Genomic DNA, 288,358 nt, shown 5'->3' with positions numbered 1-288,358 from the left:
TTTCAATAAATTTAGTTTCTTGTAGTCTATACAACTATTGCTCTGAGCAGGATATAGTGGTGTGTACCTACAATCTCAGCTACGTGGGAGGTTGAGACAGAAGGATTGTAAGTTAAGGCTAGCCTAGGCAACATAGTAAGACTCCATTTCTCATGCAGAAAAGGCTTTACTATGGGTTATAAAATGCAACAAAGCTGGTCTTTCACCAGGGCCTGTGTGGAAAAAGCTGTTTCAGTGCTTGTTTGGACAACTGATGGTATGCAAAGTGAATCTTTCAGCTCTAGAAAACTGGATGTGGGATTCTGGAGAGCACAAATATCATACTAATTCACATTGGTCATTTTTAGCTAAAGACTCACACACCTCAATCCTGAGAGCCCCTAGGTCACAGAAGACACTTCACCTTATTCCGGTGTTTGGTTTTCCATATGCTGTGGTTAACTTTCCATTGATATATATATAAATATCATGGAAAACAGAAACTATTATATTTGTTTCTTTTTGGGGCTTTCAAATTTCTAATACTTAATGTGCCTAGAGTACATTATAGTATTTAATAACTGGAAGAATGAGTTGAATCCTATGTTCAACACTCTTCATAAATCCCTCCTGTTAAGGCAATCTACATTAATACCTTATTTTTTAAAATAATTTTTTGGTTTATTTTTATTTATTGATTTGAAAGTGACAGAGAAAGAAAGAGGGGGGGAGAGAGAATGGGCACACCAGGGCCTCCAGCCACTGCAAATGAACTCCAGACACACGCACCCCCTTGTACATCTGGCTAATGTGGGTCCTGGGGAATCGAGCCTCGAACCAGGGTCCTTAGGCTTCATTGGCAAGCACTTAACCACTAAGCCATCTCTCCAGGCCAAATACCTTATTTTTTAACCCCTCTTTTACCCAATAATTTACATTTATTACCTTACAAACATTTATATTCTGGTACAAAAATTTTCATGTGTGGTACCTGATAAACTCTGAGGATACCAATATGGTTTCCATTTCTCCTGAATCATTTGTCAAATAATTTCACTATTTCCCCAGACTTTGAAGAACAAAAATGCTTACCCAGCTTTAGCAACACTTATAGTCTGTTGCTCCATTGCTTCATGAATACTGGTTCTATCATGCTCTTTGAGGCTATTAAATTCATCAATACAGCAAAGGCCTGCATCTGCAAGTACTAAGGCCCCAGCCTCCAAATTCCATTCTCCTGAGTCCTTTACAGCAGTCACTGTCAGACCTGAGGAAACAAGGAAGCTATATCAACTTTTATTTTCAAAAGTATACTTCACACCTATGAAGGAGAAATATTCCTACATCTTAAGAGAACAGCATAAGTAAGAATTCTTCTTTGCACTCTACAACATTAGGACATTATCCAAGTGTTAGAAACTTGTGGAAATACCAAATAGTGCAAACATAAAAGGTTCTATGCCATAGGCTCTGACAGAGAAAGGTGTAAGGAGAGAGAACAGTACTTCCATGATGGAAATTACAATATGGGGAGGGAAAGGGTCTTCAAATGCCTATTGATTCTGACTCATCTTTTATACCAGTCTATAAAGCAATTGGGTCCATAGTGTCAATAGTGGCTTCAGAGTAAACTTGATTCAAATCCTAGATATGTCACTCTGGCTATTTGACTGCAGGCAGTTTTATGTGTGTGTGTTTATTTAAGAAAGGGGATAACAATACAATCTTGGATATTGAAATAAAAAATGAGGAAAGTTCTTTAAAAGATACATAATGAGGAGATTTCCCTGTTCTCCAATTGTGTGGCAGTTTGAGAAAAACTGGTTTCAGTTCTTTCATGAAGGTTTGATAGAATTCAGCTGAGAAGCCATATTTGTTCCTGGACTCTTCTTTTGGGGAGGTTTTTGATTACCTTTTCAATCTTGATGAGTGTGATAGGTTAGTTTAGGAGATTAATCTGCTCTGAGAATTTTTTTTCTTTTGGTAGGTAGTATGTGTCCAGGAATCCATCCATTTCGTCCATAATATCCAATTTTGTAGAGTAGAGGTTTTTGAAATAAGTCTTGAAGATTCTCCCAATTTCACTTATGTCTGTTGTGATTTCTCCTTCTTCATTTCTAATTTTGTTAATCTGAGGCATCTCTGTTTTTCACTTGACCTAATTGGCTAGGGGTTTATCAATATTATTCTTTTTTTTTGTTTTGTTTTTAAAGAACCAGGTCTTTGTCTCATCAATTTTCTTGATTGTTTTCTTAGTTTCAAATGCATTAATTTCTGTTCAAATTGTAATTATTTCTTTCCATCTGGAGCTTTTTGGGTTGGATTCTTCTTGCTTTTCTAGTGCTTTTAGGGGGATGGTTAGGTTACTGATTTGGGATCTCTTTTGTTATGAAGACATTTAGTGCTATGAATTTTTCCCTGAGGACTGCCTTCAACCTTATATCAAAACCAGGCAGAGGCCTGGAGAGATGGCTTAGTGGTTAAGCGTGTGCCTGTGAAGCCTAAGGGCCTCGGTTCAAGGCTCAGTTCCCCAGAACCCATGTTAGCCAGATGCACAAGGGGGTGCACGCGTCTGGAGTTCGTTTGCAGTGGCTGGCGGCCCTGGTGCGCCCATTCTCTCCCTCCCTCTCTCTCTGCCTCTTTCTCTGTCTGTTGTACTCAAATAAATAAAGTAACAAAAAAAATTTAAAAAGAAAAACAGGCAGAGAAGCCACAAGAAAAGAAAACTACAGGCCTACTTCCTTGATGAACTTAGATGCAAAGACCTGAGCAAAATCCTTGCAAACCAAATACAACAACACATCAAAAGCATTATCTGCTGGGCGTGGTGGCACACAACTTTAATCCCAGCACTTGGGAGGCAGAGGTAGGAAGATTGCTGTGAGTTTGAGGCCATCCTGAGACTAGATAGTTAATTCCAGATCAGCCTGAACTAGAGTGAGACCCTACCTCAAAAAAACAGAAAAAAAAAAAAAAAAAAAGCAGTATCTACCTTTCTTCATCCCAGGAATGCAGGGGTGGTTCAACATAAGGAAATCTGTCAATGTAATACACCATATAAATAAGCTTAAACACAAAAATCACATGATCATTTCAGTAGATGCAGAAAAGGCGTTTGACAAAATAGAACATCACTTCATGATCAAAACATTGGAGAGAATAGGCATGGATGATTTATTTATTTATTTATTTTGGTTTTTCAAGGTAGGGTCTCATTCTAGCCCAGGCTGACCTGGAATTCACTATGGAGTCTCAGGGTGGCCTTGAACTCACAGCGATCCTCCTACCTCTGCCTCCAAAGTGCTGGGATTAAGGGCGTGCGCCACCACGCCCGGCAGCATGGATGATTTATATCTCAACATAAAAAAGGCTATAAAGCTCCTAAAGCCCAATAATACTTAATGGAGAGAGACTGAAGGAATTCCCATTGAGATCAGGAACAATAAAGGGGTATCTACTCTCACCTCTGCAATTCAACATAGTACTGGAAGTCCTAAGTCAAGCAGTAAGACAGGAAAAAGAAATAAAAGGGATACAAATTGGAAAGGAAGAAATTAAGTTACCCCTATTCGCAGATGACCTGATGCTATACATAAAAGGCCTGAGAACCTCCGTCTCAAAACTCTTTAAGGTGACTAACTCCTTCATCAAAATAGCAAGATATAAAATCAATGCACAAAATCAGTTGCCTTTCTATATACAAAAGACAAAGATACAGAGAAAGAAATAAGTGACATTATCCCATTCTCAATAGCAACAACAACAACAAAAAAGAAAATACCTTGGAATAACATTAACCAAGGATATGAAAGACCTATACAATGAAAACATAAAAGCACTCAAAAAAGAAACTGAGCAGGACCAAGGATATGAAAGACCTATACAATGAAAACATAAAAGCACTCAAAAGAAACTGAGGAGGACTTGAGAAAATGGAAAGACCTCCCATGCTCATGGATAGGCAGAATTAACATTGTGAAAATGGCAACCTTGCCAAAGGAAATATACAGATGTAATGCAATGCCAATAAAAAATCCTAATATTTTTCTTCACAGAGATAGAAAAACTGATCTCAAAATTCATATGGAATGGTGGAAGGCCTTGTATATCCAAGCATATCCTCAGCAAAGGAAACACCTCTAAAGGCATCACTATATGTGATCTAAAGTTATATTACAAAGCCATAATAATACAAACAACACAGTACTGGCATAAAAACAGGAATACAGACCAATGGAACAGAATCGAGGACCCAAACTATGGGTCAAGTAAGTACAGTTACTTGATATTTGACAAAGGCACTAGCAATGTAGGCTGGAAAAAAGACAGCATTTTCAATAAATGGTGCTGGGCAAATTGGATAACCATATGCAGGAAGATGTAACTCCATCCACACATTTTGCTATGAACAAAAATCAAGTCCAAGTGGTTCAAAGACCTCAATATAAGACTGGAAACTTGGCTACCACTGGAAGAAAAAATAGGAGCAACTTCCATGATATAGGAATGGGAAAAGACATCCTGAGTAAAACCCCAGTAGCTCAGAAACTTAAACAATCACTCAATCATTGGTATCTCATGAAGCTGAAAAGTTTCTTCTCAAACATTTAATAAGCAGGGCCAATAGAGTACCTACAGAATGGGAGAAAAATTTTGCTGGCTATGTAACTGACAGGATCTACATAGAACTCAAAAACCTAAACAATAAAAAGTCAAACAACCCACTCACAAAATGGGGCAAAGAACTGAACAGGCAGTTCTCAGAGGAAGAAATGCAAATGGCAAACATACACATAAGAAAATGTCCATCATGCCTAATCATCAGGGAACTGCAAGTTAAAACAAGCATGAGATTCCACCTTACACAGTAAGTAAGGATAGCAAACATTAAAAAAAATCAAATGAAAAAAAAATGCTTGCGAGGATGTGGAGAAATAGGAACACTCATTCACCGTTGGTGCTAATGTAAGATGGTACAACCACTGTGGAAAGCAATATGGAGACTCCTAGAAAGGTTGACTATACAGTTACCAACAGACCCAGTTATTCCCTTACCGGGCATTTAACCTAAAAGCTCCATACCTCAGTTTAGAGATTTGCTCAACCATGTTTATAGCTGTTCAATTCATAATAGCTAAGTGCTAGAATCAATCCAAATGTCCATCATTAGACAAATGGATAGCCGAGAAGTGGTACATCTACACGATAGAATTCTACACAACAGTAAGGAAAAATGACACGATGGAATTTGAAGAAAAATAGTTGAACCTGGAACAGATCATTCTCAGTAAACTCACCCAATCATAGAAAGATAATCATCACATGGTCTCACTCATCTGTGGCTCCTAACCTGAATCTGCCCAAGATGCTGACATACCTAATAAGCATCTCAAAGACCAGCCAATAGGGTAGGTGGGGCAGGAGAGGAGTGTAAGGGTGGGAGTAGGGGACACAAAACTGGACCCAGATAGCAACGGTACCATAATATCCTAAAAGACAGACTAAATGGTTGAACCTTCATCAGGTCCTTAGAGAGAACACCTTTAGAAATGAAAGAACACACAAATAGAATAGTGGTAGAGAACAGAAAGCTCAGAGGTAGACTCACATAAACATGGGAAAATGGATGCAACTGGAGATGATACTGATCTTAAGAAAAACAAGGCTTTCCAACAGTAGTGCTGGAACAACTGAACACGTGTGTAACACAAGAACTCTAGATATGGGATTTAGGCTTTCTACAAAGGTGACTTCTCCCTGGTCTGGGTTCCCTGCGGAGACAGTGTGCAGGCTGGCCCAGCAGTGTGGAGTGAGTAGGCCAGACCTCTCCTTCCTGGCTCTTCCCAGTTCCCTGGTCCAAGTTCCCAGAGCGGGCCTGTGTGCTAGAGGGCACTGCATGGAGTAAATTCCTTTTATATTTCCCTCTGAGTCTCCTGGTCCCTGTAGGTCCCATTGTGCCTTGCTTGAGGAGGCCTGGTCCCTGTGTAAGCTGTGGAATCAAGCCTTTTGCTCTGGTATCCTGACTGGCCACTGGGAACCAACATCCCTGTTCACCTGAGTTAGAGGGTGCATGGGTCAAAGCACAAAAACTTGCTTCCTTCTCAATAAAATAAAGAGTCTTCATAAAATGGGTAGACTACAATGCAAAAAAAAAAAAACAATGAAAGTCAGAAAACAGAGTGATCTCCACCAAGGATGCCTAGTCCTACAATGGAAGCTTTCAATGAAATCATAGAGAAATTAATAGAAATGCATTCCCAAAATGAAAACCCAACAACCAATGAGACCCTGATCAAAAAAAATCACTAAACTAAAAGGAAACCATCAAAGAACCAACAACTGTATCAATGAAATCGAATACAATTGTCTCCTAGAGCATTCAGCTTTTGACATTAGGCTTAACATGAGTGAAAAAAAATATTAGAATCCTACAAAGAGATGAATAAATTGAAGATAAGTCAAGAAATAGATCTCGAGAACTTCCTGCCAAGATGGTGACTGCCTAACTGCGCCACACAACCCCAGGAAAGAAAGCAAGACATTAAGGGTTCACTGGGTCTTTTAGGGGAGAGCAATCTCCCAGTGGGAGGGCACAGAGGGGAAAAAACAGGAAATTGCTGTGGGCGAGTAGCCCAACCCTTCCCCCAAGCAGCCCACATACCCACAGTCCCAGCTTCAGGAAACTCCTACACTTACTGTAGGAAAAAGGTCCCAGGCCAACATAGTTCCACTTACTTTATTCCACAGGAGCAATCACCCTGCTACCCCTGCCCATGACTGACCTTGGCCAGGCTACACCTGCTGGCCCATTGGAGCTCAGGCTCCCTTGATCAATTTGCCTGCCAAATGGTGCCACTGCTCAGATTCCCGCTTGTGGAAGTTTAGCCTGCTCCACCCACTTGCCCACTTACTGCTCTAGCCAATGCACATTCACGCATGAGCTCAGGCCCATTCCAACTCCACACGTGAGCTCAGACTGTGTCTGTCACTTATGCTAGCTAAAGTGCCATCCCCTCTCTATCTCCCACACCAGCACAGCCATTGCCCTCTTGTGGGGGAGCACAGACTGTTCCGGGTCTCAGTGTTCCACTGCGCCAGTTTGGGCTGCTTCAGTGCTTGATGCTCAGTGTCCCTCCAAGCACAAGTGCAGACAGCTTTGGCACATTACAGCATGAGAGCTCAGGCAACACTGGTGCCTTGGCCAGGCAGGAGCACAGGCAGCTTTGGCAAGTGAGAGTCAAAGCCCAGGCTGCTTGGCAACTGCCTCAGGCTGCTTCAGATTACCATTGTGCTTGAGCCCAGGCTGATCCACCCACCTAAATGTCCATACACTGTGATGGGCAGACTCAGTGCAAAAGAAATAACATGAAAAATCAAATGCAAGAAAATCCAGTTAGATCACCCAGTCCTACAATGAACATCTCTAATCAAAACATAGAAGAGGAGACTTCTGGTTAAGATGGCGGCTTTGGAACCACACCAAAGTAGTCTAGGTGAGAAAAAGCCAAAGAATACCCAGCAAAATACACACTTTTACTAAAAAGTGAGGTGTATAAGAAATTAAAATGGCAGCAGAGAAGTACGAGAGATCCAGGGCATCCAAAGCCCACACAGGCAGGCCTAAGTGGCCCCAGCAGTGGAGACTTTGGCTCTGGCAGAGGCTGCTCCGGCGGTAGCAGTGGAAGCAGCAGCTCTGGCTCAGACATTGGCAGCGCCGGCACTGACAACAGCAGCAACAGCAGCTCTGGCAGAGGCGGATCCAGCAGCGGCAGCAGCAGCTCAAGCTCCAGCTGAAGCAGTAGCAGTGGTGGCTAAAGCAGTGGTGGATCCAGCAGCGGCAGGTTCAGCATCAGCAGCGGAAGCTGGGCTGCAGCAGCAGGGGCTCCAGCACTGTCAGTGCCAGGTCTGTGGGGCCACAGCTGCCAGGACCAGCTGGCATAACAGGAAAAGACAGTGCCCAGCTCCAGAAAACAGAACAGCAGTCCAGCGATCCATCCAGCCTACTTGAACCAACAGGACATCAAAGAGGGACACTTAACTGAAGCCAAAATCATCCAAAAAGGTAACTGTGATTGCACCAGGGAAGGGTCTCACTTGGTCACAAGCTAACTTGGAACCCTCAACAGACCTCTTTGTTGATAGAGGATCTGGTTGTTATAATAACTACTCTTGCATAAATATTCAGTGCTGTCTTTCATTGAATGTGTACATTGTTCAGTTATATTTTAGAATCTATCTGTATTGTGTTCCACTCAACCTACTTGAATACTCCCATAGCAGGCAAACCCAACCCCTAGGAACACCTTTGTATGTACTATAAGAGTCTTAAGAGCCACACCTAACAACTTAAGCTCCTACCCTGAAGGTATATAATATCACATCAATTGATACAGCTAAGAATACCCAGCTAGCTAGAAAATCCAAGCATTAACTAAATCCAAGATGCAAAAACATATACATTATAACACAACACTAAAAAGCAAGACAATATAAATCCACCAAAAAGTATTAATGCATCAGAAATGACCTCCAGTGAGAACGAGTTAGAGGAAATGCCTGAAAAAGATTTCAAAAGAATGATTGTAAATATGTACAAAGAAGTCAGAGAACAAATCAAAGGAGTCAAAGAGGAAATCAAAGGAATCAAAGAAGATACAGGACACCAATTTAATGAAATAAAGAAGTCAATAATAGACATAAATAAGGAAATAGAATTAATAAAGAAAAACCAGTCGCAATTAGTAGCAATGAAGAACACAGTTAATGAAGTAAAAAACTCTGTAGAAAATCTCACTAGTAGAATGGATGTAGGAGAGGACAGAATATCTAAGCTAGAAGACCAGGTGGCAGATCTAATACAGTCCAACAAAGAGAAACACAAACTAATAGAAAAGTATGAATGGGAACTTCAAGATATTCGGGACACTATGAAAAGATCAAATGTAAGAATTCAGGGCATAGTAGAAGGAGAAAAATTGCACTCCAAAGGCATAGTAGGCATCTTCAAAAAAAATCATAGAAGAAATTGGGAAAGTGGTGCCAATGCAGATGCAGGCAGCCTTTAGAAACCCAGCCAGACAAAACCTGGAAAGAACCTCTCCTCGCCATATTATAATCAAACTACCAAACACATAATCCAAAGAAAAAATATTGGAGGCAGTTAGAGAGAAAAATCAAGTTACCTACAAAGGCAAGCCCATCAAGATTACAGCAGACTGCTCAACACAAACATTAAAAGCCATAAGGGCTTAGAGTGATGTATTCCAAGTTCTGAAAGATAACAACTGTCAACCAAGGTTACTTTACCCTGCAAAGCTATCCATTCAAATAGATGAAAAAATAAGATCATTCCACGACAAAAGCAGGATAAAGGAGTAATTCATGACAAAACCAGTTCTACAGAAAATACATGAAAGGATCCTCCATGATGAAGAGAATGTAAAGCACATATAAGGAACGTGGAAAAAAAAAAAACAAACAATACTCAAATACTAGTTAATACATGAGAGCAAAGGTAAAATGGAAATTAAAACAATGGCAAGCATAAACACACACCTTTCAATAATAACTCTTAATATCAACGGCCTCAATGCCCCAACCAAAAGACATAGGTTTGCAAACTGGGTTACAAAGCAGGAACCTACAATTTGTTGTCTACAAGATACTCACCGTTCTACAAAGGATGCATATTATCCTAGGGTGAAAGGTTGGAAAATGGGGTTTCAAGCAAATGGGCCTATAAAACAAGCAGAGGTTGCTATCCTAATATCTGATAAGGCATATTTCAGTCCAACATTATTCAAGAAAGAAAAGAATGGTCACTTTATATTGATTAAGGATACACTCCAACAGGAGGACATTACAATTCTAAATATATATGGACCTGACATGGGTGCTCCCAAATTCATCAAACAAACACTATTAGAACTAATTGACAGATCATTCCGGGAAAAAATAAACAGAGAGGCATCTGGACTAAATGAGATCATAGAAGGAATGGACCTAACAGATATATACAGGGCATTTCATCCAAATGTTACAGAATATACATTTTTTTTTTTCAGCAGCACATGGAACACTCTCTCAAATAGACCATATATTAGGACACAAAGCAAATCTTAACAAATTCAGGAAAATTGAAATAATTCCTTGCATTGCATTCTATCTGACCACAATGGAATCAACCTACAAATCAACAGCAAGAAAAGCTAAAGATGATACACAAAATGATGGAAACTAAACAATACATTACTAAATGATGAATGGGTCAATGAGGAAATCAAAAAAATTCATAGAGTCAAATGCTAATGAGAACACAACATATCAAAATCTCTGGGACACAATGAAGGCAGTTCTAAGAGGTAAATTTATAGCCTTAAGTGCGTATATTAAGAAATTAGAAAGGTTGCAAGTAAACGACCTAATGCTTCACCTTAAATCCTTGGAAAAAGCAGAACAAGGCAAACCAAAAATCAGCAGATGGGAAGAAATAATAAAGATTAGGGCAGAAATTAATGAAATAGAAACAAACAAAAAATCCAAAGAATCAATAAAACAAAGAGTTTGTTCTTTGAAAGGATAAACAAGATTGATAAACGCTTAGCAAATCTGACCAAAAGAAAGAGAGAAGAAACACAAATTAATAAAATTAGAGATGAAAAAGGTAACATCACAACAGACACCAGAGAAATTAAAAAAATCATAGGGACATACTATAAAAACATATACTCCACTAGATATGAAAATCTGAAAGAAATGGATGATTTCCTTGATTTATATGACCCACCTAAATTAAAACAAGATGAGATTAATAGCTTAAATAGACCAATAACAAGCATGGAGATCTGAACAGTTATCAATAATCTCCCAACTAAAAAAAGCCCAGGCCCAGATGGATTCACTGATGAATTTTACCAGACCTTCAGCGGAGAACTAAGGCCATTGCTTCTTAAGCTTTTACATAAAATACCAAAGGAAGGAAGCCTACCAAACTCCTTTTATGAAGCAAGCATCACCCTGATACCAAAACCAGGCAGATAGAACAAAAAAAGAAAATTACAGACCGATCTTCCTCATAAACATAGATGCAAAAATTCTCAATAAAATATTGGTAAATAGAATAGAAGAATATATGAGAAAGATCATTCACCCAGACCAAGTAGGCTTTACAACAGAGATGCAGAGATAGTTCAAAATACACAAATCAATAAATGTAATACATCATATAAGTGGACTGAAGGACAAAAATCATATGATCATGTTATTAGATGCAGAAAAAGCATTTGACAATGTCCAACATCCCTTCATGATAAAAGTCCTAAAGAGACTAGGATTACAAGGATCATATCTCAGTATAATAAAGGCTATTTATGACAAGCCTACAGCCAACATATTATTAAGTGGGGAAAAACTGGAAGCTTTCCCACTAAAATCTAGAACAAGACCAGGGTGTCCACTGTCCCCACTTTCATTTAATATAGTACTGGAAGTTTTAGCCATAGCAATAAGGCAAGAGAAGCACATAAAAGGGGTACAAATTGAAAAAAAAAGAGATCAAGTTATCATTATTTGCAGATGACATGATTCCATATATAAAGGACTCTAAAGACTCTACCAGCAAACTGTAAGAGGAGATAAACACCTACAGCCACGTAGCAGGATACAAAATAAATACACAGAAATCAGTAGCATTCCTATATGCTAACAACAAACATACAGAGGATGAAATCACAGAATCACTCCCATTCACAAAGGCATCAAAGAAAATAAAGTACCTTGAAATAATCTAACCAAGGAATTAAAGGATCTCTACAATGAAAACTATAAAACACTCAAGTGAGAAATTGCAGAGGACATTAGGAAATGTAGTTACAGCCACCTGATATTCGATAAAAATGCCAAAAATATTCATTGGAGAAAAGACAGCCTCTTTGGCAAATGGTGCTGGGAAAACTGGATATTTATCTGGAGAAAAATGAAAATAGATTCTTTTCTCTCTCTATGAACAAGAATTAAGTCCAAATGGATTAAGGACCTTAACATCAGACCTGAAACTCTGAAACTGCTAAAGGAAAAAGTAGGGGAAACCCTTCAACATATTGGTCTTAGCAAAGACTTTCTGAATATAACCCCAATTGCTCAGGCAATAAAGCCACAGATTGACTGTTGGGACCTCATGAAATTAGAAAAATTTTGTACAGCATAGGACACTGTGAATAAAGCAAAGATGCAATCTACAGAATGGGAAAATATCTTTGTCAGCTATACATCTGATAGAGGATTAATATCTAAGATATACAAAGAACTCAAAGACTTAAATAATAAGAAATCAAACAAGCCAATTAAAAATGGGCTATGGAACTAAATAGAGAGTTCTCAAAAGAGGAAAAACCAATGGTGTATAAGCATCTAAAGAAATGTTCTGCATACCTAATGACCCCAAACATAATAAGCCAATGTCAAGACCCTTGGTTTCCCACCAGCAATAGATGGTAAGACCCTATTGCTGAAGACTCTCTATACTTGTGCTGTAGGGGACTGAGAAATCTTTCTGGATCTGAGCTGATAACCTCCTCCATGTAGAACAGGTGACAGGAAGCTGGAAGAAGCCATTATGCATGAAGTTCAATGGGAGAAAGAGAAATCACCAGTGAAGATACTCAACAGTGGACATTGTGCAAGCCTTATATTTGGCCAGCCAGGCCAAATGAGCCAACGGGTGCAACAGTGGCATGTCTGTTATGGTTGAAACCAACTGCCCTCTAATTGTACTAAAGACACACTCCATGGGAAGGAAATACATCCCTGATACTGAAAACTTAAAAACAGGGGTAATCATAAGCCCTAGGGATGTAATGTCTGCTGTAGTCTGGTCAAATGTATATACTATGCTTATCAAACTGCCCAGTCAGCACTTCTGTTAATGTTCACACCCTTGTATTAATGCTACTCTCACTTTGGGTTGAGAATCTTCTCTTTTCAGATGGCAGTTCATAAAACAAAACCATAACCAGTAACAGACAGCTCATCGAAACAGAAACTCAACAGGGAAGTAAGAGAGCTCAACAAAACCATAGATCACTTAGACCTAATGGACATCTACAGAACTTTCCATCGCAAATCCACAGACTACATATTCTTCTCAGTAGCCCATGGAACATTCTCTAAAGTAGATTGTATCCTGGGTCACAAAGCCTGCCTCCATATGTTTAGGAAGACTGACATAATTCCCTGCATGATATGAGATCACAATGCTATATTTCTAGAAATTACAACAAAAGAGCCACCAAGAATCCCAATGGCACCTGGAAACTGAACAGCACACTTTTTTTTTTTTCATTTTTTAAAAATTTTTATTAGCATTTTCCATGGTTATAAAAAAAATCCCATGTTAATTCCCTCCCTCCCCCCACTTTCCCCTTTGAAATTCCATTCTCCATCATATTACCTCCCCATCACAATCACTGAACTTACATATATACAATATCAACCTATTAAGTACCCTCCTCCCTTCCTTTCTCTTCCCTTTATGTCTCCTTTCTAACTTGCTGGCCTCTGCTACTAAGAGATACTTTAATTTAATGTGCATGTGGCATATATTTTATCTACCTGTCCATCTGTGTATGTGCCTAACTACCTCTCTAAATTCGTGAGGCACAGCTTGCATGGTAGCATTCACTTGCACTCAGGAGGCTGAGGCAGGAGAATTGAGAATTCAGGACCAGCCTGGAAGCTACATAGCAAGATCTTACCTCAAAAAATAAAAATAAGGGCTTGACAGATGGCTTAGTGGATAAGACGTTTGCCTGCAAAGCCAAAGGATCCCAGTTCGATTCTCCAGGTCCCACGTAAGCCAGATGCACATGGTGGCACATGCATCTGGAGTTTGTTTGCAGTGGCTAGAGGTCCTGGTGCACCCATTCTCTCTCTCTCCCCCTCCCTCTCTCCCTCTCTGTCTCTAATAAATAAATAAAAATAAAATCTTTTTTTTCTTTTTTTAATTTTTATTAGCATTTTCCATGATTATATAAAAAAATAAATAAAATCTTTAAAAAATTCGGAGGGTTGTTGTTTCTAGGTAGGTTCTCACTCTAGCCCACACTGATCTGGGATTCTAGTCTCAGGTTGGCCTCAAACTCACATCGATTCTCCTACTTCAGCCTCCCAAATGCTGGGATTAAAGGTATGTGCCATCGGGCCCAGCTTCAATTTTTAAAATTAATTAATTAATATTTTTTGTTTTTTCAAGGTAGGGTCTCACTGTAGCTCAGGCTGACCTAGAATTCACTATAGTTTCAGGGTGGCTTCAAATTTACAGTGATCCTCCTACCTCTGCCTCCTGTGAACAGCACACTTTTAAACAATAAATGGATAATGGATAAAATAAAAAATGAAATTGCACAATTTCTAGAATTGAATGAAAATGAGAACATATTTACCAAGTACACAATGAAGGCGGTCCTCAGGGGAAAATTCGTAGCACTCAGTGCCTTCATAACAAAGACAGAGAGATCCCAAATCAATAACCTAACCATCCACCTAAAGGCACAGGAAAAGCAAGAAAAATCCAACCCAAAGAGCTCCAGAAGGAAAGAAATAATTAAAATCAGAGCAGACATTAAAGAATTGGAAAATAAGAAAACAATTAAGACAATTGAGAAAACAAAGAACTGGTCTTTGAAAAAATAAACACGATTGACAAACCCCTGGCCAATTTGATCAAGCAAAAAGAAACAGATATTTTAAATTAACAAAATTCAAAATGAAGAAGGAGAGATCACAAAAGACATAAGTGACATTGGGAGAATCATCAGGACTTATTTCAAAAACCTCTACTCCACAAAACTAGATAATGTGGAGGAGATGGATAAATTCCTGGATACATACCATTTATCAAAGCTAAACTCAGAGCAGATTAATCTCCTAAATGAACCTATCGCACTCTTTGACATTGAAAAAGTAATAAAAGACCTCCCCAAAAAGAAGAGTCCAGGACCAGATGGCTTCTCAGCTGAATTCTATCAAACCTTCATGAAAGAACTCAAACCAATCTTCCTCAAACTGTGCCACACAAATAGAGAACAGGGAAAGCAACCCAACTCCTTTTATGAAGCTAGATTACCCACAGAATGGGAGAAAATATTTGCTGGTTATCCAACTAACAGAGGCCTAATCTCTAGAATCTACAAAAAAACTCAAAAATCTAAACAGTAAAAAGTCAAACAACCCACTCACAAAATGGAGTAAAGAGCTCACCAGGCAGTTCACAGAGGAAGAAGTACAAATGGCAAACACACACATAAGAAAATGCTCATCATCTCTAATCATCAGGGAAATGCAACTTAAAACAACTATGAGATTCCACCTTACCCCAGTAAGGATAGCAAACATTAAAAAATTAAATGAAAACAGATGCTCTCGAGTATATGGAGATATAGGAACCCTCTTTCCATGTTGGTGGGAATGTAAGATGTACAATAACTATGAAAAGCAATATGGAGACCCCTAAAAAGGTTGACTATCGAGTTACCAACAGACCCAGTTAAGCTAGAAAAGAGATATAAAGGGAAGAGAAAGGAAGGGGGGGGTACTTAATAGGATGGTATTGCATAGATGTAAGTAGAAGAATAGATTAATGGGGATGAAAAGGTCCAAAATGAGTCCTGAGGAAGAGACTTAGTAAAGGAAAGGTGGAGGGACAGCTTATCAAAATGTAAGAGGATATAAATAAATCATATATAATCCTACTTTTTTGGACAATGGAACACTCAGGAGCCATAGATTGTGGATAGAAAATTTTCAGTGCCAGGGATGGGATATCTTCCAGTGAGTTGTTGGCCAGGGAGGTCCCTGATGTCCACTAAATATTATAGGCCATTGCCGAGGCCCTTGGTTTCCCACCAGGAATAGATGGTAAGACCCTATTGCTGAAGACTCCATCTACTTGGGCTTGGGCCATGGAGAAATCTTGCTGAATCTGAGCTGATAACCTCCTCCATGTAGACCAGCTGACAGGAAGCTGGAAGAAGCCATTATGCATGAAGTTCAATGGGAGAAAGAGAAATCACCAGTGAAGATACTCAACAGTGGACATTGTGCAAGCCTTATATTTGGCCAGCCAGGCCAAATGAGCCAATGGGTGCAATAGTGGCACATCTGTTATGGGGGAAACCAACTGCCCTCTAATTGGACTGGAGGCCTGCTCCATGGGAAGGGAATACATCCCTGATACTTAAAACTTAAAAACAGGGGTAGTCATGAGCCCTAGGGGTGTAACATCTGCTGTTGTCTGCCTAAATGTATATACTATGTTTATCAAACTGCCCAGTTAGCATTTCTGTTAATGTTCACACCCTTATGTTAATGTTACTCCCACTTTTAGTAGAGAATCTTCTCTTTTCAGATGACAGTGACCTTGGGACGACTCAGAAGGTATCATGGTGATGGAATGAAATGACCGCAGTACTCAGTACTACAATATCTCTATCACACCTTCAAAGGCTCAAGGTCTAATGTAGAAGAGGTGGCAGAAAGAATGTAAGAGCCAAAGGAAGGGCAGGACTCCATACACCAAGCTCCCTCCAGACATAAAATGGCCTGGATATCCATGGCCTCACAGTGCCTGACACTACCTGCATAAGAGGAAGAAAAGATCATGACATCAAAAGTAAAAGAGAGACTGATTGAGATGGGGAGGGGGTATAATGGAGAATTGAGTTTCAAAGGGGAAAGTGGGGGGAGGGAGGGTATTACCATGGGCTATCTTTTTTACAATCATGGAAGTTGTTAATAAAAATAAAATAAAATAAAATCAATAAAATGTATTTTTTAAAAAAGAAAATGTTCCTTATCCCTAACCATCAGGGAAATGCAACTTCAAACAATGATGAGGTTCCACCTTACCCCAGTAAAGTTAGCAAACATCAAAAAATCAAATGAATATAAATGCTGGCGAGGATGTGAAGAAGAAGGAACACTTAGCCACTGTTAGTGGGATTGTACGATGGTACTGTGGATAGCACCACATAATCTCACTCATCTACAGCACCTAACTTGAATCTACCCAAGATGCATCTACCCAGAAAGCATCTCATGGAATAGACAATAGGATGGGTGGGGAGGGAGGGGAGAGCAAGGGAGTGGTGGGAAACACAAATCTAGACCCAAACAGTAATGGTATACAATTCTACATCCTAAAAGGCAGACCAAATGGCTGAACCTTCACCAGGCCCTTAGAGGGATCACCTGACCCACAAGACACTGGAGAGGGTATGATGAAGATTGACCTTAATCTTCTACAGCTTCTCTCTCTCTCCCTCCCCCCTACCTCCCCCCTCTCTCTCTTCTTTCTAACTCTTTTATGTTAGTTATCATTTTCTTCCTTTTCTTAGTGGGCACTGACCTATAACTCCCAGTACCAGCATGTGGCTATCATCCACTATGAGCTTTTTAATAGAGAGACCTACAACGTTTCCAAAAAGAAATACAGATTTCTGGCAGAGTACTTGATGACCCACCAGAGGTTAGTGGTAAGACCCTACTGCTGAAGACAACTTATGTGGTTGACACGTAAAATGGAACGGCATGGCTGGAAGAGAGTTAGTCCCCAGACAGTCAGCATGTCTAGTGCCAGAAGGTGCTACATGGGTGACTGGGGGCAATGATCAATATCTGTCCAAGAAACTCATGTTCTAACCTACTTAGCAGCCAATAACCTGTCGTGATGCTCAGACAAGTGCAATGGCACACAGCCATGGTGGGAAACCAACTACTCTTGATTCGGCTAACTGATCCCCTCAGTGGTACGGGACCCATAGCTGGACCAGGGAAACAAGTCAGAACCATATCCAATCATAAGCCCACTCTCCATTATCAAGCTACCACCAATCATGGGCTACAGGAGGGCCTACACTTATTAAATTGTCTATAAAAAAGTAAGGGTTATCTCATTTGCTTGGTGCCAGCTTACTTTCTGTTGGAGAATCTGCTTCTCTTTTTCAGATAGGTGTAGATCCTAAGGACAGAGCCACCCCATCATACCTCAAAAGGGCCTGGCTGAAACTAAGAACAATTGGCGAAACAAGCAAGGGTGCTGTTTTCTTGGTGAACCGGGTACCAGCACAAAGGTGAAAGGAGATCAACACAAAGAAAAATCAACTCCTACCAAATCAGAGATCCAGAGTCCCAGAGGCTCCCAACACCTCATCACTGAAGCAGACAAAAAATTAACCCAACATAGCTCAGGGAAATTTTGTGGAAGAGGGGGTGGAAAGAATGTCAGAGCCACATATTGGGTCATGATATGCAGATATTTCTCCTACCCAAAACTGTGGGCTAACTCCAGAATGCATGACCTATATACCTCAAGAAGGAGGGTCCAAGGGGAGGGGATAGGTAATGGATGAGCCTAATAATGGTACTAAATTGACTGTATTCACTGAGTACAATACTAATTCATAAAAATAATTGTAAAAAAAAATGGAAGAGCTCAACAACTGGTTGATTAAGCTTAAAGAAGATATGATCAATGAAAGAATGAACTCTAGGAAGCATCAGGAAAATCAAAACTAGAACTGAAATCATATGTCAAAAGAGGGATGAATATGATGCAAAATAACACAACAAAAACAAAAATGAAACAGAAATTATAAAAACCTCTCTAGAATCCCTCACCATCAGAGTTACTCATGTGAAAGACAAAACTTCTCACCTGGAAGACAAGAGAGAAGAAATTGATGGGGAGGTCAAAAACATTGCTAAGTTCGAAAAATCAAGTGAACAGAATACGAGGGAACTGTGGGACACACTAAAAGGACCAAACATCCAGATTATGGGTGTACCAGAAGGAAAGGAAATCCAGGCCGAAGGTACAAAGAACATATTTAACAAAATTATTGAAGAAAATTCACTGAATATCTCAGAAGAGAGGCCCATACAAATACAAAAAACCCAAAGAACACCAAACAGGCAGGGCCAAAGAAGAAACTCTCCAAGACACATCATAGTTAAAACTCTTAACAATGAAAACAAAGAGAGAGTGTTAAAAGCAGCAAGAGAAACAAGTCACAAGACACAAAGACAATTCCATCACAGTTATATCAGATTTCTCAGTTGAAATTCTGAAAGCCAGAAGGGCCTGGAGTGGAACACTTCAAGTTTGAAAAACTATGGTTTCCAACCCAAACTATTCTATCCAGCATAAGTGTCCCTCAAAATAGATGGTGAAAGAAAAACTTTGCATGAAAAAAGTCAACTCTATGATTATATGAACACAAAACCAAGCTACAGAGAATATTTCAGGGAATACTCTACACAGAACAGTCAAACAACCAATCTTAAGAACCAACAAGAAGAAGATCATCATAACCTAAATAGAGCAGCCTGAAATTAGTACAAAACACAAGAAAGCACCAAACCCCATAAAACACCTCATCATGGCAGGGATTAATTCAAACTCATAGTAATAACCTTATATATTAATGGCCTTAACTCACCCATCAAAAAAACATAGATTAAGGGCTGGAGAGATGGCTTAGCAGTTAAACGCTTGCCTGTGAAGCCTAAGGACCCCGGTTCAAGGCTCGATTCCCCAGAACCCATGCTAGCCAGATGCACAAGGGGGCACATGCATCTGGAGTTCCATTTGCAGTGGCTGGAAGCCCTGGCGTGCCCATTCCCTCCCTCTCTCTATCTACCTCTCTCTGTCTGTTGCTCTCAAATAAATAAATAAAAATGAAGAAAAAAACCACATAGATTATAATGATGGATCAAAAAACTGTACCCTTCTATCTGCTATCTTCAAGAAACACATTTCACCATGAAAGAAATATACCTCCTCAGGGTAAAAGGTTGGAAAATGATATTAGAAGCAAGTGGAAATAAAAAAGGAGCAGGTGTTGCTATAATAATATCTAATAAAATAGACCTGAAACCAAACGTAATCAAAACAAAGAAGGCCATTTCTTACTCATCAAGGGAATGATTCAACATGAGCACACACAATCATATATATATATGCACCAAACACAGGTTTATACAACAAAACACAGTTTATAAAACAAAATCTACTTGACAATAAAACAGAAATAAACATCAATACTCCACTATCATCAATAGACAGATTATTCAAACAGAAAAATAATAGAGCTCAACAACATCATAGATCAACTAGACCTAACAGACATCTACAGAGCTTTCTACCTCAACTCTACAGAATACACATTTTTCTCAGCAGCCCATGGAACTGTCTCCAAAATTGACCATACATTAGGCCATAAAGAGTGCCTTAATTAAGTCAGGAAAATTGAAGTAACTTCTGCATCATGTCATATCACAATGCTTTAAAGCTAGAAATTAACAAGAGACACATCAAGAACTCCACCAGCTCCTGGAGACTAACCATCAAACTTTAAACAATAAATGGGTTGTGGAAGAAATCAAAAAGGTATTGTAAAATTCCTAGAATTGAATGATAATTAAAACACATCCTACCAGAACTTATGTGACACAATGAAGGCAGTCATAAGGGGAAAATTCATAGGCCTTCATCACAAATGTCTTCATCACAAAGATAGATCCCAAATTAATAACCTCACTGTCCACATAAAGGCACTGGAAAAACAAGAAGAATACAACCCAAAGAGCTTGAGATGGGAAGAAATAATCAAGATTAGAGCAGAAATTAATGAATTAGAAACTAAGAAAACAATTTTTAAAAATGATGAAACAATGAGTTGGTTCTTTGAAAAAATAACAAGATTGACAAACACCTGGCAAATTGATCAAGCAAAAAAGAAAAGTCTCCAAATAACGAAATCAGAAATGAAAAAGGAGAAATCACTATAGACATCAATGAAATTGTAAGAATAATCAGGGCATACTTCCAAAACCTCTACTCCACAAAATTAAATAATCTGAAAGAAATGGATGAATTCCTAGACACATACCACCTACCAAAACTAAACTCAGAGCAGATTAACCTCCTAAACAAACCTATCACATCCATGGAGATTGAAAAGGTAATCAAAAACCTCCACAAAACAAAAGTCCAGGATCTGGGCTGGAGAGATGGCTAAGTGGTTTAGTGCTTGCCTGTAAAGCCTTATGTGATAGTTAAGGTGTTGTCAACTTGATCTGTTTAGTAATCCACAGGCTGCTTCTAGGAAGGATCAACTAAAGGAGGAGGTCTTTCTCCCAGGGTGAGCCCTTCCCCCAGAGTGGGCGGCCCCGCTCAGAGAGGGACTTGATATAAGGAAGCTCTGGGTAGAAGAGTTCCCTCTTTTCCTTCCTTCCTTCCTTCCACTTGGCTGCTGGAGCTGCTCCCTACCTTCTAGCGTGGATTGAAGACCAGTACAACTAAAGACCAACATCAACTGAAGACCCACATGGATCGAAACCCAGTGGCTCCTCAGGAAGCCTCCAGGCTTTCCGGCTCCTCAGGAAGCCTCCAGGCTTTCCGGCACCATCTGCAGTGCCAGGTCGGGATTGCTGAGGCATCTGGCCACGTGGACTGAGCAGCTACCAGGTTCGGTGATTCTCAGGCCTGCAACTGCTATTGGACTACTGTAAGCTAATCCAATAAATTCCCTTTATAAAATAATTCATTCTAGTAATTCTGTTCCTCTAGAGAACCCTGACTAATACACCTAAGGACCCTGGTTTGAGGCTTGATTTCCCAGGACCCACATTAGCCAGATGCACAAGGGGGCACACGTTTCTGGAGTTCATTTGCAGTGGCTGGAGGCCCTGGTGTGCCCATTCTCTCTCTCTCTCTGCCTCTTTCTCTCTCTGTCTGTCAGTCTCAAATAAATTAAAAAAAAAAACACCAAAAAAATTTTTTTAAAGTCCAGTATCAGATGGCTTCTCAGCTGAATTCTATCAAACCTTCATTGAAGAACTAAAACCAAGTTTTCTGATACTGTATTGCATAATCAGAGACCATCTAATCCTCCCCAACTGCTTTTATGAAGCTAGCATCACCCTTACATCAAAACCAGACAGAGACGAAAAAGGAAAGAAAACTATAGGCCTATATCCCTAATGAACTTAGATGGAAAGATCCTGAACAAAATCCTTGCAAACCAAATTCAACAACACATCAAAAGCATTATCCACCTTGCTCAAATAGGCTTCATCCCAGTGATGCAAGGAAGGTTTAACATATAGAAATCGATTTACATAATACACCATGTAAATAAACTGAACCATAAGAACCACATGATTATCTCAATTGATGCAAAGAAGGCCTTTGACAAAATACAACAACACTTCATGATCAAAACACTGGAAAGAATAGGCATGGAGGCTTTATATCTGAACACAATAAAGGCTATATATGAAGCACCTAAAGCCCAAATAATACTTAATGGGGAAAAACTCAAAGAGTTCTCACTGAGATCAGGAACAAGACAGGGGTGCCCACACTGCTCTTCAACATAGTACTAGAAGTACTAGTCCAAGCAATAAGTCAGGAGAAATAAATAAAAGAGATTCAAATTCAAAAGGAAGAAGTCAAGTTAGCCCTATTTGCAGATGATATGATTCTATATATGTGACCTAAAAGTCTCCATCTAAAAACTTCTAAAGGTGATAAAGTCCTTCAGCAAAGTGGCAGGATACAAAATAAATGCACAAAACCAGTAGCTTTTCTATATGCAAAGGTCAAATATACAGAGAAAGAAATCATAGAGGCTGTCCTATTTTCAATAGCAACAAAAAAATTAAGTACACTGGAATAACACTAACTAAGGATGTGAAAGACCTATATAATGAAAATATAAAAACACTCAAGAAAGAAATAGGAGGACTTGAGAAGCTGGAAAGTCCTCTCATGCTCCTGGATAGATAGAATTAATATTGTGAAAATAGTAGTTCTACCAAAAGCAATACCAATAAAAACACTAGCATCATTCTTTATACAGATTAAAAAAATCATCTCAAAATTCTTTTGGAATTTACAGAAGGCCTCACATATCCAAACACATTCTCACCCAAATAATCATCATCATCATCATCATCATCATCATCATCATCATCATCATCCACCTCTGGTGCTATCACCATACCTAATCTAAAGCTCTATTCAAAGCTGTAGTAACAAAAACAGCATGGTACTGGAATAAAAACAGAAACACAGAACACTGGAACAGCATTAAGACCCAGACTTTAGGTCAAGTAACTACAGCTGCTTGATCTTTGAGAAAAATGCCAATCATGTAGACTGGAGAAAAGGCAGCATCTTCAACAAATGGTGTTGAACAAATTGCATGACCATATGTAGAAAAATGAAATTAGACCCACTCATTTCACCATACTCAAAACTCAAGTCTAAATGGATTAAAGACCTCAATATAAGACCTGAAACTATTCAACTACTGAAAGAAAAAATAGGAGGCACTCTCCACAATATAGGACTGGGAAGACTTCCTGAACAAAACCCCAGTATCCCAGGAAATTAAACAAGCACTCAACCAATGGGATCTGAAGAAGCTAAAAAGCTTTTGCACAGACAACCGTACCATAAGTAGAGCCAATAAATGAGAAATGCAAATAAAAAACAATGAAATTCCACCTAACCCCAGTAAGGATAGCAAACATTTAAAAATAAAAAGAAAGAAAACAAATGTTGGGGAAGATGTGGAGAAATAGGAACACTCATTACCTGTTGGTAGGAATGTAAGCTTGTACAACCACTATGGAAGTCAATATGGAGACTCCTGAAAAGGATGAATATAGTCTTACCAACAGATTCTGTTATTCCCTGAATGGGCATTTACTCTAGAAGCTCCACATCTCAGTTCAGAGACATTTGCTCAACCATGTTTATTGCTGCTCAATTTATAATAGCTAACAACTGGAATCAACCCAGGTGCCCATCAATGGATGAATGCATAACTAAGATGTGGTATATCTACACAATGGAATTCTACTCAGCAGTAACCAATAAAATTTGTAGAAAAATGATCGAACTTGGAACAGATCTTTTTAAGTGAACTCATACAATCATAGAAAACAAATCGTCACATCTGCAGTTCCTAACCTAGATAAACCTGAGTTGCTAACATACCAGAATGGCATCTTGAGACTTGGACAATAAGGAGGGTAGGGTTTGGGGGAAGGGAATGGGTGTGTGTTTTGGGGGAAACACAAAACCGAACCCAAATTGAACTGGTGCCATAGAATCCTGTATCGTGGAAGTCAGACTAAAAGGTAGAACCCTTAAGAGGACTTTAGGGGGAGCAACTGAATTGAATGACCCTGGAGAGGGTGAGATGAAAACTAACCTTAAATTTCCCCACTTGATAATCTCCAGAGGTCAATGGTAAGAATCTACTGCCAAAGACACCATATGCTGTTGGCATGGACCATGGAGAGACCTGGTTGGAATCTGGAGGAGAGCCAGTCCCCAGACAATTAGCCAATCTAGAATAGGAAGCCACTACATAAGCTACCAGGGGAAAGTGGCCAATATTTTCTAAGTAGCTAACAGTCTAAGTGACTCAGAAGCAAACAACTTGACGTGATGCCAACACAAGTGCAATAGTGGCACACAGCCATGATGGGTAACCAACTGCTCTTGGATTGGCTAGCAGATCTGCTCAGTGGAAAGGAAACCATATCTGGAACTGGGAAACAAGTCAGAATCATATCAATATAATGATTCTGCTTTCCAATGTCAAGCTCCCACTAACCTTGGGCTATAAGAGGGTCTACACCCTTTATATTCTCTCTAAATTAATAATGGTTATACCATTATTAAAAATGGTAATGACTCCATTCTCTGTTGGAATATCTACTTGTGTTTTTCAGATGGGAGGTGGATCTGGGGAGATAATCAACCCAGTGGACTCTACCCCAGCCCCACCTGAAACCACAGAGGGATTGGAGAAATGAGCAAGAGTACTGCTTTCTTAGTTAAGCTGATATTAGCACAAGGGTGATGGAAATAGACACTAAGTACACTCAATACCTAAAAAAGCTATGATCCAGAGGCTCCTAAGTGCCCATTATTGAAAAGACATAACATGCTCCTAGCAAGGCTCAGGAAATTTTGTGGAAGAGGGGGTACAAAGAATGTTAGAGCCACAAGTTGGTACATTTTGCACAGAGACATTACTTCTCCCTCCCATAATGCATGATCCACCATCCCCATGGGGTTGACCTGCATCCCCAATGAGGAAGGCCTCTTCAGAAAAGGGGCAGGGAGGATGGAAAGTATGGTACCAACATGTGCTGTTTAAATACTGATTATGTCCATATCTAATTAAAAAAAAGTATAAAGAAAAAAAATCACGTGGACTAACATGGTTGAAGGGAACCAGCTACAAGAGTTGGGAGAGTGGGGAAGGGAACTCATGAGAACAGGATGTATGTATAAACCTAAAACCTTAAAAATATGTATATTGGTATTTAAAGAAAGCCAGGAAAAAAACATAGCTGGTGGCATTTTGGGAATTAAAGCCTCCTAGAGGCAGTGTATTGTTGGTGGCAGGCTTATGAGTATTTATAGCCCACTTCCTCTTGCCAGTGTTTGGCACACTCTCCTGTTACTGTTGTCTAGCTAAAGTTGGCCAGGATGTGATGTCACCAGCTACTCATGTCATCATTTACCCCTGCAATTATGGAGCTTCCTCTTGAGTCTATAATACAAAATAAACCCTTTCCTCCCACAAGCTACTCTTGGTCACATGTTTTGACACAATGTGAACCTGACTGTAATAAAGCATACCTGTGTAAGGTTCCACTGACAAGCTAGGCCTCTGCTTCAACAGTAAAATTGGTCCTGATAAGTGGAATCAATACTGCTAGAAACCTGACTGTGTGGATTTTGGCCTTTTGAAATGGATTTTTGTGAAAAATGTGGAAGGATTTGAAACCTTAGCCTAAGAGATGCCTTTCAGCGCTGTAAGTATAGCTTGATGTACTTTTTTGGTCAGTGTGGAAAGACCTGAATGCAGTAACAACTATGGATAGTGATGTTTGAATTATGAGGGTGAGAAAGAGCTTTTCCTTGACTGGGCTAGAAGCAGTTTGTGTGAGCGGCTTACTGCTATGCCTGTGTCCTGAGAATCTGTGCAGAGTTTCACTGCATAGAAATGGACTGGTGTGAGTAGAAAGATATGGCACAGAATTGAAATTTCTGGGCCAAAACTTCTGTCCATTCAGCTGAAATTCTATGAGAGATTACAACTTTTAGTTTCAGCAGGTGACCTGCACTGGGGCAACAGGAAGAATACAGACTCTTTTGAAGGGGTCAGAATGCTGAAAGAGTGTCCTGTTCTTCAAAGTTTTCTTTATTCCCCCCAGGATTAACAAACCAGTAGCCCACCTGGTAATATGGACTATAAAAAATGCGGGAAAGAGAAGGTCACTAAATTTGCAACAGTTTTCTGTTTTGGAAATGGCCATGGGCACTGTTGAAGCAGGCTTGTTGAATTACCTGTGTAGAGCCCAATGGAGCCATGAGGATAAACCATGGGTTGCAGTGGAGACCCAATGGAGATGCTAGGACTATGGGATGGCTGCCAAGGAGAGAGGCCAGCACTGGATGAAGTTCTCTAGGACTGAGTAGCTTAGCTAGATGCTCTGGATTGGAACTCCAGAGACTTGTCAATGGTTAGAATTATCGGTCTTGGTGACTTGTCACTGACTAGAGTTGTTGGACTTAAAGCTACAGAGTTTGATGTTTGCCCAGTATTAGCTAAATATTTCTTTGCTATGCCTAATTCCATCTTTTGTGATGTGAATGCTTATTCTGTGCCACTATAAGGGTTTTTTTTAATTATTTATTTATTTATTTGAGAGCGACAGACACAGAGAGAAAGACAGATAGAGGGGGAGAGAGAGAATGGGCGTGCCAGGGCTTCCAGCCTCTGCAAACGAACTCCAGATGTGTGTGCCCCCTTGTGCATCTGGCTAACGTGGGACCTGGGGAAGCGAGCCTCGAACCGGGGTTAAGGGTTGTTTTTTTGTTTGTTTGTTTTGTTTTTGGTATTATAGCTCAGTTAAAAGACCTTGGACTATGGAGATGTTTGAAGATTATTGGGATTGATAAAAACTATGGGACTTTTTTTAAGGTTGGCTGAATGTTACATCATGCATCATTATCAGTTTATGGGGGCTAGGAGTGGAATGTAGTGGTTTGATTCAGGTATGCCCCATAAACTTATGTGTTCTGAATGCTAGGTTCCCAGCTGGTGGCAATTTTGGAATTGGAGTCTCCTGGTGGCAGTGTTTTGTTGGGGTGGGCTTATGGGTGTTATAGCCAGCTTTCCCTTGCCACTGTTTGGCACACTCTCCTGTTGCTGTTGTCCACCTGATGTTGGGTCAGAAGGTGATGTCTGCCCTCTGCTCATGCCATCATTTTCCCTGCAATCATGGAGCTTCCCCTCAAGTCTGTAAGCCAAAATAAACCCTTTTCTCTCACATGCTGCTCTTGGTTGGATGTTTTCTACTAGCAGAGCAAACTGGACTGCCACAAAGCCTATCTATGGAAGGAACCACTGACAAGTTAGGCCTCAATAATATTAGCCCCTCTGTTCCATGAAATGCTGACATGGAATGAGAAGACTTACATAGAATGGGAGAAAGTATTTTGCAAAGACCATTTCACAAAATATCTTTACTAAAAAATATACAAATAACTCTTAAAACTCAACAATTAGAAAATGAGAAACTCAATTACAAACTGGACAAAAGATCTGGATATAAGGCTGGGGTTTGTGTTTGGTTGGCAGAGTGCTTGCCTAGCATGCATGAAGCCATGAGTTTGACCCCCAACAGCACATCAACTGGATGTGGTGAAGCACACCAAGACTTGAAGGTAGAGCCCTGAGGATCAGAAGTCCAAGGACATTTTAGACATTTGAATATACTAAGTTCCAGGGCAGCCTGGGCTGATTGAGACTGGAATTCACACCTTCTTGACAAAGGTGCACCGTGAGCCCACAGAAAGATTCTCAACACAGCAAATAGTCAACTAGCTGAAGTTATAATAACAGTGAAGCACAGTCATTAATCTACTAAAACAGCAGAAATTCCAGGCACTGGCAGTCCCAGGTGACAACCCCATGATGTGAAGAAGCAGAAACTTTCACTACTGCCAGGAATGTAAACCTAGTGCAGCCACTTGAGAAGACTGTTTCTTAAACAAACTCCTGAGGGTCCATGCCACTCTTGGTGTTTTCCCAGTGGGTATGAAAACCTATACTTTTGCACAAATCTGCTCACATATGTTCACAGGGCTGCATTTAGAATTGGTAAAACTTGGAAGCAATGAACTTGTCCTTTAGAAGATGAATATATAAACTGTAATATATCAGACAATGGAATATCACTCATTACTAAAAGGAACTGAGTTACCAAGGAGGAAGCACCTATGTATTGTTAAGTAAAGGAAGCTAATCTGAAGACACCTTACTGGATGACTCTAACCACATTACATTCTTAAAAAGACAAAACACTGGAGACAATGAAAAGATCAGTGGTTTCTGGGGGTTAAAGGAAGGTGGGCTGGACAGGCAGAACACAGAGGATTGGGGTGGGCAGCAGTGAAGCGATTCTGTGTAATATCTAATGGTGGATACCTGTCATTACACATTCATTAAAACCTACAGAATGGGGCTGGAGAGATGGCTTAGCGGTTAAGCGCTCGCCTGTGAAGCCTATGGACCCCGGTTCGAGGCTCGGTTCCCCAGGTCCCATGTTAGCCAGATGCACAAGGGGGCACATGCGTCTGGAGTTTGTTTGCAGTGGCTAGAAGCCCTGGCGTGCCCATTCTCTCTCTCTCCCTCTATCTGTCTTTCTCTCTGTGTCTGTCGCTCTCAAATAAATAAATAAAAAATGAACAAAAAAAATATTAAAAAAAAAACCTACAGAATGAACAAGAATGAACTGTAATAAACTATGACTGAGTGATATTGATGTGTCCATATAAGCTCAAAGGTTTCTAATAAATGTATCTCTCCAGAACATGGATGCAAGTTGGCAAGACTACATTGTATGGGTCAGTGGATGGGATAACAGGAAGTATATGGGAACTCTGTACTTTGGGTCCAATTTTGTTATATGCCTAATAATACAATAAAAAGATAATTTCATATACAAAGGAAAATTATTGACATTGAGTTAGGCCAAGACACCATGCATATAGCATTATGCAAAGTAAAATGTTAAGTTGATCTTGATCAAAATTAAGAGTATTTGTTTTTTAAAAAACAATGTTAAGGAAATGTGAAAGACAAACACTGGCTTTGGAGAAAATGTCTGCCAGTCATAGAACTAATTAAAGGACTTGCATTCATAGGATAGCTCAGAGAACTTAGTAAAAAGAAAAATAAACAAATAAGAAAAGGAATCAATCTTTTAACACAGAAAATCTATGAATGAAACCAAATGAAAAGTCCATCAAACAGAGGAATATATTGTAGAATATTCATACTATGGAATAATATATAACAAAAGTACAGGTAGGGGCTTGAGAGAGGGCTTAGAGGTTAAGGCGTTTGCCTGCAAAGCCAAAAGAATCGTTTGACACTCAGGACCCATATAAGCCAGATACACAAGAGGGTGCATGCATCTGGAGTTTGTTTGCATTGGCTGGAGGCCCTCGTATGCCCATTCTCCCTCTTTCTCTCTTTCAAATAAATAAATAAATAAAATATTTTAAAAGTACAGGTAAATACAATATAGATGAAATATTAAGATATATACTGCACAAAACTACTTATGGTATAATTTTATTAATGTACAGGAGAAAAACAATATAGGCAATAATAAATTAATGCCAAAAGACATACCTAGAAGAAACTATAATATATCAGAAGAAATAGTCTCCTACAAGAAATACTATGAGAGTCTTTCAGGTTGAAATGAAAGAACATTACAATAGTTACTGAGTATTCATGAAGAAATAAAAGCACCAATTAAAACTATTGTCATGTGGTTTTAAACAGCAGTGTGGCCCCTGAAGGTTTATAGCTGGCCAGCCAGACCAAATAGTACAATAGTGGCATGTCTGTTATGGAAGAAATCAACTACTTTCTGATTGGCCTTGAGGTTCATTCCATGGGAGTGAATTCCTGCCTGGTCCTTTAAGCCTAATCAAAAGCCATAGCCTAGGAGGTCATAAACCCTAGGACAGAAACTACCACTGCTGTCTAGCTAAATGCATATTTTATAAGCCCACCAAAGTGCCTTCTAGATACTTATGCTTATGCCTATATATTGATTCTACTTTCTTTTGGTTAGAGAAGCTTCTCTTTCAAATGGCAGTGACCATTGGGGTGACTCGAACATCTGAGAAGAAATGACAGTGGTGTGTTTAGCACTAAGTGGGACATATTTATCACATCCTCCAAGGTTCAGGGAGCATTGCAGAAGAGGTGGCAGAAAGAATGTAAGAGGAAAAAGGAGAGGAGTGCTCAAAATACTATCTTCTAGGCCCAAAGTGGTCATGGCATTCATGACCTCACAGTGGCTGATGATATCTACACAAAACTTGCATAACAGGGGAGAAAAAATGATGACATCAAGATAGAAGAGAGACTAATTAGAAAAAAGGGATTCAGAAGACATGGTATTTAGGAAGGAGAAAAGGGTTGGTGGTGGGAGGGGGTTATGATCTTGATTTATTTATGGAAGTTGACAATAAGAAGGTAGAATATATTGTTCTGGTTTGAAATGTCCCCCATAGATTCATGTTTTGAACATTTGGTCCCTTGTTGGTCTTGGTATTTTGGTAGGCTGTCAAGCCTTTAGGAGCTAAAACCTAGCTGAAGGCATCAGGTCATTAGAGACGGGTCTTTAAGTTGTATAGCTTGGCCTCATGTTCTGGTCTCATTCTCTGCTTCTTGGTTTGGCATGATGTGAACAGCCTTTAGTATGTTTTTACTGCCAAAGAACGAGTTGCAGCACTCATCCTTCTCCTGCCATGATGAACTGAAACCCCCTGATATCATGAACCAAAATAAATCTCCTGTAAGTTGTTTCTGTCAGTTATTTTGATCACAACAATGCAAAATGTGTGTGCGTGGCTATGTGTGTGTATGTGCAGGCGCAAATGCACATATGTGCATGTGGAGGTTAGAGGACAACCTCAAGTGTCATTCCTCAAGAATGCCATCCACTTTTTTTAAGAAAGGGTCTCTCACTGTCCTGGAACTTGTTAATTAGGCTAGACTGTCTGGCCAATGAGTCTCAGGGACCCACCCATTTCCACCTCCCCAGTGGAGTGGAGATGGGATTATAAGACATGTCATTACACCTAACTTAAACAAAAAATATGTATTCTAAGGATTGAACTCAGGTCCTTATGCTTGTAAAGGAAGCATCTTATTAAAGTAGCCACTTCCCCACCCTTATCAATAGAGTTTAAATATAACAACAATTTTAATTTGTTCATATATTGTCTCTGGATACTTTTACAGCAGTGGCATAATAGCTGAAATATATACTGTAAAACTATAACAATCTAAAAATGTTATTTATTTATTTTTTTAGTCAATGTATCTTGTGATGTAGCCCTGGCTGAACTAGAGCTTACTCCATAGACTTGGTTGATCTTGAACTTGCAGAAATCCATTGCCCCTGCTTCCTGAGTACTGGGATTATAGGCATGTACCACCACATACAGCTTACAATTTAAAATTCTTATACCTGGCCTGTTACAGACTAAGGATTTCAACTTCAGATATAAAGTATTGTTGTCTGCCTTCGAACATAAAAATAATAACATTAAGGAATAGCACAGTATAGAATATGTTTAGTTTGAAGATAGAATAATTTTTCATCTATTTACAGATCTATCCTATGGAACAGGAATTATAACTAGAGCAGCTTCAAAAGAAGTAATTAATCCAGATTCACATGTGCCCATCCCTTATCTTATTTACTATATTTACTTTAAATAATTTTCAATGTCATAACATACTACATTATTTTTGCCATTTTCTGTTTTATGATATGCCAGTGGTTTCTAACTGAATGTCAGTGTTTCTGCATCTTTGTTGTTGATGTCACAACAATGCATCTTTTCTACTCTGATGACATAATTACACAACTCTGAATGTCCCCAAATCTGTCAACTTAGAAAGCTTAAATGAGAGACTCATGTTATATGAATTATATCTCAAGTTGTACTTAAGGAAACATATCATGTAATCAGACCAAATAGCACTTGGATGCTGTATGGTGGCCTTGAAGTCCCGGCAGACATAGACTCTAGCAAGCAAATATCTACCAATTTATTACCCACTTGCTCCTTTGTGAAACCTGTCTCCTTATATCTGCCCTAGTTTCTGTCTCTACATGGTCATGTGTTTAAGGCTTCCAATCTCACAAAGGCTACTTGCCTAATTTCTGTCTCAAGTATGCATCAATCTAATGTCCTCTGTATCTATCATAACCAGCTAGAAAAAGCTGCTGGGCTTGGCAGTAGCTTTGTGCAAGCAAAGGTCTAGTGTATGTACTTTTTAGTCCTCTGCTCATCACAACTAAAGGCTTAATAAAAACAAATAAGTAAATTTAAAACATGAAGGAAGACAAGTCACGAGGAAGGCTGAGTTCAAGAGTTTAGAAGGAACTTGATTTAAGATGGAAACATGGTTTTAAACAATTAGACATAGGGGCTGAAGATATGGCTTGGTACTTAAAGGCACTTGTTTGCAAAACCTGACAGCCTGAGTTCAATTCTCCAGTACCCACATAAAGCCAGATACACCAAGTATCACATGTGCCTGGAGTTTTGTTTGCCGTGGCAAGAGGCCCTGGCATGCCCATTCCTTCTCTCTCCCTCTCCCTCTTTGCCTCCCTCTCACGCTCCCTCTGTTGCAAATAAATAAAGAAATAAAATTAGACATAAAGACAGAATAATTATTAGGTATTTCCACTCATATATTGGCTAAAAGCAATCTAATGACATTAATACCAAAAATTGGCAACAATAGACATAATTATGTTGCCTCAGAAAGCTGAATGGAATAATTTGTAGCTACCTGAAAGGTACTTTAACAGTATAGCCTATAAGAGTTGTATCACCAACAACGTTTAACTTACTGGTAGGTAGCAATGAATCTAGAACAATAAAAGTTTTATTCACTGGTGAAGCAGACATTGGAGAGGGGGTATACTTTATATGAATAATGGAAACTTTATAAAATAAGTAAGAATGCATTCTAGGATGTGTGGCTCCATCCTCCCAACTTTCAGACACTGGCCATTGGCAGTACCTCCATGAGGAGGCTCTCCCAGCTTTGCTTCAATTTCCAGCATGCACCTAGACCAGCTACATTCTGAGCTTTATTTTCATAAAAATTTTTTGATATATTTGCAAGCAGAGAGAGACATATATGTATAGATATAGATATGTAGATATCTCTATCTACCTACCTACCTACCTATCCATCCATCCAACCATCCATCTATCATCTATCATCTATATATCCATTGAGACGGACACAGGGGATGGGTGTGCTAGGGCCTCTAGCCACTGCAAAGGAACCTGAGATGCCTGTGCCACTCTGTGCATCTGGCTTTACATGGATACTGGGAAATCAAACTCCAGTCATTAGGTTTTACAGGCAAGCACCTTAACCACAGCCATCTCTCCAGCTCCTGAGCTTTATCTTGATGAGTTCATCAATCAAGTTAATGTAAGACTTACAGCCTTTAGGTTCTTTCAGTAGATTATACCTTTTTATGCCTTACACTTAAGAGATTATATTAAATTGTACCTGACATGGTAGACAGAGGGGTATTATGACAGCAACTAACCCAGTGTCCTCATTTGTTATAATAGATGACAATGACTCACCTTCTTATCACCTACCATAAGATACTGGAAAGCTCAAAGCATATAAAATATTCAAAAACCTTTTAGAAATAGTAAAGAAAAATTATTTTGCTTATTTTAAAATCACTGCTTAAAACTGAACCTGAAACTTTCCGTCTTGTATATTCCATAGCATAGCACAGAAATTTCCCATTAATAAATGCCCTCTGTAAATATGTAACAAATTAAAATCATTATTGCAGAACTTACTTCATTTAGAAATATCTGAGAAAACCAGCAAATATATATATATATATATATTCTACATTTACATAACAACTTATTTAAAACTCACTGCATTTTGACATTCTTTTTCTGTCAGCAAAAGAGAACTTTAAATAAAGATTATATTAAAACAATAAGCCTAGGCAGGGGACTACCTTGGTAGGAAGGATTTACCTATGTGAGAACACGTATTAATCCCGAACACTGCGAAACAGCTACATAAACAAGCAAAAATAAATAAATAAATAAATAAATAAATAAATAAAACAAAATAAAACAGAATGGTAACAAAAAAGTCTTACAAGAGGATTTTTTTTTTAAATGGGTGCAAAAACACTTCAAAGATAACACAGTGATAACAGAAGAAAAAGAAGAGCAGCAGACCAAAGCAAGGCTACTCGTCCATTTGACTTCTGCAGTAGATAGGGGCTGAGACTCCATTTAATTTCTAGATGCAATACATTTAATTCCATTGTATTTTAACTTAGATTTCATCATGTTTTGTGCCCTCAACTTAACTAGACATTTCAGATTCTTAGAAATGCTTTGTAATAGACTCTTGCATCCAAGGAACCATATTCCATCCATCTTGTCTCTTCAGAAATCAACAACAGTCCCTTGTTCTGAACCATGGCTGAGCACACACTCTACCATCTGAGCACAGCTGATAAACCACTTTATTTCATCACACAGAAAGTACTAGATGGATATTAAAATTAAAAACATTGTGATGTTCAAATAATCTTAATCCTGTGTGGGAAAAAATATCTTGCAGAGGCCTTGTTTGTTAATATAGTATTAACAAAATACTATAGACTAGTAGCTTAAACAACAGAAACTTATTTCTCACAGTCCTGAAGGCTAGAAGTTCAAGATCAAGATATTGGCAAATTTGGTTTACTTCTTTGGTAGACCTGCAAATGGATGCCTTCTTATGTCCTTACATGGCTTTTACGCATCTCTCTTTCTCTGGTATTTCTTTAGAAGTATACATTTTTCTCTCATAAGATACCAGTGAGAGCGTATTACTTAGGGCTAACTTAACCACCTCTTTAATTGTTCTATCTCCAAATATAGCACATTCTGAAGGGCTAGATATCAGAGTTTAACATGGGAGTTTGGGGGAGACATAATTCAGCCTATACCAGTAACAACAAACTAGATTTGTATATTTCTGCCCAGAGTACTAGTTTAGGCTTTTTTCCTTTTAAAAGCCAATCTTTTAATTATCCTTTCTCCAGAAAACTGTGGCCAGATCTAGGGCCTTCAAAGCTTCATGTGGGACCCTTTCAATACTGAATAAATGAAAACATCCACATACAGTGACCTATCTGTTGCAATATGGTTTTCTGCCAGAAACCTAAAAGTTGTTCAGCAACAAGTCCTAGAGAAATCAGAGAGATACTCTGATGTTTTTTCCCCTGAAGCCTATCAAGAAATTTAGAAATAAGGCTAAGACAAATGTATGTATGTATGTAATTATTTTATGGTGTTTTCTTAAAGGTATTATCCATACTGTAGAAATCACCACAGAAAGTGGTCCCTTCATTTTTTTTAAAAGTATTTTATTCTGGGGCTAGAGAAATGGCTTAGTGGTTAAGCACTTGACTGTGAAGCCTAAGGACCCCTGCTTGAGGCTCCATTCTCCAGTACCCATGTAAGCCAGATGTACAAGATGGCACATGCATTTGGAGTTTGTTTGCAGTGACTAGAGGCACTGATGTGCCCATTCACTTCTGTCTCTGCCTCTTTCTCTCTCTGTCATTCTCAAAACAAAAATAAACAAAAAAATTAAAAAATATATATTTTATTCTGGTTGCAAAGATGGCTTAGCTGTTAAGGCATTTGCTTACAAGGCCAAAGGACCTAGGTTTGATTCCCCAGGACACACTTAAGCTAGATGCACAAGGTGGCACATGTGTTTGGAGTTTGTTTGCAGTGAGTGGAGGCCCTGGCATGCCCATTCTCTCCCTCCCTCTTCCTCCCCTCGCCCTTTCCCTCCCTCCTTCTCTCTCTCTCTCAAATAAATTAATTAATTAAAAAAATGTTTTTTCAAACTGTCTTCACTTCTGGTTGGGCCCCATATGTCTCTTCAGCTGGCTTACTGTTTATCTTTAAAATAATTGTAGGTGGAAATTAGTTGTAGTTGTATAAGAATAAAAATGTCTAAGTCAGTCTGAGGTACTGTATCCTTAAGACTAGCTGAACCCAGTAAGACCTGGGTAGTCTAGTCTACCTAAAGTGGGGTATGGCCAGCCCAGGCAGTGCCATCTGCTTACCTTATACCTTTCTGCTCTAGGCTCTTAACAGTTAGTCATAGCAGACCCATCTATAGCAGCCATCAGCTTAACATTAGAAGAGTTTTAGCTCAGACATTCAGGGTACACACAAATATTCAAAAGATAGGGAAGGTTGGGTGTGGCAGGGCATGGCTATAATCTCAGCACTGGCAGGGTGAGGCAGGAGGATCATGTGTTCCAAGCCAGCCGGGGTTATATAGTGAGAACCTGTCTCAAAAATGAAAGAAGGAGCCACAGATGTAGAATTAGTCTTTATCACTCTTAATTTCCTTAGCTTACTGTTCCCATCTTATCCCACTGTGCTCTAAAAATGTAATGACTTCTGGAAAGGACAACTGTAGTTTATCTATGGTCAAAAGGACATGCGTATTACATGCACATTAACACAAATGTCGTAAATTGGCTTAGGTGTGAAAAAGTAGTATAAAAAGTTGGCTGGGCGTGGTGGCCCATGCCTTTAATCCCATTACTTGGGAGGCAGTGGTAGGAGGAGCTCCATGAGTTGGAGGCCACCCTGAAACTACACAGTGAATTCCAGGTCAGCATGGGCTAAAGTGAGACCCTACCTTGGAAAAAAAAAGTTGGAAAAATTCCCATTATATTAAAGTGCTTAAATACTGATAACATTCTTAAGTATCTTTTCATCACCTAAAAAGCTGCAAGCAGGAGTTCTTTGTATAGTCAGTGGTGGTGGTGGGGGGCATGGTGGTCTGCAGCGAGTAGGACTGACCCATTTCTGGGCTCTTCCCACCTCCAGGGTGGAGACCCTTGAAAGGTCAGTGAATACACAGGTATGGGCAGTCTGGAGTGAGTAGGCCAGACCCCTGTATCTGGGCTCCTCCCACATCCACAGTCTGGGTTGCCTGCACTGGTCTGTGTCCTGGAGGGCACAGCAGGAAGTAGGCCAGATCCCTGTTCCCTTGACCTTCCTAGACCCCTGGTCCTGGTAGGTCCCACTGTGCCTTGCTCAGGGAGGCCTGGCCCCTGTGTGAGTGGGGAATCAGGCCTTTTGCTCTAGTATGTTGACTGCCTACTTAGGTACCAACATCCCTGTTCATGTGAGTCAGAGGGTAAATGGGACAAAGGACAAAAACTTGCTCCCTCCTCAATAAAATAAAGAGTCTTCCTAAAATGGAACAACACATAAAAGCCAATGAAAGTCAGAAAACTGAGAGATCTCCAAGGATGCCTAGTCCTACTATGGAAGCCTCCAATGAAATTATAGAAGAATCAACAGAAATTCATTTCCAAAAGGAAAACACAATACCCAATGAGACCTGACCAAAAAAAAAAAAAAAAAAATTGCTGAACTCAGTGTGGTGGTGCACGCCTTTAATCACAGCACTCCGGAGGCAGAGGTAGGAGGATCACTGTGAGTTCAAGGCCACCCTGAGACTACATAGTGAATTCCAGGTCAGTGTGGGCTAGAGCAAGATCCTATTTTGACAAAAACAAAACAAATCAAAACAAAAATCAGGGCTGGAGAGATGGCTTAGCGGTTAAGCGCTTGCCTGTGAAGCCTAAGGACCCGGGTTCGAGGCTTGGTTCCCCAGGTCCCACGTTAGCCAGATGCACAAGGGGGCGCACGCGTCTGGAGTTCGTTTGCAGAGGCTGGAAGCCCTGGTGTGCCCATTCTCTCTCTCTCTCTCTACCTGTCTTTCTCTCTGTGTCTGTCGCTCTCAAATAAATAAATAAAAATTAAAAAAAAATCACTGAATTTGAAGCAAACTATCAAAGAACCAACAACTAACAATTATATCAATGAAATTGAACAGAACCGTCTCCTAGAGCATTCAGTCTTTTACAGTAGGCTTGATTGAAAGAAAATGTGAGAACACTCCAGAGATATGGATAAACTGAAGGTGAGTCAAGAAATGGAAGACCTCCTCCTGTTGGAGTGTGCCTTTAATCAATATAAAGTGACCTTCCTTTTTTTCCCTAACTAATGTTGTACTGAAGTCTACCTTGTCAGATATTAGGATAGCAGCCCCTGCTTGTTTTCTAGGCCCACTGGCATGAAACACCATTTTCCAACCTTTCTCCCTAAGATAGTATCCATCCTTTGTAGAAAGGTGAGTTTCCTGGAGGCAACAAATTGAAGGATCCTGTTGTTTAACCCAGTCTCAAACCTATGTCTTTTGGTTGGGGCACTGAGGCCATTAATATTAAGATATGTTATTGAAATGTGTGTATTTATTTTTCCCATTTTTTGTAGTTCTTCTGGTTTTACCTTTGCTCTCTTGTATTAACTAGTATTAGATTATGGTTTTTTTGTCGTTGTTTTAGGTTCCTTATATGTGTGCCTTTCTTTCTCTTCAGCATGGAGGATTCTTTCAAGTATTTTCTGTAGAGCTAGTTTTGTCTTCAAATATTCCTTTAGCCTACTTTTGTCATGGCATGTCCTTATTTCTTCGTCTATTTGAATGGATAGCTTTGCAGGATAAAGTAACCTTGGTTGACAGTTGTTATCTTTCAGAATTTGGAATACATTATTCCAAGCCCTTCAGGCTTTTAAAGTTTGTGTTGAGTAATCTGCTGTGATCCTGATAGGCTTGCCTTTGTATGTAACTTGGTTTTTCTTCCTAACTGCTTCCAATATATTTTCTTTGGTTTGCATTTTTGATAGTTTAATTATGATATGGGAGAGGTTCTTTACAGGTTTTGTCCGGTTGGGGTTCAAAAGGATTCCTGTAGCTGCACTGGCACCTCTTTCCCAATTTGGGGGAAGTTTTCTTTTATGATTTTGTTGAAAACACCTACTATGCCTTTCAAGTGAAAATCTTATTCCACTGTACCATGAATTTTTATTTTTGATGTTTTAACAGTGTCCCGAATATCTTGAAATTCCCATTCATACTTTCCTCTTAGCTTGTCTTTCTCTTTGTTGGACTGTATTAGATCTGCCACCTGGCCTTCTAGCTTAGATATTCTGTCCTCTCCTTTATCCACTCTACTCGTGAGATTTTCTATAGTTTTTATTTCATTGACTGTTCTTCATTGCTACTAATTCTGACTGCTTTTTTAAAATTATTTCTATTTTATTTATTTATGTCTTGGATTGATCTCTTTATTTCATTAAATTGGTTTCCTGTGTCTTCTTTAATTTCCTCTTTGATTCCTTTGACTTACTCTTTGACTTCTTTGAGCATATTTATAAATCATTCTTTTGAAATCTTTCTCAGGCATTTCCTCTAACTCATTCTCACTGGAGATCATTTCCAATGCTTTAATACTTTTTGGTGGATTTATATTGTCTTGATTTTTGGTGTTTCTTGTGTTATAATGCACATATTTTTGCACCTTGGATTAATTTAATGCTCGAATTTTCTAGTTAGCTACAGTATTATTAGATGTATCAATCAATCTGATGTTATATATTTTTAGGGGAGGAGCTTAAGGTGCTAGGTATGGCTCTTAAGACTTTCAGAGTGGGCTGGAGAGATGGCTTAGCAGTTAAGCGCTTGCCTGTGAAGCCTAAGGACCCCAGTACGCACTCGGTTCCCCAGGTCCCATGTTAGCCAGATGCACAAGGGGGTGCCCGTGTCTGGAGTTCATTTCCAGTGGCAGGAGGCTCTGGCATGCCCATTCACTATCTCTCCCTCTATCTGTCTTTCTCTCTGTGTCTGTCGCTCTCAAATAAATAAATAAATAATGGACAAAAAATATTTAAAAAAAAAGAGTCTCAGAGTATCTACAAAAATGACCGTTAATGTCAGGTTTGCCTGTTATGAGAGTATTCAAGTAGGCTAATTGGAACAAAATACAGGCAGATTCTAAAATTTAGCTAAACAATGTACACATTCAATGAAAAAGAGCACAGAGTATTTATGCAAGAGTAGGTATTATGACAACCAGATCCTCTAACAAAATCACAATCCCTTAGGGTGTGTGTTGCCCTACTCCCTTAATCTTGTCAACTAAGAGGTTAAGATTTCTGGTCTGTTGAAGGTTCCAAGTCAGCTTGTGACCAAGAGAGACCCCTCCCTGGTGTAATCCCAAACATATATCCTAAACATATATGCATATATCCTAAACATATATGCACCTAATATGGGGCACTCAGCTTCATCAAACAAATGTTATTAGAACTAAGGTCACAGATAACACCAAACACATTTGTAGTGGGTGACTTCAACACCCCACTCTCATCAATTGACAGGTCATTCTGGCAAAAAAAAATAAACAGAGAGGCATTTGGATAAAATGAGTTCATAGAACAAATGGACCTAAGAGATATATACAGGACATTTCATCCAAATGCTACTGAATATACATTCTTTTCAGCGGCACATGAAACACTCTCTAAAATAGACCATATATTAGAACACAAAGCAAATCTTAACAAATACAGGAAAATTAAAATAATTCCTTGCATTCTATATGACCACAGCAGAATCAAACTACAAATCTATAGCAAGAAAAGCTATAGAGCATACACAAAATCCTGGAAACTAAACAATACATTACTAAATGATGAATGGGTCAAAGCAGAAATCAAGAATGAAATAAAAAAATTCATAGTCAAATGATAATGAGAACACAACATAGCAAAACCTTTGGGACACAATGAAGGCAGCCCTAAGGGGAAAATTTACAGCTTTAAGTGCGTATATTAAGAAATTAGAACGGTCTCATGTAAATGACCTACTGTTTCATCTTAATGTCTTGGAAAAAGAAGAACAAGGCAAACCAAAAATCAATACACAGGAAGAAATAATAAAGATTACGCAGAAATTAATGAAATACAAACAACAACAACAAAAAATCAATCCAAAGAATTAATGAAACAAAGAGTTGGTTCTTTGAAAAGATAAATAAGATTGATAAACCTTTAGGAAATCTGACCAAAAGAAAGAGAGAAGAGACACAAATTAATAAAATTAAAATTAGAGATGAAAAAGGCAGCATCACAACAGATACCGGAGGGGGGGGGGGAAATCATAGGGACATACTATAAGAACATATATTCCACTAAGTTTTAGAATCTGAAAGAAATGTATTACTTCCTTGATATATATAACCTACCTAAACTAAATCAAGATGAGATTAATCACATAAATAGACCTATAACAAGTATGGAGATCCAAGCAGTTATCAAAAATCTCCCAACTAAAAAAAGTTCAGGTCCAGATAGATTTGCTGGTGAATTTTACCAGACCTTCATGGAAGAACTAACATTACTGCTCCTTATTCTTTCCCATAAAATAGAAAAAGAAGGAATCCTACCAAACTCCTTCTATGAGGCCAGCATCACCCTGATACCAAAACCAGGCAAAGATAGAACAAGAAAAGAAAATTACAGACCAATCTCCCTCATGAACGTAGATGGAAATATTCTCAACAAAATATTGGCAAACAGAATACAAGAATATATCAGAAAGACCCCCCGAGCAAGGAGGCTTTATCCCAGAGATGCAGGGATGGTTCAACATATGCAAACAATAAATGTAATACCTTATATAAATGGACTGAAGGATATAAATCACATGAACATCTCTTTAGATGCAGAGAAAGCATTTGACAAAATCCAACATCCCTTCATGATAAAAGTCCTACAGAGACTGGGAATAGAAGGAACATATCTCAACATAATAAAGGCTATTTATGACATGCCTACAGCCAACATATTGCTAAGTGGGGAAAAACTGGAAGCTTTTTCACTGAAATCAGGAGCAAGACAAGGGTGTTCACTGTCCCCACTTTTATTAAATACAGTACTAGAAATCTTAGCCATAGCAACAAGGCAAGAGACACATATAAAAGGGATCCAAATGGGAAAGGAAGAGAAAAAGTTGTCATTATTTGCAGATGACATGCTTTTATACATAAAGGATCCTAAAGACTCTACCAGCAAACTGTTAGAGCTGATAAACACCTACAGCATGTAGCAGGATACAAAATAAATACACAGAAATCAGTAGCATTCCTATATGCTAACAACAAATACACAAAGAATGAAATCAGAGAATCACTCACATTCACAAATGCATCAAAAAAAAAAAAAAAAGTACCTTGGAATAAACCTACCCAAGAAGGTGAAGGATCTCTACAATAAAATCTTTAAAACACTCAGCGAGAAACTGCAGCAGACACTAGGAAATGGAAAGACATCCCTTGTTCTTCGATCGGAAGAATCAATATTGTGAAAATGGCAATCTTACCAAAAGCAATCTACATAGCTAATGCAATCCCCATCAAAATTCGAATGGCATCCTTCATGGAAATAGAAAAATAAATCCAAAAATTCATTTGGAAGCACAAAACATCTCGAATATCTAAAACAACACCGAGCAACAAAAATAAGGCTGGTGGTATCATCATACCTGAATTTAACCTATACTACACAGCCATAGTAACAAAAACAGCATGGTACTGGCACAAAAGCAGACATGTAGATCAATGGAACAGAACAGAAGACCCAGGTTTTAAGTCCGGGTGGCTACAGCCAGCTGATATTCGACAATATGGAAGGGACACCTTCCAGTGGGTTTTTGGCCAGGGAGGTCCCTGATACCCACAAAATATTACAAGCCATTGCCAAGGCCCTTGGTTTCCCACCAGGAATAGATGGTATGACCCTATTGCTGAAGACTACTTTGGCTGCAAGGTCACTGAGTAATCCTGCTGGAACTGGGCTGATAACCTCCTCCACGTAGACCACTTGAGAGAAAGCTAGAAGTGCTACTCCGTAAGCTCTGCATGCAGTTCAATGGAAAAGAGAGAAATTGCCAGTGAAGATACTCAACAGTAGACACTGCAAGCTTTGTATTTGGCCAGCTATGCCAAATGAGCCAATAGATGCAATAGTGGCATGTCTGTCATGGTACAAACTAACTGCCCTCCAATTGGAATGCAGTCCCTCTCCATAGGAGGGAATACATCCTTGATACTAAAAACCTGTAACAGTGGTAGTCATGAGCCCTAGGTGTGTAACATCTGCTACTGTCTGGCTAAATGTATATACTATGCTCATCAAACTGCCCAGTAAGCACTTCTCTTAATGTTCATACCCATATATTAATGCTACTCTCACTTTTGGTAGAGAACCTTCTCTTTTCATATGGCAGTGACCTTGGGATGACTCAGAAGGCATTATGGTGCTGGGAAGAAGTGACAGAGGAGTATTCAGCACTGCAATATCTCTATCACACCTTCCAAGACTCATGGTCCATTGTGGAAGAGGTGGTGGAAAGAATGTAAGCACCAAAGGAAGGGTAGGATTCCTTACAATGTGCTCCTCCAGACACAAAATGGCCTGGCTACCCATGACCTCACAGTGCCTGACACTACCTACACAAGACCATCATAATAGGAGGAAAAAATCAAGACATCAAGTTAAAAGAGAGACTAATTGAGAGTGGGAGGGTATATGATGGAGAATGGAGTTTCAAGGGGAAGTGGGGTGGGGAGGGCATTGCCATGGGATATTGTTTACAATCATGGAACTTGTTAATAAAAAAAAATCCTTAATCTCTCTCTCTGTCTCTCTCTCTCACACACACACACACAAAATGGAAGACCTCAACAACTGGTTGATTTAGCTTAATGAACACTTGCTCAAATGCAAGAATGAACTACTGGAAGCATCAAGAAAATCAGAATTCAAATTAAAATCATACCTCACAAAAGATAGACATGATATAAAATAACATAACTGAAAACAAAAATCAAACAGAAATCATAAACCCCCCTCTAGAACCACTTACCAACAGAGTTACTCATGTAGAAGAAATAAACCTCTGACCTGGAAGATAAGACAGAAGAAATTGATCAGGAGGCCAAAAACTTTGCTAACTTCAAAAATCAAGTGTACAGAATTTGAGGGAACTGTAGGACACCCTAACCCAACCTAATATCTGGATCATGGGTATACCAGAAGGAAAGGAAATCCAGACTAGAAGCACAGAGTACATACTCAATAAATTATTGAAGAAAATTTCTGACACTTGCAACAGAGAGGCCCATCCATATATAAGAAGCCCATAGAACACCAAACAGGCAGGGCCAAAGAAGAAACTCTCCAGGACACATCCTAGTTAAAGTTCTTAACAATGAAAGAAAGAGTGTTAAAAGCAGTAAAAGAGAAGCAATTCACAACATGCAAAGGCAATCCCACTAGAACAACACCAGATTTCTCAATGGAAACCCTGAGATCCAGAAGGGCCTGGCAGGGAACACTCCAAAGTCTGAAAAACTATGGCTTCCAACCCAAGCTACTTTACCCAGCAAAAGTATCCCTCATAATAGATGGTGAAATAAAAACTTTCCATAAAGAAAAGTCAACTCTATGATTATATGAACACGAAGCCCAACCTACAGAGAATACTTAAGGGAACACTCTACACAGAACAGCGAAACAACCAACCTCAAGAGCCAACAAGAAGATCACAATAAGAAGTATAATAAACCAGGCTCAAAACAGTACATAACACACACACACACACAAATGACAGGGATTTATTCAAACTTCACATAATAACCTTAATATTTAATAACCTTAAACATTAATGGCCTTAACTCACCCATCAAAAAACATGGGTTATGAGGATGGATCAAAAAACTGGACCCTTCTATCTGCTATTTTCAAGAAACCCACCTCACCACTAAAGATAGACACCACTTCAGGATGAAAGGTTGGAAATGATATTCCAAGGAAACAGAAATTTAAAAAACAAACAAACAGGCAGTTGCCGAGTCGTTTGAGCTCCTGTCTTCTTGCCAGCACCACTGGGATGGCCTTCCAGAACCATGACTCAGCCACTGCCAGCGTCACCATCACCTGTAAAGGAGCCGAGTCCAGTGGGGGCACCGCCTGGGGCCCTGTGGGCAAGATGCTACAGCAGGAGCTGATGACCCTCATGATGTCTGGTGACAAAGGAACTTCTGCCTTCCCTGAGTCAGACAATCTTTTCAAATGGATAGGGACCATCCATGGAGCAGATGGCACAGTCTATGAAGATCTGAGGTATAAACTCTCCCTGGAGTTCCCCAGTAGTTACCCTTACAAAGCACCCACAGTGAAGTTCCTCACGCCCTGCTACCACCCCAATGTGGATCCCCAGGGTAACATCTGCTTGGACATCCTCAAGGATAAGTGGTCAGCCCTGTATGACGTCAGGACCATCTTGCTGTCCATCCAGAGCCTGCTAGGAGAACCCAACATCGACAGCCCTTTGAACACACAAGCTGCCGAGCTCTGGGAAACCCCACAGCTTTTAAGAAGTACCTGCAAGAAACCTATTCAAAGCAGGTTTCCAGCAAAGAGTCCTGACCCCAGCTGTCCAGTCTCTCTTTGTGTCATCTTTGTATTTTTAGGTGGTCTGTCCTTTTCCTTGATTTCTATATGGACTCTGTATCTTCATCTGTGGTGTTATTTTTGTTGTTTTTTTTTTTAAATTAAGTCTACTTGAGGTCGTGCAATGTATATTAAATAAATGTTTTGATTGTTTTGTAAAAAAAAAAACAAGCAGGTATTGCTTATATTAATGTCTGACAAAATAGACTTCAAACAAAAAGTAATCAAAAAGGACACAGGCCACTTCTTAGTCATCAAGGGAATGATTCAACATTAGCATATCACAATCATAAATATAAATGTGCCAAACATAGTACACAACAGTTTATAAAACAAAATCTACTTGACAATAAAACAGAAACAAATACCAACACTATCATAGTCAGAGACTTAAATACTCCACTATCATTAAAAGACAGATCCTCCAAGCAGAAAATCAACAGAGCTCACAACATCATAGATCAACTAGATTTATTGGATATCTACAGAACTTTCCACCCCAACTCTATAGAATGCACATTCTTCTCAGCATCCCACAGACCTTTAAGTGAAAATAAATGGTGGTGAGCTGTGGAGAAATAGGGACACTCATTCCCTGTTGTGGGAATGTAAACTGGTACAACCACTATGGAAATCAATATGGAGACTCCTAAAAAGGGTGAATATAGGATTAACAACAGACCCTGTTATTCACTTATTGGGCATTTACCAAAAAAGCTCCATATCTCAGTTCAGAAATATTTGCTCAGCCATGTTTATAGCTGCTCAATTCATAATAGCTAAGAGCTGGAATCAACCCAGGTGCCCATCATTGGATGAATGGATAACCAAGATGTGGTATATCTACACAATGGAATTCCACTCAGCAGTAAGAAAAAATGGCACACTGAAACTTGTAGAAAAATGGTCAAACTTGGAACAGGTCATTTTAAGTGAACTCACACAATCACAGAAAGACAACCATCACATGATCTCACTCAACTGCAGTTCCTAACCTGGATCAGCCCAAGTTGCTGGCACAACTGAATAGCATCTTGAGGCTTGGACAACAGGGAGGGTAGGGCCTGGAGGAAGGAGAAAGGTGAGCGGGGGCGGGGGAACATAAAACTGAACCCAAATTGAACTGGTACCATAGATCCTGGAAGTCAGACTAAAAGTCAGACTAAAAGGTGGAACCCTCAAGAGGACCTTAGAGGGAACACCTGAATCCAAAGGCCCTGGAGAGAGACAAAACCTAACCTCAAATTTCTCCTGTTTCTCTTTCTTCTCTATTTCTTTTTTCTTTAACCTTGGCACTGGCCTGTAATTCCCTGTACCAGGATGTGGTCTACATCCATACTGAGCTGTTAATCAGAGAGACCTACTAGATCTCCCAAAACAAACAAGACAGACTTCTGTCAGAGCACTTGATTACCCACCTGAGGTTAATGGTAAGAACCTATTGCTGAAGATACCAAATGCTATTGGCATGGACCATGGAGAGACCTGGTCGGAATCCAGAGGAGAGCCAGTCCCCAGACAATTAGCCCATATAGTGCTGGAAGGTGCTACATGAGCTACTGAGGGAAAGTGGCCAACATCTGTCCAAGTAAATTAAAGTCTAAGTCACTCAGAAGAAAACAACTTTACATGATGCTTACACAAGTGCAACAGTGGCACACAGCCATGGTGGGTAACCAGCTGCTCTTGGATTTGCTAACAGATACTCTTAGTGGAAAGGAAGCCATATCTGGAATTGGGAAACAAGTCAGAATCATATCCCGATAATGATTCTGCTTTCCACTGTCAAGCTCCCACTAACCTTGGGCTGTATAAGAGGGTCTACACTCTTTTAATTCTCTCTAAATTAATGATGGTTATTCCATTTAACTGCACTGACTTCACTCTCTGTTGGAGAACCTGCTTCTCTTTTTCAGATAGGAACTGGACCTGAGGAGATAAACAACCCAGTGCACTCTACCCTGGCCCCACCTGAAACCTCATAGGAACTGGGGAAATGAGCAAGAGTGCTGCTTTCTTAGTTAAGCTGATATCAGCACAGGGGCGATGGAGAAAGATACCAAGGACTCTCAACACCTACCAAACCAGAGATCCAGAGGCTCCTAGTGCCCATCACTTAAGTAGACTTAAAATGCTCCCACCATGGCTCAGGGAATTTTGCAGAAGAGGGGGCAGAAAGATTGTTAGAGCCACAAGTTGGGACATTTTGCACAGAGACACTGTCTTCCCCACAATGCATGACCCATAATCCCCATGGGGTTGACCTGCATCCCAAGAAGGAAGGCCTCTTCAGAAAAGGGGCAGAGAGGAGGGAAAGGATGGTACCAACATGTGATGTTGACATACAAAATATGTCCATATCTAGTAATAAAAATAAACTTAAAAATAGGTTTATAAAGCTGCAGGAAGATATAGGTAATTTCAGTGCACTTGATATAGCTGACCTCAAATTCATGTGGATATATGTCAAGGGAGATTGCTTTGTAAATAAAGTGGGAGTTATAAATACAAAAAAAAAAAAAAGAGAGAGAGAGAGAGAAAAGAAAGAAAGAAAATAGAAAAACATCAAGGAGAACTTAATGTCCACCAAGAGATGGGTCACCTCCACTTCATCTGCCTGGGCCCAGAAATCATAACAGGGGAAGAGATGATATTAATACTGCTCTCATGGCTAGCCTGAAAACCAATTCCAGGGGAACAGCCCCAGACACTGTGGTCACTCAAACCTTACAAAAACAGAGATCCAGTTGAGTGTGGTGGCACATGCCTTTAATCTCAGTACTCAGAGGCAGAAATGGGAAGATCACTGTGAGTTGGATGCCAGCCTGAGACTACATAGTGAATTCCAGGGCAGCCTGGGCTAGTTAGAATGGTATCCTACCTCAAAAAGAAATTTTTTTTAATGGGCGAGGGTGCTGGAGAGATAGCTTAGTCATTAAGACACTTGTCTGTGAAGCCTAAATACCTACGTTTGATTCTCCAGTACCCATGTAAGTCAGATACAGAAGATGGGAACTGGAATGTCCATTATCTCTCTCTTTTTTCTTTCTCTGTCTCTCAAATATATAAATATTTTTAAAACACCAGAAATCCAGAGTCTGTAGAGAAAACGACACTAAACCACATCTGTATGCTGCCCACTAAGGCTCAAAGAGCATGGCAGAAGAGGAGACACAAAGATTTTGAGAGTATCAGGGTGGGTGGGAATAGTCTGAGACACCATGTTTCTCCCATCTCTGCAGATACTGACTAAGGTCTTTTGGTCCCCAGACCAAAAGTAACCCCACCAAAGACCCTCAGCAGAATGGGGTGGGGAAGAGGGGGGCTATATGCAACATTTTTATTAAAAATTAACAAATTTAAAAATGTATTTTATTTATTTATTTATGAACAAGAAAAAAGAAGAGAGTATGGGCACACCAGGGTCACCTGACACTGCAAACGAACTCCAGATGCATGTGCCACTTGGTACATCTGGCTTTATGTTGGTACTGGCTATCACACTTTGAAAGCAGGTGTCACTAACTGTTGAGCCATCTCTTCTGCCTCCTTTAATATTTTTATTTATTTATTACAGTCAGCACACGCAAGAAAGAATGGCCATGCCAAGGCTTCTAGCCACTACAAACAAACTCCAGACGCATACGCCACTATGAGCATCTGGCTTTTGTGGGACCTGGAGAATCGAACCTGGGTCCTTAGGCTTTGCAGGCCTGTGCCTTAACTGCTAAGCCATCTCTCCAGCCCACCTTTAATATTTTTGAGGAGCAGTAATAAAATAGAGGCAAGATGAGAAGCCTAAAGGTAACTCTTGCAGCTTCCAGAGAAAGGGAGCTTTTTCCTCTTAAATATTCTTCTTATTATTATTTTTTAATTTTTTTATTACTTATTTGAGAGTGACAGACAGAAAGAGGGAGAGGGAGAGAGAGAATGGGCACGCCAGGGCTTCCAGCCACTGCAAACGACCTCCAGATGCATTCGCCCCCTTGTGCATCTGGCTAACATGGGTCCTGGGGAATCGAGCCTCGAACTGGGGTCCTTAGGCTTCACAGGCAAGCACCTCTCCAGCCCCTCTTAAATATTATTGAATGTGACAAATAAAAGTAAAAATTGAGGGCTACAGAGATAGCTTAGCAGTTAAGGCACTTGCCTGCAAAGCCTAAGGACTCGGGTTTGATTCCCTAGTACCCATGTAAGCCAGATGCACAAGGTGGCACATGCTTGTGGTGTTCCTTTGAAATGGCTTGAGGCCCTAGACCATCCATTATCTCTACCTGCCTCTTTCTTTCTCATAAATCAATAAATATTTAAATAAATAAAAATTGAATAAACCAAACTAGTGGTATCCAGATAGCTCTTTTGAGACTCTGGATGTACAGCCACCAAAAATGAGCTTCATGAGAAGTCATCTCATCCTAAAATACACATGGTCACCAGCAAAATGCACTTAGAAAATGCATTTAATGCCATTCTTATAAAAACAAGTGAATGAGGATCTCAAAAGTGCCTGTAGCAATCAAATACATACACCAATCTCATGGAATCAGGTTTTCATCCTCAAGAGATCATTTTATCTTACATACGCAGCACTTCTTATATTACATAAGTTTTTACTTTATCTTTGCTCATGTTAAGACCAGCATTAAGAATGCATTGTGTGTCAGTCAGACTTCTATCACGTGATACTGTATGACTCTCTTCGTGTAATGCTAATTCACTCTGAATTTAATTTAGTAATGAGTAGTTTCACAACACAAAATGAGTTTTGTGAATAACATAATGAAACAAGTCAACACAAACATGTTAAGTTTCCTCTTCCCCACAATGGTGCTGCCAAGCAGCATCAGCAGTGCATTTTCTCAATTCATTGAAAATGGATACAGGATTCACAGAATTTGTAGTGCTACAGAGCTTTTTAAAAAAAGTGTATAATCATAGGTTATTTGTTTTTATAACTTTTTTTTCTTTTTATTTGAAAGAGAGAACTGCTGTAAATGAACTCAAGATGCATGCACCATATTGTGCATCTGGCATACATTGGTCCTGGGGACTCAAACCTGGGTCCTTTGGCTTCCCAAGCAAACACCTTAAGCACTATGCCATCTCTCCAAGCAACCTCCATTTTGTAAACAAAGGGCTTTGTTGTAAGGTTTCTAAAGATCATGTCATGGTAGTTCTCTCCTTTTTCTTTAGTAAATTTGTCTGTTTGATGTACGAATACTTCCATTTTCCCTTTATCTTCCTGCATGGCTCCTCTCCAACAGTAGAAATCTAGCTTTAACCAATTACATTTCTTGTATTTCCTTACTCTAAGACTTTCCAGATCTTACATTAGAAGAAAACCCAGGTGCAGTCTAAAAACCGCATATTTAGATATTCCAAGCAAAGTATGTGTATCTTGTCTTCATTTTGTGTCTATTTAACTAAGGGCACTGTAGTACCAAAATTTACATAAAGTGGCCAAGAATTACACTTCCAAAATGGCTTGCTCCTTTCGAGCTGATCTGGGTCTGTAAAATTTATTTCCACTGCAACCAATCCTTCTCTCTGCTCCAAACAGTACTTTGCATAGACAGCTGAGCTTAAACGAATGCAAAATACCTAATTTGATGTGCTAAATTCTGCAGAGCCGTGGAGTTGAAGCAAAGTATGTTAAAGATGCAGGGGGGGGTGGGGGGGCACGGCCCCACACGAAACCATGCGGCTCTGGCTCTGGCTCCCGCCGCCACGGCGCTCACTTTGTCCTCGGCCTTTGCGCCGAGCGCACCAGCAGGTGGAGCCGCCGAGAGCTCGCGAGCGCCTTCCGGGAGCCGGAGCCCCTCTTGTCGCCAGCGAGGCCCGCGCCGCAGGAGGAGGGTCAGAGCGCGGGCAGCCAATCGCGGCCCACGCTGCCACTTACCGAGCAGAATGGGCTGTAGTTTAGAGACCTCGGAAAGCTGAAAGCGCCGTGGAGTGAGTGCCCCGAGTAAATAAAAAGGAAAAGAAAAGTTTGTCACGCCGCCGCGGCTCGGCTCGGCGCGGCGCGGGCCGGCGGGCGGGGTCGGCTGCGGCGCGGGACGGGACGGCGCGGCGCCCAGCCCCGCGCCCATTGTTTGTTTTCTTCAAAATATGGCAAAGGTTCAGGTGAACAATGTAGTGGTGCTGGACAACCCGTCTCCCTTCTACAACCCCTTCCAGTTCGAGATCACCTTCGAGTGCATCGAGGACTTGTCTGAAGGTGAGTGCCCAGCCCGGCCGCCCCCCGGCCCAAGTTGCTGGGAAGTTGCTCGGCCGGGGAGCCATGTTGTCAGCTTTGTGTGCGGGCGGCGGCGGGAGGACGGCGGGCGGCCGAGCGGAGCCATCTTCCCGCGCCTCGCTGACGCTGGGCCGCCAACCCGGGCGTTCGTCGCCCGGCCGCCCGCAGGCCGGCGCGGGGCTGGCGGGGAGGAGAGCGCGGCTGGCCTCGACCAACCAGCGGGGAAGGCGGGCGGCGCTGGCTCGGCCCCTCGGCGCCGCGGTCCCGGGGGCCGCCGGGAGGGATGCTCGGCGCTCGGGAGGCTGGCGCGCAGGCTCGGGCGCCGCGTGCACTCCCGGCTCCCCGCTCAGCTAGGAGGTACATTGACCCCACGGCAGAAATAAGATCCTCACAAGTTCCAGGACTAAATCCCTGGCTTGCAGCGTGAAGCCTTGGAGAAGACTTGCTTCAAGAACCTCCTGAAATCCAATTACAACAGTCTCCACCCAGGCACCAAACAACCCCAACCAAACAAACAAAAAAACAACGTGGGTCGGGAAGTAAAATGTAAAGTCCTGATAGCAGCGCAGCAGCTTTCACTGTTTGCTACGTAGGTTTTAAGGCCCTCAAAAAAAAAAAAAAATTAAAAGCATTAGGCAAATAATGGCACATAAAGTATCTTTTTCATTAAAAAATCTCTTTTGACCACTTAACGTATATATAGGATGTCAGCTTTCATTATAAAAGCAATATACTCAAAGTTGTAAATACGTAACTGTGGCCTTTCCCCCACTTCTTCATCTAACCACAGACAACACTTTGACATGTGGCCTTGCGATATTTAATACAGATATCAGTGTGTGTGTGTGTGTGTGTGTGTGTGTGTGTATGTATGTATGTATGTGTATATATATATATATATATATATATATATATATATATATATATATATATAAAATGTTGGACATGTGAAAGGATGACTTGTTAAAATCTGGTACTCTCCACATACACTGTGTAAAAATTAAGGGGTTTTTTGTTCGTTTGCTTTTTGTTTTTCGAGGTAGGGTCTTGCTCTAGCCCAGGCTGACCTGGAATTCACTATGTAGTCTCAGGGTGGCCTCGAACTCCTGACGATCCTCCTACCTCTGCCCTCTGAGTGCTGGGATTAAAGGCGTGCACCACCATGCTCAGTTTAAAGGGTACTCTTTTGATTGACCCTCTCCCAATTACTACTAACAGTGTTGCCAAGCCCAACAATCATATTTCTTTTTGCTGCCAATTGTACATGCAAATAGACCAAAAAAAAAAAAAAAAAAGGCCATTCCACCTGTATAGCAGTGTTTCTAGGCTTGAGAAGTTTTTTGAATTACAGGTATTTCTATGGCCATGGCTTCCATTTTGAAAGAAGATTCCGGATGCTGTTTCAGGACCAGTAAGTTGAACAGCATGAACCCAGCCATTCATGGAAGCCAAATTATATCCATAACTGGGATCCCTTCAGAACTTAAACCATACACTGATGATAAGAATATTCCTACTTCCATTACATACTGTACATCCACGGCACTATTTTAAGCTGAGTCATTGCAAAGCTGCAAAGGAATCTCTCAGAGGTGCCATGCCTGTATACTCCACCTAGAGGCTGTGTGGATTAAGGCAGTGGAGGCTACCATTTTGCCTATGCTCCTTATAGGCTCTTTTGAATTGTAAATATTTTTTACTAAGCTCTTGAAGGCGAAGGACAAAGTATTTGGAAGAGAATTTTCAGTTTATAAGTTACTTTGTGTCTAACCCCAAACCACAATTCTGCAGCCATTTTGTATACTTATCAATAATTTCCAATCATTTTCCTTTAAAAATGTACTGGGGTGATAGAGGTAGAATCACACCCTGAGACTACAGAGTGAATTCCAGGTCAGCCTGGGCTACAGCGAAATCCTACCTTGAAAAACCAAACAACAAAGTCCTGTTGCCTTTGCTTTTGTTTTTGTTTTCAAGGTAGGGTCTCTAGCCCAGGCTGACCTGGAACTCACTCACTATGTAGTCTCAGGGTTCCTCGAACTCAACAGAGATCCTTCAACCTCTGCCTCTAGAGTGCTGGGGTTAAAGGCACACGCCACCATCCCTGGGCTGTTTTTCTTTAGAGCCAGCCTTAAGTAGTAATTTGCTCTTGGTTGTTGCTATAATACGGTTTGTCCTGTGAAGTAATTTAAAAAATGAGATTTAAGTAGAGGCTTTACTGTACTTGACCTGATCAACCTTAAACAAGTGTGACTAAGCCTCTGGCCACTTCTAAGGTTTAATATTTGCAATGCAGCAGACTTGAGAGTGGGGAACCCCAGGTTTCTTCTAATTTTTCATCCTTTGAGCACCGGTATTGCCACTAGTACAACTAATTCCACATTCCTAGGGTGACTTCCCTCACTCCCACAAGTACTTCCAGGCTGAGATTACCCTGATCAAATGAAACCATTAGGTAACTTAAAATAAATGAATAAATTCATCAACTGATCACCTGGAGACTCCTAGCTTGTCCTTTCCTCTCTGCAACGCCAGAAGCTAGGAAATGAAAACCAGGCTTAAACTAAAAACAGCTGACTTTAGTTTCTCAAAAGTACTCACCACTTAAATTGAATAGCTATTTACAAGCATACTGTAGCATCACAATCAATGCAGATATGTTCCTTCAGTCACAGTTTGGGCTAAAATGTCTAGCTTGCCATCACCTCTGCCCTTCCCTATCCTTCCTGAGGTGATCTCTTATTCCATGACTTGAAATCCAGGAAGGGGGTAAGATTTACCTTCCCAGAAACATTTCTTAGAACCAAAACTTTGGAGTTGAACTGATTCTCAGAACTGTGAATTTGGGTATATTATTTAAAATATCCAAGTCTCAACCGGTTTACATACTATGCACATATATAGTATATACATGTTTGCAAATTATATCCATATGGAAAGCATTTAAGGTTTAAGAGACTAAAGTGACAGCCTACACCTTATATAACAGCTATGGTCCTATGGCAGACCACAATACCAACTTAATTTATACCCAGTAGGAGCCAAGAGTATTATGTACAGTTGTACATACAAAGTTGTTTTATGAGAACCTGGATGTAACAAGTCTCAGCCTAATCTGTCCTTGATTAATATAGTAACTATCATACCTCTTTCTTCTGAAAACAGTTTCTTCCCTTGGGTCACCTCCCTCGCTAGCCACTATTTTCCTGACCTACTTTATTGATTCTTCATTTTCTGGATCTCTCAACTTTGGAGAACCCTAAGGATCAGTCACTCCCTAGGAATCCTGTTGGTTTACTTGTCTTTATACATCATTGCGAAGTTTCAAATTTTTGTCTGATCTATTTATTCAGTGTATCCTCCTAAGTGCCTAGTAGACATCTCAAGCAAGTATAAAACAAACACCCCATTATTTTTCTTTGCTTCACCAAAAATGGGCTCCTGTTACTTTTGTCTCCAAAATTTATTCAGGATCTAAATCCTGTACACCCATGGCCACACATGAACCAAGCCACTGTAATTTCTTTCCCCAGTTGTTGGAACTCCTTCCTGTTCCCTTTCTGTCAGTCTACAGCAGTTAAAATGATCCTTTACAATGGATCCCCGTCACTCCTTTGCTCAACACCCCTAGGGGTTGAGGGTTGCCTGGCATTCTCAATGCTCTGGGGTTTGATCCCCACAGAGCAGAGAGCAAAAGTGGCTTCCCAGTGCATTCAGTATCAGAGCCAGAGTCCTATGGTGGCCTCCCAAACCCTTGCATCCTCAATCTTATGGTTGCTTCTTCCTCAACACACCAAGCAGGTTCCTTCTTCTGTGACTTTGTATTTGTTATTCATTTGTAAATATCCAAACAGGTGACTCATGAGATGTCAGATGCAGGACCCTGAATCCAGAATTGTGCTAAAACCACAAAAGCATGTACACAATTACACAAAAATGTCACTAAATTCTTGAGTGCATTGGAAATTCATGCCCTTGCAGGTGCTTAGTGTAATTACTAATGAATCACACAGGCCACACATTGCTAAACTCCCTTCAGAAGAGAAAGTCTCCAAGGTTGTCCAGTTGTCTCTTCCCTTGTTAAAGAGTAGAGTCCATCAAAGAGTGGTGGTTTACCCCTCACACAGCAGCTAGGGCATAGGTGAAACCACAGAGGAACTGGCAAGCTGAACAAGAGTGCTACTTCTAAGGGGAGCCTGACAACCAGCACCAGGGTGATGGACACAGACAGAAAGAATACTCAAAATACACAAAAGCAGAAACCCAGAAGCAGTTGAGAATTCAACACTAATATAGACTTAAAGCACACTCACCACGGCCCAGGGAATTTTATAGAAGAGGGGTAGAAAGGAATGTAAGAGCCACAGGTTGGGAGGCATATCCAGAGGGATTGCCCCACTCCCTGTGATTGATGGCTGCTCTCACAACTCATAACCCACAACTCCATGGTGAATACCAGCAACTCACTAAGGAGGGCCCTCAGTGGAGTGGGGGCAGGAAGGAGGGATAGTACCAACAAATGATGTGTCCATAAGAAACAGGTAAAAATGAGTGGTGGTTTTACTCCTTGGTTTCTCCAGAGCATGCTGTAGTAAAAGTTTCTCAATAAAATATGCTAGGGTGAATTATGTACACAGCCTTAGGCTGCACCAGTGTTTCTTGTTCTTGTACCCAGTGGAGACACTGTGTGTCCTCTGTAGAAAGACATGTGAGGATCTTGGTCTCCCTAGGAGGGGTAGCATGCAGACAAAGCCCTACCATGTCCTTGAACCACAGCGATACATAGTTGAGTAATATACATTAAGGGTAACTAAAGGTTAGTAACAAACATCTTCAAGCAAAGTCAACACATTTGCTGCAGTTGATGAGCCCTCTGAACCACAAAGGAGGTTTGCTAACTGTATTTTCCACTTTGGACACCATGCTGATTTGTACTGTTTTCCCAGAGTTAAGGGTGTTACAAGATGGCACACAAAGGGGGCTGGGACATTGCATAACCACATCAGCATGAGAAGTGGGAAACGCTGGATTAATGCTCCAGTGTTCTTTGCTAAAAGTGACTTGCTAAGCCAGTGTGCTTCGAGTCCTGAAGACAGTCTTCACAAGTTTCTGATCATGTGCTTTTGAGGAGAAATGTTCAAGGACCAATGTTTCACAAAGAGAATTTTGAGAAATTCTGACATGAAATATGAATTTGGGTAAGAATTTCATAGGGACCAGTTCATCGTCTTTCTGTATGTTCTGCTGTGAGACTCTATTTAGCCACCAATAAGCAGTAACATGGTCATCATAAAGGACTTTCATCTTCAAATGTACTTAATGATGTGAAATAATGTTTTTGATTTTTTAACCCTAGACTTGGAATGGAAAATTATCTATGTGGGCTCTGCAGAAAGTGAAGAATATGACCAAGTTTTAGATTCTGTTTTAGTGGGCCCTGTTCCTGCCGGGAGACACATGTTTGTGTTTCAGGTAAGGCTTGTCTTGGTAATCGTGCGTGCCAAATATATTTCCAAACAGCCCTTCTTTCTCTTGTGTGAAATAGTTCTGCTCCAACTACTTTGATATATCTTCTTCTGCCATGCTTCAGGCAGTGTCTGTCATAAAGGAAACTGTACTTGGTTCTCTGCAGAGAAATATGCAGCTTGTAAACCTTGAAGCATATCCTGGCATATGTGGTTGGTTTGGGTTCTTCCTGTGGAACAGGCTTTCAGGTGGCTACCCAGAAGCCCAAACACAGATTTGACTGGCATACCAGTTAACATGCTTCCTCAGCATACAATTTCAGCCACTAGGAATGAAGATGATTTAACTTGTGCCCAGGTTCAATTCCCTAGCACCCACGTGACAGAGCCAGACACAAAAAGTAGTGCATGAATCTGGTGCTCATTTGCAAGGACAAGATACTCTGATGTGTGCACACACATGCAAATAATACATAAAAATCTTGTAGTGATAAATGACTTGGTTAGCATCAGTGTATGTGTGGGTTGAAAGGAACAGAGAAAGCAAGTGCAATTGAAATCATGTGTTAGTGCATATAGTTTTCAAAATTTGCCAATTATCAGCAGAAAGAAATGGTAGTTTTTGTTTTGTGTTTTATGCAAACTATAGAATAGTCTCCTGGTCTGCCAGGTTTTGCCTCAGAATAGTGGTCTAAGACTAGCAAGATGTCCAGATACCTGCCCCATATTGGGGATTGGGTCATGATTTATAAACATTGCTTTTTTTTTCAAGGTAAGGTCTCACTCTGGCCCAGGCTGACTGGAATTCACCATGTAGTCTCAGGGTGGCTTTGAACTCACGGCCACCTTCTACCAGTGCCTCCCAAGTGCCAGGATTAAAGGCGTGCAGCACCACACCTGGCTCTTCAATTGCATTTTCATCATAAATGATCCGAGAGGCTTGTATATTTCTCAACTCAAATGTGTTCATTTGAGTGAATATCTTGACAAATTTTAAAATTCAGACATTCCTAGAACCAATTTGCTGCATGGTAGGAAGTCATACGGGAGAAGAGTTCCCATAGCATTTTAGAAATGTCTGCATTTCCCATCTCTGTCCTCTTCCAAGTATATGAAAATCCTTTTGAATACCCTTAAAGTAAATTCTTCTCTATCCTGCCAGAAGGAGGCGAATAGGATTTCTAAGACAAGCAACATATTTGCAGGAGAGTCTCTGTTTCCATTCTGGTGTTTCTCCAAAGCATTCATAAACCCTTCAGGACAGGAAATGAATAATGAGTGCATTTCAAAACAATAAATTTTTATAGGTACACTTAGATTACTGGGTAGATGATTTTGTCTTTTAGTGTTACCTACATAAATGGACATATAATAAACTGAAGTGTTTACATACACAAAGTATGTGCCCTGGCAACAGTAGACTCATTTTCTGGTATTCCATTCGTTTACTACACAAAAAATCTGCTTCATCAGCTGTCACTGCTGATGTCTACTTACTCTGTGGCTCCTCCCACCTGGCCAGTCTCCTGCCTGCCCTGCTCCCTGCTCCCTGGGCTGTGGGCATGGCTCTTGCCAGGAAGTCTCCTTTAGCCCTTCTGCTTCACTTCCATCCTCCCTGGTCAGTATGATTCAAAACAAGGTTTCTGCTATCATTGGCCTAAACAAAATTTCTGCCTTCATTCAACTTCCAGTAATGTATGTGGCTCAAGTGACTTCACAACATTATTTTGTTTCAAAATCTGCTGTGTAGTTTACATTCTATTGTCAGTTTTAGGTACTATTTACATGTTATGTTTAGCGGTGCCCTGGATCTCACCATGGTTAGCTAACATTGTCACTGAAACATCCATTGTCCGTGGTATATAGTTTATCATTACAATATCTGAGAAGTGGTTGAAGAGTACATATAAGAACATAAGTGTCCTGGGTAGAAGAGGGAAATTGATGTTATATTTATTGCCATTAGCCTTTTTTTATTGAGGCAAGCCCAACAAACTGGCCATTTTTTTTTTTAATGCAAGAGGGAGGGAGGGAGAGAACTGGTGCGCCAAAGCCTTCAGCCACTTTAATTGAACTCCAGATGTGTGCTGCCTGGTGTGCATATGTGACTTGGTGCACTTTCATAACCTTGTGTGTCTGACTTATGTGGGATCTGGAGAGTCAAACATGGGTCCTTAGGTTTCATAGGCAAAAGCTTTAACTGCTGTATATCTCTCCAGCCCTGCCATTAAGCTTTGTGGAGATAATTAAGTGCTTAGTAACTCAGGAATTAACTGACAATGATTGGTTTGTTTATAATGGGTTTTAAAATGAGTCTTGCATAATATCATTGGTCACCATATACTGGAACCACAATTATTTCCTTCTATAATTGTTCTTATGCCTACAAGTACTGAGGGCTTAAGGACTAATGTGGAAAACTATGGCCCTATTCTCTAGCTATAAGGCAGCTCAAAAGAGCATTTGCTGCCGGGCATGGTGGTGCATACCTTTAATCCCAGCATTCGGGAGGCAGAGGTAGGAGGATGGCCATGAGTCTGAGGCCACTCTGAGACTACATAGAGAATTCCAGGTCAGCCTGGGCCAGAGTGAGACCCTACCTCAAAAAAAAAAAAAAAAAAAGAGCATTTGCTGAGGTGGCACTCAGGAAGTTGAAGCAGGATTACCATTAGTTCAAGACCAGCCTGAGCTACAGTGTACTGGGCCATCCAGAGCTAAATAGCAAGACTCTTGTTTCAAAAAACTCACATAGATAAATAGACAGACAGACAGACAGACAGAACGAACATACACACATACGTACTGAATTAGTAAGAATATCTGCCTTCCTGATGTGATTTCCAAGAACATCTCATTGCTGTGCCTTTAACACTGCACTGAAACCCAGTCTTGCCTGTCATTAAGTTGTTTTGTGTTTCTTTTTAAATAATTCTAGGCTGATGCACCTAACCCAGGACTCATTCCAGATGCAGATGCAGTAGGTGTAACAGTTGTGCTAATTACTTGCACCTATCGAGGTCAAGAATTTATTAGAGTTGGCTATTATGTAAATAATGAATATACTGAAACAGAATTAAGGGAAAATCCACCAGTAAAACCAGACTTTTCTAAGGTAATGTTCTTACCATTCCTTTTTAATTACTTGTATTGTTTTTAGGTGGTTGCTGTTTCATAATACTCTATGAAAATAGTTTTAAGAAAAATTAAACTTGGAAGTCTGGGCAATCTAATCATTGTTGCAATTCCATGGATTACCTCAACTCCTCCTTCTACAGGAATATAGGCTTTGAGTAGGAGTCAGGCCTTTGTTTATGACACACTGGATACCAATCACATGCACATTTATTTCATTTCAACCTTTAGAACATGTAAGTTCCTATCTGTTATAGTATATATACTATATATAGTATAGTGTTCATCAATAATACTTTTCTCTAGGACTCTTCCCAAAATTGTGGGGAAGTTTTGTGGAGTTAGCTCAGTCTATTCTTAAACTTGTGGTGATCCTCCTATATCAGCCTTCCCAAGTACTGGGATTGTAGATGACAGCCACCATACCTGGCCCATGCCTGTTTTTTATATGAACGCTTAGATACCTACCTGTAGGTTTTGTTCTTTCTACTATTCTTAGAGAATAAACTAAAGGTCATAAATGTGTGTGGTGTAAGCATGTGCTTGTGTCTGTTCTCTATTAGGTTGCTTTGTATATGGCTTGTGTGTCCTTTAAAAATCCACTATCACCTGTAAGACCTTGTACGGCATGAAAGGAATCTAGAGTACTGTTGCTACCAAGCAACACTGGGGTGCTGCCAAGAAAAGGCTATATTTGAGGAAAAGTGTTCATTCTCATTTTCCTTGAAAACTTATTTTTAACTTTTTCTTTTTTGGTTCTGAGGGTCAGACCCAGGGACTTGAACATGCTGTGGAAGTGCTTTGCTACTAAGCTACATCACAGTACAAATTAAAATAGTCATAGGAGAGATTTTGGTTAAAACAACATCTGAAACATTTATCTATGAAAATACTTTGCCTCCCTTATGCTTTAGGAAACAGAAGTATAAAGATTAGATATTTTGTTGGGTAGTGAAAACTATTGGGATTTCCTCAGTTTATCCTAATTTTGTTTCCCCAAGCTAAAATAATTTCTTTGCTATGCCTTAGCCTTTGTTAGTTAGTATTGTGCTTGAAGTGCTTTACTTCTTTAGTAGGATTAACATAAAGGACCATTTTTGTTAAGATTTTACTTTTTCAACCTAAATTTCCTAGTGTTTACCATTTATACTGTTTCCTTTCTCTAGCTTCAAAGGAACATTTTGGCATCTAACCCCAGAGTCACAAGGTTCCACATTAACTGGGAAGATAACACAGAAAAGCTGGAAGATGCAGAGAGCAGTAATCCAAATCTACAGTCCCTTCTTTCCACAGATGCAATACCCTCAGCATCAAAGGGATGGTCCACGTCAGAAAACTCACTAAATGTCATGTTAGAATCCCACATGGACTGCATGTGACTACCTGCCATCCCATTAGTATAAATTAAGCTATTAAAAACAGAACTATTTCCCCGAAGTATACAGTCAAGACACAATGTGAAGAATTTGTTAAAAACATCCTGTAGAAAGTTTATAAGAAACAAGTATTTGAGCAAATTGTGGAATATAAATACAACTATTTTTAAGTAATTTTTCTCTAACGTGTTATTTGTTCTGACACTAATCTGATTAAAACATACATTATTTTCTTCCCCTTTATATGTAATTAAAGCACTTCTAAAAGGAAAAATGAATAATCAGATCAGGTTGTGAAGGTGTCTCAGCCTCTTAAACAATAATCTTTAGAACACTACTTTACAGACATTGGAAGCAAGGCTTACTTCAACTAAAATGCTTTTTCTTTATTTTTTGAAAGGGGCAAATTTCCATTCTTTGATTAAAATGTTATGTGCTACAAATAATTTTAGGATTCGTTTTTTAGGATTAATTTTTTTTTCCAGGCCACCTTAAAAACATCTCATGGCTTTTATTACAGTGCATGTCATATTGAAGTGTGGTTTCTAATAGAACAAATGTGCCTAACTATTTATAAGCCCCTCTGGCTGTGGGGTAGAGCACATTAGCTCCAAGTCATTATTCTCCAGTGATATCAGCACTTCAAGAGCAGATGCAAATTCCCTAAGTTTAGAAATAGATTATAATGACTCAGATCTACTAATTAGGTTTGTAAAATATCATGAACATAAAAATTCTAGGCTGGGTGTGGTGGCACATGCGTTTAATCCCAGCATTTGGGAGGCAGAGGTAGGAGGATCATCATGAGTTCAAGGCCATCCTGAGACTACCATAGTAAATTCCAGGTCAGGCTACCCTGGTACAAGGTAGACCCTACCTTGAAAAACAAACAAACAAACAAAAAAAATTACTTTGACAGATCACTTATTGTTGGCATTATTATGTAAAAATAGCAATTTAGAAAGGTATGTTAGGCTTTATCATGATAGGTGAGTTACTAATTTGGAAGGATATCTTATTTTCACACCCATAACACTCCTTCATATCCTCTGACCCATGAAGATTAGATTATTGACATGTTCTAAATAATTTTTTGAGATACATTTGTTGAAAGGAATTCACTCAATAAATGGATAAAAAGGGTAAGTAAATGTATCAATAGGTTATTTTTCTTTAATGACAACCAGGTATGCTCCATAGATTAAGGATAGATTTTTTATTTTACTCTAGCTACTAAGATAGGTTTATGACATAAGTTCTGTAGTGCCTTCCAGTCTAAACATTATACTACACTTATAGCATTTATTTTGAGAAAAGGAAAGGGCATTGGTCTAAATACAGGCTCTCAAGTTGTATATATTTCCTATCATTCTAAAAAGGGAATTTGTCAAGCAAAATATCAAAGTGAATTTTAATACTTCAGATCATTACAGTATTACTCATTAAATGCTTCATAGATTTTAAAAAATAAAATGCTTCTGTTAAAACTATGTTCAAAAATAAATCTCATTAGTCTAAATGCAATTAAGAGTTAACAGCCAGGCATGGTGGTGCACACCTTTAATCCTAACACTTGAGAGGCAGAAGTAGGAGGATTGCCATGAGTTTGAGGCCACCCTGAGACTACATAGTGAATTACAGGTCAGCCTGGGCTACAGTGAGACCATCTCAGAAACTAAAAACAAAACAACAACAAAAAAGAGTTAACATAAAAATGAAAGTAAAAGTAATACTATTTGATAACAGGGCTGTTTAGAATTCAAATGTTAAGAACTAAGCAACTATATGTTGGGTTTCAACCTAGTCAGCTTCATTTACAGGCTCTATATCTGAATTCTAACTAAACAGGAAAGTAGGTTAGAAGGAATGTGGGTATCATTAGAGTTGAGATAATATTCCAGAAATCTGTGGAAACATACATGCATTTGCTCATTTATAATCTTATGCAAGCTTAGGTTCTTAACATGTTATTTTAAGCTCTGAGGTTTCTAGTATTGCTAAGTCAGTGAAGTAGTTTTAGATCACACCCAATCATATAAAATAAGATGAAGTATAACCCAAGCCTATATTTACATTAAAGTTTTTCACAGACAGGCACCCTCTGTGGCACCTGACTGCATTGCACTAGGACTTTCTAGTGGGTAGCAACAGTATGAAGAACTCTGGCTATTTTTGTGTGGGCAACAAGTAAAAGTAACTTTCCTACAACAGTAAAGTTTGTATTCCTTTTACAAACAATTTGATTCTCTTCTCTCACATTTGGATTGTCATCTTAGCATTCACACAGTGGGAAAGTGCTGCTGACACTAGTTCATTAACACCAACTCCACAGCCATACACTAAAACTTCCCAGTCAGTATGAAATGACTACATAGTGAGAACCTGTTTTGCTGACACTCCACATCATTACTTAGGAAGTATTCCATGTACTTACTTGGGCTACACTATTGCTTGCATCATATCATATAGAACTCGAGCACAAATGCTTTTATATGTACTTGCTGAAGAAACCTTAACACTGTATGAATGAAGCCACAAATACTTATATTCAAGTATGCTCTGAAGTCCTAACAGACAAATCTCTGCCTCAGAAGTTTCAGTAGAAGTAAGCTATTGCCCAGGAAAATGCCTTAAGCTCTAGTCCATCTCTCTACTTTTATAAAGTGAAATTTCTCCCTATTTATTTTGATGTCCTATTTCTAGGTCTTTACAATATAACAAATGATATGTATATATTCCTACATAAATAGGTATGAATGTAATCATTTGGGAATGAAGAAATTCATAGCATTTGTTCAAAACTAAGATCCAAATATCAATGACCATGGGAGCTTGACAATGTTTGCTTAGAACTGTGACAGTAACACACATATCCTCCAGCTTTTGGCAGTGACAGAATTGGCTTGAAAGTTATCCTACAAAAGATACTTTTTCATTAAATAAATAATAAGAAAAAACATTGTGTGAACTTCTGTATTAACATTCAATTACTTGAAATTGTTACATACAATACCTGCACTTGTGGATCCAATTCCCGTGGTCAACACAGATCTTGGTGTAATCTTGGCTGCATATTTAAGGAATTGAGATTTCCCTGTACCAGGATCCCCAACCAATAAAAGATGAGATTCACCTAAAAAAAGGTAAATATGTAAAGTTTTCAATTTCTTAATTAGACCCACGAATAAGTATAATGAATCAGAAAGAAAAAGGTCCACATGAAATGTGAACATAATTTCTACACTGTATTCAATGTTCTAGTTTATGGTTTGGCCCATCAAGAAAGGATACACTCCAAAATCTTTGGGAAAGTTGTCAGGAATGCACAATTTTTTAAAATATTATTATTATTAACAACATATTTCATATGGGTACATCATGTTTTGGTACCCTCTTTTCCCTCATCCTTGCCCCCATTCCACTGGGGACCTCCTCAGTGGGGTTGCAGGTATTCCCTATGGGGTTGTGGGAGCAGCAGCCAGTTACTATTTTGAGGGGAGGGAATGCCTCTGAGTATGATGTCTCAACGTGTGGCTCTTACATTTTTTCACTCCATGAATGTACAATTTTGGACTACTGAATTTGACAATGACATTTTAAATTCTATTAATAGAATGTGTGCTATTTCCAAGTGCTTAAGCCCATGCTTAACATTTCTACAATTCTTGACTTAAAAACTTTCTGATTTTATTGATTTTATCTATTTTTAAATCCCAAACTATGGGGTTAGATATTTAATTCCATAAGCCTCTGAATTTGGTCCTCAGCAATGGAAGAAAAAAAAAATCACGAAAAATAAGTAAGGGAACTAAATCCCAAACTAGTATAAGTAAAGTTATCCATGCAAGTCATATAGCATTTTACTTTTTATTTAAGTACTTCTAAATACCAAGTACTTTATAAATGCCTTATATATATCAGATCCTTAAGACTATTGCAACAAAGTGAAAATTTCATTTTTCTAACTCAAAATGATTAAGTAGTTACTTTCAAGTATAATATATATATGTACATATAACTATAGTAGATATTATCTCACTAACCAAATTTTTTAGTTATAAACATTTTCTAAATAATTACTACTAAGAAACCGCTAGTTAAGCTTAATATTTAGCAAAGAAGTGTGTTGCAAATACATAATGGATGATCAAATCAAATTATACAGAAACCTTATATTTAGGAGTCTGTTTTGTCATGTTGTATGATAGTTTTAGAGTCCCTGCTAAAAGCCTTGGCCTACAATAATGCTCTTTCAGTCTCTTCATTACTCTGGCTGTTTTGCCCACTGAAGACTCATTCAGGCCAGTGAAACAAGTTTTACTGCAAAGGAACTTCCAGTCATCCACACAGACTCATGAGCTCCATAAGCATGACCTGTTGCACAGCACACAGCAATGGCATATCACTATGTACTGGCTGGCAGAAGGGGAATTGGCAGGCTGAGGAACACACTGACAGTCACAGATGGGAGACCAACATGGAGGCATTACCATCCACTACTTCCAATCCTTTTGTCTGAAGAGAGACAAGGGATTCAGTGAAAAACCCACAGTAATAAAAATATAAAGATGTTATTTTGTGATTTCCTTTAATAGGCTAGAACAAAACCAACCATTAAAAAACTTAAACTTTTAGACTTTCTGGATTAAAGAAGATTTGATATAGATGTCAAGCTAAGTATGAGATATTTACCTTTAAAAGATGACATGTAGAAAATAAAACTGCACATGACTTTTAAATGAATATTGTAAGTTTGCCTTCAAAGCAATGGATTTCATTATGGCATGTTCACACATATGTACCCTTATACATTGTTATAATTCCCCCCCCCAAGCATTTTTTTTTTTCAAATTCAGGAAAGAAAGAAAAGCTGACTTATCTCCCGCATATGTGTTGTTCTCAAAAGTAGTTCCTAGGTACTGACCTCTGACCCTTGTTCCTGTAGCATCAGTCCTTTGGATTCCACCAGCCAGTACCATGGCCACAGCAAGTTTTACTAAATACATCCCAAACACTTGAGGACACAAGCTAGCCAGTATTTCATTCCTTCCTGAGAATAGCAGAAAGATCAGGAGTCACCAACCATTGTCTAGAAACCCCTAACTGAAGTCTCCCCACCCTAAGCAACCATTTTCCTATAAACACTGAATTCTAAAATGACCAAGAAGGCCAAGTACAAACCACTGGGGAGCATGACTGGGGAATTTCGGTTCTACTTTTCCATTTTGTTTCCTGAGATGATGTTGTCCATAGCCAAGGCTGGCCTCAAATTTGCAATCCTACCTAGATTCCTGCATGTGGAGGTTACAAGTATACCACCATGTGTGGCTTACTTTGCTTATGTTTAAAAAAGTTCTTATTAATGCCATGAACAGAGTGCCTGCTTTTTGTTTCTGGGTGCTACTACTCAAATTTCCATAAATTTCTCACATTAAAAGAGATTATAAAGAAGGGAATTTCCTTTTCTCTGTCAGGTAGGCCTTACCCCTTCAAATGTTGTAACAATATTTTTATGTGCTAATTTCTGTAAAATTACTCCACTGCCTAATGAAAAGGAACTTTTGAAGGAATCAGTTGCAGATTTAGTAGCTTCTGCAAAAATAGAAGGAAAAGGTACAAATCAATCTGCCCTGAAATTTCTGCATCTGTTTTGGTTGGCTGGGAAATAAGTCACCAGAGTGGCAAGAGGATTTAGATTGTTGGAAACTGGGTATGGAGAGATGGCTTAGCAGTTAAGGTACTTGGCTGCTAAGCCCAAGAATGCAAGTTCCAATCTCCAGTTACCATGTAGCCAGATGCAGTGACACAAGCGTGTAATGTTGCACTGCACCATAAGGGGGTGCACATACCTGAAAGGCCCTGGCATATCCATTCTCTCTCCCTCCCTCTCTCTGACTCTCTCAAAAATAAAATAATAAAAAAAAAATTAAAGATTGTTGCAAACTGTAACTCCAGTAATTCACACTGGAAACTTCAATTCTTCTAACTGTAAAATGAATCCAAGTACAAAATCTGGGATATGTCTGTCCCATCCATAAATAGTCACTTGTCTAGTCAGTCTTGAAGAGTCTAAAAGGGCTTCCCTGAGCTTTTCCATGGTTGATGGCCCCACACACAAACTTTTTTTTTCTTGGGATAGGGTCTAATATTTCCCAGCCTGGACACTGAACTACATGTATTAGAGGATGATGTTGAACTTCAGATCCTCCTGACTCCATCTCCCACGTGCTGGGTGTGTTCCCTTTTTTTAGGCAATGGAGTAATTTTACTTATAGGTGTGTGCTGTGCAGTGCTGGAGGTCAAAACCCAAGGCCTTGTACATGCTAGGCAAGCACATAACTAACTGGATTTTATACCCAGACCCAAAGCTACTTTTTAAAAAATTTTTTTTTTAAATTTTTATTTATTTATTTGAGAGCGACAGACACAGAGAGAAAGACAGATAGAGGGAGAAAGAGAGAATGGGCGCGCCAGGGCTTCCAGCCTCTGCAAATGAACACCAGACGCGTGCGCCCCCTTGTGCATCTGGCTAACGTGGGACCTGGGGAACCGAGCCTCGAACCGAGGTCCTTAGGCTTCATAGGCAAGCGCTTAACCGCCAAGCCATCTCTCCAGCCCCAAAACTACTTTTTTTAGTGACTCAATATTGAGTTTTGGGTGTTTTACTATTATTATTATTATTATTTTGAGGACTGAACCCAAGGCATCATGCATGGTAACAAAGCATGCACTCTACCACTGAGCTACACCTCTGTGAACCAAAACAGACTCAGTGGCAACTAAGCTACGGTGATGTGATCTTGGAGGGCAGAAGTAGTAAAGAAAATCTTGTGAAAAGGGAACAAGAAAGATTTAGTAAATCCAGAATTAGATTACTTTCCAGTGTTCTTCTGGCAGAGACAGAAAGCCTAGAGCAAAATGGTCAGTAGTGTAAGCAGAGAAGTCCTGAGGTTTCTGACCACAGTCTCAGGTGTACACACATATAGAACCAATGGGCCCAAGAAGACTTTAAGAGTAGGTCAGGTGAGCAGGAAGTCACCAAAGCAGTGAGTAATGTGCCAACAGGAAGCCATATCCCAACAGGAAGAACACAGGCTCTGTTATGCTCTGAGAGCCTCCATTTCATTAGTGTGAAATGGCAACGAGAATGTGATGACACAGAACTGCTGAGGATCACAGAGTTAAAGAGTGTATAGCACACAGAATGGAGTAACCTGAACCTATGCATGGTAGGATCATTACTGTCAACTTTATTTCCTAAAATTCTTGTGCTTACTTCTGACCTCCAAATTACCTAGGCTTGGGGCAAGGAGGCAATATAACTTTACTCCATCACTTGAGAGGCTGCACTAGGATTGTCCCAAATTCCAGGGCATCTAGGGCTGCAGAGTGAAACTCTTAAAATCAAAACAAACCAAACAAAAAAAACAGCAACAAAAAACAAATCAAAAGGAAATTTTTAGAAAGGAGAAAAATGAGTCAATGAGTCAGGTATGGTGATACATGCCTTTCATCCCAGCACTCAAGAGGCAGAGGTAGAAGGATTGCCAATGGGTTCGAGGCCACTCTGAGACTACATAGTGAATTCCTGGTCAGCCTGGGCTAGAGACCCTACCTTGAAAAGTCTAAAAAAAAAAAAAAAAAAGCGGGGGTGGGGTGGGGGACAAGACATAGCTCCTTAATGTAGTCAACACAAAGATGCTCTATAATGTGTAGTACCACACACAAGATGACTGAGGGACTGGCCACCATCCTAGATAAGCTAATTAGAAAACATGACTCCTTGGGTCTTGGCAGAAACTGCATTTAGTCTCTTCTAAATTTCTGATTCTAGACCATGTTAGTACGTTGTCATATCCCCCAGTTATCATAATGTTGAAAGCTTCTTTAAAAAGAGTTCACCCATCATGAGTTTAGATGGCTCAAGAGACCCCAGCTTCTATGTTTGGGGTTCTGTCCAGCATTTAAGCACCAAGGTAAATGCAGATCAAAATAAGACTCCTTGACTTGTGTTAGCCAGTACCCACAGGATTAGGAAGCTAGTCAACCCCTAAGAGAAGCAGTGAACAATCTCCTTTAGACTGGCAAAGGAAAGATACCCTTTTTGTCTGCTCACTGTCTTTATCTCCTACCCTCCTGTGGAGGTATGAATCAAATATCCCTCATAAACTCATGGGTTCTGCAAGCTTGTTCCCTAGCTGATGGTAATTTGAGAGATGGAGCCTTGTGGGAGGAGGTGTGTTACTGGGATAGACTTAGGGACATTATAGCTCTCCACTGCTAGAGTTGGCTTATTCCCTGTTGCTATTTTCCACCTGCTGTGGCAAAAGTGAGGCCTAGCCTCTGTTCATGACATGGTTTTGCCTGCCGTCAAGGAGCTTCCCTTTAACACTTTGTTCACATTAGTCATTTTTGGTCAGATGTTTTGTTCCAGCAACAAGAAGGTAACTACAACAAGAAATACATACCATAGGAGTGGGGTTGTTGCTCTTAGAAGCCTGATTATTGGCCTCATGCAACTGATTTGTGGGAGGGATGTGGATTTGAATCCTTGGCCTAAGAGACGCCCTGCAGTACTGTAAGCAGAGTTTGATGGACATTCTGATCAGAGTTTAAGAACCTAAATGCAGACATAACTGTGAACTACAAACTTGGCTTATGAGGGGAATTAAGAGCTTTGTTTCAACTAGGCTAAAAGCAGTTTGTGTGATAGGCTGGCTGTGTTTATTTCCCACAGTCTGAGAACTTGAGCAGGGTTGAATTTAGAAGAAATTGACTGGAGTCAGTAGATGGATATGGCATAGAAAGGAATGAAAGTTGGGCATGAGACATCAGTCTAATATCACCTGCTTTTGATTGGGTGCTTTATTCTAGCAATAAGAAGGTAGCTATAACACCTCTCCACCAAAAACCTACACTCTGGCCGGGTGTGATGGTGTTCACTTTTAATCTCAGCATTCAGGAGGCAGAAGTAGGAACTGCTGTGAATTCAAGGCCAACGTGAGACTACATAATAAATTCAAAGTCAGCCTGGGCTAGAGTGAGACCTTACCTCAAAAAACAAACAAAAACTCCATACACTCTGAAAAGTTCAAATGCTATGCCCTAGTATTTAGTACATAGAAAAGAAGTTCATACTAAAAAATGTTGCTTTGATTTCTCAGTGTCCTCCTAATTTACCAGGTTATCAGATTGACTTCTTGCTTCTGTGCACTGAGTTGCACAGCTATAGCCTCCTAATTATGAGATGGAATCTTCAATCACCAGAACTTCCAAAGATTTGTAGGGGTACCATATAAATTGACCTTCCTTCACTATTAAAAGCTATAGTTAGCTGGGCATGTTGGCACAAACCTTTAATCCCAACATTTGGGAGGCAGAGGCAGGAGGATTACCATGAGTTCAAGCCCACCCTAAGACTACCGAGTGAATTTCAGGTCAACCTGGGCTAGAGTGAGACCCTACCTACCTCAAAAAACAAAAACAATAAAAGCTATAGTTGAGCTGTGACACTGGAATAAATAAGCAATGAACAGGGCTCCAAGGAAGCATTACATAGTTTTATAAGGACAAAAAATTATTATAAAATGTATATGACTCTTAAAGTGCTTGTTTAATAAAGCCAAAGTGTAGAGAACTTTTATTTTTCCAGGATCAGGAAATTATCAGATCAGAAAACTACTACATAAGTGTTATACACATGAGTTAAACATATCCTACAAAATAACAACAAATTGACCATATTTATTATCAAGTAATATCTGCCTAGTTTAGGATAGGACTTACAAATAAAATACTTTATACTAGATTAGAGGTGAAGTTTATTTAAAATGTTCTTATTGCTGGCTTCAGTATACTTTTCTCAGAAGATGCTCCCAAGGAAGGACAAAAGCAAGATTTAACTCATGCTTAATGCATTTGGAAATTTTCAATAAAATCATGTTCTATAAACTACATTTTATACTACGCAACTGTGTCTCAGGCTCAGTCAGAACTCCTTTGGTGATGGCAAACATTCTGTGCATCTCTCTTGTCATTCCTCTCAAAGCCCCTGTTTCATAATCTCCAGCTGCACAGCAGTAACTTGTTTTTATTATCATGACGACTTTTGCCTTTTTCTTTTTGTGGTGCTGTGAACTGAACCTAGGGCCTTCCACATTCTAAGAAAGCAAGCACTCTACCACTAGCCTTAATTTTATTTTTTAAAGAAGAAATGTATTTCTTATTGGTAAAGAAGGTAAAAATTAAGTCCATTTTTGGTATATAACAGTTAGAACTAAAAAAATTCCACTGGCAGAAATGTTGTGGGGAAGAAAAATTGTAGCTAGAGATACTGACTAATGCTATCCTTTTAATTAAGCCAATATCCTTTTAATTAAAGCCTCTGAAAATCACAGATCTTATTTACTAAATTTACATCTACGTATGTATCTATCTATTTTTGAAGAAGGGTCTCATTCTAGCCAAATCTGACATGGAATTCACTCTGTAATCCAAGGCTAACCTTGATATCATGGTGATTCTCCTACTTCCTAAGTTCTGGGACTGCATTTAATGCCATTAATAATTATGAGGGGCTGGAGAGATAGCTTAGTGCTTAAGGTGTTTGTTTGTGAAGCCTAAGGACCCCAGTTTGATTCTCCAGGACCCACGTAAACCAGATGAACAGGGGGCGCATGCATCTGGAGTTCGTTTGCAGTGGCTGGAGGCTCTCGTGTGCCCATTCTCTCTCTCTCTCTCTCTCTCTGCAATAAATAAACAAAATATATAAAAAATAATTATGAGGGTTTGCCCATAATCACAAACCTGCAAAAGGATTGCTCTTATAGTGTTCCCAAAAGTCTTCAAATTCCTTTTGGACTTCCTCATCCATAACCATCCCAGAGGATTGCTCATTATTCACTTGGACATAGTTGGCTTTCAGAACTATCTCTACTTCACAGCGCACATCTTTCTGAAAGGGCTTCCACCGCTGCATCACAATCCCATATATAGTGAGGTCATCACCTAGGAAAACAGTGAGTCCAGCAGTAGTATCATGCATGGTGGATGCAGAATCATGGGACACAAGACCAGAAATTAGAAACAAATCACTCCCATGTCAATTGTTAGAGTGTGGACTCATTCTGAGTAATCAGCATTTCTGGGACAAAAGAACTCTCCAGCTTCTCAATTTTTTCTCCCAGGAACACTTCCACACAGCTGAAAGAGAGTCAGCATTGTTTCTTTGTAATCTGTTACATGATAATCACACCAAATTATTACAGGTCACTGGGAATCATTTTCTAGATGACTTCTCATTATTATGATGGGAAACATGTCTCAGTAACTAACCATTTTAGATCTTATTTACAGATAAATATGGGATTCACAGGTAGAAGGTGAATCTATAATTGATTTGGAATCAGGAAAAGAATCTTATGCTAATTGATTTGGAATCAGGAAAATCTTATGCTGCCTGGCCGTACTTTAGATTCTTAACACATTGCATAGTTGTTAACATTTTACAACCTCTTACTTTTTTCAATGAACCAATGAAGGAATGAACTGTTCTACTTCAAACCATGAAAGCACAAAATCACAAGCAGCTTTCTCCTTCCTACCTAGGGAAAACCTATTCCTGGTAGGCAGAACATCAGGTTTTGTACACTTTCCTAACACAGAGCAGTGCACACACATTAACATCTGCACCCATATCGCAGCAGTGCAAACCACCAGTGAGCAGTGCAAATAAATGCCTGCCACTCAGCATTTTAGAAACACACAAAGGGGGACCAAAAGCAAATCAATAAATCTAACCTAATTTCAATCAAGATATTGAGCATGTTTCAAATACAATCCTGGTATTTTTACTTTGTGCAACACTGTCTGGGAGCAAAAAAATCTGTATCCTCAAGACCATGACAATTATATGTCATTTGTGATGCAAAATGTCTTTCACTTTCTAAATCTCAATGTGTAATGTGTAATCTGCAGACATTTGATTTCCTGAAGAAAAGTATTCTGTACGTGCTAAATGCACAGAATCGGTGGTACCAACTCAGACTAGAAGGCACACTTCTAGCTAAATGCAACTTTAAACTAAATGGTGACAAACACATTAAATACACGTTTTACTCACTTCTAAGATCTTTCCTGAGTGAATGCGAAGATGGCATTCAGAGTCAATCTAGAAGAATGACCATTTACTATAGTCTCTGCCCCCAAGTTTTTAAAGATGACTGGAATTAGTTTATCTGAACACTTACTATCATGTTTATTTTGATGGATTATATTTAGGTTCTACATTAGTTAACTAAGCAGCTGAACTGTAGGTATAGTATCCATTAATAATATCTGACTTCAATTAGCAGTGACTATATGGAACACAGAGCAATGATGAGTGGCCAAGAATACTACCTCCTTAGTCTTGCTTAGTCCTAGCTCTACTGTGACGTTGGGCAAATTATCTTTCTTGAGCTTGTTTCTTAAACTTCTTGGTTTATAAGGTGGGAGTAATTAATGTCATAGGACTACAGTGAGAATTAAGGCAAATGATGTCTATAAGTTAATTACGATATTAAGAAAATAGTAAGCCCTCAATAAAGTACTAACCATTATACAAACCTACCTTACCTTTGTTGAACAACTAATACACTTTGAAATACTTGTTTTCATTATTTATTGAATGGCATAGTTATATGATTGTTATGTCTGTGGGAGTCATACAAAATTTCAAGGTAGTGTGATATTCATCTTAAAATTTTGTATTTTCCTAGAGTAAATAATTAAACAATTCTGGGCTGGAGAGATGGCTTAGCGGTTAAGCGCTGGCCTGTGAAGCCTAAGGACCCCGGTTCGAGGCTCAGTTCCCCAGGTCCCACGTTAGCCAGATGCACAAGGGGGCGCACGCGTCTGGAGTTCGTTTGCAGAGGCTGGAAGCCCTGGCGCGCCCATTCTCTCTCTCTCCCTCTATCGGTCTTTCTCTCTGTGTCTGTTGATCTCAAATAAATAAATAAATAAAAATTAAGAAAAAACATTTAAAAAATAATTAAACAATTCATTTTTGGAGACTAGCATTTTTTAGCTTCTTGTACACAGTGACCCTGTGACCTTCTTCTGCACTGAAAGTTGACAACTCAGCTCCACTTTACTGCTCTGCATTTCACACCAGGGTTACAACCTAGGATGTAAATCCCTGAAGGGCAAGCATCATACCATTTTTATTGTTGGGTTGCCAGAAGTTTGTAGCTATGGCTAAATGGGGAAAAAAAAATGTTTATAACAGACTGCTCTCACCTATCCTTTATTATGAATTATATTTTAAAGAAAAAAGTCTTTAGTGCAGAAAATTCAGTTTCAATGAACTGCATAAAAACATCTTATTCTCTACTAAAGGACATTTGATTCAGAGTCAGCATGACTTATGGTATCATCAGCACAGTACAGACAGGAACAATCATTTCCTTATGGGGACCAAAAAGACTTTCAGGGCATCTGAATTATTCTAGTTGACCATCCATCAAAGCAACTAGGGTTTCAGGTGCCACTGCTACATTGTTACACACAGAAGACAGCCCTGGATCAGTCAGTGCACCTGCATGCGCATTCCAGTCCTGCCACTTGCCTTCTCTAAGACCAGTAGAGTTCTTCTTCATCTGTAAAATGAGCAACAGGAGGTCCCTGAGCACCAACCCAGGTCCTTGCTCCCCTCCCCTCACCTCACCTCTATGCCAGACTCAACACAAGGGGAACAGTTAAGCTTCTCATTCCCTTGCTAGTGATGTTGGGGAAAATAATAATAGAGAGCAAATACTTTGGGCCTCCCACATAAGCTAACAAAAGTTTATTCTTGCTGGGTACATACACGGGTATATGCTAGGGAAGCTAAAACCAAGTGTTTGAGACCAGAATGAGCAACACAGAAATCCCACCTCAAAAAAAAAAAAAAAAAAAAAAAGTTAAAAAGTTATTTGTTACCAGATTTGCAACTGTCTACTAAGTCATCTTCCAGGACAACCTTCATGGATCGTGGAATACTTCCAACAGATAGCCTTTGAACCTGTCAAGGAAAAGTTAGCAGAGATAAAATATGCTTAAAACATGTTGAGTACCCAGAAATATAGCAATATCTTAAGTATTATTTCCATTTCTCTGATATTACGTAAAATTTAATTATGGTGGGGACTTAATTGTTCTTGAAAACTTGTATGTAAAAATTCATTGAAACAAGTAAAGAATGCATATGGAAAATATACCCAAACATAACTTATCTTGTGTAATGCCAAAGTAAATATTTGCTCCAACCAGTTAACTTATAAAATATCAAACCTATTTTCTAGAAAAGAGAAGAATTTCATTCTTGATCTTTAATCATAAGACCTGGACAAATCACCCAGTCCTTTACTCAGTCCTTACTATAAGAACCATGTTTTCATTCCATGTGAACATGAGCTTAGCAAGATGACTATTTCTAAGGTTCCCTTACACCTAGGTGTTAGTTATGTGACTAAGTTCTGATTAATAAGATATAAGCAGGCAAGTTAGGAGGCTGACAAAGAGACTGCTTAAGTCAAGACTTGTAGTGGTACTGCCAGGTGGTGGAACAGGGTCACCCTGAGCATCCAGATCCAAGCCCCATGCTGAGCAGGTTCCTGGGCCTGAGTTACCAGCAGCTGGCCAAGAACTAGATGCCTATGGCCAGCATGTAGGTGCCATAGGGCTGGTGTGAGCCACTGACTGGTGACCTATCCTGAATTGGGTGCCCTACACAAACAGCAAGTACAAGTAGATTGATTGGCTGGGCCCGTAAGAGCCTCTCTGGTGCCTCACCTTGGACCCTGCCACTCATATCAGGAGCATCCTACCCAGTGGAGGGATGCCCAGGGAGTGGTTCTGCTGCTGGACACTGTAGCATTAAACTTCCTTCTGATGCCAAGAAGAAAACAAAAACAAAACAAAACAAACAAAAAAGCACTTGCTTAGATGATAGACATGTTTTCTGACTAGAATCCAGATGTGACAGATCTGTTACCACCATCCTGGATCACAGACTACCATAAGAATAGAAGCCATGCATTTAGAATGGTGGAACTGAGGCTGGAGAGAAGGCTCAGCAGTTAAGGTACTTGCGTGCAAAGCAAAAGGACTCAGATTTGATCCCCCAAGACCCATGTAAGCCAGATAGACAAGGTGACCACATGTGTCTGGAGTTCATTTGCCACAGCTAAAGGCCCTGGTGCATCCATTCTCTCCTTTTCTATCTGCCTCACTCTTTCTCTCTCAAATAAATAAATAAATAAATTTTTTAAAGTTTGGTTTCATTTGCAACAAGAAAAAGAATGGTGGAATTGGACTAGTGTGATAGCTCAGTCTGTAAGGTGCACTTGCCTTGCAAGTATGAGGAGCTGAGCTCAGTCCCCAGTACCATGCAGATGCCATGCACAATGATGGTGGTGTGTGCCTGTCATCCCAGTGCTGAAGAGATGGGAGCAGGCGACCCCAGGAGCTCACTGGACAGCCAGTCTAACCTAGTTGGTAACTTCTTGGCCAATGAGAGATCCTGTCTCAAAAAGATAGTGGCTGGGCATGGTTGCGCACACTTTTAATTCCAGAACTTGGAAGGCAGAGGTAGGAGGATCACTGTGAGTTCAAGGCCACCCTGAGTTACAGGTAAGATCCAAGTCATCCTGGGCTAGAGTGAGACTCTGCCTTTGAAAAAAAAAAATTATATATGAGGATTACACCTGAGGTTGTCTTCTGGCCACCTCACAAATGTGTACATGTACTCACACACACATGTGCACCCCCACACATGAATACATATATGCACACAGACTATATACAAACTTAAAAAATAGAAATGGTAACTTAAAATTAAAATTCTAGCATTTGGGAGGCTGAAGCCAGAGGAGTTCCATGAGTTTGAGGCCAGCCTGGGCTACATGGTGAGTTCCAGGCCAATGTAAGCTACAGAGCAAGACCTTGTCTAAAGAACATACAACAACAATATCCAGAAAGCAGGAAATAAAAGACTGAAGTATAAGTCCTTCAAACAGAGAAGCCTGCATGCTAGCCTTGAACTGCCTATCTCCTACTTCTTTTCCAAGAGAAAATAAGACTTATGGTTAAAGTGATTTTATCCATTTGCCTGCCTTTGGCAACGTTCAACAACCCGCTAAATCAACTTTACTCCCATTCTTACGTACAGTTATTTTAGAGTGCTTATTATTCAAACATTGATTTTAACATACTTATTAAGTTATTACAAAATCCTGTCAGTACTATATCTAAAATGATGATTATCTCATGGTTCTAAAAACTACATTCTAATCAATGTGTGAACATTTCTAGCTTGGTTTTCCACACAGAAATGGCATAAGCCTATTTGTTTCATTCTATTTCTCTCATCCTAGTTACTTGACTACAGCAAAAACTACTTCTTCATTTGATTTTTTACCTGTTCCTGAATTTTAATTTCCTGGTAATCTCGACACCTGGCTGGTGATGAAGACAAATCTGTGAGGCAGGTGAATTTTGAGGAACCACAGCTCTCCAAGCTTGGACACAAAGATGGCTGGCAGAAGGTGTAATACTGCTCAAAGTCAGCCTTGACCACAAATGAATGCTTGCACTTGGTACACATGTAATCCCGCTCAAACTCCAGGACCTTCACCACACTTGTTCGAATCACTGTCCCAGTGACAGACAGAAAATGTCCCACATCCTTGGTTCTAGGGATGTGTTCCCTTACCAGTTCAGGACAGACAGGCAACCCTGACCAAAATAAATAAATAAGATAGTTAATTAATTAAAATCAAAACTTACACCTTGATATTTGACTCCATAGAACATATTGTTCTAATTTTTCCTGGGAAAGAAATAATTTTGGAGAAATAATTTTTGAGTTTTTCTTAAGAAAAAAAGATCCAAGCGGGGTGTGGTGGCACATGCCTTTAATCCCAGCACTCAGGAGGTACAGGTAGGAGGATCACTGTCAGTTTGAGGCCACCCTGAGACAACTTAGTGAATTCCAGGTCAGCCTGAGCTAAAGTGAGACCCTACCTTGAAAAAAAAGAAAAGATTGATCAGATCAACCAAATTAAAAAAATACAAAAACATTTCAAACAATAAGTATCAGTGGACACTTTTAAGTGTATGTATCTAGAAGCTGTAAACATGATTTTAAAAAAAGAGTTTACATGAGAGAGCAGTTTCAATAAGATCTAAACAGGACATAACTGTAACCACACTTAAGAAAGTAAATGGTGTCGTTTGCCACACATAAAATCAAAGGATGAGTCTTTCCATAAGTCACACGGCAGTGCTGAAGAGATAGTACCACAGTAACCAGCAGTGTCACAACACTACCTTATTATTAGTTTCAGTTAGATTTGGCATTGACTAGTACACACATCTGAGTTGTTCTCTTGACTTACCTGAACATTTACCCCCAGTATCACTTTATCATATAAAAACTGTGGCTTGCAACATCAGAAAAACAGACAACTGAAAAGATGCAAAATGCCAAAGAAGATATAGAGAAACACCATTTCCCTCAAGGCTGGCTATGATGGTCAAAGGCTACTCCCAGCAGGTTTATAATAGTAGCATTTTCTCTGCTGGTTCATGCCCCAAGTCTTGTCTTTAGAATTTAGTGCCTAACACCCTGGTGAGAATACTGATCTTTTAGTTTACCAAACTCATTAGCAATCCCACAGCAGGAATCATAGTAGCATCAGCACCTATGGTCAGCACATAACACCTAGCAGAAGAAAAGCAAATTAGCTCTCTGTGGTGGTACCTGCTTGTCCTCCCAGTACCCAAGAATCTGAGGAGGCTAAAAGTTTGAGGACAGCCTTGACTACATAGTGGGAACTTGTCTCAGGAAAAAAGAAAGGTTAGTTATGAATATGTGAGATGCTGTATGACAGGTAACAAGTATACAGGTAGATCTAAATTCCCTTTGCTGGCTGGCTGAGACTCTCCATAATTCACTGCCTACTATGCAGACAAAGTAGACACTGCCATTCTTTGCCTTTCTGATTCTCTTTTCTATGCTTCTGAGGCCAACATGCCAACTTTAGCTGCAGTTGTTATTCAGACTAACTCTACTGCATTTTGCCTGTGAAGGAATCATACCTTTTATTTTGTGTTTCTTGGCTGTATTCTATGTATTAACAGTTTAATGTTCAGAAAAGAATTATTTCTCTTATTCCATATTCCTACAATCAAAGCACCCAGGTTTCTTTCTTTTCATATTATGATGTTTAAATTTTTCAGATTAAAAAAACAAAGGCAACATAATATTAAGAAAAACTGAAAATATAAAACCAAAATCTTAGTACAACAAAAAAGTCTGAGGTCAACTTAAGAGCAAAAAAGACAGTAAAATTAGTTAACTGCTTGTTATCCAAGCTTGAGGACCTTAGTTATATCCCTGGAGCCCTTAAAAGAGAAAAAAAAAAGAAGTTCTGTTGGCAATGGTGGCACATGCCTTCATGCCTTTAATCTCAGCACTTGGAACGCAAGAGGTAGAATCACTGTGAGTTTGAGACCACCTTAAGACAACATGGTGAATTCCAGGTCACCTGTGCTACAGCAAGATCCTACCTCAAAAATAAAAAAAAATCCTGGTATGGTGGTACAAACTTGTAACCCCAGCACTGGGAAAATACAGACAAACAGGTCCTTGGGGCCACCTGGCCAGCCAGTCTACCCTGTTCACTGAGTTTCTGGTCCTTGAGAGGCCATTTTGGGATATGTGCACCAGCATACACAAACACGTAATATATTTTAATAAACTGCTGGTTTTGATCGAGGAAAAGGTTATTTTAACCTTAAAATATATATGCTGTTCAAATATTCCAGGGAATAACGGTGTGGGGGGGAGTCAGTCCCCATTAATGCTTAATAAAAGAATGAAGCAATTTTTGGAACAAGAGATGGGTCCATATCCATTATGTTAGGTCTGTGGCACTTCTATGTCCTGATCTTTCACAAATGTTCATTCTATTTGTGATATCTCCATCCTTCTTCCTTCTCTTTCAGAAACTTCCAGTGACCCTAGTACAATTCATTTCCTGTTCTGTGGACTAATAAACCTTACACATAGGTTGAATAGGGTATGTATCATATAACATAGGAGCTACTTTTAAGTTCCTTGACAGCTGTGTTTAAACACATTCATGTATCTGTAAGCATATGTATATATATGTGTATATACATATGTGTGTATATGTATGTATATATAGATAGATAGATAGATAGATACCACTGTTAATATTTATCTGTAATAGTGTCTCTCCTATATCTTTGAGCTCCTTTAGTGCTATACCATACTGTTTATGGTTTCTCAAGAGTTTAATAAATTCCTGTATATGTTATATTTATAGAATGAATGTTACTAAGGTAGTAACATGATTTGCAATTTCCTTTTTCAAAGAATTTATGGGCTAAATTAATTTGAGAGGGATATCACTTACATAAATGGAATTTTATCACTTAAATTGAGCATGAAAACCAATCTAAACACAAGAGCTGCCTAGAACCACTTCCAAAGCATCACTTAATACTTTATCAATGCCTTTCTGAACAATCCTTTTGTAAATTGTGCATGTTAGTAAGACTTCTATCACAGGACTATATTCCCCAGCCCACAAACTCATTTATTTTTGCACTCATACATGATGATTAATAATCTTCATAATTTTAGCCTAGAAAATGTAAATAAAGATACCACATTTCACTTAAATCAAATGTCTGGTCTTTTCCTCATAATTTTAACTTGCCTCTAGGAAGTTCTATCCTAGCGATGCATAATCTTTTCGGAAGGACATGTACTATAAAGTCATTGTTATTTATTGACTGAACTTTGAGGCAGGGTATAGGTATACCAGGTTGGCCTCCAACCTTCAATCCTTCAATGTATAAGAAATATCAACTACAGCAGAGAAGTAGGAGAGATCCAGAGCATCTAGAGCCCACAGAAACAGGCAGAAGCGGCTCCAGGAACAGCAGCACCAAGTCCACATGGCTGTGATCTCCAGGCTCTGTCTGAGCTACAGGAAAAGCCAGGTGAGGGGATTTTCCATTCACGCCAGCCTCCTTGCAAAGTCAGGAAACTAGAAGGGGAGGACAGCAGGGGCCAGCAGAGGAACTAGTGAGGAAGAGGATCATGGGTACCAGAAGAACAACTTCAGCCACCATCCACAGTCTTCCCTTCCCCCACTGCCAGTGCAAGTGCCAGCAAGCACCAGAGGCCTAGAGAAGGGAACTCAGCTACACAGCACCCAGCACAGACTATTAGAGCAGTGACCCACCAACCCAGCCAGGCTACTTGAGTCTACAATACAGCAAAGAGGTACCCAAGTGGGCAAGCAGCATAGCTGAAACCAAAGCTACACCAAAAGGCAACTGGGATTACACCAGGTCAGTATCTGCCAAAATAGCCTAGTATATAGGCTTGCTTGCATCAGAAGTGCAAATTGCACCTTCTATGCCACTGTAAATTATGTGTTAAATCTGATGGATCAGGTTTGCCATTCTTTTTTTTTTTTTTTTTTTTTTTTGTTTTTTTTTTGAGGTAATGTTTCACTCTAGCTCAGGCTGACCTAGAATTAACTATGTAGTCTCAGGGTGGCCTCAAACTTACTGCAATCCTCCTACCTCTGCCTCCCACGTGCTGGGATTAAAGGCACGTGCCACCATGCCTGGCTAGGTTTGCCGTTCTTAAATAAGCTATATTTTAGGGTTGCCAATTGTTGCTTCATGATTTATAGTGCCTTTCAGGATCTCACTCAGTCAGAAGCTGACCTTAGAACCCTCTATAAACTAGAAATCTCAGCCTCCCAATTGACAGGATTAAGTGTGTGGGGCAATACATATCCTTAGGGACTTCGAATTTGTTAAGGATATATTTGTTTTAATACCTACTCTTGCATAAATACTCTGTGCTCGTTTTCATTGGATATGTATATTGTTCAGTTAAATTTCAGAATTAGCCTGTATTTTGTTCCACCCAGTCAACTAGAATACTCTCATAGCAGGCAAACCCAATAACTAGGGTCACTTTTGTAGTTACTCTTGACAGTCTTTTAGAGCTACACTTGGCATCTTATGCTCCTACCTTGGAGCTATAAAACATCAGATTGATTGATACATCTAAGAATACTGCAGATAATTAGAAAACACAAGAATCAAATTAACCCAAAATGTGAAAAACTCTACATTATAATACAAGAAACACACACACACACACAAAATCAAGACAATATAATCCTACTAAAAAATTTAAATCCATCAGAAATGACCTCCAGTGAAACCGGTTTAGAGGAAATACCTGAAAAAGATTTCAAAAGAATGATCATAACTATGCTCAAAGGAATGAAAGAGGAAATCAAAGGAATCAAAGACCAGGAAACAAATTTAATGAAGTAAGGAGGTCAGTACAAGCCATGAATAAGGAACTAGAAATAATAAAGAAAAAAAAAGTCAGAAATATAGCAATGAAAAACACAGTCAGCCAAATAAAAAAAACTCTGCAGAAAGATTCACAACAGAATGGAGGAGGAGAGAACAGAATACCTAAGCTAGAAGACAAGGTGGCAGATCTAATACAGCCTAAGAAAGACTAATAGAAAGGCATGAATGGGAATTTAATGATATTTAGGACACCATGAAGGGATTAAAGATAATTAAGGGTACAGTAGAAGAAGAATTTCACTCCAAAGACCTAGTAGGTATTTTTAACAAAATCAAAGAAGTAAACTTCCCCCAAATTGGGGAAGAGATGGCAATGCAGATCAAGTAAGCCTTTGGAACACCAAACAGACAAAATCTGGAAAGAACCTCTCCTCACCATATTATAATTAAACAAACACACAGACCAAAGAAAATATATTGAAACCAGTTAGAGAGAAAAGCAAGTCATTTATAAAGACAGGTCCATCAGGATTACAGAAGATTAATCAACACAAACTTTAGAAGGCGGAAGGGCCTGGAATGATGTATTCTAAGTTCAGCAAGATGACAACTGTTAACCAAGAATTCTTTACCCAGCAAAACTATCTATCCAAATTGACAGAGAAATAAGGACATTCCACAACAAAAATAGGCTAAAGGAATATATGACAACTAAGCCAGCTCTACAGAAAATGCTTGAAGGGATGTTCCATGCGGAAAAGAAAGGAAAGCACACATATAAGCAAACAGGAAAAAATAAATCATACTTGAAAAAAACAATACAAGAGAGTAAAGGGAAAAAAGGACAGACTACAAAACCAGAAGAATGATTAGTACAAATACATACCTTTCAATAATAACTCTTAATATCCATGGCCTCAGTGCCATAACTAAAAGAAACAAGCTTACAGACTGGAGTAAAAGGCAGGATCCTTCTGTTTGTTGCCTCCAAGAAACTCATCTCTCCATAAAAGACAGTCACCATCTTAGGGTGAAAGGATGGAGAACAGTATTCCAAGCAAATGGCCTGAGGAAACCAGCAGGTGTTGCTATTCTAATATCTGACAGGATAGATGTCAAATCAACATTAATGAGGAAAGATTAAGGTCACTTTATATTGATTAAAGGAAAAACTCAACAGGAAGACATTACAATCCTAAACATATATGCACCAAATATGGGTGCTTGAAATTTCATCAAATAAACACTCTTACACTTAAGGTCACAGATCACACCAAGCACAACTATAGTGAGAGTCTTCAACACCCCACTCTAATCTACTGACAGAACATTCAGCAAAAAATAAATAGTGAGACATCTGGACTACATGGACCTAACAGATATCTATAGAACATTACAACCAAATACTACAGAATACACATTTTTCTCAGCAACACAAGGAACATTCTCTAAAATAAACCATATAGTAGGATCCAAAGCAAATCTTAACAAATACAGGATATATGAAATAATTCCTTGCACTCTGTCTAATCACAATGGGATTGAAGAACAAATCAGCAACAAGAAAACTACAGAGTGCATACAAAATCATGGAGCCTAAACCATACATTAATGAACGATGATTGGGTTATTGAAGAATTCAAACAGAAAATCAAAAAATTCATAGACTCAAATGCTAATGAAAGTACAACATAGCAAAACTTTGGGGACACAATAAAGGCAGTCCTAAGAGCAAAATTTATAGCTTTAAGTGCCTATATTAAGAAAATTAGAAAGATCACAAGTAAACAACTTAATGCTTCACTTTAAGGCCTTGGAAAAAGAAGAACAAAGCAAAACAAAATCAATAAATGGGAAGAAATAATAAAGATTAGGGCAGAAATTAATGAAATAGAAACAAACAAAAATAAAACAATACATGAAACAAGGAGTTGGATCTTTGAAAGGGTAAGATTGATAAACCCTTAGCAAATCTGACCAGAAGAAAGAGAGAAGAAACAAAACTTAATAAAATCAGAGATGAAGAAAGCACCATTGGAACAGATAGCAAACAAATTTAGAAAATCATAAGGATATACTTTAAGAACATATAATCTACTAAGTTAGAAAATCTAAAAGAAATGGATGTTTTCCTATATTTATATGACATACAAAAAGTAAATCAAGATGAGATAACTAATTTAAATAGACCTGTAACAAGTACAAAGATCCAGGCAGTTATAAAAAAAAAAAAAAAAAAAAAGTCCCAACTAAAAATTCCAGGCCCAGATAGATTCACTGGTGAATTTTACTAGAATTTCACTGAAGAACTAACACCAATGCTTCTCAAACTTTTCCATAAAAATGAAAAGGAAGGAATTCTACTGAACTCCTTCTATGAAGCCAGCATCACCCTAACACAAAAACCAAAGAAAGAACAAAAAAAACTACAGACCAAGCTCCCTAATGAACTCAGATGCAAAAATTCTGAACAAAATATTGGGAAACTAAATAAAAGTAAATATCAGAATGACTATTTATCCCAACCAAGTAGGCTTTATCCCAGAGATGCAGGGATGGTACCATATATACAAATCGAGAAATGTAATATACAATTTAAATGGACTGAAGGACAAAAATCACATGATCATCTCAATAGACACAGAAAAGATATCTGAAAAATCCAACATCCCTTCATGGTAAATGTCCTACAGAAACTGGGAATAGAAGGAACATATCTCAACATAATAAAAGCTTTTTATGACAAACCTACAGTCAAAATAATACTAATAGGGGGAAAATCTGAAGCTTTTCCACCAAATTCAGGAACAAGAAAAGGGTGTCCACTATCCACATTTTTATTTAATATTGTAATGGAAGAATTGGCCATAGTAATAAGGCAAGAGATACTCATGAAAGGGATACAAATTGGAAAGGAAGAGATCAAATTATCCTTATTTGCAGATGATATGATTCTATACATAAAGGATCCTAAAGACACTACCAGCAAACTGTTAGAGCTGATAAACTCTAAAAGCAACATAGCAGGATACAAAATAAATGCACAGAAATCAGTAGCTTTCCTGTATACTAACAACATGTGGAGGATGAAATCAGGGAATCTCTCCCATTCACAATTGCCTAAAAAAATAAATAAAAAATAAAGTACCTTGGGATAAGCCAAGGAAGTGAAGGATCTCTAAAATGAAAACTTTAAAACACTCAAGCAAGAAATTGCAGAAGACATTAGAAAATGGAAAGATAATCCATGTTCTTGGATTGTTATAACCAATATTGTGAAAATGTCAATCTTACCAAAAATAATCTAAACATTTAACACAATCCGCATTGAAATTCCAATGCCATTCTTCACAGAAATAGAAAAAAAAAACAACTAAAATTCATTTGGAAGTGTGCACGCACATACCCACATCCACCCACACACAAAACCTCCAATAACCAAAACAAAAACAAGGCTGGTGGTATCACAATGTTATTTTAAGCTATATTAGAAAGCCATAGTTACAAAAACAGCGTGGTACTGGCACAAAGACAGACATGCAGATCAATGGAACAGAATAGAGGACCCAGATGTTAATCCAGGCAGCTTACAGCCATCTGAGTTTTGACAACAGAAACCAAACAACCAAATTTTTAAAAATGGGCTATGGAACTAAACAGAGAGTTCTCAAAAGAAGAAGTACAGATACTACATAAACATCTAAAAAAGTATTCTACTTTAGATGATGGCTATGGATTTAGCCATCAGGGAAATGCAAATTAAAACTACTTTGAGATTTCATCTCACTCCTGTCAGAATGGCTTTCATCAAGAAAATGACAATAAATATTGGTGAGGGTGTGAAAAAGGGGAACACTTCTACACTGTTGGTGAGAATGTAGTCTGGTACAGCCATTGTGGAAATCAGTGTGAAGGTTATTGAGACAGCTAAAAATAGATTTACCATATGATCCAGCTATAGCACTCCTGGGCATATACTGTAATGACTGTCCTCACTACCTTAGAGAAACTTTCACAACCATGTTTATTGCTGCTCTATTTACAGTAGCTAGGAAATGGAAGAAGCATAGATAGATGTCCCTCAGCAGATGAATGGATAATAAAGATGTGGTACATTTATACAATGGAGTTCTATTCATCATTAAAGAAAAATGAAATTATGAAAATTTCAGGGAAATAGATGGATCTGGAAAGGATTATACTAAGTGAGGCAATCCAGGCCCAAAAAGCAAACGTCCTATGTGCTCTCTCATATGTGGATCCTACGTACAAATTTTTAGACTTGTGTGTGAGCTGGAACCAAAAATCAGTAGCAGAGGCTAGTAAGCTACAAAAAGGTTATAAGGGAGGAGAGGGAAGGACTTAAGGATATAGTATGGTATGTATGTAAGTAGATAACAGATTACAGGGAGTGGAATGTCCTAAGCAAGGTCAAGGGAAGAGATTGAATAAAAGAAGGGTGGGGGAGGGTCAATCAAAATTCAAGATATTCTGTATAAGACATATGAAAGCCTACTTCTTTGGATAATGGCACATCCAGAAGCCATAGATAGTTACTAGAAAATTTGCAGTGCCAGTGATGGGATACCTTCCAGTGAATTGATGGCCAGGGAGGTACCTGTTTCCTTCAAAACATTATAGGCTATTATCAGGGACCATGGCTTCCCACAAGAAACAAATGGTAAGACCCTACTGCTGAGGATTTCACATACTTGGGCTGTTAGATCACTGAGAATCAAGCTGGGGTAAGCTGAAAACTTTCTGAAAAGCTGCACTGCATGAAGCCCTATGGGTGAGAGAATTCATAAGCGCTGAAAACAGTGGACACTGGAAGCCTCAAGTTTGGCCAGACAGGCTAAATGACTGAATGGGTGCAACAGTGGCATGTCTGTTCTGGGAGAAACTAACTGCTGTCTAATTGGACTGGAGGCCCACTCTATAGGAGGGAATACATGCCTGGTATTGAAAACCTAATCAAAAGAGTATGGCAGAGAGGTCATGAGCCTTAGGGATGTTATGCCTGCTATTTTCTGGCTAATTGCATATATTATGCTCACCAAATTGCCCTCTAAGCACTATACTTAATATGTTCATATTTGTATATTAATGCTACTCTCACTTTTGGCTAGAGAAGCTTCTCTTTTCAGATGGCAATGGCCACTGGGATGACCCAAAAGGCAATGTACTATTGAGAAGAAGTGACAGAGTGTTCAGCATTGAAATATCTCTATCACACCCTCCAAGGCTCAGGGTCCACTGCAAAAGAGGTGGCAGAAAGAATGTAAGAGCCAAAAGAAGGGTACAACTACTTACAATGCAACTGTACAGCCAGAACTTGTTCTTGATATCTATGACCTTGCAGGGCCTAGCAATACCTTCACCAGACATTCATAATAGGAGGAAAACATGTTGACATCAAAAGAAAATAGAGATTATCAAAGAGAGGGAGGGGATAGGATAGAGAGTGGAATTGTCAACGGGAGATTGGGGGAGGGGAGGGAATTATCATGGTTCACTGTCTTTAAGTATAGAAGTTGTCAATAAAAAATTATACATAAAAATCAATGCTTTAATGATGAAAATCTTTTGTCAATATTCTGACATTTCACAGCACATCCCTTGTTGACATTCTACAAATGACAACACACAATGCTGTCTCAATACTCCCTTCTTATGATGATATTTTATAAGTCTTTTTGATTTCTGACATATTTGTTATTTGGGAAGAATTTTTTTACAAGAAACCTAATGTCCCTCCAGTTAAAATACTAGGTGTTCTTGATTTATCTGTTTTTCTCCCCTTTGAATGTAAGCTTTTAGAACTGAAGTATCATTTGCTGAAATAGCAAATTTTTTTCAAAGCATCTGAAATGTTATTTGGGGAAAGATTGAAAATTGCAGTAGACAGAGTTACCATTGCCTTCTTCCAGTTCATACAGTGAAGTGCTTTGGGATTGGCAATCACTGTAGGATTTATTGATGAACCACTAGTAGATACTTCCTGTTAGGTCAGGACAAAATGGAGTCACTGAGGACAGCAGGAGGGCAACAGAGACATAAGAAAGTGAGTCATCCACATTTCTCAAGGAACAGCCCAGCCATGTTCCTTTCCTTGCCTAACAATGCCCCAGGTCTAGGTTTCCTGCCTCCATATCTCCCACCTGGTCACTTCTGCTCTTCAGAGTCAGTCCAGACAGCTCGTGTTTTCCCGGAATAAAGTCTTCCATCTTTGCCTCAGAGTGGTCTCTATGGTCTTGGTCACTCCTGAACCTTACACTTCCATAGCCTCTTTTCCTGAAGTCTCCAACACGTTTTACATCTTTAAGTAACAGCAGGGTCACCTTGCACTCAGGCAACAGGATATATTAACTATGTTAGCTGCATTTCACAGATAATCAGGACTCAAAAGTTTAAAAGTTCTAATTCGCTAGAATGATTTCTCATTTTTTCACACAAAAATATTTTAATAAACCATGTCCTGATGCATATTCCATCTTTAGCCATGTTACAATGTCATCCAGCCCAGGACCCTCTTTGAGGTTGCTGAGAGTATAGGAGTGTGCTACTATCTTGAACTAAATATTTATCTTAAGATATAAAAAAGGTATAGTGGTCTTCTTAATCACAGATAATCATAAATCTTCAACTGGAGTCTCCTTTTTTTTTTGTTTTGTTTTGTTTTTCTGTGGTAGGGTCTCACTCTAACTCAGTCTGACCTGATATTCACCATGTAGTCTCAGAGTGGCCTTGAACTTATGGTGATCCTCCTACCTCTGCCTTCCAAGTGCTGGGATTAAAGGCATGTGCCACCACACCCAGCTTGAAGTCAGCTTTGGATTTCACCAAATCCTTCATTCTTATAAACAGAACAAGGCTGTGTCAACCTTCTTGAATTTATACAGTAATGTTGATTAAATGTTATTTTATGGCAGGGGCAATGGCTCAATGGATACTTGCCACACAAGCATGAGGACCTAAGTTTAGACCTCCAGGATCCACATAAAACCAGACACAGTAGTGTACATATATAATGCCAGTGGCCCTATGGCAACATGCGAAGTGGCAATAGAAGAATCCCTGGAAGCTGTGAGACAGCTAGCCTGGTGAATCTAGCAGCAATATACCAGGGTAAAAAGTATGGACTGACATCCAAAATTGTCCTTTGACCTCCACACATGTGCCTTGCATGGTATGTGCACACCTGCACTCACACACACACACAAACACAAAAGTTAATTTAAAACTTGAGGGACTGGCAGAGATGACAGTAGTAAATTACACATGACAACATTGAGGCTCTGAGAACAAATAACTTGCCATGTTTCTCAGCCTAGAGATGAAGCTTTAGCCAGGCATCCTCTAAAGTCAGCTTTCCTTTCACCATCCAATAGAATGCATTTCAGAAAACAATTTCCCCTGGAGATACAGGTCGGTTGGTAGAGCACTAGCCTGGCACTCCTTTTCCTAAAATTCTTTTTCTGAAAAAGAGTCTTGCTGTGTAGCATTGGCTAACCTGATACTCACCATGTAGCCCAGGTTGTGTAAAGAGAGCAAAATGTTATGTTTCTCTACATTTCTTTATATCAAGCTTAGATAAAAATAGAAGTCACTTCCTTGTAGGAGCTCTTAACAGAATGTAATGAAACACGTGTTTAAGTAGATGGGGATGAAAGATAAACAGGATGCTCTGCTGGTCTGAATAGCATTACCTCAGGCCTGGATTGTTGAGAAAAATCCTTAAGGGCAAATAAGCAGGACATTCAGAGACTTTAGGTCACCAGCCTATCTCACACCCCCAGGCACTTCCTGTAACTGACCAACAGACCTGTTCAGAAGTTTTTTTTTTTTTTTAATTTTTTTGTTCATTTTTATTTATTTATTTGAGAGCAACAGACAGAAAAAGAAAGGGGCAGATAGAGAGAGACAGAGAATGGGCGTGCCAGGGCCTCCAGCCACTGAAAATGAACTCCAGACATGTGCGCCCCCTTATGCATCTGGCTAACATGGGTCCTGGGGAATCCCGCCTCGAAACGGGGTCCTTAGGCTTCACAGGCAAGCGCTTAACCGCTAAGCCATCTCTCCAGCCCTTGTTTTTTCTTTTTCTTCTCTATAATCTTATAAGAATAGAATGTCCCTGCTGTAATGTACCAAATTCCCCTTTATGTTTAAAGTTACTTTTATGGCTGTAACATGTGAGTTGTAATTTATGGTTTAATTCCCATCTTGTTTTTGCAATAAACATTTTGTAGTTTTTTTTTCCCAATAAAAGATGACACTGTGGAGCAGGTTAAGGCTGTTCTCAGTGATCCTGCCTTCTGATGTGCATTCTTGACACAAGTTGGTTCACACCAAGCCCTTTCTAAGTCAGTGGTCTTACTTTTGTGACACTAGTCCCCACTCCAGTTGGCCTCAAACTCAAAGCAATTCTCCACCCTAAGTCTTCTGAGTGCTGGAATTATAGGCATATGCCACGACCTCTAGCATCTAAAATGTTTACCAGTGACTCTTCAACTCAACTCACTCTGTATACCATGGGACATAACCATGACTAGCAACAACTTATAGAAGAAATGGGTTTGAATGTTTCATTATGGTGTGGAAAGCACAACAGAAGCAGACGTCTGAGCTTGACATCTCTACACCAGGAGGGAAGAAGTAGTGAGAGTCAAGAAGGGCTGGGCTAGAAACACCCAAATGTCTGCACTCAGTGGACACCTTCCTCTAGCAATGTTCCACCTCCAAAGGCTCCACCAGCTAGGGTTAATTGAGACTTAATCATAAATGCATTAAGGCTATGCGGGACATTGTACATTCAAAAACCATGCTCTGAAGCCAGTGTGGTGGTGTACACCTTCAATCCCAGCACTTGGGAAGCAGAGGTAGGAGGATCACTGTGAGTTCAAGGCTACCCTGAGACTTAATGAATTGCAGGTCAGCCTTGGCAAGAGTGAGACCCTACCTCAAAAACAAAACAAAACAAAACAAAAAAAAATCCCTACACTCTGTTAAAAATGATTCTTTTTTTTAAAATTTCATGTATGGTCTACACTCGTGTGTGTACAGATAGAAATCTTTGCTTTCCCACAGGACCGGGGTTACAGGCATGTGGGGCCATGTCCAATGTCCATCTTTTTACATGGGTACTGGGGATCAAACTCAGGCTTTCTCAGACCTTCAAGACTGTATAACAAGTACTTTTACCTGCTGAGCCAGTCACTATCCCCTCCCCCCAAACTACATTTACCACAGAAACTGAGCAAGAAACAAGGAATGGCAGCAGGAATACAAAGACAGACCTTTGCCACAACCAGTTGCTGCACTGTAGAAATATGACTTTTTTTTTTTTAAAGAGAGAGCAAGAGAGAGAATTGGCACATCATGGCCTCATCCACTGCAATTGAACTCCAGATGTGCCACCTAGTGGGTATGTGTGATCTTGTGCTTGCCTCCTCTTTATATGTCTGGAGTCTCATAAACATTGGTCCTAAGGCTTTGCAGGCAAGAGCCTTAGCAGCTAAGCCATCTCTCCAGCCCAGTCTATCACCTTTTAATTCTTGGATTATAAGTACTTAACTGTTAACGATCACAAAAGCTTGTACAGATGACCATTTGATACACACAGAAAAATATACAAACACAGGTATACTGTTGTCCTTATACCTTCTCCCTCACCTCTGGTGGCATGGCAAGTTTCTCATGCTCAGAAACAAACATCATCTCATCCAAAATATGCCACTATCAGCTACGGCTTTTAGGTATAAAAATCATATATTTCCTAATGCTCTGAATCTCACATGTATTATATTTTCTTCAAATCTCCCTAGAAAAATTACATGTTGGAAACATCATTGATTTACCTGAAATCCTGGCATGAAGATTCTGTTTCATAGAAAAGTCCTGAGGCTGTGAAAGAGACTGCAGAATTGTCAAAGCTGACCTTCGGAGTGCACTGTCAAAAACAGTCAGGACTTCATTGGGAAATACAGTGAAATATTCTCCAATTTCCATGTTTGTTTCAAAAAGAGTCATGGCATTAATCACAATGGGGTAATGAGCATCTTCATCTCTTTCCTTCAAGATCAAAAGAATGTCATTCCTATGGTGTTCTGAAACATACGACTCGAACACCTGCCCCACCAGCGTGACTTGATCACAATTCATCTTGAAACTAAGTTACCAAAGAAGAAGAAAGGATGGTTTTAAATATTTGACACTTAAGATTTACACACAACTTAACAAAGATTGGCTATGAATCATCCTATAGCATAATCACAAAATAGCTAACCCGATTCATAAGGAGTTATGAACTATCTGATAGTCATGTAAAACAGACTTTACAAGTTATATAAGGGAGGCTGGAGAAATGGCTAAGCAGACAAGATGCTTGCCTACAAATGAGACATGAGTTATCTGTTATGATTATATACAACATGGACTTTACAAATTAGACATGACTTATCCTTTGTCAATGGTGGCACATGCCCTTAGTACATGGATCACTTTGAGTTGAAGGCCATCCTGGAGCTGTAGAGTAAGTTCCAAATCAGCCTGGGCTAGAGTGAGACCCTAACTCAGGGAAAAAAAAAAAAAAAAATGGACTTTACAAATTATATATGAGTAATCTGTTACTGTTACAGTCATGTAAAACATACAGTTTACAAATTAGTCAAAATCCAAGGAATGAGATGGTACTGTCATCAACTTCTAAAATGGTACAAAGTTTTCACATATCTTTTTCAAAACCTTTCTCCATATTAATATATTAATATAGATTAACCCTATATTAATATAATTTATATAACAGATATGAAAGTTGCAACCCTCTCTTCTCATTTGGGTATCTTGAGATGGATTCTTGTTCCCCATGCTGGCCTTAAACTTATATCAACTCTCCTGCCCCAGTCTCCCAAGTACAGCGTTTGGATGGTGGATATCCACCATCATGCCTGGCTTCCAGACTTCTTTGACGATATTCCACACCCATACATTTGCTCCCAAGTATAAAATCCTCGTAAATGCTAGCCTTTTGGCTAAAGGCACTCCCAAGTGGGTGTACACAAACATGCTCCTAATAGCTTTCTTTGTATAAAGCCTAACATTTTTCACTTTGCATTTATGCATACTTAGCTGTATAAAAGAAATACATTCTTTTTATTTTATTTTATTTATTTATTTTTAGTTTTTCGAGGTAGCCCAGGCTAACCTGGAATTCACTATGTTGTCTCAGGGTGGCCTTGAACTCACAGTGGTGCTCCTACTTCTGCTTCCCAAGTGCTGGGAATAAAAGCGTGCACCACCACATGTGGCTTGAAATACATACTATTAATCAGATTGAGTGCCAGTTCTACCTTGAATAATTAATGACTTGCTTTAGGCATGTATATCTAGAGGTGACTATTTCCTATTTTTCCTTCTTAACATAGGAAAACCACAGGACTCAGCAAAAAGAAAAAAAGCTTTCAGTGGTATAAAGCAGCTGAGCAACTGAGAGAAGCATAAGTTCCTCAACAATAAGATCAATAATAGATACAATATATACTATGTTTCATGTATCTCAATCCCTTGACAAGCCTTTTTAAAAAAAGTATAATTGCATTATAGTTTTTTGATTCTTTTTTGGTTTTTTTGTTTATTTATTTGAGAGAGACAGAGAGGGACCGAAAGAGGCAGATAGGGAGAGGGAGAGAGAATCGGCATGCCAGGGCCTCCAGCCACTGCAAACGAACTCCAGACGCATGTGCCCCCTTGTGCATCTGGCTAATGTGGGTCCTGGGGAGTCGAGCCTAGAACCAGGGTCCTTAGGCTTCACAGGCAAGCGCTTAACCGCTAAGCCATCTCTCCAGCCCTAATTGCATTTTATTTTTGCCTATACAGTCAGATCTAGAGTTGGTGAGAGCACCCATGTGCTAGATCTAGAGTGTAACTACACTGGGTGGTTACAAATCAGCTGCCCAGTTAAGAGTTTCACTTGATTTGCAATGAGAGCAAGTTTCTTAGCAGAGGTGTCCTTTTACACTAGGCTCTACAACTATGAAGATTAAAGTTTATCATTTTTGCTGGGTGGGGGGATGCACACCTTTAATCCCAGCACTTAGGAGGCACAGGTAGAATGATCATTGTGAGTTCAAGGCCAGCATGGAACTGAAAGAGGGTAGGAGAAAGCTAGATTTTATTCTTTTTTTTTTTTTTTTTTTGGTTTTTCGAGGTAAGGTCTCACTCTAGGCCAGGTTAACCTGGAATTCACTATGGAGTCTCAGGGTGGCCTCGAACTCATGGCGATCCTCCTACCTCTGCCTCCCAAGTGCTGGGATTGAAGGCGTGCGTCACCATGCCCGGCCAAAAGCTAGATTTGTTTTAAAAGTCAGTTTCAGTTAAAGACTGAGGCCCAAAGGGAACCAGGAGATGCCAACCCACATGCCACCACACTCTAGCACAAGAATGGAACTCTTGGCAGGAATGGAACTTGAGCCTGATTGAGATTGATCTACAGTGCCTCCTGCTGCCCAGTGTGGCGTGCAATCTACATAAAGTGGCCCAGGTGGGCTGGCCCTGGGGTTTGCTCTCCAAATCTACAAACCAATCATGCCCTCACCTTGAATACCTGAATCCAATGCTATGAAGATCAGTCTTCCAGTCCCTCCCTCCCTTCTCTCTCCTCTCTCAGCACAACCCTCAGTGTGTGTGTGTGGGGCGGGCTCTCTCTGAATTTCCTCTCATCTCTGCTGAGATACACACAAGTCTGGCCTCTACCCCCACCTGACTGAGTGGGGGTGGGAGAGTATAGCATTATTTCTTGATCTGAACTTTTTTGTTTGCCTCTGTTTTATAGTTTGAATAATTTCCCACTTTGATTACTTGTATGATTTTCCTCTGGTCTCTGAATCTAACACGTGCATACTTCCCTTACACCCCAGATCTACCACCTGGGTGCTCTCACCAACTCTAGGCTTGCTACCTGTGTCACTTCTTTAAACTTGAGGTAACCATGAGTGTAACCCTCTTCTTTACTCATTTCTCTGAATTTCTTGGTCTCTGCTTTGATATTTTCTCTCTGTTATTCTTCCTTATCATTTGCTATCATTTGCTCTTTTAAGTTTCTTCCATGGTAAAAACACATGGCAGATGTCACATGGGTTCCTCCTAAGTCTCCCTACACAAACTCTTAGATTCTACTTTCGCAGTTTCAGCAGCTTTAATCTCTCTCTTATTTTTTTTTATACTCTAATCTCTCAAGGCCTTCTCGCTGAGCATGGTGGCATATGCCTTTAATCCCAGCACTTGGGAGGCTGTGGTAGGTGGATCGCTGTGAGTTCAAGGCCTCCCTGGACTACATAGTGAATTTCAGGTTGGCCCAGGCTTCCCTACTTCGAGAAACCAAAAAAAAAAAGGCCTGTTTCTTTTAAATGAGCTTTATGAACGCCCCTCTACATCCAATCCAGTGTCCCTTAAATAAACTCCACAATTTGTGATTTCCCCTAAATAAATTTAGTAACTCATAACTTATCCAACGTGAGTACATCTTTATTAATTCTTTATTAAAGGTAAGACAGAACTCAACATTTGGGGTTCATAAATTCTGGAGGACCCCTCCTGAATCCCAAAATCCTGTATCAGGACTACAGAGTGACTTTGAGGTCAAGCCTGGGCTAGAGTGAGACTCTACCTGACAAAACCCAAAATCAAGCAAAACAAATAAAGGTGATTGTTATGAAGCCCCAATACTCTAATGGATGAGGCATTACTTCCTAAGACTACTACTAAGTTCACAGGTTAGCAACGTTTGCTATTAGCAGTTTTGGGCTTGTTCTGAACACCTATTAAGTAGGACAGCATGAAAGGTATAAAGATAGATCAGTACGACCAAGAATCCTGGCAGTTCTAGCAGACCACTGTGAAATTGAGAGGTGAATAAATTAAGTCCCAAAGAAGGAGTGAAAGTAAATCATGACCAAAACAGTAGGTACCTTAGTTGTGGTTGGATAGTATACTATAATTCAGCCTAGTGTCAAGAAAAAAAAGCATTTTGGACATGGTCTCTGCTTGCAAATGCAGCAACAGACAAAACACTGTACTCACAGTGCTGTACAAATGGATAGTAATGCAGAGGCTCATTTAGTAATTTGACAAAGAGCTCCCCATAGACTAGAACTCAAAAGTTCACACTATGGTCACATTAAATTTCGCCCTTTTTAGAAAACAGCATTATTTCAACACCCGCGCAGAATCATACAGCTGTTGGCTAACCCTAAGACAAGTGCATCCAGACAGTCTTAACACACTCAATTTCCCTGTGCTGGTTGACAGTTTTCCTCAACAATTGTCCTCTCAAAGCTGCAACAAGAGCAGCCGGGCGCGCGGCGGCCCGTGGGCGGGTCCGGGCCCGCAGCCCCGCCCCCATGGGCGGGGTGCGCCTTTCGCGCTCTTCCCGGGCCGCCGAGCGGCCATCGTGGAGCCCCCCTGCGTTCCGGACTAGTTCCCCAACTTTCTTTCTAGCCCAGCGGGCGCGGACGCTCTGGCCCGGGGACCCCGCCGGGTGGCCGGCTAGGGGCTAGGGCTCGGCAGGGCCGGCGGGTCGCGCAGCTAGTTTTTGAACTACAAGGACGCGGATGAGGCTTGGGCCTGGGTCCCGGCGGAGAAGGGGCACCGAGGACCGAGGGCGGCTGTCACTTACGGCCGGCACGCTCTGCCGGGACGCGCGGCTCCCCGGGGCGGCGTGGCGGTCTCTGCGGGCTCCGCAGGCCGCGGCTCCGGCTGCGCGCGGCCTCGCTTCCCCGCGGCGGCGCGGGCGGGCCGGGCCTCTTCCGGGCGCGCACGCCCCTCCCGGGGGCGGGGCCGGCGGAGCGCTCGTCCCAGCCGCCCCAAAGATGCCTCTGTTCTCTGATAAAGGTTTTAGAAAGTTGGGTTTTCCGTGATCCAATTCCAGCAAGATTTTCTGTGTGGCCTATCTTTTCAAGCCTGTTCAGAGTTTTTCTTTTCCCACGGAAAATCAGTTGTTAAAACTGTCGAGGGTCTTTGATTAGACTTCCTGTTCTATTCAATGCTGTAATTGTCATCACCAATATACTGCACTCTTGACTTTGTAGATTGAGAATGAGCCTCCCAATCAGAGGTGGACCTCCAATTTTCTTCTACCTTTTCGAAGGTACCCTTATAATTTCATATGATATTAAAATCAGTTTGTTGCTTACTATTTTATTCATTTTGATACAGGATCTATTGTAGCCCAAGGCTATCTGGAACTCACTGGGTACCAAGGATGACCTTGAACTTCTGATCCTCCTGCCTCTACCTCCCAGTGCTGAGATTACAGACTTGAGTCACCAACCCAGTTTGTGCAGTATGGTGTGGGGGTTTGAACCCAGGGACTCATGCATGCCAGGCCAGCAGTCTACCAACTGAGTTGTCATTTCCTATTTCTAAAAGAGATTTCCATTGACCAAACATTGATCCCTATGAGAATAATTTACATGGTAGCCTCAGTGAATCATAATGATCATTGATTACAGTGTCTTTGTTTATATTTTTCTCAATGTTTAGTTTTTTTCAGGTTATTCTTGTCGGATTTAGCCGCAAGGCTAAGGATCTGGGGGGAAAAGCCTACAGTTTTTTGATGCTTTGGGAAATTACCTTTTAAAATTTTGGTTTCCTATTGTTACTTAATTTTTTTTTATATTATTTATTTATTTATTTGAGAGCGATAGACACAGAGACAAAGACAGATAGCGGGAGAGAGACAGAATGGGCGCGCCAGGGCTTTCAAGCCTCTGCAAACGAACTGCAGACGCGTGTGCCCCTTTGTGCATCTGGCTAACGTGGGACCTGGGGAACCGAGCCTCGAACCGGGGTCCTTAGGCTTCACAGGCAAGCGCTTAACCGCTAAGCCATCTCTACAGCCCTGTTACTTAATTTTTAAACATTGGTCTTGTATCTGCATTCTGCAAAAATTATTTCAACCATAGGACCTTCGTGTAGTTTTCACTTGATTTTCTACATAGCAGCATTAGGCATTGTTGTCTGTAAGTAAAAAGTTTAGCTCCCATCCCATTCTGGGCACTTTCCCTTTTTTTTTTTTATTTTTTACTAAAAGTGACAAAGACATCCTTTTTTGTTGTTGGATATTTCCGATTTTACATAGCATTCAATATTTCATTTTAAAATATGGATGTTAGTTGAGGGATTTTTTGTTATTTTTGTTTTGTTGCACTGTGTTGTGCTGTGCTCTGTGTTGAATCCAGGGCCTTTCAAGTGCTAGGTTAGTACCCTACCACTGAGTACATCCCAGCTTACAAGTGCTTGTATTGAACTGTATCCCCAGCCCCAGATGAAGGTTTTGTGCATGTGCTTTTTTAAGATTGAAGTAATTCTCTTCTGTCCCTGGTTTGTGGATTTTGTCAAGGCTGAATGTTGGTTTCATCAGTGTTTGTGTACATGGTTAATGATCATTCAACTTCTCTTTTAATTTCATGGTTTGTATTTTGTTCCCCCATGACCTTAATTCTTTTTTGTTTGTTTTTTTTGTTATTGTTATTGTTGTTTTTTTCAGTTAGGGTTTCATTCTAGCCCAGGCTGACCTAGAATTCACTATGTAGTCTCAGGGTGGCCTCCAAATCACAGTGATCCTCTGACCTCTCCCTCCTAAGTGCTGGGATTAAAGGTGTGCACCACCACACTTGGCCCTATTATTTTATTTTATTTTAAAATTATTTTTATTTATTTGAGAGAGAGAGGCAGATAGACAGAATGGGTGCACCCGGGCCTCCAGTCACTGCAAACCAACTTCAGACACATGTGCCACCTTGTGTATCTGGCTCACTTGGATTCTGGGGGATTGAACGTGGGTCTTTAGGTTTTGCAGGCAAGCACCTTAACCACTAAGCCATCTCTCCAGCCCTTATTTCTAGGTAAGGATGTTAGGAAAGTAATCCTGTGAAAAGTATGAAAGTTAGGGTGGTCACTAATTCAAGATGATGGTGTCTTTAAAAGAGGAGAACACTGAGCATAGATGCACATAGGGATAACACTATGTAAAGTGACTCAAAGAGAGGATAGGCATCTGTAAGTCACCAGGTTTCAAAAGCAAGAAGCCTAGAACAGATCTTTCCTTAGCACTTTCTTCAGACCACAACCTTGACCATAATTGGAGTTTGTGCTTCAGGACTCCCTGTTTGTGAGCTGATACTGTTCATTTGTTCTAAGCTCCATACTTGTGATACTTCTGATGAAAGGCCCAAGAAACTGTGGGTTGTTCCAATTAATTTTTGGACGTTAAAGCAACTTTGTTTTTGAAACTAATTTCCACATAATTGTGAGGTACTTTGCCTTTTCTGTATTGTCTGATTTTCTAACATTCTGGTTAGGCTTTAGGCATGGTATATTTGGGGTTTTGGTCTAATTTTTTTGTTTGCTAGCATTTTTTTTATTATTGTGTGAAATGTGCCAACTTTTATCATCAAGCTCTCTTTGCACAATAAATCATTTCCATTTTTTATTTTTCTAGAAAAATTTGTGTAAAATTGGTATTCCTTCTTAAATATTCGCTAGAATTCACCAAAACACACACACACACACACACACACACACACACCATGTATTTTCTTCATAGGAGGATTTTAACTGCATGTTCAAATTTCTCAAGAGAGTATTATTCTCACTGTTCTGAGTTTAATTTGTCTTTCAAGAAGTCAGTATCTTTGTATCTTATCTGTGAACACTGAGTTTATAATGTTCTCTTACTGTCTATGCCACCACTAGTAACACCTTCTCTTTCATTCCTAGTTTACTTTTTTTGTGGTGATCTTCATCTGTTCCACCTCCCCTTTAGAATACCCTAGATGGTATAGCCAAAACAACACAAGCAAGCTGATTTTGGTGGGCCCTGCCCTACTGGATTGTGAATCATCACCTGTGTCTTTGTAGTGAGGAGGAGGCCTATGGTATCTCTTCTTAGAAGGGCAGTTGTCAGTTATTTCATGCCCCCCCCCTTATGACTTCATTTACCACCAAAATTTCTTTTAAGCCTCTCTGTACACATAGTCCCATTGGGGACTAGGGCTTCTGCATCTGAATTGGGGCATGGACCACAGTCCAGTCTAAAGCAGTGCTGAGTTCTGTTTCTATCTGGGATAGTTTTGAATGTAATGTCCCCATAGCTTCAAGTGCTTGGGATTAAGTTGTTTACTTACCCCCCATCTACTACCAGTGTTTGGGAGGTGGAGCTCTGATGGAGGAAGTGTATCACCATGGGGAGAAGTCTAGCCCTATGTGTTCAGAGCTTGCTCTTGCTGTTATCTCTCTGCTTTGGATGTATGACAAAAGAGGCCAGCTTCTTCTGTAAGCCTGTAGTAAATTTTTCCTTCCCATAAGCTGCTTCTGGTAAATTGTTTATCCCAGTAACAAGAAGGTATCTAGAATACCATCCTTGAAGGGTTAATTAATCACTTTCCTTGAAACTAGGTAACTGAAGGCTTAATAACTGTCCTTGAAACTAGAAGGTCTTGGGACCATCTGAGACATTTAGTTCCAAACAAGTTTGACAATTCCCCTGACTACTTCCCTTAACTCAGAAGGCCTTGAGGGAACAGAAACCGTCTGGGACATCCTGACATAGACAAACTCGCTAAAACAGCTTATTCTGACTCTTAAATTCCTTATCAGTAGTTATTGTTCCTTATCAACTTCCCTTAGACCTGCATCTGGTCCAGTCTGTTTTCTTCAGGGTCCTCCTTATAAGCTTGAACCGTAGCCTAGCTCAGTGCTTCATCCTCCAACCTGCCAGAAGGTTACAGTCCCTTACTTTCCTTCAATAACAGTCTCAGTTTAAAATAAGTCCAGTGTTTCTCCTGCACGTCCTTCTTCACTTACATAAAAATCCTTCCAAAGGCTTTCCACCAATGCCCTTACCCTGTCACTGTGCATTTCAGATACAACATTGCTGTGGAGTGATAGAAACTGGATTTAGACAGTTTGCAGCAGTAACTGCTTTTTCTGTCCCTCTTGCCAGCCTCCTGAAGGGCATAGAGCTTCCCCTAGATTCTCTCGTGTTTCTATGTGAGAATCTGATGAAGTTCCTTGAGGAAAAGCCTGAAGTGAGAACTTTTTTTTTTTTTTTTTTTTTTGTCTGTCTGAGATACCTGGAACCTCATGCTTGTCCACCTATGTTTAGTAGTTCATCCAGAATGTCAAGCTTACACTTCCTACAATCTTAAATACATTTGCAGCTGTCACTTCAGGTAAGCCACAGCTTAGGTTCTATTTCTTTCTGCAAGCCTCTGACTCCAGATTCTAGTCATGGAGTCCAAGAAGTCATTAGTTTGCAGCTTACCTGGCTTTTGACCTTGAACAAGAAGATTAAGCTAGCAAGGCTTTGTTGAAGCTCATTAAGAATGTTATTTCCTAGATATCTGACCCATGTCAGTGGCATAGCTGGTGAAGATTTTCTCCTATTCTGTGGGTAGTCTGTTGCCTCTGTTTATGGTGTGTTTGTGCAAAAGCTTTTTAGGTGCATGAGATCCCACTGGTTGAGTGACTGTATAATTTCCTGGGTCTTGGGGTCTTATTCAGGAAGTCTTTCCCCACTCCTACATAGTGGAGAGTTCCCTGTTTTGTTTTGTTTTCAGCCAGTATTTTGAGTTTTTCACGTCTTACATTGAGGTCTTTAATCCATTTGGAGTTCATTTTTGTGTATGGTGAGAGGAGTGGGTCTAGTTTATTTTTTCTACATAAGCAGGTTGTCCAATTTTTCCAGGACCATTTGTTGAAGATACTTTTTTCTCCAGTGTATGTTGTTGGCACCTTTGTCAAAGATCAAGTAGCTGTAGTTACTTGAACTAAGGGCTGGGTCTTCAATTCTGTTCCATTGGTCTGTATTTCTGCCAATACTATGTTGTTTTTGTTACTATGGCTTTGTAGTAAAGCTTTAGATCAGGTATGGAAAGAACTCAAAAAAACTAAGCAATAATAAAAAAAAATCACACAAAATCTACTAAAAAAAATGGGGCAGAGAACTGAATAATGAATTCTTAGTGGAAGAAATACAAATGGCTAATGCCCATCTAAGAAAATGTTTAACATCTTTAATCACCAGGGAAATGCAAATTAAAACAACTATGAGATTTAATATTATTCCAGAAAAATATTGAAATCATTAAAGAAAATCAAACAATACCTGGGAGTGGTGGTGCACACCTTTAATCCCAGCACTTGGGAGGCAGAGGAAGGAGGAACACTGTGAGTTCAAGGCCACCCTGAGACTACATAGTGAATTCCAGGTCAGCCTGGGCTAGAGTGAGACCTTACCTCGGGGGGGGGGGGGGGAACCCAGAAAATCAAACGATAGGGTCTAGAGAGATAGCTTAGCAGTTAAGGCACTTGCTTCAACTAAGGACCCAGGTTCAACTCCCCAGAGCCCACATAAGCCAGAGGCCCAAGGTGATGCATGTGTCTGTAGTTTGATTGAGGTGGCTAGCTAGAGGCCCTGGCATGCCAATTCTCTCTCTCTCCCTCTCTCATAAAAATAAAATAAATCAAGCAATAATAAATGGCAAGAATGAGGGAAAAGAGGAATCCTCATTCACTTGCTGGTGGCAGTGTGAACTTGTATAATCACTATGGAAATCAATATAAAGACTCCTGGAAAAGATGAAAATGGAGCTACCAACTGACCCAGCCATTCCTCTACTAGGCATCTACCCTAAAGACTTCACTCTTCACTGCAAAGATAGTAGTCAACCATTTATAGCTGCTCAATTCACACTAGCTATGAACTGGAATCAACCCAGATGCCCATCATTTGACTAATGGATAATGAAGATTTAGTACTTAACACACAATGTAATCCTGATATAATAAAATTTGTAGTAAATTGGATGGACTTGGAACAGATCATACTAAGTGAACTCACATAAGCACAGAAAGGCAAACACTGCATGTACTCCCTCACCTGTGGTTCCTAACCTGGAATAGCTTGAGTTGTAGGCATAGCTGACTAAAGTAGGGATGGAAGAGTTTAAGGGGAAGGGAATGGGAGGGAGTGGGAGATATACACAAAGACAAATTTCAAATGAATTAGTACCACAGAAACCTTCCTCCTGGATAGCAGAGTAAAGGATATAACCCTCAACTGAAGCATGGAGGGATTTTCTGGTAAGAAGGGCTCTGGAGACGGTGGGATGAAACCTAACCCTAAAACAAGAGTCTAGCTTCCATGGAAAGCCTGACAACATGGGCCAGGGTAATGGAGACAAACATGAGGATACTCAAAACACACCAAAGCAGAATTCAGAAGCTGCTGAAAGCTTAGCACTAATGTAGACTTAAAGCACACTCACCAAGGCTCAGAGAATTTTGAGGAAGAGGGGGTAGAAAGAATGTAAGATCCACAGGGTAGAAGGGAATATCCAGAGGCATTGCATTCCCACACACAATGACTGATAGCTGTTCTCATAACTCATCACCCACAACTGCATGGTGAATACCAGCAATTCCATTAAGTTGGGCCCTCAGTGGAATGGGGACAGGGACACATATGATGTGTCCATACAAAGTTTCTACTTTAAAAAAAGTTAGTATGACCCCCCCACACACAAAAAAGGATGGGATTTCCTCTTGGTAAAGCATAACTATTTTCATAGAGTTTTGTTTTCATTTTTCATTAGTTCTTTATAATCTACTCTGCTACATGATCTTTGTTCAGAAGAATAGGATCTAAGTTATATCTATGGCTGTGGGTGAAGATATGACATTCTGAACTTCCAGGAAGACCATATGGTCAATGTCATGCAGGAAGCTTTCTGGCAAAGGTCAAAGACATACAATTTTCCCCATTTTGACAGTTCATGTAAATGGGCCTGTCAATCACCTGGACAGAAAAATGCTCCTCAGGAAGGCTGTCGATTTTCAAGACTTTAGAAAAATGGTTTGTAGCCTATCTAAACATGCTCACTAGTAGAATGGCTCCTCTGGCCACTGTCCACTCTTGTCACCACAGTGTGGTCTACACAGTGGTGTTTTGTCTACTCTTGCTCTGTGAAAGCATTTTCATATGCCGTGGTTGTTTGGTTATAACCTACTCTCATCTCTGAGGGGTGCCTCATTTTATTCTTCAACTAACAGATTGTCTGCCACATTCTGCTTTGTGTGTCTTGTCTGAACTCCTATCATGGGAATCACAAGGACCAAGGAACTGAGGAAAGGTGGAGGTAAGATCCTGGTCACAATCTCAGTTGACCATGGGTAACTGAAACCATGGGAGAATGAAATTTATATATTATAAATGGAAGCAGATGTATGCAGGTATTTTTGAGTACTACCAATTTCCCTTGAAAAAGTTTCCCTCCTTGTCTTCTACTAAACAGATGGCAGCACAATCTACTTGTCATATGTTTGCACAATGTTTTAGTTTATCTAAAATACTGGCAAGTCCACACAACAAGATCAATCAAATTTGGAGAGACTATTCATTAATGTAAGTGAAAATCTCAATACAAATGTCTTACCTTCAACATAGCATGCAAAATAAATGCCACTAGCAGGTATATATTTGGCTAGGTTAATAAATATATGTATGGAAATTATATTCTTTTTTTAAAATTTTTTGTTTATTTTCATTTATTTATTTGAGAGCAACAGAGAGAGAAAGAGGCAGATAGAGAGAGAGAGAATGGGCATGCCAGGGCCTCCAGCCACTGCAAACGAACTCCAGACACATGCGCCCCCTTGTGCATCTGGCTAACATGGGAACTGGGGAATTGAGCCTCGAACCGGGGTCTTCAGGCTTCACAGGCAGGTGCTTAACCGCTAAGCCATCTCTCTAGCCCAGAAATTATTTTCTAACCAAAGTGTCCTTAAGTTCTCAGTTGAAAGTAACAGAAACTTATTTAAACTAGTGTAAACCAAATCATTGTAAGGGTGCTCTGAAGAATCCAGAGAAAGATAGCCAAGCCCCAAGAAAGGAATCAAACACCAAATGCAAACTATTAGGCAACCCTGCATTTTGTTTTTCCTTCAGACTGAATAGCTTTCTTTCTCTTATAAGGGCCTCTCATTCTTATCTTAAAGGAGATAATTCAGTCCAGAGACATAAACAGCTTAAACATAAGTTTATTTAGTAAAGTTTGAAAAAGATTGGAGTGAGCTTCTCTAAGTAGGGAACAGCTCAGTAGATTGCACTGTGGATGAATACGTGACTGGTGGAATAAAGTGCACCTCCTTCTCTCCCAAATCATGATGGATCAGACCACTCTTTTAGGATATTTCTTCCCATTATACTCTAGAAAACTCCACAAAGACAGGGTGTCAAAATCATAATACAACTGATGTATGACATCAAGTCTTTTGAGGATGCAGAAGACTTTCATTGGAGCACATGTGTGGGAAAATATCCTGGTGTCTATTGAAGTTCCGGAAAAGCAACTGCATCTTCTTCAAACATCAAATCAGTCTAGTTCACTGATTAGAATGTCTTGGATTGTGAAAAGATTGAATGTTACAGGTTCAGAGCCAAGTTATCTTGGGCTATATTTAGTCCACTTAGTAGCCATTTATTACCCACCTCTGTGTTTGTCTTAATATTCTTATGACTATCAGGTGATCAGATGAAACATTTTTGGAATGTACCAACAGACCACCAGCTTTCACCAACCCAAAGGCTAAGAATATCATAGGATCTAAAGCCTATAACAGACTTCCTCACTTTGCTATACCCCTGCCTGTTGTTTCCAATGGATTTTAAGGGTTTGGTGAATGACTTTTTGTCTGCTAACTAGAAAACCCTTGTGAAATTGTTGACATATTGGAAAATGTTTGGGGTAACCAAAAGCTGTGTTCCCAGGCCATAATAACTCATATTTGGTTCCAGAATAAACTATCTCTTATCCCCTTTGAGGTGAGAGCTATGTGTTTTGCATTGAGAAACCTGGCTGCAGCTTCAAGGATGTTTAGGCACAAAGGGGTATGTGACCATCAGGAGACACACAGCTGCAGTATTCCTTGATTACCTCACATCTAACTCCTTTCCTGCCCAGCATCATGCTCACAAGTTGCCTTCACTGCTTTTCAGTTGGACTTGGTAGACTCATTTACATGCTATATGCATGCAGAAACTCTTTAGGTGGACTTTGTGTACTTGCTTGTAAGCTATGTGCATGATAAAACTCTCTCTGTTTATTATTATTGTTCATATCCAACTCCAAATTCTTGGTGAAGGAATAGAGTTTCCCAGTTAAAACTCTGTTGATCCTTGATTTAACTACATATAGCCACATCAGCCAGGTCTTATGGTAAGAACAGAATGCAAGGGCCCAGACTTGAGGGTCTAGGAATATTTAAGAGAGTTTTTCTTTTTTAATGTAGTAAATAGTTTTTTTTTAATTTTTTTAAAAATTTATTATTATGATATCATTTATTTATTTATTTACTTATTTATTTATTTATTTAAGAGCGACAGACACAGAGAGAAAGACAGATAGAGGGAGAGAGACAGAATGGGGGCGCCAGGGCTTCCAGCCTCTTGAAAAGAACTCCAGACACGTGCGCCCACTCGTGCATCTGGCTAACGTGGGACCTGAGGAACCGAGCCTCGAACTGGGGTCCTTAGGCTTCACAGGCAAGTGTTTGACCGCTAAGCCATCTCTCCAGCACCTCTTTAAAAATTTTTTTTTTTTTGTTCAGTGTTTTTATTTTATTTATTTTTTTAAATTTTTATTAACATTTTCCATGATTATAAAATATATCCCATGGTAATTCCCTCCCTCCCCACCCCCAAACTTTCCCATTTGAAATTCCATTCTCCATCATATTACCTCCCCATTACAATCATTGTAATTACATATATACAATATCAACCTATTAAGTATCCTCCTCCCTTCCTTTCTCCACCCTTTATGTCTCCTTTTCAACTTACTGGCCTCTGCTACTAAGTATTTTCATTCTCACGCAGAAGCCCAGTCATCTGTAGCTAGGATCCACATATGAGAGAGAGCATGTGGCGCTTGGCTTTCTGGGCCTGGGTTACCTCACTTAGTATAATACATTCCAGGCCCATCCATTTTTCTGCAAATTTCATAACTTCATTTTTCTTTACCGCTGAGTAGAACTCCATTGTATAAATGTGCCACATCTTCATTATCCACTCATCTGTTGATGGACATCTAGGCTGGTTCCATTTCCCAGCTATTATAAATTGAGCAGCAATAAACATGGTTGAGCATGTACTTCTAAGGAAATGAGATGAGTCCTTTGGATATATGCCTAGGAGTGCTATAGCTGGGTCATATGGTAGATCAATCTCTAGCTGTTTTAGGAACCTCCACACTGTTTTCCACAATGGCTGGACCAGATTGCATTCCCACCAGCAGTGCAGAAGGGTTCCTTTTTTTCCACATCCCCGCCAACATTTATGATCATTTGTTTTCAAGATGGTGGCCAATCTGACAGGAGTGAGATGGAATCTCAATGTAGTTTTAATCTGCATTTCCCTGATGACTAGTGATGTAGAACATTTTTTTAGATGCTTATATGCCACTCGTATTTCTTCCTTTCAGAACTCTCTATTTAGCTCCATAGCCCATTTTTTGATTGGCTTGTTTGATTCCTTATTATTTAACTTTTTGAGTTCTTTGTATATCCTAGATATTAATCCTTTATCAGATATATAGCTGGGGAAGATTTTTTCCCATTCTGTAGGTTGCCTCTTTGCTTTCTTCACTGTGTCCTTTGCGGTGCAAAATCTTTGTAATTTCATGAGGTCCCAGTGGTTAATCTGTGGTTTTATTGCCTGAGCAATTGGGGTTGTATTCAGAAAGTCTTTGCCAAGACCAATATGTTGAAGGGTTTCCCCTACTTTTTCCTCTAGCAGTTTCAAAGTTTCCGGTCTGACGTTAAGGTCTTTAATCCATTTGGAGTTAATTCTTGTGCATGGTGAGAGAGAAGAATCTATTTTCATCCTTCTGCAGATATATATCCAGTTTTCAAAACACCATTTGCTGAAGAGGCTGTCTCATCTCCAATGAGTATTTTTGGCATTTTTATCGAATATCAGGTGGTTATAGCTACTTGGGCTTACATCTGGGTCCTCTATTCTGTTCCACTGATCTACATGTCTGTTTTTGTGCCAGTACCATGTTGTTTTTGTTACTATGGCTCTATAGTATAGGTTAAAATCAGGTATGGTGATACCACCAGCCTCTTTTTTGTTGCTCAGTATTATTTTAGACATTCGAGGATTTTTGTGATTCCAAATGAATTTTTGGATTGTTTTTTCTATTTCCATGAAGAAAGCCTTTGGAATTTTGATAGGGATTGCATTAAATGTGTAGATTGCTTTAGGTAAGATTGCCATTTTCACGATATTGATTCTTCCAATCCAGGAACAAGGGATGTTTCTCCACTTTCTAGTGTCTTCTGCAATTTCTCACTTGAGTGTTTTAAAGTTCTCATTGTATAGATTCTTTACTTCCTTGGTTAGGTTTATTCCAAGGTATTTTATATTTTTGATGCAATTGTGAATGGGAGTGATTCTCTGATTTCATCATCTGTGTGTTTGTTGTTAGCATATATGAAGGCTACTGATTTCTGTGTATTTATTTTGTATCCTGCTACATTGCTGTAGGTTTTGATCAGCTCTAACAGCTTGCTAGTAGAGTCTTTAGGGTCCTTTATGTATAGAATCATGTCATCTGCAAATAATGAAAACTTGATTTCTTCCTTTCCAATTTGTATCCCTTTTATGTGTGTCTCTTGCCTTATTGCTATGGCTAAGACTTCCAAAACTATATTAAATAAAAGTGGGGACAGTGGACACCCTTGCTTGTTCCTGATTTTAGTGGAAAAGCTTCCAGTTTTTCCCCATTTAGGAATATGTTGGCTGTAGGCTTCTCATAAATAGCCTTTATTATATTGAGATATGTTTCTTCTATTCCCAGTCTCTGTAGGACTTTTATCATGAAGGGATGTTGGATTTTGTCAAATGCTTTCTCTGCGTCTAATGAGATGATCATGTGATTTTTGTCCTTCAACCCGTTTATGTAATGTATTACATTTATAGATCTGCATCTCTGGGATAAAGCCTACTTGGTCAGGGTGAATAATCTTTTTGATATACTCTTGTATTCTGTTTGCCAATATTTTGTTGAGAATTTTTGCATCTATGTTCATGAGGGAGATTGGTCTGTAATTTTCTTTTTTTGTTCTATCTTTGCCTGGTTTTGGTATCAGGGTGATGCTGGCCTCATAGAAGGAGTTTGGTAGAATTCCTTCTTTTTCTGTTTCCTGGAAAAGCTTAAGAAGCAATGGTGTTAGCTCTTCCTTTAAAGTCTGGTAAAATTCAGCAGTGAATCCATCCGGGCCTGGGCTTTTTTTAGTTGGGAGATTATTGATAACTGTTTGGATCTCCATGTTTATTATAGGTCTATTTAAGTGATTAATCTCATTTTGATTTAATTTAGGTAGTCATATAGATCAAGGAAATCATCCATTTCTTTCAGATTTTCATGCTTTGTGGAGTATATGCTTTTATAGTATGTCCCTATGATTTTTTGAATTTCTCTGGAATCTGTTGTGATGTTACCTTGTTCATCTCTGATTTTATTAATTTGTGTCTCTTTTCTCTTTCTTTTGGTCAGATTTACTAAGGGTTTATCAATCTTGTTTATCCTTTCAAAGAACCAACTCTTTGTTTCATTAATTCTTTGGATTGTTCTTTTTGTTTCTATTTCATTAATTTCTGCCCTAATCTTTATTATTTCTTCCCGTCTACTGATTTTTGGTTTGCCTTGTTCTTCTTTTTCCAAGGCTTTAAGGCGAAGCATTAGGTTGTTTACTTGCAACCTTTCTAATTTCTTAATATAGGCACTCAAGGCTATAAATTTACCTCTTAGAACTGCCTTCATTGTGTCCCAGAGATTTTGGAATGTTGTGTTCTCATTATTATTTGACTCTATAAATTTTTTGATTTCCTTTTTGATTTCTTCATTGACCCACTCATCATTTAGTAGTGTATTGTTTAGTTTCCATGATTTTGTGTATGCTCTATATCCTTTCTTGCTACTGATTTGTAGTTTAATTCCATTGTGGTCAGATAGAATGCAAGGAATTATTTCAATTTTCCTGAATTTGTTAAGATTTGCTTGGTGTCTTTATATATGGTCTATTTTAGAGAATGTTCCATGTGCTGCTGAAAAGAATGTATATTCTGCAGCCTTTGGATGAAATGTCCTGTATATGTCTGTTAGGTCCATTCCTTCTATGACCTCATTTAGTCCAGATGCCTCTCTGTTTATTCTTTCCCTGGATGACCTGTCAATTGATGAAAGTGGGGTGTTAAAGTCACCCACCACCACTGTGTTTGGTGTTATATGTGACCTTAGTTCTAATAGTGTTTGTTTGACGAATTTGGGAGCCCCCATGTTAGGTGCATATATGTTTAGGATTGTAATGTCCTCCTGTTGTAGTGTGCCCTTAATCAATATAAAGTGACCTTCCTTATCTTTCTTGACTAACTTGGACTAAAGTCTACCCTGTCTGATATTAGGATAGCAACCCCTGCTTGTTTTCTAGGCCCATTTGCTTGAAACACTCTCTTCCAACCTTTCACCCTAAGATAATGTCTATCCTTTGTAGAAAGGTGAGTTTCTTGGAGACAACAAATTGTAGGATCCTGCTTTTTAACCCAGTCTGCAAATCTATGTCTTTTCGTTGGGGCATTGAGATCGTTGAAATTAAGAGATATTATTGAAAGGTGTGTATTTATGTTTGCCATTTTTGTGTGTGTGTGTGTTTCTGGTTCTACCTGTGCTCTCTTCTGTTAACTGGTATTTGAGTATAGCTTGTTTTTTCTAGGTTCCTTATATGTGTGCTTTTCCTTTTGTTCAGCATGGAGGATTCTATCAAGTATTTTCTGTAGAGCTGGTTTTGTCTTCAAATACTCCTTTAACCTGCTTTTGTCATGGAATGTCTTTATTTCTCCATCTATTTGAATGGATAACTTTGCAGGATAAAGTAACCTTGGTTGACAGAACTAGGAATATATCACTACAAGCCCTTCTTGCTTTAAATGTTTGTGTTGAATAATCTGCTGTAAATCTGATGGGCTTGCTTTTGTAGGTAACTTGATTTTTCTCTCTAACTGCTTTCAATATTTTTTCTTTGGTGTGTGTGTTTGGAAGTTTGATTATAATATGGCAAGGAGAGGTTCTTTCTGGGTTTTGTCTGGCTGGGGTTCTAAAGGCTTCCTGTATCTGTATTGGCACCTCTTTCCCAATTGGGGGAAATTTTCCTCTATGATTTTGTTGAAGATGCCTACTATGCCTCTGGAGTGGAGTTCTTCTCCTTCTACTATGCCCTGAATTCTTATATTGGATCTTTTCATAGTGTCCCGAATATCTTGAAATTCCCACTCATACTTTTCTATAAGTTTGTCTTTCTCTTTGTTGGACTGCATTAGTTCTGCCACCTGGTCTTCTAGCTTAGATATTCTGTCCTCTCCCTCATCCATTCTACTGGTGAGATTTTCTACAGTTTTTTATTTCATTAACTGTGTTCTTCATTGCTAGTAATTCTGACTGGTTTTTCTTTATTATTTCTATTTCCCTATTTATGTCTTGTATTGCCTTCTTTATTTCATTAAATTGGTGTCCTGCCTCTTCTTTGATTCCTTTGATTTCCTCTTTGATTGTTTTCATGTGTTCTTTGACCTCTTTGAACATATTTATAATTATTCTTTTGAACTCTTTCTCAGGCATTTCCTCTAACTCTTTCTCACTGGAGGACATTTCTGATGCATTAATACTTTTAGGTGGATTTATATCGTCTTGCTTTTTAGTGTTTCTTGTGTTATAATGTATATATTTTTGCATCTTGGATTAAGTTAATGCTTGGATTTTCTAGCTAGCTGGGTATTCTTCACTGTATCAATTGGTTTGATGTTATATATTTTCAGGGTAGGAGCTTAAGGTGTTAGATGTGTCTCTTAAGACTCTCAGAGTATCTACAAATATGTTCTTAGGGGTTGAGTTTCCCTGCTATAGGAGTATTCAAGCAGGCTGAGTGGAATAAAATACAGGTAGATTCTAAAATTTAACTAAACACCGTACACATTCAATCAAAAACAGTCCCGAGTATGTATGCAAGAGTAGTTATTATAATGCCCAGATCCTCTATCAACAACGAGGTTTAGATTTCTGGGCTGTTGAGGGATCCAAGTCATCTTGTGACCAAGTGAGACCCTTCCCTGGTGCAATCTCAGTTACCTTGGGTGATTTTGGTCTCAGTCAAGTTGCTGCCTGGGTCGTCGGGCTGCTGTTCTGATTTCTGGAGCTGGGCACTTGCTTTTCCTACGGGGCAAATTGAGCCACTGCTGCTGCCTCTGCTGCTGCTGTAGCTGCCACTGCTGGAGCCACCACTGCTGCTGAAGCTGCTGCTGCTGTGTCCACTGCCGCTGCTCCCCCTGAAGCTGCTGCTGCTGAGTCTGCCGCTGCTGCCACTCCTGGGTCTGCTGCTGCTGGGGCCGCTGTTACCGGTGCTGGAGCCGCTGATGTTGCTGCCGAATTCTGCTCCTGCTTGGGTCCCGTTGTCAGCCCAAGTTGGCGTGGCCGGGTCCCGGGCCGCTGCTCTGTTCGCTGGAGCCGGGCTCAGGCGGTGGGGGAGGGGATGGAGCCGCAGCTGCTCTGGTTCTCTCGCTGTTCCATGTGTTCTTCTACCTTGCGGTCTGCTCCTCCGTTGCTCGCTGCCGCTCTCCCCTCACGTTTCCCGAGTAGCGGAGAGCGCCGGTGTGAGGGGAAAATCCTGCACCTGGCTTTTCCTGCGGCTCGAGCCGAGTCTGGCGGCTTTCTGCTGCGCCGCGGCTGCGGTGGTTGGCCGAGCTGCTGGAGCCGCTTTTCCCGCCTGTGCAGGCTCTGGATGCTCTGGAACTCTTCTCCTTCTCTGCTGCCGCTTCAATTTCCTATACACCTCACGTTTTAGTAAAAGTGTGTATTTTGCTGAGTTTTTTTGGTCTTTTTCCCCCCCAGGCTGCTTTGGCATGGTACCTATGCCGCCATCTTAACCGGAAGTCCTCTAAAAATTTTTATTAGCATTTTCCATGATGAGTTTTTTTGAAGAAAACAAAAGAATTACTGATTTATTAGGTGAACATACATCCCTAATAACTCTTAGAGATCCTCAAATGGCTACAATTAAAATAGCATAAACAGAATTATTGGAGATCTTTTGTTTCAAAAGAGGTGGACCATAACTAGGGAACAAGGTGATCCTCTGGCCTTTACACACACATACACTCCCACCCACCCACACAAATTATAAACATCCAAACTGATGCACACATGTGCACAACTGAGGCTCTGCTTTGGCAATGGTGGGTGCCAGTCACCTTCCATCTTGAGAGATATACCAGCCAAGATTATAACAGTAGCCAGTATTCCACTTCTGGATATCTATCTAAAGCAGAACTGAAATCAAGACTTGGAAGAGGTATTTGTATGCAATCTTGTGGTTCCTCACTGCCCCAGGGCCACTGCATATTGGTTTCCTGAAGGCATCCAGGCAACTGCAGAGCAGGGTCTTGAGTGGTCATGAGTGCAATGGTAAGAAACACTGGGGAGACTGTCAGAGAACAGCTTGTTTACTTGTTAGGTGAATGAGTTTATAAGCATTCATGTAGTGGTGGGAAAAGGTACAGTGTACGGGTCACAGGGAGAATGGCTGTATGAAGGGTGCTGGCTGATACCTCATTAACATACAGGGTTAGGGTGGGGGTAGGGCTCACATGTCCACTGGAAAATCAAAACCTAAGTCTTATCAGGACATCCAGGTGCCCCAGGTGTGAGGAGGGAGCAGCCTTACTCCTTCCAGTCTGGTCTCAAGGTGATATTATTGGGGTATAGGCCTGCTGCAACCTCCTGTGGCCTGGGGCCCTTAGCCATGCCTTACAGCTCAGGCCTGCCTGCGTAAACCTCCAGTGGCCTGGGGCCCTCACCTGTGCCTAATAACTCCCCCTTTGTTTTTATAATGGGCCATTATCATCATATTGAGATCTTTATAGTCTATCACAGGTCGAGATAGAGCTAGATGGTACACAAGGACCTGATTAGTAGAACATTATCAATATTAGTTATTTGTTGTCTGAGAAATTTTATAAGGCAGGGGCCCACAAGTAACAGTGTTCCTATAGCCAGAAGGGGGCCAAGGAAGGGAAGGAACCAAGTGACTAAGGAGTTTGAGAACCAGTTGGTGGGGTTGTCAGGTTTATAGCAGTCAAGTAACTCTGTAAGGAGTTTTTGAGAGCATTAACTTTTTTTTTGCCAACAACATTGGGCTCACTGACCAAAAAACAACATTCTTATTCCAAGATCCCACATGTCCCTTGTGATAGTTAAGGTGTTGTCAACTTGATCTGTTTAGTAATCCACAGAAATCCCTTTTGGGTGGGTCTCAGAGGTTGCTTCCAGGAAGGATCAACTAAAGGAGGAAGTCCTTCCCCAGAGTGAGCCCTTCCCCCAGAGTGGGCGGCCCCGCTCAGAGGGGAACTTGATATAAGGAAGCTCTGGGTAAAAAGAGCTCTTCTTTCCTCCCTCCCTCCCTCCCTCCCTCCCTCCCTCCCTCCCTCCCTCCCTCCCTTCCTGCCTGCCTGCCTGCCTTCCTGCCTTCCTGCCTTCCTGCCTTCCTGCCTCCCTGCCTCCCTCCCTCCCTTCCTCTTGGCTGCCAGAGCTGCTCGCTACCTTCCAGTGTGGATTGAAGACCAGCACAGACTGAAGACCAGCATCAACTGAAGACCCACATGGATTGAAACCCAGCGGCTCCTCAGGAAGCATCCAGGCTTTCTGGCACCATCTGCAGTGCCGGGTTGGGACTGCTGAGGCATCTGGCCACGTGGACTGAGCAGTTACCAGGTTCTGTGATTCTCAGGCCTGCAACTGCTATTGGACTACCATAAACTAATCCAATAAATTCCCTTTTTAAAATAATTCATTCTTGCAGTTTTGTTCCTCTAGAGAACCCTGACTAATACATCCCCCCATGTTCAGCAGTGATGAGGTCTAAGGCTCTGCAATTTTGGAGTACCACACCAGTGAGAGTTTAATTGTCTCTGAAGAGACTTAAGGCTGTTGGTAGTACATATCATTGGCCTGGTCAAGCTTGTCTCAGAAGTCTCCCATGAGGTGGTTGGTCTGGACAAGAGCAGTTCTTGCAGCACCAGAGGCACCCAGGTACAGCATCAGGCCGAGGACTACCAGTAGAGGGATGAAAATCACTCTTGGTTGATACTAGTGGAGCTGGTAGGCTGCCTCTTCCTTGTAGAGATAAGTGGGAGAGGAAACATTTATGCATGGGTTATTAGCCCTTCGCACCATAGGAGAGCAGGTGTCTTGACATAAGTGGTCCTGGTTATGGAAATATTGAGGAGGCATTCAGCTCTGGTTGGCTTGGAGCTGGACAGGCAAAGGGATATGCCTTGACCGGCACCAAAGAGGGGAATATCAGTAAGGTGTGGTTGAGAATAGTGCGTTGTAGATGTGGGATATTCGAGGGTGCCATTAATAGGGACCGTGGCTAGCAGGGACAGTTAGAAGCATTAGGGTAGTTACTAAAGGGGAGAAGGTAGGCCACATATTGGACGTATAGTGTCCAGTTAATGGTGCCTTGTATTTTATCCATGACTTGTTTTGCTTGCAAAAGAATGTGGTGGTGAGTAAAAACTGAGCGAGGGGCAAGAACAAGCTATCTAGAGATCTGCAGGTTGGCAGAGGGAGCTAGTGAGAGGCCATGAGCGTAAAGTTTTCCTGTTACCCCCATCTGCCAGCATTCATCTCAGGGGTCTAGTATGGCAAATCATTTTTGGAAGAGAGGTGGATGTATCTGAACCTTTAGTGGTCTGGTGTTGAGGACATTCCCCTCTCCAATGGCCTTTCTTTGCACAATCGAAACATTTTCCTTTAGTACTCAAGGTGGCAACAAGGGCCTGTGCTAAGTGGGCAGCCTTATGTAAGGCAGTCCCAATATCCTGAGTAGCCACTATCCATTTATCATAATGTTCATCCTTGAGGCCTTGGCAGACCAGTCTACACTCTAAGGTCTTGCCTTCCGAAATGATAATTTTGAGGAAGAGGTTCCTGGCTGTTGGGTCAGGAATTTTTTTTCTCTAGGTTGATTTTTGTTAATATAAAGTCAGAGAGGGTTTCCTCTGGCTTTTGACTTCTCTCTCAGGAGGGGTCCTATTTGTGGAAAAACAGTTCTTTGTAACTGGGTAAGAGATAGGAAAAACTTTCCTACCCATTTTCCTTCAGCAGTCCAGTCACCCTAACTCTACCTCCTTTCATTTTTCCCTCTCATGAGAAGACACCCTTAAGTACTGTTAGAGGACAAGGGGGCAATGAAGTTGTGAGAGTTAAGAGTCTCTCCTAGAGAGGGGAACTACTCTAAAGGACCCTGGAAGCATATTGATGAAATATAGGAAGATAGTCTTGGAAGACAGACAATGTTGGGAAGAAAGAATAAAAATAAGGAGTTAATGAGACCACAGCAAACTGGTTGCCTTCAGGGCTATTCTTCTTGTGGACTTCTAGGCCATGGGGAGTATTTGCGGGAACTACGGGGACCAGTGTAGAAGTGACCCAGCATCTCCAGCGGCCTCATGATCTGGGAGCACAGACCAAAATATTGGTCCTTTTTGCTCCAAAGATTCCAATAGGCTTTGGCTTCTACATAGGTTATTAATACACTTAGAAAGAAAGTTACACCAGCCTGGATATATGTACATATAGAGCACATTTGATTACAAATTTGATGCAAATTTAACCAATTAATTTCACCTAGAAATTGTCAGAAAAGGACAAGAAAGACAGTATAAAGTCTTAGCACCTGTGTCTGAAAACATCTTTGATTAGTCCAGATATCTGTGTGGGTACTAATTACCCAGAGCCTGAAATTATTTCTCTCAGATGAGGACCATTGTTTGAGCATGAGGCTGTACCCTAAAGTAGGGGATATGTATACACTTTTGGTAAGCCTGATGCTTGTTTTATGTAAGGAGTTTGTAACCTGATCAAATATCTTGACTCAGTTTACCTATTTGACCTCTTTATCCAGTAAGAAATTTCATCTAACAGATGTGACATTAGGTGTTTAAAGGAGAGGAACTATAAAGAGAACCAGGGTCTTATGCTGCTTCTCATTCCCTTTCCCTTGTCAGAGATAACTGGCCATTTTGTCTTTGGACAGGGTCTGGGGGACACATGGCTTAAACTTGCATGGGTTCTGAGATAAAGGGAGCACCATGCCTTTTTCCAGAGTCCAGCTTGCCATGAGTTTAAAAAGCATATAACAGTAAAAAGGAGCAAAAGGAAATAACAGATAAGAGAGCTAAGCATCCTGACATTCCTTGTCTTTCTCTGAAGTTAATTTGCTTTTACCTAGGAAATTTATTTTACTCATTTGTAATACACAAGGTAATAGGGTCTTGTCTATGTCTAATCTGGTTATATCTCCAAAGAATGTGAATTACACCTGTGCTTATGATTTTGTGACCTATCTAGCATAGAAAATCACCTGGGTCTAATGTAAGCTGAATTTAGATTAAGTCTACGTTCCTATATAAAACTTTTATGGCATCCTTTACAGTCTGTAAACAGTTGAAAAATCTTTAGGCATGGTGTTTAAGTTTAGCCTGAAAATTAGGGTTCTGTTCCTTATAAAAGGAAATTAATTTTAGGCAAAATTTGTTGTTTTAAATATCTCCTTTATCTTTCCTACATACTCACACCTTCATCTACATCCTTTAACATTCTGATCTAAGTACCACTCAAAAAGCATTTTTAATGAGCATTCCATGTCCAACATTGAAAAATTCCTTCCTAGTTCCTTCAATCAACTCATCTCACCCCAAAACTAACCATCTTTCTTATAAGACTATTAAGGAAACAACACCAAATTGATTAATCCTACTACTCACTGACAAGCAAGTAGTCTAGATTAAAACAATTTTATGTCATCAAAAATCTAACAACCAGATTTGCTTTATAATGCCAGTATATATACCTACAGATTTTATATAACCAACTGACTTATCTCCTATAAATAAACTCCATGAAATACAGTTTTTAAGTTGTAAGACTATGAATACAGGCAAAACATGACAACCATTTTGGGGATAATCTTTATCAATACCTCTAACACACTTGGAAATGCTTTTATTAGGAATAACTAAGGCAAATTTTTGTTTCTGTCTTGAGGCAGGCAGACCTAGAACTCAGGTGAGTTGCCACCGTCTTTTAAGTAACAGGACATTACAATCTTTTTAAAATACCTGGCAAATTATGAGTCACCACCTCAGAGAATTTTGTCATTTTCAATAATCCTCTATATAAGTTGAAGTTGATCTAGAACATAAACTCAGTAATTATATTTATGATATCATGTATATGGCATTGTTTACATAAAATTTCAGCTCACCATAGGTTTTAGTTAAATCTGACTTTCTTTTCTTTGAGGTAGGGTCTCAATCTAGCCCAGGCTGACCTGGAATTCACTCTGTATCCTCAGGGTGGCTTTGGCCAAAAGACATCAGTTGTCCATTCACTCTCTCTCAGCCGCTTTGCAGACGACGAGCCACACCCGCTGGGGCTTGAATTTCACTCGCTCTGCCACTTCATGGAGCTGGCACAGCAGGTGGGCGGACAGCCTGTGGGCTCTTCACAGTGGCAGCAGTGGCAGCCCTGGAGGCAGCGCCCCTGGCACTGCCATCTTGGACAAAAAGACTAGGCAACAGCTGGGCGGGGTGGGAGCTCTTATAGTTGTTGTGTAATTGTCAGTGAGGTGTAGATGAAGAAGGGTCCTGGTCAGGGGACTTTATGATGTTGGGATTCTTTTGACTTGTGTAACATGAGCTTGAAGGGGGCAGCCCAGATTGGGAGGTGGTATGGTGGTAAGGGAGGGTAAACAGGGGTGGGCGTGGGAATACCTGGGGTCATTTTTTTCTGACTTGTTCTATAGTCTTTTTAAGGGAACTGAGGTCTGCTGCTGGCTAGTCCTTAGGGCCCTCCTCATTGGAGTCATCATCAGATTTTGGCATGGTTGTGGCCTTAGAAAGACCAATGCATTGTCTAATAGCTGCTATACTTGGAGGGAAAGAGAGAGGGGAAATGGAGAACAAAGAGTCAATCTGTAACTGACTGGGAACAATCAAGATAACTCAATACATTTGGGCCAGCCCTGCCTGGCTCCCGGGCTCTCATTGGGGTCAGGTCTGGTAGGCACGAAGGCAGTGGCCAAGACACTGGGCTGCCTGCCAGCCTGGGTAGCTCATGGTCTTTGGGAGTGGAAAGGGTGCCTCCCAAGACCATCCTCCTCACAGGGCAAGTACACCCAGGAGCTGGCTTCATGAAGGGGAAAGGGGGGGGGGGGCAGGGCTGCCGGGGAGGAAAGTGAAGACACTGTGCCTGAGTGGGCTGAGGTGCCACTGTCTTGGCACACATGTCTGCCACTGGACCCTAGGTGCCTTAGAGCACTTTCATGGCCAGCTTGCAGCCCTGCCATTGGCCTAGTGGAGAAGCTTGAAAGAAGATGAAAAGGGAGTGAGGGAGTATTTTCTTCCTGAACTTCTCATATTCTAGCCAGATAAGCCATGTGGATCCATATGTCAGGGTCACAGGGATCTCCAGAAATCATCCAGGGGGCAATCTGGAGGACTTCCTCCTAAAAGGAGATGGCTTAATGACTTTTTTCTTGGGAAGCATTCGTAAACCTCAAATTTGTGATCCTTTTTGTGGGAGGTGATATTATCCATGACAGAAAATGAATGGAGACACCAAGACCCTCATGATAGCATGAACCAAAAGTAAAGGAGGAAATGGAGAAACATGCCAGTCCTCAGTCATGGAGGCAGGGCCACAGGGGGCCGATGTCTCTCAGGGAGAGCACTCACCTATCCCAGTGCGTCTCAGAGGGTCCCTGTTCAGGCGCCAGCTGTGGTTCCTGGCCACCTGGGGCTGCTGCGCATTGGTTCCCCAGAGGCATCCAGGCAACTGTGGAGCAGGGTCTTGAGTGGCTGTGAGTATGATGGGAAGAAACACCCAGGAGACTGTGTCAGAGGACAACTCATTTATTTGTTAGAGGAATAGGCTTATAAGCGTTCATGTAGTGGTAGGATAAGGTACAGGGTCACAGGGGGATTTGGCTATGTGAAAGCTGCTGGCTGATACCTCATTAACATACAGGGTTAGGGTGGAGGTATGTGTTACACGGCCATAGGAAATCCAAAGCCTAAGTCGTATCAGGATGTTCAGGTGCCCCAGGTGGTAAGAGGGACTGGCCTCACTCCTGCCGGTCTGTAGGTGAGATTATGGAGGTCTAGACCTGCTGCAACCTCCTATGGCCTGTGGCCCTTAGCCATGCCTGACAGCTCAGGCCTGCTTAAACCTCCAGTGGCCTGGAGTGGCCCTCAACTGTGCCTGACACAATCTTCACTATTCTTAGAAGTCAATGCATTCTTACGGGCCACAGACTAAATTACTCCACCAAGACAGATGTTGGCTTAAAGAAATAAGATGTGAGAATAGTTCATTAGGTCTATGCTTACTAATCAGTAATACATTCTCTACTTTGAAGACTGACAATCTGGCTTGTAAGCAAAGTACACTAGGACTGACTATTTCCAAAATAACTTTTGACCATAATGTATAATGCTACAGATGTTATCTATACTAAACATTCTAGATCTCATCTCTCAAAACTGAACAGCAGCTTCCTTTTTCAGATGGTGGTGACCACTGGGGCAACTGAAAAGTCACCACAGTGCTGAGAAGTGACAGTGGAGTGTTTAGCACTAAGATATCTCTTATCACCCTCCAAAGCTCAGGAACCACTGTAGAAGAGGTGGTTGAAAGAATGTAAGAGCCAAAGGAAGGGGAGGAGTGCTTTGCAAATACTGTTTTCCAGACTCAAAATGGCCTTGATATTCATGACCTCATAATGGCTGACACTACCCACACAAGAACTGCATAATGGGAGGGAAAAAATGATGACATCAAAATTGAAGAGACTAGTTGGAAAAGAGAAGGGCTTCAGTGAATGGGGACTTGGAAGGAGAAAGAGGGAGGACAGTGAAAGATGTCAATAAAGTTAAAAATAAATAAAACTAAAAAGTATAGGTCAGCAAATATTTTCTATTCTTGTAAGTCCACCATTTATACAAGTGCTTTCATTACAGGTTAATTTTTATTTTTATTCTTATTTATTTGAGAGAGGGGGCAAAGGAAGAGGTCCTCCAGTTACTATATACAAACTCCAGACTTCCAAACTTCCACAAGCTGTGTCTAATTGGGTATTTATTCTTAGCAAGGAGAAGGTGACTAATAGAACAATTAAGTACATATAATGAAAGATGGTATTAGAATATATTTCCCTATATTGATTTTGAATATTAAGGTCAAGTATCTTTATATGTTATCAATACAGTAAAACAAGTTTTACACTTTGTATTAAAAAGGATTTTAAGGGGCTGGTGTGTAGCTTGGCAACAAAGTGCTTGCCTAGCATGTGCAAGGCCTTAGGTTCTCTCCCCAGTACCACAAAGACAAAAAAAAAAAAAAAAAAAAAAGAATATAAGCAAAAATGAATTTTATGAAAGTATTTTAAAATTAAAGTACACTTAACACAAAACAATGCAAAACATTGTTCTACTAAAATTTATTATGCAGTAATTACAAAGATTAAAGACTTCCATCTCAAGTAAAAATAACTTACAATTACACACATAATAGAGTACCTTATAGAGTGATTCCAACAAATACCACAGGAAATGCAATGTATTTGCACACTGGAGAGACAAATGCTTTCTCATTCACAGTGCTTGACATAGGAAAGCAGGTTTACATAATGATTGCATTGAGTCATGCTCTTAGTAATGGTCCATACAGAGCTGTGCCAAAACAATTCTTTCAGAATGTGAAGTACCGAGCAAGCCACTCCTGGCGCTGAGGGTCTGGGGAGGCCACTGGGGAAGCTTCACTCTGAGGAGGACTGAATTCATAAAAAGAGAGACATGTAACACAGGGTTAAGCAGTTTTGCAAAACACATACAACATCAGTGTAGATACTAATACTGGCTTGCAACATTAGAAGTTGTGCTATTAAGATTGCTAACTAAACTAGGCATGGTGGTGTACACCTTTAATCCCAGTACACAGTAATCAGAGGGAGGAGGATTGCTGTGAGTTCAAGGCCAGATGGAGACTACACAGTGAATTCCAAGTCAGCCTAAGCTAGAGGGAGAACCTACCTCAAAAAAATCAAAACAAAATCACTGGTTACTTGTTCTGCAGTAGAATTACTCTTCTACTCCATAAGGGCGGAGTGCATGCAACTCAAATAAAGGTAGTTAAGAGGAGCCACATCACAATGACTTAAAGCAAAAAGCAAGCAATTGAAAAAGCAATGTCCTCTTTGAACAAGAACAACAAAAAAGCATCTAGAGGAATTATGTGAAATAACAGAATATTCCTCTTTGCAGTACCTTTTCCATTTTAATTAAAATTTCAGAATCAGACACAGATATTTGACTCTCATGTATGTCTTTAGCTATAACTGTTAAATAACTAAATCAATCTCAAGTATTTTTACTATTTGCACACATTTGCTTTCATGTTCCCATAAGCAGATACTACTAGGAGGGCATTAAAATTTCAATTTTTCCTTTATTTTCCAAGTTACATTAACTTATCTTAATTCTAACTAATGATTATTTGGGCTACTTAAAAAAAAAAAATAAAAGAATCCCTACCGTCTCTGGGGGACATTACAAGGCACGCAACAATGTGTAATGGAAAATCCAGTAGCCATGTTCCTTAGGCTCATGCACATGCATCTTACTGATACCTGAACATTCTCATGCATAAGGGAAAATAAGCAACATCAGGTATTTAGCAGGAGACATATTTCGAGAATTGTTTAGTTATTCTCATTTTAATAATTAGTAAGAAAATAGTAGAAATCAATTAAAAACAAATTCTCTACTTCTAAGACATACAAGTGGCACTGTTCAGAGTTAGTAAAAATAAGTAAAATAAAAATAAAGCAACAAAAAGTCAGTTGCAGTAAAGTGAGCACAAAACATAGCTCTCTGACTTTAATGATTTAATGGTTAAACAGCATCATTCAAAATGTATTTGTTAATCAAACCTGAGATAAATTAAAATGGCAATAATTTTAAACCTTACAGATTTTTAAATAAATTTTATTTTTAACTTAACTAGACATATAAGTCCCTTAAAGTTCTTAATTGTTTTTGTTTGTGTTTTCATTTTGGCATGCTGTGCTAGAGTGAGACCCTACCTGGAAAAAAATTTTTTTGGAAACTATTTCACAGTAATTTTCTAAGTTGCTTTTAGAGTAATGGATTTCTCAATGTAAAAAGGCAAATTTCTGAAATTAAAAAAGAAAAGAGAAAAAAGTAAAAACACTGGTGAGACAGGGCTCACCTCAAAAATGTCTTGGGCTCTTTAGGTGGCACTGGATGAGGAAGTGGCTTGCTGCTGTTGAACTCTATATCGTGGACTGGAGAGTTAGGAATGGGATCCAGGCGGGTAGGATGTCCATTGCCCACTCCACCGGATTCCAGAGCACTTAGATTGGGAACACTCACAAACCTGTTTGTTGGTGACTTATCATTCTTCTTCTTTGGCTGCATTAAAAATAATACATGTGAGAACAGTCCTTCTATAAGGACAAGTAAGAAAATAGGAATCACAAGACATATAAATTGGGCATAAAAATTTGGAAGCTTTGTATTTAATTATGTTGTTAAGGTTAACCAGTGTTGCCCAAGGTGTGGTGTGGGGATCCTTAAAAGTGTTTATCCCCATGGAATCCTCAAAGACAGGCATGCTTCCCAGACAGACGGAAGGAAAAAGGAGCATTTAAGAGTGGCTTGCTGGGCATCATGGCACACGCCTTTAATCCCATCACTCGGGAGGCAGAGGTAGGAGGATCATTGTGAGTCCAAGGCCACCCTGAGACTCCATAGTGAATTCTAGGTCAGCCTGGGCTAAAGGGAGACCCTACCTCAAAAAACCAAAAAAGGAAAAAAAATGAGTGGCTTACTTCTAATTGTGGAATAGGGGGAGAGAGGAGGTGGGGAGGATACCAAAGGGGAAAGAAAACTGGGAGGAAAGGGGGAAGTATGGTGAAAGAGTAATTCTTTCATATACCTCATACTAAAATTAAGAGGAATAAAGTTAAAAAAAATTTTAAAGAGAAGTCCATGAACTTTAGCCATCTGTCAAAGGAAAGCTATCCTTGCCTGAAAAAAAGGGGGGGGGGGAGACAAGAAAATGCTTGGCAATGAAACAAATCTCACATTTTTACTATAGACTTAAATAAATACTTTGATTTAAATTCACTGTGACATCTCTCTGAAGGAATAACATTAAATTGATATAATTTTTATTTTCCAATTAACTGGCAATACCAATTGCCTCATAATTTTAAAACATAAAGGTTATAAAAGCTAAAATACTCAGTCTTTAATGTTCAATCAGTATTTTAAAGGGACAGAAAATGCAGAAGAATACAAATGCAGACTGGAAATCTATCAGCTTGCAGATCATTAACTGTAGCCTCTAAATGTCTTATTCCCACCAGAATCTATGAGCATCTTTTGTTATGCAAAGTAAAAATTAATGTGTTATAAAACACTTAGAATATTCCCATATTTTGCCAGCTAGATGTATGCTAAATTTCCATTTTTTTCTTACTAAATTACTCTAGTGTTTTAAAAATGCAATGAATAAACAAGATGGAAATTTCCTTCACGTGCAATTATATCCTGTTGGACATCATTTTCTGTGTCTCAGCTTGTGCTTCAGTCTGTTCTTGGGAATTGTTTGTGAAAACTCTAGTCACTATTAGGAGTCAAAAACAGCTAAGACATTCCCACAAAGCTGTACATTTTGTATTTTCTTATTGTAGTCACCAGAGGGCACACATAAACCTATTTAAGTTTCTGTTTTAAAACTCCAAAAGGAGAATTGGTAAAGGTTTAATGCAGCGGTTTTATAGATACAAAATTTAGTTCCAACAAAATAGATAGAAAAAAAATTCTAATATATTTTGTTTATATAAGATCATGAGTAATTTTCCTTTATAATTAAAAGCTTGCTACTCTAAATTACTGATTTAAAAACTAAAATTAAAGCCAAGCATTCTGGCAGATATGTGTAATCCCAGTACTTTGGAGGTAGAGGCAGGAGGATCCAGAATTCAAGTCTAGCCTTGGCTATGTGGCAAGTTGAAGGACTAGGTTACAGGAGACCCTGTCTCTTAAAAAAAAAAAAAAAACAAACAAACCTGAGCTGGAGAGATGGCTCAGCAGTTAAAGGACTGCTTGCAAAGTCCAACAGCCTGGACTCCATTCTCCAGCACCTACATAAAGCCAGATGCACAAAGTGGCGCATGTATCTGGAATTTGTTTGCAGAGGCAAGAGGATATGGAGCATACATATATTCCCTCCCTCCCTCTCTCTCTCTGCTTGCAAATAAACAAAAAATCAAAAACCCTAAAATGAAATTTATGTATTCATTCACTAGTTAGTTATTGAGATGCTTTTATTACAGAATTAAAGGCACAGTGATTCCTGCACTTCTGTCATTCTACTTTACAAAACTTTCACATTCAAAGTGTGGAGCACTCAAGAAAGGAAGGATGGATTTGGTATTCTTAGTAGAGGAATTTTATGCTTTGAGAATGAAATTTCTTGGTAAAGGCCTGCTAGAAATTAGCAATGATGAGAAACAATAAAATATGAATAAAAAACACTTTTAACACCAGCACTTTATTACTGTTTCTTCTAAGAGGTTCATAATCTGCATGAAGTTAATATATACATTTATTTATTTTATTCAGTACTTTCTTTACTTACAGCACTTTATTACTGTTTCTTCTAAGAGGTTCATAATCTGCGTGAAGTTAATATATACATTTATTTATTTCATTCAGTACTCACTTTACTTACAGAATAATACTGGTGACTTAAAGTATGATAAATTTTTACAATTTAATGTAAGCTGAATTTCTACTTGGCAAAAGCACTATGATTGGATTTAGCCCTGTCAATTTCAAGGCTCTTGTACTTGTTGAAAGAGAATAATAAAGTATCAGAATAAGCCACACTTAATATCAATGTTCAAAGACAGTCATAAGACTTACAAAATTAAGGCTCCTTCTAATTATTGCTAGGCAACAAAATACATATTCATTTTAAGTTCCCTTAGGATGGCAGGGAGAAGTGTTGGGTATCCAGGGTTGTGGTCTTTGTCTTTCTACACTATTATGAGGCTAATCGATAAAGCAATGACAATAAATTAATGCAAGAAGGGGTACAAGCTTAGTTTCCTTTAGAAATATGACAATCAAAAAGAACAAAGATTTCTAATATTAATAGCATATTTGAAGGAATATAAACTATTAATGAAAATGAATAAATAATTCTAATCTTAGTGGGTTATTATTATTTAAGGAAACATTGTGGGGCATTTTATCTTTATGCTACTCCAAATAATTCTACAAGCTTCTCATCTAGTTCTTAAATATCTCCCTATTTCAAATGTCTAAAAAACATACCTTAGCCAATGGATTAATAACACCAACAGTAGGACTTGTGTTAAATATTTTGTTGAAGTTAGTTTCTCGATTGACTAATTCCAGCTGATAAAATTTATTATCCTCCTATGCAAAAGAATTATAAACATCTTTTCAGCATTTTCTATTGAATATTTACAAACTTAATTATATAAGTGCCAATTCATTCACAATTTAATATAAAATATGAAGTATTATATACTTTGTTCAAAATTCTCTAGGCCTGATTGCCAGTGTCTTAAAAGTTTGCTAATGGGTTGAATGTTCAACACCTTTTAAACCATATGCCCAAGAATTCAATCCAACCCTTTAGTACTTATTCTTTTAAGACTCGATCTACTATTGATCCCATCTCTTTAGTTGTGACTGTAAAGTTTGAGCAGGTCTAGTGTCTATTCTAAGGGCTGTGTGAGTGAAATGAAAATGACACTATGATGTATCATAATTCTTGAGTGCCTGAAAATGGATTTGATGTTTCTTTGAGATTTCAATGTATTAAGGCAATGGTAACAGGAAAAATGAAGGGCTGTTACAAATATAACATTTGCTTTTGGCTTCACAAACAACCAGATTGAAGGAAGGCCACAGCAGATAGAGCATCATGAATGAGTACAGGCATGTGGTCCATTACAACTGGATTCTAGGGTCATATAGTAGGACCAGACTCCTCCCCTTCTTTAGTTACTACTGACTCTAACTGGAGTTACTAATCTTCGCTCATATGCCTCAAAATCCAGGGAACGAGAGTATTATAGAAAGTGTGTGACAACCCTTGGCTACATTCCTGGCCTGACCCTGTTGTGAGGATGAAGTATACTTGTATCTTTAACATCTCAAGTAAGAACTGGAAAATCGATAGCCATTTATGGGCCACAGATGAAAAACACTTGCTATGTTGCTAATTTTAGGAATAGAATACACAACAACTTCCCAGGCATCCTTTGCTAGTAAACAGAGCTACCTATAAGGAATGCACGCATGTGCATGATACTTGGAAATATCACCCGTTTGAGGGACTGAAAATGTACAGTACATCATGTCTTCACAGTTGGCTCCAGGACTCCCTCTATGGAAGCTGCTTGCTTTCAAAAGGAGCTTCTACTTCCAGAATACAGGTGGACTTTTCAAAATTCTAAACTGTGACTTTTAAAAATAGGACGTCAGAAATGTATAGTGGTCTTGTGTTTTATATGTTAATACTGAAAAGTTTCATTGCAAAGATTAATGAACATTTAGAATGATTACAAAAGTCTGCCATCCCGGGTACCCTTGTAAAGTCACACACACAATGTGGCACATGTATGTGGAGCTCCTTTGCAGTGGCAGCAGGCCCTGGAATACTCATACTTTCTTTCTATCACAAATAAGCAATAGCATTTTTAAAAACTCTGAAACATTTCATGAGGTTTTAAACATTTATGTGTTTTTTATATTAAGGATTAATGGCAATAATGAAAGTAGTATATTTTTTCTTAAAGCTATATTGTCTTTTCAAATGGACTTCTCAGCACCCTTCAACACCTCAGTATTTCAGACTTCCTAAAGAGAGAGAACACAATTTCCCTCAGGCTAGACAACAGAACCTTTTTCTTTATTGGCTGGTTGTATGGTTTTATTTTTTTGAGACAGTGTCTTGCTATATAGCCCTGGCCTTGAATTTGAAATGTAGCCAAGGCTTGCCTTGAACTCATGATCCTACTGCCTCAGCCTCATGGGTACTGGAAAATCACTATCTTTCTGGATCAGTGTTTGGTGAACATGGTTTAAGAAATGTATTATTTTAAATTAGCATGATTAATTGGAGCCAGGCATGGTGGCACATATCTGTAATCTCAGTACTCTAGAGAACTGCCAGTACTACAAGATCAGCCAGGATGAACACCCATCTCAAAACTAAACAAAAACTGACTAGTCTGGAGGTGTACAATGCAGGCCAATGTACAGATGAGTTCACAGCTGCTTCCTAGTCAGTTCTAACTCTGTATATACAATGTGCATACAGATGCACATAACTAGAATGTTGACTGTTTAAGTGACAGTGATGCATTATTAAACATTCAAGGTATGTCAAAAAGAACCATTTCTTTTAAAAAACACTAAAGTAGAAGGCACAATTCCCCTATTCTAATGCCACATTTAAAACTTTAAATGAGTGTATATTTCTTATTCATAAATATTTTAATAGACTTTTGATCACAATGCACAGAGATTATACTATATATTTCATTTATCATTATCATTATTATTATTTGTTTTTTTGATGTAGGGTCTCACTGTAGCCCAGGCTGACCTGGAATTCACTCAGTAGTCTCAAGGTGGCCTCAAATGCATGATGATCCTCCAACCTCTGCCTCCCAAGTGCTAGCACTAAAGGCATGTACCACCACAGCCAGTTCATTTAGCATTATTTAAAAAATAATTCTCTAGGTTCTCTCAATAGTCTATTAATTATAACCAGCGTTATACTAAAAACAAAATATCTTACAATTAGTTTCTTTATGACCTGGTCTCTTTCTGTAAGCATGGCTTTTAGTTCTGTAATCATTTGTATATCTTCTGGTTTTGATTCTCTCATTAGGTATTTTTCTTCCATTTCTTCTAGTCTAAAAACAAGAAAACCTTTATCTCAATATGATTCAGACAGTCTTTTGCAATAATTTCCTTCATTTTCCAATCAGTCCCATTAAATATATACACATTTAACACAAGACTTTTAAGAATAGTAACATGACTGTCTCAAGAGCTATAGATCAGGTAGTAAGTGCTTTGCAGGTTATTTTTGGAAGAATAATCAAGTTTAAGCAAAGAGTATGTGAATACAGTAAGTGAGCTCTGCAAAAGGATCAATAACTAAATGATACTGACCTAACAAACCCAGGCTGAAGCTAAAAGGTAGGTTTATTGAGTGTTTACCATCAATGCAATATTACTAATGTGATAAAGCTTGGTAACATATATGCAAAGGACAAGAAAAGATACAGGGGAAAGGGAACAAAAGATCAAGTAAATGATCTCATTTTGTCTTCATTTATGAGAAATGAAGTTTTGAAAGTCTGTAATGTCTGTCTGTATATATAAACTAACGAAGACTTTATCAGGCATGAGATGTCTTTTTCACAGGCTACTCTTTCCTGAAGACAAAGATGGCCAGAGGACCGAATGCCACTGAAGACTAAAGTGAAGCAACTGTGTACATCCATGGATCCTGCAGAATCCAGCAGCAAGGACAGGGCAGACCAAAAAGTGCTAGCTTAATATAAAAACAAGTAGTTTCAGTTTTAGAAATTATAGATAATTAGAACAACTGGGCAGAACTTAAGCTTAGTAAAGTTGACTCATTACAAATACTGAGTGACTTAGAGAAGACTTTGTCATCTAGAAATGAGTGCAGTCACTCTGTACAGGCACATCCTAGACAAACCAAAGCTCTCTATGTTGGTGTATGAAATCCTGCCCAGCTCAGCCCAAGGATAAGTCTACATATGCCACATCTGGCTCCAGACCCAGCCTGACTACAGCTCTCAAGTGGCATGTGGGAAGATCTGAGGAACAGAAGTGAGGGCTATAGGCTGAAGAAATGGCTTAGCGGTTAAGGCGTTTGCCTGCAAGGCCAAAGAACTGTGGTTTGATTCTCCAAGACCCACATAAGACAGATATACAAGGTGGCACATGCGTCTGAAATCCATTTGTAAAGGCTGAAGGCCCCGGCATGCCCATTCTCTCTCTCCCCCTGTGTCTTTCTCTCTCTCAAATAAACAAATGATAAAATATTTTAAAAAAGAGAAGTGAGAAAAAAAAAAAGAGAAGTGAGAGCTAATAAAAAGACTGTGGCAGCTCAGGTGCAATCAGCCAGGTCAGTGCTAAGTTACTCATACAATGTATTTCATTACCATTTTTTTTTTTTTTTTGCTCTTTTGTATAAAATAGATGAACTGAAAACTAATAGGGTTCTCTCACACAGTAGTCATATATTTCATTATAGTATGGAAGGACTCATTCTTATAAATTTGTGGGTAAAGATTTTTAAATATTTTTAAGTACTTATTTGAAAAGACACACACATGAGAGAGAGAGAATGGGCACACCAGAGCCTCTTGAGACTGCAAATAAACTCCAGACACATGTGCCACTTTGTGTATCTGGCTTTATGTGGGTGCTAGGGAATTGAACCCAGGCTGTCAGATTTTGCAAGCAAACACCTTAACTACTGAGCCATCTCTCCAGCCCTGGGCAAAAGATTTAAGAAGACTGATAAATACTATCTACTTAAGAAAAAACAAGGCATTTGGGTTTTCTGCTGGAGCGGCCACAGATGTCATTGGAACACATTTCTGTCATGATCAGAAGCAAAGTACAAATATGGGTGCTGCCTGCTGTTGCAGAAAAACAGGCTGCTACAAAAGCTAGCTAAAAGCCTAGCCTAGAGTGAAAGACTTATTCAAGAGCATTATCTCATGTTGGTGTATAAAATGGGAACTTAAGGCAAAATGAGTCCAAAACAATCATTTATGATCTTGGAACCTTGTTTGATGTAAAAGTCATCCCTGAAACTGTGCTCCCATGTGTGTGTGTGTTTATTCAGCTCAGACATTCTTCCTCTACAGGATTGTTACCATTTACTCTCCACAAAGTATATTTATTTATCACCATTGTTTTTGTTTTCTGAGGTACGGTACGGACTCACTCTAGCTCAGGCTGACCTGGAATTCACTATGTAATCTCAGGGTGGCCTTGAACTCATGATAATCCTTCTACCTCTGCCTCCCAAGTGCTGGGATTAAGGCGTGTGTCATCATGCCTGGCTATCACCAAAATTTCTAATGAGAAAGATATCTGGATAAGAAAGAGAAAAAGGACTTCCGGTTAAGATGGCGGCGTAGGTACCACGCCAAAGCAGCCTAGGGGGGAAAAAAGACCAAAAACACTCAGCAAAACACACACTTTTACTAAAAAGTGAGGTGTATAGGAAATTGAAGCGGCAGCAGAGAAGTAGAAGAGTTCCAGAGCATCCAGAGCCTGCACAGGCGGGAAAAGGAGCTCCGGCAGCTCGGCCAACCGCCGCGGCCGCGGCGCACCAGAAAGCCGCCAGACTCGGCTCGAGCCGCAGGAAAAGCCAGGTGCGGGAGCTTTCCCTCACACCGCGCTCTCCCCAACTCGGGAAACGTGAGGGGAGAGCGGCAGCGAGCAAGGGAAGAGCAGACCGCGAGGTAGAAGAACGCTTGGAGCAGCGAGAGAACCAGAGAAGCTGCGGCTCCCTCCCCTCCTCCACTGCCTGAGCCCAGCTCCAGCGAACAAAGCAGCGGCCCTGGGACCCGGCCACGCCAACAGTGGGACCCAAGCAGGAGCAGATTTCGGCAGCAACATCAGCGGCTCCAGCACCGGTAACAGCGGCCCCAGCAGCAGCAGACCCAGGAGTGGCAGCAGCGGCATACTTGGCAGCAGCAGCTTCAGGGGGAGCAGCAGAACTGGACACAGCAGCAGCAGCTTCAGCAACAGTGGTGGCTCCAGCAGTGGCAGCTACAGCAGCAGCAGCGGTGGGTCTAAGCAACACCATCAGCAGCAGTGGCTACAGTCCCAGCAGGAGCAGCTTGAGCAGCAGCAGTTCCAGCAGCAGGGATGCTGATCTGCAGGGCCACACTTGGCAGGCTCGGTTTGCCCCACAGGAAAAGCAAGTGCCCAGCTCCAGAAATCAGAACAGCAGCCCGATGGCCCAGGCACCAATTTGACTGAGACCAAAATCATCCAAGGTAACTGGGATTGCACCAGGGAAGGGTCTCACTTGGTCGCAAGCTGACTTGGATCCCTCAACAGACCAGAAATCTTAACCTCTTTGTTGATAGAGGATCTGGTCGTTATAATAACTACTCTTGCATACATACTTGGGGCTGTTTTGATTGAATGTGTACAATGTTTAGTTAAATTTTACAATCTACCTGTATTTTATTCCACTCAGCCTGCTTGAATACTCCTATAGCAGGGAAACTCAACCCCTAAGAACATCTTTGTAGATACTCTGAGAGTCTTAAGAGCCACACATAACACCTTAAGGTCCTACTCTGAAAATATATTACATCAAATCAATTGATACAGCTAAGAATACCCAGCTAGCTAGAAAATCCAAGCATTAACTTAATCCAAGATACAAAAATATATACATTATAACACAAGAAACACTAAAAAGCAAAATGATATAAACCCACCTAAAAGTTTTAATGCATCAGAAATGTCCTCCAGTGAGAGTTAGATTAAATGCCTGAGAAAGAGTTCAAAAGAATGATTGTAAATATGTTCAAAGTCAGAGAACAAATCAAAGGAGTCAAAGAGGAACTTAAAGAGGAAATCAAAGGAATCAAAGAACATGCAGGACACCAATTTCATGAAATAAAGAAGGCAATACAAGAAATAAATAAGGAAATAGAAATAATAAAGAAAAAACAGTCAGAATTACTAGCAATGAAGAACACAGTTAATGAAATAAAAAACTCTGTAGAAAATATCACCAGTAGGATGGATGAGGGAGAGGACAGAATATCTAAGCTAGAAGACCAGGTGGCAGACCTAATGCAGTCCAACAAAGAGAAAGACAAACTTATAGAAAAGTATGAGTGGGAATTTCAAGATATTCGGGACACTATGAAATGATCCAATATAAGAATTCAGGGCATAGTAGAAGGAGAAGAACTCCACTCCAGAGGCATAGTAGGCGTCTTCAACAAAATCATAGAAGAAAATTTCCTCCAAATTGCAAAAGAGGTGCTAATGCAGATACAGGAAGCCTTTAGAACCTCAGCCAGACAAAACCCAGAAAGAACCTCTCCTCGCCATATTATAATCAAACTTCCAAACACACACACCAAAGAAAAAATATTGAAAGCAGTTAGAGAGAAAAATCAAGTTACCTACAAAAGCAAGCCTATCAGGATTACAGTAGATTATTCAACACAAACTTTTAAAGCAGAAGGGCTTGGAGTGATATATTCCAAGTTCTGAAAGATAACAACTGTCAACCAAGGCTACTTTGTCCTGCAAAGTTATCAACTCAAATAGATGGAGAAATAAAGACATTCCATGACCAAAGCACGTTAAAGGAGTATTTGAAGACAAAACCAGCTCTACAGAAAATACTTGATAGAATCCTCCATGCTGAACAAAAGGAAAAGCACACAGATAAGGAACCTAGAAAAAACAAGCAATACTCAAATACTAGTTAACAGAAGAGAGCGCAGGTAGAACCAGAAACACACACACACACACACAAATGGCAAACATAAATACACACCTTTCAATAATATCTCTTAATATCAACAGCCTCAATGTCCCAAGGAAAAGACATAGATTTGCAGACTGGGTTAAAAAGCAGGATCCTACAATTTGTTGTCTCCAAGAAACTCACCTTTCTACAAAGGATAGACATTATCTTAGGGTGTAAGATTGGAAGATGGTGTTTCAAGCAAATGGGCCTAGAAAACAAGCAGGGGTTGCTATCCTAATATCAGACAGGGTAGACTTTAGTCCAAGTTAGTCAAGAAAGATAAGGAAGGTCACTTTATATTGATTAAGGTCACACTACAACAGGAGCACATTACAATCCTAAACATATATGCACCTAACATGGGGGCTCCCAAATTCGTCAAACAAACACTATTAGAACTAAGGTCACAGATAACACCAAACACAGTGGTGGTGGGTGACTTTAACACCCCACTCTCATCAATTGACAGGTCATCCAGGGAAAGAATAAACAGAGAGGCATCTGGACTAAATGAGGTCATAGAAGGAATGGACTTAACAGACATATACAGGACATTTCATCCAAAGGCTGCAGAATATACATTCTTTTCAGCAGCACATGGAACATTCTCTAAAATGGACCATATATTAGGACACAAAGCAAATCTTAACAAATTCAGGAAAACTGAAATAATTCCTTGCATTCTATCTGACCACAATGGAATTAAACTACAAATCAGTAGCAAGAAAGGATATAGAGCATACACAAAATCATGGAAACTAAACAATACACTACTAAATGATGAATGGGTCAATGAAGAAATCAAAAAGGAAATCAAAAAATTTATAGAGTCAAATCATAATGAGAACTCAACATACCAAAATCTCTGGGACACAATGAAGGCAGTTCTAAGAGGTAAATTTATAGCCTTGAGTGCCTATATTAAGAAATTAGAAAGGTCGCAAGTAAACGACCTAATGCTTCGCCTTAAAGCCTTGGAAAAAGAAGAACAAGGCAAACCAAAAATCAGTAGACGGGAAGAAATAATAAAGATTAGGGCAGAAATTAATGAAATAGAAACAAAAAGAACAATCCAAAGAATTAATGAAACAAAGAGTTGGTTCTTTGAAAGGATAAACAAGATTGATAAACCCTTAGCAAATCTGACCAAAAGAAAGAGAGAAGAGACACAAATTAATAAAATCAGAGATGAACAAGGTAACATCACAACAGATTCCAGATAAATTCAAAAAATCATAGAGACATACTATAAAAGCATATACTCCACAAAGTATGAAAATCTGAAAGAAATGGATGATTTCCTTGATCTATATGACCTACCTAAATTAAAATAAAATGAGATTAATCACTTAAATAGACCTATAACAAACATGGAGATCCAAACAGTTATCAATAATCTCCCAACTAAAAAAAGCCCAGGCCCGGACGGATTCACTGCTGAATTTTACCAGACTTTTAAGGAAGAGCTAACACCATTGCTTCTTAAGTTTTTCCAGGAAATAGAAAAAGAAGGAATTCTACCAAACTCCTTCTATGAGGCCAGCATCACCCTGATACCAAAACCAGGCAAAGACAGAACAAAAAAAGAAAATTACAGACCAATCTCCCTCATGAACATAGATGCAAAAATTCTCAACAAAATATTGGCAAACAGAATACAAGAATATATCAAAAAGATCATTCACCCTGACCAAGTAGGCTTTATTCCAGAGATGCAGGGATGGTTCAACATACGCAAATCTATAAATGTAATACATTACATAAACGGGTTGAAGGACAAAAATCACATGATCATCTTATTAGATGCAGAGAAAGCATTTGACAAAATCCAACATCCCTTCATGATAAAAGTCCTACAGAGACTGGGAATAGAAGGAACATATCTCAATATAATAAAGGCTATTTATGACAAGCCTACAGCCAACATATTACTAAATGGGGAAAAACTGGAAGCTTTTCCACTAAAATCAGGAACAAGACAAGGGTGTCCACTGTCCCCACTTTTATTTAATATAGTTTTGGAAGTCTTAGCCATAGCAATAAGGCAAGAGACACACATAAAAGGGATACAAATTGGAAAGGAAGAAATCAAGTTTTCATTATTTGCAGATGACATGATTCTATACATAAAGGACCCTAAAGACTCTACTAGCAAGCTGTTAGAGCTGATCAAAACCTACAGCAATGTAGCAGGATACAAAATAGATACACAGAAATCAGTAGCCTTCATATATGCTAACAACAAACACACAGAGGATGAAATCAGAGAATCACTCCCATTCACAATTGCATCAAAAAAAATAAAATACCTTGGAATAAACCCAACCAAGGAAGTAAAGAATCTATACAATGAGAACTTTAAAACACTCAAGTGAGAAATTGCAGAAGACACTAGAAAGTGGAGAAACATCCCTTGTTCCTGGATTGGAAGAATCAATATCGTGAAAATGGCAATCTTACCTAAAGCAATCTACACATTTAATGCAATCCCTATCAAAATTCCAAAGGCTTTCTTCATGGAAATAGAAAAAACAATCCAAAAATTCATTTGGAATCACAAAAAACCTCGAATGTCTAAAATAATACTGAGCAACAAAAAAGAGGCTGGTGGTATCACCATACCTGATTTTAACCTATACTACAGAGCTATAGTAACAAAAACAGCATGGTACTGGCACAAAAACAGACATGTAGATCAGTGGAACAGAATAGGCTTACATCTGGGTCCTCTATTCTGTTATTCGATAAAAATGCCAAAAATACTCATTGGAGATGAGACAGCCTCTTCAGCAAATGGTGTTTTGAAAACTGGATATATATCTGCAGAAGGATGAAAATAGATTCTTCTCTCTCGCCATGCACAAGAATTAAGTCCAAATGGATTAAAGACCTTAACATCAGACCGGAAACTCTGAAACTGTTTCAGGAAAAAGTAGGGGAAACCCTTCAACATATTGGTCTTGACAAAGACTTTCTGAATACAACCCCAATTGCTCAGGCAATAAAACCACAGATTAACCACTGGGACCTCATGAAATTACAAAGATTTTGCACCGCAAAGGACACAGTGAAAAAAGCAAAGAGGCAACCTACAGAATGGGAAAAAATCTTCACCAGCTATATATCTGATAAAGGATTAATATCTAGGATATACAAAGAACTCATAAAGTTAAATAATAAGGAATCAAACAAGCCAATCAAAAAATGGGCTATGGAGCTAAATAGAGAGTTCTCAAAGGAAGAAATACGAATGGCATATAAGCATCTAAAAAAATGTTCTACGTCACTAGTCATCAGGGAAATGCAGATTAAAACTACATTGAGATTCCATCTCACTCCTGTCAGATTGGCCACCATCATGAAAACAAATGATCATAAATGTTGGCGGGGATGTGGAAAAAAAGGAAACCTTCTGCACTGCTGGTGGGAATGCAATCTGGTCCAGCCATTGTGGAAAATAGTGTGGAGGTTCCTAAAACAGCTTGAGAATGATCTACCATATGACCCAGCTATAGCACTCCTAGGCATATATCCAAAAGACTCATCACATTTCCTTAGAAGTACGTGCTCAACCATGTTTATTGCTGCTCAATTTATAATAGCTGGGAAATGGAACCAGCCTAGATGTCCATCAACAGATGAGTGGATAATGAAGATGTGGCACATTTATACAATGGAGTTCTACTCAGCGGTAAAGAAAAATGAAGTTATGAAATTTGCAGAAAAATGGATGGACCTGGAAAGTATTATACTAAGTGAGGTAACCCAGATCCAGAAAGCCAAGTGCCACATGTTCTCTCTCATATGTGGATCCTAGCTACAGATGACTGGGCTTCTGCGTGAGAATGAAAATACTTAGTAGCAGAGGCCAGTAAGTTAAAAAGGAGACATAAAGGGTAGAGAAAGGAAGAGGGGAGGATACTTAATAGGTTGATATTGTATGTATGTAATTACAATGATTGTAATGGGGAGGTAATATGATGGAGAATGGAATTTCAAATGGGAAAGTGTGGGGGTGGGGAGGGAGGGAATTACCATGGGATATATTTTATAATCATGGAAAATGTTAATAAAAATTAAAAAAAAAATTAAGCCAGAAAAAAAATGAGTATATATGAACACTCATCTTGTGTATAATATATGTATATTTAATAGCCTGTATGGAGCTGATAAAATATTCTTTCTATATAATGTTATGTCATAAGGTATAGCGGTTAGAATGTGTGAATTTAACTTCTAGCTATACTTCTCATTAACTGTGAGATCTTAAGCAAGTTGATTAGTATAATCAATATTTTATACTTATTTCATATTTTCAGCCAGAAATTTAATGATCTAGCTGTGTTTTATAAAATATTTACCTAATCTCCTAATATAATTTATTAAAGTTTATTCCTTTCTAAAAAAAGAAAAAGAAAGAGAGAAAGGTTTTGATAAAAAATCAATAAATCCAAGTACTATGAAATAGATTTAACTTGTGAATATACTTCTGGATCTATTAGTCTTTTGAAATGATCATAGGAAGAAAGCTTGGCACTACTACCAATATCCATTTCAAGCCAACATTCGTCAACATTCTCCCTTTCTTCAGTTGCCACACAGCTCTAACCCAGCATTGCTAGAGAAGTAGGAGATGATTCTGAGTCTGTTTTTTACTCTGCTTGTTTTAATGCAGACATGAGACAGAGAAAGGAAAAGAGAGAGATGGATTCACTATGTAGCTCAGGCTGGCTCTGAACTTGTTGAGTTCCTCTTGCCTTTGCTCGTAAGTGCTAGGATTACAGATGGGCACTAACATGCTCATGTAGTTCTCTGTATCCTAAGGGCCTTCATAACATGTTCTTCACCATATTTCCTGTCACTTGAGCAGACCCTGAACATCAATGTTCTAGCTAGAATCCAATTTGATCTTTACAATTTACATTTACACAGTTACTTAAGAGTAAGGGATATGGTTTTTCTTTAATTGGGACAAGTATGAGGATTAGAGCTCAACAACCAGCACCCATCTAGAACCCCAGTGCTGAGGATGGGGGCAGACACAGGAGAATCACTGGACCTCACTGCTTGCTATCATATCCTAAAAGAGTTAGAAGTTCAGTTATAGACTCTGTCTCAAGGAAACAGGGTGAGCAGCAGAGAACATCTGATATTTTCCTCTGGCTTCCATGTGTGTTCATGGGACATGTGCATCTTCTCTCTTTCTCTCACACACACCAAAATCAAATAAATACAATAAGGCAAGAATTACTAAAGCTGGGGAAACACAAGTACATGCATACTTTTAACCTAAAGACTGCTAAGAAAGGAGCAGCAGCACAAGTTAAATCAGTAATTAGTCATTGTTAGATTCTCACCAGGTGTGCATGAGCCCCCTCCATTTTTTAGTTCTCAGAATGCATAGGTTCATGAAAAACACAATTCTGAAAGATGAAATGTTGATAACAATCTATAAACTACAAAAGGTCTCTCCAAGTTATCATTTGCCTCATGCTGTTTTTATGAAGAATGACTGATAATGTTAGTCTCTTGAGATTTTAGAGCCAAACAACAGCATTAGACATAAGTATATTCTAGAACTTCAATTTTATGAAGATGAAGGCTAGAGAGATGTCTCAACACTTAAGGTGTGCTAAGGTGCTTGCCTGCAAAGTCAAAGACCTGGTGTGGTGGTTTGATTCGAGTGTTCCCCAAAAACTTAGGTGTTCTGAATGCTAGGTTCCCAGCTGATGGAGATTTGGGAATTAATACCTCCTGGAGGGAGTATATTGTTGGGGGCAGGCTTGTGGGTGTTATAGCCACCTCACCCTTGCTAGTGTTTGGCACACTCTCTTGATCCTGTTGTCTACCTTATGTGGGCCAGGGGTGATGTCCACCCTCTGCTCATGCCATCATTTTCCCTACCATCGTGGAGCTTCCCTTCAAGCCTGTAAACCAAAATAAACCTCTTTTTCCCACAAGCTGCTCTGGGTTGGGTGATTTCTAGCAGCAACATGAACCTGACTACAACATATGGGTTTGATTCCCCAGTACCCACGTAAACTCCTCTGAGCCCTGCTCTACCTGTCAATAGAATCTTCACAATTCTCTTTCAAAAAAAAATATGAAGATGAAAGAATTCTGTTATACATGAAGGAAACACAGGACTGTAGCATCTAATGCTGGATGTTTCCCATAAATCCTGAGCATACTTGATTTATGCTAACAGTATTACTACTTACCTACCTTCTACAAAGCTTATGAAAAATAACTGGAATGGTAAATTAAATTAAAAACAAAATATCCAGACATGGTGGCACACACCTTTATCCCAGCATTTGGGAGGCAGAAGTAGAAGGATCACCAAGAGTTCAAGGTCACTCTAAGACTACATAGTGAATTTCAGGTTAGCCTGGGCTACATTAAGACCCTACCTCAATGCCCCCCCCCCTCAAAAATAACAACAGTACTACTTTTTTCAATGAGACAGAGAAAGAGAGAGAGAATTAGCACACCAGGGCCTTAGCCACTGCACTCAAACTCCAAACATGTGCACTACCTTGTGCACATGTATCACCTTGTGTGTATGGCTTACATGGGTTCTGGAGGTTGAACCTGGGTCCTTAGGTTTCACAGGCAAGCACATTAACCACAAGCCATCTCTCCACCCCCCAAACAGTATTTCTGAAGTATTATAATGGACTCAAAGTTGATAAAGAATGGATAATTTTGACATGGTGGTGTGCATCTTTTAGTTAGGGACTAGTAACCTACTTAATGTTCACAAACACCATCTACATTCTGTCAGAAAGAAATGACTCTTTGTTACAGTACATCTAGAGTAAATTAAACCTAGGTGTGGGACAAATGCCAGTAATTCCAGGTCTTGGGAAGTGTAGGCAGGAGGCTCACAAATTTGAGGCCAGCCTCAGCTACATAGTAAGTTCAAGGCCATCCAGAGCTACATGAAAACCTCTCAAAAAATTCTGAACAATTTTTTTTACCCAATAAACAATGTACGCCCTGACCCCAATGTCTAATGAGTGTTTTATTTTGCTTAAATTTTCTTTACCTATTGAATACATCATTTAGATAAAATCAAATATCCCTTATCTCATTTGCTTTTTTCCCCCTCCACTTTGGCAGTACTAGGGAGTGATCCTAGGGCCTTCTGCATGCTAGATAAGCACTCTACCACCCAGCTATTTCCCTGCTCTCATATGCTTTTATAACAAACAAAAAAAATCACAAATTTTTTTTTTTAGACTCAAGGTTCTTACTAGGATGTACAGTCTAAAAAATAAAGCTTTCAAAAAACCTGAAAAATGATTGCTTTAATACCAAGCACCAGAAAACAGAATGAATTTCTAATGATCATTTCAGAAGAGACAGAGACTCATCACCATTTCTATAGTTTTTTTTTTAACTTACTGCCCTCTCTTCCCTAGAGTCCAGCTGTATTTGCAAGAGCAGCAGCTCTCAGCCACTTCTGCTCCAGGCTTTGGCCTGCAGGTGGAACCATGTTCCTTCAGGCCCTCCCTTATCCCATAGAAATCTACTGGGTGAACCCAAAGTGAGACAGTAGATTAAGAGCTTTAATAGAGTACCCCACTCCTTTGGAACAGACATGTTCTCCTGGATCCATAAGAAGGAAAAAAAAACATGCTCCCATTTATTCTAAATCTTAACTGTTCAGCAGATCTAAGCAGGTTTCTTATCAAAACAAGTTCAGAGACATCCAATACTGCTTCCTAGTATGGGCCACTAGTTCAAAGGAAGCTATTTGCATTGAAGTTAATTAATGTGCAGTTAAAAAGTCCATTCCTCAAGCCAGGTGTGGTGGTGCATGCCTTTAATCCCAGCACTCAGGAGGCAGAGGTAGGAGGATCGCCATGAGTTTGAAGCCACCCTGAGACTCCATAGTAAATTCCAGGTCAGCCTGAGCTACAGTGAGACCCTACCTCGAAAAACAAAACAAAACAAAACAAAACAAAAACAAAAAACAAAAACAAACAAAAAGTCCATTCCTCAGTTGCAGTGACTACAGTTCAAGTGATTCACAAATGCCACATCTAAGAGCATTTCATCACTGCAGAAAAACTGTATGAGTTAAAATAAAATTATATGTATGTGTGTTGGTTTTAATGTAAAATGTTCCCCACAGCCTCATGTGTTTGTGACTAAACCCCAATACCCAATACTCAATACCCAACAGGTAGAGCCTTTGGGAGATGTATTCTTGCAGGAGGAGGTATGTCACTAGGGGTGAGCCTTGAGATTTTATAATCCAGCCTCCCTTGCCAGTGCTGGTTAGTTTATTCTTGCTGCTGATGATATGTAATGATGTGAGCTAAGTTCCTACCCTGCCATGAAAAAAAAGAAATCCCTTGATCCAGAAATAAACTCTTTCCTACCATAAACTATTTCTGTTCAGGTGTTTTGTCCCAACAAGAAGGTAACTGCTAAAAGTGTTTGGTTTTAATTAAACAAGTAAACACCTACAGCTAAATATGTTTCTGATAAAAAGAGAAACATGGGAGATGGCTTAGTAGTTAAGGTGTTTGCCTTCAAAGCCTAAGGACCCATGTTTGACTTTCCAGATCCCATGTAAGCCAGATGAACAAAGGTGAAGCAAGCAGAAGGTCACATATGCCCACTAGGTGGCACAAGCGTCTGGAGTTCAATTGCTATGGCTGAGGCCCTGGTGTGCCAATTCTCTCTCTCTCTCTCTCTCTCTCTCTCTGTCTCTCACAAAATAAAAATTTTTTAAAAATTTTAAAAAGAGAGAAACATGGATAGTTAATGCAGAACCAAAATGAAGTTAAAACTGAATGCCAGGTCTAGAAAAGAAGATGAAATATTTTACTTAATGATAATGCTAATTCTTCAATTATTAAATGATGCTAACATAGAATAATAAAGTTAATGTTTGCTATGTGCAAAACCATACAGAAAATAATAAAGTAAAAGCAAACACACCTTTTTGTGGGGACAGGCAGGACACAGACAAACACAGGTGTCCTTTGTGAGCATGTTGTGAGGAGCACCCAGGACTGCAGTGTCTGGTTAGTGAACACTGAGGCCAGAAGTGAGAGAGGAGGCGCATGGGTTGATTCCTCATTTCTGTACAGCATATGAGCTTCTAGACTTCCACAACAGATGCCTGCCTAGCCTAACACCATGGCTCTAAATATTTTAAGTATCTAAATCATTATTCTTAAACATTTTAAGAATACCTTCACAAAGTGATTGGCGATTATTAGGGAGCCTCATTAAATTTACTCATGATGCATTCAGAAAGTACCCACTAATGTGAAGAGTCGAAATATATTTATCAGGAACAGTGTGTCATCTCAGAACACTTGAGGAAATACAGACTGTTGGGGGCATGTTTTCTGTTTCAACCTAATCTTCTGTGTATATGCATCTATGCATGTAGAAATGTTGACTGAGACTGAATTGCACACATGGATGAAGGACAAGTTTTATTTAAAACTTTTTTTTTTTTAATTTGAGAGAGAGAGAGGCAGAGAGGGAGAGAGAGAATGGATATGCCAAGGCCTCTAGCCATTGCAAATGAAGTGCAGATGCATGCGTCATTTTGTGAATCTGGCTTACAAAGTCCTGGGGAATCGAGCCTGGGCCCTTAGGCTTTGAATTTTATGTAAGAGGAAAATAAACATAAATTAATAACACAGGGTGTAGATCATGGCCTGGGAAGATGAGAGTGTAACATTTAATAATGGGATCAGATATCAACTGTTACTTTATTGACATATATGAATAACTGATTAGAAAAAAAGAGGGTAACAGTGAATAATAGCAGCAGCTCATAGTTGATTTTTTTTTTTTTTTTTTTTTTGAGGTAGGGTCTTGCTCTAGCTCAGGCTGACTGACCTGGAATTCACTATGTAGTCACAGGCTGGCCTTGAACTCACAGTGAGCCTCCTACCTCTGCCTCTCAAGTGCTGAGATCAAAGGCATGCAGCACTACACCCAGAAAGAGTCAATTAATTCTAAAATAATCTATGATGGACCAGGGCTTAGGCCACTGAAAAAAACTGAATAGAAGGCAAGTTAGCTCTAGTAGTTCATGAATAGACAGGAAAGAGAAAGGAGTTTTGAATTTTCTTAATGAACATTAAGCAATGATTTAAAATTTTGGCTTTAGCAATACTGGAATTACTAAATGTAAATATGGGTAGTACTTTATTTGTATTAATATTCCATTATATATTTGAAAAACAATAAAATAATTATTGCTTATAGGAATTCCAACAGTACCTAGGTAGAGCAGAAAACAAGTCTCTGCTCTATCCTGCCCCCAATCTCCTAAATCACTCCCTAAAGAAAGCTACTATCATTATGTTTCTTTTTCAAAATCTCTGGGATCTTCAATACAATATGTATTGCTAGTGTGCAGGGTTACACTATTTCTGTTGTTCTCAATGAACACATCTTTTCCTTAACATTATATAGTGAACATATTTTGAGTGACACTCTGAAGATGAGTATTATCTTAGCAAGCAGCAGATGACTCATAATCATTCCAGGGCTTCATCCTAATGAAAGAACATGTCTCACTGCAATGACCATCTGCAATACAGTACTTCACTTTTCCATTCTAAGTATTGCTTTTATTAGATTTAAAACAAAAGTTAGTCTAAACTTAGATACAGTGCTCCTCAATTTATTATCCACATGGAAATGAATTTTCTTTAACATAATATGACTTACGACACTTGTAAAGCTGCATTTATTTCCTTGAGTAGCTCATTAGTCTTATTAAAATCTGCCCGCATGACATTTTTCTCTCTGAGGTGGTCTGCTGTTATGACATCCAGCTCTTTCTCAAGTCTCTTGTTTAAATCTTGTTCATGCAACCTGTTTAATTCATTTTTAGTTGAGAAAATGTTATTCTGAAGTCAAACTTTCAATACTTCTATGTTATACCAGATTTGAAGTGCTTCTTATTTTGGAATAATACATGGACAATCAGTGCAAGCAGCCTAACTTCAGCTAGTCTGCTATGATCCTCTGACTTGCAATAAAGTTGTCTCCTTTTATCCTTTGTTAGTGTTTCTAAAATATTTTAATTATGTAAAACTTCCAAGGTTAATGAGTACATATATACCATCAAATGCAAACAAACATTTCCTCTATATTCTAGATTATAATATAACCCTCCACTAAAGTAAAAATGTGGTCTTCAATATCTTATGAGAAGGCTGTCTAGTCACAAAAATAGGCACATGTTGCTATGCATTTTTGCACCATCCTTTCAGATAACAATGCATACTCCTTTTGTTGTGATTACTGCCATACCTCATCTGTTGGTTAGATTCACTTCGGACTCTGAGAATTTCATTTCCCTTAAGCTCCAGTTCTTTTGTTAGGGCACTTATGTTCTCATTAAGGTGCTGCACCTCTTTATCCAAATCGGAGATGTGGTGTTCTCTGTGCCTTAATTCCTCTTGCAAATCTGTTATTCTACACATGTGCTCCTTACTCTGTTAAAAAAAAAAAAAAAAGATACTTATAAAATTTTGCAATATATTTCTTTCTGTGTTTATATAAGGGAAAGAAAAGGACATACCTGAATGTCAAGTATAATCATTCTGACATTGCTTCAAAAACAAACAGCTCAAAATAAGAAAACCTCAAGGTTCTTTCTCATCTAAATACCTAAAAAGAAGTATTTATGTGAATATAGTTTGAATAATGTTAGGGCTACAAAGAACCCTAAAGGTCATGATTTGTATCTCTCTCATTTTATAATAAGGAAACCAAGACCCAGGAACCAATTTGTCCAAAGATAATGTATAATAAATGTGAGAGCTGACATTTGAGCATAGATCTCAAACAGCTGCAATTGTCTGGAAGTAACAGTGTGAACACCACTATCCTTTAACCTTAAAAGTGGCTGCATCTATGGAAACTTTGCAACATATATTTTCCATGGTTTAAAAAAACAGACCTTTCTGCTTAGTGCTGTTCTGTTACTTAATACATAAGCTCCCATTCATTTTCCAGAAACCATTATTTTCTTTAGGTTCTGCAGATCTAATCATTGTCAATTTTACTGTAGGCCTCCTTAAAGAGAACTTCCCTCCACAGTCAACAGTGACTCATTTAAACTCTAGGTATGATCATTTACCAAAGCTGAGGACTGAAAAGTAAAAGTTGTAAGTCTAGTAACTAATAACTAATAGTTTTATATTTTATTGAGAGAGAAAGAAAGAGGGAGGGAGGGAGGAGGAGAGGGAGAGAGAGAGGGAATGGGCATGCCAGAGCCTCCAGCCAGTGTAAACAAACTCCAAATGCATGCACCCCCTTGTGCATCTTGCTTATGTAGGTACTGGGGAATTGAACCGGGTTTGGCTTTGTAGGCAAACACCTTAACCACTACACCATCTTCTCCAACTCAATAAGTAATAGTTTTAATCAAAAATTCCATAAAACACTGTCATTCCATACAACAGTACCCTTAAGATCTCAAACTAGCTAATTAAAGGAAAGTACACTGGGCCATACAACAAAATATAAAAATTATATGAATAGCACCTGGATAGAATATTAATTGAGTTAGAATTACTTATTTCTCTTAAAAAATAACTCTTCACTATAAGATAGATAATATTTTGGGAAAATAATAGTTTGCACAAAACTATCTTCAGAAAATTACGACATTCAGTTTCCTCATATTTAGAAACCAGCCCAACACAAAATGCTCACACCCACCTGCCTTCTACTGATATCTATGCTTCTCTCCAACTCCATTTTAGCAGCTGCCAGTTCTTGGTGGTGGTTGTGCCTTAACAACTCAATGGCAGCTGCATGCTGGTGGTTTAGTTCTGAGCGTAGGGAAGCTGGAATGCAAAGAAAATAGCTTATCAAAAGTGTCAACAGCACTCTAGGAAAAAGTATACAAGTCACAGATTATTTTTAAGATTAGGTTAGTAGCATATGTATATTAAATTGTTAACACTACTAGAAACTGTCATGAATTGAAATATAGACTATCATATATGATCATGAACTTGAAATACATGTAGTTTAAGTGATAGAAGCATTTCTATATATGATTTCAGTTTGAAGAAAAGTGCTAATGGGGATGAAATGCTTTCACTTTTACTATTAAGATAATGTGATTTTAGAGTTGTACTATAATAAATGTTTAGGAGGCAACTTCCCCCCTAAGTAAGGATTCCTCAACAATAACCTCAGCATATGGGAAGTACAGCTGGCAAATGCTTTTATTGCTTTAAGGCTATCACCTTCTTTCTCTTTCTTGAGAGAGGATCTTGTGTAGCCCAGGCTGGCTCAAACTCACTATCTACCTGAGGCTGGTCTTGAATTCCTGATCCTCCTGTCTCCACTTCTCAAGGGCTGAGATCATAGGCATGTACCACCATTCTTTCCCCTGGAATTAATTGTTTCATAAAATCCACAAACACTGAATGTCAGCACTATACTAAAGGAGAATAAAATCTTAGTCTGTGTGATTGCTCAAGCTAGAGGTGAAGCCATGATGCTATGGTACTATGTAGACATCAGAAACGAATGTTAGATATACGAAAGCACTGTAATGTCTCAGGAGAAAGAGAATGAGGATGTTATCACAAAGGCACTATAATGCCAAGTTGGTCTAAAAACTAAGGCTGGAGAGATGGCTCAAGAGTTAAGGTGCCTGCAAATAAACAGGATTCAATTTCCCAGTACCCAGGTAAATAAATCTACAAGCACAAAGTGGAACACACATCCAGAATTCATTTCCAATGGTACTAGGCTTTGGTGTGCCCATTCTCAGTATCTCTGTCTCTATATCGCTCCCTTTCCCTTCGCTCCCTCCCTCTCTCACTCTCTTTCTCTCTGTGCTTGAAAATATATAAATAAAACTTTTTTGTTGTTGTTTTGAGGTTGGATCTCACTCCAGTCCAGGCTGACCTGGAATTCACTATGTAGTCTCAGGGTGGCCTTGAACTTACAGTGATCCTCCTACCTCTGCCTCTCGAGTGTTGGGATTAAAGGTGTGTGTCACCCCACCCAGCGTAATAAAACTATGTTTTAAAAGAAGATTACAAAACTGAGTTGGGACAGTTCCAGTGGAGAAAAAGAAAAACATTCACGAAGGAGCGATAGATAATATGTGAAAGAAAGAACTTGACTTGTCTAACAACCTGTTAGAGGTCTGGTGGCAGAAGACCACAGTGTACACACATACTGACCTGAGAAGAAGAATGAAGCCCAGTCTGAGACAGTTTAGTAAAATATGTTTTTGCTTTAATTTAGGCCCATGGTTCTCAAACTGGGATATGAGTGGCAGTGATCTTAAAGGAATTTGGAGATTGTACATGGCCATCTCCTTAAACACAATTATTCTTGAAGATCTTGAAGAATAGATATACAAATAAATAAAATGTAAATTATAAATGTAGGCTAAAACATGAGATTGAAGAAATACTGCCCCTGTAGTTAGTCAATCTAGGCTCCTTGTGAGTCTCTATGGAGGACATAAGCTCAGTTTTCCCTGGTACTAAGGGGCTTCTTTAGTGCCCTTACACCAGGCACTAACACGGAAAATCATGGAAAGATTTAGAGTAGGAAGTCTCATGTGAGGTTTAAACATTACAGAGTTTTGTTTGGCTGCAGACTGGCTGAGGGATAGATGGAAGGAAGGGAGATCTCCAGGAAAGTTACAACAATCCAGGCCTTGAAGAAAGCAGGGCAAAAGAACCTGTGGAAATAGGTCTAGTAACTGGCATTAAAGGGTACAGATCAGAGCAGTAGGAGTGCCGTGAAGACATATACTAGCATGGGAACAAGGAACTCAAAGAGGTAACGGTCAAAGGAGCAAAGGTTATACACAGTGAAAATTAGATGACAGCTTGGATCAGGAAGCCCCCAAAGTCAATTGTGCCTCTGGGCATGTGATTTTCATGGGAGTGATGGGAGTACAAAAGACCTCAAAGATCCTAATAAACAGCTAGTATCTAGAACATGTAAAGAATCTCAAAACTTAACAGTAAAAATGAAGAATCTAGTTAGAAAGATAAAATATGCGTATTATACACAAGAACATGAAAAAATGTTCAGTATTATTAACTATTATAGAAATACAAATTTAAGCCACAAGGAGATATCTCTCCATTCCTATCAGAATAGCTAAAATATAGTGACCCCATTAAATATTAGTGAAGATATGAGGTAAATGGATCATTAAGACTATGCCAATGGTTTTAAAAAGCCATTCTGAAAAAGTGTGACAGTACCTAAAACAACCTAAATACATACCTACTATTTAATCCAGCAACACTGCACAGTTTTCATTCTAGAGAAATGAAAACTTATATTCACACAAAACATATACATGAATATTTGTACACACAGACATAACATATATGGTGGTTTGAATCAGATGTCCCCCATATACCATGTGATTTGAATGTTTGCTCCTCAGCTGGTGGTTTTGACGTTAATTAGTCTTGTTGTGGGGGTGACCTTGATGTTATTAGTCCCCAGCTTGCCAGTGCTAGTTTGGCTCACTCTCCTGCTATCTTCCACCTGCTGTAACAAGGAGTGATATCCAGCTTCTGCTGTAGGACAATCTTTATCCTGCCATCATGAAGCTTCCCCACAAGAATGGAAGCTAAAATATTTTCCTGTCATCAGCTACTTCTGGTTAAGTGTTTTGTCCCAGCAAATGATAACTACAGCACAGCTAAATGGAAAGCTCAGATGACCTCTAGTGGATGACAGACAACAAATGGTGGCATGCTGATAACACTGACCACTTAACAAGAAAGGAAACAAGGGCTGGAGAGATGGCTTAGTGGTTAAGACACTTGCGTGCGAAGCCTAAGTAACAGGTTCTAGTTCCCAGTACCTACATAGGTCAGATGCACAAGCTGGCATATGCACCTACAGTCTGTAGTGGCTGGAAGCCCTGTGTGCCCATTCTCTCTCTCTTTATCTACCTCTTTCGCTTACATTAATAATAATAAATTTTAAAACAAAGAAAATCTACTGATATGTACACCAACCTGAGTAACTTCCGAGAAAGACACCAAGTGGAAAAAAAAAGCCAATTTCTAAAAATGTGATTCCATTAATAAAATCATTAACATTCTGAAAAATGACAAAACTGTAGAAATGAAGAGATCTGAGGGTTTCCAGGAAAGGCAGGAAAGCAGGTATGGCTACAAGATGGACATGAGACATTTCCATGGCAATGAAAATACTCTGTACCCTAACAGTATAGATACCCATATACTGGTGGTGGCAATTTACTTTACCTTTTTTTTTTTTTTTTTTTTTTTTTTTAATTTTGAGGTAGGGTCTTGCTTTAGCCAAGACTGACCTGGAATTCACTATGTAGTCTCAGATTGGCCTTGAACTCAAATCAATCTTTCTACTGTGGCCTTCCAAGTTCTGGGATTAAAGGTGTGCAACACCATACCCAGAAGAGAGAGTAAGAGTGGGAATGGGTGCACCAAGGCCTCTAGCCACAGCAAACGAACTCTAGAAGAATGTGCCAGTTTGTGGGTATTGAGGAATCAAACTCGGGTCTTGGCTGGGTCATCTTTCCAGCCCCAGATATGCTTTTACATTGTGTATTCCCCTTTAGCCACATTCTGCAAAGCCCACCACTGCTTTTTAGAATCAGTTCTGCACAAAGATGACAGATAGTCCACCTGTTCATTTTTACTGAGATTGTGCAGTACTATACTTAGCATATAATCAACTATTTTATAAATCATTCATACATTTTCACACTTAAGATTATTTTGATTTTCATGTTAGCTAGCATAGTAGCTTTGCAATAAGAAAGAGGGCTAGAAGAGATGGCTTAGCAGTTAAGGCACTTACCTATAAAGCCAAAGGACACAGGTTCAATTCCCCAGGAACCATGTAAGCCAGATACACAATGTGGTAGATGCATCTGGAATTCGTATGTAATAGCTGGAGGCCCTGGCATGCCCATTCTCTCTCTCTGCCTTTCTCTCTCTTTCTCAAATAAATAAAAATTTTAAAACAGAAGAAACCATAAAAGCCTCAAAAGAGATATAAATGAATTAAAGGTGAGTCAACAAATGGAAGATCTCAATAACCCAATTAAGCTTAATGAAGACTTGATCTAATGCAAGAATGAATTCTAGGAAGGATCAAGAAAACCACACCTCGAACTGAAATCATACCTCAAAAAAGAAATAGACACAGCCAGGCGTGGTGGTGCATGCCTTTAATCCCAGCACTTGGGAGGCATAGGTGGGAGGATCATCTGAGTTTGAGGCTACCCTGAGACTGCACAGTGAATTCTATGTCAGCCTGAGAAGAGTTAAACCCTAACACACACACACACACACACACACACACACACACACACACACACAGAAATAGACATGATGCAAAATAACACAACAGAAAATAAAAACCAAATAGAGCTTATAAAAACCTCTCTAGAATCCCTCACTAACAAAGTTATTCATGTGGAAGACAGAATCTCTGACTTGGAAGACAAGACAAAGAAATTGATTGGGAGTCCAAAAATGTTGCTAAGTTCAAAAAATTATGTGAACAGAACACAAGGGAACTGTGGAATAACCAAAAATGACCAAACATCTGGATCACGGGTATACCAGAAGGAGAGGAAATCCAGGTCACAGGCATAGAGAACGTATTCAATAAAATTATTGGAGAAAAATTTCCCAATCTCTCAAAAGAGAGGCCCATCCAGATATAAGAAGCCCACAGAATACCAAACAGATAGGACCAAATAAGAAACTCTTCAAGGCACATCATAGTTAAAACTCTTAACAATGAACAGAAAGAGAGATTGCTAAAAACAGCAACAGAGAAATAACTCACTGCATACAAAGGTAATCCCATGAGAATTACCCTAGCTTTCTCAATGGAAACCCTGACAGCCAGAGGGCCTAGATTGGAACACTTCAAAGTATAAAAAAAACTATGGCACCCAACCCAAGATATTGTACACAGTGAAAGCATCCCTCATAAGAGATAGTGAAAGGAAAAATTTCCATAAAAAGCCAAATCTATGAGTAAATGAACACAAAGCAAATCTACAGAGAATACTCCATACAGAAGAGTCAAAACACCAATCTCAAGAGCCTACAAGCAGCAGATCACAATAACCAAAACTAGAGAAGTCTCAAAAAATTACTAAGTCCAAAAAATCACCAATCTCCATTAAACACCCCATCATGGCAGGGATTAAACTGACCTCCACAATTATAACCTTAAACAGTCTTAACTCATCCATCAAAAGATTCAAGTTGCCAAGCACGGTGGCCCATGCCTTTAATCCCAGGACTCAGGAGGCAGAGGTAGGAGGATCACTGTGAGTTCAAGAACACACTGAGACTACATAGTGAATTCCAGATCAGCCTGGGCTAGAGTGAGACCCTACCTTGAACACCCCTCCTGCAAAAAATACAAGTTAACAGGGTAGATCAGAAAAATGGATACCTCTGTGTGCTATCTTCAAAAAACCCACCTCATCACTAAAGACAGAAACTTCCTCGGGGTGAAAGGATAGAAAATGATATTCCAAGCAAATGGAAATAAGAAACAAATAGGTGATGCTATATTAATTTCTGATTCCAAAATAGACTTTACAACAAAAGTAAACAAAAAGGACAAAGAAGGCCCTTCTTACTCATTGAGGGAACCATCCAACATGAGGACATCATAATCATAAATCTATATGGCACAAAAAGAAGTACACCACAGTTTATACAACAAAACCTACTTGACAACACAACAGAAACACCAACACCATCATAACTGGCTATTTCAATATTCCACTATCATCAACATATCATCAAGGCAGGAACATCAACAAAGAAATCATAGAGCTCAACAACACTACAGATCAACTAGACCTAATGGACATCTACAGAACTTTGTACCCAATTCCACAAAATACACACTTTTCTCAGCAGCCAAAAACAGACCATATAAATAGGCCATAAAGCATTCCTCCATTACTTCAGAAAAATTGAAGTAACTTCTTACATCATATGACAATGCTTTAAGGCTAGAAATTAACAAGGGACACATCAGGAATACCTTCAGCTCCTGGAGACTAAACAACACATTTTTAAACAATGAATCAGTTTTGGAAGAAATCAAAAGTGTAAATAACCAAATAAATAAATATATTTTAAAAAATTAATTCCTTGGAGTAACACTAACCAAGGAAGTGAAAGACCTACATAATGAAAACAATTAAAAAAAAAAAAACAAAAACAAAAACTCAAGAAGTAAATCAAGGAGGACTTGAGAAGATGGAAAGATGTCCCATGCTCCTGGATAGGTAGAATTAATATTGTGAAAATGGCAATTCTACCAAAAGCAATATACAGATTTAATACCATACCAATAAAAATTTCTGGATCATTCTTCACAGAGGTAGAAAAAATAATCTCAAAAGTTCACATTGAATGACAGTAGGCCTCAGATATCCAAACATATCCTCAGCAAAAGACACAACTCTGGAAGTAACACCATACTTTATCTAAAGCTGTATTATAAAGCCACAGTAAGAAAAAACAACATGGTACTGGCATCAAACCCAAAATACAGACCAATGGAACAGAACTGAAGACTTGGAGCTTACGACACCTAACTACAGCTATTCTCGATTTTTTTTTTTTTTTACAAAGGTGCCAATAATGTACACTGCAGAAAAGACAGCATCTTCAACAAATGATGCTGGACAAATTGGATACTCATATGTAGAATAATGAAACCAGACCCATTCATCTCTCCATACACAAAAATCAAGTCCAAATGGATCAAAGACCTCAGACCTGAAACTCTTCTACTGGAAGAAAAAATAGGAGGAACTTTAAAAAACTAAACAATTAAAAAAAAATCAAACAAACCACTTCATAAAATGTGATAGAGAACTGAATAAGGAGTTCTCAGAGGAAAAAATACAAATGGTTAACACACACTTAAAATGTTCAACATCCCTAACCATCAGGGAAATGCAAATTAAAAATATGAGATTCCACCTTATGACAGTAAGGAAGGCAAATATTAAAAAAATCACATAGCAACAAATGTTGGTGAGGATGTGGGGAAAGAGGAACCCTCAACCCACTGTTGGTGGGAATGTAAACTTGTACAACTACTATGGAAATCAATACAGAAATTCCTGAAAAGGGTCAAATGTCTTCCCTTTGAGGACCAAAATAGTCACATCATATTGCTCTTCTTTGTTTCCAGTCCCTATTTGGACAGAGTGTGCAGTGCAGTGTGACAAACACACATTCATATATACTTGGAGAGTTTGGAATTAAACCAAACAGAAAGAACTGAGATAGTGAGAACAAAAAGTCATTGAATGAAATGAAAAACAAAATCATAAATAAATCTTTAAATACACATCTAGTTTTTTCTTCAAAACTTTTCTCTTCATAAAAAGGATCATTTTTTAGGTTAAAACCCCATATGAAACATACCTCAGTGAAGAGGCAGACCTAATTGTGACTTTTTTCTTTTCCTTCTGTTTGTTAAAAATATTTTTATTTTTATTTATTTGAAAGAGGAGGGGAGGGGAGTGGGCGGGGGAGGGGGCGGGGAGGGGAGAAGAGGGGGAGGGGAGAAGAGGGGGAGGGGAGAGGAGGGGGAGGGGAGAGGAGGGGGAGGGGAGAGGAGGGGGAGGGGAGAGGAGGGGGAGGGGAGAGGAGGGGGAGGGGAGAGGAGGGGGAGAGGAGAGGAGGGGGAGAGGAGAGGAGGGGGAGAGGAGGAGAGGAGAGGAGAGGAGAGGAGAGGAGAGGAGAGGAGAGGAGAGGAGAGGAGAGGAGAGGAGAGGAGAGGAGAGGAGAGGCGAGGCGAGGCGAGGCGAGGCGAGGCGAGGCGAGGCGAGGCGAGGAGAGGAGAGGAGGCACACCAGGGCCTCCAGCTACTGCAAATGAACTCCAGATGCATGTGTCACCTTGTGCATATGGCTTACATGGGTCCTGGGGAATTGAATAGGTCCTTTGGCTTTGCAGGCAAGCACTTTAACTGCTAAGCCATTTTCCCAGCCCCAACTTATTCTATTAAAACAAAAACCTGAAGCAAAATTCGTACCATATGTCTAAGACCTGAACTATAACGTGGTTTCATGTGCTGTCCTAGATAGTGACTGATTTCTAGACATCTGAGTGTCCTAACATAATCCAGTGAGTGCAGATGAAAGTGTCAATAGACAGAGCTGGGGTGACTCAAACCCTCTGTCCCTTTCCTGCCTTCACTACTGTAGAGTGAAATGGTGTGCAAACTGGCCAGACATGCACTCAGAAGAGTTGAAATTTAAAGACAAATCTTAATGAGATTATGCTGAATTTTATAATGGCAGAGTATACTCATAAATATGACAGCTTAGAATCCTTCCAAAATACCAAGCATAGCTTTTCCTTCATCTTCTAATTCAAACCGAAGGGTCTGAAGTTCCTGCTCCATTTCTATGCGGAAGCCCTCCATGGACTCTCGGTGTGCATCTTTTAGCGATTGAAGCTCTGCAGAGTGCTTCTGTTGTAAGTGATTTTCAAGGGCCTAGACAGGAAAAGCAAATCCAAGTTATTATGGCAGAATATAGAAAGAAATGCTAGTAAAATAGAAAATACTTACTAAAACTCAGTAACTAGTTAAGTTGAAGGTATCCTATTTTACTTTCAAGAAAATTAGGTATATGGTAATCATGACTGGAAAAATAAATTAGTAGTGCCAATTCAGTAGAAAACCATAAATTATCATTAAACAAGAGTGACTAACATATTTTATTTGAATTGGAAATACAAACCTTTGGCACCAAGCAGTTTTCAAATAAAATCATTTTACAAAGCTATTAAGAGTGCACACTGTCTAATGCTAAAAATTTTAGGTAGAGTTTTAGATAAGAAAAAAATTTAGATAAGAAAGAGAAGGAAGAGGACATTACCAAGAAGGGAAAATATCTTTTTATTGGAGAAAGCACAATGTGGATTTTTATATTTAATTAATTCATTTGTTTGAGAGAACAGGAGAGGGGAAGAGGCAGAGAGAAAGAGAGCGCAAGCCAGGGCCTCCAGCCACTGAAAAGAACTCCAGATGCATGCTCCACATTGTGCATCTGGCCAATGGACCTTGGTTTGACTCACTGGGACCCTCATAATGTCCTAGAGAGTCGACCCACGGTCCTTTGGTTTTGCAGGCAAACACCTTAACTGCTAAGCCATCTCTCCAGCCCACAGCATGGATTTTTAGAACTCCAAGTCTTATCAAATATTTTATACCTATCTTCTACAGTAATTTTATTACTGTTTCTGTCTTTGTTTGAATTAGCAAAGTTTCTTTAAGGGCTTTGTTATGGTTTTAATCTGAAGGGTTCCCTGAGGTCTTAAAATTTTCTCCCTGGCTGGTTGTGCTGATTTTAAGGGGTCTCGAGCCTCTAAGACCTGGGGCCTTCTTGATAGAAGGAAGTCATTATGGACAGACGTTTGAAAGTAGCCTGAACCCTGGCTATGGTTTTCCTCTTTCCTGGTCTGCCATGTTGTGACAAGCTTCTGCCATATGCTCTCACCACCATAGTTCTGCCATACCCTCCCAACTATGATGGATTCAGACAATCTGAAACTGTGAGCCAAAATACATCTTCCCTCCCTTGTTGATGAATGCTGTCCTCCAGGCATGGCACATTCACTGTTGTCTTGAGATCAAGCATCTGTGATTCTCTCAGGAGACTCTCACAAGTTTGGGTCCACTATAGAGGGGAGGTAGAGCTCATGGGGTCCACATGATGCCCACAGCAGTTCACATGATCCTTCCCTAAGGATATATAAGTGATTAGCAATTGCAAAGGATGGAGACTGTCCTTTGGTGGTATAGGTAGAAGTTGCCCATGCTCCCTCAGCCAGGATCCCGTAAGCAACCACAATTAACCTCACTGGTTCACTAAGCTAGACTCAGGCAGAATGATCTCTTTGGTCTATAGTTAGTATAGTATCTGGGGTGAGTACAAACTTGTTCAAGTCTCCCCAGGAAAAGTTCATACACTATTATGCCAGGTATTCTGTCACAGTGACAAAACAGTAACTAATATAAGTGTATACAGGCTAGTTAGAGGGGCCAGAGAGATGGCTCCATAGGTTAGAGCACCTGTACATAAGCATAGGGACCTGAATCATGTGAGTTTGATTCCCTATAACCTACACAAATAGATGGCAATGACCCAGTCCTATAGGGAGTGTACATGCATCTGCACACACATATACATATACCACACACACATACTCAAAAAAAAAAAGCCTAGCTTGGGGCTGGAGAGATGGCTTAGCAGTTAAGCACTTGCCTGTGAAGCCTAAGGACCCCGGTTCGAGGCTCAATTCCCCAGGACCCACATTAGCCAGATGCACAAGGGGGCACACGTGTGTCTGGAGTTCATTTGCAGTGGCTAGAGGCCCTGGAGCACCCATTCTTTCTATCTCTCTCTATATCTATCTATCTACCTACCTACCTATCTATCTATCTGTCAATCTCAAATAAATAAATAAATAATAATTTTTTTTTAAAAAGCCTAGCTAGAAATAACAGACTGCATGTGGCCAATTGGTGACAGATTCTTTTAATAGTACTAAATGATTGGAATAGTTATAGCTCTAAAGATTGAAATGATTTTATTCATCACTGTTAACTATGAGCAGGCCAGAAGATTTACTAGCATTGGCATTATAAGCAGAACAAAGAAAATACTGGCTCCATTTTTTTTTTTTTTTTGGTTTTTCGAGGCAGGGTCTCACTCTGGCTCAGGCTGACCTGGAATTCACTATGTAGTCTCAGAACTCACGGTGATCCTCCTACCTCTGCCTCCCGAGTGCTGGGATTAAAGGCGTGCGCCACCACGCCCGGCTTTACTGGCTCCATTTTATCTGCTTTTATGTATAATTAGTATATATGTCTAGTCACTGTCACCCCCTATAGGATATCACATCCTGGAAGACAATGAATTTGAAGGTAATTATTAGTAGACTAAATAATAACTATTATTGGAATTGAACAGATTTCCTATGAAACTTACTCTTTGTTCCTTTTCCTTTTCTTCTTCCATGGTTTGAAATGCGAGGACATGCGCTGCTTTTAAGGATTTCTGTCTTTGTTGATGTTGTTCCTCTAATTCCTCTAGCTCCTGTGTGAGTCGCTGGCGCTCTTGTGTAAACTGGGCTTGCAGCTGTTGCAAAGATGTCTGTGACTGGGACAGCTGCAGTTCCAGGTTCTGTTTCAACAGGGAGATCTAGAATAAAAACAAAGAATTAAATAATATCCACTTCAAATGCTTCACAATGAAAATCAAATCTTGACATATCACTCAGGTTTGTCTATTTTTAGTACACAGCTTGAAAACAGTTTAGTTGTATTGCATAGAATAAGGACTATATGAAACTTGCAGCTCCTATTTCTAAATTCAATACACATCTATGTTGAAATTCAATAAACACAATTAGTGGAAAAAGAAGACAACTGACATAATTATAAGGTTATAGTCACCTCAAGGAAATAGTACTAAACTGCATATTTATGAAGTAGGCAAATGTTTAAGACTGTGGGTTACAAGTTAAACTGTTAGCAGCCACACCTTACCATGTATGAAAATTAGGTGTGTCACTACCACATTCACCTAGGAAGCCCTTGACACATAGGAAACATGAAATAAGTGTGAGTTAAGATTGTTTGAGAACTTAAGACCTACTCTTAAAAGACTGGTTTGCTTATAATTTAGAATCCTGTATAAAAACCTTTTATTTGAGCTAGGCATGGTGGCACATGCCTTAAATCCCAGCACTCAGGAGGATCGCCATGAGTTCGAGACTACATGGTGAATTCCACCTCAGCCTGAGCTAGAGTGAGACCCTACCTCCAAAACCAAGAAAAAAACAACAAAAAATGCTTTTATTTAAGTTTTCATTTCTGCATTTTTGAAGTTGTCACTTTGTATTGAAATCAAAGGACTTGAACACCTGAATGCTTTTCAAAAACTAAACATCCCTCAATTCTCCAGTTATATGCTTATAGCAATGTGACATACTTTTCTTTTATAGTGGAAAACTGATCATGTTTTTAAATAAGCATCAGCGTTAATATGACAAGCATCATTGCTGGATGTTTAAAATAAAGTCTTTGGTATAAATAAAAAGCATGGATATATATCCATATCTGATCTATTTCTAGTCTTACATACAGGCTGTTGTAACTTGGAACCATGTTACTCAACCATACTTTAAAAGAAGCCTGAAGCTTAGAAGAACTTAGAGAAATGAGATAAAAAGTTATAGGTATGTTCCACAAGCAACTTAACAGATTTGCCTCATTTCTTTTTTTTTTAAAATTTTTATTAACATTTTCCATGATTATAAAATAAATCCCATGGTAATGCCCTCCCTCCCCACCCCCACACTTTCCCATTTGAAATTCCATTCTCCATCATATTACCTCCCCATTACAATCATTGTAATTACATATATACAATATCAACCTATTAAGTATCCTCCTCCCTTCCTTTCTCTTCCCTTTATGTCTCCTTTTTAACTTACTGGCCTCTGCTACTAAGTATTTTCATTCTCACGCAGAAGCCCAATCATCTGTAGCTAGGATCCACATATGAGAGAGAACATGTGGCGCTTGGCTTTCTGGGTTGCCTCATTTCTTTACAAGTGAAACAGTTCTGTGGCCAAGGAAACCAACTGAAGAGAGAACTTTATAATGAATTTTTGAAAATGGGAAGACTTTCTAGATTTAGGTATGGCTGATACAGGCTGCCTAGAACATCTTGCAAAGAAAGTATCTGGGAAAGAAAGGGTGAGGAATTACCAGGGATACAAAGCAAGAAGTGTGTGGGTGGGGGGCACTCAAGGAAAACAAGAAAACTCAAAATAAGAGACTGTCTCCATTTACAGAGAGGGAAGAATAAGTCAATCTGCGATGATCTTAGCTACATAATTAGCTGTATGGAAGGTTTTGCTTGAGGTTATAAACTAGGATTAGCTGGAAGAGTGAACCATTGCAATGCTTTCCTGGGAATAGCAGAGCACTAGTGAGAAGGAGAAAGCTGAGACTGGTGATCTGTTAGAATGGATTTCCAAAGATGTGACTTACTTATTGAAGCTTTATGACTTCTGCTTATCTTGTGCTTATGCATAGAAGTTGATTTCAGAGATTATTCTAAGGGTTTATAAATCTGTGACTCAAGGCAGACAATTTCTTCTGACTTTTGTTAAAGCCCAGGACTGACTATGTGGATAGGCTAGCCTGAAACTCACTATGTAGCACAGACTGGCCTCAAACTTGTGGTAATCCTATTTTAGCCTCCCAACACATTAGGATTACAGGTGTGAGCCACCATGCCTAGCTAACGTCTTATAACTTTAAATGGCAGCAGGGTCCATGATATACAAACTGAAATATGCCCTGCAAACATGAAAAGTACATGACAAAGCCACAGAAACAACTAAGGCCATGCTTGTAGAGTAAGAATTAACCTGATGTGCCTGCTCGACTTTTTATGCCTGGAAAATTCAAATGAAATGAATGTTAAGGAGAAGCCAGAATGAAATGAAAACCATACACAGGTAGCAGGCATTAAAATGACTATGAACACCAATATGTTTGGGTAGAGTCATTCTCTTTCCAGTCAGCTGGTTCTTGGAATAGAAAAGGTACCAACTCACTTTCTCCCCAGGTTCCATCTTAGTTTCTGCCTCTGCATTGGAACCTGTGGTGACTTGTTTTTTTTTTTCTGGTGTTAGCTTGTTAGAATCTATAAGGGAAAGCTGAGGAAAATATATGTTACAGGTAGAATCATAATTGAATTCTCAAACCCATTTCTTGGCATTTGACCAAGTGGGGACTAAAATCTGTCCAGCTATATGTCCTTATCTAGATATTTTTATGTAAAAAGAATGGGTTTGGATATTCTTTGGCACAAAGGCACCATATAGACTACCAGTAGCCCTGGATCTTACCTCTAATTGAGTATACACTTAGGTCAGTAAGAGACTACAGGAGTATCTCATTTCATTTCTGTAATACCTTCTTTAAAAACTTGCTGAATGCAACATTCAGGAGGCAGAGGTAGGAGGATTGCCATGAGTTTGAGGGCACCCTGAGACTCCATAGTGAATTCCAAGTCAGCCTGGGCTAGAGTGAGACCCTACCTCGAAACCCCCCCCCCAAAATGCTGAATGAACATATCTCCCATTGTGCAGCTGCAGCAAACTGCCAATCTGACTGCCATTTGGCTCATACTTGAACTACTTAGGGATGAAATTTATGAAAAATTATAACATTAAAATAAACAAAGAACCACATTAATATAGTAATATTTCATTTAAAATTGAAACAGTTTTATCTTTTCCAGCCTAAATACTTTACATTATAATATATTGTAATATACTTTACCTTGAAAGAACTGTAAAATAGCATTTTCCAACTTAGGATGTATTAGTTTCAGTCAACACAATTTGTACTTACTCTCAAGTAAGTAATATGTACTATTTGCAGTAACACACCATGCAATTTTATAACATACTTATTTTTTATTCTTAACTTTGAAAGCACACAAGATCTCAAACCTTTGATTCATGCTCAAATCAGTCATATGACTTCTATGCAGACAGCCTTAGTCATGCAGTGCAGCCTCACAAATAACTTAAAAAGTACATAAAAAGAATTTCTGTGAGTCAGCCTTTATCAGGAAAATTACACAGCATTTAAAAAAACAAATAATAAACAAAGCAGTATAACATGAAACAATGCTTTACAGCTGTAATTTATATATTTAACTTTAATATACTTCATAGAAATACATATTAATATAAAAGGGCACTAATTCAAAATAAATCAAAATAAGGCAGGACTGCAGTGAAAGCTTGGGGAATCTGATTAGTACTACTGTCTTAACAGATCTAGGAAAGCACTTGTTGAAAAGTAATGAGAAAGAACTATTGCTCTGACTTCTATGCTATTTTCAAATTAAGTATCAATGGCATTAATGTCTACATGATATTAGTATCATACAATTTTTATACATTTCCCATGAATTAAAAACTCACAATATAGCTGAGGCTAACCATGAACTCTTCATGATCCTCTTTTACTTCCAAGTGATGGGGTTATAAGCATGCACCACTGACCTCCCCATTCTTTGTAATGTCAACCCAGACTTATTGTGGGAGGCACTGTTCCTTGACCCACTCTTTCTTTTATTTCTGCCTAGATAAACTCTTGAATTTGTTATGAGAGTAAATATTGTTTCCTTCCTCAAAGAAGGTAGGCCCCTCTTCTATTACCAACAGATAAACTAGGACTGAGATATAAAAGCGGTGTTAATTTAACACTGAAATAATAAGTCCAATCCTTTCAAAATACAGAAGCAATATTGAAAATTGTTAATCTAGGTATAGTCAAGGGCAGTAAGAATAAGATTAATATTCCAATGACATGTAAATTCTCATGGATAATGTCAATGTTTGATGGTGATTAAATGTCTGATTTCTAATTTAAACCACTAATTTGCTATTACTGGAAAGTCTAATTAAGAAAGGTAAACTTAAATTTATGTGAAATTATGATCAGTCTGAAAAAATTTGTTTGTTAATTCAAAAACTCATAACTTTTTGATATTTTCTAAAAAGATTCATATACTGAATTTACCTTCATCTTTAATAAAGCCCATGATAATGCTTCTTTAATGTCCCAGAGACACTATAGAATATGTTCCCAATTATCACTTCACTCTTAACTAAAACTACTTAGGAATCATTTATAAATAAGAGATGTTGGGCTGGAGGGATGGCTTAACAGTTAAGGCGCTTGCCTGCAAAGCCAAAGGACCTAGGTTTGATTCCCCAGGGCCCACATTGGTCAATGCGTCTGGAATTTGTTTGTAGTGGCTGGAGGCCCTGGAGCTCCCATTCTCTCTTTCTTTCTCTCTCTCACTCTCCTCCTTTCTCTGTTAAATAAAAAAATAAAGATGTTCTATAAAGAAGAAATGCGTCAATAATCACATTTTTTAAAAGATGACATATAGTGAAGACAATTTTCACTAAACATGGGAAGTTTGGGTGAGTGGGTGAGTAGCATCCACCTGCTAAATGACTCAATGTTCTATTGTGTTATGGAGTAAAAATGTAACCAAGATCACATTACATAAGTGAGGATTACATTGTGTCAACAACCCTTTTATTATTTTTTCTTAGGGTATGAAATACATCAAAGTATTCTCATTACTAACAATTACAATAATATGGTTTTCACTGATAATTTAATAATTTTTTTTGAGGCAATATCTTACTCTAGCCCAGGATGACTTGGAATTCATAATCAGGGTACCCTCAAACTCTGCCTCCCAAGTGGTGGGATAAAGGTATGGCAACCACACCTGGCTAAGTTGGCATGTTTTATAACCACTAAAGGGAAAGGATTATACCATCGCAAATATTCTGGTCATTTTGAAAATTATCACAGTATTTGTCTGTGTGTACATGTGTATATATACTATCAGCATAATATAATATATATATATAATATATAATAATATCAATCCAATATGTTCAAACTGAAATGACTACTAAAATTGTGTGGGGGGGGGGGTAGGCCAAAGGTCGATGTCAGGTGTTTTCCTCAATTGTATTCCACCTCCAAAATTCTTAATATGTAATATTTTATACGTAGTAAAAAGTATAAATGTTTCTAAACATACCCTTTATACCAACATTGAAATACATATATATCTATCACTTATTTTTAAAAATGTTTTTCAGTAACATTTTCTGTAGAAAGAAGAGCTGAATGTGAAAGGCAGGCATAATTTTATTTTCTAAAGTATGAGAAAATAAAAATATAAAATTTTTATAAGGCATGATTAGACTCAGATACTGTTCTTTTACTAGAAGACAGTCACATCACTGGTTGATGCTGTCTGCAAGCTGCACAGCATAGCAGCAGAATAAAGCCATTGCCTCAGTAGTCTATGGCTTCACAGTTAAGAGTATTTACTACTTGGTCCTTTACAAAAAAAGTATGCTGACACTTGTTCTAAGATATCAAGGAAAGTATTCAAAGGTGTACAATTCTCTGTTATCTGAAAGGACAAGTAAGTAATGCTCTTTGGATTTATTCTCTGTTATCTGAAAGGACAAGTAAGTAATGTATTTGTCATTACTGGCCAGGCATGGCGGTGGGTGCCTTTAATCCCAGCACTTCAGAGGCAGAGGTAGGAGGATTGCCATGAGTTTGAGGCCACCCTGAGACTACATAGTGAATTCCAGATCAGCCTGGGCTACAGCGAGACCCTACCTTGAAAGACCAAAAAAGAAAAGAAATCATTACTGCATTTTTATTTAAGTCTTTCTATATGTTTTAGTAAGTGAAAACTTATTTGAAATAATATTTTGAACCTCTATTTTCACATACTTGCATAACATAAAAGTAAAAATGCCTTTTTAATAGCTTTGACAATTCTTAGCAGAGAGATTAACCTCATTTTCTTTCATGTGTTAATAATCATAACATTAAAATATGAAATATATTCTAAATGTTATAAACTTTCACAAATACCTGATACTGTTAAATAGTCTACTGACAATACTTTAAAAAAAAAAAACAACTAGATTAGGGCTGGAGAGATGGCTTAACAGTTAAAGCACTTGCCTGCGAAGCCAAAGGACCAAGGTTTGATTCCCCAGTAGCCATGTAAGCCAGATGTACAAGGTGGCACATATGTCTGGAGTTCATTAGCAATGACTAGAGGCTCTGGTATACCTCCCCATGCACCTCTCTCTCTCTACCACTCTCTATCTCTAATAAATATATAAAATATTTTAAAAACTAGTTTAAAGAAAAAATGATTTTGTTTCCTTTCCATTTTTATGACAATAACTAGTTTATAGTTTTCAAGATTACTATTCTTTTAAAGTTAACATTAGTAATGAATTTTATATTTGAGATGAACAATCTTGCTTAGCTTTATCATAAACTATGTTTAGTAATACAATGTATTTAATGAGTATGCAAACACAAGCAAATAGCTGAAAATTAGATGCTATTAAAACCCACATACAAAACGTATCTTATTGTATGTCAAAGGCTATTTTTGTATAATGTAAAGCTTCAAAGCAGTGCTGTTTATGCAAATCAAAAGTGCAGCATGCCCAGTGCACAAACACTAAGAGCCACTCACTTACATTGTTGATAGATTTATGCAAAGCTTCACCCAGAGAATGCCGCTATGAAGAAAAGATCACAGGAATAAAGGGAAATATTCAGAATCAACTAAGTGAAAGAAAGAAGGATAGAAAAGGGAAAACAAAACACAGAACATCAATTATAATATGCTCAAGAGAGATAAACTGAAATAATTATGAGAAGAAATTAAGACAGAAATTTAAGACATAGTCTAAATTATCTGTAATCCCTTAAACTGTCTGATAGGTCTGTGATCTGCCAAATTTACCTATGCAAAAATATAAAGGGTAGAGCATATAAACCCAGTTCAGATTAAAATATGACGGTTAACCCAGGTGTGGTAGCTCATAGTTTAATCCCAGCCCTCAGGAGATGAAGACAGGAGAATCCACCATGAGTTTGAGATCAACCTGAACTACAGAGTGAGTTCCAAGTCAGTCTGGGCTAAAGTGAGATCCTGCCTCAAGTAACAACTACAAAAAAAAAAAAAAAAAAAAAAAAAAAAAGACAATGGTTACTGAAAGACCAAGAAAGGATATTACTTTTCTAAAGAACTTTCAGAAATCTACTATATAACTATTTATAGCATTATATACAGTATTGATGAAGGTTCACAGAAAGTTTCTCCAAAGAGAAAGGAGCAGGTAGGAATAACAATACCAGAATTGGGGAAATAGCTTAGCTGGTAAAGTGATGAGTTCAATCTCCAGTTTTCATATTAAAAAAAAAAAAAAAAATCCAAAGCCAGGCATGGTGGCGCATGCCTTTAATCCCAGCAATTGGGAGGCAGAGGTAGGAGGATCACTGTGAGTTTGAGGTTTGAGGCCACCCTGAGACTACATAGTGAATTTCAGGTCAGCCTGGGCTAGAGTGAGACAGTACCTGGGTGGGTGGGTGGGGGGGGGCGAGAATCCAGCCATGGTGATGCACACTTATAATCCCAGTGCTAGGAAGGCAGAGAAAGGCAAATCCCTAGGGCTTACTAGCCTACTTTTCAAGTTCTAGTACAGTGAGAGATGCTGTCTCAAAAGGGGGGGGGGGGGGAGGCACTGAAGAAAAGACTCAGTTGGTAAAGTGCTTGCAATCAAAGCTTAAGGACCTAAGTTTGGATCCTAAGCAGCCACATGAAAATTGAGTATGGTGATATGTGCCTGTAACCCCAGCAGAGGGGTTAGAGAGAAACAGAGACAGAAGGACCCTGGGGCTGGCTAGTTAGTTAATCTAACTGAATCAGTAAACTCCATGTACAATGAGAAAAAAAAAGTCTCAAAAAATAAGGTTCAGAGCAATTGAGAAAGATACCCAACATCAATTTCTGGTCTTCATACACACACACACATATGCATCACACTGTACACAAAAAGGTGGGCAGAGAGCGAGGAATGACACCAGGGTTGTCTCTGGGCCTTCACACACATCTTCACCTACACATACTTCAAAATATAGACACACAAGTTCTCAAAGAATCTACCTTGTAGTTTGGACTATTTCCTTTCTTATTTCTCCCTTATGAAACTGAATGTCTATCTCATTTTTGCCCCAACATTGGGCACATGTCCTAAGGGCTTGGGCCTTAGGGTGATTATTTGTCAAATATTTGATATAAATCCATATTAATAAAAAAATGCTCTATGAAATGATCATTTTTTAAGTTTCTTATTGATTTTAGAAGTCAGTGAAAAGGTCTCAAGAAATCATTTTCAATGGATTGAGTACTCTGACAGCACAGAAAGCTTACTAAATGGGTAACACATCTCAAGATGTTTGTTTGCTTATTGACCCTACTCAGGCTGAACTGGAACTTACTATGTAGCTCAGGCTGGCCCCAAATGACAAGAAATTCTCCTCCTTCAGCCTCCTAAGTCCTAGGGTTATAGATGTGAGCCACAATATATAAGATTTCTATTCATTCTGTATGTGGAGGGGGAGTATGTGTTTAGCATTGTGGTATGGGGTATAGTGTGGTGGTGTGGTGTTTATGTGTGCAGATGTGCCTACCCCTGCATACACATGCAGAGATGAAGAGAATGTTGGATGTCCTCCAATATTACTCATTCACATGCTTCCTTGAGACAGAATACTTCACTCAATCCAATGCATCTGGTTTTGACCAGAATGGCTGACCATATAGCGCCACAGAGCTTCAGATTCCACTCCCCACAGGACTAGGGTTACTGGAAGGCACAGACACACCAGGCTGTTTACATGGTGCTGAGTGAGGGGACTCAGGACAAATCAGATCCTCTCAAGTCCCCAGCCTTGTGCACCAGTTGCTCTTACCATAGATCTCTATTCCTGTATTCCTTTCAGATAACAGAAAATGTTTAGGCATTGCACTTAATTAAACATTAAAATCTTTGTACATAAAAAAAAAACAATGCTCTTTGGATTTATCTCATTGTTTTAAAATATTGGCTTGGCTTGTTTACTGAGAAAGCAGGGGGAGGCTTCACATATCTGCAATTTATAAACATATTGGCATATAAATATTAAGATTCAGTAAAGTATAATCTTTTGAGCAGCTTTGCATAAATGTTGCCCTTGATTGTCAACTTGAGACTCCTAGGCAATTTAAAAAACATATTAGGCTGGAGAGATGGCTTAGCAGTTAAGTGCTTGCCTGTGAAGCCTAAGGACCCCGGATCGAGGCTCAGTTCCCCAGGACCCATGTTTCTGGAGTTCGTGGGCAGTAGCTGGAAGCCCTGGCACACCCATTCTCTCTCTCTTTGCCTCTTTCTCTCTCTGTTTGTTGCTCTCAAATAAATAAAAATAGGCAAAAACTTTTTAAAAATATATTGCATTCAGTTATCTGCTTAAAGGGGGTTGGGCAGATAGAGAATAGACACACCAGGGCCACTGCAAATGAACTCCAGATGCATGTGCCAACTTGTGCATCTGACTTAGGTGGGTACTGGGGAATCAAACCTAGGTTCTTAGGCTTTGCTGGCAAGTGTCTTAACCACTAAACAATCTCTCCAGCCCCTCCTAGCCAATTTTAAAAGTCCTTTTCTGCGTGTGCCTATGAGGGCATTTCCAAAAATGATCACATTTATGAGGGCTCTGGCCTAATCAATTGTTTAAACCATTCATGGATTCAAGATCTGAACAGGATACTAGGATGTGTTGTGGGGGGTGGGGCTTCCTTGGAGGAAGTAGCTCACTGGGTGTATAGATCTTGGATCTTTCCCTTCCTGGTCTCTCCGCTTCCTGACTGTCACAAGATGAGCAGCCTACTCTGCCACATGCCCCATCACCATAATGTTTTGTTTTGCACTAAGCTCAACACAATGGATCCAACTGATCTTGGACAAAAACCTCTGAAACTCTATGGTAAAATAAATCTTTGCTTAAGTATTTTTCAAATTTTTAGGTTGGCAAACAAAGTATGGTTTCATTATGGCATGTTCATGCATATGTCAACATACTTTCTTTTAATTTATTTCCATCCTCACTATCCTTCTCCATTTCCCTTGCTTCCCCTGCTTGTAGGACCTGTGGGGGACTCCACAGTACAGAGTTAGTTTCTTGAACTAGGCAGGCAAGGTGGTCTTCACTTCCTAGATTTTTTATCTCTTCCCCTAGACCTGTGTTTCCACAGACAGCCTGGGCCCTGACTTGGGAGGGAAGTTTTTTTCTAAGATTTAAACATTATGGTTGGTCAAGTTCAGTCCCTGGAATGTGGTGTCAGGAATAGCCTGTTCCAGAGATAGCCCCTAGTCCTAATGAACCAGCTGTTCCCCAGGTTCATCTGAGGCAGAAGGCAGGGCCCACAACTATAAGATTATAAATATTTTTACAAGGGGAGGGTGAGCTCGCTGAGATGCCTAACCACTTGGGAACTTCCAGCTGCTGGTGAGTGTTCCTCTTGGCCCAGGCCAAGGTAAGCCAAGCTGAGAGGACAGCCCTCTAGCCCTTACTCTCCACATGGGCTCTTTACCCCCTCCAGATTCCCAAATGGCAGGACCCATTTGACCTTTCTTTTCTCTCTTCTCTTTTCATGGTTTTCACAGGCCCTCCATGTGGGATCTCTAGCCATGTGGATGTCTTTCCTTGGCTCTGTACTTCCCTCAATAAGTATAACAGTAATTATACTTCTCAGTCTTTTTTATTCAATTCTTTGATTAAAATTAGAAGCTAGGGTTTTAGATTCAAGGACTTTCCTGAACCCTGAGCACCCCATTACAGACCCTTTCCTCTCTCCCAACAGTGTCTCCTTCTTACATCAAGTAATATGTATTCCATTCCCCTGATTTTCCTCCCACTCTCTTCTCTTTTTAGATCACTTCTCCTTTAATGGTCCCTTTTCTAGTTTCCTCTCCCTCTGTCTGACAAATTTAATCCAAGTTTCACATATGCAAGAAAACAGTGTTCGAGACTGGTTTCTTTCATCTAACCTAGTAATTTCCACTTCCATCCACTGTCCTGCAAATGGCATGATTCAGTTTTTCTTTATAACTGAATCAAATTCCACTATGATTATGTACTACATTTTCTTTATACAGTCATCTATTGATGGACATGTGAGCCTGGTTCCTTTCTTAGTCATTATTAAAAGTGAAGCATTAAACATGGATATGCCAGTATCTCTGAGGTATGCTGACTTTGATTCCTTCAGGCATATACCATGGAGTAGGTCATAATGGCAGTTCTGTTTTTTAGTTGCTTAGAAGTGCATACTACTTCCATAGTGGCTGAACCAGTTTACATTACTGCCAGCAATAAGGGTTCTACCTTCCTCATATCTTGCTATCACTCACTTGTTTTTCTTGATGGTAGCCATTCTTATTTCAGTGATATGGAATATCAAAGTAGTTGTAATTGGTATTCCTCTGATGCTTAAGGATGTTGAACACTTTAAAAAAGCTCTGTTGGCCATTTGTATTTCTTCATTCGAAAATTGTTCATTCATGTGTTTTATTTTTAATTTTATATATTAATCCTCTGTCTAACGTGTAGTTGGCACATTTTTTTTTTCAATACTACAGGCTCTCTATTCACTCTGATGATTGTAAGTTTTGCCATATAGAAGCTTTTAGACTTTGTGTAATGTCATTTGTCAAATCTTGGGATAATTTACTGTAGTGTGGAATCCTTTTCAGAATGTCTTTGCCTATAACTTTGTGAAATGAAGTTCCCAGAAAGTGCTGCATCCACCCTAGATAAGGTTGAAGGGACTGACAGATCTCCTATAAAGATGAACTGTTATAGGATCAGAGCCAAATCCCACCTCTGTATCTAACCTAATAACACCCTAGCGACTATCAGTATATCTGGTGTGATCCTTTTCGGAATGTAATAACAGACTTCTAGATTCCACCAATCTAAGGGCTAAGAATGTCATAAGATAGCACCTAATGGCCTCTTTAGTCTTGTCCAAGACCTATGTAAAATTAATACAGCCATGATCCCAACCTACCACACTGTTCCTAGCACTGTACCCTGCTTTCTTTCATCCCCTAAACCCCATACACTTCACGGTTATTGACTAAAACATGTCTTTTTTTTTATTTGTTTGTTTCAGAGACAGAAAGTATGGGCACATACTTTCCAGCCCCTGCAAATGAACTCTAGACTCATGCATCACCTTGTACATCTGTCTCATGTGGGCCCTGGGTATTGAACCTGCATCCTTTGGCTTTGCAGGCAAGCACCATACCACTAAGCTATCTCTCCAGCCCAGCAATCCTTTTGTTTGTTTCTTTGTTTGTTTTGTTTTGTTGTTGTTGTTGTTGTTTTTACTATTCCCCTATCACTAGGCCCCTCTTTGCTTTTACATGACCCTGACACTCACTCACAACAGCTAGCCTGGACAGTGTTGCCTCAAGGGTTTCGAGACAGCCCTAATTTCTTTAGCCATCCTAGCACCCTACTGCAATATGTAGACAATTTACTTCTCTGTAGTCCCTCTGCTTCTGACTGCATAAATCACTCCACTATCCTCCTTAACTCTATCTCTGCTTGAGGTTACCAGGCATCAAAAGATAAGGCACAAACTTGTCACTTCTTCTGCTACTTATCTATGAATCATTCTCACCCCTAAACTGAGATGCATTCCCTCTGACTGGATAGCTTTAATACAAAACTTACCATTCCCTACTACTAAAAAAGATCTCTTATCTTTCTTGAGATTAATGAACTTCTTTAGGATATGGATCCCCAATTTCTTCCTCATAGCAAAACCCCTTTATGAGGCTGCTAAAGGCAAGCTTCATAAACTTCTGACCTTTCCTACCTACCTCCATCACTCTTTCAACAAGCTCAAATTAACCCTACCTCAAACCTCAGCCCTTTATCTCCCTAACCCATCAAAATCATTTCAACTCTATCTACACACAAATGGGAGACAAGCCCTGGCCCTTTTGGGACAGGCATCAGGTAATATAATTCAATCCATCTCATATATATTTCAAAACAGCTAGATCTGGTCTCAAAGGGCTGACCCCAGTGTTTACAACTTCTAGCAGCAGAAGCCACATTAATAACTAACACTCTTGAGGCCCCCTTCAGGTGTGGTCTTGTTAAAACCTCAGCAAACTCCTCAGCCTTTCTCTCACTTTCCGAGTTCAAATTATCCACTCTTACTCTTAGATCCCCACATTTCCTTTCACAGATGCACAACCTTAAATCCAGACAACCTCCTTCCTACTAACACTATGAACCTTGATTCACCTCCCTCTCACTCCTGCGCTTCTGTAATAGACTCTGCCCCCCCCAACCCCTTTCATCACATCATAGACAAGCACATCCCCAATATGCCTAATTGGTTTGTAGATGGGAGCTCTTCAAAAGAAAGCAAAAAACAAATGGCAATGTTATTGCCCATCCAACACCCATCCTAACACCTAAAACCACCCTGCCACTATTACAGAAGCTTATTATTCCCTTAACCTGTCCACAACCTCCCAGTAGGCTGAACGCATAGCTTTTACAGAACTCTCCTGCTTGCCAAAGATACAACAGTTGATATATAAATACAGATTCAAAATAGGAATATAATATGATACACTCAAACACAGCCATTTGGCAAGAATAGATATAGTTCTCAGCTTTGGTATTCCCTCTTTCTTACAATCAGATATGTGTAAGGAAGTCCTTGAACTCACCTTGCAGATATCAAAGGCCCTAGCCTCTCCCCTAAACATAGAGTAGAACTTACACACCTACTACTGGCCTCAATCCCCAGGCAAAGTAGAATGTGTGAATCATATATTTAAAGAATCTCTAATCATAATATGATGGAGAATGGAATTTCAATGGAAAGTGGTGGGGGAGGGAATTACCATGGGATATTTTTTTGTAATCATGGAAAATGCTAATAAAATTTTTAAAAAAGAATCTCTAATCAAACTTTCTATAGATCTACACTGAGATTGGACCAAACTCCTACACTTGGCTCTACTCAAAATCTGTTCACTTCCATGAAAACCTCTAAACAAAAGCCCCTTTGAACTCTTATACAGCAGGCGCCTTGTAACTCCAGAACCGCCAGCTCCTTTCTTCCAACAAATACACCTCGACTACACCTCCCTCTCCTATAACACCTTAGACAAACTCTCAGGGTCTATGTGGACCAGAAACTACCACATCCCTCACACAACCCACATCATGTCTTGAGGTAGGCCGATGGATATAGCTTAATACTCCCCCCCACACATGAAATACTTTACAATAGAAATGGAAAGGGCCATATAAGGTCATATTACCACTCCCACAGCAATCAAACTCCAAGCCTTCCCTACTTGGATACACACATATCTAAGCTTAAGGTAGCCCCCCAATCTTCTTATCACTCTATAGCCACTGGTCCAACTTCTCTCTGTATTTTCAGACTACCCCCATTCCAGAGGAAAATTTCTCAGTCTCACCCTGCCATAGCTACATCAGCTTCTAGAGGATAAACTAAAAGACCTCTGGCTGGTTCCTGGACCAATAGATTGATGACCTCCTAAAAGTCATTGGCATCCTTCCAGCACTCTGACTGACATAAATAATACCATAAGACTAGAAAAAAAATTTCTCCACGGTTTTCAAAATGACCAATTTCATATTTCCGGTATAATTCTAGGCTATTTTTTTTTTTACAAGTCAATCTTTTATCTGCTTGTTTATATAATTTGTTTCAACCGCTACGACTCCAAAATGTTCCAAAATGCCCCTGGAATTGCATCCCAGCAACAATGCTACTTCTTAATATCCTGAGACTGACCTCTTCTTCTCAGATTCCATAGGTATAAAAGAGTCTGGAATGAAAGTGTTAGCAAATCTCAAGAATTCAACATAATACTGCTGGAATCCAAGAAGTCTATGTGGAGACTGCCTCCTGTTCTCTCAATAATCCTAGGGGAGCCAGATACCTGGCAAGCTATCTCTGAAGAAAGGAGCTCAAAGAAGTGTGCTTCCTTCACACTTGCTAATCCTTATCTCTTTCCTCTCTGCCAGCACCAAACCCAACTTTTAAAGCCAGCCCTCCCACCCTGTAAAAAATATTATACACACACTTCATGTTTTCAGCCCTAGGACTGTTAAAATGTGATGCTTTTCTCTGCTACCTTGAAATAAAACCCTACTCTCTGCTAGAAATGACTCCTTGTTCCTTCCTTTCCAACTCACCTCTAAAATTTTTTTCCTTACAAATCTAATGTCTGCTCTCATTCTCAGGGAGATCCCATACACTGGTATTCAATTCCTTCAGGCATAGACCATCCTGAAGTACAGAGGCTGCTTCACTATATGCATGGCCTGCACATGATGGACTTGGTAATATGAAGACTGCTTCAAGGCATGCCACATAACAGAGCAGCTATAGTGTTGGTGTTCATAGCTAATCTACTTTGAATGTGTGGCGGCAGGGGTGGGGGAAAGAGGGAGGCTTGATCAAAATAGTTAATCTATGATTCTTTTCCTAAAGTGTTGAGCAGTCAGTGGAAACAGAGGTTCAGCAGCCAAGGAGATTGAAGGAGTATTCCCCTGCTCCTGGGAACTATAGGAAGACAGGGCTCCGGGAAGCACAGACAGGCTAGGGTTAACCTGGACAAAGGGCCATAAACTATAGATAAATTTGAATTATATCAGTCACCCCAACAAACTTTCCCTTTGAGCTAACAGTTTGTTTTACTTCACTAGACCACTTATTTAAGTGCTCAACTGTGCTCCCTCCCCATTTCTACAAGCTTGCTTGCTGCCAAAGGAAGTTTCTTGTCCATGTTCATAGCTATGCAGCTTAGAAGTGTAATCCACCAATAGTGTAAAGAACTCAAAAGAGACGTCAAACAGCCTATAAAAAGGCACAAACTTATCATCACTATTGCAGAAGACCGTTGGGAGCATGGAGCTCCTTTTGTAGCCCATTGGTATGAATAAATGAATTCTCCACCTCAAGTGATGCTTGGATTTCTCGCTGACTTGAACCCAGAGTTTCTGCATTATGAAAACTAAGAAAAAATTCTTCTGTGAAACGTCTGAAGCTATTACTTATTTTATGATAAAGAGAACCACAAGATCCTCAAGAATAAGTACTGTAGGGGACAGAATATGTGAATGAGGGTGATAATAAATTTCAAAAAAATAAAAGAGCATGAACTCTGACAACCTAGTAAGACTGATTACAAGAATACTAAAAAGTTACAAAGGACAGAGCCATGGTGGGACCTCTTTACAGTTAATCTTGTATGTCTGCATCTATGTTCAACACTTATGGTTGAAAAAAGTAGGGCAGATGTTTGTACATGTTGTCACTTTTTATAAAACAACTGAATAATGTACATCTTCTAGATGTAGAACATGATAAAACATTAGTATCAACTGACTTATTACATCAGTCCTTATGAGTGCCTAAATAAACTGTAAAACAAGTATACAGAAAGTGGCTAATAAGCAGGACAAATGTGGTGCCAAATTTTAGTAAGAGTTGCTTCTTGTTCTTTTTTTTTTTTACTTCCAGTTTACAGTTTCTTTTGTTTTTAAATTTTGTTTATTAATTAATTTATTTATTTGAGAGTGACAGATGAGAGAGAGAGAATGGGTACACCAGGGCCTCCAGCCACTGCAAATGAACTCCAGATGCATATGCCACCTTGTGCATCTAGCTTCCATGGGTACTGGGGAAATCAAGCCTTGAACTGGGGTCCTTAGGCTTCACAGACAAGAACTTAACTGCTAAGCCATCTCTCCAGCCCCCAGCTTACACTTTCAATGAGAAGTTTCGTCATGGCAGGGAAAGCATGGCAGGAGCACACAGCCAGGCAGCACATTTTCACATCAGCAGAGAGGAATTAGTGCCTGCAAGCAGAGTGGGGCAAGCAAGACTGGGCTATAACACTCCAAGCAAAACACATCCTCCAGCAAGGTTCAACCTCCCAAATGTTCCTTTAGCAGAATAGTAAGTATGGGGCTTAATCACAAACACAGAAGGCTGTTGGAAAAATGTTACATTCAAACACCATATTTGTGTGTATGTTCTACGTGAATTCCTGTGTGTGAGGGCAGGCATGCACATGTCAGAGCATGCACGTGGCAATCAGAGGACAACTTTCAGGATTTAGTCCTCACCTTCCTTCTCATTTGAAGCAATCCCTTGCTCTTGTTCACTGGCATATTTGCCAGGCTGCTGGTAAGTTTCCAGGAACTTCTCATGTCTCTGCCTCCCATCTCACCATTAGCAAGCTGGGATTACAGGAGCCCATCAGAGCTGACAGCTTTAACATGGGCCCTGAGTGTCTGGACTCAGGTACTCAAAACTTTTGATTCTCCTGTTTCTGTCTCCTGATTGCTTGGATTCCAGGCATGTGGCAGTACACCAAGTTTATGCTGGAGAGTTAGCCTAGAGCTTTGTGCATGACAGGTGAATGCTCTACCAAAGAAGCTACACCCCGAGCCCCATGGGTAGAAAGAGGGTTGTGTATTTTGGAAAGCCTTCACTTCCTTAGATTTGAAAGGATAACTGCGTAACACAGTGATTTACAAAAATGACATTTATGTTCTTTCAGGGCTTAAAATGTATTACCTATGCCCTCCTGGACTTTACAGACTTTCTGTGGAGAAATTTCCTTTCATTCTCATAGGTTTGCTTTCATAAGTGATGTGGTGCTTCTTATAGCATCAATATTCTTTCTTTGTTCTATATTCATGTCATGCACACATACTAAACATAATGCAAGGAGGTTAATTTATGGTCATGTCTGTTTAAGGTTCTAAATGTCCCCTGTAGCTTCAAATCTTTCAGAAGATTTGAGAATTGCTATTGCTCCATTGAATAAGTTTTCTGGGCCTTTAATCTATACTTCAGAGTCTTCTTCTATACCAAAAATACACAGGTTTGATTGTTAATCATATGGTCCCAAAGGTTTTATGTGTTTTGTTCATATTTTTTTCTTTATTATATTCTTCAAGCCAAAACCTTTTCTCTTGTGCTTGATCTAGCCTATTAGTAAGGATTTCCACTGAGTTTCAGGGTTTCCTAGGCCCTTTTTTTCCAGATTTCTATTTGGTTATTTTTTCAAAACGTCTATCTGTATCAAATTTCTCATTCATGTTTTCTGTCTTCTTCCTTAATTCATTCAATATTTTTCTGTATTTTCTTGGAATTCACTGATCATTGTAAAAGTTTATTCATTTGAATTTTTTGGTATTGTATTCACCTCAAAACCTTCGAAGTAGCTAGAGAATTATGAACTTTTAGAGGAGTCATGTTCCCTAGCTTTCATATTTCTTGTAGTTCTCAACTGAGACCTGAATATGTAAAAACCCTCATGTGGACACTTTTACTACAGAAGAGTTTTGTTTGATGTGTCCATGGATATCAGACTATTGTAAAATGTAGAATATCTTTCCAAATGAATATTGTAGTAAAGTTTCCCTGCTACTTCTGTGGTGGAGATTAGTGTATTTTGACACAGTATATACTGTGTCAAAGTGTGGGGATCTCATTTTCTCTGTAGTTCTCACAACACTGCAATGCTTTCACAGACTTGATTGCTCTGGTGGAGTCTAATACTGGGCCACAGACATGCTGGCAGGGAGAGAGTGGCAATATTTTCTGAGTTCCGAGGGAAGAAAAACATGGGCCTTATGTTTCTCAAAGATGGAAGGTCAGGCTCAATCTTCTCAAGATAGCTCCCTATTACACCACCACATGCATAACCTTGGGAAAACAGAGTACTTCACAAGATGCAGCCCACCATGCATCTTCCAAACAAGTAAAGTCCAGACTGCCCTTTTGTTCTGCATCTTTTTCCCGGCGCCGGTGGAGACTCGGCTTCCCGCCGTCTGCAGCTCCGGCCCGGGGTCGACCCCAAGGTCGGCTCCGGTGCCGGCGGCAGCGACTGTTCCATCATCGCCGGCAGCGTTCCCTTTGGAGCTAACGGTCCCGCCAGCTAGGCGCGCGCCCCGCTGCCGCGCGCCACGTTCCCGCCGTGCCGCGCGCCCTTGTTCTTATTTCTGTATAAATTTCAAACTTTTCAAATGATTCAAGAGTATACATGCCTATTGTCCCTTTCCAGAGGAACACCTTAAGTTTAGGAAAAGTACACAAATGTTCAGGCCTATACACTACTGAGAAGTCATGCATGTCTGCATGTACAGAACAACCATATTACATGTCTGCAGGTACAGACCAACCACCTTACATGTCTGCATGTACAGAACATCCACCTTACATGTCTGCAGGTACAGAACATCCACCTTACATGCCTGCAGGTACAGAGCAACTGCCTTACATGTCTGCAGGTACAGAACATCCACCTTACATGTCTGCAGGTACAGAGCAACTGCCTTACATGTCTGCAGGTACACCACATCCACCTTACATGTCTGCAGGTACAGAGCAACTGCCTTACATGTCTGCACGTATAGAAAGGCCACCTTACATGTCTTCAGGTATAGAACAACCACCTTACATGTCTGTAGGTACAGAACATTCATGTTACATGTCTGCAGGTACAGAATGACCACCTTACATATTTGCGGGTACAGAACCTCCACCTTACATGTCTGTGGGTACAGAACCTCCACTTTACATATTTGCGGGTACAGAACTTCCACCTTACATGTCTACGGGTACAGAACCTCCACCTTACATATCTGCGGGTATAGAACCTCTACCTTACATGTCTGCTTGTACAGAACCTCCACCTTACATATTTGCGGGTACAGAACCTCCACCTTACATGTCTACAGGTACAGAACCTCCACCTGACATATCTGCAGGTATAGAACCTCCACCTTACATGTCTGCTTGTACAGAACCTCCACCTTACATATTTGCGGGTACAGAACCTCCACCTTACATGTCTGCAGGTACAGAGCAACTGCCTTACATGTCTGCAGGTACACCACATCCACCTTACATGTCTGCAGGTACAGAGCAACTGCCTTACATGTCTGCACGTATAGAAAGGCCACCTTACATGTCTTCAGGTATAGAACAACCACCTTACATGTCTGTAGGTACAGAACATTCATGTTACATGTCTGCAGGTACAGAATGACCACCTTACATATTTGCGGGTACAGAACCTCCACCTTACATGTCTGTGGGTACAGAACCTCCACTTTACATATTTGCGGGTACAGAACTTCCACCTTACATGTCTACGGGTACAGAACCTCCACCTTACATATCTGCGGGTATAGAACCTCTACCTTACATGTCTGCTTGTACAGAACCTCCACCTTACATATTTGCGGGTACAGAACCTCCACCTTACATGTCTACAGGTACAGAACCTCCACCTGACATATCTGCAGGTATAGAACCTCCACCTTACATGTCTGCTTGTACAGAACCTCCACCTTACATATTTGCGGGTACAGAACCTCCACCTTACATGTCTGCAGGTACAGAGCAACTGCCTTACATGTCTGCAGGTACACCACATCCACCTTACATGTCTGCAGGTACAGAGCAACTGCCTTACATGTCTGCACGTATAGAAAGGCCACCTTACATGTCTTCAGGTATAGAACAACCACCTTACATGTCTGTAGGTACAGAACATTCATGTTACATGTCTGCAGGTACAGAATGACCACCTTACATATTTGCGGGTACAGAACCTCCACCTTACATGTCTGTGGGTACAGAACCTCCACTTTACATATTTGCGGGTACAGAACTTCCACCTTACATGTCTACGGGTACAGAACCTCCACCTTACATATCTGCGGGTATAGAACCTCTACCTTACATGTCTGCTTGTACAGAACCTCCACCTTACATATTTGCGGGTACAGAACCTCCACCTTACATGTCTACAGGTACAGAACCTCCACCTGACATATCTGCAGGTATAGAACCTCCACCTTACATGTCTGCTTGTACAGAACCTCCACCTTACATATTTGCGGGTACAGAACCTCCACCTTACATGTCTGCAGGTACAGAGCAACTGCCTTACATGTCTGCAGGTACACCACATCCACCTTACATGTCTGCAGGTACAGAGCAACTGCCTTACATGTCTGCACGTATAGAAAGGCCACCTTACATGTCTTCAGGTATAGAACAACCACCTTACATGTCTGTAGGTACAGAACATTCATGTTACATGTCTGCAGGTACAGAATGACCACCTTACATATTTGCGGGTACAGAACCTCCACCTTACATGTCTGTGGGTACAGAACCTCCACTTTACATATTTGCGGGTACAGAACTTCCACCTTACATGTCTACGGGTACAGAACCTCCACCTTACATATCTGCGGGTATAGAACCTCTACCTTACATGTCTGCTTGTACAGAACCTCCACCTTACATATTTGCGGGTACAGAACCTCCACCTTACATGTCTACAGGTACAGAACCTCCACCTGACATATCTGCAGGTATAGAACCTCCACCTTACATGTCTGCTTGTACAGAACCTCCACCTTACATATTTGCGGGTACAGAACCTCCACCTTACATGTCTACGGGTACAGAACCTCCACCTTACATATCTGCAGGTATAGAACCTCCACCTTACATGTCTGCTTGTACAGAACCTCCACCTTACATATTTGCGGGTACAGAACAACCACCTTACATGTCTACGGGTACAGAACATCCACCTTACATGTCTGCAGGTACAGAACAACTATATAACAAAAGTATGTCCTGGTATTGTGAAATACTTTGTGATCACAACTGGAAAAATAACAGAGGATTTCTGCCACTAGATGAAAAGTTGCTTTGTGCTCTAGTCCAGCATTTGTATATTAACTCATATAGTCAGTTAAATTTAATAATCACTGGGTTAACCAAAGAATGCTAAGAATTCATCAACTCAGAGTTTGCTAAAATAAGTGAATTATCAATTATTTTTATTCTTGTTATAAATATTCTGAAAATAAAAGAACATGCTGGGCTGGATAGATGGCTTAGCAACTAAGGCACTTGCCTGCAAAGCCTAAGGACTCAGGTTTGATCCTCTAGGTCCCACATCAGCCAGATGCACATGGTAGCACATGCATCTGGAATTCATTTGCAGTGTCTAGAGGCCCTAGTGCACCCACTCTCTCCCTCTCTCTAATAAATATAAAAAGATAAATCCAAAAAAAAAATTTTAAAGAACATGTTTACAAAAATACAGGGCTAGAAATGGCTTAGTGTTTAAGATACTTGCCTGCAAAACCTAAGGACCCTTGTTTTGATTCATTACCCAAGTAAGCCAGATGCAAATGGTGGTGCATGCATCTAAAGTTCATTTGCAGTGGCTACAGGCCATGATGTATCCATTTATTCTCTATCTCTCATAAATAAATTAAATAAAGAAGCTATATCTAGAAATATTACCACATTATGTTTATGTGATACTTTTTTCATGGTATTTAAAGCATAAGCCCAATGGTAAAAGAAAGTAAATTGTTCCCTTTCAATAGTTTATTTATTTTTTTTAGGTAATCAGGATACACTTAATGAATGTTATCTTCTTTTGCCGAGTGTAGCTTAAAGTAATCTGTATTTTAAAAAAATAGCTGCCTTTTCCATTTAAAATCTGTATGTTGAGTTCAAATAACAAACTAAAACATAAATTCTTTTACTATTTAGCACAATGTTTCACATCTATGACTTATTTTTTTATGCCTACCCTATGAAAAATAACAAAATACAATGAGTTATCATGCAGTATTTTATATTTCCTCAACCAGAGAATGTCAAGGAAATCAACTACCTGGTTTAAGAGATCTTCAACTTTCTTCTGCCAGGAATCCCTGGCTGCACTTTTCTCTCTCTCTTTCAGCTCCAGCAGCTGAGACATTGCTGATTTCTTATCCTCTTCATGTTGAAGCCTTAGCTCTTGGTGAATCTTAGAACATTCTTGTCTAAAATAAACCACGTGGAATTAGTGGTGCAAAGTGAATTGTCCCCTCAGGAAGTGTTATATTGTCAATCACAGATTTCTAACTGCTTAATTCACCTTTCTTGAGAGTCTATAAGTCTGGGTAGGGTATCTTTCATAAAATAGGAACTTAACCAAGACTATTCATTTACAGGTTATCAATGGCAGAACAGGCACCAAAATGTAGCAGTAGGCTCCTTCAGGTTAGTGCTCTGCCTTTTTATATTCATGAAAATAAAATCAGAAAAAAGTAAATCTGGCCAAATGAGATGGTGCATGCTTTTAATCCCGGCACTCAGGAGGCAGAGGTAGGAGGATCGCTGTGAGTTCTAGGACCTCCTGAGACTACCTAGTGAATTCCAGGTCAACCTAGGCAAGAGATTGTGCCTTAAAAAAAAAAAAAAAAAAAAAAAAAAAAAGTAAATTCTAAAATCTCTACATCTAATTGTGGGAAAAATGAATTTAAAATACTGTTAGAGCCGGGCATGGTGGTGCACACCTTTAATCCCAGCTCTTGGGAGGCAGAGGTAGGAGGATCACCATGAGTTCAAGGCCACCCTGAGACTACATAGGGAATTCCAGGTCAACCTGGGCTAGAGTGAGACCCTACCTCAAAAAAACAAACAAACAAACAAAAAATACTGTTAGTATGTCTTTCACAATAAGCCAGAAAACAGGAAAATATCCTTGCTCATAAGCTTCAGTAAGACTGAATTACACAGTATAAAGCATACCTAAGATTTTCAGTCCATTTTATCTCCAAGTCATGGGCCATCCTGTCCACCCTGAGCTTTTCCTCCTTCTTCACAGCAGCAAGCTCTGCTTCATGCTGGTGCCTCTCATGTTCTAGCACAGCCTGGAGAACAATAAGCCTTTCAGTGAAGACTAGTCTTCACTACTGGTCACAGGTAAGTATAGTGTTTGTACCACAACTTTTAAAGGCTTATAGTACAGCAACTGATAATGCTATATCTTGACAACGAGGTGCCTGGAATACATTTTATATTTAAAATGTTCTTTTTTTTTTTTTTTTTTTTTTTTTGGTTTTTCGAGGTAGGGTCTCACTCTGGCTCAGGCTGACCTGGAATTCACTATGTAGTCTCAGGGTGGCCTTGAACTCACCGTGATCCTCCTACCTCTGCCTCCCGGGTGCTAGGATGAAAGGTGTGTGCCACCATGCCCAGCTTAAAATGTTCTTACCTAATTTATATTTAGGCTTATGGTCTTTCAAATTACTTACTCCTTCAAATTATTTAAATAGTGTAAAGTTAACATTTGCTATGTAAACTACACCGTATCTAACAATAGACTACTGAATTACTTTTATGTGTACACATATCACACAAATATGTTACTCAAATTCAAATAGACTCAGAGTAAAAAGAGGTTATTTGTCCAAAACTTAAACATTACAGCTATATCCCCTTGATGATTAAGAGAATTAAACAGAATTCAGCCAGCTAAGTGATTTTATTATATAACTTTAAGCTATAGGCCCATGTGCTTAGTGTATGGTAATGATACAATACACAAGAAATCCCTGTAGATTAGCATAAATAAAATGGCTCTCCAGAGCCAGGGGCTGGAGGTGACCTGTTTGGACAGCCAGCAGTGCAGCTGATTTAGAGACACCAGACAAAAGAGGAGCAGATGACAGTCTGTCCTCTTACTATGACAGCCTGCTCTAGATCACCCACTTCCTAACAGCAGTGTTTGAAGACTACATTCAGATTTATACAAACAAAGCCAGCTAGGGAGGAAACTGAGGTTTACCCACAAGGACACAGTCAGTGGTGGATGCAGAATCACACACCACCAGCCTAAGTACAGAGCCTGCATTCTACCTCTGTGAGGGAAAAGGTTAAGCAAGAACTCCTTGGCTATCACTGCCCCTGCTTTATGAGTTCTTTACTTCCTAAGTAATCTAAAACTCTACTAGACTTATATGGAAGGAAGAAAGCAGAGCCTTTTAAGACAGATAAGCAGTTATTTACTATATATAAAATTTCTAGGACAAAAATTTACACATACTAATTATTACGGGTTAAACTGCACATTTGCAACACTAAGGACTGAACTTAGGGCCTCACATACGCTAGGCAAATGGCCACTACATCCTCAGACCAAATTCTGTTTACAAAATGATACATAAAAGTCATAACCTTTGGACTCACCTCACCTCGGGACATAGCCTTATTTGTAAATGGGTTTATGAAGATGTAATTACTTAAAATGAGGTCATATTGGAACAGAGTGAGCCCTTAAAGCAACATGACTAGTAAGCTGATAAGGTGATGGTGTGTTGGGCTAGAGAGACAGTTCAGTGGTTAAAGGCACTTGCTTACAAAGCTATCAGGCTCAGGTCTGATTCCTTGTTACCTACATAAAACCATATGCACAAAGTGGTACATGCATCTGGAGTTCATGTGCAGTGGCACAAGGCCCTGGCATGATTATTCTCATTCTCTATCTCCCTCTCTCATTCTCTTTACTTGAAAATCAGTAACTTTTTTAAAATATGGTACTGTGAAGACAAGCAGAGAATGCAAAGAATGTCTAGGATTACAAAGTTTCACAAAAGGAAGGAGCTGTAAGAGAATAACTCTGCCTTCATTTTAAATATTTTATTTTTAATTTGGTTATTTGACAGAAAATGGGGGAGACAGAAAGGGAGAGAGAGAGAGAATGGGCATGCCAGGGCCCCTAGCCACTGCAAATGAATTCCAGATGCATGCGTTGCCTTGTGCATCTGGCTAATGTGGGTCCTGGGTAATCAAATCTGGGTCCTTTGGCTTTGAATGTAAATGCCTTAACTGCTAAGCCATCCCTCTACAGCCCTCTGCCTTCATTTAAACTTTCACCTCTGGAACTGTGAGAGGACAAATGTCTGTTCATTTAAGTCACATCACCTGTACAAATTTGATATGGTACCTTAGGAATTAATATAGTACTTACATACCATGATGTTTAAAATAAGTTTTAAGCAAAGTAATTAAATTATATTACCTCAACATTTACCAGTGTGTCTTTGGTCTCCTTTAGCCTGCTTTTCGTCACATCAAGCTCACTCTGAAGCCTGTTTTGGGAGTCTTGAAGACTAGCAATGAGTCCCTCAGCAGAGCCAAGCCCTTGTTCACTTTTCCTTACCAGATTCTGGAGGCGGCCAATCTGCAAGGAAACAGAGAACTTTTACCATACTTCACGGCACTGAAATACACTTCAGTCTCATGGTTTCTTCTTAAATTGCAATTTCACTGAAAGAACTCTTCATAAACTTGGAAGAAACAGTCATGTTAATGTTTGTGTCAGGTCATGTTTTGAAGATGCCCATGTTTACAGTTGTCTTTTTTTTAGAACCACCATGCAAAGACAGGGCTATATAACCCTCTTAAGCTCTTGAGTTAAAGAGGATTTCTGGTCTTCCATATAATTAAATTCTTATGAAAAGGAACTGAAGCAAGATAGGATTATATTAACAACTGAAAAATGTAAAATATTTAAGCTATTCTTTAAAATTTAATAATTTATATTTCATATAACTATAATTCTCTTTCTCTTTACTAATGTGGTAAATTTAGGATGATATTTATAATCTGCTAAGCATATCTTAAGAGTAAATTGTGATTCCTCATGAAATCTCTAAGTTAGACTTAGGAGCTCATGGTCATTTGTTGATTAGTCCAGTTGCTATCCTCTCATCCTAGCAACAAAATTCATATATGAAATACTTTATATTTCCCAAGAAAACACCATGGAGTAAAAACCTCACTTTTTAAAAAATGTTCAAACCTATGAAAATTCTACGAAAATTAAATTCATAATTTAAGAATAACTGAATATTCATCCTTATAAAGACATATACCAGAAAGAAAGCTATTTAAAATGATCCCAAACTAATAACCTGTCTTAATAAAGACATTGGAAAAACAAGAAGGAATGAAATCCTAGGAGCTCCAGACAGAAAGAAATAATCAAGATCAGACCACAAATTAATGAACTGGGAACTAATTTAAAAATTTTAAATATTGATGTACAAAAAGCTGATTCTTTGAAAAAATAAACAAGATTGATAAATCCCTGGCCAATTTGATTAAGCAAAAAGACAGACAGACAGACAGACAGACAAAGAGAGAGAGAAAGAGGTGTCTCAAATTAACAAAGTCAAAATGAAAAAGGAAAGTGTTTGTAACAGACATCAATAGAATTGGAAGAAGCATCAGGGATACTTCCAAAACCTCTACAACAACGGATAACCTGGAAAAAATAGATAAATTCCTAGACAAATACCACCTACCAAAACTAAACTCAGAGCAGGTTAATTTCCTAAACAAACCTATCACATCCATGAAGATTAAAAAGGTAATCAAAAAGAAAGGTCCAGGACCAGATGGCTTCTCAGAGGAATACCATCAAACCTTCATGAAAGAACTGAAACCAATTTTTCACAAACTGTTTCACATAATCGGAGACCAGGGAATCCTCCCCAACTCCTTTTATGAAGCTAGCAACACCCTAATACCAAAACAAGATAGAGATGCAACGAGAAAACTATAAGCCAATATCCCTGACAAATTTAGACTCAAAGAACCTGAACAAAATCTTCACAAACCGAATTGAACAACACATCAAAAGCATTATCAACCTTGATCAAACACGCTTCATTCCCACAATGTAGGGATGGTTTAACATATGGAAATCGGTCAACGTAATATGCCACATAAATAAACTTAATCGTAAGAACCACATGCTCATCTCAATTGATGCAGAGAAGGCCTCTGGCAAAATACAATGCCACTTAATGATCAAAATGCTGGAAAGAATAGGCATGGAGGGTTTATATCTCAACACAATAAAGGCTATTTATAAAGAACCCAAAGCCCAAATAATACTTAATGAGGAAAGATTCAAGGAGTTCCCATTAAGATTGGAAACAAGACAGGATGCCCACTCTCACCACTGCTCTTCAACTGGAAGTACTAAGCAATAACACGGGGAAAAGAAAAGGGACTCAAATTAGAAAGGAGGAAGTCAACTTAGCCCTATTTTGAGATGAAATGATCCTGTAAATAAACAACCTGAAAGTCTTTGTAGTGGTTTGACTCAGGTGTCCCCATAAACTTAGGTATTCTGAACGCTAATCTCCCCAGCTGATTGCAATTGGAAATTAAAGCCTCCTGTAAGTGGTATATTGTTGTGGGTGGCCTTATGAGTGTTATACCCAGTTCCCCTATGCCAGTGTTTGCCACATTCTCCTGTTGCTATTGTCCACCTTATTTTAGCCAGGGGGTAATGTCCACCCTCTACTCATGCCATCATTTTCCCTGCCATCATGAAGTGGTATTGTGGAGTATAAGAAATGCAAGAAAGACATGGACTTCCAGTCAAGATAACATTTGCCTAACCATGATGCACCTCCCAGGGAAGGAAAGACAAGATGTTTAGGGTACACTGGGACTTCTAGGAGTGAGCAGACTCTAACAGATCTCCAGGAGAAGGGCACAGGAGGAGGAAAGCAGGAAATCCACTGATTCCCACACTCTTAGGTAGCCCACCAGTCCCCAACGCCCTCCATCAGCCATCCTAGCCATTGTCCCAGTGGCAGGTGACTCTTGCACTAACCACAGGCAGGGGGACCTAGGCCAAAAGGCTAGTGTAGCTCCACATGCACCTCCCAGCTGGCAAATGCTCTCGCATTTGCCACCACCCCCCACCCCTGCCCAAGGAGCCAGGCCAGCAGGCTAGTGTTCCTCCCAGGGACCTGATGAAGGGGCTTGTTGTTCTGTTATTCTGGGAATGGGACTGCATGGTCAAGTGACCTGAGGGGACAATGGGTAGTGGGGAAGGGGACAAAGCAGACTGGTGTTGTGGCTGGGCTGCAGAGGTGGGGAGGAAGGGAATGAGCCTCTTGGGATCATTCCCTTTGAGTAGACACACCCCATTGCATTCAGAAGCCTAGTGGAAGCAAACATAAAAGGGAATAATCACTGAAGATACTTCAAGGGTACTACAGCTTTCTCCTTAATTAAATATGACTCCTACACTGACTGTGATGGGCAGACCATAGCACAAAAGGTATAACATGAAAATTCAACTGCAAGTAAATCCAACAATATTGCAGGGTCCCACAGTGGATGTCTCTAATCAAAACACAGATGAGACTTCCGGTTAAGATGGCGGCGTAGGTACCACGCCAAAGCAGCCTAGGGGGGAAAAAGACCAAAAAAACTCAGCAAAATACACACTTTTACTAAAAAGTGAGGTGTGTAGGAAACTGAAGCAGCAGCAGAGAAGTAGAAGAGTTCCAGAGCATCCAGAGCCTGCACAGGCGGGAAAAGCGGCTCCGGCAGCTCAGCCAACCGCCGCACCTGCGGCGCACGAGAAAACCGCCAGACTCGGCTCGAACCGCAGGAAAAGCCAGGTGCGGGAGCTTTCCCTCACACCGGCGCTCTCCGCATCTCGGGAAATTTAAGGGGAGAGCGGCAGCAAGCAACGGAGGAGCAGACCACAAGTTAGAAGAACGCTTGGAGCAGCGAAAGAACCAGAGCAGCTGCGGCTCCCTCCCCTCCCCCACCGCCTGAGCCCAGCTCCGGCGAACAGAGCAGCGGCCCAGGACCCAGCCACGCCAACTTGGGCTGACAGCAGGACCCAAGCAGGAGCAGAGTTCGGCAGCAACATCAGCGGCTCCAACACCGGTAACAGCAGCCCCAGCAGCAGCACACCCAGGAGTGGAAACAGCGTCAGACTGGGCAGCAGCAGCTTCAGGGGGAGCAACGGCAGTAGACACAGCATCAGCAGCTTCAGCAGCAGTGGTGGCTCCAGCAGTGGCAGCTACAGCAGCAGCAGAGGCAGCAGCAGCAGCTCAGTTTAACCCGCAGGAAAAGCAAGTGCCCAGCTCCAGAATTCAGAACAGCAGCCCGACGACCCAGGCAGCAACTTGACTGAGGCCAAAATCATCCAAGGTAACTGGGATTGCACCAGGGAAGGGTCTCACTTGGTCCCAAGCTGACTTGGATCCCTCAACAGACCAGAAATCTTAACCTCTTTGTTGATAGAGGATCTGGTCGTTATAATAACTACTCTTGCATACATACTCGGGGCTGTTTTTGATTGAATGTGTACAGTGTTTAGTTAAATTTTAGAATCTACCTGTATTTTATTCCACTCAGCCTGCTTGAATACTCCTATAGCAGGGAAACTCAACCCCTAAGAATATCTTTGTAGATACTCTGAGAGTTTTAAGAGCCACACCTAACACCTTAAGGTCCGACCCTGAAAATATATTACATCAAACCAAATGATACAGCTAAGAATACCCAGCTAGCTAGAAAATCCAAACATTAACTTAATCCAAAATGCAAAAATATATGCATTATAACACAAGAAACACTAAAAAGCAAGACAATATAAATCCACCTAAAAGTATTAATGGATCAGAAATGTCCTCGAGTGAGAAAGAGTTAGAGGAAATGCCTGAGAAAGAGTTCAAAAGAATGATTATAAATATGTTCAAAGAGGTCAAAGAACACATGAAAACAATCAAAGAAGAAATCAAAGAGGAAATCAAAGAAGAGGCAGGACACCAATTTAATGAAATAAAGAAGGCAATACAAGACATAAATAGGGAAATAGAAATAATAAAGAAAAACCAGTCAGAATTGCTAGCAATGAAGAACACAGTTAATGAAATAAAAAACTCTGTAGAAAATCTCACCAGTAGGATGGATGAGGGAGAGGACAGAATATCTAAGCTAGAAGACCAGGTGGCAGAACTAATGCAGTCCAACAAAGAGAAAGACAAACTTATACAAAAGTATGAGTGGGAATTTCAAGATATTCGGGACACTATGAAAAGATCCAATATAAGAATTCAGGGCATAGTAGAAGGAGAAGAACTCCACTCCAGAGGCATAGTACGCATCTTCAACAAAATCATACAGGAAAATTTCCCCCAAATTGGGAAAGAGGTGCCAATACAGATACAGGAAGCCTTTAGAACCCCAGCCAGACAAAACCCAGAAAGAACCTCTCCTCGCCATATTATAATCAAACTTCCAAACACACACACCAAAGAAAAAATATTGAAAGCAGTTAGAGAGAAAAATCAAGTTACCTACAAAAGCAAGCCCATCAGGATTACAGCAGATTATTCAACACAAACTTTTAAAGCAGATGGGCTTGGAGTGATATATTCCAAGTTCTGAAAGATAACAACAGTCAACCAAGGTTACTTTATCCTGCAAAGTTATCCATTCAAATAGATGGAGAAATAAAGACATTCCATGACAAAAGCAGGTTAAAGGAGTATTTGAAGAAAAAACCAGCTCTACAGAAAATACTTGATAGAATCCTCCATGCTGAACAAAAGGAAAAGCACACAGATAAGGAACCTAGAAAAAACAAGCAATACTCAAATACTAGTTAACAGAAGAGAGCGCAGGTAGAACCAGAAACACACACACACACACACACAAATGGCAAACATAAATACACACCTTTCAATAATATCTCTTAATATCAACGGCCTCAATGCCCCAACGAAAAGACATAGATTTGCAGACTGGGTTAAAAAGCAGGATCCTACAATTTGTTGTCTCCAAAAAACTCACCTTTCTACAAAGGATAGACATTATCTTAGGGGGAAAGGTTGGAAAACGGTGTTTCAAGCAAATGGGCCTAGAAAACAAGCAGGGGTTGCTATCCTAATATCAGACAGGGTAGACTTTAGTCCGACGTTAGTCAAGAAAGATAAGGAAGGTCACTTTATATTGGTTAAGGGCACACTCCAACAGGAGGACATTACAATCCTAAACATATACGCACCTAACATGGGGGCTCCCAAATTTGTCAAACAAACACTATTAGAACTAAGGTCACAGATAACACCAAACACAGTGGTGGTGGGTGACTTTAACACCCCACTCTCATCAATTGATAGGTCATCCCAGGAAAGAATAAACCGAGAGGCATCTGAACTAAATCAGGTCATAGAAGGAATGGACTTAACAGATATATACAGGACATTTCATCCAAAGGCTGCAGAATATACATTGTTTTCAGCAGCACATGGAACATTCTCTAAAATAGACCATATATTAGGACACAAAGCAAATCTTAACAAATTCAGGAAAATTGAAATAATTCCTTGCATTCTATCAGACCACAATGGTATTAAACTACAAATCAGTAGCAAGAAAGGATATAGAGCATACACAAAATCATGGAAACTAAACAATACACTACTAAATGATGAATGGGTCAATGAAGAAATCAAAAAGGAAATCAAAAAATTTATAGAGTCAAATGATAATAAGAACACAACATACCAAAATCTCTGGGACACAATGAAGGCAGTTCTAAGAGGTAAATTTATATCCTTTAAGTGCCTATGTTATGAAATTAGAAAGATCGCAGTAAACGACCTAATGCTTCACCTTAAAGCCTTGGAAAAAGAAGAACAAGGCAAACCAAAAATCAGTAGACGGGAAGAAATAATAATGATTAGGGCAGAAATTAATGAAATAGAAACAAAAAGAACAATCCAAAGAATTAATGAAACAAAGAGTTGGTTCTTTGAAAGGATAAACAAGATTGATAAACCCTTAGCAAATCTGACCAAAAGAAAGAGAAAAGAGACACAAATTAATAAAATCAGAGATGAACAAGGTAACATCACAACAGATTCCAGAGAAATTCAAAAAATCATAGGGGCATACTATAAAAGCATATACTCCACAAAGTATGAAAATCTGAAAGAAATGGATGATTTCCTTGATCTATATGACTACCTAAATTAAATTAAAATGAGATTAATCACTTAAATAGACCTATAACAAACATGGAGATCCGAACAGTTATCAATAATCTCCCAACTAAAAAAAGCCCAGGCCCGGATGGATTCACTGCTGAATTTCACCAGACTTTAAAGGAAGAGCTAACACCATTGCTTCTTTAGCTTTTCCAGGAAATAGATAAAGAAGGAATTCTACCAAACTCCTTCTATGAGGCCAGCATCACCCTGATACCAAAACCAGGCAACGACAGAACAAAAAAAGAAAATTACAGACCAATCTCTCTCATGAACATAGATGCAAAAATTCTCAACAAAATATTGGCAAACAGAATACAAGAGTATATCAAAAAGATCATTCACCCTGACCAAGTAGGCTTTATCCCAGAGATGCAGGGATGGTTCAACATACGCAAATCTATAAATGTAATACATCACATAAACGGGTTGAAGGACAAAAATCACATGATCATCTCATTAGACGCAGAGAAAGCATTTGACAAAATCCAACATCCCTTCATGATAAAAGTCCTACAGAGACTGGGAATAGAAGGAACATATCTCAATATAATAAAGGCTATTTATGACAAGCCTACAGCCAACATATTACTAAATGGGGAAAAACTGGAAGCTTTTCCACTAAAATCAGGAACAAGACAAGGGTGTCCACTGTCCCCATTTCTATTTAGTATAGTTTTGGAAGTCTTAGCCATAGCAATAAGGCAAGAGACACACATAAAAGGGATACAAATTGGAAAGGAAGAAATCAAGTTTTCATTATTTGCAGATGACATGATTCTATACATAAAGGACCCTAAAGACTCTACTAGCAAGCTGTTAGAGCTGATCAAAACCTACAGCAATGTAGCAGGATACAAAATAAATACACAGAAATCAGTAGCCTTCATATATGCTAACAACAAACACACAGAGGATGAAATCAGAGAATCACTCCCATTCACAATTGCATCAAAAAAAATAAAGTATCTTGGAATAAACCTAACCAAGGAAGTAAAGAATCTCTACAATGAGAACTTTAAAACACTCAAGCGAGAAATTGCAGAAGACACTAGAAAGTGGAGAAACATCCCTTGTTCCTGGATTGGAAGAATCAATATTGTGAAAACGGCAATCTTACCTAAAGCAATCTACACATTTAATGCAATCCCTATCAAAATTCCAAAGGCTTTCTTCATGGAAATAGAAAAAACAATCCAAAAATTCATTTGGAATCAGAAAAAACCTCAAATATCTAAAATAATACTGAGCAACAAAAAAGAGGCTGGTGGTATCACCATACCTGATTTTAACCTATACTACAGAGCCATAGTAACAAAAACAGCATGGTACTGGCACAAAAACAGACATGTAGATCAGTGGAACAGAATAGAGGACCCAGATGTAAGCCCAAGTAGCTATAGCCACCTGATATTCGATAAAAATGCCAAAAATACTCATTGGAGAAGAGACAGCCTCTTCAGCAAATGGTGTTTTGAAAACTGGATATATATCTGCAGAAAGATGAAAATAGATTCTTCTCTCTCGCCATGCACAAGAATTAAGTCCAAATGGATTAAAGACCTTAACATCAGACCTGAAACTCTGAAACTGTTTCAGGAAAAAGTAGGGGAAACCCTTCAACATATTGGTCTTGGCAAAGACTTTCTGAATACAACCCCAATTGCTCAGGCAATAAAACCACAGATTAACCACTGGGACCTCATGAAATTACAAAGATTTTGCACTGCAAAGGACACAGTGAAGAAAGCAAAGAGGCAACCTACAGAATGGGAAAAAATCTTCGCCAGCTATATATCTGATAGAGGATTAAAATCTAGGATATACAAAGAACTCAAAAAGTTAAATAATAAGGAATCAAACAAGCCAATCAAAAAATGGGCTATGGAGCTAAATAGAGAGTTCTCAAAGGAAGAAATATGAATGGCATATGAGCATCTAAAAAAATGTTCTACATCACTAGTCATCAGGGAAATGCAGATTGAAACTACATTGATATTCCATGTCACTCCTGTCAGATTGGCCACCATCATGAAAACAAAGGATCATAAATGTTGGCGGGGATGTGGAAAAAAAGGAACCCTTCTGCACTGCTGGTGGGAATGCAATCTGGTCCAGCCATTGTGGAAAACAGTGTGGAGGTTCCTAAAACAGCTAGAGATTGATCTACCATATGACCCAGCTATAGCACTCCTAGGCATATATCCAAAGGAATCATCTCATTTCCTTAGAAGTACGTGCTCAACCATGTTTACTGCTGCTCAATTTATAATAGCTGGGAAATGGAACCAGCCTAGATGTCCCTCAACAGATGAGTGGATAATGAAGATGTGGCACATTTATACAATGGAGTTCTACTCAGCGGTAAAGAAAAGTGAAGTTATGAAATTTGCAGAAAAATGGATGGACCTGGAAAGTATTATACTAAGTGAGGTAACCCAGGCCCAGAAAGCCAAGCGCCACATGTTCTCTCTCATATGTGGATCCTAGCTACAGATGACTGGGCTTCTGCGTGAGAATGAAAATACTTAGTAGCAGAGGCCAGTAAGTTAAAAGGGAGACATAAAGGGTAGAGCAAGGAAGGGAGGAGGATACTTAATAGGTTGATATTGTATATATGTAATTACAATGATTGTAATGGGGAGAATGGAATTTCAAATGGGAAAGTGTGGGGGTGGGGAGGGAGGGAATTACCATGGGATATATTTTATAAGCATGGAAAATGTTAATAAAATTTCAAAAAAAAAAAAACCACAGAAGAGACAATAGCATCAGAACCCCAAAATGAAGATACAAACTAAGCAACCCTGACCAAGCAAATAATAGAACTTGCAGAAAAGCAACAAAGGGCCAATAATAATATGAATGCTGTCCTCATTAGATTAGACCCAACCTAAAAGAACCAGGAAGTGTTCCAATGACAGTTAAATGATCTGAAGGAAAGCAAAAAAAAAAAAAAAAAAAAAAAGAAAAGAAAAGAAAAGAAAAGAAAAGAAAAGAAAAGAAACAGGACCTCACTAACCAGATACCTAAGCTCAATGAAGACATAAAGAAAAGCAATGATGAGCTCCAAGAAGCATTAAGAAAATCAGAAAATGACCTGAAAAGGGAACTCAACAGAGGATGGAAACTATATATAAATAGAATCTCAGAACTGGAAGACAAAACAGAAGAAACAGTTCATGAATCCAAAAGGTTCAACAGGTTCAAAAATTTCTGTGAACAGAACATTGAGGAACTGTGGGATACTGTTAAACATCCCAACATTCAGATCACGGGAATACCAGAAAGGGAAGAAATTCAGACCAAAGGCATGGAGAATTTATTCAACAAAATTACTGAAGAAAACTTTCCTACCATCTTGAAAGATAGTCCCACCAAGTTATAAGAAGATAACAGAACTCCAAACACACCGGACCAAAGGAGAAATTCTCCAAGACATAAGACTCTAAACATCAATACCAAAGAGAAAATCCTAAAAGCAGCTAGGGATAAACAACACATGACATATAAAGGTAACCACATCAGAATTAGTTCAGACTTCTCAATGGAAACCCTGAAAGCCAGAAGGGCCTGGAATGGAACACTGCAAAGTCTAAGAACCTATGGTTTCCAACCCAATTACTCTACCCAGCAAATGTATCCTTCATAATAGATGGTGAGAGAAAAACTGTCCACGATAAAACCCAGCTTTACAACTATATGAAAATAAAGCCAAACCTGCAGAAAGTACTTCAGGAAATTCTCCACACAGAAGATTCAAATAACTAACCTCAAGTGCCTACAAGAAGCAGATCACAATAACCAAATTCGGAGAAGACAGAAAAACCTACAAATCCAAGAAAACACCAAACGACATAAACCAACACAACATGACAGGAATTAAATCAAACCTCAAGTCATTACCCTAAATATTAATCACCTTAATTCACCTATCAAAAATCATAAGTGAACAGGGGGGATCAGAAAATTAGACCCCTCAATCTTCTGTCTTCAAGAAATCCACCTCAGCACTAAAGACAGACACCTCCTTAGGGTGAAAGGGTGGAAAATGATATTCCCGGCAAACAGAAATGAGAAACAAGCAGGGGCTGAGAGATGGCTTAGTGGTTAAACGCTTGTCTGTGAAGCCTAAGGACCCCAGATCTAGGCTCGAATCCCCAGGACCCACGTAAGCCAGATGCACAAGGTGGCACATGCATCTGGAGTATGTTTGCAGTGGCTGGAGGACCAGGTGTGCCCATTCTCTCTCTATCTGCCTCTTTCTCTCTCTGCCTATCACTCTCAAATAAATAAAAAATAAACAACAAAAAATATGTTAAAAATAAATCTTTATGCACCAAACACAGGCATACCACAATTTATAATACAAAACCTACTCAACAACAAAATACAAATAACCAACAACACCATCATATTTGGGGACTTCAATACTCTATCAGCAATAGATAGAACATCCAAACAAAATTAAAAGGGAAGTGAGAGAGCTCAACAAAACCATAGATCAATTAGACCTAACAGACATCTACAGAACATTCTGCCCAAAATCCACAGACTACACAGTCTTCTCAGCAGCATATGGAACCTTCTCTAAAATAGATCATATACTGAGTAATAAAGCCTGCCTCCATTTAAGAAGACTGACATAATTTCCTGCATGATAAAATATCATAATGCTGTATTGCTAGAAATTAATAACAAAAGATGGTACCAGGAATCCCATCAGCTTGGGGAAACTGAACAATACACTTTAAAAAAATAAATGGATAGTGAAAAATGAAATTGTGAAATTTCTAGAAATGAGTGACAATGAGAATACACTGTACCAAATCTTATGGGACACAATGAAGGCAGACCTTAGAGAAAAATTCATAGTACTAAATGTTTTCATAACAAAGACAGAGAGATCCCAAATCAATAACAACCCACCTAAAGGCACTGGAAAAGCAAGAAGAATCCAACCCAAAAAGCTCTAGATGGAAAGAAATAATTAAGATCACAGCAAAAATTAATGAATTGGAAACTAAGAAAAAAAATTAAGAAAATTTATGAAACAGAGCTGGTTATTTAAAAAAATAAACAAGATTGATAAACCCACAGATATTTTGATGAAGTGGAAAAAAAACAGACACTTCAAATTAACGATATTAGAAAAAGGAAAGATCACAACAGCCATAGGTGAAATGAAGAAAATCATCAGGACTTATTTCAAAATCCTCTACTCTACAAAATTAGATAGTACCAGAGGAAATGGATGAACTCCTGGACACATACCACCTACCAAAGCAAAACTCAGAGCAGATTTACCTTTTAACCTAACCTATCACACCCACCAAGACTGAAAAGGTAATCAAAAGCCTCACCAAAAAAGAAGAGTCCAGGACCAACATGACTTCTCAGCTGAATTCTATCAAACCTTCATGGAAGAACTGAAACCAATTTTTCTCAAACCTTGCCACACAATTGGTATGGTGGTTTGATTCAGGTGTCCCCCATAAACTTAGGTATTCTGTTCTGAATGCTAGGTTCCCAGCTGATGGGTATTTGGGAATTAATGCCTCCTGGAGGGAGTGTATTCTTGGGGGCGGGCTTATGGGTATTAAAGGCAGTTTCCCCTTGCCAGTGCTTGTCATACCCTCCTGTTGCTATAGTCCACCTTATGTTGGCCAGGGGGTGATGTCCACCCTCTGCTTATGCCATCTTTTTCCCCTGCCATCGTGGAGCTTCCCCTCGAGCCTGTAAGCCAAAATAAACCTCTTTTTCCCAGAAGCTGCTCTTGGTTGGGTGATTTCTACCAGCAATGTGAACCGGACTGCAACAATTGGAGAACAGGGAAAGCTACCCAACTCCTTCTATGAAGCTAGTATCACCCTAATACCAAAACCAGACAGAGATGCCACAAGAGAAGAAAACTACAGGCCTATTTCACTGATGAACTTAGATGCAAAGATCCTGAACAAAATCCTCACAAAATTAATTCAACAACACATCAAAAGCATTATCCACCTTGATCAAGTAGGCTTCATCCCAGGAATTCAGGGGTCGTTCAACATATGGAAATCTGTCAATGTAATATAGCACATAAATAAGCTTAAACACAAAAACCAGATGATCATTTCAATAGATGCAGGAAAGGCCTTTAACAAAATACAATATCACTTCATGATCAAACCACTGGAGAGAGCTGGCATGGACGGTTTATATTTCAACATAATGAAGGCTAATAAAGCTCCTAAAGACCAAATAATACTTACTGAGGAGAGACTGAAGGAATCCCCATTGAGAACAGGAACAAACAGGGGTATCCACTCTCACCTCTGCTCTTCAACATAGTATTGGAAGTCCTAGCTCAAGCAATAAGACAGGAGAAAGATATAAAAGGGATACAAATAGGAAAGGAAGAAATTAAGTTAGCCCTATTTACAGACCATATGATTCTCTACATAAGAGACCAGAGAATCTCCATCTCAAAATTCTTAAAGGTGATTAACTCCTCTAGAAAGTAGCAGGATATAAAATGAATGTACAAAAATCAGTAGCCTTTCTGTATGCAAAAGACAAAGAAACAGAGAAAGAACTAAGTGACATTGTCCCATTTTCAAATGCAAAACAACCAAAAAAATACCTTGGAATAACATTAACCAAGGTTGTGAAAGACCTATACAATGAAAACATTAAAAACACTCAAGAAAGAAATTGAGGACTTGAGAAAATAGAAAGAATTCCCATTATCCTGGATAGGCAGAATTAACATTGTGAAAATGGCAATCTTAACTAAGGCAATGTACAGATTTAATGCAATACCAATAAAAAAGCCCAACATTTTTCTTCACAGAAATAGAAAAAATTTTCTCAAAGTTCACATGGTATGGCAGAAGGCCTCAGATATCCAAGTATATCCTAAGCAAAACAAACACCTCTGGAGGTATCACTATACCTGATCTATAGCTATATTACAAAGCCATAGTAATAAAAACAACATTGTACTGGCATAAAAACAGGATTACGGACCAATCAAACTGAATCGAGGACCCAAACTTTGGGTCAAGTAACTACAGCTACTTGACATTTGACAAAGATCTTAACAATGTAGGCTGGGGAAAAAAAAAAAAAAAACAGCATCTTCAACAAATGGTGCTGATAAACTGGATAACCATATGTATGAAACTCAAGCCACACATCTCGCCATGCACAAAAATCAAGTCCAAATGGATCCAATACCTCATATAAGACTGGAAACTTAGATACTACTAGAAGAAAATATAGGAGGAACTTACCATGATACAGGAATGGGAAAAGACTTCTTAAAGAAAACTCCAGTAGCACAAGATCTTAAACAATCAATCACTCAACTATTGGGATCTCATGAAGCTGAAAAGTTTCTTCACACACAAACATACAATAAGCATAGCCAATAGATTACCCATAGAATGGGAGAAAATTTTTGCTGGCTATGCAACTGATAGAGGTTTAATTTCTAGAATATACAAAGAACTCAAAAACCTAAACAATAAAAAGTCAAACAACCCACTCACAAAATGGAGCAAACAGCTGGACAGAGAGTTCTCAGAGGAAGAAATACAAATGGCAAATACACACTTAAGCAAATGTTCATCATCCCTAATCATCAGGGAAATGCAAATTAAAACAACTATGAGATTCCAGCTTACCCCAGTAAGGATAGCAAACATTAAAAAATCAAATGAAAACAAATGCTGTCAAGTATGTGGAGATACAGAACCGTCTTTCAGTGTTGGTGGGAATGTAAGACGGTATAACCACTATGGAAAGCAATATGGAGACCCCTAAAAAGGTTGACTATAGTTACCAACAGACCCAGTTATTCCCTTACTGGGCATTTAAGCTAAAAGCTCCATACCTCAGTTTAGAGATTTGCTCAACCATGTTTATAGCTGCTCAATTCATAATAGCTAAGAGCTGGAATCAACCTAGATGTCCATCATTAGACGAATGGATAACCAAGATGTGGTGTATCTATATGATGGAATTCTACACAGCGGTAAGGGAAAATCACACAATGACATTTGAAGAAAAATGGTCAAACCTGGAACAGATTGTTCTCAGTGAACTCACCCAATCACAGAAAGGTAATTGTTGCATGGTCTCAATCATTTGTGGCTCCTAACCTGAATCTGCCCAAGATGCTGACATAACTAATATGCATCTCGAGGACCAGACAACAAGGAGGCTGGGGTGGGAGGAGATGGTAAGGGAGGGGGTGTGGGACACAAAACACAAATGGCAAAGATCCCATAAAATTCTACATCCTAAAGGACAGTCTAAATGGTTGAACCTTCATCAGGTCTTTAGAGAGAACACCTGAACCATAGGGCCCTGGAGAGGGTATGATGAAGACCAACCTTAATCTTCTCCTGTTTCTTTCTCTCCCCCTCTTCTCTACCTCTTTTTTTTTTTAATATATATATATTTTAATTTTTTTGTTTTATGCTTATTTATTTATTTTAAAGTGACAGACAGAGAAAGAAGCAGAGAGAGATAATGGGCATGCCAGGGCCTCCAGCCACCGCAAACGAACTCCAGACACATGTGCCCCCTTGTGCATCTGACTAACATGGGTCCTGGTGAATTGAGCCTCCTTAGGCTTCACAGGCAAGCGCTTAACTGCTAAGCCATCTCTCCAGCCCTCTATCTCTTTTTTATTACCAATCTTTATCTTCCTTCTTTTCTTTGGTGCTGGCTTGTAACTCCTAGTACCAGCATGTGATTAAAATCTACAATGAGCTGTTGATCAAAAAGACTTACATGGTTTCCCAAAAGAAGACAAATTACTGTCAGAGTACTTGATGACCCACCAAAGGTTAGTGGTAAGACCCTATTACCAAAGACACCATATGCTGTTGATATGGAACATGGAGTGACCTGGATGGAATCTGGAAGTCAGTCCCCACACAGTTAGCTCATCTAGTGCCAGAAGGTGCAACATGAGCGACTGGGGGAATATGACCAACATCGGTCCAAGGAACTTGTAGCCTAAGCTACTCAGCAGCAAACAACCTGCTATGGTTGGTAACCAACTGTTCTTGATTTGGCTAACTGATCCACTTAGTGGAACAGAACCCATAGCTGGAGCCAGGAAAGAAGTCAGAACCATATCCAAAAACATGCCCACTCTCTACTATCTAGCTCCCACCAATCATGGGCTACAAGAGGACCTACACCTAAAATAATAATGGTTATCCTGTTTATCTGGAGCTGATGTCACTCCCCATTGGAGAATTTGTTTTTCTTTTTCAGATGGACACAGATCCTGTGGAGAGAATTAGCCCACTGCACCTCACCAGAGCCCCAGCTGAAACCAAAAGTAATTGGGGAAATGAACAAGAGTGCTGCTTTCTTAATGAACCTGGTACCAGCACATGGGTAAAGGAGATGGACACAGAGAACACTAAACTCCTACTAAACCAGATATCCAGAAACACAGAGGCCCTCAAGACCTTATCACTGAAGTAGATCTAAAATGAACCCATCATGGCTCAGTGAAATTTGGGGAAGAGGGGGAGGAAAGAAGGTTAGAGCCTCATGTTGGGACATTATGCACAGAGACATTGTCTGTTACCCATAACTAATAGCTAACCTCACAATACATGACCCACATTTCCCAATGAGCTTGGTCCCCATGGTGGGGGGGGGGGCAGACAGGGAGGAAGCTAACAATGGTACCAACATGGCTGTATACACACTGTGTATATAAGTAATAAAAAAAAAAAGTAGGGAGGAAATGCAAGAAAGAAAGGGTCACTGAATTTGTAACACAGTCTTTTGTTTTGGAAACGGTCATAGGCCGTGTGAAGCAGGTTTGCTAGATGCCTGCATGGAGACCTGATGGAGCCGTGAGGATGAACTATGAATTGCAGTAGAGACCCAGTGGAGATGCAGGGACCACAAAATGGCTGCTAAGGAAAGCTGCCAGCTCCAGATGAAGTTTTCCAGGACTGTAAGTAGCCTTGCTGGAATAGTAGAATTGGAATTCCACAGACTTGTTGCTGGTTAGAATTATCGGACTTAGAGACTTTACACTGGCTAGAGTTGTTGGACTTGGAGTTGCAGAGTTTGGTGTTTGACGTGTTTAAATCATGTATTGCTTGAGTATTTCTTTGCTATGCCTACTGCTATCCTTTGCAGTGTGAATGTTTATTCTGTGTCATTATGGGTTTGGGGGGGATTTTTTGTTATTATGGCTCAGTTAAAAGACCTGGGACTATGGGAATGTTTGAAAAATCATTGGGATTCATAAAAACTATGGGGCCCAGGGGCAGAATGTGGAAATTTGATTCAGGTGCCCCTATAAACTTCAGCTCATCACTGAAGTAGACTTAAAGCTCACCTAGCACAGCTTAGGGAATTTTGTGGAAAAGGGGCCCTGAAAGATAAGAGCCACAGGTTGAGACAAAATGCCCAGAGGCATTCCCTTCCCTCCAAAGTAACTGACTACTGCTCCCATAACACATAAACTATAATCCCATGTGGAATACCTACAATCCCATTGAGGAGGGTCTCCAATAAAACGGAGACAGGCATGAAGGAAAAGTGGGCACCAACACATAATGTATCCATACAAAATGTGTTGTTAGTAATAAAAAAGAAAATTGAAAAAAAAAGAAAGAAAATAATGAAAAGAACAACCAAATATCTGTTATGTTTGCAGAAGAAAAATTATATGAATATAATACATGTAAAAACTTACAAAGAAATATTTATAAAGAATTAACGAGAAGAACTGAAGAATCTAAAGATGGAATGGTCCACCATGGGGACCAAGCTCATTGGGAAATGTGGGTCATGTATTGTGAGGTTAGCTATTAGTTATGGGTAACAGACAATGTCTCTGTGCATAATGTCCCAACATGAGGCTCTAACCTTCTTTCCTCCCCCTCTTCCCCAAATTTCACATATGCAAAACTTTAAAATTATGCAAAGTTAAAAGTGATAATATATAAAATGCAAGTAACTGACAAGCCTAACTAATTAAAGCCTGTTTTATATAATAAAAGTACGTATGTTTAGAAAACACCTGTGTGGTGGTTTGATTCAGGTGTCCCCCATAAACTTAGGTGTTCTGAATGCTAGGTTCCCAGCTGATGGATATTTGGGAGTTAATGCCTCCTGGAGGGAGTGTATTGTTGGGGGCGGGCTTATGGGCTTTATAGCCAGTTTCCCCTTGCCAGTGTTTGGCACACCCTCCTGTTGCTGTGGTCCATCTTCTGTTGGCCAGGGGGTGATGTCCACCCTCTGCTCATGCCATCGTTTTCCCCTGCCATCGTGGAGCTTCCCCTCGAGCCTGTAAGCCAAATAAACCTCTTTTTCCCAGAAGCTGCTATTGGTTAGGTGATTTCTAACAGCAATGCGACCCAGACTGCAACAGTAAAGTGGTACCAAGGAGTGGGATTGCTGCTAGACATCTGACTGTGTGGCTTCGGCCTTTTGGAGCTGATTTTCAAGAGGAATGTGGCAGGATTTGAAACCTTGGCCTAAGAGATGCCTTGCAGTGCTGTAAGTACAGCTTGATGGTCTATCCTGGTCAGAGCTGAAAGACCTGAAGGCAGTAAGAACTATGGACTGTGAGGTTTGGCTTATGAGGGCAAGAAATAGCTTTGCTTGGACTGGGCTAGCAGTTTGTGTGAGAAGCTTGCTCTTGTGCCCATGTCCTGAGAAGTTGTGCAGGGTTGCTTTGCGTAGAAATGAACTGGTGTGTGCAGAGGGATATGGCACAGAAAGGAAAATCTTTGGGTGAACTGCTGCCCGTTCAGCTGCAACTGAGAGATTACAACCTTTGAGACTGGGCTAGCTGACCTGCGCTGGGGCAACAGGAAGAATGTCGAAGGGCCCTGAGTGCTCAAGGAGTGTCCTGTTCTTCAAAGTCTGCTTTATTCCCCCCTGGATTAACAAATTGGCACCCTACCTGGTATCGTGGAGTATAAGAAATGCTGGAAAGAGGGTTATTGAGTTTGCAACACGGTCTTGTGTTTTGGAAATGGCCATGGGCAGTGTGAAGCAGGTTTGCTGGTTGCCTGCATAGAGACCCCATGGGGCCATGAGGATGAACCGTGGCTTGCAGTGGAGACCCAGTGGAGATGCCAGGACCATGAGATGGCTGCCGAGGAGCTGCCGGCTCCGATGAAGTTTCCCAGGACTGTGAGTAGCCTAGCTGGAGGGGCGGAATTGGAATGCCAGAGACTTGTTGCTGGTTAGAATTATCGGACTTGAAGATTTGTCACTGGTTTGAGTTGCTGGACTTGAAGCTACAGAGTTTGATGTTTGCCCTGGTTGTTTTAAATCTTGTATTGGTTGAATGTTTCTTTGCTATGCCCAATGCCATCTATTGCAGTGTGAATATTTATTCTGTGCCATTCTGGGTTTTTTGAGGTTATATTTTGGTATTATGGCTCAGTTTAAAGATCTTGAACTATGGGGATGTATGAACATCATTGAGATTGATAAAAACTATGGGGACTTTTAATGTCAGACTGAATGCATTGTATTTTACATCATGTATGGATATCAGTTTATGGGGGCCAGGGGCAGAATGTGGTGGTTTGATTCAGGTGTCCCCCATAAACTTAGGTGTTCTGAATGCTAGGTTCCCAGCTGATGGATATTTGGGAGTTAATGCCTCCTGGAGGGAGTGTATTGTTGGGGGCGGGCTTATGGGCTTTATAGCCAGTTTCCCCTTGCCAGTGTTTGGCACACCCTCCTGTTGCTGTGGTCCATCTTCTGTTGGTCAGGGGGTGATGTCCACCCTCTGCTCATGCCATCGTTTTCCCCTGCCATCGTGGAGCTTCCCCTCGAGCCTGTAAGCCAAATAAACCTCTTTTTCCCAGAAGCTGCTCTTGGTTAGGTGATTTCTAACAGCAATGCGACCCAGACTGCAACAACCTGTTATCTTTTCTTGTGAAAATCTCCTTTTCAGGGGCTGAGAAGATTGCTCAGTGGTTATAGGCACTTACTTGCATAGTCTCCTGTTCCAGGTTCAATTCCTGAGCCACCCAGGTAATTCTGATGGGATTGCCTTTGTATGTATTATGTTTTCTCCTTTGCTGCTTTTAGCACTCTCTCTTTGTTTTCGTTGTTAAGAGTTTTAACTATGATGTACCTTGGAGAGTTTCTTCTTTGGTCCTCTGTTCTGTGAGCTACTTGTATCTGGATGGGTGTCTGTTTTGAGATATTAGGAAAATTTTCTTCAACAATTTTTTTAATATATTCTTTATGCCTCTGACCTGGATTTCCTCTCTGGTACACCCATGATCCAGATATTTGGTCATTTTAAGGTATCCCATATTTCCCCTTGTGCTAGGTGTGCAAGTACATCCAAGGTAGCTGGGGAACTGGGAGCCCAGGCCACTCACTCCACTTGTGCAGACTGGGGAACCTGGAGCCAAGAAGCTGGGTAGCCAGGGGCAAGAGGGCAGCTCCCAAAGTGGCCCATGCACCCTCTGGCTCAGGGAAACAGATTTGGGGACCCAGAGGCCAGTCAATCAGGAACCTGAAGCAAAAGACCTAATTCTGTACCACAAAAGGAGGGTCCAGGCCACCCCAAGCCAGCAGCAGGGGTGCTGAGACCAAAGAACTGGGAGGTGGAGAATGAACAGGGAGCTCTAGCCTACTCATTCTGTGGGAGCAACCTCAGGACCAGGGGATCAGCAGTTGGGGACTCAGGGGCCTTTCAATCAGGAATGTGGAGCAAGGGCCTACTTCCACAGCATGCATGCAGACTCCAGGCAGCCCCACGCCATAGGGGTACTGAGTTCTCTGCATACACACCCTCAGGTGCAGGCGATCTGGGAGTTGGGGACCCAGGAGCCATTCCATAAGGAAGGTGCAGCTTGCACATGGGGTGCCAAACTAGGATCAGGGGTACCAGGACCAGGGAGCTAGGAGTTGGGGAACAAACCAGGAGCTGTGGCCTATTCACTCTGCACATGTACCCTCTGGAGCAGGGGGTCTTTGAGTTGGGGACCCAGTCTTGGAGTTGGGGCCTACCTGTTTCCTTTTCTTAATGTGTATGTAGTATGTGTGTGCATGTTTTTTATGTCCACATATGTACAAGGGCATGTGTGTAAGGGTGTGTGTGCATGCATTCATGCATGCGTGTGGAGGCCAAAGATGAACACTGACCGTCTTCCTCAATCATTCTACACCTTATTTACTGTGGGAGGGTCTCTCACTTTAATCCAGGACTTACTGAGTCAAATAGTCTAGCTAGCCAGCTTTCCCCCAGAGACTTATCAAAAAATTATCCAAGCAACGGTAGCAAAAATATTTGATAGATATCATATGAACAGCTGGAAATGTACCTCAGTAGTTAAGCACCAAGGCCTGGGTTTGAACTCTAGCACCTCAACAGGGAAAGAAAGAAAAAAAAAAAGATAATCAAATAAATAATTAAAATCTGTTGGGACTGGAGAGTTCAGGTGGTTACCTACAAAGGACCCAGGTTCGATTCCCCAGGACCCACATAAAGCCAGATGCACATGGTGACACAGGAGTTCGTTTGCAGCGAGTAGAGGCCCTAATATGACCATTCTCTGTCTGTCTGCATCTCTCTCTCTCTCTCTCTCTCTCTCTCTCTCTCTAATAAATAAATAAAAATGTTTAAAACATTTTTAAAATCTCTAACATATAAATAAAATCGATGGAAATTTTATGACATTAGTTTTTATAAAACCAACTCATTGTGCATGAAGATGGATTATAGCTACATTCAAATGTATACACATATAAATTATAAAAGTAAAACACTAACAATATTTTCTGAATGTTTATTTTTTAATATTCAAAATCATAAAGATGAATATGCAGTTTTAGTATCAATCAGTGACTCTAGACATTTCAATTATCTGAGAATTCAAGCATTGTCTCTAAGTCATTGTACTAGTTTTTAACAACTAAGAGAGCATAAAGCTAAATGTCAGAAAGAATACAGAAGATGTGGATAATTTAAGATCTTGATGTTAATGACAGGCATGCAGTCTTTATTACACTGAGTAACTCAGAACACCAAGCTTTGCTTATGTCTGGTTCACAAAGCATAAACAAGGTTTAAAAATTGCTTTCATTGGGCTAAAGAGATGGCTTAGAAGTTAAGGCACTTACAAGCAAAGCCAAAGGACACAGGTTTTGATTCCCCAGTACCCACTTAAACCAAATGTATAAGGTAGCACATACATCTGGAGTTGATGTGCAGTAGTTAGAGGCCCAGATATACCCAATTCTCTCTCTCTCTGATTCTTTCTCTCTAATAAATAGATAAACAAATAAAAAAATATTTTTTAAGTGCTTTCATTGGGACTAGAGAGATGGCTTAACAGTTAAGGCACTTTCCTGAAAAGCTTAAGTTCCTGAGTTTGATTCCCATGTAAAGCCAGATGGGTGCACAGGGTGGTGCATGCATCTGGAGTTCGTTTGAAGTGGCTGGCATGCCCATACTTTCCCTTTCTCCCTCTACCCCACTCTGATGAAATATATATAAAATATATATATATATATATATATATATATATATACATACACATACACACACATACATACATACATACATATACATACACACACACATACATACACATACACATAAACATACACATATATAAACCTATAGATAGATATATATACAAATATGAGTGTGTATATGTATGTATATGTATGTGTATGTATGTATGTATGTATGTATGTGTGTGTATATATATATATATATATATATATATGTTTTTTTGAGGTAGGGTCTCACTGTAGCCCAGGCTGACCTGGAACCCACTACATAGACTCAGAGTGGCCTCGAACTCACAGTGATCCTCCTACCTCTGTCTCCCAAGTGCTGGGATTAAAGGCATGCACCACCTCACCTGCCTAAAAAAATATTTTTTAAAAATAGCTTTTGATCTCACACAGCATTTTCACAGGACAGAAGGCCATGTCCTACTTAACCTCATAAGGCTAGGGTAACCTTGACAGGAAAAACACAGAGAAGGGTGATAACAGGAAACAGGAAGTAGAAAGCTATATCACTCAAACAAAGTCCCAAGAATACTAAAGCAAATATTAGCAAGCTGAATACTATTATATTATGAAGATAATATACATGACTGGTTAGAACCTTTTGCAGAAATTCAAGGTTGAATTAATATGATAAATTGATTACATAATATATCACATTATGTAAACTGAAGAAAAAATGTATGATCTTAATAGGTTCAGCAAACCCAACACCTATTCAGAATTATTTTAAATTAGGAAACTAAGATTAAAATTTCCCTGAGCTAGTAAAAATATTTACAGAACAAAACTCTATGTCTTGACTAGTAGGAATGCTGACATTCTTTATGGTCAGGAAGCAAAATAAGAATGTTTATTGCCTCTAGAGATCCCAGTCAGCAAATCATGGCAGAGAAAGTACCACTGATGGCAGGGGAAGCAGAAGCACAGGGCGCAATGAACGCCACAGATTCTGGGGGAGCAGGCAGTTCTAAAGTGGAACCAAAGCATTACCAGGACACTACCACATAACTGAAAATGTAGCCCAAAGGACAGTAAGTTACATATCTATTGGATTCTTCTCAGCGAAATAGCCGTATGTAGGTTGGAGGAACAATTAAAGAGACCATTTAGACTTGAGAGAGGAAGCCTAGGGGGCCTGCATGAGAAAAAGATGGTCACTAAAGTGCCTTCTAATGAGAGCATGGTGACTACAAGGATGGGGTGCTGGTAAGAGAGGGGTGCAACTGTTAAGCCAGCACTGGATTAGCTAAAACAGCAGAAGACAGGCTGGAAAAATAGCAGTAATGGGTTTATGTCTATCATTTCCATGGGGGGAGGGGGTCTTGGTCCTTTCCTTGGACAGATGTTTAAAAATAACTCAAGAGTATTGAGTTCAGACTAGAACTTGCTCAGGGCACTCATGAATTTTGCTGAAGCTTCTGTGGAGAAAGACAATACCTGGGAAGTAGAAAGAGCTGAGAGAAGTGTCAAGACATGAACTGATTTTGAGAAAGTTTCCACCAAGAAGCCAAATGAAGAGTGAGCTAGAAAGACAGGAAAGTAGATATCAGGAAGAGATTTAAGTGCACAGTCTTAACCAAGGCAAGAAACTGAAAGAACTAATCTCATGATTTTAAAAAGGTCTTTATACTTATTTGACTAACAATTTCTTGACTGGTAACATTTTTATTGTATCGTATTCTTGGTTTCTTCTTTCCTAGGCTACATGATATTGTCATATACATTTAAAATGTATTTTAGATGACAAGCTGTACATTTAGAACTTATAAAGTTCTCTCTTTAACATGGATACAAGTAGAAAAGACTACGCTTCTATTATGAGAGGAAAAAAAAATCAGAGATTCTGTTTCTGCTTTCTTTTTGTTAGTAAGGAGACAATCTTGTTGGTGTTGCTTTTCCCACCTTAGTTTCATGCTTTTGACAGCCCATTTCTACTTAGTGGGATATAACCAAAGTGTTATTAAAAACTTCAGCATCAATTGATCATTCTTGTTCTATTAAGATACCTTTCACTAAGGCTCACCTACCTATGCAGTGTCACCAGATTACATTACTAGTAAGAGACACACAATGGAACAAGGTGATAGGCCTATAAACTCTTGCCTCTTGATTGGCTGACTCCAGCTTGCTTTCCAGTTCTTCCTTCAGGTTCTCTAGTTCTAGCTGAAGTTGATGTTTGTCCTCTTCCAGGCTTAGTTTCTCTTTGTTATATTGTTCTTCCAATTCCTTAAAAAAGAAATTTTTAAAAATTACAAAGGTTGCAAAATATACCTATTTGGAAGACTCCAAGAAAGGCTATTTTGGGGCTAGGAGATGACTCAGTGGATAAAGCACTGCTGAGCAAGGATGAAGACCCAAGTTCACATCCCCAGCACCAACATGAATAGGTGGCAGGCAGCATTCTGAACAGACAGGTGGTAGACAGGGAGTTCAGCTAGACTAGACAACTGGTGATGTCCAGGTTAAAACGAGTGAAGCTCAGTAAGTAAGGTGGACAGCAACCAAGGAAGACACCTGACATCAGCCTCTGGCCTACACACACTTGTACAGACACTCAAGACCACACATACAAATAAGGTTTTCATGGAGCTTTTAATTTTTGTTTATTTTTATTTATTTTTTTGACAGTGACAGAGATAAAGATGCAGACAGAATGGGTGCACCAGGGCCTCCAGCCACTGTAAACGAACTCCAGATGTATGTGCCACCTCCTACATCTGGCTTAGGTGGGTACTGGGGAATTGAGCCTTGAACCGGGGTCCTCAGACTTAACAGGTAAGTGCTTAACTGCTAAGCTATCTCTCCAGCCCCCATAGAGCTTTTATTTATTTATTTATTTATTTTATTTTTATTAACATTTTCCATGATTATAAGATATATCCCATGGTAATTCCCTCCCTCCCCACCCCCAAACTTTCCCGTTTGAAATTCCATTCTCCATCATATTACCTCCCCATTACAATCATTGTAATTACATATATACAATAGCAACCTATCAAGTATCCTCCTCCCTTCCTTTCTCCACCCTTTATGTCTCCTTTTCAACTTACTGGCCATTGCTACTAAGTATTTTCATTCTCACGCAGAAGCCCAGTCATCTGTAGCTAGGATCCACATATGAGAGAGAGCATGTGGCGCTTGGCTTTCTGGGCCTGGGTTACCTGACTTAGTATAATACTTTCCAGGTCCATCCATTTTTCTGCAAATTTCATAACTTCATTTTTCTTTACCGCTGACTAGAACTCCATTGTATAAATGTACCACATCTTCAATATCCACTCATCTGTTGAGGGACATCTAGGCTGGTTCCATTTCCCAGCTATTATAAATTGAGCAGCAATAAACATGGTTGAGCACGTACTTCTAAGGAAATGAGATGAGTCCTTTGGATATATGCCTAGGAGCGCTATAGCTGGGTCATATGGTAGATCATTCTCTAGCTGTTTTAGGAACCTCCACACTGTTTTCCACAATGGCTGGACCAGATTGCATTCCCACCAGCAGTGCAGAAGGGTTCCTTTTTTTCCACATCCCCGCCAACATTTATGATCATTTGTTTTCATGATGGTGGCCAATCTGACAGGAGTGAGATGGAATCTCAATGTAGTTTTAATCTGCATTTCCCTGATGACTAGTGACGTAGAACATTTTTTTAGATGCTTATATGCCATTCGTATTTCTTCCTTTGAGAACTCTCTATTTAGCTCCATAGCCCATTTTTCGATTGGCTTGTTTGATTCCTTATTATTTAACTTTTTGAGTTCCTTGTATATCCTAGATATTAATCCTCTATCAGATATGTAGCTGGCGAAGATTTTTTCCCATTCTGTAGGTTGCCTCTTTGCTTTCTTCACTGTGTCCTTTGCGGTGCAAAATCTTTGTAATTTCATGAGGTCCCAGTGGTTAATCTGTGGTTTTATTGCCTGAGCAATTGGGGTTGTATTCAGAAAGTCTTTGTCAAGACCAATATGTTGAAGGGTTTCCCCTACTTTTTCCTGAAACAGTTTCAGAGTTTCCGGTCTGATGTTAAGGTCTTTAATCCATTTGGACTTAATTCTTGTGCATGGCGAGAGAGAAGAATCTATTTTCATCTTTCTGCAGATATATATCCAGTTTTCAAAACACCATTTGCTGAAGAGGCTGTCTCTTCTCCAATGAGTATTTTTGGCATTTTTATCGAATATCAGGTGGCTATAGCTACTTGGGCTTACATCTGGGTCCTCTATTCTGTTCCACTGATCTACATGTCTGTTTTTGTGCCAGTACCATGCTGTTTTTGTTACTATGGCTCTGTAGTATAGGTTAAAATCAGGTATGGTGATACCACCAGCCTCTTTTTTGTTGCTCAGTATTATTTTAGATATTTGAGGTTTTTTCTGATTCCAAATGAATTTTTGGATTGTTTTTTCTATTTCCATGAAGAAAGCCTTTGGAATTTTGATAGGGATTGCATTAAATGTGTAGATTGCTTTAGGTAAGATTGCCGTTTTCACAATATTGATTCTTCCAATCCAGGAACAAGGGATGTTTCTCCACTTTCTAGTGTCTTCTGCAATTTCTCGCTTGAGTGTTTTAAAGTTCTCATTGTAGAGATTCTTTACTTCCTTGGTTAGGTTTATTCCAAGATACTTTATTTTTTTTGATGCAATTGTGAATGGGAGTGATTCTCTGATTTCATCCTCTGTGTGTTTGTTGTTAGCATATATGAAGGCTACTGATTTCTGTGTATTTATTTTGTATCCTGCTACATTGCTGTAGGTTTTGATCAGCTCTAACAGCTTGCTAGTAGAGTCTTTAGGGTCCTTTATGTATAGAATCATGTCATCTGCAAATAATGATAACTTGATTTCTTCCTTTCCTAATTGTATCCCTTTTGGTGTGTCTCTTGCCTTATTGCTATGGCTAAGACTTCTAAAACTATATTAAATAGAAGTGGGGACAGTGGACACCCTTGTCTTGTTCCTGATTTTAGTGGAAAAGCTTCCAGTTTTTCCCCATTTAGTAATATGTTGGCTGTAGGCTTGTCATAAATAGCCTTTATTATATTGAGATATGTTCCTTCTATTCCCAGTCTCTGTAGGACTTTTATCATGAAGGGATGTTGGATTTTGTCAAATGCTTTCTCTGCATCTAATGAGATGATCATGTGATTTTTGTCCGTCAACCCGTTTATGTAATGTATTACATTTATAGATTTGTGTATGTTGTACCATCCCTGCATCTCTCTGCATCTCTGGGATAAAGCCTACTTGGTCAGGGTGAATGATCTTTTTGATATACTCTTGTATTCTGTTTGCCAATATTTTGTTGAGAATTTTTGCATCTATGTTCATGAGGGAGATTGGTCTGTAATTTTCTTTTTTTGTTCTATCTTTGCCTGGTTTTGGTATCAGGGTGATGCTGGCCTCATAGAAGGAGTTTGGTAGAATTCCTTCTTTTTCTGTTTCCTGGAAAAGCTTAAGAAGCAATGGTGTTAGCTCTTCCTTAAAAGTCTGGTAAAATTCAGCAGTGAATCCATCCGGGCCTGGGCTTTTTTTAGTTGGGAGATTATTGATAACTGTTCAGATCTCCATGTTTGTCATAGGTCTATTTAAGTGATTAATCTCATTTTGATTTAATATAGGTAGGTCATATAGATCAAGGAAATCATCCATTTCTCTCAGATTTTCATGCTTTGTGGAGTATATGCTTTTATAGTATGTCCCAATGATTTTTTGAATTTCTCTGGAATCTGTTGTGATGTTACCTTGTTCATCTCTGATTTTATTAATTTGTGTCTCTTCTCTCTTTCTTTTGGTCAGATTTGCTAAGGGTTTATCAATCTTGTTTATCCTTTCAAAGAACCAACTCTTTGTTTCATTAATTCTTTGGATTGTTCTTTTTGTTTCTATTTCATTAATTTCTGCTCTAATCTTTATTATTTCTTCCCGTCCACTAATTTTTGGTTTGCGTTGTTCTTCTTTTTCCAAGGCTTTAAGGCGAAGCATTAGGTCGTTTACTTGTGACCTTTCTAATTTTATAACATAGGCACTTAAGGATATAAATTGACCTCTTAGAACTGCCTTCATTGTGTCCCAGAGATTTTGGTATGTTGTGTTCTCATTATCATTTGACTCTATAAATTTTTTGATTTCCTTTTTGATTTCTTCATTGACCCACTCATCATTTAGTAGTGTATTGTTTAGTTTCCATGATTTTGTGTATGCTCTATAGCCTTTCTTGCTACTGATTTGTAGTTTAATTCCACTGTGGTCAGATAGAATGCAAGGAATTATTTCAATTTTCCTGAATTTGTTAAGATTTGCTTTGTGTCCTAATATATGGTCTATTTTAGAGAATGTTCCATGTGCTGCTGAAAAGAATGTATATTCTGAAGTCTTTGGATGAAATGTCCTGTATATATCTGTTAGGTCCATTCCTTCTATGACCTGATTTAGTTCAGATGCCTCTCTGTTTATTCTTTCCCTGGATGACCTGTCAATTGATGAGAGTGGGGTGTTAAAGTCACCCACCACCACTGTGTTTGGTGTTATCTGTGACCTTAGTTCTAATAGTGTTTGTTTGACGAATTTGGGAGCCCCCATGTTAGGTGCGTATGTGTTTAGGATTGTAATGTCCTCCTGTTGGAGTGTGCCCTTAACCAATATAAAGTGACCTTCCTTATCTTTCTTGACTAACTTGGACTAAAGTCTACCCTGTCTGATATTAGGATAGCAACCCCTGCTTGTTTTCTAGGCCCATTTGCTTGAAACACCGTTTTCCAACCTTTCACCCTAAGATAATGTCTATCCTTTGTAGAAAGGTGAGTTTCTTGGAGACAACAAATTGTAGGATCCTGCTTTTTAACCCATCTACAAATCTATGTCTTTTCGTTGGGGCATTGAGACTGTTGATATTAAGAGATATGATTGAAAGGTGTGTATTTATGTTTGCCATTTTTGTGTGTGTGTGTGTTATTGGTTCTTCCTGTGCTCTCTTCTGGTAACTGGTATTTGAGTATTGCTTGTTTTTTCTAGGTTCCTTGTATGTGTGCTTTTCCTTTTCTTCAGCATGGAGGATTCTATCAAGTATTTTCTGTAGAGCTGGTTTTGTCTTCAAATACTCCTTTAACCTGCTATTGTCATGGAATGTCTTTATTTCTCCATCTATCTGAATGGATAACTTTGCAGGATAAAGTAACCTTGGTTGACAGTTGTTATCTTTCACAACTTGGAATATATCACTCCAAGCCCTTCTGCCATAAAAGTTTGTGTTGAATAATCTGCTGTAATCCTGATGGGCTTGCTTTTGTAGGTAACTTGATTTTTCTCTCTAACTGCTTTCAATATTTTTTCTTTGGTGTGTGTGTTTGGAAGTTTGATTATAATATGGTGAGGAGAGGTTCTTTCTGGGTTTTGTCTGGCTGGGGTTCTAAAGGCTTCCTGTATCTGTATTGGCACCTCTTTCCCAATTTGGGGGAAATTTTCCTCTATGATTTTGTTGAAGATGCCTACTATGCCTCTGGAGTGGAGTTCTTCTCCTTCTACTATGCCCTGAATTCTTATATTGGATCTTTTCATAGTGTCCCGAATATCTTGAAATTCCCACTCATACTTTTCTATAAGTTTGTCTTTCTCTTTGTTGGACTGCATTAGGTCTGCCACCTCGTCTTCTTACTTAGATATTCTGTCCTCTCCCTCATCCATCCTACTGGTGAGATTTTCTACAGAGTTTATTTCATTAACTGTGTTCTTCATTGCTAGCAATTCTGACTGGTTTTTCTTTATTATTTCTATTTCCCTATTTATGTCTTGTATTGCCTTCTTTATTTCATTAAATTGGTGTCCTGCCTCTTCTTTGATTTCCTCTTTGATTTCTTCTTTGATTGTTTTCATGTGTTCTTTGACCTCTTTGAGCATATTTATAATCATTCTTTTGAACTCTTTCTCAGGCATTTCCTCTAACTCTTTCTCACTGGAGGACATTTCTGATGCATTAATACTTTTAGGTGGATTTATATCGTCTTGCTTTTTAGTGTTTCTTGTGTTATAATGTATATATTTTTGCATCTTGGATTAAGTTAATGCTTGGATTTTCTAGCTAGCTGTGTATTCTTAGCTGTATTAATTGATTTGATGTAATATATTTTCAGGGTAGGAACTTAAGGTGTTAGGTGTGGCTCTTAAGACTCTCAGAGTATCTACAAAGATGTTCTTAGGGGTTGAGTTTCCCTGCTATAGGAGTATTCAAGCAGGCTGAGTGGAATAAAATACAGGTAGATTCTAAAATTTAAGTAAACACTGTACACATTCAATCAAAAACAGCCCCGAGTATGTATGCAAGAGTAGTTATTATAATGACCAGATCATCTATCAACAAAGAGGTTTAGATTTCTGGTCTGTTGAAGTATCCAAGTCAGCTTGGGACCAAGTGAGACCCTTCCCTGGTGCAATCCCAGTTACCTTGGGTGATTTTGGTCTCAGTCAAGTTGCTGCCTGGGTCTTCGGGCTGCTGTTCTGATTTCTGGAGCTGGGCACTTGCTTTTCCTATGGGGCAAACCAAGCCGCTGCTGCTGCCTCTGCTGCTGCCGTAGCTGCCACCGCCAGAGCCACCACCGCTGCTGAAGCTGCCGCTGCCGTGTCCACCGCCGCTGCTCCCCCCGGAAGCCGCTGCTGCAGGATTTGCCGCCGCTGCTGCTCCTGGGTCCGCGGCGGCTGGGGCAGCTGGTACCGGTGCTGGAGCCGCTGAAGTTGCTGCCGAACTCTGCTCCTGCTTGGGTCCCGCTGTCAGCCCAAGTTGGTGTGGCCGGGTCCCGGGCCGCTGCTCTGTTCGCTGGAGCTGGGTTCAGGCGGTGGGGGAGGGGAGGGAGCCGCGGCTGCTCTGGTCTCTCGCTGTTCCACGTGTTCTTCTACCTCACGGTCTGCTCCTCCGCTGCTCACTGCCGCTCTCCCCTCACGTTTCCAAGTTGCGGAGAGCGCGGTGTGAGGGGAAAATCCTGCACCTGGCTTTTCCTGCGGCTCGAGCCGAGAGTCTGGCAGCTTTCTGCTGCGCCGCAGCTGCGGCGGTTGGCCGAGCTGCCGGAGCCGCTTTTCCCGCCTGTGCAGGCTCTGGATGCTCTATAACTCTTCTACTTCCCTGCTGCCGCCTCAATTTCCTATACACCTCACTTTTTAGTAAAAGTGTGTATTTTGCTGAGTTTTTTTGGTCTTTTTCCCCCCTAGGCTGCTTTGGCGTGGTACCTACGCCGCCATCTTAACCGGAAGTCACCCCCCATAGAGCTTTTAAATATGTTTGCACATAGGTAACTTCAAGTCATCTGCCTAGAGCAACCATATATTTTTAACAAATTTTAAGAAATGTTAAGTGGGATAAAGTGAGATTTTAAGTTGTTTGAGAACTAAATTTATGAGGTAAAGGGTAGATTAACAGTAAACTAATGAAATAAAGACACTAAGGCTTAACCTAAAGACAGGGCACCAGCAAATTCAATGTTCCAATTAGCAAGGTGAAAACTGAGTTAAAAATATACATAGAAATGAAAAAAAATAACATAAGGTAGCTAGGAAAGAAATTTATAGCAGCAATAGTTAGCATTCTGTACTTTTATCTCTAAACCCTCAGCACTTGCACATATATTCAATCATTAAGCATGTGTACACACAGCACACAGTGAGTGCAATGCAAACCAGTCCTGGAATGGTGGGCTGTCACAAAGAAAATGTCAATTGTGATCTTCATAATTAGTTCATCTTTAACATTAGTCTCTGATTATACAAATACATAACAGTAACTATACAGACTTGATACTTGAGTTCAAGACCTTACTGATCTGTGTAGTAAAAGCAGTGTAGCAATCAGACCAATTTCAATCACAAGTATTAAATGTAAAATATGACTGCAGTATCTAGCACATGGTAAAAGAACACTAATAAGTAACATTATTCATCATCACATGCTAGATCATGTCTTGGGACTCAACACTATTCCTCATTCTGATCCTTATAGGAATACTAGAGGACAGACTGTATCCTCCTTCTATCAGAGGAGGAGCAAAAACATAACTTCTAGGGGACAAGCTCATGTAGTTGGTGGTGTTCAGTGTAAGGCCTATGTTGGCCAGATCTACTGTGAAATACTCTGTCATACAGTACCATTAACAGAAGCTTATTATTTCACTAAGGAAAAAAGAAAGAAAGAAACACCTACAAACAAATAATTTTCCCAGGGAAGAAAACTATGAATATAAGTTTTTGTGAGCCAAGGCTTCATGAGGAGTGCAGTCATCAACATTCTCATGAAAAGAAAGATCACAATTTCTGCTCTGGCTTGAGGTAGAGACATCAACCATCAACCTCACATACATTCAATAAACTGAGTCTCATATCAGTAACTTTCTTTTGATGCTGTTGTTTTTGTTTTGCATTTGTGTGTGTGTGCATGTTCTTATGTGTGTGGGTATGGGTGTGCATGCACTTGTGTACATGTATGTGTGGAGGTGACAGGACAACCTCAGGTGTCATTCTCAGGACCACTATTCACCTCTTTTTAAGGGAGGGTCTCTCACTGGACTCTGGCCAGCTAGCTCCAGAGATCCTCCTGACTTCGCCTCCTTAGGGAAGGTGATGCAGACACATGCCACCTTGTCTGGCACTTATACAAGTTCTGGAGATGAAATCCAAACCTTCATGTTTGTTGGCAAGCACATTACCAACTGAGCTATCTCCCCAGTCCTCATGCCAGGAACTTGGTGGTATATGGATTTGGGAGTCTAAGGCAAGGGGATTACCTCAAGTTTGAGGCCATCCTGGGCTCCATAGTGAGACCCTATCTGAAGAAAACAAGAGAACTTTCATCTTCATGTATGCTACTACTTAATCCAATGCATGTTTTAAAGAATTATTACAAAACATCAAAATGAAACAAGTTAAAAAAAATTTTAAAAATGAAACAAATTATTCTTCTACAACTTAAGTCATGTTGGATCAGACCAAAATCTTCTCAGTTTAAAATGTAATAATAAATTAAATGTTTACTCACCATTTGTAGTTTTTTCTTATCTCTACTTGCATTGCTGTGGACAGCCTCAATTGCCATATGGTGCTTCCAGGCTAATTCTTCTAAAGTCTTAGAATGGGCCTCATTTAACTTAGCTACTTCTACTTCCAATCTATTTTGCAAGTTTTTAAGCTCCATTTCATAGTATTCTTGTTGAGTTCTCTTTGCTTCATTTACTTTCTTGAATTAAAACAAATGAACGTCACAAACTGGCATCTGTGGGTTTGTTTGTTTTTTTTGTTACTACTGCTAGTATCAGAATACTTTATACATTTGTAACAGGGACAAGCTGATTGCTATAGGGTTGAGACTTTGAAACCTGGTAACAGATCACTGGTGTTCTCAGAAGGTGATAAAACAGCTGAAGCAAAAGAAAGTAAGCAAAAAATGGTGCAGACTGCTATTGCATTAGAACCAAAAGTGAAATGGTCACCTATGAGTTTAAAAGATAAAGTGGTATACAAAATGGCTTGTCCACTGACCCATTTAAATGATGTAATTCAACACAATTCAGAGTACCCATTATGCATCCCTTTATTTTATTTTATTTATTTATTTGAGAGCAACAGAGAGAGAAATAGGCAGATAGAGATAGAGAGAGCGAGAATAGGCGCGCCAGGGCCTCCAGCCACTGCAAATGAACTCCAGATGCGTGCACCCCCTTGTGCATCTGGCTAATGTGGGTCCTGGGGAATTGAGCCTCGAACAGGGGTCCTTAGGCTTCACAGGCAAGCGCTTAACCGCTAAGCCATCTCTCCAGCCCTATGCATCCCTTTTTAAAAAAGGAAAACAGTACTTTTTATATTCAGGCACTTCAAAGCTTTACCTCAAACATTTTTTTCTGTGATGTGGAGATATAGGACAGTACAGACAGAGGAGTCCAGCCATTAATGGCCTGTGCTTCTACTCTGTAGTGTCCTTGAGCTCTATGTGTCCTGAATGTCCCTGTGGGTGCCCTGAGCAACCTGCTGGGAGGTGTGTGTCTGAGCTCACTGTGTCTCTTGCACAGTGATCCATGGGTGTGTCTTCGGGTTTCTGGTTGATATTTCCAGAACGCTATGTACCTTTTAAGTACTCTCAGTCTAGCAATGGAAGAAAGTCAAAAAGCAATGCAACATAGTTTTACAAGTTCTTTAAAGGGGTGGGGATATGATGCTGGAGTATATGCGAAAGGACCTGAATGGGGTGAAGAGAAAGAGAGAGAAAGTAAGGGAGAGAATGATAGTCAATGAATGAGAATTTATGAAGTACAGAAATACAGAACTGGTGATGACATGTTCTCTCATTTAATTGTTACAATAATTTCAGAAGGCAGTCATTGGTGAGAAAATGTTCAATCTAGACTGTTGTCAAAAGCATGGACTCAACCATTTTACTATCTTCCAGCATTTTGAGCACTGAGAAGTGGCAACGTGGAACAGACAGGAGGTCTAGTAGCTAAGTCATGTGGACAGAATGTAGGATACAGAAGTGAGAGAACAGTGATGAGGCTCAGAAATTGGCAAGAGCCTTTGATATTCAAGACTGTTTTTTTTTTAATTTATTTTTAATTTTTATTAGCATTTTCCATGACTATAAAAAAAATCCCATGGTAATTCGCTCCCCCCCCCCACTTTCCCCTTTGAATGTTTTTCATTCTGAAAGGAATGAGAAATCACCAAAATTTACACACATATTTCAAAAAAGCAATTATCTTAGCAACAGGCTAGCTAGTGAGCTGAACAAAGGTAGGAAGGACAATGTGATGGTTAAGTTCTATTGTCAAGTTGGTCTGATTAGAATCCACAGATATTCCTCTTGGACAGGTCTTTGAGGCTGCTTCCAGGAAAGACTGACTGAAGGAGGTCCTTCCTCCAGAGTGGGTAGCCCTACTTCTATATGTGTGTGGGGGGTGGGGGCACGGGGATGTGAAGAAGCCCTGAGAGGAAAGAGCCCCTTCCTCCCACTTGGCTGCTGCTACTACTTGTTGGTGAGTGCCTTCAATTTGTACATTCGGTTATGCTGTTAGGCTATCTGTTTTTGGCATCGGAACCAAGTTTCTTCAGCCTTCTAACATAGACTGAAGACCAATGGCTCTCAGGAAGCCTTCAGGACATCAGCACGATTGGGACTGCTGAGGCATCCAGCCACATGGACTGAGCAGCTACCGGGTTCCTTTGACTCTCAAGCCTGCAGACTTCTATTGTTGGGCTGCCATAAGCTAGGCTAATAAATTCCCTTTTTAATACAATTCATTCTACCAGTTCTGTTCATCTAAAGAACCCTGACTAACACAGGCAGTTAAAAAGCTGTGACTCCCATCAAGGCAAGCAATGGAAGATTCTGTGGTTGTTATGAAGAGGGGAAGATGAAATAAAAATATACAAGGGGAACACAACCAACAGGACTTAGATAAAAAGGCTGAAGAAACTACATAAAGAATAGTGCCTAATGAGTGCAACAACAGAGTATGTTCAAGGAGAAGAATTTGTACATGTTGACTTGTTTGTGGAAACCATAAATGGAGACACTGAGTAGAAAGTTAGATATACATAACTCAAGTCAAGGAAAAAGACCTGGCTTATACCTACAGATTTTGCAAGTATCATTGCACAAGTGACCCTTGATGTTCCTGAAATGAATGAGCGGAATGAAATGAATGATATGTGGGAAACTTTCAAGTAAGACTAGAAGGGCATGGGAACATGTGAAATACCAAGAAAAGGAAAAACTGTTAACCAGCAAGAGAAGGCACAATAGTAAGGTAAGATCCACCAACTTGGTCACATGTGGGGGTGGGGGCACACTCTGGCAAACATTCTATAGAATGATGATGGAGAAACTAACACCAGGGTTAGGAGTAGAGAGTGAGCAAGAAGCAAGATCACACATTTTTCAATATATGTAGTTTCTGAGGGAAGAAGAAAGGATGATCAACACTCACACTTGGTTTTGTGGGAGAAGTGACATTGTGGCTCTGTATGAAAGAATGTGATGAGCACACAGCGGTCCCTGTCCCAGCCATGTGCTACTTGTTTAACTTAGAAAATCACTGTATTCATATATAAATTTTCAGAATGTCAAACTTTTGTCTTTTTTTACTTTCATTAAAAGTTCCAAGACCTTCGGCTGGAGATAATGGCTTAGTGGTTAAGATGCTTGCCTGCTGTGGTGTTTTGATTCAGGTTTCTCCCATAAACTTAGGTGTTCTGAATGCTAGGTTCCCAGCTGATGGAAATTTGGGAATTAACACCTCCTGGGGGGGCAGTGCATTGTTGGGGGCAACCTTATGGGAGTTATAGCCAGTTTCCCCTTGCCAATGTTTGGCACACTCTCCTGTTGCTATGGTCCACCTTGTGTTGGCCAGGGGGTGATATCTACCCTCTGCTCAAGCTATCGTTTTCCCTGCCATCCTGGAGCATCCTCCTCGAGCCTGTAAGCCAAAAATAAACCTCTTTTTTTCCCCACGAGCTGCTCTTGGTTGGGTGATTTCTACCAGCAATGGGAAGCTGACTGCAAAACCTGCAAAGCCTAAGGACCCAGGTTCAATTCCCCAATACCCCCATAAGCCAGATGTGCAAGGAGGCATATGCATTTGGATTTCATTTGCAGTGGCTGGAGGCCCTGGCATGTCCACATTCTCTCTCTCTCTCTCTCTCTCTCTCTCTATCTCTATCTCTATCTCTCTCAGAAATAAGTAAATTTGTGTGTGTGTGTGTGTGTGTGTGTGTGTGTGTGTGTGTGTGTGTTTTTTAATTTCCAAGACCTCATGTTGTAGACCCATATCCCAGCTACTCAGCAGGCTGAAACAAGAGGGTCACAAGTTCAAGACTAGCCTGGGCCTCAAAAGAGTAAAAGGAAAAAAAAAGGTGGCCTGAGAATGTAGTTCTGTGGTTAAGCATTTTTATAGAACCTACAAAAGCCCAGGTTCAGTCCTCAGCACTTAAACATAATAAAATTATTTTATTATAACATTATAATATAATAAATAAAGAAAGTTGAGGAAAACTGATCCATAAATATTTGTAAAAATATTTAACAGAATAAAATATTAATATAATATATAAAAATATAAATTCTAGTGAAGTAAGAGCTTCAGTTTGTGGCTTCCAACAGGTTGAAATAGTTAAATTTTTATATGATGAATTGCTACCTAAAATTTTCAAGGCACACACAATATAGAATAATCGTGTTTGTAACATTTTTCCCTCAAAATTATAATGAAAAAGAAACTACTAGACTAGACTAAGAGCTGTATGGTGCTCTTAGTCAGCACTCTCAATACTTCGGATGTGGAACAGAGGCAAGATGAACTTGCTTTCTCTCCTCAGGGTGGGGTTTACCTTTTCCAATTCCAGAATGTGCTGCTTCTGCTCTTTATCCAGACTCTGAGTTCTGCTTTGCAAAAAAGCTCTCTCCTCTTCAAGTTGAGATAATCTCTCATTGGCTCTTGATTTCTCTGATTCCAAATCTTTAATTGTAATCTCCTGGGTCATTTGAGTTGCTTGAAGCATTCCAATATGACCTACCCCAAAAAGAGAGAGTCCCTTCAATGTACAAATAGGTATCTGGTGGCATTAAAGAAAATAAAAGTGTATCTTTGATAAGAGACAGAAATTGGTTAGGCAGTCAGGGTAACAGAACCCCCAAAAGTGAACTGTTTTTATTCCTTGACTAAAAGCAGAAAATGTTACAAAACTAAAGAAACCTGGATGTTACATCCTTCGGGAAAGATTTTTAGATTAAGCTTGCACCCTTCCTAGAAGACAGAAACTGAGCCTTAACCTAAGATTACTGAAAAAGCTATAAAATCTGGTCTTTTCCCATAGCAACCTGGTCTTCCTCATGTAGCTACTCCCCATAGAAATCCAGATCTGAGTCTTGAGGTGGGCTTGTCAAAACCCCTTTATTCCCTGGGCAAGAACTCCTTCTTGCTTCCTTTCTCTTATGTTCTAGGCATAAGCCCCTTCTCTTCCTTTTCTTAAAGTTTTAAGCTATAATGAAATCCTTCTGAACCTTATCCTCTGGTCTTAGAATTCATAGGACAAGGATCTGGAAATACCCCAAATTATTGGTGCATTGGCATACAAGGAACCCAAAATTCTTATTTCATCTTTAAGGACACAACTGCACTTCATAGATGAGTAAAGCAAATGGTCTACATGGGCATACCTTTCTTTGCTTCCTCATTGTTAAAAGAAGAGTACCTACCATAGGAAGACTTTTTCCCAATATTAATAATTTAATAATATCAATAATAATTAATATTAGTAACATAATATTAATAATTTAAATTTACAAGAAGTCCATTTCATTTCACTGGCTCTTCCCTAAATGTAGAGCCATGTCAGTTAAAAAAAAACAACAAAACTGAAAGCTGTACTAGTTGAAGCAGCAACAACTCATTGAGTGGTTCATGTAAAAATTGCCTGGGCCTAATAAGGAAAGAGAGGAGATACTGACTGATTAATACTGTGGGACCAGACTGAGTCATTTACACCTTTTTAATATTTCTCATTAATAGTCTTCCCCCTACCCCTAAGAGAAAGGAGGAATTTGTATACAAGGAACAAAGGTAAAAGACAGCAGTTTGGTTGAAACTGAAAATGAATTCATTTGACAGGAGGGACTAAAGAACAGATAAGGACAGCTAAGTTGTGAAAGAATTAATCAAATACCAAAATGCATGAAGGAAGGACCCAAAGGGAGAGAGGTATTAAAGTATGAGAACAGAGCCCCCATAGAAAGCATCACTTAAGGGAGGAGTTCTCAAAGAACCCTGAACACACAGCACAGGAGTCATCAGAAAACTAGCTAGAAACACAGTCCACCCAGACCCTGTGAATCAGAAGGTTTGAGGGCACAGCCCAGCATGTAGATCATTCTGATGCAAGCTGAACATTATACTCAACCAGTGGCACTGGATCCACTAAACTCTCAGATTACACTCCATTTAAAATCTGACCTGGGCCCAGCCATCTCTTCAAATTATTAAGGGCTATGAAATGGAGTGCATCAGTTTGGTGTGTGAATGGACCCTTGGTTTCCTAACACACCTCATAAAAAAGCTGCACACAAGTTATACACAGTTGTACTCAAAAAGCTCTTAAAGTGATTAATTTTTATACAACTAACTAGTTTATTTTTTAATATTTTTCATTTATTAGAGAGAGAGAAATAGGCAGAGAGGGAGAGAGAGAATAGGCATGTCAGGACTTCAAGCCACTGTAAATGAACTCAAGATGCATGTGCCCCCTTGTGCATCTGGCTGACGTGGGTCCTTTGACTTTGAAGACAAGCACTTTAGCCATTAAGCCATCTCTCCAGGCCCTAACTAGATTCTTGATGATTTTACATGCTAATTTTTAATTTTTCTATAAGGATATATTCTTAAAAATAAAAGTACATCATCATCCTGATGCAGGATGGAAACAGAAAATTACAGGGACATGGGAAGGAAAAGGAGCTGGTCATTCCAGCCTGGCTGACGCCTCCCACAAGCTAAGGATCAAGAGTCCATACACACTGACCATGTGTTGTAAAGACTGCATGCATAGAGATAACATTCCTTTTGTATATATTTTCAAATAAGAAAGTCAAATAGCATTGAACCATGCATAAGGTATGCATATTCATAACTTTGAATGCAGCCTTAAATCTTTTCCTGGATATTTTTGGGAAATCTCATAAATAAGACTTCTAACTTTATTTTATTTTTTACAGAAAAAGCATTTTAACTTCCCACGCAACTCTTTTGATCTAGGATATGACCTTATCAGCTGGAATTCTGTCCAACATGCCTTAGAAACCCCTCTGTGACCTCATTAAAATTCCTAGCAACTCTTTAAAGACAGTAGCCCAAAAATCCAAAGTCCTATAAATGCCTATTATATACAGTAAAGTATGACTCCCCATTGACAAGTCCATGGCCACACTTGGGTATGTATGTCTTAGTCTTTCTCCAAGAGCCTTTCTATTAGCCTCCCTGCCCCCAGGCTTATACATATGTTAAAAATCCCTTCTAAAAAATTATAACTTGGCTTCTTGGCTTGTTCTGACAGTCCTTTCTGAAGCAAAGTCAAAGATCCAGCTTTACCTGCGAGAAGTCTTGGAAAAGAGGTTGCTGAGAGGGGTAGTGTCTCTGGCCCATGCCTCACCACCCCTAACAATCTTGTTTGCTGGTAGGATACTGGAGTTTTGTTTTTTTTTTTATCAGAAGTATAGTAATAATTTCAAAATATTAAAGAAAATTTACATCTTACAAGACTTTCTAAAATATTCAAATATTGAAGAGCTGGTTTTAGCTGAGCATTACACTGAGGTATGGATGAACATACTGGCTTTGAGGACAAGATCCGAAGCTTGCTGCTGTAAACGTTCACGGGCAGCTGCTAGCTCACTTTCCACTTCTTTGTGCTTGCTTAGTAAGGCCATTTCACCCTCCTTGGCAACATCAAGCTGTTTCTGAAGAACCTAAGAAAGATTAAATAGCCATATCAAAATGCAAGAATGATGCTAAGCTAAATAATTCATTTAAATTGTAAGCATCAGCTTTCTCTTATTAGAAAGTCCTATGTAACTGAGATGACATAGCCTGGTTTATCACAAGTCATCTGACCCAACTAGAGAAACTATTCTACCCTTCCAATGGTACACAGACATTAAAAGCAGCCATGGAGGTTTCTGTGTCAATAAAACAAAATTTGTAGGAGTTTTAGCATTTTTATATACTTGTGCCATTTTTTTTTCCTAAATTCAGTTTTAAAAAGCAATCAAGGGGCTGGTGAGATGGTCCAGCGGTTGGGGTGCTTGCTTGCAAGGCCTGATGGCCCAGGTTCAATTCCCTAGTGCCCAGTGAATCCAGATGCTCAAAGTGGCACATGCTCTGGAATTCATTTGCAATAGTAGAAGGCCCTGGCATACCCATTCTCTCTCTTCTCTCCTCTCTCTCAAGTAAGTAAATATCAAAAAGCAATCAAAGGGCCACAGAGAAGGCTCAGCAGTTAAGACACTTGCTTGCAAAACCACTTACAGGGAAAAAAAAAAAAAACTAGTGTATTATTTAAATAAAAACCTTTCTTAAGTAACCAACAAGGTTTAATGCTTTTGCTTTTAGGGCCCTTTACATCTGAAATGCTGACAGAATAGATGCAGGGTTATAACAATTATGCTACCCATTGACTTTTCCTACATAGGAAAAGGCAAAAATAGGTAATAGTTAAGTGGTATAAATAAACATAAAGTGATCTAAGCCAGTCAGCTTCTCTCCAATAAGAGTAATAATAATAAGAACTGAAACTGGATGCAAAACGCATGTGATGTATGACTCCTTTCACTCACCTGCATGTTGCTTTCAGCAGTGGCAAGTGCCACCTGCAGCTTTTGGCATTTGTCAAGAAGACTACTGGCTTCATCCTGTACCATCTGTAACTCTGTCTTCAATTTTCCTATGGTTTTTCGTAAAATTGCTTCTTGTCCCTGAAATTCTTTGCGGAGATCAGCTTCCTTCTCTCTGCTGGCCTGCAGGCTTTCAGCCGTAAAAAGCTGTGACCTCTTCAAAGTGTCCAGCTCCCGCTCATAGAAGGACTGAGCTTTACCCAACCTGCCCTCATACTCCTCAATTAGCTTTTGCTTTTCCAGCTGCAGCTCTTCAAGTGTCTTGTTCAAGGCCTCCACCTCCAGCCTGTGCCGCTCCTGGGCCTGCTCCTGGCTCTGACTCACCACTGTACTGTGGTCCTGCTGTGCCTCCAACAGCTCTTGTACTTCCTGCTTGTGAGCAATCTGCAATGCTTCTAGCGCTGACTGCTTGTCTTTCTCGAACTGGACTTGCAGCTGTCCAAAGCTCCGTAATCTCTCATCGAATTTCCTTCTAATCTCTTCTACCTCTCTGGACATGGTTACTACACGCTGGACATGTTGGGCTTCTGCACACAGTTGCATGTCCTCAACTCTGTGTTTATAGGCTTCAAATTCTGCCAACGCCTGCTGCTTCATTTTTATGTGGTCTTCTAATGACGCTTCCAAAACCTGAATCCTTCTCTTAAGGTCTGACTCCTCTGTAACTTTGCTCTTATACTGCAGTATTTTTTCTCTGGTCTCTGCAAGAATCTGTTGGATTTCTTCTTCATGTGCATCCTTAAGTGTTTGAACAGCAGATTCATGCTCATCATTTTTAGTGTTCAAAGCATATATGACCTGCATGGTTTTAAAGAAGGGAGCAGAACTGAGCAAACCATATTATTCTGTCATTAGGCTTGATATTATTCTATGCACATAATACTGTTTATGGTAAATATTAAATACTGAAGCTTCATGCAATTGTTTTTGTACCAGAGATCTTAACACAAAGTTATATATAACTTTTTGCTTTGTTTGTGATTTTTTTTCCTTTTTGACATGTATGTGAGTGGTGTATGCAGAATATAGTGTATGTGTGCTATAATGTGGCATTTGCATGTATGTGTGCAGACGTGTACACCCTGTGTACATGCATGTGGAGGCAAGAGGAGAGCACCATCTTCAGGTTGTTTCCTTGAGACAGGCTCACTCACTGGAATCAGAGCTACCATTTTCAGTCTGAATGGTTGACCAGCAATCTCCACTGATTCTCCTATCTCTAAGGCCCATCTCCTCCTCACCCTCTCACACAGGACCAGGGTTGTAGGTATGTATGGTCACAACCACTTTGTATATGGGTACTGTGGATCAATATCAAGCCCTCATGCTTCTGTGGCAAGTGCTCTCACCCACTGAGCCACCACCCCAGACCCTGGTTTGCGTTTTTGACACAGTCTCACTAAGTAGTCCAGGCTGCTCTTGATCTCATGGACTACCTTCCTGGGGAGTTGTACTAACAAATCTTTAATGGTTTCAGTTTCAGCTTCATTCAGTTTGCTTCAATACAAGCCTGTCATGCACACCCTATGTGTTGAGAATGATGAATGGCATAGGCAGTGCAGCTGTGAACTAGAGCCACATATCAATACGTTCATGCAGCATGGTGGAGACTGAACTTGAAGGATCAGTTACTTAGTTGCTCAGAACAAAAGTTTTCAAAGTCACAGAGCAGAGCAGCAATAAAAACAGGAACATTTACAGTAGGAGACTAAGGGAGGGGAGGATAGAGATTATGAGCTTTCTCCTATTTCTGAGGCAAACACTTTCACATTGTCATGACCAGAATTAGTTTTTTAGTTATTTATTTATTTTAAAACATTCATTATGGCTGGGCATGGTGGCACACATCTTTAATCACAGCACTTTGGAAGCTGAGGTAGGAGGATCACTGTGAGTTGAAGCCTGAGACTACATAGTGAATTCCATATCAGCCTGGGTTAGAGTGATACTCTACCACAAACAAACAAACAAACAAACAAAAAATGTTCATTGGGCTGGAGGGATGGCTTAGTAGTTAAGACATTTGCCTACAAAGCCAAAGGACCCAGGTTCAATTCTCCAGGACCCACATTAGCCAGATAGATGCACAAGGGGGCACACGTGTCTGTAGTTCTTTTGCAGTGGCTGGAGGCCCTGGCACACCCATTATCTCTCTCTCTCTCTCTCTCTCTGTATCTCTCCCCCACTCTTTCTCTGTCAAATAAATAAATAAAAATAAAATATTAAAATAAGAATTTACAAAAAATGTTCATTATGTATCTGCATCATACATGTTACTGTCATGACATTTTCATGCAAGTACATAATATATGTTGACCATATTTCACGCATACCTCCCTGCACACCCCTTTTCGTCCCTTTGCTTTTCAGTTAATTCCTTGCTGGTTCTTCTACTTTCATGTTTTATAATACATTATTTGATGTGTCTGAACAAACTGTCAGAACCTAAAATAAGGGAAAACATAGTACTTGTCTGAGACTGGTTTAATTTGCTTAATAAGCTTGCCTCTATTTGTATTAAATTTTTGCGAACAGCATTATTTTGTTTTTATGACTGAAAAAATTTTTATTGTGTATATGTATTGCAATTTCTTTACCCATTCATCTATTGTTAGATCCTTGGGCTACCAAGATTGCATATTTATAAAAAGTGCTGAAAAACACACACTGACCTACAAATCTCTGTGAAATGTTGGCTTGACATGTTTTAGTAAATATCAGGAGTAATGCAGCTGAGTAATATGATAATTCTATTTTTAGAGATTTGGAAACCTCTATACTGATTTTCATAGAAGTTGAACTAGTTTACATTTCCATCAGAAGTGTATAAAGTTTTCTTTTTATCCATATCCCTACAGGATTTGTAGTTAATGGTTTAATGCCATTCTGACTAGGGTGGGTAGAATCTCAATGTAGACCTGATGTTCATTTCTCTGATAGCTAGTGAGGTTGAATTATTTTCATATGTCTAGTGCCAATTGCATTTCATCTTTTGAGAACTTTTTATTGGCCTATTTACTGACTGAATTGTTTGATTTCTTGCTGCTCAGTTCTTTTAATTCTTTGTATATTTAAATATCAATCCCAAGTCTGGAAAGATAGCTCGTGGTTAAAGGTGCTTCCTTGCAAATGCCTGATGACCTGGGTTTGATTTCCCAGTGCCCATGTTAAGCCAGAAGCACAGAATGGTGCATGCATCTGGAGTTCATTGGCAGTGGCTAGAAGGTCTGGCACATCCATCCTCTCTGTCTTCTGTCTCTTGCTGCTTGCAATTAAATATTTCTTTTAAATATTAATCCTGTTGTAATCAACTTCTCATTGCTGGAACAAGCATCCAACCAGACAGTTTATGGGAGTAAATAAGTTTACTTCAGGCTTGTAACATTCAGGGGAAGCTGTATCAATGGTGGAAGAAGCTAGCTCCCTTTCATAGACCTCAGCAGAGATAAACAACTGCAGCAAGCACCACCACCAGCAAGCTTAAACAGCCAGAGTTCAAACTGCTCTGAATACACCTAATAGGGCTGAACTCAGATCCACCCCCAAATATGTCTTCGGGCTGGACTCCAAACTTCATTCCCAGTGACATGACTCCCTCTAGCATGTGAGTCTATGGGACCATACATTTAATCTATCACATTCAAACTACCACAAATCATATATGAGATATACAGCTAGCAAAGATGTTTTCCTATTCTGAAGAATGATCTGTCTGTTGATGATAGTAGGATATTAACATCTCTCACAATTACTGTGCTGGAATTTACATCTGATTTATGGTCTAGTAGATTCTCCTTTATAAAACTTGGTATACCTGTGTTTGGTACATATTTTTATGACTGTAATATACTCTTGCTGAATTGTTCACTTGATGAGTATAAAATGAGCTTATATCTTTTGTTTCCTTTTGGTTTAAAGACTGTCCGATATTAGTATAATCACACTTGCTTGATTCCTGTTTCTATTTGCTTTGAGTATCTTTATTCCATAGATGTTGGATACATCTAGTTTTCTGATTCAGCCTGTTAACCTATCTTTTGATTGAGGAGTTGAGTTCACTGATGTTCAAAGTTATAATTAAGAGGTATAAATTAATCCCTACCAAGGTGAAGACTTTGTAGAGTTAGGTGTTTTCTTGATCTTCATTTGCTCTCACATCTATTTTACATTTGATTATAGTATTTTTCCTCCTGTAGACTCTTGAGTATGTTTGTTCTTATCTTCAGTGAAAAATTTCCCACCCAATTTTCTCTCGAGTGCTGGATTAGTGTTCATGTATCCATAAAGTTGGCTTTTAACATGCAAAGTTTTTCTATCATCTTCTATTATAAAGGACAATTTTCTTGGGTACAAAAGTTTCAGTTGACAGCTATAATCTTTCAAAATATGAAATAGTCCATTCCCTGCCCTTCTGGCTTTTAGAGTTTCCATTGAAAACTTGGATGTAAGCCAGGTGTGGTGGCGCATGCCTTTAATCCCAGCACTCAGGAGGCAGAGGTAGGAGGACTGCTGTGAGTTCAAGGCCACCCTGAGACTCTATAGTGAATTCCAGGTCAGCCTGGACGAGTGAGACCCTACTTAAAAAAAAAAAAAAAAATTGGATGTAATTCCAATGGATTTACCTTTGAAAATAATGAGCTGTTTTTCTCTTGCACCTTTTAGTACTCTATTTTCTGTGTTTATTATTGTAACTGTAATGTGACATAGGGAATTTCTTCTCTGATCCCATCTATTTGGTACTCTTTGTGCCTCCTGTACCTGGATGGGCCTCTCTCTTTTGTAGGATTCAGAAAATTTCCTTCTATAATTTCAGTGAAGAAATTTCCTTCTATAATTTCATTGAAGATATTCTGCATGCCTCTGTCATGTAGATCTTCTCATTCTTGTATGTTCATGACCCAAATGCTTGGTCCTGTAAACATGTCCCAAATTTCTTTTATGTTCTGTTCATGTTCTTGTGTGTGTATGTGTGCATGTGTGTTGCTTGTCATTGATTTTGGCCTCCCAATGTATTTCCTCTGTCTTGTCCTCAAGCCACGACAGTCTGTCATTCATATGATATATCTTTCTTTGGAGCAGTTTAAAATATGAGAGAGAAAGCACACAAGCAAGAGAGAAGGGAAGAAAGAATGGGCACACCAGGTCCTCTAGTCCCTTCAAATGAGCTCTCGATACATGTGCCACCTTGTGCAGCTGGCTTTACGTGAGTATTGGGAAACTGAACCAGGTCCTTAGGCTTTCCAGGCAAACACTTTAACCACTGAGAATCTCTTCAGGTCCCTCTTCAGAGCAGTTTAAATGAGATATCTCATTTTTGTTTTTCTACGAATCTTTTTCTTCAATATCTGCATCTCCTTATTGAATTGTTTTCATTTCTTGCTTTGACTTTCTCATTGTCTTTTGGAATTCATTCCTACATTTGACAATGTGCTCTCTAGGTTCATTCCACCACCCATGGAGCTCTTTTAGTTGGTTCTCTTCAGCTTCATTCAGCTTTCTGTTCATGGCCTCATTAAGAATGAAGATACTTATCATAAGTACATTTTGGAATTCTTTATCTGGAGTTTCCTCTAGGTAGTTTTCATTGGAGGCTTCAACTATGGGACTAGACATTTTTGGTTGTGATAGCTTGTTTTGGTTTCTTATGCTTGGTTTTGTACTTGTGTTTGCTGAGAATCAGCATCAGTGGGGCTGTGGAGGCTGTGTTGAGTAGTCTGGTTAGTCTGGTCAGTTTTGTTCCCAGAGGATGTGTATGGCAGTCTATCGGCATGTGAAGGTTGGGCACACTAGGAGCTGAGCAGGATCCTTCTTGTTCCTTCTTGTTCTCCATGGGACTGCATTAGGGAGTGTGACCAACTGAGTGTGACCTATTTAAGGCAGTGTATGTGTAGGCTGGGAAGTGAGATCAGCACTAAAACAGGCTTGATCTCCAATCAGATTGTGCACAGGCCAAGTTGTACTTGAGGGACTGAATAAGGGAGGGATAGCACTTACCTGGACCCTGGGCAGCCTACTCAGTGCCTAGGTCTAGAGAGAGAAATCACCTTGGGGGTACCTACTTAAGGTGACACAAGTAGGCAAGACAGCAAGGTCAGTGCCAAATGGGTTTCCTAATCCAGGCCAGGTTGTAACAGTGGTACTAAGTGATTATTAGAAGGAATGTTCACCATGCCTGGGAGTGTGGTCAGCTTAGGTTTCCCTATTCAAGGCAGCACAAGTGGACAGGCTGGGGAGAGGTCAGGCAAGGAGTGTTCGCCACGGCTGAAAAGTGCTATCAGCTCAGGTGTCCCTACTCCCCTGATAGTTCTTCTTTGGTAAAATCCACCAGTAATTCCAACTAGGCTTGGACTTTTAGTCAGGGGATGATGATGATCATGATGACGATGTAAAATTCACCAGTAATTCCAACTAGGCTTAGACTTTTAGTCAGGGGATGGTGATGATCATGATGATAATCATGATGATTATTGCTTCAAATGCACTGCTTACTATTGATCTGTTTAAACTGTTTATCTTATATGATTCAATTTTGTTAGGTCATCTTGTCACATGAAACTTTTCCCCTGGGGAGATGTGAATACACACACATCTCTTCACACAGATGACAAATCAAAGCATGGTTACACCAAAACCAGTTTTGGTGAACCAATGAGTTTACTGGGGTTACTTACAAAGCAGATTGGGAGATTACTTACAGAAGCATGGGTGACTCCAAGGCAGCTGCATTACTGAAAAGTCTACCCCAAAATAAGTGATGACTTACAGAAGGTGTATTTCTGGAGCATATTTCAGCACTTTCAGGCAGCTGGACTGGGAACAGTCTTTCCCAAGCAGCTGCTTGCTATTTACACAACATTAGAGAAAGTTTGATTCAAAGAAAATCACTATACAACACTAGTCAGAGTCTGTCCCTCAACAGTCAACAGTTCTTTACTGCTCCTATAACCTTGGGAAGTGGTCCTGGGACCTTTTCAGTTTCACCTCTATTAGATTTGTTGACCTCCTGATGACTTCTTCCCTTCAGGAGGAAAATTTTCAATTTTGCTAAGTATTTGCTGTCAACACATATGCATCTGAAAATTCATCCATTTCTTTTGTATTTTTCCAGTTTAGTGTAAGCCTGTAAGGTATAACATGATATTTTTCTGAACTTTATTAGCATCTTCTATTAGTTCTCCCTTTTCATACTTAACTTTTTTTTAATTAATTAATTTATTTATTTGAGAGCGACAGACACAGAGAGAAAGACAGATAGAGGGAGAGAGAGAATGGGCACGCCAGGGCTTCCAGCCTCTGCAAACGAACTCCAGATGCGTGCGCCCCCTTGTGCATCTGGCTAACGTGGGACCTGGGGAACTGAGCCTCGAACCGGGGTCCTTAGGCTTCACAGGCAAGCGCTTAACCGCTAAGCCATCTCTCCAGCCCTCATGCTTAACTTTATTTTTTATTAATTTTGAACTTTACTGTATGAACAAATCACATGTTGGTCGCATTCTCCAAATGTTATCCTCTTATATCCCCTCTTTCCCATCCTCATACTAAGGGACCTCCTCAACAGGTTATTGGTATTTACCATGGGATTATAAATGCATCAGTCTCTGTATATGTGTGTGAGGGGAGAATGCCTCAGGATATTCCTTCCTATCCTATGGCTCTTACAATCTTTCCACCCTCTTCCACAATGTTCCCTGAGCCTAGGCAGGTGTGCTCTAAGTCTACTTTAATGTTGATCGCTCTGCAACCTCTAAGTTTTTGCTTTGATGAATGTTGAGTATCCTGTGTATTGCTATCTCCCTGAAGCATGTTGCCAGGTTAGCAGTGAGAGCAGCACTCATGTTTAAATTGCCACTTCCTCTGTGGCATTTCCTGGGCACTGACAGATGTGCTAGAGGTTGTAATTTCATGTTAGGCAGTCAGGTATAATTCTGTGTCATATTGATATATTGTGATTCTCCCCAGTTTTTGCTGTCATCAGTAAAAAATAAAAAAATTTTAAAAAGCACAGATTCTCCAACTGAGAGTGAGAGCAGCATGGATTAAGGGAATAAACATAGGGAGTTGAGAAACATTTTGATGGGTGTTGTCACTCTTCTTGGCCAAAGACTTGTGGTAGCTTCTTTTTTGGAATCTATGACCATCATCTCCATAGGACTCTGACTTGCTTCTCTTCCACTGAGCTGGCCTGTTATCCAATCAGAGAGCCACTGATTACCCATATAGGCTGTGTGCTACTATTGCACAGGTACTTACATCTTTTCTGGCTGGACAATTTCATAGCGTGCAGGATCTCCTGCTTCTTCATGTTGTTGGTGCCATTATCCCCAGCAGAACTTTCCAGCACTATGAAGGCTAGCCAGAAGAGAGCTGACTTGCTCCTAAGTTCCAGCATGATCCTGGGCCCGTGGCCTATAGTATCTTTAGCAATAGGGTCTTACCATTTAGTTCTGGCCAGTAACCAAGTGTTTTTACAATAGCCTGCATTGTTTGGGGCATATACCATCAGCTCACTGGTCTGGCACTGGGAATTAGAAGCCAAAGCCCATAGTTTTAGGATTAGGCTTTCTCCGACCCTCTCTAGGACCCTTATACCACTGGCAATCCCCACCTCCCTCTTATTAAGGGATCTTTTAGTTTTCTCTCTAGGAGAAAGGTTTCAAGGGTGCTGATTCATGTTGTCATTAGTTTTATGTATATCTCCCATGCTTAATTTTATTAACTTGGGTCTTCTCTCTCATTCTTTAGTTTGAATAAAGTTTTATTGATCTGGTTTATCTTTTCGAAGCAGCAGCTACTTGTTTCATTGATTCTTTGTAATTTATTTTTATTTCTAACTCATTAATTTATATACTGATCTCAATAATTTCTTCCTATCTACTGATCTCACAGTTTTTATTGCTTTTTCTTATTTTTCCAAGGTTCTAAGGGTAGATAATTAAGGTATTCAGAATCTCTCCAATTTGTTTTTAGTATAGGCACATAGAACTATAACCTTCCCTTTTAGGACTGCTTTCATTGTATGCTACAGGTTTTACTACAGGGTGTTTTGATTTTCCTTCAATTTTATGATATTTTTTCTTTCCTTCTTGAGTTCATGAATGATCCATTCATCATTCAACAGTTTGCTGTTCAGTCTCCATGAGATATTACATGTTCTGTAGCTTCTCTTAGTTTGTTTAATCCATTGTGATCAGTTAGAATATAAGAAACTCTTCCAAGTTTCTTATATTTGTGAAAATTTGATATCTTTTTATTATTTATTTAAGAGAGAGTTTCATGGGCTACTGACAAGAATGTAAATCCTGCAATATTTGGATAAAATGCTCTATAGATGTCTCTTAGGTCCATTATGATCATGATATCATATAACTCAGTATCTGTTAATTTTTTCTTAGAATGGCATGTAAAACCTGACAGTGGTTAAAAAAGTCATCCTTATTTTATGTTGAAGTTAATCTCTGTTGTTCTATCTAGTAGAATTTGTTTTGTGAAAATTCATGCACCTGTGATTGGCATATATATGTTTTAAACTGTAATGTTCTCTTGACACATTGTTCTCTTAATCAGTATGAAGTGATCTTCTGTATCTTGTCTAATATTGTTTTATCAGATATTATATTGGCAGCATCTGCTCATTTCCTAGTTCCCTTTCATTGGAATACAGTTTTCCATCATTTCATCCTAGGTAGTATCTATTCTGATAGTCAATTTCTAGAACAAATAGATAGATGCTATATTTTAATCTAATCTGCTGTTGTTGTTGTTTTTTGTTTAGAGGAATTTATACCATTAATACTAAGAGTCATTACTGAAAGGTATATACTAACTCATGCAATTTTCTTAATTTTGTGGTCTTTTATAATTTCTTACTCCTCATTTGCTTTACTACTGTTCTGGTGAGGTTTATTCCCTCCTGTAGGTACAAGGATGTATTTACCTTTCGTTTTAGTCTGAATGATCCCTCCAAGCCTTTTGTACACCACGTCTAGTGGTTATATCCTTTAGCCTGATTTTATCCAAAAGAGTTTCCTTTCTTCAACAAGTAAAACAGATAGTTTTGCTGGTTACAGTACTTTGGTTTGGCAGTTATTGCCTTTCAAACATTGAAATACAACTACATCATTTTAAGACCTCTTGGTTTTTAGAGTTTTCATTGAGAAATATGCTTTTATTCTGATGGGCCTAAGCTCACATGTATTTGATATTTCTTTCTTGCAGTTTTCAACATGTCAACATGTTTTCTTTGTTCTGTGCATTCCATGGTTTTCTTTGTTGTTGTTGTTGTTTGATTTTTCAAGGTAGGGTCTCACCCTAGCCCAGGCTGACCTGGAATTCACTATGTAGTCTCAGGGTGGCCTCAAACTCATGGTGATCCCCTTACCTCTGCCTCCCAAGTGCTGGAATTAAAGGTGTGCGCTATCACACCTGGCATCAATGTTTTAACTATAATACGTTGTGGGGAGTTTCTTTATAATCATAATCTCTTAGTTTCCTCAAATGCTAATGGAAAAATCTATAGAGAATTCCTGGCTGAAGAAACAGTGAAAGAATGACACATGGTAGGAAAAAAATACAATCTCTGGGAAAGGAAAGATGGGTTCCAGAACCAGGTATGTGATCATGGTCCACCCTGCAATGATACTTGTACCCACTCATCTGGGTAGGATCTAGGACAGGAGAACTATGGAGTGGAAAAGCCCAGATACTGAGACACTGTAGGAGCTAGTGGGTTTCCATGGAGAAGCAGATACAGAAAAAGGTATTTTGGTTGGTGGTAATATTCTAGTGTACTCAGACTCACTTAGTGGGCTTTCTGAGACCTGAGCAGTACTTGATACATCATGGACTAACCAGGGAAAAACAGGTAAGACAAATGATCCCACCTGAAAGTATGACGACCAGGAGTATGAATGGAGAAGAAATCATCTCATATACTGTACCCTAGAGGGCTTAAAGCAAGTTCAAGTTAAGACACTCAGCTGGTGTGATAGTTTGAATGCATGTCCCCCAATAGATTCAGGAGTTTTATTAAAGCTTGTAACTTGGATTTTTAGCCACCTGGCTGGAGGAAGTGTCATTGTGGATGGATTCTAGAGTACAGCCCTAAGGTGTACTTGAGGATAAACCTGGAATTCCAACCTAAGGTACACAGAATACAGTCTGACTTCTGCCCGGGGTCCCTGCTGTTTGGCTGCCAGTTTTTGTTCTTGGTGGGTTTTCTCTTTTTGCCATTATAGAACTTCCCCTGGATCTGAAATAAATCCTATTCCTCCCATAAACTGTGTCTGGTTTGGAGTTTCATCCCAGCAGCATGAAGTTAACTGTGGCAGTTGGCTACAGTTCAGAAAGAAGCAGCTTTGGTGGCATTTCTATTCCCTGGCAATAGTGCCAGGGACTCAGGAGAAAGAGATCATGCTTAAAGATAATTTATGACTCAATCAGCTCCTGATATTTGTAAAAAAAAAAAAAAAAAAAAAAAAAAACTGATGGTTCAACTAGGCAAGTCCTTGGACCAGTTGCTACAAGCTGCTACTGTGGTCTATTACAACAGGGATCTAAAGAAGGAAAGAAAGAATGTAGAAAAAAGAGAAGAGGAAAGACTAAAGATATGGAAATCCTAGCAGCTATGTGGGCAACTCCTCAAGAAACTGTGCCCATCTTGGGAGTTTGTTTTCTCTGCGGGCAGTAAGGCCATTATAGGCAGCAATGGTCCCACAAGTAGAAGCCTCTCCTGGAGTCAGGTCCTATTTACAAGGGAAACTACTTTGCCATTTGCCCCAGAACCAAACAGCTCTGGGTTACCTCCATTCAAAGCTTGCTGACAGAAGCCCAGGGTTATCCATTCTGGCTCCTGTGACTGATACCCAACTTGAGGAGCCCAAGGTAGTCATTACTGATACAGGAGGTCAAAAAGTTAACTGACTTATTCATACAGGAGCACATTCTTTGGCCCTACCCTTCTCCTCCAGCCCTTAGATCCTGGAGTAAAGTAACTGGGGCATATTGGGCAAGCAACTAGAGCATTATTTCAGCCAGGTTCTTGCCTGCACATGGGGAGATCTCCATTTCTGACACTCTTTTTTGGTAATCCCTGAAATGTCAGTTCTATTGCTAGGCAGAGATATACTTACTATCTTTTCTAAAGGCCTAACTCTTACTGTCTTCTACAGAGTTCCAGTGCTTGCCTTTGATAGAAATCAATGTAGACCCCAAAATCTTGACTGATGGCTAAAGACCTTACAGCTGTCCCAGTCATTATACACTTCCAAGATACAACCCAGTTCCCTCATCAAATATAATATCCCTTGGGCTGGAGAGATGGGTTAGTGGTTAAGGCGCTTGCCCTCCAAGCTTAAGAACTCATGTTCAGCTCTCCAGGCCCCATATAAGCCAGATGCACTAGATCTGCATTATAAGAGTATTTGGGCATAAGGGATCTGGGTAAGTTGGGTGGAATGGCATGACTACTTAATTAATACGTTTGAGATCTTGAACCATCCTCCATTGTCTTGACTCATTCAGAGGACTCCCAAAACAGGAGTGTTATAGTTATAGGGGCTAGTACATTCATTCAAGAGACCCTGTTCTCTTAGCCTTTATATTATTAGAATTGGGCTGATTCTAACTCTGGCCTTAATGGATTTTTTTTTTTTTTTTGAGGCAAGCCCAACACAGTAGCCTTTTTTATTTATGAGAGAGAGAGAGAATTGGAATGCCAGAGCCTCCGGCAACTGCAGTCAGACTTCAGACATGTCCACCTCCTTGTATGCATGTGGGACCTTGTGTGCTGCATCACTTTGTGCATCGTAAATAGCATAAGTTAGATGACAACTATAGAGAGTGAGTGAATGGAAGGCTAGTCATAAAACCTTCAAGGAACGGCTGGTGAAAGAAAGAAAAGCCTAGGGATAACAGGGAGAGGACAGCTTCAGGAGGCAGAAAAGTTCAAAGACAGGTTTCACTGATGAGACATGAAAGTGCAATCCAGAGAAGGCAGCACCTAACTGAAACAAGCTCTGGTGAACAGGCCTAAGGGAAGCCATCTTAGGCCATTCAGCCATCTTGACATTCTCAAAGAGCACTAAGAGACTAAAGAGATTTCACAGGGCTAGAGAGATGGCTTAGTGGTTAAGCGCTTGCCTGTCAAGCCTAAGGACCCCGGTTCCAGGCTTGATTCCCCAGGACCCTAGTTAGCCAGATGCACAAGGGGTGCACACGCCTGATGGTTCTTTGCAGTGGCTAGAGGCCCTGGTGGGCCCATTCTCTATCTATCTGCCTCTTTTTCTCTCTCTGTCTGTCACTCTCAAATAAATAAATTTAAAAAAAATTAATTTTAAAAGAAAAAAGATTTCACAGAGTAGTTACTACAAGCCTGAGGGCATGATTCCAAGTAAAGATATCTGATGGTAGTCTTGTCCTAAGGTCAAGGTGGCCTGGTACTCCATATTAGCTTCATCTTGTGTTTGGTCTTGCCCTTACCTGAAGCTAAATCTGCCCAAGTTCTGCTTTTGTAAATCATGTTTGCTTGCTCTTGCAAAAGATAATTGGAGTGGAGGATGACTGAAGAGTAAGGGTAAGTCATTGTAAAGAAATATGGGTTTACCCTTAAAAAACTCACTATAAAAGTAGGACAGGGCTGCTCTTCTCCTTGTTGTAAGGGTACAGATGCCAGCTCACTTAATAAAGACTCTCCTTTTTAATTTTTATTCGGGTTGTCTTCATTTCTGGTCTAGGACTTGCTACGTGATCTTTACTGGCCACAGTGATGTCATTAGCCCTCATGAAGCCAGTTTCAGTGAGCCTTCCTCATTTCTCTACCTATGGTACATGACAGACTAAAGCAAGGGGCAACCATGAGCAGACCCTTCCCATTGCTGTTCCTCCAGGAGACAGTCTTCCTGCTAGAGTTAATCTGTTATTTTTCTCTATTTGACCATCAGCTTTACTTTCCATTTCTGATTCATGTTAGAAACAAGCCAACTAAAGGATTTATTTTGAGGACTTAAACACTACATCAGCACACAAGAGCTTAGAAAGCAATAAAAGAACAATCTGATATTTAGTAACTTTTAAAATATTATCTGATACATCTTATACAATGGTGAATTTTTGGTGTATGTGTGTAGGCACCCACTCCATACACACATGTGCAGCAGCCAGAGGAAGATGCTGGATGTCCTCCTCTATGAATCTTCTACCTTATTTCCTTGAGACAGAGTTTCTAAGTGAATATGAAAAAAGAAATCCTGTTTTTTAGTTGAACTGGCTAATCAAGGAGCCACAGATATTCTCCCATCTCCTCTACCTCAGCACTAACAGGTGCATGAGCATATCAAGATGTCATCAATCAACTTAGTGGGCCTTTTATTCTCCTCAGACAGAAAACTATGTGGACAAGGAGAAACTCTCCAGATCATGAGTGTTCAAAGGCCTAGACTTAAGACAGGAGGACTAAGGGGCTTACAGTTCCAACCCCTAAGTGACAGTGACAGGGGATGGGAAGAAAGATCTTACCAAAGGAGACATGCAGATGGAAAGTAGGGGTACTCAGCATCATATGTCATCAGAGATTTGCAGAACAACAATTAGATATCACAACATACCCATTCAGAATGGGTCAAACACACTAAGTGTGGTGGCGCATGTCTTTAATCCCACCACTTGGGAGGCTGAGATAGGAGGATCGCTGTGAGTTCTAGGCCAACCTGAGACTAATTCCAGGTCAGCCTGAGCTAGAGCTAGACCCTACCTCAAAACAAACAAGAAGAATGAGCCAAATCCCAAATACTGACATCATCAAATATTGTCAAAGATAGGAACAGGAACTCTCAGTGCTTGCTGGCTGGATGGGCACAGGAGTTTAGTAGTTTCTTATGAAGTTTAGCTTCCTTCCACTCATTCAAGTTTGTCGTAAGCTTAACAAACCAAACACATCCTAACCACATAATCTAAAAATTGCATTCTTGGCAGTTACCAAATTAATACATATTTATACAAAAACTTATATATAGATGTTCAAGCTTTATTCAAAATTGCTAAAACTTGGTCGCATCCAAGACGTTCTGCAGCAAGTGAATGGATAAACTGTGGTATATTTAAGACAATGAAATATTAATCTGCGCTAAAAGTAAATGAGATATGAAGACAAGGAGAGAAAAGGAGGAAGCTTACAGGCAAATTACTGAGGTTATTAAAAAGCTGATTGTGGGACTTCCGGGTAAGATGGTACAGGTACCACGCCAAAGCAGCCTAGGGGGGGGAAAGAAAAAAAAAAAGAAAAGAAAAGAAACCTCAGCAAAATACACACTTTCACTAAAAAGTAAGGTATATAGGAAATTGGAACAGCAGCTGACAAGTAGGAGAGATCCAGAGCAGCCAAACCCCATATAGGCCTGCAGAAGGAGCTCTAGCAGGTCTGCCGATTGCAGCAGCAGCCGCTGGGCACCAGAAAGCCACCAGGCTCGGCTTGAGCCACAGGAAAAGCCAGGTGAGGGGATGTTCCACTCAGACCGGAGCTCTCCGCAAATTCAGGAAACATGAAGGGAGAGCGGCAGTGAACAACAGAGGAGCAGATCACAAGGTAGAAGAACACATGGACCAGTGAGAGAGCTACAACACCACTGGCAGCCTCCCCTCACCCACCGCCAGTGCCCAGCTCCAGGGATCCAGCCATGGCAACGTGAACCAACAGCGGGACCAAAGCAGGAGCAGAGGTAACTGGGATTACACCAGGGAAGGGTCTCACCTGGTCACAAGCTCACTTGGAACCCTCAACAGATCAGAAATCTTAACCTCCTGGTTGTCAGGATTAAGGGTTTTGGTGGGGCATCACACACCCTAAGGGACAGTTAGAGGATCTGGTTGTCACAATACCTAGTCGTAGATAAATACTCTCAGTCTTGAGAGCTACATCTAAGGCCTTAAGCTCATACCCTGAAGTTATATAACATCAAATTGTCTGATATGTCTAATAATACCCAGCTAACTAGAAAACACAATCATTAGATAATCCAGGGTGCAAAAATATATACATTATAATACAAGAAACACCAAAAATCAAGACAATATAAATCTACCAAAATGTATTAATACATCAGAAAAGACCTCCAGTGAGAATGAGTTAGAGGAAAAGCTTGAGAAAGATTTCAAAAGAATGATTATAAATATGTTCAAAGAAGTCAAAGAGGAAATCAAAGGAATCAAAGAAAACATAGGATACTAATTTAATGAAATAAGGAGGTCAATACTAGACATAAATAAGGAACTAGAAATAATAAAGAAAAATCAGTCAGAATTACTAGCAATGAGGAACACAGTTAATGAAATTAAAAACTCTGTAGAAAATCTCACCAGTAGAATGGATGAAGGAAAGGACAGAATATCTAAGTTAGAAGACAAGGAGGCAGATCTAATATAGTCCAACAAAGAGAAAGACAAACTAGTAGAAAAGTATGAGTGGGAATTTCAAGATATTCGGGACACTATGAAAAGATTAAACATAGGAATTCAGGGCATAGTAAAAGGAGAAGAATTTCACTCCAAAGGCATAGTAGGCGTCTTCAATAAAATCATAAAAGAAAACTTCCCCCAAAGGCAAGCCGGTCAGGATTATAGCAGATTACTCAACACAAACTTTAAAGGCCAGAAGGGCATGGAGTGATATATTCCAAGTCCTGAAAGATCACAACTGTCAACCAAGGTTACTTTATCTTGCAAAACTATCCATTCAAATAGGCGGAGAAATAAGGACATTCCACGACAAAAGCAAGCTAAAGGAGTATTTGAAGACAAAACCAGCTCTACAGAAAATACTTGAAAAAATCCTCCCTGCTGAAGAAAAAGAAAAGCACACCTATAAGGAACCAGGAAAAATCAAATAATAAATACTCATTAAAACAAGAGAGCAAAGGTAAAACCAGAAGAACTAAAAAAATGGCAAAAATGATACACACCTTTCAATATTATCTCTTAATATAAATGGCCTCAATGCCCCAACCAAATGGCATAGGTTCGCAGACTGCATTAAAAAGCAGGATCCTTCAATTTGTTGCTTCCAAGAAACCCACCTTTCTACAAAGGATGGATACTATCTGAGGGTGAAAGGTTGGAAAACAATGTTTCAAGCAAATGAACCTAGAAAAAAAGCAGGGGTTGCTATCCTAATATCTGACAAGGTAGACTTCAGTCCAACATTAGTGAAGAAACGTAAGGAAGGTCACTATATATTGATTAAAGGCACCCTCCAACAAGAGGACATCAAAATCCTAAACATATATGCACCTAACATGGGGGCCCCAAAATTCATCAAACAAACACTATTAGAACTAAGGTCACAGATAACCCCAAACACAGTGGTAGTGGGGGATTTCAACAGCCTACTTGCATCAATTTACAGGTCATCCTGGGAAAAAATTAAAAGAGAGGCATCTGGACTAAATAAGGTCATAGAAGGAATGGACCTAACAGATAACTACAAGACATTTCATCCAAATGCTGCAGAATATACATTCTTTTCAGCAGCACATGGAACACTCTCTAAAATAGACCATATACTAGGACACAAAGCAAATCTTAACAAATACAGGAAAACTGAAATAATTCCTTGCATTCTATCTGACCACAATGGAATCAAACTACAAATCAATAGCAAGAAAAGCTATAGAACATACACAAAATCATGGAAATTAAACAACACACTACTAAATGATGAATGGGTAAATGAAAAAACAACACACTACTAAATGATGAATGGGTCCATGAAGAAATCAAGAAGGAAATCAAAAAATCTATAGAGTCAAACGATAATGAGAACACAACATACCATAATCTCAGGGACACATTAAAGGCAGTTCTAAGAGGTAAATTTATAGCTTTAGGTGCCTACATTAAGAAATTAGAAAGGTCATAAGTAAACAAATTAATGCTTCACTTTAAAGCCTTGGAAAAAGAACAACAAGGCAAACCAAAAATCAGTAGACAGGACAAAATAATAAAGATTAGGGCAGAAACTAATGAAATAGAAATCACAAAAACAATCCAAAGAATCAATAAAACAAAGAGTTGATGCTTTGAAAGGATAAACAAGATTGATAAACCCTGAGCAAATCTGACCAAAAGAAAGAGAGAAGAGACACAAATTAATAAAATTAGAGATGAAAAAGGTAACATCACAACAAATGGCACAGAAATTCAAAAAATTATAGGGACATACTATCAAAACACATACTCTACAAAGTATGAAAATGTGAAAGAAATGGATGATTTCCTTGATTTATAATGACCTACCTAAATTAAATCAGGATGAGATTAATCACTTAAATAGACCGATAATGGAGATCCAAACAGTTATCAAAAATCTCCCAACTAAAAAAAGCCCAGGCCCAGATGGATTCACTGCTGAATTTTAACAGATCTTCAGGGAAGAACTAATGCCATTGTTCCTTAACTTTTCCATAAAATAGAAAAAGAAGGAGTCCTACCAAATTCTGTCTATGAAGCCGGCATCACCCTGACACCAAAACCAGACAAAGATAGAACAAAAAAAGAAAATTACAGACCGATCTCCCTCATGAACATAGATGCAAAAAATCTCAACAAAATATGGGCAAACAGAATACAAGAATATATCAGAAAGATCATTCACCTGGACCAAGTAGTAGGCTTTATCCCAGAGATGCAGGGATGGTTCAAAATAGGCAAATGAATAAATGTAATACATTATATAAATGGACTGAAGGACAAAAATCATATGATCATCTCATTACACACAGAGAAAGCATTTGATAAAATCCAACATCCCTTCATGATAAAAGTCCTACAGAGACTGGGAATAGAAGGAACATATCTCAATATAATAAAAGCTGTTTATGAGAAGCCTACAGCCAACATATTACTAAATGGGGAAAAACTGGAAGCTTTTCCACTAAAATCAGCAACAAGATAAGGGTGTCCACTGTCCCCACTTTTATTTAATATAGTTTTGGAAGTCTTAGCCATAGCACTAAGGCAAAAGACATACATAAAAGTGATACAAATTGGAAAGGAAGAAATCAAGTTATCATTATTTGCAGATGACATGATTCTATACATAAAGGACCCTAAAGACTCTACTAGCAAACTGTTAGAGCTGATCAAAACCTACAGCCATGTAGCAGGATACAAAGTAAATACACAGAAATCAGTAGCCTTCATATATGCTAACAACAAACACACAGAGGATGAAATCAGAGAATCACTCCCATTCACAATTGCATCAAAAATAAATAAATAAATAAAGTACCTTGGAATAAACCTAACCAAGGAAGTAAAGAATCTCTACAATGAGAACTTTAAAACACTCAAGCGAGAAATTGCAGAAGACACTAGGAAATGGAAAAACATCTCTTGTTCCTGGATTGGAAGAATCAATATTGTGAAAATGGCAATCTTACCAAAAGCAATCTACACATCTAATGAAATCCCCATCAAAATTCCAAAGGCATTCTTCATGGAAATAGGAAAAGCAATCCAAAAATTTATTTGGAATCACAAAAACCTCAAATATCTAAAATAATACTGAGCAACAAAAATAAGTCAGGAGGTATCACCATACCTGATTTTAACCTATACTACAGAGCCATAGTAACAAAAACAGCATGGTACTGGCACAAAAGCAGATATGTAGATCAACGGAAGAGAATAGAGGATCCAGATGTAAGTCCAGGAAGCTATAGCCACCTGATATTCGATAAAAATGCCAAAAAAATTCATTGGAGAAAAGACAACCTCTTCAGCAAATGGTGCTGGGAAAACTGGATATGTATCTGTAGAAGGATGAAAATAGATTCTTCTCCCCCTCCATGCACAAGAATTAAATCCAAATGGACTAAAGACCTTAACATCACACCTGAAACTCTGAAATTGCTAGAGGAAAAAGTAGGGGAAACCCTTCAACATATTGGTCTTGGCAAAGACTTTCTGAATACCACCCCAATTGCTCAGGCAATAAAACTACAGATGAACCACTGGGACCTCATGAAATTACAAAGATTTTGTACTGCAAAGGACACAGTGAAAAAAGCCAAGAGGCAACCTACAGAATGGGAAAAATTCTTTGCCAGCTATATATCTGATAGAGGATTAATATCTAGGATATACAAAGAACTCAAAAAGTTAAATAATAAGAAGTCAAACAAGCCAATTAAAAAATGGGTTATGGAGCTAAATAGAGAGTTCTCAAAAGAAGAAATATGGATGGCGTGTAAGCATCTAAAAAATGTTCTACATCCCTAGTCATCAGGGAAATGCAGATTAAAACCACATTAAGATTCCATCTCACTCCTGTCAGATTGGCTACCATCATGAAAACAAATTATCATAAATGCTGGCAGGGATGTGGAAAAAGAGGAACCCTTCTACACTGCTGGAGGGAATGCAATCTGGTCCAGCCATTGTGGAAATAAGTGTGGAGGTTCCCACGACAGATAAAAATTGATCTACCATATGACCCAACTATAGCACTCCTAGGCATATATCCTAAGTACTCATCTCATTTCCTTAGAAGTACATGCTCAACCATGTGTGTTGCCACTCAATTCATAATAGCTGGGAAATGGAACCAGCATAGATGTCCCTCCACTGATGAGTGGATAATGAAGAGGTGACATTTATACAATGGATTTCTACTCAGCAGTAAAGAAAAATGTAGTTATGAAAACTGGAGGAAAATGGATGGATCTGGAAAGGATTATACTAAGTGAGGTAACCCAGCCCCAGAAAGCCAAGTGCCACATGTTCTCCCTCATATGTGGATCCTAGCTACAGATGATTGGGCTTCTGTGTGAGAAGGAAAAAACTCAGTAGCAGAGGCCAGTAAGTTAAAAAGGAGATATAAAGGGAAGAGAAAGGAAGGGAGGAGGGTACTTAATAGGTTGGTATGTATATATGTAAGTAGAAGAATAGATCAACTGGGGTGAAAAGGCCCAAAGTGAGGTCAGGGGGAGAAACTGAATAAAGGAAATTTGAGGAAGGGCTAATCAAAATCCAAGAGGATGAAAATCATATGGAATCCTCTGGTTTTGGACAATGGAACACTCAGGAGCTATAGATCATTGTTAGAAAATTTTCAGTGCCAGGGATGGGATACCTCCAGTGAGTTGCTGGCCAGGGAGGTTCCTGATGCACCCAAAACATTATAGGCCATTGCCGAGGCCCTTGGTTCCCCACCAGGAATAGATGGTAAGACCCTATTGCTGAAGACTCCACATACTTGGGCTGCAAGGCCATTGAGAAATCCTGCTGGAACTGAGCTACTGAGCTAATAACCACCATGCAGACCAGCTGGAAGAAGCCATTCTACATGCAGTTCAATGGGAGAAAGAGATACCACCAGTAAAGATACTCAACAGTGGACACTGCAAGCCTTATAATTGGCCAGCCAGGCCAAATGAGCCAACGGGTGCAATAGTGGCATTTCTGTCATGGTGGAAACCAACTGCCCTCCAGTTGGACTGGAGGCCCGCTCAATGGGGTGTAATACATCCCTGATACTGAAAACTTAAAACAGGGGTAGACAGAGCCCCAGGGTTGTAACATGTGCTGATGTCTGGATAAATGAATATACTATGCCTATCAAACTGCCCAGTAAATGCTTCTCTTAGTATTTATACCCTTATATTAATGCTACTCTCACTTTGGATAGAGAATCTTCTCTTTTCAGATGGCAGTGACCTTGGGATGACTCAAAAGGTATCATGTGCTGGAAAGAAGTGACTGGAGTACTGAGTAACATCTTCATCACACCTTCCAAGGCTCAGGGTCTAATGCAGAAGAGGTGGTGGAAAGAATGTAAGAGGCAAAAGAAGGGTAGGACTCCGTACAACATGTCCCTCCAGACATAAAATGGCCTGCATATCCATGATCTCACCGTGCCTGACACTACCTACACAAGACCACCATAAGAGGAGCAAAAGATCATGATATCAAAATAAAAGAGAAACTGATCGAGATGGGGAGGGGATATGATGGAGTAGGGAATTTCAAAGGGGAAAGTGGTGGGGCAGGGAGAGTATTACCATGGGATATTTTTTATAATCATGGAAAATGTTAATAGAAATTGAGAAAAAAATAAAAGAATAAAAAACCGATTGTGAAGCTACTACTCTGTATGGTGCCAACTGTACAATATTCTGGAAAACACAAACTGGTGGAGACAGGAAAGAGATCAGTGGTCACCAGGGGTCATGAGACAGAGAAAGGAATATGTGAGCACAGAGGACTTCTGCAAAAACAAAGCTTTTCTCACAATATTGTGAACACGGCAGTTTCAATAGGAATTTTCTTACAGAGTTAACTACCTTCCCATACAACACTACACCTACATGATACAGTGTTAACTGCCAGACAATCTCTCTTTGGATTTATAAAGCCTTGAACATGTAGTCACCTCCAGATAACATGAGAATGTGCATTGCCTCTCCTAATTCTTTGATTCTGTACACCAACTGACACAAAGCAAAGCATATGAACTGCTGGGATGTTTATCTTTCAGAAACATAATACATTTGTAAGTAGCCCTAGAAGGTTAAGGTCAAGTGCCATGTTCGTGCCAGAAACAAAAGAAAAAGACCCATGCATTATGCTGCTTTGCTGCACATTGTCTACCATACCTCCTCTCCCTAGGTGAGCACCTTGGCATACCTGAGTTCCTTAAGACCATATTTTGGCAGGGATGATACCCTTCTGTCTTCTCAGGTGCCAGCCTTAAATAAACCTCATTTCTGTCCCAACAGCTCTCATCTCCTTATCTTAGTATTAGCTTTGGACCTGGTGCCAGTAACATGGATATGTGTTACCACTATTTGTCTATGGAAACAAACCTATGGAATATACAATACAATGAATGAATCCCTAATGTCAACTGTGGACTTGTAGTGTTAGTGGAGGCAGTAGAGGCTCAGCATCTATAACAAATAGACACAAGGTGCAAAAAGTGAATAGAATAGACAGATGTAGTATATGGAGTAGCAATGGACTGCTGGCAGGATGATAATAGACTATACTGTGTATTTCTGGAAATGGGATGCAAACTGATCTCTTTAATTTCTGTTGGTTTGTTTTGGGTCTAAAACTGCTCTAAAACTACAGTTTATTTTTAAATGTACATCTAAAACAGAAGTGTCCTCTGTCCAGCTTCTGAATAACCCCTGGCAACAGAGAAAAGAATTCTCTGTATTAAGTGAACAACTCACAAGAAATACTGAATCATACTGATATTGAGTATGTTCAAGTAAAAAAAAAAAGAAAAATTAAACAGAATTCCCATTTCCACCTGAGATACAGAAAGATGGAATGAACATTCCTCTTGGAAAAAAAAAAATCAATCAACAAAATCATAAACATCCATATAACAAATAACACAGGGCTGGAGAGATAGCTTAAAGGTTAAGGCTTCTGCCTACAAACCCAAAGGACACAAGTTTGATTCCCCAGGATCCCTGTAAGACAAATGCACAAGGTGGTGCATGTTTATGGGGTTCGTTTACAGCAGCTAAAGGCCCTGGCGATCCCATTCTCTCTATATTTACCTGTACCTGACTCACACTCCCTCCCCCCCTCTCTTCCTACCCCCTCTCTGAAATAAAGTTAATTAAAAGACTTTATAAAAATAAATAAATAAATAAAACATAAAGCAGTTTACTGACTTTCAAGATAAGAAAAGCCTCCAAGGAGACACAGTACACAAGCACTGTCTCACCTATGGCTAACTAGAGAGAGAATTGAGGCAATTGTAGAGTACAAGTTCAACACAAAGAAAGACAAGAGCAACTCAACAACAGCACCAAATTTATTTGGGATAAACATCTGTGGAGAGAGGCTCTGGCATATGTCCCCAGAGCACAGGTTCCCTTCACAAACGGGCAGTTATACAGCTCACGGAAGGAAAGAAGTAGGGTGCTGAGTGGACAGTTTTACAGCTAGCCAATCCCATTAGAGGAGGAAAATGGGAGCGGCTAATACTGATTCCATTAACAAGAAGGAAGTAGGGAAGGAAAGTTTCAGTTTAGAGAGGAAAAAACAGGAATTTGTTACAAATTGCTGAAGGGAAAGTGTAAGAATCTAAGCCTATGAAAGCCACAGATACAGTGCATATACCTGCTATAAAGTACGTATGCCCAACTCATGCTCTCTTCTCTACCTCCATGAGCAGATCACAAGAAAAACTGCAGACTGAGCAGAAGTACAAAAAAGTCCTCCCCAGGAAGTAGGTCTCCCTCCCATTGCAGGAAAAGTGCAGATTCTGCTACTAAGGCAAGGTCAGGAGTGCTGCGTCTCCTCTCCTCCTCCTCCCAAGGTACTGATTATACATGCTAAGGCTGAGGAAAGAGAAAAATATAACATTCTTTGGGCAAGGAGCAGGAAGTCACTGAATATAAATGAAAATAAAACATTTTAAAACTTTGGGGATATAACTTAGGTGTTGGAGAGCTAGATCTCAGGCTGTTTTTGTAAATAAAAGAACATAATTTACATGACCTGTTTAGTTTCCTACTGTAAGGAAACAATGAAGAGGAGCTATCCACTACAATGAAAAAGATCTCAAGTCAAAAAAAGAACCAGCTAGGTGTGGTGGCACACACTTTAATCCCAGTATTCAGGAAGTCAAGGTAGGAGGATCCCTGTGAGTTTGAGGCCACCCTGAGACTACACAGTGAATTCCAGGTCAGCCTGGGCTAAAGAGAGACCCTACCTCAGAACCAAAATGAAAGAACCAAAAAGAGTAAACTTACCCTGAGATTAGCAGAAAGAGGGAAATAACTGACATGAGTGAAGGAAAATGAAACAGAACACAACAGAATCAGTGAAGGAAAGATGGGTTCTTTTAAATGTTCAGACTGATGACAAGGAAGCCCACATTTACTACTGCTACTGTGGTTATGCATGTGGTGGTCAAAAATTAGGAGGTGATGGTGAATCTTGACTGAAATCTGGACTGGAATGGTCTGGGAAGTGCCTAACTACTTACTGACATTGGAATATCACCTAGAATTAAAAAGAAGTGCCTAGACAATCAGGGGCACACACGATTTGTGGGGTAGGAGGACATTTCCTGAGACTGTATGCCAAAATAAAAACTTTGCTCCCATCAGCTCCTTTGGTCAGATGTTTTATCCCTGCAACACAAAGGTAACCACAAGGTTAAGAAATCACAGCTATAACTAATAAAACATTAAGAGAAAAGGGATTTTTTCCCCACCTACCACAATAAAACACTGTAACACTGGGTGTGTTTTCCAAAGCCCCTTTGGTTTCTTATTGAAGAGGTTACCTAAGAGAAGACAATCTTTAAAATAATTATTGGCTTGTATGTCTTACTCCTGCCTATTGATTACTTAATCAGAATACTGACTCAGGTCACATGCTAATGTGCAAATAGCTACTGTGGCTTCCCTATCAAGCAATATCACTCCAGTAGAGACATGGATCACCCACTAAGAAACCATGTAGTCACTTAACAGTAGACTTGTTCTCAGTGACTGCATACTGGATGTGGAAAAGGACATGACTCATATAAGAACTCAAATAAAACAAATCACATGCATCTTTTTATAAATTCATTTACTTGCAAGCAGAGAGAGAGAGAGAGAGAGAGAGCGCAGAGAGAATGGGCATGCCAGGGTCTCCAGCCACTGGAACTCCACACACGTGTGACACCTTGTACATCTGGCTTATGTGGGTACTGAGGAATCACACCTGGGTCCTTAGCGTTCACAGACAAACACCTTAACCCCTAAGCCAGCTCTCCTGCCCCATAAGCATCTCTTTTATTTATTTATTTATTTACTTATTTATTTTTATTGACATCTTCCATAATTGTAAACAATATCCCATGGTAATTTCCTCCTTGCCCTCACTTTCCTCTTTGAAACTCCACTCTCCAGCATATTCCCTTCCCCTATCAATCAGTCTCTCTTTTATTTTGATGTCATCATCTTTTCCTCCTATTATGATGGCCTTGTGTAGGTAGTGTCAGGCACTGTGAGGTCATGGATATCTAGGCCATTTTGTATAAGGAGTCCTACCCTTCCTTTGGCTACCTCTCCCGCAATGGACCCTAATCCTTGGAAGTTGTGACAGAGATATTTCAGTGCTGAGCCTTTCTCTGTCACTTCTTCTCAGCACTCACATGTGTTGTGAGTCATCCCAAGGTCACTGCCATCTGAAAAGAGAAGCTTCTCTAACCAAAAGTGAGAGTTCCATTAATATATGGGTATGAACATTAAGAGAAGTGCTTACCGGGCAATTTGGTGAGCATAGTGCATACATTTAGCCAGACACCAGCAAACGTTACACCCCTAGGGCTCATGACTACCCTTGTTGTAGGTTTTCAGTATCAGGGATGTATTCCCTCCCATGGAGCGAGACTCCAGTCCAATTAGAGAGTGGCTGGTTTCCCCCATAACTGACATGACACTATGGCACCTGTTTGTTTATTTGGCCTGGCTGGCCAAACTATTTTCAACATTGACTCCTACAAAGGGAAATGGATAGTAAAAAGTATAAAAGAAATATATTTTAAATGAAAAAAGAGAAAAGGAAAATTTAATTCCAACATTCTACTTTAAGATTCAATATAAGGTATGGCTGGGGTTACAGAAAAGAATCTCAGTGCTTTGAATTATGTCTTTATTTTCTATATGTGAATATCTGAATGAGATTAATTCAACTGTGGGTATGTGGTAGAAGCTAAGGTCACAGCACCCAGGTACAGATAAGTATTAAAAGATAAAAGGGGAATATGCTTTCCCAAACCAATATAGTGTTCTCCTGTACCACAGCAACCTTTTAAAGTCACCAGAGTGATTTCTCATTTTATCCAAGAGCACCATTTGGCACTAGGTATCAAATTAGCTGGCTCCTAAGTCACGGATCTGTCACACCCTTAGGCTCATCAAGTTCATCACTAAGAAGAGCCACAGATGAAAGCAACTCAGCAATTTACTAGGAGCTCCCTGAGCTTGTATAGAAAACATTCTTTCCAAAGGGATATGAACTGATATAATGAAGATGAGACACAAAAACAAGACAGGACAAGGGAACTCTCCAGTCAACTCTTCCAGCTGAGCCCAGCCTTCAATTCATCCTATCCAGGTCCAGAAATGTAAAGAAGTCCTTTAAAAAGGGGACACTGTTTCCACTTCAGCTGATCACATCACATCTGGCCACTTGAACCTTTCCTTCTGTATTAATACCAACTGTCAACCTGATTGAATCAACAATCACCTCCAACACAAAAATATCTGGGCATGTGTGCAAAGGAGTTTCTAGATGAGGTTAATTAAGGTGGGAACAGCCACCTGGACTGTGTATGGCACCATTCCATGCACTGGGGTCTGAAAGCTGACTAGACACTGGCACTCATCACTCACCTTTCTGACTGCAGATGGATGAGCCAACTCCTTCATTCTCCTGGCCATGTTTCCTCTGCCACAATGAATGGTTTCCACTCAAATTGTAAGCTGAAATAAACCCATCTTTCTAAAATGGTTTTTATATCAGGTATTTTGTCACAGCAACAAGTAATTAATTAAATAAAGTAATGAATATACTACCCAGGGCCCTGTCATGCAATGTATGGCAGTTAAACTACCCAGATGTCTTGTTCTGAAAACCTGACCCAAAATTTTGAGATCATAAGAAAATGGTCATTTGCAATAGGAGTTCCAGGTAATGTAAAAGATAGCAATGATAAAACTGAGTGTAAGGACTTCCAGCCAAGATGTTGACCATCTAGCTGTGCCGTAAATCCCGGGGAAAGAAAGGCAAGGCATTAGGGGTTCACTGGTTTTTAGGGGATAGCAATCTCCAATAGATTATCAGTGGGAGGGCACGGGGGGGTGGTGAAAGGAGGGGGCAGAGAATCGCTGATCCCCTCCCCCCAAATAGCCACCATTTCCACCACCACCCACAAATCCTTGCCTGCCAAAGCTTCTTCAGCTCCACCCACTCTCCCTCTTGCTGCTCCTGCCACCAGACATTCAGCAAATCCTGGCAATAACAGGGAATTGTGGATTCCCTCACAATTGGGCAGAGCACACCTCCCCCCAAACAGCCGCCATTTCCATGGAGCCAGGAGCCACCACTGGATCCCTGCATGTGGAAGCTTACTCGGCTCCGTTCACTCGCATTCTTAGTGCTCCAGCCACCGCCAATCCTGACAATACCAGGGAATTGTGGATTCCCTCGTGAGCAGGCAGCCCACCCCACCCCCAAAATAGCCACCTATCCACAGCGTAGCCACGCCCAGATGATCCCTGCTGTGGAAGTTTAGAACACTCCACCCACTTGCTCACTTACTGCTCCTGCCACAGCACTTCAGGGAGCCCAGTCCCACAGCAACTGCCACACTAGCTCAGACTGTGTCTCTCGCTTGTGCCAGCTCAGGTGACATCCCCTACCTGTTGGCTGCAGACAGACCCCATTGTCCTGTGGCAGGGTAGCGCAGACTGCTTCCGAGTCCCGGTGTTCCCAGCCAGAGTTTGGGCTGATTCAGTACTTGGTGCCTCAGTGTTCATCCTAGCAACAATGCAGGCAGCTGTGGCGCATTACTGACTGAGAAATCAAGGCAACTTTGGCACCTCTACCAGGCAGTAGATCAGACAGCTCTGACAAGTGACAGCCAAAGCCCAGGCTGCTTAGCAACTGCCCCAGGCTGCCTCAGATGCCCACTGTGCTTGAGCCCAGGCTGATCCACCCACCTACATGCCCATACACTGTCATAGGCAGACCAGAACACAAAAGAAATGACATAAAAAAATCAAATGCAAGAAAATCCAGCTAGAGCACCCAGTCCTACAGTGAATATACATAACCAAAATACAGAAGAGTCATTAGGACCAGGACATCAAATTGAAGCTATGAGCAATGCAACCCTGACCAACCTACTGGTAGAACTTGCAGAAATACAACAAAGGACCGATAAGAGTGGGGATGCTGCCATCACTAAACTGGAACTCATAGATAAGAAACAGAAGGAGTTCAAAGAGAGTTAATGGATTTTATGGAGAGTGAAAAAAAAAGACCTTAAAAATCAGATGGCCATTCTAAATGAAGATATAAACAAATGCAAGGATGAACTCCAAGAATCATCAAGAAAATCAGAAAATGATTTGAAAAGGGAGCTTGACAGAGGGATGGAAATTATACATAGAAAGGTAGCAGAAAATGCAAACTTAATTGAACAAGTCCAAAACTCTCTAGAAGCTCTCAAGAAAAGAGTCAGCCAAGTGAAGGATAGAAACTCTGATCTGGAAGACAAGATGGGAGACACAGTTCGAGAGTTCAAAAATTTCAGTAAGTTCAAAAGTTCCTGTGAACAGAACATGAGGAAATTATGGGATACACATAAACGTCCTAATATCAGGATCATTGGAATATCAGAAGGAGAAGCAACACAGACCAAAGGCATGGAGAACTTATTTAAAAATAAAACTTCCCCAGACTCTTAAAAGCCCATCAAGATACAAGAAGCCAACAGAACTCCAAACAGACTGGACCAAAGGAAAATCTGTCCAAGACATATTGTCATTAAGACCCTAAACATTGACACCAAAGAGAAATTCCTAAAAGCAGCTAGGGAAAAACAGCACAACACTTAAAAATTTTTTTTTAAATTTTTTATTTTTTATTTGAGAGTGACAGGGGGGGGGGGGCACATAGAGAGAGAGAATGGGCGCGCCAGGGCCTCCAGCCACTGCAATCGAACTCCAGACGCATGCGCCCCCTTGTGCATCTGGCTAACGTGGGACCTGGGGAACCGAGCCTCGAACCGGGGTCCTTAGGCTTCACAGGCAAGCGCTTAACCACTAAGCCGTCTCTCCAGCCCAGCACACCACTTTTAAAGGTAACACCATCAGAATTATTTCAGACTTCTCCATGGAAACCCTGAAAGCCAGAAGGGCCTGGAGTGAAACACTGCAAAGTTTAAGAACCTATGGCTTCCAACCCAAACTACTCTACCCAGCAAAAGTATCCCTCATAGTAGATGGTGAAAGAAGAACTTTCCATGACAAAACTCAACTTTACAAGTATATGAACACAAAACCAAACCTACATAGAGTATTTCAGGAAATTCTCCACAGAGAAGAACTAATAAAGAAACTCAAATGCCTACAAGAAGCAGATCACAATAACCAAACTCAGAGTAGGCACAAAAAACTTCAAAGGCCATGAAAACACCAACACACATTTACCATCACAATATGGCGGGGATCAAACTAAATCTCACAGTCATTACCCTAAATATTAACGGCCTTAATTCACCCATCAAGAGACACAAACTAACAGGATGGATCAAAAAATTAGACCCCACAATCTGTTGCCTTCAAGAAACCTACCTCACCACTGAAGACAGAAACCTCCTCAGGGTGAAAGGGTGGAAAACAATATTCCAAGCAAATGGGAATAAGAAACAAGGAAACAAGCAGGCACAGTCATATTAGTATTGATTAAAATATACTTCAAACCAAAAATAATCCAAATAGACAAAGAAAGACACTTCCTACTTATCAAAGGAACAATCCATCAAGAGGATATTACAATCATAAATCTGTATGCACCAAACACAGGGGCATCACAGTTCATAAAACCTACATGACAATAAAACAGAAATAACCACCACCACCACCACAGACAGATCATCCAAACAGAAACTCAACAGGGAAGTAAGAGAGCTCAACAAAACCATACATCACTTAGACCTAACAGACATCTACAGAACCTTCCATACCAAGTCCACAGACTACACATTCTTCTCAGCAGCCCATGGCACATTCTCTAAAATACAGCATATACTGGGACACAACGACTGCCTCCACATATTTAGGAAGATTGACAAAACAACCTGCATGATATCAAATCACAATGCTGTATTACTAGAAATCAACAACAAAAGACCCATGAAAAATCCCAATGGCACCTGCAAACTGAACAGCACACTTTTAAACAATAAATGGATAGTGAATGAAATACCAAAATTTCTAGAAATGAATGACGATGAGAACACATCATACCAAAACTTATGGGACACAATGAAGACGGACCTCAGGGGAAAATTCATAGCACTCAATGCCTTCATAACAAAGACAGAAAGATCCCAAATCAATAACCTAACCATCCACTAAAGGCACAAGAAAAGCAAGAAAAATCCATCCCAAAAAGCTGCAGAAGGAAAGAAATAATTAAAATCAGAGCAGAAATTAATGAATTGGAAACTAAGGAAACAATTAAGACAATTGACAAAACAAAGAGCTGGTTCTTTGAAAAAATAAACAAGATTGACAAACTACTTGCCAATTTGATCAAGCAAAAAAAGGAGAAGCTTCAAATTAACAAAATTCAAAATGAAAAAGGAGAGATCACAACAGACATAAGTGAAATTGGGAGAATTGTCAGGACATACTTCAAAAACCTCTATTCCACAATACTGGATAATGTGGAGGAGATGGATAAATTCCTGAACACATATCATCTATCAAAGCTAAACTGAGGGCAGATTAATCACCTCAATGAACCCATCACTCTCATGGAGATTGAAAAAGTAATAAAAAACCTCCCCCAAAACAAGAGTCCAGGACCAGATGGCTTCTCAGCTAAATTCTATCAAACCTTCATGGAAGAACTCAAACCAATCTTCCTCAAACTGTGCCACACAATTCAAGAACAGGGAAAGCTACCCAACACCTTTTATGTAGCTAGTATCACCCTAATTCCAAAACCAGGCAGAGATGCCACAAGAAAAGAAAACTACCAGCCTAGTTCCCTGATGAACTTAGATGCAAAGATCCTGAACAAAAACCTTGCAAACCGAATCCAACAACACATCAAAAGCATTATCCACCTTGACCAAGTGGGATTCATCTCAGAAACACAGGGGTGGTTCAACATACGGAAATCTGTCAATGTAATACACCACATAAACAAGGTTAAACATAAAAACCACATGATGATTTCGACAGATGCAAAAAAGGCCTATGACAAGATACCACATCACTTCATGATCAAATCATTGGATAGAATTTGTATGGCTGGTTCATATCTTAACATAATAAAGGCAATATACAAAGCTCCAATGGCCCAAATAATAGTTAAAGGAGAGAGACTGGAGGAATTCCCATTAAGATCAGGAACAAGACAGGGTTGTCCACTCTCACCTCTGCTTTTCAACATAGTACTGGAAGTCTTAGCTCAAGCAGTAAGACAGGAGAAAGAAATAAAAGGGATACAATTTGGAAAGGAAGAAGTTAAGTTAGCTCTATTCACTGATGACATGATTGTATATATACTAGACCCAAGTGACTCCATCCCAAAACTCCTGAAGGTGATCAACTCCTATAGCAAAGTAGCAGGATACAAAATCAATGCACAAAAACTAGTAGCCTTTCTGTATGCAAATGACAAAGATACAGAGAAAGAAATAAGGAACATAGTCCCATTTTCAAGAGCAACAAAAATAAAATAAAATACCTTGGACTAATGGTAACCAAGGAAGTGAAAGATCTCTACAACGAAAACATAAAAACACTCAAAAAAGAAATTGAGGAGGACTTGAGAAGATGGAAAGACCTCCAGTGCTCCTGGATAGGCAGAATTAACATTGTGAAGATGACAATACTACCAAAGGCAATATACAGATTTAATGCAATTCGAATTAAAATCCCTACAGTGTTCTTCATCAATATAGAAAAAATGATCTCAAATTTCATATAGAAAGGCAGAAGGCCTCACATATCCAAACATATCCTCAGCAAAAAAAATTCCTCTGGTGGCATCACCATACCTGATCTAAATCTGTATTACAAAGCCATAGTAATAAAAACAGCATGGTACTGACATAAAAACAGGAGTATAGACAAATGGAATAGACTGGAAGACCCAGACTTTGGGTCAAGCAACTATAGCTACTTGATATTTGACAAAGGCCCAAACAATGTAGGCTGGCAAAAAGACAGCATCTTCAACAAATGGTGCTGGACAACTGGATAACCACATGCAGGAAACTGAAACTTGATCCACACATTTCACCATGCACTACACTCAAATCCAAATGGATCAAAGACCTCAAGATAAGACCAGAAACTCGAATACTACTGGAAGAAAAGTTAGGAAGTACTTTCCATATATAGGAATGGGAAAAGACTTCCTGAACAAAACCCCAGTAGCTCACGATCTTAAACAGTCACTCAACCAATGGGATCACATGAAGCTGAAGAGTTTCTTTACAGCCAAGCATACAATAAGCAAAGCCAACAGATTACCCACAGAATGGGAGAAAATATTTGCAGGACTAATCTCTAGCCTACAAAGAACTCAAAAATCTAAACAGTAAGAAGTCAAACACCCCACTCACAAAATGGGGCAAAGAGCTGAACAGGCAGTTCACAGAGGAAGAAATACAAATGGCAAACACACACTTAAGAAAATGTTCATCATCCCTTATCATCAGAAAAATGCAAATTAAAACAACTATGAGACTCCACCTTACCCCAATAAGGATAGAAAATGTCAAAAAATCAAATGAAAATAAATGCTGGCAAGGATGTGAAGTAGGAACACTCCATCCACTGTAGGATGGTACAACCACTTTGGAAAGAAATATGGAGACGCCTGAAAAAGCTGACTATAGAGATACTAACAGACCCAGTTATTACCTTACTGGGCATCTACCCTAAAACCTTCAAACCACAGGCCAGGGAGATTTGCTCAACTATGTATGTAGCGGCTCAATTTTTAATAGCTAGGAGCAGAATCAACCCAGATATCGATCACTAGAAGAATGGATAACTAAGATGTGGTATATCTATACAATGGAATTCTATACAGCACTATGAAAAAATGACACAATGAAATTTGAGGAAAAATGGTTGAGTCTAGAACAGATCATTCTCAGTGAACTTACCCAATCACAGAAAGAAAATCGCCACATAGTCTCACTCATCTACAGCACCTATCCTGCACTACTCAAGATGCCTTACATACCAAGCAAACATCTCATGGACTAGACATTAGGATGGATGAGGAGGGAGGGAAGGGCATCAATGGGGTGGGAAACACAAAACTAGACCCAAATGGCAATGGTACAACAAAATTCTACTTCCTTAAAGGCAGACCAAATAGCCGAACCTGCACCAGCCCTTACAGAGACCACCTGAACTACAACACACTGGAGAGGGTATGATGAAGACTTACCTTAATCTTCTACATCTCCCTCTCCATCTCTCTCTTCTCTCTAACTCTTTTGTATTAGTTATCTTTTTCCTCCTTCTCTTAGTGGGCACTGACCGGTAACTCCCAGAACCAGCATGGGGCTATCATCCACAATGAGCTTTTGATCATAAAGACCTACAAGGTTTCCTAAAAGAATGACAGATTTCTGTCAGAGTACTTGATGACCCACCAAAAGTTAGTGGTAAGACCCTACTGCTGAAGACACCTTATGTGGTTGACATGTATAATGGAACGGCATGGCTGGAAGTTGGAAGAGAGTCAGTCCCCAGACAGTCAGCGCCTCTAGTGCCTGACGGTGCTACATGGGCAACTGGGGGAAAATGACCAATATCTGTCCAAGCAACTCATGTTCTAACCTACTTAGCAGCAAATAACCTGTTGTGAGGCCCACACAAGTGCAATAGTGGCACACAGCCATGGTGGGGAACCAACTGCTCTTGATTTGGCTAACTGATGCCCTCCATGATATGGGACCCATAGCTGGAGCTGGGAAACAAGTCAGAACCATATCCAAACATAAGCCCACTCTCTAGTATCAAGCTACCAACAATCTTGGGCTACAGGAGGGTCTACACCTATTAAATTCTCTATAAAAAAAAAAGTAAGGATTATCTCATTTGTCCTGGTGCTAACCTACTCTCCATTGGAGAATCTGCTTCTCTTTTTCAGATAGATGTATATCCTAAGGAAGAGAGCCACCCCATCATACCTCAATAGGGCCCTGGTTGAAACTAAGAAAAATTGGCAAAACAAACAAGAGTGCTGTTTTCCTGATGAACCAGATTTCAACACAAGGGGGAAAGAGTTCAACATAGAGAAAAATCAACTCCTACCAAATCAGAGAGCCAGAGCCCCAGAGGCCCCCAACACCTCATCACTGAAGCCGACCAAAAATGAACCCAACGTGGCTCAGAGAAATTTTGCAGGAGAGGGGGCGGAAAGAATGTCAGAGCCACATGTTGGGTCCTGATATGCAGAGACATTTATCTTACCCATAACTGTGAGCTAACTCCACAATGCATGACCCATATACCTCAACAAGGAGTGGCCAAGGGGAGGGGGTAGATCATGGATGAGCTTAATAATGGTACCAAACTGACTGTATTTACTGAATACAAAACTATTTAATTAAATTAAAAAAAAAAACAGACCAAAAACAAACTGAGTGTAAGTTGGATATCCCTCAGTTCAATAATAATATTACACATTTTTGTCTAATAATTTCATTTCTATTTTTTTAACAACAATAAGTCTCCACTGTTAATTTCCCCAAGTATTTTGACATTTCATCATCAGAAATAATGTATCCAAGAAAACTATTTCCTTGGACTTAATTTACAGCTTATGTTAAAAGGCTTTTTTCTCTATACCCTGACTACTTAATGAAATTATGTCCATTTTTTACCCTTTTATTCCAAACTATGCTTGAACTAGGTCATGACCAACAACACAATTACTTGAAGCATTAAGTTACACACCCAAGAATAACCATGATAAGTAAACATATTGTTGGAGATAAGGATTACTCTGCACTTAAACACTAAAACAAACTGCTAACACACCTGTCAAGGCTCATTGATTGTTCTGGAAGAGGGGGACAGGTAGATTGTAAGAGCCGCAGGGTGGGTAGAAATATCCTAAGACACAGTCCCCTAAAACTGACAGAGGCCCTTATTATCCCAGAGTGAACACAAATACCCCTACTGAGGAGAGCCCTCAGAAAGGGGGACTCGAGTAAAGGAATATAAGTCTATAACCTATGTAAATATATATGTGTTTATATACATATTGAATATGTATTCAAATAAATAAATAAGCAGCACACAGAAATGCACTATAAAGAAAAGTAGGAAATAATGTACAACTATGTAATGTCATACCTTACATAGTCTGGCTCTCCTATTCAGTAAAATAATATCATAAAAATCTTTCAATTTTGAGAAAAATACAGATACACAAGTAGAAGAGATATTTAACACCAACATTTAATACCATTCAACTACCAAAAGCATTAGACACCAATAAAATCCAGGATATTAGATATTATTTTGATAACGCATACTCTTAATGGCCAATCGAGAAGAAATGGACAGATTTTTTAGACACATATGACCCATCAAAACTAAACCAAGATGATGCAGACAAGCTAAACAGATTTATAAAGAGCAATGAGAATGACATGGTAATAAAGTCTCCTAATAAAGAGCCCAGGGCCAGATAGATTCCACTGCATACAAAAAAATAATAATAATAATGTTCAAGGAATCACAATAGCTCATCATAAATTATACTGTAGAGTCCCCAACAACAAATAGAACACAGTACTGCCAAAAAGGCTAATGGAATAGAACAGAATATCAATACAAAAATAAAAATATGCAGCTATAACTACATGATTTTTGACAAAGGTGCCAAAAACATTCATTGCTATAAACATGGGTTCTTTGACAAATGGTGATGGAGAAACTGGATAGTCACATGTTGAAGAATGAAACTAGATCCCCCTCTCTCACCCTGTATAAAAATCAACTCAAAATAGGTCAAAGACCTAAATATAAGACCTGCAACTTTGAAACTACTGCAGGAAAGCAAAGGGAAACACTTCAATATCACAGGGATAGACAAAGGCACCAAAGAGCTTCTAAGCAGAACAACTGACATAGGAATCCTCAAAGGTCACACATGCACACAAGGTGGTATATGCGTATGGCATTTGATTGCAGTGGCCATAGACTCTGGCACACCTCTCTCTCTGTCTTTCTCTCTCTCTCATTCTCTTGCATTAAAAAGAAGGCCAATCTGTTGGGCTTGCCTCAAAAAAAAAAAGTTTCTGCATAAGCAAAGGAAACAACAGAGTGAAGACATAACCTATAAATGGAGAAAAAAATCTTTGCAGGTATTCATCAGGAGATTAATATCTACATACTAACTAAAAATAACAATAAAAATAAAATTATTTTTAAAATATTATCTGACCACTGAATGGGCAAATGATTAGAGATACTCTCAAAAAAAGTACAAATGGTTGATAAACATAAAAAATTTCAACATATTTAATCATCAGTGAAGCAAATCAAAACTACATAGAGATTTCATCTCCCCCACTCAAAAAATGGCTACTATCAACACTGCAAGCTACACAACTGACCAGCCAGGCAAGATGTGCAAACGAGTCCAATAGTAGCATGACTATTAAGGGGTAACCAGTCACTCTTTGATTGGACAGAATGTATGCCTGGTACTGAAAACCTCTTAAAAGCCTATGGCTGAGAGAGTTATAGACCCTATAAGAAAAGCTACTACTGTTGTTTGGCTACGGTTTTTCCATTAAATTGCCCTTAAGTATTTATATTTTGTCCATAGATTAGTGCTGCTTTCACAGCAAAACTACTTCTTTTTTTTTTTTTTTAACAGCAAAGTTTCTTTTTGCAGTTGATAGTAACTACTGGGGAGATTTAAATTTTGTCAAAATACTGAGAGTAAGTAACCCATATAATACCCTCCAAGGCTCAAGAAATATTGTGGAAGAGGGCAACAGAAAGAATTTAAAAGCCAGAGAATGGGAGGAGTGCTTTGCAATAATATCTTCCAGATATGAAGAGGCAGTTTCATTCATGACTTCATAACAACTGTCATTTATCTGCATAAGACCTGTACAAAACTGGGCCTACCAACATTCCATCATGGATAGTGGAAGTAGAAAATGGTCTAGGTAGATAGTACAAAGGGGATAAAGAAAGGGGAACAAGAGAAAGTAATGGGAAAGGATTATGACCAAAATATAACATATACATGTATAAAAAAAATCAGTGAAAATTTTTGATAAAAAATAAATGCTAAAATCAAAACTATATAAAATAAAGCTAGGGGGACTAGAGAGATGGGTTAACAGTTAAGGTTCTTGCCTGCAAAGCCTAAAGATTCAGGTTCGATTCTCCAGGTCCCACATAAGCCAGATGCACAAGGTGGTGCATGCATCTGGAGTTGGAGTTTACAGTGGCTACAGGGCCCAGTGCACCCATCTCTCTCTCCCTCCTTCCCTCCCTCCTCCCTTCTCTCTTTCTCTCTCTCTCTAATAAGTAAAATAAAAATTAAAAATAAACAAATAAATAAAGCTAGGGCCATAGGGACAGGTTACACATGCCCATTAGGTAGCACAAGTGTCTGGAGTTCTACCGCAGTGGCTGAGGCTTGGTGCACAAATTCTCTCTCTTTCTCTCTCCCCCTCTGTCTAAAAAACAGATAAAAATTAAAAAATAAATACAGTTAGACATGGTGCCTCACATCTAAATCAAGGCAACTACAGGTGACATAGTTCCGGGTCAGTCTGGGCTATAGCAAGACCCTGTCTCAGTTTCCACCTCTTCCTCAAAACAACAAAACACACACACACAACAACAACAACAATGCTGGCAAAGATGTAAGAAAAATGAACCCTTATACATTGTTAGGGGGAATGTAAATTAGTAGAGCCACTTCTAGGTCCCAGCTCCTTCTGCAGTCTTATCCAAGTCAAGTCACTTAGGTTCTCTAATATTCTGCGTCTTTATGAAATTTACTATCAACATAATGGGACATGCTAGCTTCCTTTCTTCTCTGCACAGTGTCTAAGTGTATAGTACCCAAACTATTCTCTACCAAAGCTCTTTAGCATTCATAAAACCCAGTCCTTTTATTATACTTATCAGGGAAAATTGATCTATTAATAACATCATAACCTGCCTACTTCTCTCTTCCATATTATAAGCAATGGTTCTTCCCACAGGACTTCACAGGACTTTGCAAGCATTTGTGTAATCACTCCTTTCATTGTACCATGGTAGGTCTGGTATAGCCAACAGGATACACCAAAGGTGATGATGATATCTCACTTTACGATTATGTTTCGAAGAAAGTATAGTTTCCAGTTTGCCTCCCAACTCCCCCACCCATGTCACTTGATGATAGAGAAACTCATGTGGAGAAAAATTAAAATGTCTTACTGTCATCCATATAAGTAAACTCATGTGGAAGAAACTTTGATCCAGTCACATCTTCAGGGATGAGAGTCCTGGCTAACTTCCTAAAAAGCCTTGAGCCACAACTACTCAACCAAGTGACATCTATGAAATGAACTGCAGAAACTGTGATGATAATGTTTGTTGCTTTAAGCTGTTAAACTTAGTGGGGAAGCCAGGCGTGGTGGCACATGCCTTTAATCCCAGCACTCAGGAGGCAGAGGTAGGACTATCCCCGTGAGTCCAAGGCCACGCTAAGACCACATAGTGAATTCCAGGTCAGCCTGGGCTAGAGTGAGACCTTACCTCAAAAAAAAACAAAATAATAATAATAATTAGTGAAGAGTAATTTATTATCCAGCAATAAATAACAAATGTGTATCTTTTCTTTATTCCTACTTCAAATCCTATTAATATTCATCTAGTCACACCTTCCCTTATTCATCAAATATTTAAGTACTTAGTAAGTGACAGAGACTTACTAACTTTAACCTTCCCCTTCAACAAACTGTCACAAAGTCTGACACATTGATCTCCAAAATGTTCCTCAAATTTCTTCTTTCTAATTCAAGACCCCCATACTAATTTCTCATCAATACTGTTACCAGAGCCTTCCAGTTAGTTTTCTTGATTCCCTTGTGTCATTAAGAGGATCTGTTTAGGGCTTAGTGGTTAAGGTGTTTGCCTGCGAAGTCTAAGGACCCACATAAGCCAGATGAACAGGGTGCACATGTACCTGGAGTTTGCTTGCAGTGGCTGGAGGCCCTGGCATGACCATTCTCCCTTCCTCTCTTCCTCTCTCCCTTCCTCCCTTTCTCTCTCTCTCAAATAAAGAAATAAAATATTTTTTTTTAAAAAGAGGATCTGTTTAAGACACAGAGAAAGGCTGGAAAGATGGCTTAGCAGTTAAAGCACTTGCCTGTGAAGCCTAAGGACCCCGGTTCAAGGCTCAAATCCCTAGGACCCACATTATCCAGAAGCACAAGGGGGCACACACGTCTGGAGTTCATTTGCAATGGCTGGAGACCCTGGCATGCCCATTTTCTCTCTCTATTTGCCTCATTCTCTCTCTGTCTGTCGCTCTCAAATAAATAAAACAAAGAAAAAAATTTTAAAGACACAGAGAAGCAATAATGCATGAGGCTGAAGGCAAGAGGCCAGGAACACTGTTCTTTTAGGGAAAGAATAAGCTTAGTATCTTTGCAGACATATGACTTAAGCATGATAGTTATGCTCATTTCAGTAAAGAAAAGGCAACTTCTCTACTCAACATGTAGATAACGCAGAGTGGACAAAATGTCCAATCCAGATACAGCAGTGTAATTTAATGCTACAATACTAGGTGGGCAGGTAAAACTGGATGACATGACTTTGTTGTAAGCATCTCTTGCATTAGTTTCCTACAGCTACTCTAATAATTAACTACAATGTTAGTGGTTACATGCAATGCAAATTTACTAATATTACAATTTTGGCAATCAGATGTCCGAAAGAGTTTTACTAGGGTAAAATATGGAGGACAGTGGGGGTTGTTGTCTTGCCTTTCCCATCTTCTAAAAGCCACCAGCATGCTGTGGCTTGTGCACCTCTCTGAGCCTCAAAGACAGCAATAACTTTTCAATAATTTTCATCTCATTACTCTAACAGTACCTTTTTTGCCTCCTCCTTTCACTGAAAAGGACACTTGTGATTTACACTTCCCCCCTCAAATAACAAAGAATAATTAACAGTCTCAAATTATTTACCTTAATCACATTTGTAAATGTAAGGTCACGTGTTCACAGATACAAGAGATTAGGGTGTGGACAACTTTTGGGGAAGGGGACAGGATCTCATCTAGTTTTGCCCCATACTTATGATTGTACGGTGGGCCTAGTGATTGTCAACTCACACAACTGATGAAGCCTCCTGCCTCCATAATCACTTCCACCCTTCTCACAAGTGTTCAGAGAAGTAACAAGAGTCACATGCAAACAAGGGTGTTTAGGGAGGTAATAGGGAAGAGTCACAGTCACACAGGCTGTGACAACAGCTGACAAGTTAAAGGGGAGGAGGCTAAGTAAAGAGCAAATGTAAAATTCTTCCTCTGCTTTTAGATACAGACCATTCTCTTTATTCATGGGCTTGGTATTTGCAAATTTACCTACTTCCTAAAATGTGTACATTACCCCAAATCTAACACTCAAGTATGCTAGATAAGCTTCATTCAAACATGAATTATAATCTTATTGACTACAAATTCAGTGATAATGAATTAACAATGTAAGAATATATATCAAATAGAGTGTTTTAAGCAGAAACACACAGAAAACAAAGTGTTGATTTGTTGATGAGCATACTGTGACCAGGGGCCATCAAGAACCTAACCCTGTATTTTCCCACAGATATGGAGGATAGCTACTTTGAATAATGAGAACTGAGCTTTTTTCTTTACTGCTCAGCCTTTGATTTTGATAGCTGTGGTCCCTAGCAATGCAAAACATGTCTCCATCAAGCCAGGCGTGTTGGTACATGCCTTTAATCCCAGCTCTCAGGAGCAGAAGTAGGAGGATCACCGAGAGTTCGAGGCCACCCTGAGACTGTATAGTGAATTCCAGCTCAGCCTGAGCTAGTATGAGACCCTACCTTGGAAAAACAAACAAAAAGCCAACCAACCAACCAACAAACAAACAAAAACATATGTCTATCAGAAAAGCAAACACAAGCAAAACACACTTTTTAGAGACAATGCATGTCAGCAGAGGCTGAACCCAAGGGTGAGGGCAAGGGTGAGTACACAAGATTTGACATTTATCGACTGCCTCTCTCCTACATAAATTATCTCAGTTGACCTTTACAGTAACTGTGTGGTAGGCTATGATACCATCACTATTTACAGTGAGGCTATGAGAGGAGAAGGCATTTACCAAAGGGGCAATATTAAGAAGTGGTAAAAAGATTCAAATAGAGAGGAATGAAACCACAGGCACTACTTGTCTTTCCCATGGGCTCTAACACTGTGGCCTTCTGGCCCACTAGGGGAAATCCAGACCTCACAGAGATGCTTTAATTCCTGGGTTTCACATTAGAATTTCCTTTCATCCCTCTACTCTCTCGCAAAATACACTCCAGTGATTTGTGACCAAACAGTGGATGAACTGAGGCATCAGAGGCTTACAAAGGAAGTACCTAAGACACTAGTATTTTTTCCTGAAAGTACAAATGAAATTTCTACCAAAAAAGTTTAGGCTTTGTCAGAACTAATTTTTTGATAAATGTTATAACATATAATTAGCATATTCCTATTATTATTATTGTCTGTTGAAAATCAGAAAAGTGGGCTGGAGAGGTGACCTAATAGTTAAGGCACTTGCCTGCAAAGCCAAAGAACCCAGGTTCAATTCCCCAGTACCCACATAAACCAGATGCACATGGTGGTACATGCATTTGGAGTGTGTTTGCAATGGCTGGAAGTGCTGGTATGCCCATTCTCTCTCCATCTGCCTCTCTCTCTCTTAAAAAAAAAAAAAAATTAATCAGAAAAGTGTATTGTCCAGAATGAAATAATAAATGAACCAAAACAAGCAATTATCAGAGCCAAGATCATATCTTTTGTGAACTAGGCATTCAACAAATATTCCAGAACACATGAACTTTTGCACTCTATTTGTCATGTCTATCATCTTTTTTACTGAGGAGACTATTAAACATACTCAAATACAAAACTACCTCTGTAATTACACACACTTTGTTTATATGATGTTTTCCTAGGTAAAACATGTAAGAGTAAGAATACTATGCTCAATTTTGGTCATGAAATGTTTTCTGAAGGGTTAAAAAAAAGAGACACTGCGATGATTATGCTTATGGAGTAACAGGATGGAAAATGCAAATACAGGCTACACATCCCTAACAGAAAAACCTAAAATCCTGCAAAATCTAATTCTGTGTACGGTACCTGAAAGGTGACAGTCAAAATACAGATGCACCAAAAATAATGCAAAAAAGATGCCATTAGAGGGGAGGGGGAGATGGCTGAGCACTTAAAGGTATTTGCTTGTAAAGCCTAACATTATCTGTTTCAATTCCCCAGTACCCACATAAAGCCAGATGCACAAACAGGCACATGTACCTGGTGTTTGTTTGCAGTGGCAAGGGGCCACAGTGTGCCCTCCTCCTTGCAAATAAATAAATTAAATATTTTTTAAAGTTACCACTAGAATATATGCAAAACTGTTTTAAATACAGATGCATAGAGATGTTGGATCCTATCTGTAAGATACATCACTATATAGATGCAAATATTACAAATATGAAAATATTCAAACTGGAACATTTCTGGTCCCCAGCATTTCAGTTACTCACACCATAGGGCATACATTCTCTGCAATAAACTATATCTGCTCAGCTGAAAAGGCCAAAGTCTAGAATTTGCATATTCAAATCCTGTATTTCACTGTGTAAGTAAAGGAGATGACCAAGTAAGTAGAAAGGGAATTACCAGTTTATTTCAACACTTACAGGTTTGGTCTAATAGGATTAGTATGATTTCATATGCATTTTCTACTGATCTGGAATCAGCAAAGACTCTAGCATAACTTATGAAAAATATAGTTTAAAAGGAAGCATATTATAAAGTGAAAAATTATTCATCTCCAAATAAGTTCCAGTTAACTAAAATAACTAACTTCCAATATTTAGAATAGGAAATTATTATGATAATTTACTAAAATTATCAATTTTATTGATAATTTCAGTATTATCATTATAATGTACAGACAAGGTGTTTGCCTTTCAAGCGTCCTCACAATTCAATACAAAAACAGTACATATTAAATGAGGAAGTATAACAAGCAACTTAATAGTCAAAATATACAATCTATAAACCCTGAAAATTTATGCAATGTATGTGAGAGGAGCATTGGTTTCAACAGTATCAAAATTTGGCTCAGATGGTTTATGCAAAGTACAGTTCCAGCAAGGAAGCAATAGCTGTGTCCTCTTATAGAACATTAGGAAGATACTGAGAAAGGGGGTCAACTACTGTATCTGTGTCTACTAGAGCAATCTGGAGACCTGGGTTCAAGTTCAGGTTCTACCAGTGTCTTATAAACAAAAGGACAAAGGTGGATAAAACCTAATTTTTTTAAATTTATTTTATTTTTATTCATTTGAGAGGGAGAGAAAGAAAGAAAGAAGAAAGGAAGGAAGGAAGAAAGAAAGAAAATGGATGCACCAGGGCCTTCAACTGCGGCAAAGAACTCCAGATGGATGTGCCACCTTGTACATCTGGCTTACATGGGTCCTAGGGAATCAAACCTTGGTCATTTGGCTTCACAGGCAAGCACCTTAACCACCAAGCCATGTCTCCAGCCCAAAACCTAAATTTCTATCTAGAGTTTCTCTTAACTATGAAGGCAATGCTTTTTTAAGTTTTCAGATAATTAATAGGATATCAAGTTTTTTTATTGTTTGTTTTTTAAACAGGGTCTTACCATGTAACCTAAACTGACCTGTAACTTTCTATGTAACCAAGGCTGCCTCAAACTCACAATGATCTTCCTGTCTCAGCATTCCAAGTGCTGGAGTTATAGGGATACACCACCACACCCAACTGGATAGCATGCTTTTGTGTGCATCAGTAAAATTCTAGTAAGTAATCCAAAGCATTCAGTTAAGACTAAACAATTATATCCAGGCTACTACACAAGACAGTGTCACAGCTTGCATGTGCAGTACTAAGCTGAACCATAGTGACATGTGTACCACAAGGCCATTTACAACTCTAGCTTAGCAACCCAAGTCAGATGCAAAGCTGAGCACTATTATGTAATCATATCTAAGGTAATCCAAGCAATCCAGTAGTGAAACACCATTTTTTTCTTTTACTTGTTTATGAGTGAGAGAGAGAATTGGTGTGCCAGGCCTTAGCAACTGCAAACGAACTCCAGATGTATGCCACCTTGTGTGTATGCACTACCTTGTACACATGCATCACCTCATGCATGTGTGGGTTCTGGGGAGTAGACCTGGGTCCTTAAGCTTCACAGACTAGCACCCTAACTACTAAGTCATCTCTCCAGCCCATGAAATACCAATTTTATTTAATGAAAACAAGACTGCTTGAAAATGTCCCTGATTCTGGTATGTGATATAGTAAATATGGAGTTAGTATTAAATGACTGATTAGAAGATTTAAAAATATTTGCTATAAACTAGCATATCAATTAAAATGTGAAATGATAATTATATTTTAGACAGAGTACTTGATATTTTTGTTTTTACATCAAAATGTAAGTAGATCTGAGGATATAGCTCAGTTGGTAAGGTGCTTGCCTAGCACCTTCTCTACTGTACACCACAATTCCTTGGTGTGACATATATTTCATTAACTTATTTGTATTCAGTGCAGAGCATTTTTCTTAAGCTTACATGAAATAAAAGATATTACCTCTGTAGCTGAGAAACTTACAGCCAAATATGGGGGAAAAGGATATTCAAGCATTCAAAAAGTTGTCTTAAGTATCAAATGAGAAATACTGAGTATAAATGTTATAATACTTCAGTGTAAGGACAGCCAAAATGGACCAGGGTGGTCAGTGTAGTTCCAGGGAGAATGTCAATAAGCCAGGTACTGAAAGAGGACTTGTTAATACTAAGCACAAATTCAAACTTCTTTCTGCTCTTTGGAAATGTATGTCCAACTATATACTACTTAAACTGCAAGTGGTTTAAGTGTCCTGAGCAGTATCCAAGTACATCTAACTAAGAAGGCACTGAACATAAGGCCAGAATGATGGACCAAAAAGGAAGTTTCTACTGAGAACCAAAGACAACAGGAATAACAGCAGGTGGCCAAACACAAATTTCAGAGGAGGTCTCAAGGGAGTGCTAAAATATGTTACCTTCTATCCCAAGGGCTTTGAAATGATTACAGATTGCTTCCAGTGATTTCCTTAGGAAAAGCAGGTAAGAGGAGACTGTCTTAAAGGGGAAAGGGTGACAGATGTCTATCCCACAATAAGGCCTGTGGAAAGGCTCTGTGGACTTAGAGAGCTTGATCTAGCACTTTGAAGAACATCTGACTTGGCACCTAATTCATCCCTGAAAAATCTGAGAAGAAGCTAGAAGAACCTGCATGTGAGACCAAAAGAGATGGGTGAAGTAAGACCACTGCCAGAGTTCTGTGTAAACAGTGTTCCCCACGGGGGCTGGAGAGATGGCTTAGCGGTTAAGGCATGTGCCTGCAAAGCCAAGGGAGCTCAGTTTGATTCCCCAGAACCCACATAAGCCAGATGCACAAGGTGGTGCATGCATATGGGGTTTGTTTGCAGTGGATGGAAGCCCTGGTGCCCCCCCCCTTTCTCTCTCACTCTCTCAAATAAATAAATAAAATTAAAAAAATTTTTTTTAAAAAGTGTTCCCCATGGACCAGATGTGAATCCTCTCAGAGACACGAATCTGCTCAAGAGGCTTACCTGGAGCCTGGCCAGATGTTAACAAAATGAAGATGAAGGTAATGCTGGTCCCAAGAGTCTGAGAAGAGAATCAGCCACCAACCAGAATCCACATGCATTTTCACTGTCAAGGAAATTTCAGGTAACAATCTCCAGCAACTGAAGTAGGAGGAGGACCCACAACTGAAAGAATGATCTAGAAACAACTGCTATGGTTACAAAAGTACTACACAAGATCACCATGTTGTCTCAGTTTCTTTTTTATATGATGTGTGTATGTGGTATGCATTCATGTATAAGGACACACGTGTGTGTGTATAAGTGTGCATGTGGAGGCCAGAGACCACTGTCCTCTTTGTTTCTTACTGAGGCAGGGTCTCTCCAGAGTGCTCCAATTCAGCTAGTCTAGCCTGCCCATGCCCACTTTATCTGGAGACTTTTTGCTCCTCTCCCTTTCATGCCTACTTACTGCATCACTGAAGAAGCAGCAGAAACCAATCTGCAAAGGCAAAAAAGGAAGAGTAGTAGCACTGAGTCAGACACAAAAAGCATGAACAAAGCCCCTTCCCCAGTTACTGCGCCTTCTTTCAAGAAGCAGGGCCCAAAGAGCTAAGAGAGGACCAGACGCTTCACCCCTACATTTGGCCTGGCTTGATGACTGGAGAAGGATTTGTTTTATCTAAAAGCAACCAGAACAGTCAAGATACATCGCTGGCAGAGAATACACCAGCCTCATAAATAAAATTAAATAGGACAAACTGAAAGTGACAACAGTAAGGTGTTTCAAAATTACACTACACAAGTTCTGCTTTGCTACCTATACAGGCAGTCAACACAGTACAAGCACAGAAGCACACAGATCTACCCCCACCTCAGAGAGCTCATTAATAATCCAGAAATGTGCTGCTACATGAGAATCTAATTTTGAATTCAGCATTTTAATACTCATTCTTAAAACTTGATATAAATGACCTTAATAGGCTTGACAGCCAGGCAGACTGTGTTGCTTCCTGCTCTAACACCTAGCAAAGTTCCCTACCAAAAAAAAAAAAAAAAAAAAAAAAAAAAAAAAAAAAAAAAAAGCTTTAAGAACTGCTACTCTCCTTACCATGAACAGAGTGCTGCCTTAGGAAACAGAATCTGAACAAACATGCATACAGGGAGCCTTCTTCATTGGTTAAAAACATGATGAAGGGCTGGGCAAAGCTAAGTGGTAGGGTGCTTGCTGAGCATTCGTCAGGCCCTTGGTTTGAATAATGGCACCATGGGAAGACAAACTGTGACATTTACTGGATACACCACCATAATGTAGCTAACTCATCCTTACCCTTCTGAGCCAGTGAAATGAAATGTCTGAAACACACTTTTCTAAACCATTCTACAAGAGAACCAGAGACCTCAACACTGATATTCTAGCAGGAGAACTGCTATATACATTTTCACAGAGCTCAGCAGACACCCTCAACACACACACAGTACCACAGAATGCTAGTAAAAGAAGGATGGAGCTGGTCATGGTAGTGCATAACTCTAAGTCCAGCACTTGTGAGGCTGAGGTAGAAGCATTGTTACTTTGAGGCCAGAACTTTTAAAGGAAATTTTTATTTGTTTGTCTTGCCAAAGTAAGGTCTCACTCTAGCCCCAGCTGACCTGGAATTCACTATGTAGTCGTAGGCTGGCTTAGACCTCACTGTGACCCTCCTAACTCTGCCTCTGAAGTAGAGTGCTGGGATTAAAGGCGTGTATCACCACACCAGGCTTAAAGGAATATTTTTAATGCATTACCCATATTACTAATACTTTGTTGGCATACAGTAAATATTTTCAGTTGACAGCCTGAAGTAAGAACCTACTATGTGCTGTTACAACTCTCTGAAATAGGTATCATCATCCTTACATTTACATTTTGGGAACTAAGGCTTAGGATTAATGACCTGCTCAAAGTCATACTACTAGTGAATGATGTAGCCAGAGTTGTAATTCAAGATACTGTGTCAGACTGCCAACAAATGTTCTTAATCATACTGTTACCTTAGTTTAGTGCTCAAGAATTGGCTGTCATAATTCTGCCCCAAAGAAAAACATTGAGATTCTATCTTAATATCTAATTTTGAAATATATAATGAATATTATGTCATAGTTCTATTTAATACAGCTCTACAGATGTGAAATTATTAGTAAAACTCTTTAGTAGTGAAAATTACACACACACATAAATATATATATAGACATACATATACATATATATTCAAACACTATATAAAAATAAAGTTTTGGGGTGGAGATATGGCTCAGTGGTTAAAGGTGCTTGCATGCAAAGCTTTCTGGTAGGGTTCACACTTCAGGCCTGGGTTTGATTTCCCCAGTACCAAATAAAGAGAGATGCACAAAATGGCACATGCTTCTGGAGTTCATTTGTACAGTGGCACTAGGCCTTGGCACACCCATTCTCATCCTCTCTCGCTCCTTGCAAATAAATAAATAAAATTATTTTTATCAAGTTTCTGATGATCTATTTATCTATATATATACACACATCCATAATGCAAGCTTACGGCATACTTTTACCTAAGTGTATGAATGCAAGAGTTGACTGTTTCTAAAGTAGTATAAAAGGGAAGGAGACTGGAGGGACCCGCCTGCAACAGAGTCATGTTATTGGACTGTTTCAATCTCAGGCTTTAGCCTAGGAAATAGAAAGGCAAGTGATAGGGCAAGGGCGTCATTCCTTGCCCGCAGAACCTTGCCACCCCTCTCCTATCCTGCCCAGGGAGCCTGCAGTAATGTCTATAGACATGTTCACTTGTCACTACTGAATGCAGGGCAGGGTGACATGCTGATCACTGTACAGGCACAGGAGAAATTGTCAAAAGTACCATGTCAAGAATGCTACTGTCAGAAATCCTACTACAAGGGATAAATGCCTGGGGCACCCAGACACAGGACGGTGAGCATGTAAGAAAGTGCAACCACAAAGGAAATCAGAGTCCAAGGAACAGTTAGCAAAGATTGGGTCCAGCCCCAGGCAGTGGAGGAGCACTGGGTTCATCAGATTTGAGGCAACTGTGCAAAGAGAAAAAGCATGATCATTGTCCACTCAATATCCTACCTGCACCAGAGTGCAGAATTTTTTCTGATGAAAGAAAGGAAACTGAAACCCCTAAGTAGAAAGGAAAGTTTATGAAGAGAAACAGCTTTCATTAAGCAGTCCACAGTACCACTACCAATTTATGCAGTGTCGCTATTACTTACAGAGGGATGGGGGGGAGGGGGAAGTAACATCTAAAGTAAGAACACCAGATGTTGTGGACACAGTATAAGAAAAACAGAGAACAAATACATATTCACATATTTCACTGAGGACAGCAGCGCTCTGAAGATGAGGCATTACTGAGGCAAACTGGCTTCCAGTCCTCAACTGTGCAAATGCTCTAATAACATGCTGCTATGGTCCAACATCTTTCTTTCTTGGAAGCTGGGAGCTGTCTACAAGAACAAAGAGCAAAACCTACACCCAGAGCAAACTCTGAGACAGTGCTGAGAATAAAAAGAGACTTCACCAAAGACTTGCTTTGCTTCCCCCACTTCCATGCACCTTGTCCACCTGGCCTCTCACTCCTTAGTCCTCTCCTGGTAGTTTTATTTGCACGATCAAAAATATTTCTTCACTGAAATCCTTTTGGCCTTTTATTAATTTCCCTTTTACTCCCATTTCCTTCCTCTCCTCTTGTAGTTCTGTGCTTTAGTTTAGCCTCTCAAAGGCCAACAGTTGAAATTCTACAGTGAGAATTTGGAAGTTGAGCCAGATCTCAAGATAATGTCTAGCAGTGAATCCACAATGCCACAGCGGGCACCATCCTTCATCACAGCAACACCCCCAAGACTAGCTTCCAGAAACTACATATCACTTACCCACGGCGGTGGATGCTGCTGGATTGCTGCTAAGAGCTACAGAGCAGTGCCACTGATCTGAACTGCTCTTGCTCACAGAAAACACCTCTCTCTCAGCAACCTTTCCTAAATCAACAAGGAGCTCAGGAACTTATGCGCCCTCTAAACTACGAATGGTTGGCCAGATGTGCAGACGATTTCTCTGCTTCATAAAAGTTATCTTTTGATACAACAAAACGTGTAACTAAACGCAAACAGTGTGATTCATTCAAGCCTTATTTGACATTTTCTCAGGGTAAGGAATGACTCATTAAATCCTTAACAGCAACAGCACACAAGGCACGTTTACCCTCCTACAGACCTCAGAATAGCCTCGCAAAGTTTATTTTCTCTCCAACTGTACAACCAACAACAAATGATTAATTCTGAAGAACCTAGGTCATGTTGGGCAAAGCTTCAACTTCAGGGTACTGGAGCTAGGTAGAGGAAGAGAGCAGCAATGAGGTGGGCACAGGGTATTAGAGCTCGGTCCCCGCGCAGCGGGCACAGGTAGGGAGCAACAGTGAGGTGGGCACAGGGCGGCTACGTGTGGGAGCGGGCCCTACCTTGGTGAGCTGCGCGATCTTCTTGCTCATCTTCAGGTGCAGGTCTTGGCTGTAGTCCCCACCGCGCGCAGGTCGGCCCACCAGGCCGCCGTAGGGCTGCCGGCCCGGGCCCGGAGTGGCCATGTTCCCGCGCGCCAGGCCCCGGCCCGCCACGACCCCGCGTCCCGCCCAGCCGCGGCCTCGCTCCCGCCCGGTCCCCGCCGCAGGGTCCCCCGCAGCCGCCCCGAGCCGAGCCGAGCCGTCGCGGAGGAGGCGGGACCGGCGGGACCGGCAGCTGCAGCGCCGGGGACGAGCGCGGACTGAGAAGGACGCGGAGCCCAACCGTTACCAGGCGCGCGGCCCGGCGACGTCACCGCCCGGCCGCCAGGCCCGGCCCTCCCGCCGCCAGGCCACGCCCCTTTCCCTCAGCCAGGGCCCGCCCCTCCCGCAGCCACCCAATCCTCCTCAGCCAGGCCCAGTTCCGCCCCGCCCCGCAGCCACAGCCCGCGAGGTTCCTGCCGGTAGGAAGCCTGTACCTCTGAGAGCTCAGCCTGACTGAAGACCAGTCCGGGACGCCGTGGGGGCGTCAGCAATCCTTGCTGGGCTGCTCAAGAGCATACCGGCTGTCCACGAGACGAGGTGGCCAGGCCTGCAGCGAGGACTACAGGGAAATCTGGTAACCTGAGGTTTTTACCCTGCCCTCCAAACTACTATCAAAGTCTGATCAGATGCATTTCAGGTATAATCACTCTGACTCCCTTCACTGGAGGAAACCATGGAGTAGAGGTGCGCCTCCACACTTGCTCTTAGCAGAGAGTGAGAGAAGAACTGGTCTGGCAGTCTGAAATACGTTGGTCCTGGAATTGGATGGGACTGGTGGGAAGGAAAAGAAAAGGAGAGAGCAAACAATGGAAGCCAACTTCAGCTACTTAAGTGTGAGTGGTGTCCTAAAATTTATCCTTACTTACTTTCCCTTTTCACCCTCCTAAATCTATGGCTCTCCAGTGATTTCTTCTTACCAACTCTGCTCCTGCACATCAAAAATACAAAACCAAACAAAACAACAACAACAACAAAATGTATCCTGTGCTGACCTAAATATTTTAGGGTAACATGAATTCAGAAACTAAAATTATGTCTTTTAAAAAACATCTGCATTGCATGCAGCTTTGCAGAGCTATCCCCACTTTGTGTGATTTCTCCTCAGCATGCACTTCATATGAGTTTCTGTAATCAGTATCAGGATTAGCCTAAGAAGACCATTTTGCTTACCTTTTTAAAATATTTTATTTTATGTATTTATTTGAGAGAGAGAAAGAAGAAAAGAGAGACAGAAAATGAGCACACCAGGACCTCTAGCCATTGCAAACAAATTCCTGATGCATGAACCCCTTGTACAACTGGTTTACTTGGGAACCGGGAATGGAACTTAGGTCCTTTGGTTTGCTAGGAAGCACCTTAACTTCTAAGCCACATTTGGGGCCCCATTTCACTTTCTCAATCTCTATGCACAGAAGACATCTTGGACCCCATGAATTAAATATTTTTTTCTATCATAAATGAACAAAACAGATCATTTTACATAAATTTTATTTAATTATAATATGTAGGAACACAGCACATGATGTAATACACTCCCAGCAGTGACACCAAGATGTTCACTTTAGCATGATGTAATACACCCCCAAACTCATCACCTAGAGATTCACTTTAGAATGATGTAATACACTCAAACTGCGTCACCTAGAGGTTCCCTGTTGCGCCCCTCCTGCCAGCAGGAAGAACGACAACAACAGGATTCTTCTTAAGCACACTTTATTGGGAGCTCCAAACTGAAAGAGAGAAGGACCCCGACCCTACGGAGCGCCAAGCTTATATACTTGTGGTCATGTGGATGTGAAGCGTCGTCCGATTGGCTTAAGTCTCATCAGATGACTTTGCATCACCCAATCGGGATAGGTGAGCAGCCATGTTAGGATAACGTCATATGCTTATGTGCAAATGATTAGGATACAAAAGCAGTAAACAAGCTGACGCAGCAAAGCCTGATGAAGCCAGCGCGGCTCCCCACAGTTCCCCCTTATAAAAATTGTTTTGAACCTCAGGATACCCGATCCAGGACCAGCCCTCATGATGGCCAGTCCGATCGAGGGTAGAGCCCAAGACCAAAAGCCTGCTTAAGCACCTTCCCGAGTGCAATGGGAAAAATCCCTTCGGGGTGCAAAGGCTGCTCATGCAGGGATGTAAGCCTTCCAAGGTGCAATGACAACAAGGTCACTTGGTGTGCAAAGGCCTTACAGTAGGCAGGGTGGAACTAACCATGGGATGTAAGCCTTCCAAGGTGCAATGACAACAAGGTCACTTGGTGTGCAAAGGCCTTACAGTAGGCAGGGTGGAACTAACCATCTCACAGGCTCGCCAGCCACACTTGTGGAGATGCTCCTTGATCCAAAGCCATAAGTGCCTGAACAATCTTTACGTTATCCTGCTGACGTTGTCGTCTGATTCGACAGATAAGCCAGAGACAGAACACCATACCACACAGAAGGGCTGCTCCAAACATAGCCACCCCCACCCTTTCCTTAAAGAAAGAAAATGCAGAAGATAGATAGGACTGAACTGGCATAGGGACAGGCCATGTTCTGGCCACAGCCCAAAATTGCATCTTAATTCCCTTTATCATCATCGGCAGGAGCAGGCTCAGGATCATCAGTAGTAGTAAGAAGGTTGTCATTCCTTGTCTTCTCATGACGTACAATTCGAGTCAACCGCTCTGGCACCCAGATAGGATCAGCTTGGCCCTGTGGAAAAACACAAACAGCTCCCCTGGATCTGGCTATAACTAGATCCGGGCCTTTCCAGACATTTTCAAGTACATCCTTCCATTTTACATCTTCATAACAAGAAGGGGATTGGGTCATATGGTGATCAGCTGCCGTTAGACCCACAGCATCAATCGTCAGAAAATTCAAAGTAAAAAGTACTAGAGATAATTTATTCTTGGGGGTGTGGCCTTGGCCTATTCCCCCTTTTTGTTTTTGTAAGCATTCTTTAATAGAACGATGGGCTTGTTCAACAATGCCTTGCCCTTGCGGGTTATAAGGAAGGCCAGTGGTATGAGCGACACCCGCAGCATCACAAAACTGGTGAAAACCTTTTGCAGTATAAGCAGGTCCACTGTCTGTCTTCAATTCCCGGGGCTTACCCCAAGCTGCCCAGGCCTCTAAACAATGAGTAATAACATGCTGAGTACGTTCACCAACAAAAGGAGAAGCATAAATAATTCCTGAACAGGTATCGATAGATACATGTACATATTGCAACTTGCCAAAAGATGGGATATGCGTAACATCCATTTGCCAAATGTCTCCCGGACGCAGTCCCTGGGGATTAATGCCAATATGAGGAGAGTGCAAGAAAGGGGCACAGGCAGGGCAGTTGTCAATTATATCACGTGCCATGGCCCGAGATATATTAAATTTTTTACGCAGCACTGCAGAGGACATGTGATACAATTTGTGGAAATCCCGAGCCTTAGACAAGTTATCCAAGGACAGAAGAAAAAAAACCCACGTGGCTTTATCAGCAAAATCATTGCCAACAGCCATGGGACCAGAAAGCATAGAATGAGCTCTAATATGTTGAATAAAAAATGGATTGGTTCGAGACCAAATTAAACGTTGCAATTTAGATAAATATACAGCAACAGGACTAGAATCTTTAATGAGGCCTGCTACTTCTAGATTTTTAATAGCATTAACTACATACTGAGAATCAGAAATGAGATTAAAAGATTCACTGAAAAGTTCAAACACATGACATACAATTTGGCATTCCACTATTTGAGGAGTATTTGGTTCAAATTGTACAGTAACTGGTTGTTGTCCCTGAATTACATAGGCTCCAAGGCCTGTCTTAGAGCCATCAGTATAGATATCTAAAGCATCAGCAATAGGTGACTGCGAGGTAATCTTAGGGAACACAATGGGGTGTAGCGAGACAAAATGTAATAAAGGATCTTTGGGTAGATGATTATCCAATCTTCCAGAGAAGGAACACATCAATATGGCCCAATCATCAGTAGTAGCAGCTAAAATACATACCTGTTCAGAGTTATAAGGGGTAATCAAAGAATCAGGTGCCACACCAAAGTGCATCAAAGATGACTTTATACCTTGAAGAGCAAGGGTGGCTACCATAGTAGGATAATGCTCTATGCATTTTTTAGGAGAAGAATGAGAATGTATCCAAAGCAAGGGATCTTGTTGCCATAAGACTCCTGTAGGAGTTTCTGGCGTAGCAAGAATGCACAATAAAATAGGTTGTCCTGGGACTATTCTGCATAACTGTGCAGACTGTAACGCTTGCTCTACTTTAAAAATAGCTACTCGTGCAGCTGGAGTTAAAGCTCTAAATGAAGAAATATGTGAATCACCTTCCAATATTTGAAATAGGGGTCTCAGCTCATGGGTAGGAATCTTTAGATATGGTCTGATCCAATTTATATCCCCTAACAACTTTTGAAAATCATTCAATGTCCTCAATGCATCTATTCTAATTTGTAATTTTTGAGGTCTAATAATATGTTTAGTAATTGTTGCTCCGAGGAAATTACCTACCTGTCCTTTCTGTACCTTTTCACTAGCTATATGTAAACCATAGACTTCAAGATCCTTCTTGAGAGATAGAAAAGCTTTTGACAAAATATTCTCTACGGGAGCCACTAAAAGGATATCGTCTATATAGTGGCAAATCCTCAATTTTGGGAATCTCTTTCTAGTAGGTGCTATTGCTAGGCTTACATAATGTTGGCAGATAGTAGGACTATTGGCCATCCCTTGTGGGAGAACTCTCCATTGAAACCGTTAATCAAGTTTCTCATGATTGATAGCTGGTAGAGTAAAAGGCGAATCGTTTACAATCTTCCAAAGCCAAAGGAATGGAGAAGAAACAGTCTTTTATGTCAATAATAATAAGAGGCCAGCCATTCGGCAAGCTAGGTAACAAAGGGAGACCTTGCTGAATCGGACCCATAATTTGCATTTGTGCATTTACAGCTCAGAGATCATGAAGTAGCCGCCATTTTCCAGACTTCTTTTTAATAACAAAAATAGGAGTATTCCAAGGAGAGTGAGAGGCTTCTAAGTGACCTAATGACAATTGCTCTTGTATTAGTTCTTTTGCTGCTAGGAGTTTTTCTAAGGACAGGGGCCACTGAGGTACCCAAACTGGTTCAGCCATTTTCCAAGGAATGGGAATTGTATCCTCAGTGGCCCCTAGGAAAAACCCAACCCTCGCGTGCCTGAATTACCTGAGGCCACAAGAGGATCTACCTGCCCCTGTAATTTTTTACCTAGTCCTCTACCTGGTATATGACCCATCATTTTCATAATAGATTGACTCTGAGGAGAATACTCATTAGTCAATTTTAAATTCATTTGTGCCAAAATATCCCTTCCCCATAATGTAATAGGAATATCTACTATATAAGGAATAACTTTCCCCTTTTGTCCCTCAGAGGTAGACCATGTAAGTTCCCGAGAACTAATAGCTGGAGTTTGAGCATACCCCAAACCTTGCAAGGTTTGTGAAGATGATTGTTTGGGCCAGTTCTTGGGCCAATACTTAGTTGCAATAATACTGCGGTCAGCTCCCGTGTCCAGCAATCCCTGAAAATGTATCCCCTCAATAATAAGTTGTAGAATTGGTCTCTCATCTAATTCCATGGATAAGTATGTCAAATCAACTCCTGTAGAGCCGAGTCCTTTGTTCCCTCTAATTTTCTCACCAGAAGGGAACCGCTTATGGAGGCTAGGAATAAGCAGTAACTGAGCTATCCTGTCCCCAGGTGAAATGGCAATAATTCCTTTCTGGGATGAACAAAGCACTTTTATTGTGCCTGTATAGTCAGAATCTATGACTCCTGGAGTAATAGTCAATCCTCTTAATGCTGAGGAAGATCTACCAAGCAGTAAACCTACAGTATTAGGGGGCAATGGACCTTGAAAATCTGACTCCACAGGTTGCATCTGTGGTGTTAATATGAGTCTGTTGGTGGCACAGATGTCCAATCCCGTGGAACCTGGAGTGGCTCTTCTGATTGTGCCGGAGGATGGAGAGATGGATTCTGAAGTGCCCCATATATTTGAGGGCCTTGAGGTCGGGGGCCCCTGACCCCGTTTTTTGTATTAGCTGTTGACTGATTAATTGGTCGTCCATTGATATCTTTGACAGAGCAACACTCATTCGCCCAATGTTTTCCCTTTTTACACTTAGGACATAAGCCAGGCAAGCGCACCTGACCCTGCACTCTAGAATTATTTTGAGGGCATTGTTTTCTAAAATGTCCAGTCTTCCCACATTTAAAGCATGAAGAAGTTCCTCTGTGCCCCCTAGTGGCAGCCAAGACTGCTGCAGCAAGCCCTGCATTAGATAGTGGACCGCCAACTTCTCTGCAGGCTTTCATCCAAGCCTGAAGTCCGTTTCCCTTCCAGGGCGTAATTGCCCTCCTACAGTCTTTAGTGCATTGCTCATAAATTAGTTGTTCCACAAGTGGCATGGCTTGGTCAGCATCACCAAAAATACGACCAGCTGCTTCCATCATGAGAGCTACAAAGTCTGAAAATGGTTCAGTAGCTCCCTGAATAATTTTAGTAAGGTTGCCTGATACTTCCCCTTTATTTGGCAATGCCCTCCAGCAGGCTCTAAGAGTGATGTTATTTATTTGTGTATAAACTTCAAGAGGAAAGGCAATCTGATTATTAAGCCATTGTCCTTGTCCCATAAGTATATCAAAATTCCATACAGGCTGACCATTTGCTGCATTAGTTCTGGCTTGACTTTGGGCAGCATCAGTGTATAAAGATTTCCAGTCTAAATATTGTCCTAGGCTTAGACAAGTCTTAGAGACTCCAAACCAATCTGCTGGGGTCAAAGCTCTATTGGCAAGATGTTCTAACAACGCCATAGTAAAAGAAGCATTTATCCCATAAGTTCTAGTGGCTTCTGCAAGATCCTTGAGCTCCTTATACCCTATAGGTTCATGGTATCTAACATGTGTATCATGAGTCTCAAAAACTGGATAAGCACTAGCCAGCTTTCTCCAAGTATCTGGTTTTATCAAACTACATCCGGATGAAGCACACGCCCCGGGCGGAAGTAGACCATCTTGTTGTTTACACCTCTTGCTCATAGAGGCATAAGCTGGCGGAGGAGCAAAGACACCATCTTTTCTGGGTCTAGAACATTCCCGACCACCACACTCGGCCTCTACTTCCTCAAAATCCTGTTCTTCCTCTGGAGTTAATTCTTCTCCCTCAGATTCACTAGAACTTTCTATATATAAATTTACAAGTTCCGTCAAATCTGGATATAGCTTCGGACCTGAATTTGGCCCTCCCTTTTGCGTTTCACTTTTATTCTGTGCACTTTTATTCTGTTCTGTCTGAAACCTAGGTTCTCTTTTTATTTTAACCTTTTTTTGTTTTCCCCTTTTATTTTCTTCAGACTCTGACATGCTATCTTGATGATGTGCTAATATGCGTTGACCTTCCCTGATCACCTCTTCACAACGTTTGTCCTCCCTACCTAGCGGCTCCAAAAAGGTGGAATGGTGGTGTCCCATTCTGCAACCTTATATACGTTTGAGACGATCAACTAACTTATGTATATCAGACTTACAGATCAGTTACAAGCCAAAACTTAGCATATAGCACATCCAGGGGAACTTACCGGTACGGCCGCTCCGTGTGTTGAGTTCTGAATCCTACCTCGGAAGTATCCTCAGGGGTCCTCTCAATTGGCCGTTTGTTGACAAGTCCCGGGTTTTGGCACCACTTGTTGCGCCCCTCCCGCCAGCAGGAAGAACGACAACAACAGGATTCTTCTCAAGCACACTTTATTGGGAGCTCCAAACTGAAAGAGAGAAGGACCCCGACCCTACAGAGCGCCAAGCTTATATACTTGTGGTCATGTGGATGTGAAGCGTCGTCTGATTGGCTTAAGTCTCATCAGATGACTTTGCATCACCCAATCAGGATAGGTGAGCAGCCATGTTAGGATAACGTCATATGCTCATGTGCAAATGATTAGGATACAAAAGCAGTAAACAAGCTGACGCAGCAAAGCCTGACGAAGCCAGCGCGGCTCCCCACAGTTCCCTTTAGCATGATGTAATAAACTCTCAACACCATGAAACAGAGGTTCAGTTTAGCGTAATGTAATGCTCTCCCAACTCATAACCTAGAGGTTCACTTTAGCATGATGTAACACTCTCCAAACCCTGTCACATAGAGATTCATTTGACCATGATATAATACACTCCCAACCAGGTCACCTAGAGGTTCATGTTAGCATGATGTAATAAACTCAAAACCCTGTCACCTATAGGTTCACATTAACATGTTATACACTCCAAACCCCATCACCTAGAGGTTTATTTTAACAGGATGTAACACACTTCCAATGCGTCACCTAGAGGTTCACTTTAACATGATGTAATAAACTCCCAACCCAGGCACCTCAAGGTAAACTGTATCATGATGTAATACACTGCCAACTCTGTCACCTAGAAGTTCACTTGAGCATGATGTAATATATTCTGAACTCTGGCACCTAGAGGTTCACTTTAGCATGATGTAATACACTCCCAAAGCTGTCAACTAGAGGTTTCCTTTAGCATAATGAAACACACTCCCAACAAGGTCACCTAGAGGTTTATTTTACCATGATGCAATACACTCCCAACCCCATCACCTAGAGGTCCACTTTAGCATGCTGTAATAAACTCCCAAACTCTTCACCTAAAGGTTCACTTTAAGACAATGTAATACAGCCGGGCATGGTGGCGCATGCCTTTAATCCCAGCACTCGGAGGCAGAGGTAGGATGATTGCCATGAGTTCAAGGCTACCCTGAGATGACAGAGTTAATTCCAGGTCAGCCTGGACCAGAGTGAGACTCTACCTCAAAAAAACAAACAAACAAAGATAATGTAATACCCTCCCAACTACATTACCTAGAAGTTCACTTTAGCATGACGTAATGAACTCAATATCCCATCACCAATAGGTTCACTTTAGCATGATGTAATAAACTTCTAGCCACATCACCCAGAGATTCACATTAACCTGATGTAATACACTCCTGTCTCAAGCACTCTCAAAGATGATTGGTTGAGAGGATTCCGCCGGCGAAGACCAATGATACTCAGACACTGGTATACTTGCAAAGGAGTTTACTGGGATGAAAGTCATGCACAAGCAAGTCCAAATGATCACAAATAATATTGTAGCTAATATAATATATAACCAAGGTATATTCATCGCTACATTACTAACACAAGAATATTTTTAACGAGTCTAACATGTATACGACCTGACAACGCGAGGTTTGAGTTGCGACGTTTTATGACCTGACCAACGCGAGGTTCGAGTTGCAACGTTTTACGACCTGACCAACGCGAGGTTTGAGCTGCGACATTTTACTTTCGGTTTGCTGCACTCCAAGCCGAGTCTTGGTCCGCTGGCGTAAGCTAGTGCTCTGGCTTATGGATGATCATTCGGACAGAGTGTCGAGCTGATGAATTCGGATCAGTGATGTGTCTCGCGGGGGTCTCAGTCAGGACTGCTGAGTAACCTTTCAGTCAGTCATAGTGTCGGGGAGACTGAGACAATGGTTGCTGAGCAGCTGGGGTTTTTATACCTTCCAATACTTATCTAATAGTTTCACACACACATCTGCTAATCTCTACTACGTCACTGCACACAGTTAGTCTTAGTTTTGCTTACAAGCTTTGACTTTGCATTT

General features: G+C 39.8%; 3 protein-coding genes and 2 pseudogenes across 15 annotated transcripts in view; 3 read left to right on the top strand and 2 right to left on the bottom strand.

Moving 5' to 3' along the window:
- Mcm9 (minichromosome maintenance 9 homologous recombination repair factor) overlaps positions 1-97,933 on the bottom strand; it is a 129,768-nt gene extending 31,835 nt beyond the window's left edge. For both annotated transcript variants that reach the window (XM_004651241.3, XM_045158109.1), the window contains exons 1-8: positions 97,907-97,933; positions 93,093-93,403; positions 78,272-78,588; positions 75,793-75,874; positions 72,640-72,840; positions 66,758-66,883; positions 64,847-64,966; positions 1,072-1,246 (exon numbers count right to left, since the gene is read on the bottom strand). In XM_004651241.3, coding sequence (XP_004651298.1) covers positions 1,072-1,246; positions 64,847-64,966; positions 66,758-66,883; positions 72,640-72,840; positions 75,793-75,874; positions 78,272-78,588; positions 93,093-93,396 — 1,325 coding nt within the window. In that variant the 5' untranslated portion in view covers positions 93,397-93,403; positions 97,907-97,933. The remainder of the gene's footprint in view (positions 1-1,071; positions 1,247-64,846; positions 64,967-66,757; positions 66,884-72,639; positions 72,841-75,792; positions 75,875-78,271; positions 78,589-93,092; positions 93,404-97,906) is intronic.
- LOC105944745 lies at positions 45,063-45,601 on the top strand (annotated as a pseudogene).
- On the top strand, positions 51,673-62,007 carry Asf1a (anti-silencing function 1A histone chaperone). Its single transcript, XM_045158110.1, has 4 exons — positions 51,673-51,842; positions 57,217-57,332; positions 60,261-60,437; positions 61,624-62,007. The coding sequence occupies exons 1-4, from the start codon at positions 51,734-51,736 to the stop codon at positions 61,834-61,836; spliced, it is 615 nt and encodes a 204-aa protein (XP_045014045.1). The 5' UTR covers positions 51,673-51,733; the 3' UTR covers positions 61,837-62,007.
- LOC101617082 lies at positions 76,452-76,603 on the top strand (annotated as a pseudogene).
- Positions 97,934-122,892: 24,959 nt separating the features above from the next.
- Positions 122,893-278,696, bottom strand: Fam184a (family with sequence similarity 184 member A). Of its 12 annotated transcripts, XR_006638939.1 has the most exons (20): positions 278,574-278,696; positions 227,328-228,182; positions 226,325-226,460; positions 223,331-223,512; positions 218,991-219,188; positions 210,078-210,200; positions 185,642-185,803; positions 183,370-183,491; positions 182,468-182,618; positions 159,157-159,369; positions 156,503-156,656; positions 147,828-147,955; positions 146,412-146,596; positions 145,824-145,970; positions 130,341-130,458; positions 127,838-127,942; positions 127,137-127,173; positions 126,565-126,639; positions 124,866-124,900; positions 123,186-123,240 (listed from the first exon to the last, which is right to left on the bottom strand). XR_006638939.1 is itself a non-coding variant. In XM_045159050.1 (19 exons), the coding sequence occupies exons 1-18, from the start codon at positions 278,694-278,696 to the stop codon at positions 124,884-124,886; spliced, it is 3,156 nt and encodes a 1,051-aa protein (XP_045014985.1). In that variant the 3' UTR covers positions 122,893-123,240; positions 124,866-124,883. The 12 variants fall into 12 exon arrangements, 11 of the variants coding, with proteins under 11 accessions (XP_045014985.1, XP_045014978.1, XP_045014982.1 ...); XM_045159050.1 differs by lacking the exon at positions 126,565-126,639 and having other exon boundaries at positions 122,893-123,240; XM_045159049.1 differs by lacking the exon at positions 123,186-123,240 and having other exon boundaries at positions 124,769-124,900.
- Positions 278,697-288,358: the final 9,662 nt, after the last annotated feature.

The sequence above is a fragment of the Jaculus jaculus genome, chromosome 9, assembly GCF_020740685.1.
Source record: "Jaculus jaculus isolate mJacJac1 chromosome 9, mJacJac1.mat.Y.cur, whole genome shotgun sequence".
Taxonomy (NCBI): domain Eukaryota; kingdom Metazoa; phylum Chordata; class Mammalia; order Rodentia; family Dipodidae; genus Jaculus; species Jaculus jaculus.
The sequence above is the reverse complement of the archived record's forward strand: the minus strand, read 5'-3'. Positions and strand labels throughout refer to the sequence as shown.

What these genes read in the sequence shown, in the direction of transcription:
- Fam184a (XM_045159043.1), bottom strand. Translation starts at nt 278,696, where the DNA reads ATGGCCACTCCGGGCCCGGGCCGGCAGCCCTACGGCGGCCTGGTGGGC. An exon ending in CTGCTGAAAGCAACATGCAG is followed by an intron (nt 226,461 to 227,327) that starts GTGAGTGAAAGG and finishes AATCTTTCTTAG; the next exon opens with GTTCTTCAGAAACAGCTTGA. An exon ending in AATGCAGCTTTACAAGTGTC is followed by an intron (nt 130,459 to 145,823) that starts GTAAGTCATATT and finishes TCTTGTTTTTAG; the next exon opens with ACTAGAAGAAATGGAAGAAA.
- Asf1a (XM_045158110.1), top strand. Translation starts at nt 51,734, where the DNA reads ATGGCAAAGGTTCAGGTGAACAATGTAGTGGTGCTGGACAACCCGTCT. An exon ending in CATCGAGGACTTGTCTGAAG is followed by an intron (nt 51,843 to 57,216) that starts GTGAGTGCCCAG and finishes TTTTAACCCTAG; the next exon opens with ACTTGGAATGGAAAATTATC. An exon ending in TAAAACCAGACTTTTCTAAG is followed by an intron (nt 60,438 to 61,623) that starts GTAATGTTCTTA and finishes TCCTTTCTCTAG; the next exon opens with CTTCAAAGGAACATTTTGGC.